This window comes from Staurois parvus, unplaced genomic scaffold, assembly GCF_062004578.1.
Source record: "Staurois parvus isolate SC_StPar_1 unplaced genomic scaffold, SC_StPar_1.0 ptg000031l, whole genome shotgun sequence".
NCBI classification, from domain to species: Eukaryota; Metazoa; Chordata; class Amphibia; order Anura; family Ranidae; genus Staurois; species Staurois parvus.
Window position 1 is genome coordinate 11,553,822 of NW_028317827.1, and position 288,358 is coordinate 11,842,179.

The window sequence follows — 288,358 nt, forward strand, 5'->3', positions numbered from 1 at the left end:
AAGCAGAAGGTGCAGTATAGATGGGGAACCCCAGAATGCCTAATTGGATGGAGAAACGGAGTTACAGCCTATCTGAGATTTCCAGAGGAACTGAGAGTCTTTTGTGAGAGATTGGACTTGCAAAGAATGGAAATAGAAGGATGGGAAGAAGAAAAAGGAGAATTAGAAGACATAAGAAAAGAGGACTGGCTGCAGGTTAGGGGAGGAAGAGGGGGGGGGGTTGGGGCGGGGGAGAGAGGGAGGGGAGAAATAGAGACTCGAATTTCTTTTTTTTTTTTTTTCCTCTCTCTCTCCCTTCCATTCTCCTCATTTCCCACTCACCCCCTTCTGAAAATAGGGTATTTCTTCCGGACTGATTTCTTCTTTTTTTCTGAGTCAAATTTTTAGAGAGAGGTAAACTGGGGAGGATGGAGGAGAGGTGAGCCGCCCATGGGCGGAGGTCAACCCCAAAGTCTTAAATCAAGGGTGGGAATGATCCCACAAATGATTAGTAGGCACTTTACAAGCCTAAAAAGGGGTAGGGGGAAAGGGGGGAGGGAGGGGACGAGAGTTGGGTGGGAGGGAGGGAGGGGAGGAGGTATTGGGTCAATACTCTGCATGACAGAAGGGATAAAGAGGAAGAGGCAATCTGGAAGAGAGATGGAGTTAATTGGGAATGATGGAAGAAATACAGTTTATAACCTATAATGTGAACGGGTTGAGTTGTCCAGGGAAGAGATTTAGGTTGTTTAATGAGTCACATCATAGGGCTACGTCAGTGGTATTTTTACAGGAGACGCATTTTGAGATAGAGGCAAACGTGAAATTGAAATCCAAACACTACCCAATATGGTACTATGCAGATTCTCCAATTAAAAGAGCAAAAGGGGTTGCAATAGGTTTGGCAAAGAATATGAGATTTGAGCTGGAGGATAGAAGAACCGACCCGGAGGGGAGGTTTTTATTCTTAAAAGGTAGCTTCCTGGGGATTGAGTGTACTTTAGCCAATATATACTGCCCTAATAAAAACCCGGAGATGTACATGAAGGGTCTGCTGAAAAAATTAATGGAATTTAAAAAAGGGCGCTTGATAGTAACTGGAGACCTAAATTTCTGTATGGACCCACAAGGGGATAGTACCTCTTCCGTGCAAAGAGAGGGGAGTAGGTCTCTGAGAGCTCTGAAAAAAGTGATGCATGAATATCAACTAGTGGACACTTGGAGAATAAAGCATATGAAAGACAGAGACTATACCTTCTTCTCTAATGCACATGAGATATACTCGAGATTAGATTACATCTTAATAGACCACCAACTTATAGATCATCTGGTTAAAATTGACATAGAGACAAGGACGTTCTCGGATCATGCTCCGGTTGTAATGAAAATGGGATGGGGAAGAAGGTGGACTGGAGGATTAGGGTGGAGGTTAAATGAGGTTCTTCTTCTGGATGAGGATGTAGTTCAGAAAATCGAGAAAGAGATTAAGGTATACTTTAAGGAGAACGAAACAGAGGAAGTATCGATAGCTACAGTCTGGGAAAGCCACAAGGTATTCATAAGAGGAATCTTGATTGCGGCAGGAGCAAGGAAGAAAAAGGAAAGAAGAGAGAGGGTCAGTGGGCTCTTAAAAGAAATATTGGACTTGGAGCAGATCCATAAGAAGAAAATTATTATTATTATTATTATACAATATTTATAAAGCGCCAATAGTTCACTCAGCGCTGTACATTACAAAGGGGGACAGAACATGTGACAGAACAATACCAATACAATGCAAAACATGAGGGGATCGAGGGCCCTGCTCTTTCGAGCTTACAATCTAGAAGGGATGGGATAGTGGTACAGGAGGAGATAGCTGTGGGGGATGGAGTGGTAGGAAGAGTGGAGGAGGTCAGCAAGTTAGCAGGGGGTGAGGTAGGCTTCCCTGAAGAGATGGGTTTTCAGGGTGCGCCTAAAGGAGAGGAGAGTAGGTGATAATCTGATGGGTTGGGGCAGGGAGTTCCAGAGGATCGGTGACACCCTGGAGAAGTCCTGGAGGCGGGCATGGGAGGAGGAGACCAGGGAACTAGAGAGAAGGAGGTCTTGTGAGGAGCGGAGTGTGCGTGCTGGGCGGTACTTGGATATTAGGTCAGTGATGTAGTTCGGGGCAGTATGGTGGACAGCTTTGTACGTCAGTGTTAGGATTTTAAATTTGATCCGTTGTGCAATCGGAAGCCAGTGGAGGGATTGGCAGAGGGGGGTGGTGGAAATGGAGCAGTTGGAAAGGTGAATGAGTCTGGCAGCCGTATTCAGGATCGACTGAAGCGGGGATAGCCAGCGGCGAGGCAGGCCAGTGAGGAGGGAGTTGCAGTAGTCGAGTCGTGATATGATGAGGGAGTGGATGAGCTGTTTAGTGGTTTCTGGGGTTAGGAACGTGCGGATTTTGGCGATGTTGCGGAGGTGGAGTCTGCACGAGTTTGTTAAAGATTGGACTTGGGGCTGGAAGGATAGGTTGGAGTCCAGAATGACACCAAGTACTCTGGCCTGCAGAGCGGGTTTGATATTGGCGTTGTTGGATGTAATGTAGAAGTCAATGGGGGGTGGGGTTCGGGCTGGGGGGAAGACAAGGAGCTCGGTTTTGGAGAGATTCAGTTTAAGGAAGTGGAGCGACATCCAATCTGATATGTCGCTCAGTAGGTGTGTGATTTGGGCAGAGACCGAGGGGGTCAGGTGGGGGGTTGAGAGATAGATTTGTGTGTCGTCGGCATAGAGGTGGTAGTTGAAGCCGTGAGAGTGTATGAGTTGGCCAAGGGAGGAGGTGTAGATGGAGAAGAGAAGGGGCCCAAGGACAGAGCCTTGAGGGACCCCAACAGAGAGGGGGAGTGAGGGGGAGGTGGTAGCATTATAGGTAACGCTGAAAGAGCGTTGTGACAGGTAGGATGAGAGCCAGGAGAGAGCAGAATCTCTGAGGCCGAGGGAGTGTAGTATTTTGAGGAGGAGGGGGTGGTCAACTGTGTCAAAGGCCGCAGAGAGGTCAAGGAGTAGGAGCACTGAATAGTGGCCATTAGCTTTGGCGGTTAGAAGGTCGTTGGAGAGTTTGAGTAAGGCGGTTTCGGTGGAGTGTAGGGGACGGAAGCCAGACTGTAGGGGATCGAGGAGGTTGTTGTCGTTGAGGTGAGAGCATAGGCGGGTGTAGACGAGGCGCTCGAGGAGTTTAGATGTAAGTGGGAGCAGGGAGATGGGTCTGAGGTTGTTCGGGTCATTGGGGTCCAGGGAGGGCTTTTTAAGTATGGGGGTGATGTGTGCATGCTTCAGTGGGGAGGGGAAAGTGCCGGAGGAGAGGGAGAGATTAAAGATGTGGGTGAGGGAGCGTAGGATGGAGGGGGAGGGAGGTCGTAGGAATTGTGAGGGGATAGGGTCGAGGGGGCAGGTGGTGAGGCGAGCATCAGAGAGGATCTTGGAGACTTCCTCGATGGTAGTAAGGTCAAAGGTGTGGAGTGTTGGGGGAGCTTCAGTATGAGGAATGTAGGGTGGGGTGGGAGTGGAGGTCAGAGCAGTGGTGGGGCCGTGGGAGAGGGGTGATGAGGGGGTAGCTGAGTGAGGGGGAACGGGGTTGGAGGGAGTTTGAGCAGTGACGAAGTCCCTGCGGGTAATGTCGAGGGGGAGGGGGGATGATGGGGTAGCTGTGTCAGAGGGGACGGGTTGAGAGGGCGTGTGAGTTGCGGCAATGTCCTTGCGAATTGTGTCAATCTTGTTTTTAAAGTGATTGGCAATCTCAAGGGTGGTGAGTGATAACAAAATAACAAAAGATACGAGACAGAGGTTATTGGATAAAAAAGATGAGCTAGAGAGGTTGATGGATGAGGAGAAGAGAAGAGTATACAACAGGGTTTTGAACGAGAGATATAGATGGGGAGACAGACCAGGAAGATATCTAATGAGAGCTTTGAATAAAAAGAAAAATAGGAACTATATAGAAAAGATAAAAAGTTCAAAGGGGGAGTTGGTCCACTCAAATAAAGAGATTATTAAAGTGTTTACGGAGTATTACAAAAAGTTATATAATATTAGTCCCCAAGGCCCTCTAAAAGAAGCCCAAGAGGGAATTAATGAAAAAAAGATGACATACTTAAAAAATGCGGGATTACCAAAACTAAGTGAAGCACAGTTGAACTCCCTAGACGCAGAAATCTCCCAGGAAGAAATTAAAATAGCATTAAGAAGCACAGGGGGGGGGAAAAGCCCAGGCCCGGATGGATATACAGTTAAGTACTATAAGAAATTTAGTGAAGTACTGCTACCCAAGCTGGAGAAATATATGAATGCTCTGGGAGGTGGGATGGAAGTGAGGAGAGAATCCCTACAGGCCCATGTAGTACTTATTCACAAGGAGGGAAAAGATCCATCTCAGTGCTCCAGCTATAGACCTATCTCATTATTGAACACAGACACTAAACTGTATGCAAAGGTGTTAGCAAACAGGTTGAGGGATCTGATGCCTGAATGGATCCATGGAGACCAGGTGGGCTTTGTACCGGGGAGAGAAGGTAGAGATAACTGCTTGAGAACCCTGATGCTTATTCAGAAAAGTAGAAAAGGGAAAGCCCCGGTGGTGCTCTTGTCAATTGATGCAGAGAAGGCATTTGATAGAGTGGAATGGGGCTTTATGATGGACAACTTAAAAGTGCTGGGGATAGGTGATAGAATGCGAGAGTGGATAAGTAAATTATATAGGGAGCCTACTGCAATCATCACGGTAAATGGGGAGAGATCAGAACCCATCGGAATGTCTAATGGTACAAGACAGGGCTGTCCACTGTCCACTCTGCTATATGTATTGTCACTCGAACCTCTGTTGTCAATAATAAGAAATAGTGGATCGGTAAAGGGAATTCAGATAGAATCCATAGAACATAGAGTAGCGGCCTTTGCGGACGACTTATTGTTCTATGTGGGGAATCCCCAAATAACTCTCCCAAATATAATGAAGATTCTGAAGGAGTACGGTGAACTATCAAATTTAAAAATTAATCCAACGAAAACAGAGATCCTGAATATTAATATACCAAAGAATGAAAAAGAAAACTACAAAAAGAATTCCCCTTTATATGGAGAGAAAAAGAGATAAAATACCTAGGAATAAAACTCACTGCCTCATCTAAGCATTTGTATAGATTAAACTATATCTCTTTGATAAATGAGATCAGGGAAGATTTAAAAAGACTAGAAGGAGGAAATCCATCCTGGATAGGACGTATAAACCTAGTCAAAATGGTAATTATGCCTAAAATACTGTATAGATTTCAAATGGTACCAATTAAAGAAACCTTCTTTAAGATAATGAAAAAAATGTTAACAAGATATATATATGGAAGAATAAAAAACCTAGAATAGCATATGAAACATTGAGTAGGACTAAAGAGAAAGGGGGATTGGGCCTACCAGATGACAAGAGATACTATAAAGCAGTGGTTTTAGCAAGAATATATGATTGGACATTTAACCATAAGGGGAAAAGTTGGGTAACAATTGAAAATGATCTCAGTGGCAATAGATTGAGTCAGATGATATGGGTTCCACCACAGTTCAGGGGGATTAAAGAAAGCACAAGTATCTACACTTTAAATGTCTTTAGGGTATGGGACAATTTACACAAAAACATGAAATGGGAATTTAATTCTATATTAATGCCTCTCACAAATACTGAGTACTTCCCCCCGGGAAAGAATAAGATATCAGGGAGATGGTTTAGAAAGGAGGATACCCAATTGAGAGATGTTTTGGTGGAGGGAGAATTGAGATCACATAAAGAGTTAATAGAGAAGAAGGGAGATATTTTTATTAGAATAGATGAGTGGAAATATCATCAATTGAAAAGTTTTATTGGAAATCTACCAAAACCCCTGAAAATAAAACAGGAGTGGAATATGTTTGAAAGGTTGTTAGAGACACGAAGGGATGGGAAGCACGGTATCTCAAAAGTGTATAGAATACTCACAGAATTAGACACAAACACAAAGTTAATTTTTATGACAAAATGGGAAAGGGATATGGGAGTTGGGTTTGATGAAGATAGACAGAGAAAGATGTTTAGATTGATGCACGATAATGTTAGTATGAGAGAGGTTGAGGTTAATTATAAGTGTGTGACACGATGGCACATTACACCGAGTGTAGAGCACAAGATGAATGGGGAAAACTCAAATATGTGTTGGAGAGGATGTGGAGAGATAGGCACGGTGTTTCACATATGGTGGGAATGTCCGAAAATCCAGGCTTTTTGGAAGATAATAGTCAAATTAATTGAAGAAATAACTGAAATTGACATAGGGTTAGACCCAACGACGTGCCTCCTACACAATGTGGAGACATCTGTAAATAAATATAAAGATTCAGGTATTTGGTACTTCTTGAATGCGGCGAAAGGGTTGATACCCAAGTTTTGGCGGAAAGCTGAGGTACCGAAGGAGGTAGACTGGATTAATAGAGTAAACCAGATAGGTAGAATGGAAAGATCATACCATATGCAAGAAGATAGGATGAGAGTTTATTCCAGGAGATGGGAAAAGTGGGAAAGAGCAGGACTGAAAGAGAAATATAGGAAAATATGAACTAGGATGTTAGCAAAAAATTAATAAGCCTCAAGAGATTAGAAAGGGCTAGAGTCTGCAGAGGGGGAGGAGGGGCGGGAAGGGGAGGGTAGTGGGACGGGAAGGAAAAGAGTTTTTTAGCAAGGGAAAGGTAGAAATGTTATAAATGTCTACTTGTATGAGAATTGTTTCCCTTTCTGGGTTTTTGTATTAATATGAAAAATTTAATAAATATTTAAATTAAAAAAAAAAAAAAAAAAGACCAGAAAATTCAGTAAGATCCTGACATCCAAATTAAAAAAGTAGAAATAGCAGAAGCCCTCTCCTCCTCTCAAAGACAAGAATCCTGGGAATTCTTGCAGAAAAATGGAGAGACTTTCTCATGCTTGGTAGGTCTAACTAATTTAGTTGAGCATGATATGCGCACAGTCCTAGATATCCACCTGAATTTTAAATGGTATTCCTAAAGCCTTCTGAAAGATTGTATCAGCAGAGCTAAAATATGTTAGATCTTAAGCTGGGTATACCCGATCTAAATATCTGCCGATTCAGCAGGAACCAGCCAATGTTTGGACCATGTGTACAGCTGTCATTTCCGACAGAAGCTGGTCTAAGGACTGGCTTTTGTCAAAGGGACATGCTGGAAAATCAGCATCTGATCAGAGCTCATAGGCAATGGCTGCGAGTGCTGATTAGTGTGTTCTGTTGGGGGAGGGGATAAGGTCGGGGAGAGTCCCCCTGTCAGAACCTAAGAGCACAGCGGAAGAGATGTCGCTTAGTTGGTGATCTCTCATATTTTTTTTTTTTCATTCAGCCCGCTGGGTTGAACAAAGAAAAAAAATTTATATACCAGGAATTCAGATCACTGAGGAGTCCTCCAAGCCGAATGGAACTTGGAAGTTCTGTAATGATTTTCAAAAATAGCCAAAGCCTCAGGCAGAAGAGTCAATTGAAAGATTAGGGCCAGCCTAGTACACAGCACTTTAAATTTACCAAATCAGCATTCTGTCAATTGAAGCAGACAATCAGGTAGGAAACAGTCCTCATAGCCCTGTACTTTCAGAAAGAGTACCAGGTGCAACTGAATGGTTCAAAACTCGGCCTGGGTGGGGATTATCCCAGCTAGTTGTGGAGAAATAGCACCCTGTTGTGTACTTGAGCCAAAAAAAAAATGCAGCCATTGTGGAAAGAAAGTGCCATGTAGAAGTGGGCATTAGAAACACCCCGTACTGAGGTTTCGTGCCCTACAAGATTTCAGATTTACCATAGTGCATAGACTGGGGAGAGTGCACCAAAACGCTAATGTCCTTTCTCAGGTCTATTGCCATGGAATGGGGGGAGATATCAGGGTCAAGACTAATAAGGTGTTTGTTTGGGAAGACAGATTCTTCCCCTTTAGCCCTACCTATTAAGGATGGCTGAGCTCACAGGTAGAGTAGGAGTTAAAGAGCAGAGAGGCGGATATGGACTCCTCTCTGCAGGAGGCAATGGCAGCTATTACAGAATTTGGAATATATTCTGGTCTTACTATATATTGGGCAAAATCTGCTCTGATATTAATTGATTGTGATGGTTTACAATTAGTGGCCCAGTCGTGATATTCCTATCACCATCTCTTTTAAATATTTAGGGGTCCAGATTACACCAAAACGTAGAGACTTTTGCCACCTTAACAGCTTCCCATTTTTAACTCAGTTCCAGGATAGAATTACAATTTGGAATAATCTGCGTCTATTGGCAGCAAGGACAGCTAATCTCATAAAAACAATTCTCATGCTCCAGTTATTATATTTTCTTCATAATACCCTTATGGTATTTCCTCTAAAAATGTTAAGGGTGGTAAATTCCATCTTTCGTACATTACTATCGAAAGACAGCATCTGCAGAATAAAACTATAATATCTACAGCTCCCTAAGGATGATGGGGGCCTGGCCCTTCCTAGTCCCTAGACTTATTATCTGGTGGCTGAACTACAACACCTGGTTGGGGCTATGTCCCTGGATGGCAGGACAGACCCTTCCCCCAGCTCTACTACCTCGTAGATGCTTTTTCTACTCAAAGGGTCTGGGCACCTGCAGTCCTGGCCTTTGGTAAACTGCCAAACAGTATACTACATATAACCTCATTCAAAAAGTGTGGAATAAAGCTAAACACCTTCAAAAGTTAATGGGCTTTACTGGTTATATCCCTATATGGCTACATGTACAGAACTCGCTATGTTACATTATGGAGAAAGATGGCAGGCCTTTGGTGTTAAGCATCCCCATTATATTTTCCGTAATGGCATCCTAACATTCTCTGAACTCCAGGCTGCATCCAAATTTCCTCAAAGTATGTACTTTTACTATGTGCAGTTGTGCCATGCAATTTGGGCTCAGGGTAACTCGGTGAATGACAATTGTCCCCTACCCCAGTTTGTAACCTTTTTCAGTCATCTGATTCCTCCAAGGGGTTTATATCTGAGTTGCTATGCTATTGCAGTACTTTCTCAGGGATCATCCCCTGAGGGTAGCAGAACAGTGGGAGAGGGATGTGGGTCTGGTGACAGGAGATCAATGGGACGAAGCCTTTCAGTCTGTGGTGAGTAGCTCACTAAACGTGTCACAAAAGCAGATTCAACTCTACATTCTTCTATGAACTTATTACACCCTTCATAGATTGCCCATGGGTACTAGATGTAAAAGGGACCATGGGAGTCTGATCCATCTTTTATGGTGGTGCACGAAATTACATACCTATTGGAAGGGGGTGGTTAATACGATCAACTTTGTGTTTCAGGTTACTATTCCATTTGACCCTAAGGGTTGTATTTTAGGTATCCTGGTTGAGCTGGATACTCAGACACTCACTAAAGAGGTGACAGTGAAAGTCTTATTTCAAACACGCAAGTTAAAAATATTACATTAGAAGTCTGAAAATCCATCTTCCCTAAGGGAATGGATTAAACTTGTTGGGGATACTCTGAGGCTGAAACACTATATCTACATGCATAGAAGGTGTCCTGGCATTTGAGATTTGTACAAACTGGTTGGATGTTCCAGGGCTTGCTCTAATGTAATTAACCATGAATAGGCTTCTACAGGATAAAGCTGGAAGAAGGAACTAACATAAATGTGTCTGTTTTGTCTCTTAACCACATACTTATACATTTTTTATACCCGTATTGTAACCTGCTGATCTGTCTCTGTTTCAATGCTTTGTCGTGGCAAACATATTACCTTTTTGTATGTGGAGTTCTCTGGCTATGTATTGTTTTAGGCTCTAGAGCTTCTAGGAAGCAATATACAGTGTGATAGCCAGAGAAAGTGGGAGACTACATGCATAGCACAAAATTGTTCAAAACTTTCTGTGAGACTTGGTTGCTGTTTCATCTGTGTTGAAGAAAAGTCTGTTAACTACTCAAGAAAGTTGTTTGTGCTATGTTTGCTGTTCATTGCAAATAAAGCAGATTTATAGATTTTAGACACTCTTTCGTGGATGCTTGTTTCCTCCTTGAGTTCAAATAAATATATATATATATATATATATATACTGTATATAATGACAGTGCAAGGCCATTCCATGGTGTAAATGTAAGTAGAAGTGACACAGGGTTCGCACGTGTGCAAAGTATGGGGCTCAGGAATATTGATTTAGAGTGAAGAAAACTGATCTTTTGGTTTTCTCCTGGCTTTGGTATTCTCAGATTGGGTTCCAAGGTTTGGAGATTTTGAAGAGTTTGGGGAGTGAGGAAATCTCCAACCCAGTGTTCAGATCTGGCAGGAGACTGGCGGGCTGTGACTGCATGTGTGCCTGCCCTATATAATGAAGGACCTGACCGTAGCCCAGAGCCCCCTTCAGGAGACAGGTGGTGGCTCTCATTAGAACAGGTGTTCTTCACTCAGAAGAAAGCACTCAACATACTTAGGACTGTGAGAGTTGAGGAAGTTAAATGAGCTTGGGAGACTGAGAGATCCAATACAGGGAGCCCGGGATTTTCAAGGGAACCCCTACTGAGAGGCCAGGGAGTGGGCCAGTGCAGCAGTGTGCTGTAAATTAAATGGATGGGAGAGCCGGGAGAGCCAGGAGTGCTGAGGTGCTGACACTGAGGTACTGTGTGAGCTGGTCATTGGGACCTGCCAAAAACCAAGTTTAAGGCCTAAGAAGTGGCACTGCTGAAGAGAGATTTTTTTATGTTACCTGTTTTGATGAAAACACCCTGTGTGGGCAACTGTGTTTGTTGAACTTTAAGTTTGTTTAATAAATGTTGGTCATCAAGCCCTAAACCACAGATTGGACTGGCATGGACTCATTAAAAATGGTTTCAACCAATATATATATGTATCTAGGCATTCTGCCGACTGCATGTGCCTCTCTCCATTCACTTCCTTTTCCTCATTGTCACTGTGCTGCAGCGGCTGCCTCTCACCCTCAACTTCCCTGCTGTGTCAGCAGAGCAGGCTCTGTGTGAAATCCCCCTCTCATTCCTGCCCCCACCTGCTGGAAGTGGACCTGAGCCAATTGGAGCATCAGAGAGGGGACTTGCTGTGCAGCAGTAGATCATGGGATATGTAGTTCTTAAAGGGTCACTGCGCAATATAAGTGAATGAAGATTAATCGCTGCAGAAGTACAAGGGCACAATTTCCTGCACACAAAGTAAGAGATATACAGAGCTTTACCAGGCAAAATTAGCTGAGCTTGGGCAGACCAGTGTGGGAGGTGAAGAGAAGCAGAGCTGTGCTGGATACTATGTTTGGCATTTGTAAGCACAGAGCCTTTGAGGAATAGAGAGAGAGAGACTGAGCCAAAGAGAGGAGGAGGACGTGAGGAGGTGATCACAAGTATCTGACCATGAGGGGAAAATCATGCGGATGCAGACTTCTGGGAAAACTGATTGCTAAGCAGACTGGACCTGATATGTTACATAAATATCAAGTTTAACCCCATGTTGCCCACTGTTCATGCTTACGGAGATTGCCATCCTTTGTGTACAGTCTTAAAGGGACAGCTACATTGACAATTAGGCACCAGGTACTTTACAGTCACCTCCAGGGATACCCTTTGCCAGTAAAGCATACACCCACCTGCTATCGGGGCTGTAAGTATAGAGTGCACTCAGGAACATTGTTTGAGTATCTATTGCTAGAAAATACAGTGAGATTTATTGTATGCCATACATGCTTTCACAGTTGATGCTTATTTCATTGATACTGTGCTGACAATTGTAATGGGTCTTAACCTAATTGCGGTGAAATTTAATGGCACTAGGTGAAGCACGAAACCTGCCCTTCGGTTCATCCAACATATTCTGTTATGTTTTATTTGTTTTCTGCATTGCATTTTCTTGCCCTTTAATAATACATTCATCTCAATAATCCTTGGGTTAATTGTGGTCTATTCTTCTGTGCACCTTTATAGAGTGGTTGAATACTAACGTTTACACAGGTGTGAGTAACTTATAACAAGGTGTGTAGGTAGGGACAGTATATTTTTTTTTCTTTTTAATGTGTTTGTGTGTTTAATATAAATAATCTAATCGATACCCATTAATGTTTTTAAAGTTTGTTTCAAACTGCCATTTCAATACATACACTCACCAGCCACTTTATTGGGTACACCTTGCTAGTGCCAAGAAAATATCCCCTACAACATTACACCACCACCAGCCTGAACTGTTGATACAAGGCAGGATGGGTCCATGCTTTCATGTTGTTTATGTCAAATTCTGACCCTACCATCTGAATATTGCAGCAACCTGTCTACCCATTCTCCTCTGACCTCTGACATCAAAAAGACATTTTCATCCACACAACCGCCCTCAGTGGATATTTTTTCAGACTATTCTCTGTAAACCCTAGAGATGGTTGTGAGTGAAAATCCCAGTAGATCAGCAGTTTTCAAAATACTCAGACCAGTCCGTCTGGCACCAACAACCATGCCACATTCAAAGTCACTGAAATCCCTTTTCTTCCTAATTCTGATGCTCAGTATGAACTTCAGCAAGTCATCTTCACAATGTCTAAATGTCTAAATTCATTGAGTTGCTGCCATGTGATTGGCTGATTAGCAATTTGTGCTCTTTATAATAGGAGATAGAGGGATATGAAGTATACTGTAAATCTAACCCTCGCTGAAGATGTTCCCTCTTCTGGTTATCTGCAAGCAACCATTATAACCATTCTGAAAGAATAGCTACTGATATTAACTTTGTTGCAACATAAGCCACCTACAGCATAGATTGCTTATTAAGAAAATACTGTATGGTGGACCTCTTTATTAGGTACACCTGTTCAAATGCTTAGTAACACAAACACAGTGACAGATGGGCTGTGATTGGCCATGTCTGTACCATATGATCACTGTGACCAATGACAGCAAGCAGCACAATAGTAAACAATGGATGGCATGAATGAAAGCCATCCATTGTGTACAATTGTCATGTAATCTGCTGTGATTGGTCGCAACAATCCCATGGCACCGGCAGCAGTCCAGTACAGTGATTTGTCCAGTGTCCAGTGGACACATTGGGCGAAAGATCTTACTGCTCCACGGCCCGTGGAGGGAGGATGAGGAGGATGTCATATGATGTCCACCCAGAATGGTGAATGTCCCACCCAGCCATCACTTGTTTATAGGCTGTGAGGAAAGCAATTTTTGAACCTGGTATAGGCCGTAGTAAAGTCCCATAGTGCCAGCAAAGTGTCTGTGGTGCTGTTAAATTCCATTGTATGTGTCCAGGGCCTGTAATAAAAGCAATTTAATTGTATAACAACAATTGACTTATAACATAGAGCAAGATAATATTATTATTATTATTATTATTATTACTGGTATTTGCATTGATTTACATACGCTACATACACACTGATCCCTGCCCTCAAGAAACCAATGTAAATTGGTAGCTTTCACATTGCTTGGTTCTTTTTTTTTAGAATTCTTACCTACCTCCCCTTCAGAAATGGTTGCATATTCCAATTCTCTCCTGGGTTGATATTTTTTTCTAAAATGATAGCCATAGCAAGCAGGGAGAAGAATGTCTAGTGCAGAATAAAGAAAAATCTATATGATGGTGAAAGTATTAAAGTATAGCTAAAAGACCAAATTTTTTTTTTTTCGTTTTGGATAGACTGGAGAGGGATTAGAACCACTGCCAGATTTTTATTGCTGGCTGTTAGAGAGATTCAACCTCTCCATCCTGCTTACCATTATCACCAAAACTGAAAGTGAAAGAAAATCCCAAATTTTGGTTTGCCGCCAGAACAGGAATAGAGAGAAAATCTTCCATTGCAGTGAAATCACTTTGCAGGGATTTCTTCTCACTTCTTCTCTTTGGGCAATGGGAGAGGAAGTAAAGGTCAATCTCCCCAATGGAATAGAGATGGCAAAAATTAAAAGGACAGGGGTTATTATTATTTTAAGGTACTTATATAGTGCCATCAATTTACACAGTGCTTTACATATATATTGTACATTCACATCAGTCCCTAATCCTCAAGGGGTGTACAATCTAAGGTCCCTAACTTACATTCATACATACACATACTTTGGCCAATTTAGAAAGGATCCAATTAACCTACCAGCATGTCTTTGGAGTGTGGGAGGAAACCAATGCAGGCACAGGGAGAACATGGAAACTCCAGGCAGGTGGTGCCGTGGTTGGGATTCGAACCAACGACCCTAGTACTGCCAGGTGGAAGTGCTAACCATTTAGCCACTGTGCTGCCCTATATAATCCTCCCTTACTCTGTCTAAAATGAAAAGAAAAAGTTTTGCCTTTAGTGTCACTTTAAAACTCTAGCTCTGTCCAACAGAACATAAATATAATGCAAATAAAAACATGTAACACAGCTTGCCCTTTTTTCACAGCTTGTGGTGCACAGCTTGTCAATCAGTCCAGCAAACCACCCACGTGCCTTTTTTTCCTTGCTCATCTGTAAAGCATCTCTGAGGCTGTCTCCAGAGAATTCTTCCGTCAGCTGGTTGCTAGCATTAATTCTACTGTTCAGATGACTGGAAATTTGATAATCACCAGCATTATCAATAAACCAGAGAATGTAAATAAACACATTTATTGGTTAATTAATTTCCAAGTAGTAAATCTGAGAATATTTAATCCACATTAAACTGGCTTTTGTTGTCATTGGACAGGAAAATCTGCAGTTGTGAAAGCCAGGCACAAATAGTCACAGTTGCAATTATTTAAATTGGACTTGCACATTTCTTGCACCAGATTTACATCTAGTGAGCATGCATTAATATCCTGCATAAATACTTGGCATATACGGCACCACTGTTGGTAAAAATCCACAATAGAATTTTTTCCAGCACTTGTTGACATTATCAGAGCAGTGATTTCACAGTGGCATTTACACTTGAATGGATCCCCTTTCCTTCTCTATTTGACGGTGTCACATGCACAGCTGCTTATGGTCAAGTGGATGGATAACTAATGCTTAGGGATGATGAGGAAACAGAAAACAAAAAACTTTATTCCATGTGGCATATAAGCGGAGGTGCTTTCACCTCTGCCCAGCTGGTAATAAGCTGCATTCAGAAAATGTCCTGTAGCTAGCCAAGCCGTGATGGGACAGCTGCCTGGCTGATGTTTATAGAATTCACTTTGCCTGCAGGCTTTGTTTCTTTATTGGCTACCCCAAGCAATAGAACAACTGCTGTTTTAAATTATACTCACTGGGGCCCTGCGTATTAACAGAGAAAAAAACATGTTTTGACAAGGCAGAAGTTTTGGTGACAAATTTAAGCAATATTAACCAAATTTGTAGTGCTGATATAAATGGATTAAAAAAGTAATCATTAAAAATAAGTATAAATATTTAGTATTTAAAATAATTTACATTACAATATTTTCAAACACTCTCTAAGAGATTGGACATTGTGGTATATTTGTTTTTTAGAGCTGATATATTTTTGTATCTGATATTTATATGTGTATATATAAATATATATATATATATATATATATATATATATATATATATATATATACACACGCATATAGGGTATTTTTATGCTGTTGTGTGGGATTTCCACACAATCATGACAGACCTTCACCCAAGCATTTTTTTTTACATTTTCTCTAGGATACAATACAGCAATATTACATTTTAGAAATAGAAAAAAATTTGGAAGTTATTTACATTTCCTCGCCCACATTTTTTCTTTGTAAAAAAAAAAAGAAAGTGTTGTAGGAACCCATCCAAAGGTGCCTCAAAATATGCACCAGATAATATGTTTTTTAGGGGGTCTCTGTGCCATTTGTTACAACAAAAGTCCAGCTTGCAGGGAAAGGTAATATACCTGCATTTTTTTTTTTTTTGCAAAATGTCACTTTCAATTTGTTTTCAATTGTTTTTGCATTAGTATATATCCCCCAGGGCAGTGCCTTGCCCCCCCATACCATCTGTTTGCCGACCCCTTGCTTTACTAGAACCTTCAGGGCTCCAGTGCTAGAAACCATGAAGGACCCCCCTCACCTCTGACTGGGGCTCTTTTTACTGATCCCAGGCCCTTTACTCCCTATGTGGGACCCTTTCACATGTTCTGCAACAGGCCCCCTTCCTGCCATCTTGGGGCCTTTCCATGGTGTTGGAAAGCCAGGGCTCAGAGGCAAGTGAGACCTTTATGATCCTGGTAGTACTGCCACTAGTGCCATTCAGTTAGTTTTTTGTTATTTTATTTTTTAACCATTTTAATTATTTATTTCAATTTTATTTTTTATTATTCTTCACTATATTTTAGGAGTCCCGTTGGGGGGCTTTGTTGAAATATCAAGAGTCTAAACTGACTGATTGTTCCACTCTTTAGACAGAGAAAGGAGACTGAGGACACTCTCTCAATCTCCATCTCTGCAGCCTCAGCTGCACAGACTGAATGAACCAGAATAGCTCTATACTGAGCTTCCCATTCATTCACAAGCTGAAGCATAGTAAACATGGTACAGTTCACTGACTCTGTTTGTTCACAAAAGGAAGGGGCCCGTAAATGACATATTCCCGCTCTCCACTCTGATACATCCCCTGCACAATTGTTTTCTATGTGCTGCCGCAGTCACTGGCATTTTCCAGTGTGGTAACATCCAGCCACTGTACTAGTGTGAATGGGCATTTAGCTGGGCGCGGAGAGTGCTGTGGCTGCTGGGTGTGGGCACTCCCCTACCGGGGATGAGTTGGGGCTAATTTCTGCTGCAAATGTGGAATTAGGATCCCTTCATTTTTGAGAAGGATGTTATGTCATGTTTTAGTCAAGATATGTGAGCAGTTAAGTTTTCCTTGTGCCATCATACTATTGAAGAATGAGAAATTAGCTGTCTGTGAAGCAACAGCTTTTTTTTGTCTTTGTGGGATCTACAATGTTATGTTATTTTTACAACTACAAATAAAGAATTTCCTTCCTATAGGAAAAATGACCATCCCAAATAGGTTGTTCAGCTTTCAAGAGAATTTGCCCCGTGGGTTAGTGAATGAGGTGAAGCTCTGCTGACTTCCATCAAGGCATGTGTGGACAAAAATTTTGTTTTTTTTAATTTCCTTGAACATGATTGGGTATTCTTTGCAAAGTGAAACTTCACCACATTCACTAAGCTCTGGGGCACATTCTCTTGCAAAGTGCACATTCCCTTGGACAGCCTATTTATCATTAGTAAATCAACCCCTATGTGTAAATTGCTGTTGATATCCTAAAGATGTCCTAATTCTTACAATGCTAGTTGTTTGGCTGTTTATGACTATAGCACTATGGGGGTTATTTGCTCAAACTTGAGCATGCAAAATATAGTGCAGCTCTGCACAGAAACCAGCTTCCAGGTTTTATTGCCAAAGATTAATTGAACAAACTGAAATTAGAAGCTGATTGGCTACCATGAACAGGTGCACCAGATATTGCATTCTCAAATTCTAGTAAATAACCACTTTTAACTCAATGCCCTGGAATATAGATAGAACAAATAAAGCAAGTGAATTTAGAATGAACTTTTATGTTTTGATTGGTGTACCTTTAATAAATAGCAGTGCAAACCTTTAGATAAAAGCAGTCATCCAGTTCTTGTTATTTCTCTGTGCTGTTCATCTAAGCATTTAAAAAGCAAATGATGTGACTGCAATGAATTTTCCCCAGAATTCTTTGTAACAATTGAAAACCTTGCTTTTGCAAGGCAACATATTACCATGATGTTGCCTGTAAAAGTACAGTTGGTGAAGAGGTCTTTTCATAATAGGCCATTTATATCTCAAAGGACAAAAAAATAGAGAGAGACAAACAGAAAACAGTGCCAGAGGAACAAAAATAAGCAATTGTTAATTGTTGGCCTTGCAGTGTGCAATTAGCCACATAACAGTCTGAATCATTATAGGATGTTGAGCATCTAGGCCGGATTTGCATAGTGTTAACATAGATTACATGAACAGAGAGGAAAAAGACCACAAGCAGCAAGTCATTAGCGCCTGTATAGGTATCCCTAGTACAAACACAGATCCAGCATCTTTTCTATGCAAATGACTGCAGATTGAAAAACCCATCAATAGGTGCTACAGTCTGCAAATAGTTCTAGTGTCGGCTTGGCAACTGTGACTCACGCTGTTGGACAAGTGAAAAGAAAACCACAGTCAGCAGCTATTCAGCAGCAAATCATTAATTAATTACATTTTAATGAACCTTAAGCAGCTACTGTGGGAGCCTTCAGAAGTTTATCAAAAATGAAGAATTGCCTTGTGTAAATCTTAAAGCTGACTAAAAAAAAAAAAATTGCAGGGCCTCGGGGTAAGAGTTCTGAATAGTTTATACATATTGTGAAAATCCTTGCAGCTCAAGTAATGACTGATTCACATTTCCTTGCAAAAGAGGGGGCTCTGAAAAGACAAAAAGGATACATCAGAGCTTTGTAAAGACTAAAAAGGAAAAACAGTAATGTTGCCCTTACCAACTAATCGGGTATTTGTTTTTCACAGAGGATGATACAAGTATATACTGGAATTTGATTGGTTCCTGCTGGAAGGAAGTATCTCATGGGAAGAAGTGGTCTGCAACTCACAGCTTATTAACTTATGCAGCAGATCAGGTGAACTGTTTGTTAAGCCGGCCATAGACAATTTGAACTGGACGAGTGTATGGGCAGGCTGAACGTACCCAAACTGATCGATCAACTTGGGTACAACCAGCCTGTCAGATTTTACATGCAATTTTTCTAGCAGCTGTTACAGCGGCAGGGGGGGAACGACACACAATAGCTCCACAGAAGGGATTCCCCTGTGGTTGCAGGAAAGAAAATGGCATCATCTATGGACGGTTTTAGTGGTGTCCATAGATGATAGTGGAGTCTTGAATTAACTATTTGAAATAATCAGTGCTGAGAAGGACCAGGTGTAAGGGCAGCTGCTGTCAGGCCCACATTTTAATATGATAAAATACCTATACCAGCCTTAGTAGGGGTGCAGCTATAGGTATTTTATCATATCAAAGTGTGGGCCCAGAAGCGCCTGTCCTAACATCTGGTCCTTCTCATCACTGCTTCTTTCAAAGAGTTAATTCAAAACAGTCCAAAGGAGTTAGCCAAGGTAAAGTGGACATCGTACACACTAGTTTGGAGCCTTAATCTTAAGGCAACTCCATGAGAAGGTAAGTCCAAAAATACTGGAGCAAACTGCAAATTAATGAAATGTAAAAGCAAAGCTGGCCATAGATGGGTAGAATTTTGAACAAAAATTCTTAGGAAAATAATGTTCTAAGAAATTTAGTTCATTTTTCTAATCATTAGTGGGGTCAACTCAACATTTGTTTTTGACCGCAGTGATGGAAAAAATTGAAAATTTGTCTTGAATGAACTAATTTCTTACAGTGTAAATATTAAATGCAAACAAAACCTTTCAAATGAAAGTCAACGTTCTGAGAATGCTCTGAGAATTGTAATATGAATTTTCCTAAGACTTTTCCTAGGAATTTGTGTTCGAAAATTTTATCAATCTATGGCCACCTTAAGTGCCTTGCAAGTCTCTAATGTCTACACAAACGACTATGAAGATAGGTAGATGTCTTCCTCAGGAAGCAGAATACACTAAGCTATGGAAATTGTAAGAGAAAAAAAATCACACACATACAGGCACACATGAACTTGATCTGGATGGACTTGTTTCTTTTTTCAACTATATAAACTATGTAACTATGTATTTTGAGTGGTTGTTTTTGCAATCAGCATTAAGCTGAACCACATATACCAAGTTATTTTGCCTTTGTTTGAATGCTTGATATATTTAATGTCCAAGCTTCTGTCTCAGTTTCTGGGCTTAAAAGACAATGGGAGTAATGTTTGTTAAAGATTCCACCCAATGTTTCTTCCTTATACTCCAGCCACATAGGGACTACACCATTGCATCTGTTCTGTTTCTCTCCTCTGTTGGTACCATGTCTTTGCTTGACCTAGCAGTTGTTTTAAAGAAAACCAAGTCTATGTGGCTACCATTTTTCCAAGAACTACTGAGATGTATGTTTTCTTTGACCCTAAATGGTGTAAACTTAATGATGTCTTGACTACCAGCACCATGACATCACAAAGGGCAGTATTAAGACTGGTTGGGAGACCAATGGAAAGCAACAAAAAACTACAACAACACTGCCTTGCTGAAAAGGACTTGCTCTGAACAAAATGGCATGTGTAACATGTATAAAATTGCGCCTCTAGTAAGACCTTTATTGTAAGATGTAACAAGGAAAATTAGATAGTTGCACAAATGTACAGAGGCAGTGTCGGTATGCAGAAGGAGATCATTTCAGAATAGAGTTTGTCCCAGTTAAAATATACTGTGATATATTAAAGAGAGGTGGTATTTGGAAATTATGAAAAAAAGGGAAACTATGTGGACCCATAGAATGAATACCAAAACCACTAGGCTTAAATTGAGAATCAGATGTGTATTTATTTTTATAATGTGGTGTTTAGTTTTGTGGGTGGTTGTATAGCACTGCTGGACTTCTTCTCTCTGTGGGGAGAGCATTTACTATTTTTTCTGTGATTCATTGTGGTTTTGTTGCACCCAATCTTTATTAAGCAATAATGAAATAGATTGGAATAAGTAATTTCTAGTCTAAAAAGTATATATACTATTATGATGGACCTGTTTTTTGGCCTGATGAAGGGCTTATTGCCCTGTTCCCAAATTTGTTCTGCCTCCTTCTGGAATCTATAATACCATTTTTAAATGATGAAACCTCTTTCTGGATATATATATATTCCAGTAGTTGCCACTGCATACATATCGGAAATACAAAATGGGCCCGGGTGAGCAGCTAGGTCTGTAGTACGTGTAGTCCAAAAGAGAGAGTGTGCATTTCCTCAGGAAAACAACAAGCTTATGCCCCGTCAACATAAAATCTTCTCTGTGTGTTCACCTCTCAGTATACCTGAATGCATCTTTTGTAATTTATGTACTACAAACTTTACTGTGCACCTAGGCTCATATATATATATATATATATATATATATATATATATATATATATTTTTTTTTTTTTGTATGCGCACACATATGGATACACAGAAACATATCACCAATATGTATATTTGCATATACACACACATATATATATATACATATATATATTTCCATCCCCATAATTTGTAAAAAACTAAAAATCTACTGCAAAATGGGATAATTTTGCTTTACTTTACCTGCACCTGAATCTAACATTTATTATTGTCTGATCTGTGTCAACAGTATACATTTTAAAAGCAATCCAAAATAACTTAATGAGAATCATTTTTATTTGAGATATGCTTGTTTTCTCTTATTCCATAATAGCGTAGCCATGTACAGCATGTTTATACAGTAGAGAAAAAAAATATAAAAATATCTGCCTCAGACCAATTATTATTACTCTCAATTGTTACTTCTGAAATTAAATGGATATAATAAGAGACAAAACTATTTACCAGTAGAAGCACATATTTATGAAAAGAATATTCAGTAGGGACAGTTAGTTACAATACCAAGCTCTGATTTTATGTTTTTATATTACAGTGCCGACACCTTAGAAAATGAGATGCAATGAATTACAATTGAAACTGTAGCTACAGGGACAAAAAGCATTTTCAGATCTCCAAGTTAATTGTACAGCAGCTTTCTACATACACATGATCAATCATCTAATGATTCCATCAACATAAAAATCTAAGCAGAAATGTCTCATTTACATTAATAATGTCCACAAATTATATGAATTCATTTTGCAAGTGATGGATAATTTAAGCTTTCATCATCTAAAGCTTGTCTTTTTTTTCCAAGAGAAATGGACTATTTCATTTTTAATGAGTGCAATGATGATACATTTAGTTGCAGCAGATGCAAAATAAAGCACAACAATAATGATTTTGAAACCGGTGGAATAAGTAAACATACACAGAAGGGAATTAAATGTATAATAAAAATGTTTCTATGTTTAAAGAAAAAATTAGGCATGAGAAAATGGTAGTAAAATTATTTTCTAAGATTTTAAGGCTGAACTCCTGCTAAAAAAAGTCACAGTCCAGTAATAATAATAATAATAATAAGAAGAAGAAGAAGAAGAAGAAGAAAAAACTTAATGGCAGGGTAATCCGGGTAGGGAATGTTAAAAATATAGACAATCCTCAACTTACATAGTTTTATGTAATTAATTTCCAGAAAAGCAGACAAATGGGGACATTATTTCTTGGGTGTTGGATATGCATATTTTTATTTTGAGCTGCATATTTGTTAGATGTCAGTATACCACAGCTTCAAACTTAAATAAAAGTAAGACAGTGATAACCTTTTGTTACCATGTTATACACCAGTTCTCTGACTATTTAAATGCCCACTTTGGTTACTTGTATAAATGGTCAAACTGGGCTGATCAGACAATTGTAGTGTTAGTTGAAGACTGCAAAACTGTAATGGCTGAAGTAATTAGGCTGAGAGAATTTACAGCTGGGAGTTATTAAAATTTGGAAGGATGTTAATCATACTTTGCCATGCTTGATGGTTGGTGAGGTTTGAAAAACAATGTTTTTGGAACAATATAATTTATAATAAATCAGTAAAGCAGACTGGCATACTGAGATATGGTAATGACCAGTTAGAAGTTCCAACACTGACAACATAAACAAAATACTGTATATCACCAGATTCTAATGAAAATTTTTGGTTTTAAAATATTGTGTACAGTATTTAAATTGTAAAAATAAAGTAAGGCCAGCTATATATACGGGCAGATGTTTCATTGAAACAATAGCCAGGGAGGCATTTGCCAATCTTGCAACACCACATTGGCCCACCAGAATTCTTGGCTGGCATGTGAAGAGTGGAGTGGTAATGTTCTTTTTCAATCTTCAATGTTAATAAAGCAAATATTGGTGCCTACCTACACAGAGGTTTCCCATTAAATTTTTGTAATTTCCCTCTAGGAATTTTATAACAGTCCTGATTGTCACTAGCAATGCTTGATACATTGCAGGTACATTATTTGGCATTTAAAGCCAAACTCACTCTGTTTCAGTTCAAACATCCCTAAATACATAAGATGAAACAATGTCTGAAGACACTTTTACAATGCAGTCTACATATACAAACAATTGCTCCTGGGGGTAAAAGTCTATTGTCCTGCTTGGACTTTCCTTGGTGATAGCTACAGATCCCTGGGAGAAATCTGCACACACACAGTTTTGTTTTCATTCTACCAGCAGATTGAACATAAAAAAAAAAAAACAGGTCTCCTGCTGAGACATTGTATTCTGACAGAGGGACTCTCACCTGCCAGAATACACTGATCAGTGCTTGCAGCCATTGGCTTCAGGTGCTGATTGAATGCTGGTTTTCCAGCATGACCATTTCACAGAAGCCAGTTTTTAGACTGGCTTCTGTTGAACGGACAGTTGTGGACATGGACCAAGATTCCGGCAGTTACTGGTGAACAGGTCGATTTTCAACCCATGTAGAACAGGCTTAATGGTACACACTATCAGTTTTTCTTTTCATTCAACCCAGTGGGATGAACAAAAAAACCCTAAGAGCTCGGGAAGTGCTCGCTGCACTATCTGATTTTAGTACAGTGATGTCCCCGCTGAGTTATTATGTTCTGAAAGGGGAACTGCCAGTACTTCTGCTAGCAATGATCGGATGCTGGTTTTCGGCTGACAGGCTGGTGTACACATGGGCCGAATATTGGCCAGTTCAACAGAAACTCACAACAGAGGCTCACACTGATCTGCAAGCCACCTGTTATATTACTATTACTGTTTACAAAACTCTAAATCCTTTTGGAAAAATATTTTTCATAACTTTCGCGTAAACCAATGAATATACACATATTGGGATTTTTATTTTAGCAAAGACATGTAGCAGAATACAAGTTTGGCTTAAATTTATGATGAAATTTGATTTTTTAAATTTTTTTACTGGACATGTTTAATAGCAAAAAGTCAAAAATATTGTTTTTTTTTCTCAAAATTGTCATCCTTTTTTTTTATAGTGCATAAAATTAAAAACACACAGGCGATCAAATACCACTGAAAGAAAGCTCAATTAGTGGGAAAAAAAGGACATAAATTTCATTTGGGTCCATGACCATGCAATTGTCAGTTAAAGTAACACAGAGCCGTAACGCAAAAAATGGCCTGGTCAGGAAGGGGAGGGGGGTAAATCCTCAGGAGGGTAAAGTGGTTAAGACCAATTTGGAGTTAATTAACTTAGAAATGCCTTATTCTCTTTTTACCTGTTCACTGAACATTTAAAGTTACACTGTCAAAAGAGAAGTTTGTGGCCACCATTGCTTGACTTCTGAACAAAACGTCAATTGCCTTGCTCTGTCTGACTAAAAGGTAAAAAAAAAATTAAAAAAAATCCATACCCTGTTTGTTTCTACCCCCAAACACATACTGAGTTCCCCCTCCTCACCTGCAGTCTTACCAAGTTCTGGCAGTAGGTCCATGTGCATCCCGTCATGATGCTGACTTTTAAGTCGGAGGGTCCTATTCTTAAAGCATGTTTCCTGAAAGATGGAAGAGATCCTTATAAAAGTCTGTTGGGTTCTACTGTGCACTTTCATATAGCAGGAAGAAGAGGCTTGACTGGCTCAAGGTAAGCATTGTGGTAAAAACCAGCTGGACTAAAACCAGAACTAGGCAACTATGCATCTGAGGAAGGGATAGGTGGATTAGATAAGCTCAGTGTCTGTGTAAAATGTTTTTATTATTTTAGAGAAAGTCTTAGCTGCTAAGACAAGCAATGTCAATAGGTCAGGTTTCATGATGGCATACAGGTATATGTCTTGAAAAACAGTACAGACCATATATATATCATTAGGGTCAACCTGCTTGCTTGGCCAACTGAATTTGAAAGTTACCCACTTTCATTATGTTTGTACAGTTAGCATTTAAGCAAAAATGATATTTAAAAAAACAAACAAAATAAATTTTTTAACAGTTAAAAGAAAAATAATTTGCACTGTCCGCCCACATTGCACTGAACATCATCTCAGTCTTTTTGTTTGTTTATATTAATTACATTCACTTAAACAATATTAGATATAATGTATGTGCTATTGAATGTAAGAAAAAAAGTACAGTCATAAAAAAAAATCTTTTTTTCTCATGCTGTGATTTCTATAGACATAGAGCTTCAAGCAAGACCAGTGAAAAAAGCTTTTAACCAAGAGAACATCTGAGCACCTTGATGCCTTAAATATCTGAACCCTTTGGAAAGTTCCATTTATTTTTTTGGTTTTTAGAGCACTTTGCTCGTTCATGCTGTCTTTGTTTCAGAAATATTAGGACGTGTCTGTAAGGTAAAGATGAACATTTTCTGATTTTCCTGTAACAATCTTCCAACATTCTAGAACCAAAGTGTGTATGTTTTGTGAACAATAAGACACGATGGGGTTTATTTACTAAAACTGGAGAGTGCAAATTCTGGTGCAATGCTACATCAGCTTTCAGGTTTTATTGCAAAAGCCCAATTAAACAAGTTGAAATTAAAAGCTGATTGGCTGCCATGTACAGCTTCACCAGATTCTGAGGGCACCAGTTTTAGTAAATCTCCCCCTATATCAATGTATTTAATATCATGGCATTAGAAAAGCTGGTGTTAAATAGAGATTTCTTTGTGTTCGCATGCTCGTTAAAAGTGTGTGTATAAAAACGCACCAATTTAGGAGATAGTAGAGATTTTGGCATACGTGTAGCAAGAAATGAACAATAAATAAAAGGTAAATGCTATTAAAGTCCAATTGATATCTTAAACCTTTTTATCTCTTTATATTTCTGTAACCCATATGTTGTGATTTTTGCTTGGAATGCATTAAAATATGTTTTCTTCAAATGAAAATGCTGCTTATGTGCCCTCCCACTGCAGTGGTTTGTGTTGGCAGAGTTGAGTAACAGCTACACCCCACAGTGCAAGCTTCCTCACATGGAGATTTTTGATAATTACTGATTGCAGTTTGTCTTTTCTGATACCTATTAGACTGCACAACTGCTGAAACAGTAAAGTGGATGTAAAACTGTAAAAAAGAAGGTTGCTAGTATAATGTCAGTCTCAATGTGAACGTATTTACTGTATGTGGCTTGAACTGGGCTTTAATATTTATTCTTAATTTATAGGAGAGAAAAGCCCTGCCTGACAAATATTGATATAATTAGCTGAAAATGCTTGAGTACATCGTCTGTGTAAACATTAAAAAGTATAAGGTAATTAAGGTGGAGACACAGATGATTATATTAATATATGAAAAATAAGACAAACCAATAGTTTAGTTGAGCAGTATTCTTTTTCATGTATAAGGCTGTGAAGAAATGTATCTCTACATGTACCTCTTCTTTTTATTGATGTTCTCTGTACTCCTTCATAATCTAATAAAGTTTACATGGAACTAATCACACAAACCAACAAATCTAAAGCAGAAGAGCAGCATTTTTCTCTTACATTTGGATATAGTAGGGAAGGGGTAAAGCCTCAGATTTTTGTTTCTGTCTGTAACCCTTGATGGCAATATGCCGGTTTGTCATTGACCAATTTTGTCATTGGCAGATGACTTAGAGAAAATCTTTATAACAGAGGCCCAGACAACAATACATACCTAGGTAGAGAGGTTTTATTCCTTCCCTTATCTATACAAAGCTTTCTAAAAAAATGTTTTTGCTTTTTACAGCTAAGGATGAGCTTGTGTTGATTCCAACTGGGTTTGTGTCTGCATGGCCATGTGGCCATATTAGGTCAGTGATGTCATGAGCATTCACACCCTCTTGTGTACATCAGCTGCAGGGCTGATTTTCAGGTTCAGACTCAAATCCTCTGAGAAAAAACACAAGCTCATTCTATTCTTATTCACAACATTTTAATTGCTACTAGAGTGGAACATACAATGTAGTGTGTGCCTTCAGATGGTCTATGAGATCATTTACTTTAGGTTTACATTTTATGTGTTTGTACCTACAATTTATCAAAATCTTTCGAAAGTTTGGTAAATACAATTAATATTTGAATAGTAGATCATGCTCTGTAATAAAATATTTGTTTAAATTGCTACTAAACCCATGAACCTACATTTACTATATCTGGTCTTCCACAGTACACAGAACATGCAAATTATTTTAGAAAATATAAACTGCTAAATACCTTTTCTCATCAGCAGTATATAGCAATCTTGTGACTTATATCAGTGTCCGGCTGAGCACTGGTTAATCTTGTAGGAGGAGTTTTCATTCTCCTTTGACTGTCCTATGAGGCTGCGGGACTCCTGACCCTCTGTCCACAGAGAGTTGATTGGCCCTGTGCTGATCACATGCACTTTCCAGAAAAAAAAACTCTCTAGCAATAAACACAAAACAGAGCATGTGCAGACTTGCTACTGCTGCTCTGTACTATGGCAAATGGATTGGGGAGAGTGAAAGAAGGGGAGGATCAGAGAGGACAGGATCAAACAGCCTTTTTTCACAACACAGAGAATTAAAGTTGAACTATGAAACTGCTAACTGCACACATTAATGCACATAAGTGAATCGCCTTATCTGCCAATGGATTTGTAAGTCTGTCTATTCACTTTCGTAATCATACACCATCTTACAGACAGCACAAGTCGGAGAATGACAGTATATTCTTTGTTAAAGTTAAGAAAAACAGTGATGTCACCTTCCACAGCCTGCTGATTGGACAAAGATGGGATAACAGCACACTGAAAAATCATCAGCTCTGATCTCTCTGTTCTTTCAAATGTGCAAGTGCTGACCTTCCCCATCTAAATCTGAATGCCACCATGCAGCAGATGACAGAAGGCTGATATCAAGTCGGATTCTATACTAGTTGTTTGTAAAAATACATTATTTATAAAAGAATAAACAATGCATTAAATGGCATTTTTATTACTTGCCTGGAGTTCAGCTTTAATTACATTTCCTTGCAATTTGGTTTTCACTCTATTTAACATACGTGTAAACTTCAGATGAAATGTCATTGATTCAAACTGCTGGTGATTCCACGTTATACATGTAATAAGTATGCCTCTAAGCAGTCCTAAACAACAACATATCCTTATGGATTATATGGGTTTTGCAACTGCATCTAGTCTAGACTTTTTTTTTTTTTTTAATGAAAAGACCTATAACTCCCCATTTAAAAAAAACTGTGGCATGTCTAATTGTAAAATTATACTCATTTACAGTTTTTTTTAGTTCCCCCTCTGAAGTTTCACAAATACCTTCTTGACCTTACCAGTGAAGTCCACCTCATTTAGCTCCCTGTGATGGGCTGACAATGCTGCTGCACTGCTCAGAACAAAGCGCTCATGTCTCATGTAAGTTGTGTCTTCTTGCACTCAGCGGAGGCCTTGGGATTGTCACAATTGCTTGTCAATCAGCAGCTGGCTACTCCTAGTTCTGCCTACTTCTTTCTAGATTGACAGCAATGCCTCTTCTACTGAAAACCTCCTACTGTGAACTATAGTGTTTGGGAGGGAGAGTGTGTGAGACATACACTCACCAGCCACTTTATTAGGTACACCTTGCTAGTGCCAAGACAATCTCCCCCCACACCATTACACCACCAGCCTGAACCGTTGATACAAGGCAGGATGGAACAATGCTTTCATGTTGTTTATGCCAAAATATGACCCTACCATCTGAATGTCTCAGCAACAAGTCTGCCCATTATCCTCTGACCTCTGACATCAACAATGCATTTTCGTCCACACAACTGCCGCTCACTGGATATTTTCTTTTTTTGGACCATTCTCTTTAAACCCTAGAGATGTTTATGCATGAAAATCCCAGCAGATCAGCTGTTTTTGAAATATTCAAACCATCTTATTTGGCACCAACAACCATGCCTTGTTCAAAGTCACTTAAATCCCCTTTCTTTCCCATTCTGATGCTCAGGTTTAACTTCAGCAAGTCATCTAAATGCCTAGATGCATTGAGTGGCTGCCATGTGATTGGCTGATTAGCAAGTTGCCAAGCAATTGAACAGGTGTACCTAATAAAGTGGCCGGTGAGTGTAAATGAATGCGAATTGGCTCAGCCAAGGAAGGACATTTCTGTTTTTATTTTATGAGGTGTATGCATCACATTGTAACTGGACTCAGGATCTGTTTAGACTATCATATAAGGGCCTTTGGATGGACTGTAAAACAGAAAATAAATACTGAAGATATAGAATGCTTTATTGCAGCATTGTAATCTTTGCAGTGCAAGAGTACTCATCAGTACAGAGGCTCCTGGCACAGCAGTGAATCAAGGTTAGGACTTTCTTGTGAGGTCAGGTTAGGTTAGTGGTAGGCTCACTTTAAAGGCTAAGTTCATCTTTCTGAACATGGTACATGGTACACCTGTTACAGTAACTGAGACTGGGGCACTTTACAGAATTGATACAATGTTGCAGAGATGGAAATCCATTGTTTGACAAGTTTACTGGACTGAAACCCTTCACAGATGAGCAACACATCACTTAGGCTAGGTTCACACCTATGTGTGTGTGTTTGCATACCTACATCGCCACCTACACACGAGAAACGCAGGGAAAGTCACCTCCAACCCTTTTTTAAAATTGCACTGAACCACAAGAACAAGAAGAGCAGTAATGTGAACCAAGCCTTAAGGTAATCAGTGGGGTCTCATCTCTACAACATTGTATCAGTTCTGTATAGCAGAGTTCACTCTCTGAAGTAAAGTGATTGTAAACCCTTACATATACCCAGTAAAGTGACTGACCTCAGTGATACACAAGGATGAAACATATCCTTCTACATAAGTTGTACCTGTCTATCTGCAGACTTCTTTTCTCTACATTCATTCAAAGTGCTGAATTCATAAAGGATATCTGAAAGTTCAGAATAAATGAGGTGGTGAGCTGAAGTTACACTCTGCAGAGCTCAGTGAAAAGAGCTCAGAAAGCTGATTGGAGGGAATAGACACCCCCCCTCCTCCACACAGCACACAGGAACAGAGCTGAGACTGTCAATCTGCTGGAGGTCCCTCCCATGTCACCGTTTTTTCTCATGGTGTCAGGAAAACTTGTCATAAGTGGTTTATGAAAATAGCAGAGGAATAGAGCAGCAGACAAAAATGACACTTAGTGCTCTTAATTGAGACAAGTATGCATTACAGACGGATATGTTTTGTTCATTTTTCATGTCTGAGATTTACAACCATTTTAATTAATTACACTGGTAGGTACCTGAATCTCCATACACTTGGTACACAGTGCAGAGTTCTTCCTCATATTATTTTCTCTTCTGGTCCAATGTTCTTGAAGTTTTTTTTTCTCTCTTAGGTTTGGATGTTTTAGAATGTTACATTTGCCTTGCGAAAGACAATCAATATCATACATGTTACAAACATTGTGTATAATATTTGTGACTTTTTTGAGAATGCTGAGACATTCATACAGCAATTTTTTTAATAAATGGGTCCCCAAAATGTTTCTCAGCTAGAGTTTACCTTCAAGTGTTGGCGGAAGGTTTAGCGATGTGATAGTGATGCGCATAAAACACTAGCCAGCTACACTATTCACTCCTCAGCACTCAGGCAACAGTACCAATGTCAGGCTTCTGACAAAATGATTTCATTGCACAGCTTATGATCCCAACTTGAACATCCTTTCTTCTACATTTATAAATCATGCTACAAAAATGAAAAACTTACTTGTTTTGCATAAAATCTGGCATAAAATCACACATTACTGTAAAATTCAGGACTGGGGCAAAACCCCTTATTAGCTATCCATCTCCTAAGCCATTTTAACACACATCATATGACTGCCTATTGACATGTAGTCATTTGACTAATCTCTGTTTGAACCCTTTTTTCAAATCATTTATGTACATAAGTGGGTAGGATGTTTAGCATTCAATAGGGCTTTAATTCAGGTGTAAAGTGGAAATAAATAAGTAAAATGCAAAACCAAGAGCTGAAGCCCAAATAAACATTAGCAATTTAAATTAAAATATATATATATAGCCTAGAGACAATAACAGTATTTTTTCTGCTTTTGTTTTTTGTAAGCACAGTCTGATTTGTTTTTCCTGTTATTACTGTACTGTACATATTGTAACATCCTATAGATGAAGTTCTATCTCTTTGGGTGTTTCTACTTGCATTTAAATGCAAGGAAAACAGGATATTTGTTAGTTTCTTCTTATAAGTTCAATATGAAAATGGTTTTTTAAAACATTTAAATAACCAATAAAGCTGTAATAATTTATTTTTTTTTTTACCTAAATGGGCCCCCAGGTGGATTATGCCATAATGTGCTAGTATGCACCACCTGTCATATTGTGCCCTCCAGCGCTGTGCTGTCACTGATCCCACAGATTCCAGGTGTTTACATCTTCTCCAAGTCTTCCAGCCATGTTTTTTGTGCTCAGCCTTTTGAATATCCAGGCCATGGTGAACTCAATCACATGTGCATGGAAGTCACATCACTGCAGCACAGATTGGGTGCCCTATTGTACTCTGAGCTGCAGTGTACATTACTGCTGACAGGCATGTTTGACAGAAGAGACCATTAGGGTCTTCTTTGTCATAAAAAACCCTGCCTGTCAGTGTTTTTTGTAACTTTTGCTTTCAATATCACTTTAAAGTGCACATGTGCCCAGACTATGAGCAATAAATTATTAACATATACTTAAGCAGTATGAATCCTTAAAACAAGTCCTCACTGACATTTGTAGCTGCAGGCAGTGTAAAGTAATGCATCCTCAAAATGCACAGCTCTGAAGTCATGGTCTTTTTCTAACAACATACAGTACCTGTTGTTCATTTACAATAGAAGACCAGTATTCAATGCCAACAGAGAAAAAAATAGGATAGGAGTTGCTATTTCAGTGTCTTTGTGGAGCTCTTTTCCTGTCTGTTAAAAAAATAACTATGTGTCCTTAAGTTGGGAAGAAGGACACTTTAAATATCTCTATCATTTTTACTCTATATTAATATGATATTAAAGTGGAACGTTAGTCAATAAATTAAGTATTGATAGATCACTTCAGGCTGGCCCCTTTTGTAGGTATAGCTATGTAAAACATTAAAAATAAGCTCTGCACATGCTCAGTTGCTCTCTATTTTCTCTCTAATTATTATTTAAGATTTACTGTTGCTGCAGAGGGAAGAAAGCAACTGGCATGATACATACTATGCTGAGGGAACACAGATTAGAGAAGGAAAAATTTAAAGCAGGAGAGGTGACAGGACAAACTCTGCTGCCAGCCTTCCTCTTTAACTGAGCCAAGACATACAATCTAGGCTGGAAATGTACATATTTTAATTACAGAAATGACATATAGTTCTTGAGACCAGGAGAAGGAGAGAGTTTCCAATAAGGAAGTGACTGCTCTGGGCTTCAACAATATAGCGGCCTCCAGCAAGAAGAAACAGGAGAAATGTTGGAAGCAATTTACAGCACACACTAACTTTGGTAGCATAATTATAAATTATTATTCTTTAGTTAAAGAAAATTGTTATCAAACTGTTATGGGCACAGTTACTCTTTAACTTGAATATTATATGGGGACTTGAAAGTGAGTGGAGAAGGTAGGTGTCCTTTTATAGTTCCATGCCAGTGAATTATCATTCTAGCAAAATCTTTGCACATTCTTATAACACTTTTTGCAAACCCTCTAATATAATTAAAACATAATTATACTAGGCCCTTTTTCAGATCTTCTGCTGTTTAAGATGGAGTTTGTATTTCCTTCCTGGTTGTCTACCACACAATTCTGTAAATAAGTAATCCTTTCAATCTCTGACTGTAGTGTGAGAAAGTAAAATGTTAACATGCTTCAATGGCAATAAAGTATACGTTCATCTTTTACAAAAAAAAATTACATGCACATCTTTTTGCAGGTTAAAAAAAATGTGTATTTATTAGTTTTCTGCACTGCAGTCTGTAAGGCATTGCACCCGCGATCAGCAAATAGCGGGTGCAATGCCTGGTTCCTGCAGACTCTTAGTATGCTGTCTGTCTGTACCTCATCCAAGCAGGCAGTTACCAAATGGCAGGAAGAATAATTGGACTATGAGAGCGCTCACTAGCACCCTCGCAGTTCATTGAGAACTTAAAACCATCAGACGTAATGGCTGGCAGTGCTTGTAGCCATTGGTTCACATAAACTATGAATGAATGGCCGTGTGGGCAGAGCCCTGCAAAGCAGCGCTGTTTTTAAATTGTGACAGTAGGTGCAGGAAGTAGATCCCCTGCCTGCTTTCACAGGGAAGGGGTATCGGGGGGGGGAGAAAGCAGGAGCTGGAACATGTTACATGGTCTACCCTAGATAGTGGTGAAACATGTAACATGGTGAACTTACCATTTAATTATTTTAGTTTTTTATGGCCTTTAACAAAAATGCCTTTAGAAAAATGTGTAACATTTGTTTGATGAAAATTAAAAAAAAATATATATGTTCGAAGGCATCTAACAAAACTTTGCTGAGTGGTCTGCATTGATAGAGTCTAAGATAACACTTTCAAAATTTATAAGCTGCTATTAAAGTTAGGATTTAAGGAAGAAAGACAAAAACATGCAATCAGAATAATATTGTTGGTACCCTTTATTTTTGGAAAACAGATTAAATTTTCAAAGTGATTGTTTCTTTGGATGTGCAAGATGAAGTTTGTTTAGATAGTATGAACCCATTTTTGCAGAAATAAAAGAAAAATGTAATGTAAATTCTTCTTTACGACGTTCAGTGCATTTATTTAATTTCTTAAATGTACATCAATAGCCAGTGCTTTGAAACAGCATTGTTACTGTCTCCATTTAAAGTAAACAAAACATTACATTCAAAAAAGCCAGGTTGTTCTGTTCATGAGTTGGCAGGCATGGACATCTGTAGCCTGTACACTGCTCCTCGACCAGAGACATCACCCAACATCAATTAGCTGTCATTATAAGTAGTGAACAAATAAACCACAAAAATAAACAAAACCAAGACACAATTGAAGATGGTAGAAGTTAGCAGGGATAGAAAAAAAAAAAGAAAAAATGTCATAGGTATTAGACAGCATTCAAACAAAGTAAAATACACAGTGAATGTACACAGGAAAATAATACAAATAATACAACTATTAAAAACAAGGGTTGACTCTTTGAAGCCTGTGGAGACTGTCTTAAAAAAATAGCAACTCGGGGCATATTTTCACACAATATATTTCACTATTAACATATAAAACAAAGTGGTATATTTGTAAAATTAAAATTATCCGATAAAGCTAAATTTTCCAGTTTGGAAAAAAAGAGCATCAGCAAGATAGCTATTTAGAGATGAAAGGGCATATGGTTTATTAAGACTTTCAAAGTCTATTCGTGCAATTCAAGATTTCTCTTGTTGGCCAATGATGGTAAAACATGTTAAAAATGTATGTCTTCTGAACCACACACAGCAACAAGATCCCCATATTACAATTTTTATTTAAATTGAAAACAAATAATACAAAACACCTCTTTAAATTCTATTTACTTTCCATGTTTTTGGTTGCAGTGTCTTGATTAAGAATGATTCAGCCCATCTGAATTAGACTTTGGAACTTTGCAGCTTTTGCATACCACCCCAATCCTTATTAATTAGGTACTACATATACAGTATTATTTAGGTATCTTACTTAAATGGAAATTGACATTCTTGAATGTGCCTAATGATTAGATAAACTACAACCAATTTGCTGGTCTTTCTGACCAATGTGGCAACTGGAAATTTACACAACATATGATGTTGAAACTAATATATAGCCAAGAAATATAAAGGCTATCTACAGTGTCAAAGCTTACCAGTAAATATTTGTAAAAATAATTCAGGTAATAAAGCCAGTCACCATTATCTTTACAGTTGTTAGACTGAAGCTGAGTTCATTTAGGACACTTTCTTTTGAACCATAAAAGTAAAAGCCAAATAAAGAACATAGTCATCCTCTCAACTTACTTTAGAAAATGTCTGATTTAATATCATAACTGGCAATTCTTAATAAGGTTTAATTTACAAAGGGAGATATGAGCTACAAATTACCATGACAATACATCAGCCATTTTTCTTTAGAATCAACCAAATACATTCAAAGTAATTTTCCATGCCACTTTCCAATTTTTGAGGTAAACATACATTATAATATAAAGCAACAATGACACCAACCATCTTGCTCAGCAGTAAATAGTGCTTTCAACACATTCCTTTGAGGTACTGTACAAATCAACTTTCCTGAGGTTTTTTTTGTCATTTTTGCAGACAGAACATTAAAACAAAGAAACTGCAGAAATTAAGGTCCAGATTATTTTTTCCCTGTTTTACTGTTCCACAGAACAGAGGGGATTGAGGAATACTGTTGCTCATACAATGGCAAAAATCTGGTTCTCTGTTTTTTAACTCAATTGTTCATCTATAGTCCAGTAATGTTTGAAGTTAAAGCTTTTCATATTAGCACATGCCACCAATGTAATTGTGAGGCAAACAAAAACATAAAATAAAGCACCAATTTAGGCACTTGACAGCAACTAAATCTCAAGAACAGCAGAATGGAATCAACAAACAGGTTCACGTCCTTCCAATGCCAACCTACGTCCACCCTACGTCTTTCGGAGTGTTGGCTTGCTTGAACACAACTAAGCATCAACACATACCCATTGTCCCATGTGATTCAATTCAGAACATTGGCTGTTTGATGCACATTTATTTCAAGTCTACCATCACTCTGCAGATGCAAGGTTACTTGGGCTGTCTTGGTACCTTAAACAGTTAGGCCACTGCCAAAAAGGGATTCAATTCCCTATATCATATATGTTTCTGTGCCAGCATTTCAAGTCTGTCACTGACTGCACCCAAACATTTTGTTCCATTCAATATATGTATCAAGTTCTTTTTGTGATATGCTAGGCTGAATCTTGCAGAATACATTTTCAAAGTCTTGATATGTTACAGGTCGCAGCTGGCCAGGCATGATGGCTGAAAGGTCTGAAGGTGGTATGGCATGAAGAGGGCCTACCACAGCTTCCTGACACAAACGAGCCACATCCAGTCCAGAAAAACCTTCTGTGCGCTGGACAAGGAGTGCAACCTCTTTGTCGGTGAGACAGTAATTGTGCTGTGATAGCAGTTGTATTATTATCTGATGTCTGGCTGTGCTGTCAGGAAGAGGGATAAGAAGTCTTTTCATGAAGTATCTCCGTAGAGATTCATCTATTTCTTCAGGTTTACTTGTGGCACAGATTACAACTATTTGGTCCTCAGCAGAAGATAGAACAGTGTCTAACTGCATAAGAAATTCTGTTCTCATCCTACTTATCGGACTATGTTCTTCACTCACTTGGGAAGAAAGAAGCATGTCAATGTCACTAACAAAAATCACTGAGGGCTGCCGACACCTTGCAACAAGAAATGTTGCATGGACAATCTTTTCACCTTCGGTTATCCACTTTGTGACAATATTTGAGCCAGAAAGTTTAAAGAATGTTGCACCCAGCTGACTAGCTATGCATCTGCCCAGTAAAGTTTTTCCTGTCCCTCTAGGTCCAAATAAAAGAATGCTCCGAGGCAAAGCAGTGAGTCCACTGAATGCATCTGATCGAATTACAGGCCATAAAACTTCTTCTTTTATGAAGGCCTTCACTAAATCAAGGCCAGCAATTTCATCCCAGTCAACTGGATGTCCCTGGCTAATAATCTCATTTGTTACAAGGTCAATGAGGTGTGTATCGGTATTCTTCAGCTGTTCGTCCACAGAGTGGTTTGATGAGGTAGCTGTATGAATTCCAGGGCCTTGTAGAGAGTGTGGGAGCATTTGCCTGTGGTCATCACTGTGTTCACTAATTGCAGAAGAGTTGTATTTTCCAAATGTTTCACTTGATCTTGAATTTTTAGCAGTGGTATATGAAGGTGGGGTGAGAGCTCTAGTTGACTGACTGCTAAATTTTCTTTGCTGGTCACCAGGTCCCAGCTGTTTCGTTGGCTTGAAGGCTAATGATGTTGTTTCAGAACTTCGGTCAAAGCCATTTCCCCTATTTGAATTAGCAATACTTGTGTCAGGCATTCTATACATAGGGCTATGTGAGGTTCTCTGTTGGCTGTAACTATAATTTCCATAGCTGGGATCTAAATCACTTTGTCCTGCCATGTAGAAAGCTTTTCTTTTAAGAGAGCTGGCAGAACTGTTAGACAAAGAAGACGGTGTTATCGGGGTCAATCCATGGGTCTGATAGCTATAGCCTGGTACAGTAGTGGGAGGAAGAGGAGTAGGAGCAGGAATGCCTGAAGGGAGGTAAGCTGAAGGAGGAGGTGCACTTCCAGGACTATAACCTGACCCAACAGTGGATTGTGGGGGATAAGTTGCAGGTGGATAGTTGTAGCTTGATAGGTTTGAGGCCCCATTGTAGCCTGGCACTAAAGCTGGTGGAGGTGGAGGTGGAGGAGGAGGTTGTAGAAGTCCCGAGCTATGAAGTGGAGATGGGTGAGGTGATGGCAGTGCAGAGGCAGATTGGCTACTGTAACTTGAATGCAGGTAGGATCCGTTATATCCTGCTCCATATTCCTGAGATGGTAGCCCTGAATGCAGACTTGGTACTGTGTGACTTCCACATGTACTACTGGAATAACTAGGTTCTGTCAGGTTGCTTCCCACCCCAGGAGAACTACCTATGCTGGCAGAAACATCGGATGGAGGTATTGCAGCTCCCACTCCAGCTTTGCTTGCTGCAATAACATCAGTAACACAGTTCATAGGATATACACCCTCAGAGTTCAAGGAACTCTGCCAAGGTTCACCTTCATGTTTCCGGCCGTTTACAAGACCTGCTTGAGCTTCAGTGTAATTACTGAGAATGGGCCGTTCCATGGAACCATCCAAAATTCCAGAATATTTCTCTGCATATTTCTTTAGCAGATTTGATGCTGTCAAAGCAGAGATGTCATCATTGGCCCAGGCATACTGATAGGTACGCTGCAGGTGACCGCGGTATGCTTCAACTTTGTGGGCTGGTGACCTAGTGGTCGAAGTTATATCAAAATGCTGTTCTGGCCACTGAGCATGCTCCGGCGTCCACTGCATTTTCAAGCCTATAGAAGGGAAAAACACAAATAGTAAAAAATCAACATACTTGTATATACTAAAACCTTTTATATATATTCAGGTGGTCCAAAAAGCAATACTAATATGCAGTAGGGAACAACATCCAATCAGATTTCAGTTTAAAAAAACATTAAAACAGCAAAGAATACTGTTCCATTGACCACTGTGGGTTAATCTCACTTCACTCCCTTTTTTAACTTAAAAATCTCTGTATATAATGGTATAAAAACGAGATTTATAACGTATGCAGTTTACAGTTTTAACATTTTGTATTTGCATCTTCATAAAGCTGCTCAGAGCCATGTTACTGCTAATTTTGTTTGTCAACAATAAACCAGCAAAACCCTAATTTGAAAATAAAAAAATATAATAATAATTATAATAATAATATTATATATATATATATAATGCGTGTGTGTTTGACAGCCTAATGTATTTATTTACTTAATGTATGTATGAATTTTGACAACCTAAACACAGACCGAAGCTGTTTTTCTTAGCATTTTTGCCTTATTTTGGCACATCTTTGCTCACATTTGAAGTATTTTTTTTACCGCTTGACTATAATGCACTTTGACACTAACTATACAAGCATTACATTACAAAATAAGGAAAAGTGCAGTAGAAAAAATATTGCCACACTTTATAATTAGGTCCCCAAATGTATTTAGAAAGTATAATTTATAAAAAATATATAAGAAATACATCAATTTACTGACACCTTACTGCATGCAGCTGTTCAGTCTTTACAATATCACTTTCAGTTTTATATTTCTTTTTTTCCCCAATCTAAAAATATGAGACACAGCTGACAGATCACATCTAGGATACCTCTCTTATTTGGTGCTGAACACCTAGTTAGCACAGCATAATGCACCCTGTGCAGAACAATATGACACAGACATTGCAGGTCATTCCATAATCCAACTCTCATCTAAAGTGGTCCACGACAGTTTCAAATCTGCTTCGTGGAGTGCAGCAAAGCAATCTCCTAGGCAGCGGTCTGTCGCTTTCATCACACAAAGCCTACAACTTGGTATGAATTACAACTGCTTTCTTTCTGCTCTGTTGTCAAACCGCTGGGAAAAAAACAAGTAATGCTTGTGTGTTGTATTGTACATCTCTAGGGTGCAGGTATTAAACTGCACTAACCCCCTAAAAGTTTTTTTTAGCTTTACCCTCCAGCTGTTACAGCTGGAGGCCACTGAATAGATTTTTGGAGCAAGGTGGACATAAATAGCATAGAACTCTAGAGGAATTTCTGCCGTTGCAGATTGTGGAAGTTGCTGCTGCTTTTACTCCTAATAAAGTTATAAAGTGCTAGATATGTACATAGTAAAGTAAGCCCACCATTGACACTGTCCAGAAGAGTATGGGGTTGATATACTAAAGGCAAATAGGCTGCTTACTTTGCAAAGGAATTTTCCCTTTACGTCGCAAATGTAGTACAATTTCACTTTTCAAAGAATGCTCAACCATGTGCAAGGAAAATAAAAACAAAATATATTTTTACTTGTATATGATAGGGTGATGGAAATCAGCAGAGCTTCACCACAGCCTATTTGCCTTTAGTAAATTGATTTCTATATATGCAATGGACTATACATCACTTTTACATTGTAAATGCTGCTTGTCAATAACTGAGTAAAAGAAAAAGACATAGAAGAAATATATGAACAGAAAAAAACAAGGGAAAGAACAGATAAAAATGAAGGAAAAAGAAGGGAAGGGCCATAGAGAAGAGAACAGGGAATGGAAAAACAAATGATACATAAAGAGAAGCAAAGAGAAAGAGAGGGAAAAAGCAAGGGGGGAAAGAGAAACAGGAGGGGGAAGAAAGAGAAAAGAAATAAAGAGGAAAGGGAAAAAGGAAAGGAAAGAAAAGAAAAAGGAAAGGAAAGAAAAAGAATATTAAAGGAAAGAAAGGGAAGAGGAAAGAAAGAGGAAAGGGGAAAAAGAAAAATGGAAAGAAAGAGAAAAAAGGAAAGAGAAAGAAGAAAGGAAAGAGAAAGAAGAAAGAATAAAGAAAAAGAATCCCATCTATCATTATTTATCATGAGCAGAATTGTAATAAATCTACAAATCAGAGAATGTTTTCTAAATCATTGTTGAAAACAAACTTTTCTACACCGACACATTTAGAAGATGTGGGGGCTGTAAATTGTGCTTTTTTTTTTATTTTTTATAATTGACATAAGCTGACAGTGTTAGTAAACTGCACAGAGCATATTGCCGACCTGAAATGTAAACAGTTGTGTCCAGATCTCCAAAGATTTCTACAATGCTGGATTATGAGCAGCCTAGTACAAGCACACATCTGGAGCTTGGTTAGGTTTCAGGGGCCCTGGCTGCATGGCAGATTCTAACACAATTGTCCCCTGCAGATGCTGTCACTACAATCACTATCGTTATAGTACCCTAACAATTAACGATTCCCCTGCTGGTTCATGCTGCAGCTGTAACTAAATAGACTCAGAGGGAGACCAAAACGGATGAGGCTATGGCATCACTATCCACTGCTGGTCAAACAGCTAAATGCTGGAAAAATGAATCTGTATAATGGATAATATGTTGTTTGTGCTGAGGTTAAAAGAGGGTGCTTGGACAAAGAAAGTCTTTTGCCATCCCTAGCCACAGCAAAGCTAGCCACAACTAGAACAGGTTTTGTTATAAGTGAGATCCAACTAAATCTGAAAATCTAGCTGTCATAAGAACATTCAAAAAGAACTTAGCATTTTAAATCTTTAAGTCTCACGAGAGTTACCTATGCACAAATGTTTTCTGTTTTTTAAAACATTCCTTTAAGGGACAAAACAAAGCAAGTTTTGGTAGAAATGGAGTGGGGATTGATTACTGTTTCAGGCCTCTACTGCTGCCTTATTCTCTATTGGTGTGATTAATCTCCCCAACCCCACCACCACCACCACCACCACCACCACCACCACCCACCTTCAGCACAAAAGCTTCAGGCAAGCACTAAAGTCTAAGCTTAGTCATTGTTTTAAAATAGCACAGGGAACAAGACATTGAACAAGAGATGTCCGTTGTTCTGGTGGCTGGTCTCTTGAGATCTTCCTTCCTCTGCAGTGTTAGGGGGACAGCTCCAGTGATACAGGGGTTACTATGAGCCACTGAACCTGTCACTATCTGCCCCCTCCTCCATTCATAGATAATTTACTATAACTTCCCAAAGTGAAAAACATGTTATGAATGCAGGAGGAGGACCTTTTATTCATCCACCTGTCCTCCATTTATAGGGTGATTTTCATTGCTGGAAGCTATACTTTAGCTTCTATGAATGTAGGAGAGTGGTCAGGAAGGGTGGGAATAGCTGACACTCTTAACCTGTGCATGTGATAGGTCCAGCAGCTGGTATTACCTCTGCAGCACTGGAAAATTACCACTGCAGGGGTATGAGGGGGCAGACAGCAGAAGATTTCAACTAGCCATTGTATTCTGCCAGTGAAGAGCCTTCTTCACCAGCAGAATACAACATACAATGTTTCTGTAACCGGTGACACTGATCATTCGGGAAAAACCCAACAGGTTGGTTGTACAGAAGTCGATCAATAGACTTGTGTACAACCAGCTAGCCCATATATGGATTGAAATTTTACTGGTCACTGCTGAACCAGGTGCATTTCAATACATGTATGGCTGGCTTAAGAGAGCAGCCAGCACAAGGAGACACTTCTCATCCAATGTAAATACTATACCTTTTGCTGCTCTTGAAAAAATAAAATAAATAAATAAATAAATAACGTGGGCTTTATTTAATTGTTCAGCAGCTATTGTCCCCATTCTCAGATCAGCATACATTTTTGTGGAGAGGGCAAATATTTTAGTATATCTATTCCCTGGATGCTCCATATAGAGGTAAAGAAAACTCAGATGGCCGTGGTCATTTACCTAAAAACCTGAGCCCAGCCTCTTATACCTAAACAGAGAATGGGGGAAAACTCCCTGATGTTGTTCCTGATGGTGGTTAAAAAATTGTAAAGCTCAATGATGTAAACTGAAGGCATAGTTTGACCAGATCCAGGAAATGCTGGTTATATTCTGGTGTTTAAAGAGTAACGTTTGTGCTTTATAAATGGGTCTCTGGCATACTGAATGACAGCAAAGGGGGCAATAAAGGCACATGAGGGGCCAAAAACAGAGTAGATGGTCTGACAAGATTTTAGGAGAACTAGGAATGAATTGAGAAGAGTTGTCAAAAATGTATGGATCTAATTGGGCAGTGAAGAATGTCAAGTGATATCATCAGCATTATAACAAATCCTGCAATTCTCCACTGGAACTTTGGTGGGTGCAATCACTGTCAGAAGACAATGTTGCCAGAACCCCAGGTTATCCCCAACAAGGCATATTACAGGAGATCAATGACCTCATGTGCTGCAATGGTGCCTGAATAAAATGTTGAATCCTTCAACCCTGTTTGTTCTCTTCTTTTTTAAGTGCCAGTTCACATATATGTGGATTGCATACTGTTTGAACTGCATCCAATTCACATGACATGGGAAATAACATTGCTTCCTATGGTGCCTGTTCACATATGTCCGGTGCACTAGCAGTGCAATTCATATTGAAAAAAGAGTCATGTACGATTTCTGAGCAGTGTGGTCCAGTTCAGGTGTGGATTACAGGCTACTGACTTCTATGGGAACCATTTCTGAACCGCACATGTGTGAACAGGATAAGATCCTGACCTGATACTGTCCTGAACCTGATGTAAACCTGAGTTGAACTGCTGAACAATTACTGTGTCAATTAGCTGTGAATTCTGAGCTTCAATCTGCACCTCACGTGTGTGAACCAGCTCTACAGCTTAAAGTGTTATTAAAGCAATTTTTTTTATTAAAATAACAAACGTTATACGCACCTACTCTGTGCAGTGTTATTGCACAGAGCAGCCCCAATCCTCTTCTTCTCGGGTCTCCTCCTCTTCTTTGTGAGTCCCCAGAGCTGATGGCTCCTGCTGCTCTAGTGCTGTGTGAAGGGGAAGAGTGGGGAAAATAGATATAGCCGTGCATAGCTCTTGATCTATTCTTTCCTCTCTTTTACATAGGGAAGGGGGGGGGGAGACAAAGAAATAGAAAATGTTTTTTACCTTGATGCAAGGAATGCATTAGGTAAACATTTTTTAACTTTAGTATCACATTAACTTTCAATTTTGACATCGAAGTTGAGCTGCAAAGCTAAACACACAGATAACATAGACAGATAACAGAGGTGTTTCAACTGCCAAAGGATTTGTATTGATGTCCATCCTTTCCGAAGATTTACACAGCTCTGCTATACATAATAATCCTTTCTAGCAGGACGGAAGACCCAATTTTTCTCTGTTGCAATTGGATAATTCTTACAGGTCTTGTCCCTCCCCAGCCCGTAACTTGAAAGTGAAAGGAGAAGCAGTATACTGATGAACTCATCTGACTGTCACCTTGTGTCTCTTTTTCCTCTTTCCCTCTCCCAATATGAACTCTGCTGAGCAGAGACTACAAGAGGCGGATACCACATCGAATTCAGGTACTTATAGTGTATGCATTTAAAAAATAACATCTAATGATGTAATATTGAACACAGACCTTCAATAATCTATGTCTTTATACCTGGAGTTCAGCTTCAGGCCATAATGTAAGGGATGTTTCTTGTGGCTGCTATATATCAATCACAAATCCAATTTATATAAAGACATGGAAAATATTATAGACAGAATTTTGAATAATTGATTGTCTTGTTACAGATTGCTTGATATTCAGCTGACTTGCTAAGTGACACACATCCATGTCCCCTGGCTTGTTTTAAATTTAATCAGCTTGCAGATAGCCCATAACAATCAGTTTGATATTTCCTAAATCTTTTGCTGTTCATCTGTTCAGCTGAAAATCATTAATGTTTCACTTGACACACAACATGATCTTAAGCAACAGACAGTTTGCCAACAATGTGGCAAGTCGATTCCCCACTGGCTCTTCTTGTTTTCAAAATTTCCATTCCAGAACAACACCAGTTAATTAGGGGGAAGATGCTCTACTAATTGTGTTAATTTACAAGGTTTCAGTAAAAAAAAAGTGTAATACAAATTGTTAAAAAAAAAAAAAAATATATATATATATATATATATATATATATATAAAACCTACCATTGCTGTTATTAGATTAAGCCAATTAATTGAGACAACAGTAGATGAGGGGTAAATAATTCAGTAGTGCTGCTGGCCTTAATTGCAGATGTAAATTAGTATACCCGTTGTCACTACTGGTTACAGTGGTGAGATTTTTAAATGACTAAAATATAAACAGTTTATTTTTCTGTTTTGAGTAGAGAATTTAAAACACCTGTCAGTTTTTTTTTTATTTTTTTATTGCTGTTTGTTTCTCTGCAAGAGTGATTCGGCTTTTCTATTTTCATGGTGGGAAATCCAATATTTTCAGAAATATAGGGAAACTCTTTTAACTGAGACACCAGTTCTGATGAATGTTGTTTAAGATGGGATTTTCCTTACTTTGGAGAGACTTCCTCTCACTTCCTGTTGTATCGTTAGGACAGGAAGTGTAGGTCATTTTCCCCATTGGAACACAGATGGCAAAATAAAAAAGAGAAAGATTTTGACTTAAGATGCACTTTTAACACAATGCAATTTTAATACAATTATGACAACATGGTAACCACTTCAATACCTGGCACTTTCACCCCCTTCCTGCCCAGGTCAATTTCATCTTTAAGCATTGTTGCACTATGAATGACAATTGCACGGTCCTGTAACACTGCACCCATATGAAATGTTTATCATTTTTATGTTTAGCAGACAGATAGAGCTTTCTTTTGATGATATATAATCACCAATTGTTTTTTTATTTTTTGCTACACAAACCTTTTTCTTCATTTCTGTTATAAAGTTTTGCATAGGTAACTTTTCTTCTTCACTGATGTGCGCTGTTGATACTGCACTCATGGGCACTGATGAGGCGGCACTGATGAACACTGATGAGGCTGCACTAATGAGCTGATGATGATAGGTGGCACTAATGGGCACCGATAGGTGGCATTGATCGGCACTGATTGACACTGATAAACTGCACTGATGGGCACTGATTATCAGTGTAAACAAAGTGCTGACAGCCTTGCTGGTTATCAGCCGTCTCTTCCTCACACAGACACAGCATGTGAGGAAAAGACTGCTTATAACTGGCAAGTCTGTTTACAAGTGATCATCTGTGATTGGACACATCTTATCTCATGGTAAAGGGCTGCTTTGATTGGCCCTTTACCACGATCTGTGATCACCTGCGTCCAAAGGACAGAACAAGAGAACTGCATTGTAGACATCTTTCGGCTACAGGACAGTATTAAAGTGGTTAAACTACTAGCTATCAAAGTACTTTAGGTTTTTATTCTGTTTCCAGCCTTTACATATAATCAGTCTAAGCCAACAGTGAGCCCCCCTTATCCTTGTCCACAAAATTCCTTGATAAGAAGCAGCACCTGTTAGAAACTGTACATAACATTCAGAACAGATACTTCTGCTAATGAAAAGGTGAGCACACATAAGTTTACCTGCAATTTTGTTTTTGTTCTGATTGAGAGCTTGGCCAAGTGATCAAATAATCCACCCTTTCTCAACCTTTTCGACACAGAGGAACCCTTGAAACAGCTTTCCAGTCTAAGAGAACCCCTGTCAAGAATTACTATACATACAACTCATGATACATTAGTATGATGGTCAGTGGGAAGAATGCCCCTTACACTTGTGGTCACTGGGAAGAATTACCCTCTTATAGATAGCTAAAATGATCAATGGAGTTAGTGGGAACTTATCTAATATGCAGAAATTGCTCATTGCTCAAGGAACCCCTAGAAGCCTCTAGAGGAACCTTAGGGTTGCATGGAACCCTGGTTGAGAAACCCTGGACTAATCCATTAAAATATTTTAACTTTGTAAAACCATAACACCCCTGATCAGGAATGTTAGCCAAGTTAAAAAAATGAGCTTCTCTCACCCACTTTATCTTAAAGTAGAACTATAGACAAAACCTTTTTTCATTTTGGATAGAGTAAAAGTGGGATATAACCCCTGTCAGATTTTTTTCAACAATTGCAGAGATTTCCCTTCACTTCCTGTCCCATATCCAAACAGGAAGTGAGAGGAAATCCCTGCAGATTAAGGGAATTCCTTGGGGACCCCCCAATATCCCCATTGGCAGATTTCCCCTCTATTACTTTTCTGGGGACAACCCAAAATGTGGCATTTTCTTTCTTTCACTTTCAATGCTAATGGTAAACAAAACAATAAGAGAGGGTGAATCTTGATAACAATATATATATATATTATATATATATATATATATATATAAACGTGATTTTGTATTTCCGGCTGTATTTTCCGACTGTCAATCATCGGGTCCCGGCAGATGATTCCCCGCCAGCGCCCGGTGATTACTGAGCATCTCCAACGGGGAGGAGGACTGCTTTGTTTACTAAAAGTCCTCTTCTGTTGGCTCGATCACACTACTCTGCAGTGAAGCACCAAATCACCGCCCCCCAAGTAAAACACTCCCAGCACACAGTTAACCCTTTGATCTCCCCTCATGTTAACCCCTTCCTGCCCAGTGTTATTAGTACAGTGTCAGTGCTTTTTTTTAGTGACAGTGACACCAAGTCAGTTCCCCCCAGTGTCAGAATGCCAGCCACAGTCCCTCTATAAGTTTAAAAAAAATTCCAGTATCTATACCTCCATTTGTAAAAGCTATAACTTTCATGTAAACCAATTAATTTAAACGTATTGGGATTTTTTTTTTAGCACAGACATGTAGCAGAATACATTTTGGTCTAAATTTATGATAAAATTTGATTTTTTTAAATTTTTTTACTGGACATGTTTCATAACAAAAAGTCAAAAATATAGCTTTTTTTGTCAAAATTGTGGGTTGCACAGGCGATCAAATACCACTGAAATAAAGCTCAATTAGTGGGAAAAATAGGATGTAAATTTAATTTGGGTGCATGACAGTGCAATTGTCAGTTAAAGTAACACAGAGCTGTAACGCAAAAAATGGCCTGGTCAGGAAGGGGGGTAAATCCTCAGGAGGGCAAGTGGTGAAATTGTTTATTTGGACCAGTGCATAGGACTGAGAAGAATCACAGCATGGCTGCAACAAAAACACAGATCTGAACAGTGAGTGTACAGCAATCAATTTGCAAACAATCTCTCCCGTCAATATTAAATGGTTTGTATCAACCCTTTAAATGTTATTTTTGCTGGACAGCTTGGTCTGTTAAAGATACAAAAAAAATAAAAGACTTACTGACAGGATTGACTACAGGGGGACTCGGAAAAACAAAGACTGGCTTGGTAATGATATTTACAGACTACATCATGTATTTCATTTTTTTTATCTTGCCCATAGTTCCAATTTATCCAAGTTGGTCAATCTCAGGTTTATAACATACAGTATGTCTGATAGGACTGAGAAGAATCACAGCATGGCTGCAACAAAAACTCAGATCTGAACAGTGAGTGTACAACAATCAATTTGCAAACAATCTCTCTCGTCAATAATAAATGTATCAACCCTCTGAATGGTATTTTTGCTGGACAGCTTGGTCTGCTAAAGGTAAAAAATAAATAACAGACTTACTGGCAGGATTGACTACAGGGTGACTCAGAAAAACAAAGAATGGCTTGGTAATGCCGTTGACAGACTACATCATGTAATTCATTTTTTTTATCTTGCCCATAGTTCCAATTTATGCAAGTTGGTCAATCTCAGTTTTGTGACATACAGTATGTCTGATAGGACTGAGAAGAATCACAGCATGGCTGCAACAAAAACACAGATCTGAACAGTGAGTGTACAACAATCAATTTGCAAACTATAACCACTGTATGTCTCAGGCACATTTTCTTTCTAGGAGCAGCTTCGCTTGGCAATCTTTAAACAAGGCCCCACAGGGCCTTGGCTGTCAAGCTGTATGTGGCAACATCACCAAGCTGCTGCTACAATTGAGGCACAGGAGTAAGTAGCTAATCCTGCTGCAAGCAGCTCTGGGAAATAAACAGGAAGTCAATAGATGTGGACTGAGCTTTTCTTTTTTAATCTCAGACATAGTTAATGTTATAGTTTTGAAGCACAGCATTTAGGTGAATGCAAAGTAAGTGTTAGATATAACTTAGATAATTTTTTTTTTGCCTTTAGATGGTTAAATATACCTTATACAAAATACAAGCTTGAAGTAAATAAGCATATCCAGGCTATTAGTTTTAATATAAAAAAAAATGATAAACATGTTTTATGTGGTATTATGAACATGAAGACATATTTACTCATTACATATTCAGGCTCTTCTTCCTGCTCTGCAGTACGATACATTGTACCTGGTGTGGGTGAAGTAGGAGACACAGGCCTTCAGAAAGATAAATATAATACCTCTCTTCTCTTCTGTACTTTTTGCTTACCTGGCAGGCTCCCTTTATAGATAGTTAGCAACCAGCTTTTTGATTTTAAACATTCATAGTGACATAAGGAGGTACCCATTTCTTTGAATTAAAGAAAAACTGCTATAAGAGAAAAGAAAATGCCACATTGCTACTCTTACCTTTCTAAAATGGTAGCTACCTGGCTGTCATGCTAACCATCTTGCTTTAATACTTTAAATCACTAGCCCATAATAAGCTTCTAACTTTCCTACATCTGAGTTTGTGACTCAGAAAAGTACTAAAGTCAGCACAATAGCCTGGCAGCATTGTCTGAAGAGCCTCAGCAATCACCCATCTGGCACATACCCACATAAGAGGTAACATCCCCCTAGTACCAAACAGTAAAGAACATCCCATGCTTATTAAGAATGCTTGGTAGATGGATATCCCCTCCTAACCCTCTTGTATTGAACTGTATTGTTGCTGTATTGTCTCCTGTTATTTTGTAAAGCGCTGAGCAAACTGTTGGCGCTATATAAATTCTGTATAATAATAATAATATCCAACTATTGAATTTCTAAGACAGCATTACTGTTTTACCAGGTATTATCAGCAGGTGGTGCTAGAGGTGAGGTCTATTTGCAGCTACTGTTTAAGGCAACATACAGTATATGTGTATTCAGATATTTATTTTCTAATAAATGTTTAAGGATTAACCCTTCTACATTTTCTAATTTTGTTTTGGTGGGATAAATATTAAATATTTCATATGTACACTCACTGGCCACTTTATTAGGTACACCTTGTTAGTGCCAAGAAAATATCCACCACGCCATTGCAACACCACCACCAGCCTGAACTGTTGATACAAGGCAGGATGAATCCACGCTTTCATGTTGTGTACGCCAAATTCTGACTCTGCCATCTGAATACTGCAGCAACCAGTATGCCCATTCTCCTCTGACCTCTGATATCAGCAAGACATTTGTGTCCATGCAACTTCCGCTCATTGGATATTTTCTCTTTTTCAGACCATTCTCTGTAAACCCTAGAGATGGTTGTGTGTGAAAATCCCATTAGACCAGCAGTTTTTTTAAATACTCAGACCAGCCTGCCTGGCACCAACAATTATGCCACATTCAAAGCAACTTAAATCCCCTTTCTTCCCCATTCTGGTGCTCAGTCTGTACTTCAGCAAGTCATCTTCACTACGTCTAGATGCCTAAATGCATTAAGTTGCTGCCATTTCATTGGCTGATGAACAATTTGTGTTACCAAGCAATTGAACAGGTGTACATAATAAAGTGGGTGTAGTCGGTGAGTGTATATTTCATAATTTCCATGAACAAATAGAACTGTAGAATCCACTGATTGCAAGTTTTCTTTTCAGTTCTATACTTCTGTTGTGTAACATGATCCCTTGCTGTTAAGCTATATTCAAATTACACAATTGTATTTCACAGCTTCATACAGCTCTAGAAGGAGTCTCAGGCAGGAAGAGAGAGTCAAAAGGTAAGCTGCTACTGATGAGCTATCTTAAAAGAAAGCTGGCAATGTTGCTAGATAAATGTTACAGAATCAGTAAATATTTATTTCTAAAATGAAAATTGTATACCCGTCATGGAAAAATGACATTGAGGATGATATTTTACTTTCCCTATCACCATAAAATCAAGGCAGGGTAGGAATATCCATCAATGTATATATATATTGGTCTTAGGAAGAAAGAAGATTTTCCGTTTTCACTGAAGTCCCCATTGTATACAGCAGCTGCAAAGGTCTTTAAAAAAAGGAAGCGCGTTCTGAGACTTTTTGTTCCTTTACGTTTATTAGCACCTATTTGCTTACCACTGTTGTAATGTAAAAATACTTTTTTCTCCTATTTTTAACAAATTTGATGCTATGTATTTTTGCCCTTTAATGCCTTTATCAAAGTAGGTTTTTTTTGTCTGAGTTGCCCTTTTCTTTGTGCAATTAAAGCAAAACTGCCACATGGCACAAGAGCCGACAACGGTGGGAGAAACATTGAAAATGTCATTCTGCCGACAGACTACTAATGGGAGACATTAAGGAAAGCCCTCTGTTAATCTCTGTACGAGAGCATGTGATAATAAGATGTCTGCATGGCAAGCAATGTAAAGTAGTTGACAATTTGGCTAGCAGCTTCTTGTTTTGAAAACAGTTATTAAATATTTTGAATACTTTGCCAATTGACATAATGCCTATTAACACCAGTGCTCAGTTTCATTGAGCTTAACCACATCTTCAGGATGTGAAAGTTAAGTTTCTATTAAAATGTTATTATCTTTACTTCTTATTAATAATGTGGAATGATAGGCAAATTAACACATACAACACCAGGGGTATCAACAGAAATGTGAAACCAAAACATTCAATATTTCTGTAGGAAGAACAGCTGTACATAGGATAAAGGTTCCCTAATTTGTGAATTATACACTGAACCATGAAGAGCCCTGTTTTCAAGCCTTAATCAAAACTGCTTTTTATTTTTTTAATTTCTTCCAAAAATACCACCTACCATAAACATCAGGACATTTTTTTTTTTTGCTGGACATCATTTTTATACATGTTTTGTACCCAGGGTAACTCCATTGTCAATTTGGTCACTTTCATTGTCATTTTAATATATTTAAACATTGGGAGTAATTTTAATGTAACTGTCAGTGGTTTTAATACATTTATAAAGCATAGAAATAGCATGCAGTGATTGAATTGTTTATAATTAGGCAATCAATTTCTGTGATGGATTACCATTAGGTCAAGTATTGGTGCTGCCCCTGTAATGGTATGGTAGCAATACTGCTTAACAGATTTTATTATATCTTTTTTGAACAGCCATTTTTTAAACCAAATTGCAAAACCCTCCTTATTCAAGGGGTACAAGCTTTTGGACCATTAAACCTAGTGAACTAATAAAGCTCCCCTGTCCCCTGGGACCCCTAACCCTTTAACCCAAACCTTGGTACAAAATAAGCAAATATAAGGAAGGTTAAATATAAAATATTTAGAAATAAGCCCCTTTTTAACCAATCACATCACTCCCTGTCCTAGAAGTGCTTAGCAACGATCCTGTGATGTAACTGTATGTACTATAAACAATAGAGAGAGCATTAACAAAACATTAGATGCTACATTTTGACAGCTAGTTTTCCCTGAATCCTATTTTTAAAGAGCCATTTCACACCTACATACCCATTAATGTATGTGTAAACCCACACCTTGTAAAACAACCCATTCAGTTAAAAATAGAAATGAAAGGCAAAATATGTGTGTATGCATATTAAAAAAAATTATAAATACCCTTTTCCTTTTTCTTATACTGTAAGTAATCACATTCCCTCTGTTCTCAGCTGCAGCATGAGCTGCAGGTGTAGAAACAGCAGCACACTGGCCTTCCCAGTGAATGTCTGTGAAGGGGGATGTCAGAACAAGCCTGATCATTGAGTTAGCTCCCGGGACAGCTAGAAAACTGACCACACTGTGCTCTCATGCCTAATTTGGTCAGTTTGTAATAGGAAATACAACAATAACAGGATACTTTTTATACAAGTACAAGGTACAGCAGACACGTGGAATATGAAATATTGGGTTTACCTATTATTTAGTGCAAAAAAAAGGTCTACACTATTTTTTAGAAATGCAGTGCTAAAAGCAAGGTTAGTTTGTTTACACTATATACAGTATGTGCCTTGGAGTGTTATTCAAAATGAATGCCACCACAATGCACATAAACCACATGTAGGTTGTAGGTGTGAATCCAACCTAAAAGTTGGGTTTAATCAGTAGCTGTGTATTGGTAAAGGCTTCCAAATAATTTTTTCAGATGTAAACCAAGCAGAATGATATATGGTTATATTAACTGTATATGCAAGTTTAAATTTTACTATATTTTCTATTTCCATTTAAGCGTTTTGCAGCAAAAAAAAAGTTTTTGTTTCCATTTCACAATATTGAACTACAGCTCCCAGCCTTGCAAACTTGATAGTCTGGGATAACTACAGCCTTGGGCAATGTATATAAACAGACGGAAGGCAAAACAAAATCACACGCTATACTGTATATTGTAAATGTGTCTCCACAGGCAGAAAAGCAACATTTGGTGATAACATTGTATATTTACTGGCATTATCACCAGGATATTACATGTTCCTTATCTGACATGGTATTGCCTAAATACAATGTGCACATTACCTGCACACATATACAAAACACATACATTCTCACATATAGGGTTGGTTTTAGTATTCCATCAAGGAAAAGATCAATTTGAGTACATTTGAAAGAAGCTGTACTCAATTTTGACCCAATAGTCTCGGCTAACAGGGGTCAAAAAACAAATTTATAGGTCTAATAACTGCAGGCCTTAGTCTCGAATGAACAAGGCATCCTTGCTCTTAAATGCTTCTTCTTCGCTTTTGACTTCCCAAGTAAAATGGAACAGCACAGAATTTAAAGGACAAGAGAAATCTATAAATAAAAATTAGAACATTAAAAAAATTTTAAAAGTAAAATTTGTTCTTATAGATACATTGTCTTATATGTGTTGCATTCAACAACAATATAGAATTTTTGGATGGATAAGGCATACGTGATTAATGTACCAATAAAAAGTATCTTACAATGAAACATATAAAAAAATCTGTTGATAGGACAGGGTGACATAGTGCATTAATTCTGTGTCCTTCACTCTGGAGACCTCTGTATAATTTAGTCCCCCATCTGATGGCTGTGGACATAGCACATATAAAATTCATTTGTGTGGGCTGAATGTTGTGTTCTTTCACACAAAGCTGTATATGAAGATAAACTACCTCCCTATACTGCTTGGGGAAAAAAGACATGCTTAAAATAAGAGCTTCCCAACACACTGTATTGCCAGAACTGAACAACTGAAAGACTATGGTCTAAAAAAAAATCTTAAATATTATTATCTTTCTGTCTGTCTTGTTAAATGCCACATTCTGCCCCTCTCTGTTTCAACAACTGCATGAGCAGGAAGGCAGTGTGTTAGGACAAAGAAGTGATCAGTTGATCACAGTCAAGTAACAGGGACTGCTGTCTGGAAACCAGTTTTGTGAGCGCCAGAAATCTGCACTGTGACCTTAGAGGTCATCTGCAACCAAATCACAACAATAGGGATGTGCACAGTTAAACACTTTACAGTGGATGTTCCCTAAAGCTAATGCAGGCATTTAAAGTTTAACTCTCTACAGATCAGGAAAATAGTTAAAATGGCTTTTACTTCCACCAGATGCTCATGAGCTAATGCTCATGTTTTCTAGAGAATGAGTGTGATGGACCGCCTGGCACCCCGACTGGGTTCCTCTGCCAACTAGTGCCTCCTGCCCTCCAAATTCTTCCAGCAGACCAAAAGCTAATAACAGTCCTTTATCCCAAGCATCTTACCTCAAGATGTTGAGGTAAAACCAAAGAAATAATTTTATTTACCAGAAATAAGGGTATTTATGCACTTCAAAAATAGGGGCAGTGCCTACACAAACAACAAAAACAAATATTGCACATTGGGGTAAACATCCCCCAATGGTTAGGTAACAACAAGGTAAAGTTGATAAAATACTAATCATATTCTATAGGAATCTCCAGGAGGAATAGCAAACATACACAAACAATAGGTTACTCAATTAAAAATGGGAATTCAGACCCAGGAGGCACACAATGGGTAAATTACACAATAGGAGAAAGTCACTTCACACCTAGACAGGATAGGCAAACACAGGTGTACCTTATTACAGTAAACACATAACAATTTAATAAACAGATTGCACATAACAGCAGGAGACCTCAGCATAAAATTGTTTTGAGCTGATTATAATCTTCTGTTTTGAGTCTTTCAGTCTAGGAGGGGGTTGAAGCAGTCAATGCTGGTTTGGGCTGTTGATTCTACACACCAACAAAACACAAAAGGCCCCAAATTGGTATCCTGGTCCTCCAGTTCTCAGAGTCTGTGTGTTTTGGGGAGACATGGGTTTGAATCTGAAGTAAAACTTTTCCAAAGGTCCCCCAGGCACCCCCCCCCCCCAAACACCAGGGTCCATAGTCAATAGGCAAGAGGCTAGCCTGCAGTCCCCTCCAAACCCTACTGTCCCAGTTGGGTCTGTCACAATAGGTAACGCTTACCTAATACTTACCTGAATCCATGGGAACAACCAGTTTTGGTTGTGATGACTGCTCACCCAAAGTTTCTTGCCAATCTCTGACCAGTCTTTATGCCATCCCTTACAATGACACCATCAGTGATGCAGTAGGATCTGCCACACCTGCTGGCTGAAAGTTGGCCACTGGCAGAAGTGCCTGCCCACATTCCATTGCTGAAAGAAGGGGACTGAATGCAATCTGTTGTGGGGCTGCAGGTATAAGTATTTGTTACTATTACCCATCTCCAAGAGAAAACAACCTCTGGAACCTTCTACAGCAAGGGGAGGTGAGTGACCATTTTAATAATTTCTTAAAGTAGAAGCCCTGCATAAACTAATCTAAGCTGAAACCTGCTCCTACTCCCATTCTAAGCCATGTACTAACTAGCCTGTAAGAAATAGATGTATATACTTACCTAATCTAAGGGTGCTCTGGTTCGGCCTCTAGAGCCATCTTCATGGGAGAGGAGGAACAGCGGACAAGTAATGTTCCATAGTAAGCCTATAGGTGATTTCACCACCCTGGCACTGCAGCTGGGGAGATCACATAACTGGACTGAAACACCCATAGATTAGGAAAGTATACACATCTTTCCTTTATAGGCTGATTAGTATAAGGCTTAAAATGGGGTGGGGAAACAGGTTTAAGTTCATATAGGTTTAGACTGGACTTCTACTTTAAGCGTGTGCATACTTGCTTATGAAGTGCCGACAGGCATTACAATGTACATAAATTGCCTGCTTAGCCTAGAAATGACACAGCAAGGTAACAGCCAGTTGTGGGTTCAGTTGTAGAATGAATAGGAACAAATAGCATGACAAATATGCATATATAGCATATGTTATAGTACAAGTTTATTTTACCAAAACTGATATGTTAGTATTTTGAAGCTCCTGATCAGTTGAGTAGTCCATCTACACTGCTCAAAAAACTTAAAGGAACACTTTTTAATCAGAGTATAGCATCAAGTCAACTAAACTCATGGGATAATGATCTGGTCAGTTAAGTAGCAGAGGGGGTTGTTAATCAATTTCATCTGCGTTGATGTTAATGATATTAACAACAGGTGCACTAGATGGGCAACAATGAGATGACCTCCAAAACAGGAATGGTTTTACAAGTGGAGGGCACTGACATTTTTTTCCCTACTCATCTTTTCTGACTGTTTTTCACTAGTTTTGCATTTGGCTAGGGTCAGTGTCACTATTGGTAGCATGGCAAAATGTCACCAGCACACCAAGGATCACCAATATGGGACCCAAGGGTTTAATGAACGATCACATGGTTACAGCAAGGCAACATTTCGTAGTCTCACAGGACCCCTTCACCTGCCTGATGAAGGGGTCCTGCGAGATTCTGAAACGTTGCCTTGCTGTAGCTATGTGATCGTTCATTAAAACCTTTGGACCCATATTGGTGATCCTTGGTGTACTGGTGACATTTTTCCTTGCTGATCTTGTTCGATTCCAGCCAACGGTCGCTGCAGCACCCACTTATACACACAGCCATTTTTAATGCAGGAACATGTGCGTTTGGACTATACACTTGCATTCTGTACTATTGGTAGCATGTGGCGATAACTGGACCCTATAAAGGTTGCACAGGCAGTCCAACTCCTCCAGGACGGCACATCAATACGTGCCATTGCCAGAAGGTTTGCTGTGTCTCTCAGCACAGTCTCAAGAGCATGGAGGAGATTCCAGGAGACAAGCAGTTACTTTAGGAGAGCTGGACAGGGTTGTAGAGGGTCCTTAACCCATCAGCAGGACCGGTATCTGCTCCTTTGTGCAAGGAGGAACAGGATGAGCGCTACAAAATGACCTCCAGCAGGCCACTGGTGTCAATGTCTCTAACCAAACAATCAGAAACAGACTTCATGACGGTGGCCTGAGGGCCCAACGTCCTCTAGTGGGCCCTGTGCACACTGCCCAAAACATAAAGCTCGATTGGCATGTGCCATTGAACACCAGAATTGGCAGGTAAGCCACTGGCACCCTGTGCTTTTCACAGATGAGAGCAGGTTCACCCTGAGCACATGTGACAGACATAAAAGGGCCTGGAGAAGCCATGGAGAATGTTTTGCTGCCTGTAACATCGATCAGCATGGCCGTTTTGGTGGTGGGTCAGTAATGGTCTGGGGAGGCATATTCATGGAGGGACGCACAGACCTCTGCAGGCTAGACAATGGCACCCTGATGCCATTCGGTATCGGGATGAAATCCTTGGACCCATTGTGAAACCATACACTGGTGCAGTGGGTCCTGGGTTCCTCCTGGTGCACGACAATGCCTGGCCTCATGTGGCGAGAGTATGCAGGCAGTTCCTGGAGAATGAAGGAATGCATACCATTGAATGGCCCCCACGCTCGCCTGAGATAAATCAAATAGAACATCTCTGGGATATCATGTTTTAGTCCATCTGCCACCGCTAGGTTGCACCTTAGACTGTCCAGGATCTCAGTGATGCCCTGGTCCAGATATGGAAGGAAATACCTCAGGATATCATCTGTCCTCTCATTAGAAGCATGCCCTGACATTGTCAGGCATGCATAAAAGTACATGGTGGCCTTACAATCTACTGAGTACCATTTTAAGTTGCTGCAATGAAATTTCAGCAAAATGGACTAGCCTGCTGCATAATTTTTTCACTTTGATTTTTGGGGTGTCTTTGAATTTAGTACTCTGTAAGTTGAGAATTTTCATTTCCATCAAACGATGGGGCATCCTAACGTTCTTAACACATTACCCAGTCCATATCAGTATAGCTATCCAGCATGATATTTTTCCCCATTGAAATCTGATGTTTTCAAAAAAAATTTAGAATTTTTTTGAGCAGTGTACTTCCTGAAAGCCCAAATAAAGTCAAAACATTTTGGTGATAGCATATGATTCATTAGATCTGCATACCTGCTATTCCTTTTGGATTCTCAATTTATTTTAAATTAAACAGAATGCAGTTGGATTAGAAAGTCTCTGACTGCTTCAAGGTGAGCTGTGATGAGAAGGCTCCATTGGAGGTTTCAAAAGAAAAAAAAAAAGCCAGTGGGTGATTGAAACATGTGCCAAAAAATGCAACTGACCCATTATGGCACCTTTCACAACTAAAACACTGATTGAAACTCAAGCGGATGGAATATATTTGTGTAATAGGTGTTGAAAACCTTTTCTGATGTTAACAATAAACATTTGGGCTATATTTAAACATAACTCATACATAAAATATGCTTAAGTACAATAATGGTACTAATTTACATATACCCAATTTACATCTTCCCACAATTTACACATTTTTAATTCTACAAAATTATATTATTTATATTCTAGCAATTTAAATTGACAATAGCTTCAATTCATTGATATTACAAAAGTGTAAAAAAAATGACTCTTGCAATAGTTTTTTTAATTATTAATTTTTACAACCATCTTACAGTTAAAGAAATGAATGTGGTAAGCAAAGCAAATTTATACAGTAGATAGTAATGTACTTCTATATTTTTACATCTTTCTGGGATGGTGACTCCAATTTTTCCAGATTTGCAGTTTACAGGAAATCACATCACACCCAACCTAATATGTTACTTTTATAATGAAAATTGAGCTCATGACAGATTTCCAGCTCATCTGATTCTCAGTCTTGTATCGCTGTTGTTGTTAATGAATGAAGGTCTACAGTTCATACATGTTCATTATATTACATGCCTGTCTTCTGTGATGTAGCTGTCAAAAAAAGGAAGAGCTATACTTCCTTATTTGGATAGCTCCTAATAACGAAATATACTAATTTCTTATTGGCCACTTAGATCATATTAAGTAGAGACTCTCATACCATAACCCTCAGGAACATAAAACGCAGCATCCCCATTGGGTGACAATGACAGCCTGTGTATTTTGTTTACTGCAGGTTCTCTATAAAGGGATTGCCACTTTACTTCTTCCAACCTATCTAATGTTTTGGGGGGTTTAGGATAAGAAATACACGTCTACACACGGCCTGTATGCAATACATGTAAAAAATAAAGGTTATGGAGAGCCTTTAATTTGGTCAGTCAATTTTTAGGAAGCCTTTCTTTACCCGCTGTTCAAAGAGTGGACCACCCATTGCAATTACTCCTTTGTACAGTGACCTGTCATAACTTCTTTCAAATCTGCCGTGCTTTGGAAGAAAACTCGATAGGCAACAATGGTCACAACAAACAAGTATGGTGAATCATCCCAACAGGGTCACAGACAGCAATGAGAACATGACAGAGGCGGAGTTCAGTGCTCCATACTTCCTCACCTCTAAAGGTGTACTCATTGCTATTAATGAAGTCAGCTTTCTAAACCCAGTGTGAATGTGCAACAAAGTATTCCTGAACCTGCATAAGTAATTTTTACATTTCTGAAGTCATCAGCAAGATAAAAAGACTCACTAATTAGAAAGCAAGTGGTGCTTGGTACCCGTTTACCATTGCACTTGAGCAAAAGCAGATAAACTGGCATATACATTTGACACTTACTGGTAAACCTCAACTCTAGCCAGAGTTCTGACCCATATCGATCAGTTTGCTCATCCCTATTCTTATTATGAATTATTTCATAAAATGCTCAGTTTGGACTGCCTCAGTTTGTAATAAATTTAGTTTAAGTGAAATGGCTAACACTTTCAACCATAATTATACTTTCTTATTTTGCAATAGTTTTTTTAATTATTAATTTTTACAATATATTTCAAAAAGTTGTATGTAGATTTATTCATGGTACGTATAAATATACATCACAAATTAAAATAAATTTTATGTCAGTTTTTACTCAGAATGGAATACCTATCATTCTCTGTGCTACTACTTAGCACATGTTGTTTCAAGTTCTTTTATCTAGTTTTTTTTGTCACACATTTTATTACCCTACACTACTTCAGAAATTCTTTTATCTAGTTCAATGTCAAACAGCATTATCAGAAGGCATATGCTGAAGACGGCACAAAACACTGACTCTGGTGTCCGTAGAACTTGCTAAAGCATTAAAATTTTACTAAAGTAACCGGTTGATGAAAAATGACAGCTTAATCACCATAAAGCATTTCACATTAACAGAGTTTTTTTCCACTTTGAGTAGCAATGTCTCAGAATAATTTAATGGGGGTTAGGCATTTAACGTTGTTAAATAACCTACATTTTACACCTAAATTGAGTATAATATCTATTAAATATTATCTTACAAATTTTAGAGCAACGGAACATGTTTATAAGATGTATATGCGTAATACAAATGATATATCATTTTATGGTTTTACTGTGAAAGGAATAATGTAGAGCCAGGGAAAGTAAGTGAAGACATAAATTCTAAAAATGTTTTTTACATATATTTCATTTATACTTTGTACATACATTTACTTATTTATGGAACACCATTGCATTTTGCGATAAATGTTAAGAATATACATTTGTAAAAACGGGTCCCTTTTTGTAACAATTGTATCTGATCAAAAATAGAATTTATAAATATTATTTTTGTAGGACACAATTTATTTTTGTATGAAAACTTACAGTTTGCTATACTTTTTCCATCTAATTTTCCACTGCATTAATTGCCCTAAGACTAGGACAATTTTCTACTCATTATGCTGCTCTGCTAAGAAAGCAAAGAGGATAGGCTTTTTTACCCTTTCTATTCTCCTTCTCAGCATTGAATCATGTTGTGGCCAAATTCAGTCACATCTAAGGTTTTTTTTTCCTTGCTTGACAAGTCGTTGTAATTGAAATGAAGTCTAATCAGACTCATTACTGTTTTCAGCAATTTGCACCACCAAAGATGCTTATTAGGTAACTGTGTTTAATAAACCTCTCTCTAGAAAAATAACAGTAATGAGCCCTTAACAGTCAATCCTCAGTGTGAATGTAATTTGAAAAGTGTTACTGGTGCTGCATTGATTTTCACATTTAGTGCTGTCATAATGAAATCTTAGAAATCAACACTGAAGGGACTATAAAGAGGTAAGTTGCACAGTCTCACTTGAAAGGAAGATTATTTCTGCATTAGACAGCAGACTATCACTGCAGTGAATAATTTTCCAAGAAGATATTTGCTTTCAGAGATTTAATTCTTTGGGAAAATAAAAAATAAAATAGACAATGTATAGAGACAGTTAGGTTAATTTACTAGCATATACTAGCATAGGAGCAGAGCATGTTCTCTTTGCAAAGTAAATTTTCACTTCACAAGGGAATTTTCACTTAGCCTACTGAATGTGGTGAAAATTCACTTTGGAAGCATACCCAATCACGCGCAAGGGACATTAATAACACCAAACAAACAAACAAAAAACTCACAAACACTCACAAATCTGGCCAGCTTGTGCTGAGAAGGGTTTCAGGTAGCCTTAGGTGACTAAGTCACTTTAGATGGACAGTGGAATGGAACCAAAGATCCAAGATCCACTCAGTGCTGTAGGAGCAACAACAGGATGGTGCTCACTCTTAGCTGAATCGTAGGAAGAAGCATGCATGGTCAGCATTCCATCTAACATATTACGTCAGCACTCAATTGCTCAGCCTTAACCCTTAAATTTGGAAATTGTGCTCAGTGTTATCAACTGTGAGGAAGCTTAAAATGTTTCAGCCTGACTAACTTTACTCACTAAATGAACCTTCAGAGATATGGTTACACCAGAGACTAATACATGGCTCTGCATCTTAAAAAGTGCTCTAAGGCTGGACTGACTAGTATACTCAGATCAGGTTTGGAAAGTGCCACAATACAGGGCTCAAAGTTCACATTCTGGGATAGCCCTTCAATCTTCCAGTTCAGTGAGGTCTGGGCACAGCCTAAAAAGCTGATTATGAGGATGTGCAAATACAGAAAGCTGCTAAGTAGAAACCAGCTCAAGAATTGGTGTGGAAGTCTCTACTGTGATTTGCATTGGTTCATCGAATGACTTTTTTAGTTCCTTTTGGCCACGTTGTCATAACCTGTTGGGGTTTACTTAATTCTGCCATCCAAATGTAAGCAGAGATCTTACCATCTGTGTAATAAGAATTAACCATAAAGTGAGTATCTTTAAAGTGTATCAAAAAGATCTCAAGTCACAGCACACATTTTAATTTTATAACTTTAGAAATTAATACAATATTAGTTTATTTTTCACAATCCAATACAAGCTTGGAAAATCTGCTCTCTTGCAATAATTTCCTGGTTTACCATCATACTTTGCAGCCTCTCCACTGCTCATTTCTTTGGTTTACTTTCAATTTCTAAGGACTTCATATCCCATGGTACCTTGTTACCTGCTACCAGCCACTGCTAGAGCACAAATAGTCTTACATGAAGGTTCATATAATGAGTCTACATGATGTGCACAGTGAACAGGAAGACAATGGTACAAAGTAAGGGGAAAAAAAATGTAATTCTGTTTTACATAAAGTGCTTTACAAAAGTGAATATTTTTATGGGTGTTAGGTTCTACTTTAACCCTAAAAGCTGAGGATAGAAATACAAGCAGCCATAGGTAATCTTCCCTTTATTCAGTAGCATTGTGCCCATTATAAAAGCTTTAGGGATGAGACAATGTTTGTTCAAATTGGTAACCTTTTTATACCAATACATTCCAGTCACTAAAATGTATGGAAAATTAAGTGGTCAAGTAGAATGATGTGTGAACCTATAAGCTTATGAGACCAGGGAATAAACCAATAAGCCTGTTTCAAGTGATGTGTATGAAACCACACTAGAAGGGTTCCATAAGTTATCTGATGCTGAGACAACTAAAGATTTTTAAATTAACAAACCATTCTAGATTTTTAGTGGTTAAGGACAAGTGAGTGTGATTGGGTCAATAGTTCTTTTTTAAGTGCTGGTGAGGCCCATCCATGAAAGAAAAAGGTAATCAGTTGAGGTGAATTATAGATGTAGATTATCCACCACAGGTTTCACAGAGGCTATGCACTGAAGGAGGTAAGAATGGATAAGGTCATGAGCTCAGAAAGTTAACAAAATAGGTGAAAGTTGAGTTCTAAGTGGATAATAATGGTTTTGAGAATGTTATGAGGTCAGAGAAACATATTCTGAAAACTGTCTTGAAGGATTATGAATGAAGTACAGACAAGTGATGGTAGATGAATAGAGCAAACAGTTAAGAGTGACATTTGACATTGACATATTTTGCATTACTGGTGGCTGATAGTACAGTCAAATTTCTTGTTTGGTCTGATTATAAAGCAAATTTGTTAATTAGAGGTACCTATATAGCGCCATCAATTTACACAGCGCTGTACATAAATATATTTTTGTACATTCACATCGGTCGCTAACCCTCAAGCAGCATACAATCTAAGTTCCCTAACTCACATTTATACATACACATACTAGGGCCAATTTAGACAGCAGCCAATTAACCTACCCACATGTCTTTGGAGTGTGCGAGGAAACTGGAGTACCCAGAGGAAACCCACACAGACACAAGGAGAACATGCAAACTCTGTGCAGATAGTGCTGTGCTTGGCATTTGAACCAAAGACCCTAGTGCTGCTAGGCAGGAGTGTTAACCATGTAGCCACTGTGTTGTCATATGAACCATCTCTGCTGCTTTGTGGCATGGATAAATGCTGTTATAAGAATAAAAAGTTTGTGAACACATATACATGTTTTTAAAATTCTTGCATGGATAGCCCTCAGGATAACACATACAAGATCTTTATCTAAGCCATATGAATTATTTCCATTTTAAACAAACAACACACCACATCTTTAGGCCCGCTTTAAAGGACAGCAACGTTGAATTAAACTTGCACTATTTAAGCCCCACCTCAACATGCTATGCCTTAACCTACAGAAACACATTTGAAAAACTTACATTTTGGCAGCTCCATGATTTATCTGAAGGGGTTAGATATGAACTATCTATGGAGAGGACGTAGTTGGCAAAGCTGATTGGCTGGCTTTGCTTGAGTTTTGTGACAGAACTAGAATAAGATAGTGGGTAGCAGGGAGCCTTAAAATAGGAAAGATTTAAATTTAGTTTTAGATCCACTTTTATGACTTAAAATCAACATCTCAGCAGAGAAATATGGGCATTCCTTACTTACTTGTACGACCCTTTTTTGTGATAAACACTTATGGTGTCTCATGCTTTTAACCACCTTCCACACAATGAGAGATTTAAATTTATTTCCTAGATTGTGTTTATATCTCCTCATTAGCATGCCACATCTAAATGAGCTAGGAAAACATAAGCAGGGTGTTCACATATCAAAGTTCAGCTGCTGAATTTTGGTACTTATGTACCCCTTTATGTTAAACAGAAGACAGTCATTAGGCTAGTTTTTGTCAAATGGTCCTGCTGGAAAACTAGCATTGATAGTGTGCTGCAGCCAATGGCTGCATCACTGATCAGTGTATTCTGATGGGAGGGGAGGTGGGGGGTGGAGTTCCCACTGTCAGTATACAATAGCACAGCTGGGAAGATCCCTGCAACCACATTGCTTGTGCGGTTTCGGGGATGTGTCTTTTTTTTTGTTCAACCTGCCAGTTGAGGGAAGGAAAAAAAACTGTCCATGTATACCCTGCTTTAGACTAATATTTGAGTACATGTTGGTATATTTCTCTAACTGCCGTCTAAGTGGATTTTATCTTTAATCTGTGTGTTTGCCTTCCCGTCTTTCCTCTTTTCCACAGCTTTTAAGCCTGCAATGGCTTTTCCTTAGTGCACTTTCTGCAGATGTAGTGAGAGCGCAAGAGATCAAAGAAGAAGTAAGACGAGCTGCAGATAGCCCCACAAACGGAAAAAAATGATGGCCTGTGTCCCAGCCAGCATGTCCATGATTGGCTTTATAGAAACTCTGAACAAGGAAGGCGATTGGTGTTATTCTCTCTCAGCAGAAGTTGGCCTCATGAGGCTGCCAGCTCCCCATGGTGAGGGAATAGCCTTCATAAGCAAGAGGCCTCTATTAACAGAATACAAAGCACAGTCTCCTATTACCGAGTGCCATTATCTCATTAAAGAGACAGCGGGGACAATGAAGACTTTTTTTTTATCTCTATTTTAAGACTATTCACATTTTTTTTCTTTCCATTGATAATCGGAAAAAATTTGAACAAAACATGGTGTCATTAAACTTACTAAATTTACGAACAGATGTGGTTCTAAATTAGTCAGTTATTGCAACAATCTAGGAGAATCATCATACCTGTAACATATTTGCTGTCTATTCTGCATTTGTTATGTGCAATAATCTCTGTTGCCTTTTATTTTTGTAGGTTTGTCTTTAAGTTTATTTTTTATTTTGTTGTTTGCTATGAGTGATCTGCATAGACATATATATGGTAGACATAGAGCATATACTGTACCTATGTAGAGCATATACTGTACCTCTGTAACCAGAGTGTAGCTTCTAGTTATAAACAGTGCAGCACTGTGAGCCTCACATCAGTCTGTAAGCTCCAAAACATTCAATTCCATTTTTATATGGAAGGATAAAATATGGATGAGAACCGATTTAAATCTTTAGGGTTGATTTACTAAAACTGCATGGTGCAAAATCTGGTACAGCTCTGCATAGAAAGCAATCAGCTTCCAGGTTTTACTGTCAAAGCTTAATTGAAGTTAGAAGCTGATTGGCTACCATGAATGGCTGCAGCAGATTCTGAGTGCTCCAGTTTTAATAAATCTTCCCCAATGTGATGCATTAAGTGTACATTACTGAAACGCATGTTACATTAATTGACACATTGCAATGCCACTTACTTTGAAAAGCACCCAAACACACAAGGGTTACAACACACCATAGCGTCTTTCAGTGCATTGCAGCAAGAACTTTGTGCCATGTCTACTTTTTGGAACATTTTGTTGTATCTGAAGACCATTGTTTTCAATAGGCTCCTTTAATGTAACACACGTTCACACATTGCACTAAAGTAAAGGGGGACCCTAAAAAATTGTGACATTTGAAAAGAAAATTGTAAGTTCATCTGACTTTCTCCCCTTCCTCTTTTAGTGTAGTGCTCAGTCCTAAGCAGCCAACCATTAGCCCCAAATATTCAGATATGAGCAGGGCATTAAAAAGTATTTTCCGCCAGAATGTTCTATGTAATTTTGATAGAGTTCCTGTCAGGTATTACTGCTACACTTGCCAGACAAGAAGTGAGGGAAAATGTCCACCAGCAACACAGAAAGAAAGAAAAAAAATACTATTTTTTTGGAGAGGTTGGGGGGTAAATGAAGTCTAGAACCTCTGTGTGCTTTTTTGCTTTTTCTGCTGTCTGTGTGCCTGCTGCAGATTTTCCATCACTTCCTCTCTTGTGAAACTCTTGCAAGTAACCTTAATCAACCATTCATAAAAACACACTCAGCAACATTGTGTAAATTTTAGATCTCACATTAAAGCCCAGTCGGACCCACGCTATTAGGCTCCTTTGACATGTAGTCAGTGGGTGGTTAAACAGGAGGTGGATCTGTGTTTTTACCCCCCCAAACCATCCACCTACCAGTGGACATGATGCAACTCAGGTTAGTACACATTACTGCAGCAACATTGACACTACAGGCAGAGTTTGACAGATGGCATAGCCACATTGACACTACAGGCAGAGGTTGACAGATGGCATAGCCTGTCAAATTCTCTCTCATGTAAGTTAACTACAAAACTAAGGCTACGTTCACACTAGCCTTGTGTGCAGGCGGCAGAGAGGCGTTTGGGAAGCGTTTTTACCGCTTCCCAAACGCCTCTGCCAATTCTGCACATTACAGCACATGGTGCTGTTCTAACGGGAGCATTTGCGTCGCGTTGTGTCGCGGCAAAACGGACGCCTCTGGACGAGTCAGGAGGCTTTGAAGCCTCCTATTCTCGTCTATGGTGCCGCTCCGCAAACGCCCGGCCGGCGTTTGCGGTGCGGTTGCGACGCGGTGCGGGGCATTTGCGGAGCGGTAACACCACTCAAACTGCATTATAGGCGTTTGTGGGGCGTTATTAACGCTCGGCAAACGCCTAGCAACCGCCGCTAAACCGCGCATGCGGCGTTTGCGGAGCGTTTGCCGAGCGTTAATAACGCTCCGCAAACGCCAGACCAACGCTTGCCAAAAGCTATAGGGGCGTTTGGCAAGCGTTGGCAAAACAGCCTAGTGTGAACGAGCCCTAATACTTGGCTCCCTGTTGGAGCTGTAGTTCCTGCAATGCTAAACTAGAGCTTGATTAAAAAAAAAAAAAAAAACTTCAAGGGGTGACTGTATCACCATTTTAACTTCTGTAAACGTCCTTTCATTGTCCTCTGAAAAGCATCTACCACAGACTGTCTTCAGGGGTACAGTAAACATTACCAGTAATGTGAAAAGACGCCTTACTGTAATTCAGTCAGGCAGCATATGCAGTGACAAATTTGCTGTTCTTTTATGTTTTATTTTCTAAGTGCTAGATCAAAGGTTAAAATACCCTGTGGTCCAACTCTCCATGGTACTTTAACCTCTGCTCCAGCACTTAACATTAACATACAATAAAGTGCGGGCCAGTTGAGTACCATATCCATGAATAATATTTACAATACCACAAGAAAAACTTTTTAAATTGACTTTAACAGTACTAAATGTAGACTTGAAATTAAAATACCATAACTTTTTTTGTATCAATATTTAAAAGACATTGGACCAAATGGCTCTAAAAAAAATCACCCATTAAGACAATACGTACATTCACATAAAGTATGTATACATTCCCATTCCTCATGGAAAGCCTCATATTTGGAAAACTAAACAACTTTCTGTTATAGATACGACATGAAAATGTATGTTTCGTGATAACAGGGTAAGTGAGAGAATAAAACGGTATCACACTAGATACAATACAAAAATAAAAAAGAGTTGCATACAAAAATATGAGGAAATATCTTACTAATACTAATGTGTTTCAGCAGTGTAAATACATGATGAAACATATTAATGATTTAAGATATTTCCTAGTATTTTATTTGTTCACATTTTTATTGTTGTATTGTATCTAATGCGATTGCTGTTCCATCCTGAGGAAGTCGGCTCAAGTTTGCGAAACACGTCAATGTTATGGAAAGCCATCCTCTCCCCCTCTCACCATGTTATTAAGAAATATACATTTTGATGTTGTATCTACAACTGAAGGTTGTAATGTATGTAGGTATGTAGTTATATTAGTTTGCCAAAGATGTTATGCTTTCCATGTGGAATGGAATTTTATAGATATGTGAATAGGTATGTTGCATTAATGAGTTTTTTTGTAAGGGCCATTTGGCCCAATATCTTTTAAATATTAATATCAATAAAAGATATGGTATTTTAATTCAATTCTCAATTTGGTACCAGTTAAGTCTGATTATAAATTTGTTTTGGTGTTTTAACACTTTGGGGTTTATTTACTAAAACCGGAGAGTGCAAAATCTGGTGCAGCTCTGCACAGAAACCATTCAGTTGCCAGTTTTTTTGTCAAAGCTTAATTAAACAAGCTAAAGTTTGAAGCTGATTGGCTACCATGCACTGCTGCATCAGCTTTTGCACTCTCCAGTTTTAGTAAATCAACCCCTTATGCCCCGAACACTTGATGAGAATATTGGAATATTGGAATATGTCGTCCATTTCATTTTGCATGCTAGTCTCGTATTGAAAATGAGGAGGTTACTAAAGTTACGAATTGTACCTTTGTATTGTAATATATTCTTTAGTTTCCAAGCATGTGTGGTCTTGGTCTCTTTTTGGACAAATACTGAACTGATTAAACGAAAATCTTGTGCTTGTGCCTTTGGATATTTTCACGTGAACTGTTGTGATCGGCTGTCAAAAGCTGTGTACTAATAATGAGATTATTTTATGATCCCCCCGAAAACGATTTTTGTCATCCGAATTTCTGATTATGTGTACTAGGCATAAGTGTTAAAACAAACAAACAAAAAAGACTAGCATACTTATTATATATGCGTGAAAATATGCATTATTATTATAAAACATGAATGCTTTACAGCAATAGTAAGGATTCAGCTGGTCTTTACTACATGTAAGCCCATGCAAAAGCACTTTGTAAAAACATATTGTCACATGCATATGAATGTGAGCCCACCCTTAGGTCTGCTATCTTTACCAGGAATATTGGTCAGGAAAACACTGGTTTATTAAATACAAATGGAAAGAACATTTTAATGTTCGAATCAAGTCCTTTACAACTCAACAACAAACTGTATGCAATGCATGCAAGACAATGATATTGCTTAGCTCAGCAAGTAGCAGTGGCAACATTTGCTAAATAAAAAGCGCACTGAGTATCAGCTTAATATATTCCATAAGTATAAAGTATATTTTATGGAAAAAAATATATTGCAACATTAAATTTGCAGATACATGAATATTGTGTGTCCTCAACTACAACGTAATGTTATACGATAAAAAAAGATGGTTTGTTATAAGCATTTTAAAGATTATCAATAAATATTCCATTTTACAGCAGCCAAATGTAAATCAAATGAGCTTTTCTGTGAGGTAGACAAAATGTTAAAAAGGTATCGGAGTCTCTGGCTTCCAGCATAAAAATTACTTATCTAGCACTGAAAATTCAGTAATGATAATGTGCATAATATAAAGCAGATATCTTATTTCTTCACCATTGAGATTTATGTTTTCTTAATGTTCACAATTACTGTATAAGCAGGAACTAATCTTCTTAGTTGTAGGATTCATAATGGGACTTGTGTATATAAAAATGAAAGAACTTACATGTTAGCATCCAATTAGATTAAAGGATAACTGTACTTTTAGTGCAGTTATCCTTTAAAAGACCTCTCCCACCTCCAAGAAAGCCCCTCAGTCTTATATTCACCTGTGCTTGCCCCTCGGAGAGCTTTGAGGATGGCTGCAAGCCCACAGCCTTGTCTGCAGATTTTCCCAGCCTCATTTTTTTCTTGAATTTGTGGAAGAGACTCCATTAATTTCTATCGCAAGGCCATCTACCAATGGTACACACAAAAGGCTGCTTTAGAAATGAATGTTCACACAGAAAATCCTGGCTGAGATATATTGCAATGGAAGCCATGTAGAATGCAAAAGGAAGATCTCAACGTAGTGAACAGGTGACTATAAGACCTGGGGTACTTGCTAAATGGAAAAGGAAGGGAGGGGGTAGGGTAAATGAAAGAAGAACATTTCCAAAACTGCATGTATTCAGTGGCTGTCAGTAAAAACTTAATTTTGGCCTTGCTTTTACATAGGATTTTATTTTGGATGTGAGAGATCATTAAAAAAACCTGCAGTGGGTATTTTTGGGAACTCCTCCCCAACATTACTTGCAGAGGTTCTCAGATTACAAAATTAGAGACATAAGGCACTGAGATGGTTTGAGGAACTACATTAAAGTATAACTAAATGAAAATCTGTTTTTTAAAGTTTTGGATAGAGTGGAAAGGGATTAGAGCACCTGTCAGTTTTTATTGCTGTCTGAGTCCCCATTAAGAAGATTCACTACTCTATTTGTCCTGCCTGTGGGGTTGTCCACACAAAAGTAATAGAGGGAAAATCTTCCAATAGGGACACTTGTTCTGGTGCCCTGGGGGTTCCTAAGGAATCCCCTTAATTTGCAGAGATTTCCTCTCACTTCCTGTTTTGCCTTAGGACAGGAAGTGAAGGGAAATCACCTCAATGGGACACAGATGGCAAAGAAAGAAAAAAAAATCAGGCAGGGGTTATAAGCCTTTTTGTTCTATCCAAAATGAAAAAAAATGTATCTATAGTTCTATTTTAAGGCATGGAAAAAGCATTGTGCAAGTTAGGCGGGTGTCCATGTATACTTCTCAGGGTTGTTTATTTTTGTTATGATTATCACCCAACAGAAATTTTAAAGATAACTTCAGGCTTAGTTTAAATTTTCAAAAACAATAAGGAAAAGTAATTGGCATTTTGACTTTTTTTTTGGGAAGAGCCAACTAAAAGGGAAAAAGTTACATAAATATTTGGGTCAGTAAGACTCTCTCAGATGATATTTTGCTCTTTGTCATTACACATAGTGAAGTTCCATACAGCAGTGAACCTTCCTCCACCAACATTTAGAGATATGCCCTCAATTTCTGGGTCCTGAACTATTACGTGTAACTTTTGCTGTACAATAAAAAACAGAAACACTTTGAGATAGGGAAAAAGATCACTTTTCAGCAACAAATGTATAGACAGAATTCACAATGATTATCATACTGCTTGTTATAATTCCATTTGAACAGGCTAAAGCATGCAGTCCATCAATGCTTCATAGGCAAAACATGCATTTGATCCAGAGAAAAGAGCAGGCATAATGGCATATGTCAGCGGTATGATGAGTTTCATTTAATGTTGAGTATTATGGCCACAAATGAGTCAACTTATTTCGGCCATCTATCATAAATAATGCCTGGATAGCCAAAATATGTTTTTTTGTGGCTGTAAAACACTGCATTAAAGAAAAAAAACTCATCACATTGCTGACATGCCATTGTGCTGGCACCTTTCTCTGGATCAAATGTTCATGAGGTCTCAGCAACCACTTTGCCACAGCATCGGCTTCACAGCTGAACTGAATGGTTAAGGTATCTATTTTAACTGCATGCTTTGCTTTCATGTTTTCAGGCTTCCAAAACCCTCTACAAGGATCCACACCTGCAAAAAGGGATATTATGAACATTCAGATCCCATTTCACATGACTCAATAGGGCACATGTCAGATTAGCCAAAAATTATATGTGTGAAAAGTCCTTTGTTCTTGCCACGAATACACAACACTGCTGCGAGGTCAGTTAAGACATTTACAGCCTCAGAAAAGTTGACCTGATCTTTGCCTATATGAGCATTGTAGATGTTTGATATCACTGGAGATGGCAGAGAACCACCTGTTTCTGTTCAAACTAAATTTATCAGTATGCAGGAAGCATGCAGTTTGACCTCCCTACACAGGTGGTGCTGTTGCAAATACCTTGCAGAGAGAGTGGAGGACAGGAGGAATGCCCTTTCCTCTTTGGCCCCTGTACATGTATGGCTGTTCGAATGGACGCTGCCACCCAGGTGACCTTTGCAACCATCTTTAGTGAGGGCAGAGTTTACGAAAAGCCCTTGCTCGCTGCAGAAAGTGTGCATTCTGTGTGTGGCTAGGTCAGGGACAGGAACCTGTCTGTCAAGGAGAGTGTGCCTAGTGCAGAGAAAGGTTCTAGAGGAGGAGGGACAGCATAGGGTCTGTAATCACAGCTCTTTGGGGAACTTTCTTGCTACTCCAGCTTACAGCACTGTCTATCATATTCTCTCTGTGCCATATGCAGCCAGGCTCTGTGCATCGCTCTCTCCATCTGCAAGTCCTGCATACTGCAGTGAGTATTGCCACCTGTGCTGTACTGTTCGAAAGACTCCATTACTTATACTATGTTTGACAATATAACTTTGCATTTCAACCCGTGTGTGCCGTGCTTTCACTCTAGGTGCCTACTGCTGGGGCCTCCCCCAATCCTTCCCCCTGCCCACGCAGTCTTACAAGCAGATCCCACACCTCTAATGGGATGCTGGAGTTGCCTTGTTTGTGCACCACTGTTTGTAGAGACCCCAGTGCCTGATCATAAACATATTGCATGACTGTTGCCTCTCAGTCCCAATCACTGAGATCCGGGGTCCTAACTGAAGACTGGGAACCAAATTACAATGATCAAGCATTATTATTAGCCCAACCCAGTCCAGCTTTGTGGACTTCAAAAAACGTGCCCCTATGTTATGGGAATGTGGGTGTAGACCTAACAGACTTCCTGTTCTAGGGTGACAAATCCATATAGTAAGGTGAGTGAGTTTTGTCATCCTAGGAAGTGTGTTACCGCAGGATCACCAGGTGAAAACAGGAGAAAAAACATCCACAACCAAAGGTTCACATTAAAGTGGTTCTAAAGCTAAAATGTTTTTTCCCTGCAATAAGGTAAAAAAAATGCTTTACAGCTTGCTGTCCTCCCCACCTCTCTAAATACTTTCCTGAGCCCTCAATCGATTCAGAGCTGTGCATGGCTGGATCTCTTATCTCCTCTATTCCTCTTCTCACAGGGACATTGGCTCCTGCTTCTGTCAATCAAATGCTGTGAAAAGGAATCAGGGGGTGGGGCTATTCCATGCTGTGTGTGTCTATGGAGTGCAGTTCCATAGACACACACAGCTCGGGAGCAAGCATGAACTTGTTCCTCCATAGCAAGCTGATTGCTAAGGGGGGGCACACAGAGAAGAGATGGAGCAAATATCGCTGGCTGGGCACCACAGAATAGGAGGTTTGGGGCCACTCTGTGCAATACCATTGCACAGAGCAGACAAGTATAACATATTTATTATTTTAATTTTGGAAAAATTGCTTTTAGTATCACAATAAGATCCTTTGCCAGCAAGGACCATTACTGAAAAATTCTATATTTTCGAAGGACTGGTAAAAAGTGTCAATGTTTCATAAATGTGCTAAAAATTAAATAGCTATAGTTAACCACCAATAAATGCATACGCGTATTAATGACAATGAAAAATGAAAAGCTCAAATATTATAATTAAAATGCGACACTTTAATGTCTTCAGAAACTACATCTGTCCTAGAAACTTGACTATAACTGAAAACCTTTTTTTGTAATTTATCACGCCATTTATTAAAACCCTAAAATAAAAAGAAGCTTTTCATTCTTGCAAAGTGACTCTTGACCATACATGGTTAGAGGGAATGCATTGATATTTAAGAAGCAAGTTACACTAAAGTAGGTTTGATGGGCCATTTTACATTAAGCAAAAGCAGATATGACATTCTCTATAAAGGTCTGCTCTGCTAAGACGAAGGACGCCCTAAATGGTTCACTTAAAAACTGTTGTCGGGCTTGACTGCCTTTTTAATATATGTAATGTTTTGGAGAGAAAGACAGTAAGTGGACATGTTTTTCTAATATAAATCTCTGGTGAGAACTGGGAATTTTCAAAATCGGTAACACAGCATACTCTAGGAATGATTAAAGTGTCTCTCACTGTACTTTCAATGATATACTATTCTAGAGAAGGCACTGGCGGTCTGTGTGTTAAAGGAATTCATGCTGTGATTAATAGGTTAGAATCTGTTCTGGGATGATGTTTTATAATACACAGCACACTTATTATAGGGTGCTCTATAACTTTTTCTGTCAATCTCTCGGAAGCCTGTATTGAAATACTTTGTCCTACACTCAATGTGAGCCAAAGAATACCATGAAAGACCTCTCAGGTGACAGGTAAAGCGCATTACCAGAAGTGTTACAATACCACTCATTTCTACTGAATGACACAATACATGCAGAATGTTCTCCTGGGTGAGTCATCTGCACTAGAAATTCGAATTTCTCAAGTAAAGTTCACTTCACTTAGAAGTGGTATTTGTGCTGGTAACAGTTACTTAAACTTTTTTCTACTTCTTTAACCCTGTTCACTGCTCCCAAAGTTTGTCGGTGAGGAGACAGGTGTACTCACTTCATGCCCCTGAGCTGGAGATCATGTTCACTGATCTTTCACTTTCTAATTGAACTCAGAAGAGCTCAGTGGTGAGCTTTTCCAAGGGCAGTATTAGTCATTGCCGAGCAGCAGAGGAAGACACTGAGGACTTTCTGTCCTCAATCTCTTTCTCCAGCTCAAAACGGAAACATTAGGGATCTCTTTAAACCCCTAATGTTTCCCCAAAGAGGACCTGTCAAATCTGGTGTATGTATTGTTACAAGGGGACTTAAGCAGTTACAAAAATATGTAAAAAAATATTACAAATTAAAAAAAATGCACAACCCCATCCCTTACACACATGCCCAAACACATATAACATACACTTGTGCACAACACCCAGCACATGTCACAGATTTAATAAAAATTGCAGACTACCTTCACACTTATGTTCTGAGTTGTAGTGCACAACCACATGCACATTAGCACATTAACACATGTTGGGGATCACTGGAAAGGATTAGTATCAGTGATTTGGAGAAAGACTTTTAACAGACACTATTACTTTGCCCTCTTTAACATGCATGTACTGTGCATTAATGTGTATTGCACTACAACAGCCCATTCCTTTTAAATGTGGTGTCGTCTCACCACATAGCACAGAAAATGCACCTTTTATATTGTATGCAGCAGGCTACAACTCACCAAAAAAAACAAAAACGGGCAGACTCGATGGACCACTCAACCTTTTTCTGCCATCACTTTTCTATATTTCTAGATGGTTTCCACCTGTACATTGTGGTGCACTGATATGTTTTTTTTCTAAATGCAATTTCTAAAAAACATTGTACAAAAATGTCTCACACTCATACCAGGTGTGTCTCTGCACCTTTAAGGGGGAATGGACCTCCAGGCATACCTGCCCCCAATGTATTCATTGCTATATATGTCCTAAGGCTTGAAGCATCAAAAACACTCAAACTTTTGAACAATTGATTTTTTAAGTTTGAGCTTTTTTGGAGCTTGGGGCTTGGAGCTTCAAGCGACAAAACACTTAAGTGTGAATGCAGCCTAAGAGGGGAGCTCTGGTAGAGTAAAGTTAGGCTACAATTGCATGATCCCTGCTGCTGGTGTTGTAAAACACCACTGTTTCATGGCACAAGTAAAAAACAAATTTACACAACAGGCATTCTGTAAATAGCATTCTATTTTTAGCAACAAGATTATTATTAGAAGGTGGTATAACAGGAACATTTATAATGTCCTCATAGACAAATAATTTATGAATATGAGATAAAAATGTAAACAGTGTTGCAGTTACCTTATAAATTATTAATTGTGTTGTCATTTACTTCCAAAGTAATAACTTGTCACTAAATGGTGTATGTTGTCTTTCTGCAATTGTTCTGGCAAATTGGCCAATTCATACTTTAAAGTATCCTTCGACCCAGTTTTATGATACTCTTATCTCCATCCAGTAAAACGACGGGTCATCTGTTCCATAACCTTATTAATAATTATAATGTTTTCATTATTATTATAATTATTCATTGGACTCCCATCTTATCTTTTTTGGTCAATGATCTAAACCAGTGATGGCGAACCTTTTAGAGACTGAGCACCCAAACTGCAACCCAAAACCCACTTATTTATCGCAAAGTGCCAACACTGCAATTAAACCTGAATTCTGAGGTTTTAGTTTAGAAAAAACAACCCATACATTAACATCTTTTGTCTTAAAAGAAAAACACAAGAACAGAGCTTCCACTGATGACCAGCAGAAGGAGGCAAAGTTCCACTGACCACCAGCACAAGGGGGAAAAGTTCCACTGACCACCAGCACAAGGGGGCAAAGTTCCACTGACCACCAGCACAAGGGGGCAAAGTTCCACTGACCACCAGCACAAGGGGGCAAAGTTCCACTGACCACCAGCACAGGGGGGCAAAATTCCACTGACCACCAGTACAAGCTAAAATCTTGTGTTAATAAATACGAATGTATTAAAACTCACAGCCAGTCTAATAAATATATTGTTGTCAGCGCATCAAATGGCCATGCGAAATCTCGGACAAGTCGAGACTAATGAGTTGTGGCTAATTACGTCATCACCTGGTGCACTACTCCTTCCCCAGCATGTGCATGGCCCCTATGTGTGCTGTTATCCGATCCTTGGCTCCTGGGGTGATGCTGGGGCAACTTGGCTCACGTGCTAACAGAGAGGGATCTGCATGCTCACTGCAGCACGCATGCCATAGGTTCGCCACCACTGGTCTAAACTAAACTTACACAAGATTGCCCATAGGGCATTAACATATCTTAAAGTGTATGTATAGTCAACTTTTGTTTAGGTTTGGATATAGTAAGAGAAGGGGCAGGAGGAGGAACCCTTTACGTCACTTCAGAGAGATGTAAAGAGTTGTAACATTTTATTTACTATGGAAAATAATCTTTAGAAAGATATTTCCACAAAAAAACTGTGAAAATACAATGGCCTCTAGAAAAAAAAATGATTTCATGATTGTGTTACGCAATGTGGTTTCAGGCGAAATATTTTGCTGCAGATCCTTGTCTACAAAAAGGAAAGCCCAGGCATCCCCAAAAGAATGGAATTAACCCTTCAACTAAACAAATAAAATGCAAGACTTCCTTCAGACTATTCTATTTTCCAGTGACATATTTTAATGTATGTACTGCACACTTGCTTACTTATTTTACAGTAATGTGTAGAGTTTAAAGCAGATCAGAAATCATAAACTTGCAATATCGCTTCTATGCGCTTACATGCACACCCTATCTTATACAGTAACTGGATTCATCCTCTACAAGTGTACAGTTCAAAACCCTTCACCCACCCCATCCATTTGATTAGCAGCCATTCAAATGGTACCAATGTTGAACTTGGATGAGGCCATACCTGTGCTCTCTCTTTCTGTAATAATGTTTGTAATGTTAGACTGACAGCTCTGCTAGGAAATAGAACACCAATCAGTGCTGATGCTCTACAAGAAATTGCAGGTAGCTAATTAAAAGAGATATGCAAGTGCATATACCAGTATATATTTTATTAAACGAATACATTCTTGGATTACAGAGTGTCTGTCAACTGGGAAGTTTGCTATAAAATTACTCTGCACTGTCTCAAAGGTAATCAAACTAACCAAGTAGCAGTGAAGCAGGCACCATGGAATTTCTGCTCCTGCTTTCACCTTGATCAGCCAATTAAGTCCAATTAGGTCCTCTTAAAATTGGATCCATTCATTTTCCAAATCTGCATTATTGAACAAATTTGAAAATTAAATTCATTTCCCCATATGGGCTCAAACTACTGTCACATCATGTGAGGTCATCTAAATGAAACAAATGCATTTATTTATTTTGTTCTATTTTTTTCTTTTTTGTTGCCATTTGTTTCTGTGTCCATTTGGAGATTTGAAAACATCTGAATCTCCAAAAATGTAATATTTGTCCGAAAAACAAATTAAACTTAACATGTTACATGGCTAAATACTGCTCTCTGCACCTTAATTCCAGATAAGCCAAATGAATCATACACCCTTTATTAAATCATATAAATACAACAATAGGAAATGTCACAAGCATTTTTTAAGAATCTTCTTCCCAGTTTGAGCTTACACTCCTAGCTCTTCCTTCATCTTTAAATATATTCCTACAGAAAACGTCAAACTGGCATGTTGGCAACTTTGCAATTTAAATTCCCCCACTGTACCTCATTCACAAAGGATAGCAAATAGAGGGGGGAAGGCCATTCAAGCTGTTGACTGCAGGCATTCAAGTTTAATGGCAGCTCACGTCTGCCAGTGACTTTTAAAGAGGGGATATTAGAAGCGGTGAGACAGGCAAAATTGTAGGTTTAGTCATCTAAAACATTGATCCTTGCTAAGATGGAGATTTGTGTCCATATAAGCATGTTAAGTGAATTTCAGCTGGAATTGCCCCATGTGGAATCAAATTATATAATTGCCGTCAATAAGGATCACATGCAGGCTGTCGCAACAGTGTCATGTGAGCTAAATATATTTGCAGGCTGACACATAGAAAGGAAAGATAGACGGGAATCTCTTGGAAGCTAATTCTCAGAAAATTTTAATTTTTACATGCCAGCCATTAAATTCTCTACTTGCCTAGCATTACATTTTAAGAGAAGTAGTTGGTACTTCTTACTCCCTTATACTAACAGTAGAAAAGTATTTTTGTTAAAGAATATGCCAAACCAACATTTCTTATTCCTGATATGCGCCTGCTCTACCATGTACTTGTATGCAAAAGTAACCTGTTCTCTTTGTATTACTTCCTTTGTGTGTTCCTGCCAGTCCCTCGGGTTTCCTATTAAAAACTGACTACACTAGGCATGAAAACACATGATCAGTCCTCTAGGTGAGCTGGGAACTCTGTGTGCTCTCCTCCAGTGATTAGACTTCTGCTGACATGCCTCCCTATGCACAGCCATTAACTGGGAAGATCAGTGTAATGCTGTTTCTCCTCCTCTAGCTCCTTATGTAGCTGAGAGCAGATGGTATGTTGATCACTTATGAAAAAAGGTATTTACAATGTTTTTTATATGGATTCACAAATGTTTTTCATTTCGTTTCTATTTAAAACTGAATGGGTTGTTTTACAAGGCAAAGATTTACATATACTTTAACATAAACTTGTTTTTGCCCTATGGTGCATGTTGATTGGCCCAGTGCTGTCACATACACTGGGTAAGCTCCACTCAGAAATCCAACTTCAGATTACTCAGGTGTTTTTCTCCTAAACTCCCTATGGCTGGTCTTAGCAGTGGAGGAGAGACAGGAAAGTAAAGCAATTCAGCTGAGGATGGGGGGGGGGGGGGTGGAATAATGTGAACCTGTTGCTTTTCCAAGCATTAGATAGGTTCACTTTGTTGTATTTAAAAAATAAAACCTGGGAAAGTAAGCAGGCAATGTACTTGTAATGAGCTAATAAAAGCTACTCATCTCCCATACCCCCACTGGTGACTTGCTTGATCTCCTCTACTCCCCAGAGTTTTCCTGCTTCAGGGAGGTAGATTGTCCCTAAATGTGCACCCCTGTCATCTGCTGACAAACATGAGATGCCACATACACCTAATATTAAAATTTACTCTGACTCAGAACACTGGCATAGTACCAGAGGTGTGAAATAACCCCTTGGCCATACATTAAGAGCTTACCAGGTCTGTTTTCCCTATCTATAATTCATCTAGACCCCCAATCCTTACTGTCTGACATCGATCCTGAGCTTTCTGCATGGTTCCTCAACTATACCGTTCTTCTCTTGGCTGCCTTATAATCTAGCACAATGCAATTACTCCTACCTGAATGTCAGATATCTCAAGGAGGAACCAAATAGCCTTAATGTCTGAGTTACCAAACATACAATATGACCTTGTAATTGGGAGTGAAGACTTAAAGCAGTTATAAAGAGAATATATTTTAATTAAAATAATAACCATGGAATTCTTACCTGCTCTGTGCAATGGCATTGCACTGAGCAGCCCAGAACCTCCTCCTTTGGGGGCTCCCGCTTGCACTCTTGGCTTCTCCTCCTCTCTGTGTACCAGTATAGGAAGCCACTTCCTATGGTGGCACACCTGTGGGTTTGCTGCTGCGCCACGGTATGTGCATCCATGGACACACACAGCACAGCTCAGCTCCTTCATTGGCTTCCTCCTCACAGCATTTGACTGACAGCAGCAGGAGCCAGTGGCTCTTCTGCAGAAAGGCACAGCACTGGATCGAGAGAGGGCTCAGGTAAGTATAAGGGGGTGAGGGGGAGATTTTTACCTACATGCAGGGAATGCATTAAGGTAAAAAATATTTGGCCTTTAGAACCACTTTAAAGGGTCATTTTTAAAGAAAAACAGTCAAGTAGGACTCCAGTAACAATAATAATAATTAAAATAAAACAGTAAAAGTAGTTGTTGCTGCAATTGCTCACTTTCATTCAAAAACTTTGCCATGCAGTACTTTTTTTCTACCACTAGATGCCCTTAGACTTCCAGGTTAAATGACAGCACATTATTCAGCCCACTTCCTGTGAGGTCAGGCTGTCATGTACCCACTCCCCAGCATGCAACTTGACAGTGAAAGAGAAGAATCACGGTGATAAGCTCATCTCTGACACCTTGCTTCCTCCTTCTATGAGTGTGCTCCTTGTCAGAACATGTACTGAATGGTTGCTTGTGCTACTTCTTCCTCTCCCAGTCTGAGCTCTACTCTGCAGGGACCACAAGAGTCTGATAAGTCAAATTCAGGGACTTACACTATTTGCATTAAAAATACATGTTATACTGCAATAAAGAATACAGAGCTGTGTTAAATTCTGTATTATTTATCTGAAAAATATGGTGTTCTGGAAGGGTAAAGTCCTCTAGTTTACTACACAGAAAGGTACTGAACATATAGGACATTTTCAGTTGTGTTGAAAATCCTGTACCATGCAAATAATCTTATCAACATGTATTAATGTTTCAAAAACCTAGCTTTGAATTATACAGTATATGTACATGAAAGTAGCCGTGCTTGTTCATTATATATACACACAGGGCTTACTGCTTAGCAGTTCAGAACTGGGAGTGCATTTTCTGCTCTTCTCATTTCTATAGACAGATCTTTGTCAATAGACTTTTTTCTGAAGACAATGCGCTGCACAGATTGATTTTCTCACAGTAAAGGCTCAACAATTATGCTAATTCCAACACCAAAAACTATTGCGCAGGTGAAAATTCTTCATGAAAACACACCTTATCAGTCAAAGAAACATTTGTAAATCATGTAAAAACTACTTCTAGGTAAACTTTACAATAAAACTAACTAGGCACTTAGGAATTGTTGGATACAATCGCCTCATTTATAAAGGAGACAGGCTTGTTTTTTTATTTAAAAATAAATAATAATAATTAAAAAAAATATATATATATACACACAAACACATTAATGCATTACCCACATACTGTATGTATTTCAGCTTAATATTTCTATGTTTGGCTGTAGTTATGCACTCAAGCAACATCTGCTTTTTTTACAGTCAGAATGGTCATTTGCACATTTGCAGCTAAATTACATGTAGAAACTGACACATGCATTCAAGCCACTAAGTTGAAGGGTCTGCCTGCTATAGTCACATGATTAGTCACAGTGCTGTAAGGCCCACATCACACTTGAGATCTTGAGCCAACGCCAATGATAGCGTTGTTAGGAAAGGCAGAAAAAATACTTACCTGTTGCCATGTGTCTCTTCCTTGCTGTCCAAACATGCAAGGTATGGCTCCCTCCTGGATAGAAATGCTGCAGCGTCTCCCTTGCTAGCGAGTCAGCAATGCCTTGCTCATCTGGCCAGCAAGAGAGCAATGCTATATAACCAAGTAAGACTTTTCTGACCTCTATAGTGATCCTGACACTGGCAAGTTGTCCACAGTGACAGGATCCCAAGTGTGATATGGGTCTAATGTGGAAAAAATGGCAAGAAAAGCAGTAAGCGAGTAGCTAATGACGTTCCTAGGGGCGTACTGATCAGTTTACTGCATGCCCCAGAGCTGTCATGGTCACCACAGCTGCAAGGAAGAAAAAAATTTAAATTGTTGGAAGTTTAGAAAATAACATCTGGCTGCAGAATAAAATGGAAAGGTATTCTATACATCTCTATATCAGAAAATAGCACGAATAGCAATTATTTAGGTCATATCAAATTCTTAAATGAAAAGTCGAGTTTCCCTTTAAAGAGGAATGTTACCCTACCTGGGTCAAACAAAACTCCATCTTACTTACAATTGTCCCTGTATGATAATAGCAATAAAAAAACATGCTTACTAGTCTGTAGAGTCAAGTTTTGTCTACAAAAAGTTCTTTGCATGCTGGTTGGGGAGATTCTTTCTCTTGGGCTCTTTCTTTCTCATTTTCTTGTCAGGTTTCAAACATCAGACTGAGACCTGAGCATGTGTGGGATCTTATGGCACAAATGTGCAGACATAGAATAGGTCGCTGCCAGACATTTGGGACCTGGCAGAAATCTACGGCATGTCTGTGTGGGAATCACTCCACAGTTATTTGGCACCCAACAGACTGGCTCAACATTGCCTTTCCGGATGTGTGGCATGAACATCTCAGGAGACAATGGGGTGGCTGACTACTATGGGGGTTATTTACTAAAATTGAAGAGTGCAAAATCTGGTGTAACTCTGGAGACATAATATACCAACATATGTCTATTTTTGACACCATGTAAACTTCTTCATTTTTATAATTGTCTTTTTCTGCAATTCTCAATAAATCACTTCATTTGTTATTTTGAACATCCTTGTTATAGGTATGTCTGTTAAGTATCACTACATGCCTGGTTGTAATTCCCTAATCAACAATACTTTCATTCTTGATGTTTTTTATTATAGATGATATACGTACCAGATGTACACTGAAACTTTCTTATTGTTGTTTGTATCTTATTTTCTCGAAGTCACTCTTTGCTACGTGACTACTTTGTACAGCTTATATTTGAAAAATTTCCAATAGAAATTTAATGTTTAAAAAAAAAAATCTGGTGTAACACTGCATAGAAACCAATCAGATTCCAGTTTTTTTTTCCAAAGCTTAATTGAACAAGCTGAAGTTAGAACCTGATAGGCTGCCACAGGGGTGGAATGACAACTCATGGGCCCCCCGGGCAATAGGGGATCATGGGGCCCCCGTGTCCTTGCCCAAACTCAAAAAAGCCTATTAAAAAGGCACCAGGGGCATCTCATGGGGCCCCCTACTGACCCCAGGCCCTCGGGCAGTGCCAGAGTTTCCAAATGGTCATTCCACCCCTGGGCTGCCATGCACAGCTGCACCAGATTCTGAGTGCTCCAGTTCTAGTAAATCTCCCCAATGTCATTCACTTTCCCAAACATTCATAAACTATCTGCAATTGTGTAAGATGGAGGGGGAGGATGCAGTTGAGAGAAAATTAATTTTATGGGTGAAGGTCTGCTTTAAATTGTGAGTGTGCTTCTTATATTGTAGGAGTGACTTTTTTTATAATCAATTCAGTTATTACTTTAAACAAAATTCCATGGTTCAATAAAAAGAATTAAAGAAGGAAAGCAAAGGGGAGGAGGGACTGAGAGGATTCTTGAAAGCAGTTCTTAAGAGCCGTGCAATATTCATTATTTAATGTTCTGGAACAAGCCCAAAATCAACAGGATGACAAAGCACAGATGGAGTTGTTTCGATGGCATATAATTGGCTTGACACCAATTCTAGAATAATTAAAACCCGTTAATTCACCATTGTGAACCATATTGAATATAATCAGTTTACACTCACATCTATAAACTGTAATATGCTTTGCCATAATAGAGTCTTAGCCGTTACTTCTGTATTTGTTAATTATATGCATTCCAGAACCTGTGTGTCGATTAATTTTATGACACTTTGCTAAAATGCTTTATGCTCTGCTTGGAGAGTTAAAGCCTATATTTACTCAGTCTTGTTTATTTAATATTTACCACCTGTGTCTCGCAGGAAAATATCATGTAGCACAAATAGAGGCATGTCAAGAAGCGTTGCCGTTTTACAGCTCGCTGTTTGAAGGGAATAGCATTTAAACGTTCTTAGATGTACCATGTTGCTACTTGTCATGAAGTTTAAAATTCTACCAAATGATCTAGTTTAACTACAAAGGAGACATTTGAAAAATGTTAACACCTGCAAGTCGTAGAAGAGTGTACGTACAATGTGTTTCAGAGAGTCAAGTTTTATTCAAAACACTGAAAAGTTAATGGGCTCCATCAATGGTTCTTGTCCCATCTTCGAGAAGCCCAGAAGCAAGGCACCGTAAAAATTCTGTCAAATGCTTGAACGCAGGTGAGCCAGTGACTGGGAGAGATTGAGTCTCTGATTGCGTTCAAGTAGGATATCTTTAAAGTGAACAATGTAAAAATAATTTGCTCAGTTTAAGGGATGTGCAGGAGTAAGTTGGGATCGGAGCAGTAAAGAAGGTGGAAATGTCTATATCCTAACAAAGATATAGAAAAAGATAAAGACATCTTGCATTGTAGAAAGGGTTAGCCTATTCATGCCTTCTTTCCCTTGCCTTTCTGTTCAACATCTTTGGTTTCGTTTCCTTAAAATAAAAACGGTGCAAAAGGATCACCATTCATAATGTATGTGCACTATCTAGTGCTAACTTCCAGCCTTGATTATCAAATACCAGCAGGAAACAGAATTAATAACTAAACAGTGCAAGAAACAAAGTGAAAAGGGCATGAGCCCAGAGCAACTAATCAGGGGCAAACTGTGAAGTTGTCATCTTTATCCTAGATTTAATGAATCACTACCCTGGAACAAGCATGCAGTGAAGTGTAAGCTCCCGTTTTGCATGTTCATTCCCAGTAAGTGATTCACTAGGTGGTGAAGATGAAAAGATTTTTCAAAATACCAAGTGGAGAGATAGAAAGAGACAATGGAGAACCACTGGAGTGATGTGTTTATAGCATAACTAAATCCAAGAACAAACATTCTATACATATTGCCTTTTACCAGTTCTTAGATGTGGTGGCTGAATTATTATTATTTTTTTTGCTTTTTCCATTAGTTTTTCCTGATGATTATTTCAGTAAAACAAGTCTGGAGCAGGAAGTGTGTTGGAACTACAGGACAACTTTCCTCTGCTCTTCTCTATAAAATAGGGTAGATGTTCAATAGTCCACAGAGATAGGAAATATGTGACTAATAAGAGTGCATCAAGGGCAGAGAGCATTGAAGGCTATTTGCTTACAAGATTTCTGGCAGGGTGAGCAGGAATTGACACTTATTGAATAGGTGTAACAAGATACTTTTAATGTTATGTTTACTAGACCAAAAGGAAGCAATTAAGAGATGTTCAATGTTACAGTTTACATAGAATTTAAATGTAGTATTTCATTATTAGAGGTTAAAGTGGTTCTAAAGCAGGGGTCTTCAAACTTTCTAAACAAAGCGCCAGTTGACTGTTCTTCAGACTCTGAGGGGGTCGGACTGTGGCCAGTGTGAGTAGAAAATGCCCCAGCGTCAATGGGAGTAAAAAATGTCCCATCATTGGTATTAGTGGGAGGATTAGTGCCTCATCATTGGTGTCAGTGGGAGAAATAGTGCCCCATCATTGGTGCTAGTGGAAGGAATAGTGCCCCATCATGGGTGTCAGTGGCTGGATAGTGCCCTATTGTTGGTATCAGTGAATTATGGCCTGAGACAGTGGGAGAAATAGTGCCTTGTATCAGTGGGAGGAATAGTGCCCCTAGGGCCGGATAAAAGCAAGCAAAGGGCCACATCTGGCCCCCGGGCCACAGCTTGTTGTCTATTGTTCCAAAGGCTCAAGGTTTTTTACCTTCATGTATTCTATGCATTAAGTAAAAAAACGTCTGTGTGCAATGACCCCCCAGCCCTCCAATCCTTACCTGAGTCCCCTCTGTTCCAGCAATGTTCTCAACAGAATCTGCTGTTTGGGCACTCTTCCTTCACTTTGAATGTGACAGCAGAAGGAGCCCACTGGCTCCACTGCTGTCAATCACAGCTAGTGAGCCAATGAGGAGACAGTGGAGGGGGGAGGGAGTCCTTGTGGACTCATAGGCAGCAGCTCAGGGACGAGCACGCAGCGATGTCCCCAGAGTGAATGGCTTTCCCTGGGGGCACTGCTCGAGGGGCAGGAGCACCAGCGGGGACACGAAAAGAAGAGGATCAGGGCTACTCTGTGCAAAACAGGAATGGACTGACAACTTATGGGTCCCCCAGGCAATAGGGGATCATGGGGCCCCTGCATCCTTGCCCACACTCAAACCACGCCCAAAAAAGCCTATGAAAGGTACCAGGGGCATCTTATGGGGCCCCCTACTGACTCCGGGCCCTCAGGCAGTGCCCGAGTTCCCAAATGGTCAGTCTGCCCCTGGTGCAAAACCACTGCACAGAGAAGGTAAGTATAGACATGTTTGTTATTTTAAAGAAAAACAAAAAAAACCCACAGCCTTAGTGTCACTTTAGGTATGTACAAAAGAGTACAGCAAATACTAGGACATGTTTTTCACATTCAGTTGTTAGATACCTCTATAAAATATAATATGACACAACAGCCACAACATTTGCTTTACTCACAAGAGCACCTCTGCACTACCTCATATTTTTAGGGCCACCTAACACCTACACTAAGCGGTGAGGCAATTTTCAGAGTGAAAACCCCAGAGCTTGCAACTTTGAAGATCAATGGTTGCATCAATAGTTCTCTTGACAAGTTAATATTAAAACAAGACCAGTACAATCAATATACTTCGCACTTAGCAACAACAATTGTTTCTATGGTCTTTTGTCAGTCTGTGGGGCAGATTCACACCCCTGAATAAGGTAGACCATCTAAAAAAGAGCCACTGAACAGACAGTATAAGCAACCAGGGAATCAGAAGCCACCAGGGGATCAGCTTGTATTCAACACAGATGAGCGGAGTACCAGGAGACTATATGTGATCCTATACTGGAGAGACAGCAGTTTACTGATTAGGCAAAGCAAATCTACAATCTAAGTCTGTAGCTGTAAGTAATAATGTTGTAATATGAGCCACAGCTAACAAAGCTGTTCTAAAAAATAAAATGGTATTAAACCCCCAAAAAAACAAAATATTTCACAGCCTAATAATGTTTGAATGTGGTGGCTGCTCACATTTTTTAGGCTTTATTAATCTTTATTTGATTTGGCCAGTAATATCCTTCCTGTCTTAGGGTGTCTGTACACTGGATGGAAGAGCAATGTAGACGATTATTAACAGCAGTATTGTCAGTCTGGGGAGAGGATAGTGTTAGACTAGCAGATGTAGGCCTTGTACATATGTACAGAATGTACATGTGTACCACTGTCTGTTCAACAGATGCCGGTCTAACGACCCGCTTCTGTCAAACGGTCTTGCTGGAAAACCAGCATTCAATCAGTGCTGAACAGTGTATTGTGGCAAGGGGGTTGGGGAAGGGAGGAGTTCTCCTCTCAGTATACAATTGCACAGTGGGAGAGAACCCCACATCACACACCATTGTGTTGATGCGTGAATCTGACAGTTGAACAAAAAAAAAAAACCCTGCATGTGTATACCCAGCTATAGGCAGATCTGACTAACAAATTAAAGCAAACTGCAGCTAAATTATTTTAAGAAGTTACATCAAGTTTTCATTTTATTTTGAGATAATGTTTTTAGATAAATAAATTAAAACTAACCATTGTAAGTGTAAGTGTAAGTGCCCTGTAAAAGGTAAAAGGTTTGTCTCAACTCTCCAAATGAAACTTGGACAGCTTGGGCTGTTAAAGGCAGTTGAAAAATAACAGACTTACTGAGCAGATCAACGTGTGAAAATAAAGGCAAAAATGGAAAAATGATGCAGTCACCACATCTAAAAATTGGTAAACTACAATATAATACATTTTTATTTTTGAGTTTATTGCCATTTTAACTGTAGTGCCTATAGATAGGGCAGTTTTCTGATAAAAAGCCACAGGTTCACACAATCATCTAATTTTCCCCACTGCCTTCTCATCAGTAACAAGAATTTCTAAAGTAAATGCAAATTACACATTGTTTAGAATTTAGGTTTACAGATAAGATTACCTTTGCATCAAACATAATAGGGGAGAAGCTCCACAAATATTCAAATAATACACGAAGATGAAGTCAAGAATCCAATTAGCTTACCTAAAAACCATAACTAGGCTTTAACAAAGATTTATGGGACATACTTTTTTTTCAACTGAAGGTCAGCTGGCCATGTCTCCACAAGTCTCAAAGTGCCTACAGAAATGCATTTACTGATCACACTGCAATTAGCTCAATTGGACAACCACTAGCTCATGTCTATGCCTAGCCTAAAGCCACATACATCAATGTCATTGAACATTGACATAACCACCAGTAGAAAACATAGAAAGGCCAAATAGACTACCACTAACATCTACACACATAATTTACAAACACAAGTCCACTTAAAAAGAGCACTTTATTTTAGATGATCCTAGTGGTCTTGTATATGTAGAAGCTGAGGTCACTCTGCCATCATTCCAGAGTTCCCCCATAGCTCAGTTTTTGTCCAACTGGGTGGTTTAAGTGTTCATGCCCACCCTCGTGTTTCCCAGCTCCTACTTTTGAATTCTCCATAATATAAAACAACAAAAGAATCAAACAAGGAACCCTTCACAATGGCTAATGGAGGTGACACACCCAAGAACTCAAACAGAGAATCCTCAAAAAAATAAGAGTCCCAGGAAGATAAAAATAATGTTTTGGGTGTGTCAACTCTCCAGTATGTACCAAATGGTGAAATAGCTGTTTTGGGTGGACATACCCTTTAGTAGGCAACATCTTCAAACCAATAATGATAATACTAATAACAAAAACAACACATTGGTAGGTGTTATAATTTACTTTATACTGTTCTATCTATATCATTTTTAAGCCTATCATATCAAAAGGGACATTAGTTAAAAACAAAGAAAAAATATTCATATTTTGCCCACCCATAACTCTGGCGTCAATTAGAAAAAGTGTAGAAGGATCCAAAGAAAACCAGAAACAGTAATAAGCCACCTACAAACATATAATTTACAGTATATCCTTAGGCTTAAGTAGTCATTTTTTTGCTCACTCACATCTAGTCTAACCCAGCCACTACAGTAGCATCAATTAATTGAGATATGGAGGGATGCATCAGGCACAACTCTGAAATCTAGTAATACTGATCCTATCAAGGTGATTTCCAATCAACTGTGCAGTGAAGCAGGAATTATTAGAGTGAACTGAGGGAGACCCTTTCATTTCCTTTAATAGTGTTCTTTAAATTGTGAATACTAATATAAAAATCAACATAAATGTCTGGTTAGTGTATGCAATTACATTTGGAAAAGTCATTTTCAAACTTGACAATAACTTATTTTGCTGTCAGAATGTCTAATGCATTGTAATCTTAGCATGTTAGTGATTTTAACCTTTTCCACTCTACCCCAGGCAGCAATCAGAATGAAACCAATTTCATCAGTATTCTACGGAAAAGTTAGATTTCAGCAACATAATCTTGACACAACAACCTCCAAATCTTGCCGAAGAACAGTGTGGAGATATATATTCTATATACAGTATACTGTAAATTTATATACATACGTTTAAACACACACACACATATACTCATACACCAACATAAAGTATATATATGTATGTATGCATCCAAGTCTCAAAATGGAAATAGAATTATTTTGCAGTGGATTATTTTTTGGACAGCAATTGTTTTCCCTTATGATAGCTACTGTGATGTGTTTGTCAGAGGACTTCCAAAATTCAACTTAGACCCGTTCATGTAGAAACAAAAACAGATTGCCATCCCACTGCCACAGATTCCTAACAAACAACAATGAAACCACTTGGTGGTCTTGAAGTATATGTAAACCCAATTACCAAATCTCATACAAGATGTAACATGTTAATATCATTTCAAAAGTCATTTTCAATATTTGCAAATCTGCAGCTTCCTCTAAATTCACAATAAAGTGATGTCATAAAATCATATACGCAGGAGGGTACCTTATGGTTCTCAGGCTTGGATGCATGATCTAATGATGTCATCAAGCTACACATCCTTAGTTATTTAAGAAGCCCCCACATGTATTTCTATGTGTAGAAAAAGCATCTTCCCTGCGTAATCAGATAAGTGGCAATGTAGCCCCCTACCTGTCACAAAGTTTGATTTCAAACAGAGTATGATGTTAATATTTAAAGTGATTGTAAACCTGTACATATTTCCAGTAAAGTGACCAGCATTAGATCATGCACAGAGATTAAATAAATCCTTCTATATACATTGTAGATCTGTGTATCTTTCTTCTTTAGATCATTCTGAAAACACAAAGAGGAAAGGATTTCTTCTTAGATCCAGGAGCAAGGGGCATGGATATGAACTCTTCACAGATCCAGTGGCTCTGAGCCCTGATTGGAAGGGAAGAGACACACCCCCCCTTCACACAGTATGAAGAACAAGCACAGCTGTGGATATGAGTCACAGGCTGAGTGCTGCAGCTCCCTCCTCTGCCAGAAGTGACTCATGCTGATAACAGAAGAACAAGGTAGCAGAGAGAAATGACACTTAGTGCTTTAGAGAGAGGCAAGTACACAGTATTGAAGGGTATACTTTCTTCATAGTCCATATCTGAGGTTTACAACCACTTTAAACAAAAAAGTATAGCTAAAGGAAAAACTTTTTTTAGTTTTGGATAGAGTGGGGAGAGATTAGAACCCCTGTCAGATTTTTATTGATGTCTGTACCCTCGTTGGGCAGATTCACCCTCTCTATTTGTCCTGTTTACCAGTATAATTGAAGGTGAAAGTAAAAGAAATCCCAAATTTTTGGTTGACACCAGAACAGGCGTAGAGGGGAAATCTTCCAATCGGGACACTAGCTGGTGACCTTGGTGACAATCCAGGATTCACTCATTTTGGAGGGATTTCCTCTCATTTCCTGTTTTGGCTATGGGACAGGAAGAGAAGGGAAATCTCCCCAATGGAACATTGATGGCAAAAAAAACCTGTTGGGGGTTATAACCTTTGCTGTATCCAAAATGAAAAAGTTATGCCTTAAGTTCAACTTTAAATAAATATCACAACTAATATAAAAGCAACAAAAGTATAAAACAAGGGTCTTGCCCTTAAGATACTCATAGAAACATACATTACTAAGAAATGAAGTTGTATCTACAAGTTTTTGTAATAAATCACAAATGCCTCCATGAATTTTACATGTTTTGTTTTAAATTTTGTTTGATCGGGATCAACTGGGAATGAATTGTCTTGCTACATTATGTGTCAAAATGTGAAAGTAACAAGATCAGACAATGAGGCAGGAGGGACAGAAGCTTTACACCTAAGAGAGTTAAAACCATTTAAAAAAATCCCATTAGCTTCAGTGAGGAAATTGATTTCCCAGATAATGAAAACTCTTTTTTCTTCCTAGAAAAGGATTCCACAGCCAGTGAAAGAAGCAGATAGCAGATGGAGAGGGTGGATTATAAGAAAGTAGACAGATGTATCTATACTATTTTATTATCATAATAAACTGTATGTATTTGGTTGGGAGACAGCCTAAAATTAACCTGTTTTTTACTATAACACTCACAAGTATTTGAATGTGTAAAATGTAACAAAAAAAAATTGTTAAAAAATGGGTTACAGATTCCTAAATGTAATAAATACAAAAATAAAAAAGCAAAAAGAGTTCACTTTGATACTTAAAGATTTTACTTTAACATGCTCCTCTACTGTACATGTGCAACTAATGCAAAAAAATACACATGGACAATACAATAACACAGTACACATTTACCCTATAAAGACTACTTACACTTATAAAAATATATATTTCAGCAAAATTAGGTAATATTCTATAGGGTGGAGCTTGGTGGACCAAGTCAGTGCCTGGCTTCTAGTTTATTTAGGATAATATTTGTTGAGAGATCTCTCCAACATAATCCTTGTCCATCTAAGAATTTTGAGTTTTTATGCCCTCATTACTGTGTTACCGCACCTCCAATTCAACACAAATGGTTGGAACCATAACAAGCATGCAGACCTCGAATAAAATGCAGATCTCTCTCCAATAAAGTCCTAAATACATACAAGAAACTTTCACATAGTTTTACTTAGACACTGGGGCTGACTTAATAAAGGCAAATGCACTGCTCACTTTGCAAATGTAATTTAATCCACAAAGGAAATATCCCCACAGCTTGGAGAATGAGATGAATCTCTGCTGACTTGCATCATCCAATAACATGCAAGTAAAAATGCTTTTTTTTCCCTGCATGTGATTGGGTATTCTCAACAAAGTGAAGTTTCATCACATTCATTAAGCCTGGGAAAAATAATTTGCAGAGTGCAACTTCACAGAACGGTATATTTGCCTTTAGTAAATGAACCCCTTGATGACTCGTAAAGTAACAAAAGGGGCCCCCAAAAGAGAAATCATACTATATTTTACAAACTGATGGCTGTGTAGCAAAGCTGGACTCTAAACATGCTTTTCAATTTTTTAACCAGCTCTTATTGGTTATGTGTAGGTGGTTTACAGTTTTATACAGGTCTGCTGTGCCTAATCTATACAGTTAAAGAGGTTGTAACTTCCAAAAATAACACATTGCAATACCTTCCTGATGCTTTTTAAAAACTATCTGTGACCCTTGTTTCTCTAATTATACTTTTGTTGTATACAAATTACCTGTTGATCCTACCATTCAGAAATTCCTCCATATCTTTGGTGGCAAAAATCTGCAGGCTCATAAAGCCTCTGCAGAATTGCCCCAACAGTGTGCATGTTCCCCCTTCTCTAGGAAGTCATGTCTACATACAGCTTACTGGGGTAATTTACTGAAGCTGGAGAGTACAAAATCAGGGTCACTTCTGCATAGAAACCAATCAGCTTCCAGGTTTTTGATTGCCAAAGGTTAATTGAACAAGCTGAGGTTAGAAACTGGTTGGTTTCTATGCAGAAGTGAGCCTGATTTTGCACTCTCCAGCTTTATTAAATTAACCACACTGTGTGGGTGTAGCTCCCCTTTCACGCAAGTCAAAGCAGCAAGGCCTTCAGGATGGTACAAATGCCTGATGAACATTTCCACCCACTCTGCAAAGAATGGGAGGGGAGGGCCTGAGAAAGATGAAGTGACATCACCAGAATTTGTAACATGCTGAGGCTTGGACCTCCTTACCCCTTCCTGAAGCAGTCATGTAATCTGCATATGTGTAAATAAAAGGTATGTATCATATTAACTGTAAACTTTAAATTCTGCAAACTGATAGATGGTGGTTCGACCTATCCTGGGATAGTGGGACAAAATGTTTGAGAACAACAATAATGTTAAAGTAGTTTTTAACTTTCAAAAACAATTTTGAAACTCTTCCACTTGGGCAACAATATTAGCAAGTTTTATTCTTTCTTTCAAAATGTATCTCTTGTCAAGAACTTTGGCTTAAGAATTCTGTTGATTAAAAGGTGTTTCTTGGCTGGAGCTACTGGAGGCCAAGCAAGAGTCTTAGTAAGTACAGACTTTATGGTTGACAATGGTAAACAAGTGGAAAGGTTTCCAATTTTTTTTTATACTGGTGGAAAACCCCATTTAAGTACCTGAAGAAGATTGGGCTTGTTAAATTTAGCTGGCACAAGGATCTAATTATAAACAACTAGGAAGAATAGTCATGTTAGATTCCTGTTACATGCTTTCAAACAAAACTATGGCTTAAAGTTATATTAAACGTTCCACTGATTTTTAAAATAACAAACATGTCATACTTACCTGCACAGAGCAGCCCCGATCCTCCTCTTTTTTGGATCCCTTATCGGAACTCCTGGCTCCTCTCGCTTGACCAGTGCCCCAATAGCAAGCCTCTTGCTGTGGAAGCAATGGTGTGTGTTTGCTCCTGAGCCCTGCTCTATGTGTCCATAAGATAAATAGAGCTGTGGCTTTGCCCTTCCCCTGCTCTCTCCTTATTGGTTGTGATGGACAGCAATGGAAGGCAATGGTTCCTGCTGCTGTGTCACAGCCCATGAGGAGAGAGAGACCCGAGGCGGCCGAGACTCCCATTCACAACGCTGAGGAGGCTCAAGTGAGTATTAGAAGGGGCTGTGGGGGGGGGGGGAGCAGCACACAGAAGGTTTTTCACCTTCATGTATTCTATGCATTGGGCAAAAAATCTTCAGCCTTTACAACCACTTTAACTATATAAGGCTTTTAAGCCTACCTAATATTAATAATAAAAGAAGAAGAAAAAAATGGACTTGAGACATTAGAAAAATAACAAGCAATATAAAAATAATATTTGTAAATTTAAATACATTAAATATTGAGATGGATTTTGATAGGAAGAATTAGGAATAGGAAGACCCCCCCCCCTTTCCACACACGTATACATATAAGTTAATACCTGAGCCATTGTCACAGTTATTGTAAAGCCAAAAATGGGATCTTCAGTCACTGCACTACTTCCTAGGTAATGGAACATAATAACCCAGAGAAATAACTGAAGTTCCTATTGTAGGAAGGATGAAGAGGACACTTAGACTACAGGTTTACTTAAAAGATTTAAAAAGTCTATAGATTATTGTGGGGGTAATACTAGCAGATTAAATTAATTATTATTTTTGGCTAGGCAAACCCATTTATCGAAAACAAAAATACACTGACCTAATGAAAAAATGTAAGTGCACAATCTGATACTGTTCATTACAGAATAATCCTAGAAACAGTAACTGAATCATGTATACTACATAGTGATGTAAAACTGTATAAGTACACATTTTGAACATTGGATTTTGAGTTGTGATCATGTATTCTAGAATAGTCTCACAGATGAAATATGAGTACTATTCCAAAGCAACTATTCTAACCTGTCACTTTCACAATCAATATTCTTCTATATACTTTCTATTCTAAATTTTCACAATTTTCTTACTCAACTTTATGGCAAATGATACTGGAGGAAGAAAAGCCATGGCAACGAGATGAAGCTGTGATGGAATACCATGTAACTGAAGATGAGGTCACTGCTACAGCTTCATGTTTAAATTGGACTGTCTTGTTTATTCTTTAATAATTTAATCCTAAGAATAATAGGGCTCCCAGTCTTGAAATAAACCTCAATGTTTTTAAACAATTTTCAGAATTATTTACTGTATGGAGTATAGTGCTTTCATATTTGGCCTTTTTAAATACCAATATTCTAGCAAACGCATGCATAAAAACATAATAATGTAATGTTTATGCCAAAACTAATTATTTTTTAGCAAAAAATATCTATGTTATCACCCTCCAATTTAAACAAAACATATTGCTATCAAAGTTTCTGCTTATATGAATAGTTTTTCTGTTAGATTTATATTTTATTTCTAGCATATTCCTTCGTGAACAATCCATCTCATAAAGTTATGCAAAAACATTTAATTAAAAATAAATGATAAACATAATTTGCTAAATATTAATGTAATAAAATAGGGTAGTAAATTTTGTTTAGATATATTAGATGGTGTCATCATACTGTACATCGTAGGGAACACAGAGAGAAGAAAGGTTTCAGCTAGAGAAGCAAACATGCACGGTTTACAACCATCTTCCAGCATTTTTACATTTCAAATCAAAGTATCATACACAATTGAATACTGACTGTACTACTTTTTTTGCACTAAAATCTAAATTTTCAGGACAAGCTTTTGGGATGCACCCCTTTCTACAGTGTCCAAGCAATACTAATACACAAAGGGGATGATTTACTACAACTGGAGAGAAATCAGTCACCTTCCAGTTTTTTTTGTCAAAGTTTAATTGAACAAGCTGAAGTTAGAAGCTGATTGGGTGTCATGTACAGCTGCACCAGATTTTGCACTTTCTGATTTTAGTAAATCAGCCCCAAAGTTTTTGCAAATTATTAAAAAGACAATTTCTGAGGGAAAAAATAAAACACAAACAAACATGCACATCAATGGTAATTAAACTTAGATAGTTAGTGCGATGACGCAGGGAGAAGGCTATGGAATGGAAGGGGGAAGAATCACAGAGGTGAGAGTGGTTGTAAAACTATTGGATAGTGATTTAGAAAACTGAGGACCACATTTAGTCCATTATCTTTTGTGTTAAATAGAATTATCATTCTTTGTTCAAAGGTTTTCCTTTCCTGAGTAGTTTTGAAGTTCCCTTTAAGAATTCAAAAATTCATGTCTTCCATTGTGTGCTCTTGTGTGAGAAATTATTTCCCACAAGGTTGCAGAAATCATCTTCCTTATGTTCTTTAATGGTGTGTCTATGTAAATTATTTTTTTTTTATAATTTCTGTCCTGTTTCGCCATCGTAAGATGTTTTGTTGCATTTTTTGCATTGGATGAGGTAAACAACATAACAGGGGGTACAGCTGTATGATCCTGTAATATTGAAGGTCCTTCCTGTGTGTGTGATCCTTTTTAATGGATTGATCGGGTTACACTGTTTTTTTGGTGTAAGGCTCGGTTCCTTTATTTGTGACTTCATAATCAGAACAAAGTTTCCCACTGATCAGTTTATGTCTGAGGTTGGGTGATTGCCTAAAAGCCAGCATTTGGGGAATATTTATTTCAGCATTTAATTCTCTGTTATAAGGAGTTGCAAATCTTTGATTTTCTTTCTTATCCCAATCACCTCAAGAAATTCAAAGAATCAGATCAGTCATATAAGGATAACTTTTAACACACGTGTGCTAGTTACACTTTCTCTCAAATTTTTCAGAAGGCTTTTCTATTAAAATGAACAGAAACTTTGCCGTGAAGGGGCACTGGACATAAGGACAGACTTGAACCACAAAGCTGTATGGTGTTAGGGAGCAGATCATTTGAATCTTGATCATCCAGTTTTGGAAGTGGGCATGGGGAGGGAGCTATGTATATATATATATATATATATATATATATATATATTTTTTTTTTTTTTTAACATATATTCTGATTGAATAATACATGTATTCAAAGTGCAGTAATCTTTATATGGCTGCTTTGAAATCTTGATTTTATTATAAAATGTTGGGGGTCATAGTAGGATGTGCATGCTTGCTCTCTGTCTGAGTGTTCCATGCAATGGTGTAACATACAGTACGGTGCTGTCATTATCAAATATATTACAATTAAAAATATGGCCTTTTTATTTATATAATTTACATTTTATATTTGAAATAATAATTAAAAAAACTATATATATATATATATATATATATATATACAAACACACATACAGTACACACACAAATGATTAAATGTTATATATGAATAAAATACAGGCAATGTAAGCACCCGAATTTGACCTGTTATTAGCTGGTAGCATTAGCTTCTTGCAGTGCCTTGAGTGTGAGAGGAAGAAGCAGCACAAGCAGCCAATCAATTTATGTATCAAAAAGAAAAATGCTGATAGAGAGAGCAAACTAACAGAGAGATGAGCTCATCACTGTTTTGCTTCTCCTTACACTGTCCAGACACAGGCTGGGGCAGGTCCCAGATTATCTGAGCTCAGAGAAAGTGGATTGAATGATGCTGGTCTGGTTTAATGGAATAATGTTAAGAGGAGGATAGATATCAAGGTTCATTAGGGGTTAGCGAAGGTTTTAGGGTTTAAGTGCTATGATAAGGCAAAAAGTGATACATAAAGTACACAAACCCAAAGCAACCAAACATTTCTCATCTTCCACTGCAATGGCTACTGTAAAATAATTAGAAAACAACATTTCATTTACTCAACGCAGTGAGAGCATGTATCTTGCTGGAAAAACTCATCTGCCCTCTTAGTCTCTTTGGTTCTCTAAGATGGATGACATCTTGACTATGGGAGACCTCACTTCCACACTGTGCAATTCTGAGGAGAAATTCAGGTCGACATGGAGACCCTGGCAATCATTTACAACTACTGATACATAATTAAGTGTAATGTCACAGAATACATTTGCATAATTTTAATTTCATTTACCTTTGGACTGTTTAAATTTTAGTATTGCACCTGACCCAACGTTACCCTCTTTTGTCACCCCCCCCCCTTCCTGGGGAGAAAAGTTGCTTCTACTTTTCAGTTGAAGATCACTATGATTCTGGGTATCAGATCTGCCTTTTCTTCTGTGTTTTCCCTATTTATTCTGGCTCTCATTATCACTTATCTTTCATGATCTCCTGAAAGGCAGATTACCTTTCTGCCAACTTTTTAAGGGCATTGGCATTTCATTATTCCTTTAATTGAATGAATTACTTTAATTGGAACATCAGCAATCAGGAACATCTAATGTGTGTACATTTGTAATGGATAATTATTGCTTCGTCCTGGGCTGGATCTAGGGGGGCGCTGAAGTGGGCTTTGCCCCCAGAAACTGTGATATTGGTATCAGGAAGTAGAGGGGCTGGGGGGGCACAACAGTTGGCATGGCTACATAGTGCTTTGCCCCTATACACTCCACTAAGTCATTTGATTCTTTGGTGTGGGGGGATGGACCAGGAGGGACTATGTTGCAAAGAGGGAAGACTCGGTTGTGATGGGGGAACAGGGGTCTCTCTTGCAATGGGGGGACTATGTTATGATGGGGAGAGTATTTTGTGATGGAGGGACTTCAATGGGAAGAGGGGATTCTGAAGGGATGGGGGCAACTTGGATTTAAAGATGGCAATGTAATACGGGGCTGTGATGTAGAGGAGACTTACTCTAAAGTGATGGATAGAATCTGATGTGAAGAGGAACACTGCCACGTGGTGCCAAAGAGTAGGTGACATCATCATCTAGTGCAGATGTCAGTGTCCTTCAGCCCAATAAATACAGTTAAGGACTGAGGTGTCTCTGGATTTTGCATACTTTTGAAGGGTGCAATGACTGAACGAAGGGTAGCCTAATGCATGTGCTTTTCATTGCAGCCACGTACAGATATAGGGAACTAATAAAGGAGAAGATAAAATTATAATGTGTTGACATTATGCTCCCCCTGACATTTATTTTTACTGCACCCCCAGATCAGACCGGCCTAGATCTGGTCCTGTTTTTGTCACTTTATCCATGATCAATGCACAAGTCTGCAGTGTAATACACATTTACGCACATATGTATTTGGTTAAGATGATATGAATACCAACTTTGTAAAGTGGCAATAGAAATAAAGAATATAAAAAAAAAACATAACATTTCACTGATTTGCACTATCTTATTGAATATCTTTATCATACAAATCAATCAGGACAGCCTGCAAGAAAATACTGCAGATGGTTAGATTCATTAGGCAATCACACTCCGTCTGCTATAATTATTGTTCTATTACGTTCTATTATTTATCCTTCGCTCACCATAGTAAGAAGGGATGCTGTTTGATATGAAGCCCTTACAGTAAAAGGCAGCATGGTACTTCGATTTATGCATACAGCATTCTGCTAAATCATTTACAAGAAATAAATGACTTGCTGCAAGGAAAATACAGCTTTATTTCCAACTTGGTTGCGGATCACATAAGATCTTTGCAAACACGGCCTTATGGGAATACAGTACAGAACAGGAACTAAAAATGGCCTGCACCACATTTCCATAGAAAAGCCCTAAAACTCTTTTAGCACGAAGTTCAAAATATATATCCCACTGTGCATCAACACAGCACTTTTCCCTAGTGGACTGAGTAAAATGTTTGAGAAATATTACATTATTACTTATCTATAATTACCATAATGTTCTTTTTTTTAGTTTTTTTTTTGATATACAGCAAAAGGACCAATTTTCGGAAGAAAAGAAGTAGAAAAATGGATGCCCTCATTCCATCACTTGCAATTGTCTATGTCTATAAACAGGTATTGTCAAATCCTCTCTTCATCCTCAACGCTAGAAGAGATACCAACTTTAAAACCCATAAAGCGAGCCATAGATGGAACAATTTTTTTTCCTGTAACCACAAGTTGCAGGAAAGAAAATCACTCCCAGCGTGTTCTCCCGGCAGGGAAGGGGGGAGCCGTTCCTGCCGGGAGAATATAGTGATTATTGTTAACGGCTATAATAGATGCTAGCAAAATTGGCATGTAAAACCCAGCAGGCTGGTTGTGCATTCAGCCTGCCCACACATGGATCAAATCTCAGCTGATTCCAGCAGAACCAGCAGAGATTCAAACCCTCTATGGCCAGCTTTAGTAATCTTTTTAAAAAATCACCCTGGGTTTCTAACTTCCAAGAAAATACAAATTTTGTATTTTGTCCCAGGCCATACCTATTTCTTTTAAGCTGTGTAGAATTTTATCAAAGCCAACCTTCCTACCAATTACACCTTAGTGCAGAATTTTCATATTGGTGTTTTCAGGGTTGCATCTGTATTTTTATTTGGGTCTTTGTGTGATTTATGCATTTCTTCCAAATTTGTGTAGTAATCCATTGTGAAACTTGCCTCTGTACAGAAGTGTCCTGTAGTAAAGACCAGTCTCTGCTGCTTGCTTTCTTTGTGCAGGATGACTGGTCCTGTAGTTTTGTGCAAGCAGCCTGTGGTGGGTGGATCTGTTGGATGCCTCCAGCAGCTTTGCTCTCTGAACTGGTTATGTACAGTACAGTGATAATGTCACTATTTTGCAATGTAATAACTAAGTTTCTAAAGGCACTTGGTGCACACAAAGAGTATTTATATAATTTGTTCAAATAAAAGGATTTGTGCATGGAGTTTGTTTTTAAATTAGTTAGGCCCCAATGTGCACCCACAGCTTATAAATTGCTTTTTATTTTGATTTCCAGGTATAGCAGTATTTACATAGTTGCATTGGTACAGTTAGGACCCATGTAGATATGCTATATACAGTATGTACCATACCTGTGGGGTCCTCCTAGAAGATAATGCACCGTAAGTAAGTCAAGCACTTGATTTGACTTGGGTTGAGCTACAGCAATCCTGGATTGAGCTGACTGCATGAGGATGGGATGGATCCTTATCTTAGCACGGTTGCAATCTGTTCATACTCTTTCTGGGTAGCACTGGAGCTTATACTGACTGAGGCAATGCAGAAGTATTTGTTTTTTTATCTGGCATGTGAGTACATTTTTCCAGTTTTAATAAAGTGTTTTTAGTGGTGAGCACTATGGTTTGCTTCTCTTCCATCTGATTTTGAGAGATGGATATCTTTTTTAGTCAATTTCATCAAGTAATGTGGTTCCTCTGCTTGACTGCATATACAAGTTGGAGCAGATTGAAGATGTTCTCTGGATCATGGTGCCTGCCAATATTTTATATTTACTTTTCTGGTTAGCGTCAATTTCTGGAGGTGAAAATTCACCCTTTAGGAGAAGGTTGAGGAATGTGTCTTTTCATTTGAAGCATACTTTTATTTGAAGAAGCATGATTCTGCACTTCTGGGATCTTTGTTTTCTTCACTTGGGACTTTATATTTATACTTTTGGACTTTATTTTGAACTTTTGGACTTTCATTGAAATGTTTTCAACAATTTATTTATGTGTAACATATAAGCTGTTTTGGATTAATTATTGCCACTTTTATACACACATAATGGCACATTGCGTTGGAGATTTTGTGCAATGCTTTATATGACATTTGTATAGATCTTTATGTAGTTTTCAGTGCCACACTTTTACACACAAGCTTATGACTTTAATGGCCTCCTCAGGCTGTTAGTTATCCTTTAAGTGGTGGCCAGGGATAACAAAGTCATGGCTCAGCCATCTGTTTTTACCACCCCTCATCCCCCTGTGTGAAAGAGGTGTCAAAGTAGTTTTAAACCCACTCACTCTAATCTCTTGTAATTGTTAGCATTTCATTTTCAATCTATTAAAATCTACAGTGAGCATTAAAATATTACTGGGTAATTGTGCTACGAAGGTCCTTGTTCAGGCACTTCCTGTTACGGGGTGACAACATGCTGTTCCTGCCTCTCAAATGCTCTCCTGTGTTGTAACCTTGAGACATTCTGACCCTTACACATCATGCCTCCTGGAGACTGAAAGTGCCCACACCAATGCACACACACGTTTGACCATTATCACTACCAGGAAACCTGTCCTGAGCAATTTACTTTATTTCTGTTTATTAAAACTGTTGAGTTTTATAAGCCTTTCCTAGAGTATATATGCATATACTGTAAGTGTATTGCTGAGGTTAGATTATAATATAGAATCCTATGCACACTGATTTAAATCTGTTCTCTGCAAAGCTTATTTATAGGCTCCTTTTATATATGTACATATATCTAAGATAAGCAAAATAAAGACCCTTCGATAGTCGGAAAATAAAGCTTCATCTTTTACTATAATATGTGCACATATTTATACTGCCATTGTTACAGAGATCTAAAATATTATGCACCATATGGATACATTAGATCTGTGCTTCCTTCAACACCCAAAGACCATTTAGTTTGATGTACATTCCCGTTGAAGAGACAACACTGACACGCAGAAAAAGCCTGATTTGTGCCTCTTTGACAGGGATGCTTGCCCACCACTTTGATGATTCTTGTGTTTAATTGTGACAAGCTCGAAGAAGGAAAGCTGAATGACAGATGAAGAGCCCAGTTAACAAGCAGAGTCACCAAAGTTCTGTTTCTCAATGTAAAGTCGATAAGCTTTGTTTAGAGATGTCAATCACAGAGACTGCCTAAAATTATTTAAATATGTATTTGTCATATGACAGAGAAATCAGTCTGAAAATATAACATTTGGCAGCCTCACTTGAAATGTTTTGTAGTTTTCTCCCATTGAATCTGTCTACATGAAAAGTCAAAGAGTGTTGGAACCTCAGTATGACAGAAGGCTTGATGATAAAATAAAAAAGAATGACATGTAGCACAAGATATTCTAATCGCAAGGAAGCAGGACCGCGGGCAGAGCTGAAACAAGATATCAATACACAGATCATTGTTACACTCAAACCCACAAACTGCTCTACCAAGTTAACATTAAATCTCATAAGAATAAAAGGGTTGAGGTCCTTTTTATAAAGGTGGTATAATCAATTTTTTTCAATTTCTCTACAAAAAAATATGTTTTTACATTAAAAGAAAAATTAAATGAACCCATGCTTTACCCTTGTAGGACAATGCAAAAGGTTCATTAATTACCCAATCCAATTCCCCATGCTGCTTGTACTCATCCTTCCATTTGCCCCCAACCAGCATGTCCTAATACAACCAACATTCTCCATTCACCCCATACTGCTGTGCAGGGTGTCTAAACAGTCAGTTGACAGGGCTTAACTCAGTGGTGTGGCACAAGTTACATTCTCTCCCTACCTTTGAATGTTCCAGCCAGACTGACACAGATCAGATCATACCATGGTGAGATAACAGAGTGCCATAAAAGCAAAAATTCCTCAAAAACTGGACAAAATTTAACAATTTTTTTTTGCTAAAAAAAAAATGCAAATTCAAAAAAATGTTTTTCACCCTTTCTACAAGACTTCATGGGGTTATGTACTGGTACACTCTTGCCAAAATGTACATTTAAACTTTAAGATGCATACAGAGTGAATAGCTTTCCTGCTCAGCATTTCAGTTTTTCATACTTACAATTATATAGTGCACCAGCCTACTCTATTCACCCATACCCCATTTTTGTGATTTGAAAACTCCTGCCAGGGGTAACTTACCTTTCTAGAAGGTGAATCTATTCTTCACCATCTGGTAGAGATACAAGCTATTCTGTTATTCAACACTTTCCTTCCAGATGTGACCTCACTACTGTGCCTACTGCATTAATGTTCTGATTTTAGCACAGCTGCAGTGTCTTCTATACAGCATTGGTATCTTAACGGATGCTTTTGCATGCTTCCTAGATTTGCTATTTCAAAAAGAACTCTAGGCAAGATGCAAAATTAAAAAATGATTATACAATAGAACTGTTCTTACCTTGTTAGCCTTTAGTTTTTGAATACAGAGCTTAGAAAAATAAATGTAATGTTTGACAAAATGCTGGGGTGGGTCCAGGGGCGGACTGACAACTCATAGGGCCCCCGGGCAATAGGGGATCATGGGGCCCCTGTGTCCTTGCCCAAACTCAAAAAAACCTATGAAAAAGGTACCAGGGGCATCTCATGGGGCCCCCTACCGACCCCGGGCCCTCGGGCAGTGCCCGAGTTTCCAAATGGTCAGTCCGCCCCTGGGTGGGTTATAAGATGGAGTGTTGAAGTGCCGAATAGATTTACAGAAGTTTTAGCACTGGAACAGAGGTAAAGTGGGGCACATGGGCTGCTGGGGAGGTGAGTATAAAATTTTTTCCATTACAGAGATTTTACTTCTTTATTTTTTGGCAACCTGACAGGGTCACTTTAAAGCTATATATCACTTTAAATAGAATTTGTGTATAATTAAGTCGTTTGCTTATTGCTAGAGATGAGCGAATCGAACCTGGCGAAGTGGAATTCGTTTCGAATATCAGGAAAAATTCGATTCGCATCGAATCCGAATTTTAGCAAACTTCGGGTGCACGAATCAAATTTTTCCCGATCAGCCGGCAAAAGTGTCACTGCAGAGAGCTCCGCTATTTCTGACAGTTCTGACAGTTCATTTACAGCGGTTGAAACATTGTATCTATTTGTTTCCATTTAGGATACAGATGTTTTTATTCGGAAATAAATAGATACAATGTTTCAACCGCTGTAAATGTGAAGGAACTGTCAGAGAACTGTCAGAAATAGCGGAGCTCTCTGCAGATACACTTTTTGCTGTACTTTAATTCTTCTTCTTTTCATTCTTCTTCTTCTTTTCATTCTTCTTCTTCTTCTTCTTTTCATTCTTCTTTTCATTCTTCTTCTTCTTCTTTTCATTCTTCTTTTCATTCTTCTTCTTCTTCTTTTCATTCTTCTTCTTCTTCTTTTCATTCTTCTTTTCATTCTTCTTTTCATTCTTCTTTTCATTCTTCTTCTTCTTCTTTTCATTCTTCTTCTTCTTCTTTTCATTCTTCTTTTCATTCTTCTTCTTCTTCTTTTCATTCTTCTTCTTCTTTTCATTCTTCTTTTCATTCTTCTTCTTCTTCTTCTTTTCATTCTTCTTCTTTTCATTCTTCTTCTTCTTCTTTTCATTCTTCTTCTTCTTTTCATTCTTCTTCTTCTTCTTTTCATTCTTCTTCTTTTCATTCTTCTTCTTTTCATTCTTCTTTTCATTCTTCTTCTTCTTCTTTTCATTCTTCTTCTTCTTCTTTTCATTCTTCTTTTCATTCTTCTTCTTCTTCTTTTTATTCTTCTTCTTCTTCTTTTCATTCTTCTTTTCATTCTTCTTCTTCTTCTTTTCATTCTTCTTCTTCTTCTTTTCATTCTTCTTTTCATTCTTCTTCTTTTCATTCTTCTTCTTTTCATTCTTCTTTTCATTCTTCTTCTTCTTCTTTTCATTCTTCTTCTTCTTCTTTTCATTCTTCTTTTCATTCTTCTCATTCTTCTTTTCATTCTTCTTTTCATTCTTCTTCTCATTCTTCTTCTTCTTCTTTTCATTCTTCTTCTTCTTCTTTTCATTCTTCTTTTCATTCTTCTCATTCTTCTTCTCATTCTTCTTTTCATTCTTCTTCTCATTCTTCTTTTCATTCTTCTTCTTCTTCTTTTCATTCTTCTTCTTCTTTTCATTCTTCTTCTTCTTCTTTTCATTCTTCTTTTCATTCTTCTTCTTTTCATTCTTCTTCTTCTTCTTTTCATTCTTCTTTTCATTCTTCTTCTTCTTCTTTTCATTCTTCTTTTCATTCTTCTCATTCTTCTTTTCATTCTTCTTTTCATTCTTCTTCTCATTCTTCTTTTCATTCTTCTTCTTCTTCTTTTCATTCTTCTTCTTCTTCTTTTCATTCTTCTTTTCATTCTTCTTCTTCTTCTTCTTTTCATTCTTCTTCTTCTTCTTTTCATTCTTCTTTTCATTCTTCTTCTTCTTCTTCTTCTTCTTCTTCTTCTTCTTCGTCGTGCCCCGTGACTGCCCAAATGAGTGCTGCTCTCTGCAGATACACTTTTTGCTGTACTTTAATTCTTCTTCTTTTCATTCTTCTTCTTCTTTTCATTCTTCTTCTTCTTCTTCTTTTCATTCTTCTTTTCATTCTTCTTCTTCTTCTTTTCATTCTTCTTTTCATTCTTCTTCTTCTTCTTTTCATTCTTCTTCTTCTTCTTTTCATTCTTCTTTTCATTCTTCTTTTCATTCTTCTTTTCATTCTTCTTCTTCTTCTTTTCATTCTTCTTCTTCTTCTTTTCATTCTTCTTTTCATTCTTCTTCTTCTTCTTTTCATTCTTCTTCTTCTTTTCATTCTTCTTTTCATTCTTCTTCTTCTTCTTCTTTTCATTCTTCTTCTTTTCATTCTTCTTCTTCTTCTTTTCATTCTTCTTCTTCTTTTCATTCTTCTTCTTCTTCTTTTCATTCTTCTTCTTTTCATTCTTCTTCTTTTCATTCTTCTTTTCATTCTTCTTCTTCTTCTTTTCATTCTTCTTCTTCTTCTTTTCATTCTTCTTTTCATTCTTCTTCTTCTTCTTTTTATTCTTCTTCTTCTTCTTTTCATTCTTCTTTTCATTCTTCTTCTTCTTCTTTTCATTCTTCTTCTTCTTCTTTTCATTCTTCTTTTCATTCTTCTTCTTTTCATTCTTCTTCTTTTCATTCTTCTTTTCATTCTTCTTCTTCTTCTTTTCATTCTTCTTCTTCTTCTTTTCATTCTTCTTTTCATTCTTCTCATTCTTCTTTTCATTCTTCTTTTCATTCTTCTTCTCATTCTTCTTCTTCTTCTTTTCATTCTTCTTCTTCTTCTTTTCATTCTTCTTTTCATTCTTCTCATTCTTCTTCTCATTCTTCTTTTCATTCTTCTTCTCATTCTTCTTTTCATTCTTCTTCTTCTTCTTTTCATTCTTCTTCTTCTTTTCATTCTTCTTCTTCTTCTTTTCATTCTTCTTTTCATTCTTCTTCTTTTCATTCTTCTTCTTCTTCTTTTCATTCTTCTTTTCATTCTTCTTCTTCTCCTTTTCATTCTTCTTTTCATTCTTCTCATTCTTCTTTTCATTCTTCTTTTCATTCTTCTTCTCATTCTTCTTTTCATTCTTCTTCTTCTTCTTTTCATTCTTCTTCTTCTTCTTTTCATTCTTCTTTTCATTCTTCTTCTTCTTCTTCTTTTCATTCTTCTTCTTCTTCTTTTCATTCTTCTTTTCATTCTTCTTCTTCTTCTTCTTCTTCTTCTTCTTCGTCGTGCCCCGTGACTGCCCAAATGAGTGAATTTGCGGTGATTCTAAGATCGACGGCACTCATCTGCATGTCATACTGACTGACAGTATTATTTCTCTTCCCCAGCAGACTCCAAGGGCATTTAAATTAAAGGTACAGTGTTCTGCACTAATATAAAGGCTCTCTGAAGCCTAGAAACCCTTTTAATAAGTTAAATTCGCGGCGAATAAATTCGCATCGAATCAAATTTCTCCCGCAAATTCGGCAAATCAGCCGAATCGAATTTTTGAATAATTCGCTCATCTCTACTTATTGCAATTATCAAGTTTCTAATAAGAATTTACCAGATAGTTCCTCTGTTTGTAGCACACTGTACAAAATTACCCTTTCGCTATAGCTAAATTAATTAACAAATTGTAAGTAAGTTTGTGAACTTAAGAACAGACTGAAAAATATGCAGACTATTCCTCAGCATATCAGATATCTTACCATAACAACTATAACATGTTTATCCTCATATTGTTCTTTTTTCATTCTACCTTTAATCACGTAGCTTAGTAACACTTAAAAGTCAATTCAGTACATAAAGAAATTAGATGCAGGCTACAGCAAATGCCCACATTTGCATTCATTTTCCAGGGACTCTTAGCTGCAAGGCAAACATATCTAAGCATATCACTCAATATGAACTTACTGTAGTCAACACAAACTCTTTATCTCTAATGACTTAAATTGCAAAGACAGAAGCTGTCACTCGGCTTTATCCATTTGGGTTTCTGGATCTGGACTAGAACAGGGACATAAACCTTCTTATATACACATTATTGCTTGACCTTACCCTAGAGATTACCAGTCAAGGTATGGGCCTATGTACACTTCGTGCAGAGCTACAGACATTGAGCCAATGAACAAAGTCCCTCCCATGTGTCCTAATACAGTTCTGTTACATCAACTGTCACTTCTGAGACGATGCAAGGTCTTCAGAAGCAGGATTAAAGATATTCTGAATACCCAATGGCAAACATTGACTAGAAGAGTTCCAGTCTTAATGACCGGTTTAGAAATGTCACTTCCTGCATTTGAAATGCTAATCTACATAAAGTCACGAGGGAGGAGTCATAGAAATCCCTCTAATGTAACTTTCCTTGAAAGGCCCAAGGCAAAACCTGTATGATTAAAGAAGTTGACAATTGCTTAATAAAGGGCAAATGCTTGAAACATCGTGTGTGATACTCTCTACCAATATTACATAAATACCTGTACATTACTTTTATACCAGCTGCTAGCCTTCTCTGTGAACACATTAATGTTTGCTGTTGTTTCTGCATGCACAGATATTCAGGTGTTGAAAAAGTAAAAACCCATAGCAACAAAATTCCATTTTTTTAATATTTCAAAATACTAGTTAAACCCAGATTAGATTTACATTTTATTTCTAGCATATCCCTTTGTGTACAATCTATCCCATAAAGTTATGATGATAATAATAATTTGCTAAATATTAATGAAATAAAAGAGGGTAGTAAATTTTGTTTAGATATATTAGATGGTGTCACCATACTGTACATCGCAGGGACCGTGGAGACAAGAAAGGTTCCAGCTACAGAAGCAAACATGCACAGATTACTATATCTTCCAACATTTTTAAATTTCAAATCAAAGTATACACAATTGAATACTGACTGTAATACTTTTTTTTGCATCTACATTTTCAGGACAAGCTTTAGGGATGATTTACTACAACTGGAGAGAAATCAGTCAGCTTTCAGTTTTTTTTGTCAAAGCTTAATTTAACAAGCTGAAGTTAGAAGCTGATTGGCTACCATGTACAGCTGCACCAGCAGTACTAATACACAAAGGGGGTGATTTACTAAAACTGGAGAGGGCAAAATCTGGTACAGCTCTGCAGAGAAACCAATCTGCTTCCAGTTTTTTTTTTTTTTGGTCAAAACTTAATTGAACAAGCTGAAGTTAAAAGCTGATTATCAACCATATACAGCTATACCAGATTTTGCACTCTCCAGTTTTAGCAAGTCAACCCCATATTGCCACATGCTCCATCATACTGGTGTGCACTAGCATTGACCAAATCAAGTTACTATGTGGTGGACAAGCTTCCGAAAGTTAACCATAACACTGCCTTTACCTTCCCTGATTGAGCCAAATCCTCCTTGATTTGTTTCTCCCATGCTTCTCCTCTCAGACACTGCAGCTTACAGTGGAAGGGTTACAACAACATAGACAGTGCTGTCAATCCAGAAATCAGTGGGTAGGTCTAGGTGTAGCCAAGATACAGGCTTGTGAATCAGCAGTGACAAGGCTAACAACCACACACCCTGCACCATTTTCTCATCTCACTGTAGTGCAAGCGTGCACAGCCTACAGAAGAGTGTCAACTCTGTTCTTCATTAAGAAGCAGTGCAGCATTGTTGCCACACCATCACAGAAAGCTGCAGTTGGTGAACTTCATTGGCAGGCTCAGCAGTTATTTGTGGGACTTTGCAAGGGACTAAGAGAAAACTGTAGGTACAGATGCATCTATAACTACGTATTGCAGCACATATTCTTTTTTAAATGGGACCATAGTTCTACTTTAAATTGAATCAACCTAAGTTTACTTTTGAAAAAGGGTTTGGGGGATTTTCCCAGTTGAATAGATGTTTTTTCCAATCTTATTGTATTTTAGGACAAAATTAGCAAATCGACATTGAGTCGGAAGATTGAGCAAGAGAAAACTATATATACTTATATTGTCCAGGAAGGAAGGTAATGCAGTTACAGGCCCATTCCTGACTACACAGTTCAGGAGAGGGTGCCCCCTTTGCAGCTTTTCTCTTATGCCATAAAGGGCTCACTTATGAAACCAATAGCAGAACAACAGTGTTGCCTACAGAATCCAGCTGTAATATTATCTGTATTATTATTGCAGATACTTATATAGCACCATCAATTTACACAACGCTTTACATATATATTGTACATTTATACCAGTCCCTTTACACCAGTCCCTGCCTTACAGTCTAAGGTCCCTAGCTCACATTCATATCTACATATACTAGGGTCAATTTAGATGGGAGTCATTTAACCTACCAGAATGTCTTTGGGGGTGTGAGAGGAAACCAGAGTAACTGGAGAAAACCCAAGAGGCACAGGGAGACCATGCAAACTCCAGGCAGGTAGTGCTGTGGCTGGGATTCAAACTGATGACCCCAGTGCTGCTAGGTGGAAGTGCTAACCACTTAGCCACTGTGCTGCCCTAATTGGCAACTCACTACAGAGAAACTGGTTGCAGAGGGCAATACTTTCAATTTTTTTTGCACATATAATATGTACCAAAGGATTGTTATACTAGATCATTTTCTGCATTCTTTACCTACATTTTTTTTTAGAGCAATTAGAACTACAATACACATGGACATGCTGGCTGCATTTTGACATTCCAAGAAATACCTTTGTTTATCAGCTTAGCAATATCAGTTCTGACATCCTCTAATTATAATCATACAATCTACAGTAAGTTATCAGTTTACAGAATACGTCATAAATACAGGCTAATTAGAAGTGAAAAGCTTTTCAGACAGAAAACAAGAAACTAGAAAAATAAGACCATACTGAACACAAGGCAAGGCAAACAGCTACTGTAAATACACAATTGAAATACATATAGGCACGTTTCTATTTTCTTGTAAATTATTTAAAATTCTTTTTAGCTAGTCTTGTGCTTCAGTACTGATGTAGTCTGAGGGGGTGATCTTTAATACAGACCCAGTATGTACAGCGGACCATCCATTCATTTTACAAGTTTTCATTTATAATATTTATACAGCAGTATAATTTTTCAAAACGTTATGCCTTTTATGATTAAAAAGTAGTTCATGAACTACAGCTGAGACAGATACCAGTCTGCTGCAGGCAGAAGGAAACATTTCCTTAGTCTCCTCTTTCCCAGTGACCAGATGGCAACATTGACACTTTTTAGCAAGTCAAGGTAAGAGGTTGTTGTGTCAGACATTTTTAAATACAGCCAAGAATTGCACAGGTACCAGGATTTACATGATTGCATCATCCCTGAGCCAGTATAGCAGTCCAGGAAGTAGATGCTGATCCTGGGTGATGCCTTAAGAAAGATGGTGCTACTACTGCTACTACTCCAACTGAGAAGAAAAGCAGATGAAGGCATTGTCGGGGAGAGTACTGTGATCTCTGTGAGAGGCAATACAACGTTTTACACTTGCTTACTTACACTTACATTACTTAGCATCCATGAACTTCAAACCAGTATATCGGATGCTAGAGCCACTTTAGCCTAGATCTATGTGAAAATAAATGTAATGATTTTTTTAAAATATATAACTGAATCATTTTTTAAATCTGCTTCAATTTTAAGACAGCAAGTGATATACAAACCATATGCCTTTCTGTGGCACTAGAAAAAAAAACTACTAATAGAAATAATAAATGCAAAACAAAATCTAGGACACAATCCAATATATAATGCAGTGCATATTATCCATGCATCTGCTTGTTTTAGCTGAAGGCTTTATGTGCGTATCACTGGGAACTAGCATTTTTTCACTTATATTGAATATTTGACATACACCAGACATTGCAGAACGCAAAGCAAAAAGAACGTGAGGAAGGAACATGTGACGTTAATATATTTTCATGTGGGAATAGCAAAGCCTTTATTTTAGAAATAAAATCAGTATACAGAATGAAGATTTACTCTAAGGATTCATGCACATGGAGGTACAGGGGATGTGCAGTGTGCAAAGCCTGCACAAGGACATTCCCAGGAGCCAATGCCACCACATACAGCCACTCATTGAGAATATAGTGTGCATTTAGAGCATACATCAGTGTGCATGAGGGTGCTTTATGCAAACCCTGATGTACAACAGCAAATAACTGCCTCATCTATTAACTGTACGCAGAAGCAGTGGGTCCTGGCAAAGTAATTTTGCAGGCTCTGCATGCTTTACAGCCCCTGCATACCTGTGAGAAGCCCAAAAGAATAATTCCACAAATTTTGAAAAATAAACTAAACACCATTCAAATAAATTTTACTTTACTTAAAAGTTTCAGATTATCCCATTTAAAGTGGACCTGAAGACTTGCTATCTCCTAGGGAACATCTAGAAATGGTAATTTTGCCTAAGCATTTTCCTGAAAATGTACCTTTTCTTTTGAATTCCTACTAAAAACAGCAAGGGACTTCCTTTTGCCTCAAGCTTCGCAGATTTCCATGTGGCCGCTTTTTGAATGTCTCCCATATTAGGAAACAACTCCAATGAAATTTAGGAGACTGACAGTGTAGTCATAGGCAGAGAAAACAACAATTTCAATGACAAGAAATGAAGATTCCTTTTGGAGGTATCCATCCAACTCCAGTAAGTATGCATCTTGCCTAGGACAGGTTTGGTTGGTTTAGATTTCTGGAAAGACAGGGGTGGGTTGTAGGCAAAAATGATGATTGTATTTTCTACAGTTAATATTACATGTCACTGGAAAGGATGTCCTTTTACAATAGTGGTCAGTGGTGAAAATGTCCTTTATACTGGTGGTAAATGTAGTAACCCTTTAAAGTGATAGTCAGTGACAATGTTCTGATGGAGGATGTAGGTGCTAAACTATGCAGGCAGCTTCAGATAGGATATCAATTTGCCATTGCAAAAGGAACCCCTAAAAAACCTTAGAGGAACCCTGATTGAAAAAAGTGTGGTCTAACCAATCAACTTTAAGAACAACTTTTATGCAAGAAGTGGTGTCATTCAAGGACATACCCCCTGCTCTTTCTTTAGTCCCCATAATTACTCCATTCACACTCTCATCTCATGAAGTAAATCCATTTTTGTTTTCATGCTTCTACAGTTGCTCCAAACCCTTTATAAAAACTGTAAAGATCTCATATATAACGATACCAAAATGAAAAGCCTCACCCAGTATATCAAAAGAAATCAACACATAAAACCGCTATATTTATGTCTTCCTGAAACACTTATCCAAAGATTAGATCCACTTAACAGAGTATGAGATATGGCAGCCATGAAGAATCAATAGATGTGTAGAGTTTCCAACAGCCAATCTGGCATTGATTGTTGTTTTTATGTAAAAAGCCATAAAGAACCTAGACACTTGCCACACGCGTTAACAAATAGCACAATTAACACACTCTGAAACCTTGCAGTCAAAACAGGTCAATAGTTCTGAGGAAGAGAACACCAGAAGCAACTGTGGTCAACTTTTTTTTTTTTTGTAGCACCATTCAGTCTGCTAATAAGGTAGACTACTCGTCCTGATCCTTACAATGTTAACAATTATAGATCTGTTTACTGCACCTCCAATTATAAAAAATATGGTCAGCCTGCAAAGTCTATCTGCAGCAACATATTAAAAAAAATATATAAAAGAAAACAGTGACAGAATATTTACAGGCAGTAACAATTATTCCAGAAAGCACTGATCAAAATATAAGCATTATAAGGCCAGTGGCCTGAGATTTATTGTTGCTAGAATAATTGGTAAAGCCACAATGAAATATGAGAGAAACAGGGATTTACTGAAATTCATCTACAAATTTATGTGCCAGGAAATATCTGCTCTGTTTATAGGGAAACTTTAAAAAAAAAAAAAACATAAAGCACCTTTGTATTTCTAAGACGAACCTATTTTAGTTTCAGCATTGACACATTTTATAAAAGGGCCAACATATTAATTGGCAGGGTGCAGGAAAACTGTTGTCAAGTATGTCTACGAAGATTTTCATTTAACAAGGTCATGGTATATAGCTAGTAGTTAGTCATATTCAAGAGGAAAATAGTTAAGAAACTACTCAAAACCATTACTTTTTTGCAGCAGTTTGCATTGTGACTAAAGGAGTACAGCCAAAGCTCCTTACTTGGATCACATTTCATTCTGCACTCCTGTGTCCCACTGTGGGCTGACATCACTCAGACTGGCTAGGCTCAGAAAAGATCCCTACTTTACAGTTGGGATCCACCCAGTTGCCTGGGCTTGCCTTAGCCTCTCAACAAGCATCTGAGAGTCTGAGACAGCATCTTCTGCACCCTGCACAACCCAGTACTCCAGTGAGCACTGGAGGGGCAGAGCAAAAAGCCAGTGACTGACAGTCACTATTCTCTACTCACAGTGATGGACAGTGTTTGATTGCTTAGTTCTAAGTGCAGATCAGGCAGGGGAAAAATGCAGCATTGGATTGATCATCCACCTAAGCAAATATAATTTTTTTTCAAACCCCCTACTTCTCTTTTAAAGTGCAGATAGGTCCCTGTTCTATAGGAGCATATAATTTGATATCTCCACCACAGATATACTGTATAATCTGCACTTTGTCCTGCTGTTCAAGGTCCAGAAGAAAGTCTGGAAACGGATACTAGGCCATAGTTTGCAGTTCATGGGTTGCATAGGCACAGGAAGTGGAGATATGCAAGATTTGCTGGCGTATCACCTGGCATTTATTGTGTATTCTCAATGAGAAGAAAAGGAAAGCTAGTAATATGATTGTTACCTGTGGCAGAAGTATTCACTAACAGCTATTTTTTTAAAACTCTTTAAAGATATACAAATTCTGTCACTCAGTCAATGAAGGTAGTCATTCTGATGGCTCTACCAATGTTCACCCTATTATTTTATTAGGAATTAGTCACACTAAGGGGCCCAAATGCACCATCAGATAATTGTAAACTGATAGACTAAATCCTATTAAATACCCACCCTTAAAACTGCATTCACATTCTGGAGTTTATATTAATATGTTATTTTAATAAATGTTATTTTTATTATTATGTTATAATGTTTTTTCTAACACAATTAACTTATTACAGCTATTATTAATGCACTGCATGCAAAGTATCTTTATTGAAATAATGTCAGAAATTAATTAAAAAAACAATTGTATAAATGTTGGTCTATAAACGTCCATAATGTATCTGGCAGAACACATTCAAAAATGTTGTATGTCATTTAATCTAAGCACCTTCTTGCCATTCAAACAATTTGTAAAGTATTTATCTACATTTTATTGCATTTTATTAAGCAGAATGTGCCAGTTTCAGTAAGGAAAATAATACAATATTAAATTTGACAAACCAATGCAGGGATGAAACATTTTATATCCAATAAAGTGGATTATTTCATACAATCAGTAAAAAATATCAATAAAAAGACAAAACATATAGTATATGTATAGGCTAGAATCCGTCTTACTTTCAGCAGATTACTGATTAAATGTACAAATATGTAAGAAAAAGCACCTAGACATGTACTTGTAACAGCAATAGATGGTAAGAGACCACATGACAAATGGTTGTTTGTATTACATGACTTTAGACAAGCAACAGTCAATAAAATGTAACATGGCTAAAAACAACTGTCAGTTAATGAATTATCACATGACCAAAACCAAGTCACAATTAATTAGATATTACATGACCCAGAAAGAAGTGACAGCTGACAAAATATGGCTCGACCCATGACAAGTTACAGCTAATGTGATATCACATGACTAAAGACAAGAAGCAGAAGAAATATGACATGACTCAAAAGTAGCGATAGTTGTTGAGAGATTACATCACCCATTACATGTGGTGTGTGATGAGTGAAAACATGGCCCTATGCAGCTGAAAAGTGATCACATGCGTTATTAGAAAAATCAAAAAACGTTTTGACTTTCAAAGTACCATTCTGGTAAATAGGGTTCCAGTCTTTGGGATATCGCTTAAAATGTATGTAAACCAAAACCTCAATGTTGTATTAAGTAGATAATGGTTAAGGTTTTCTTTAAGCTGCATTCAAGCTGGATGGGGGAATCCTCCCCACTGTGTCATTGTATTCTGATAGTGGAACTCCCACCATCAGAATACTCTTATCAAAGCTGTAGCCAATTGGCTGAAAGTGCTGATCAAGTGAAAATATATCAGCAGTCCCATGCAAGGGGAGTCAGTTGATTGATAAACATATTTTCTTCTCATGAACTAACATGGCCATATGACTTGGGATGGAATTGGCCATACATGGATCAAAATTTGTCTGGTTCCTGCTGAACTGGCTGAATTTCAATACATGTATGGCCAGCCTTAGACAGCTGTCACCAGTGATAACTGCAAACATTTTGAATGTTACATGGCTCTTTGTTTTGGAGACAATGGTCTACAGTACAAATAAAGAAAGTAAATCTCCCCAGTGGGGACACAGACAGCATTAAAAACCTATTAAAGGTATGAGCCAGGCACTGAACATAAACATTGAGCTGGTATAACTGGGTCGATTCTGAAATCTAATTATTCTGGTTAGGCAGCTCCCTATTCAAACCAGAAGTTGCCTAGAGCAAAAAACACCTGACAGGGGGTGTAACCTCACCCCACGTGATATCTAATTGGAGCTATAGATCAACTTTAACAGTCAATAATTGAAAACTTGTGGGTAACCAGTCAACAGTACAAGTGTTAACAGTGAAGAGATTTCAGTTCTAGCTGAAATTCTCGACTATTGTGTACATTGACATGTAGTGACTGAAAACCAGATTCTCCCTTCATACGGCACAATATTATTTGTTCTCTTAAAATATTAACACCTCTCTGAACAGCCAACAGTACCAAAAGGTTATTATTTTCTCTGAAATGTTGTAAAGAGCTGAAGAGTCAAAGAAAAAAAAGTGCATTTTGTCAAGCTATTAAGGCAGTGACCCCGGTTAAGCATTCTTTTGTCCCATGATTTCTTTATTGACGAGTCAATTAATCAGATGGCTGTTGAGTCTAAGGGACTTTATATAGTTTATCCTCACTATCTTTTCATTTGACAGCATTAACGGATAATTAAGAAATTCATATTAAAGTGTACCTCAGAATGAGATTAGAGAAAAACTTCACTAGATCCTACACAGGCTATGTTGAAAAGGTGAATAAATTAATATTGCCAGCTGAGGCTGAGGAGCATTAAGAAATGATCTGCGATGAACGGTATTTTTCTTCCCTGAGTAAATTATGTTCTTGATTAAAATGATCATTTCTATAGTAACACATATGGCTGTAGGCAATCATATGTAGGTATTCACAGTTGACCAAAAACTGATATTTAAATTTTTTGGTAGGTGCTGGTAAGTTGAATTACCCAAAGACTTCTAATATTTTTTACCCAGTTTTTTCCCAGTACCAGTGGGAAGATTACACAAGGTCATGGTTCAGCTCCCGTTTCCTTAGTCTCTCCCCATCTTCTTCATCTGAGGTCAGAGTTTACTTTATTTTTCATTCTCCTAGATATATAAAACTGTAAGTTGTAACAGCCACAGCAGGCAAAGATCACCATCGATGCCTCTTCCAGCAGTGAAGACTAGTAATGCATTACTGGAATCCATGCCCACTGACTGGTCTTTTTGTTGCAGATTGTGTCCTGCTATTATAATGCTGCCACTTGAATTTTTCAGAAGCCTGTGAGAACCTTGTCAATGGACTGTACTTATAGCCAATGGGAAGCATCAACTTCCACAGTGAGTGACATAGCCACTCAAAGAAGAATAGTTGTGCAGAAAAAGCAATGCTTAGGATACCTGTGAAGTTTTCTTTTTTTTTTTGGTTTTTTTTTGTTTTTTTTAGAGTGATCTGGTTTGGAAAATTGCCCTTCACTTCCTGTCACACAGAGACATAACAAGAAATCTCTCCAAAGTGACAAGATATCTTCACAGCTGTCTCTGCTATAAGATTTCCCTCAACTGCTGCTTTGGCAATATCTGTAAAATAGAATATTCCAATCAACTTTTTAGGGCTTATTTATAAAGCAGTGAATCTGAAATTCACCAAACATTCACTGCAGGTGAATCTTCCAAGTATGTGTTTTAATTGACAGTGATTGATTCACCATCAATGAGTGTTTGTTGAAAGTCACATTCACTGCTTAATAGAGTCCATAGTCTCAATGGCAAAGGTTACAAGATCAAATAGAGAAGGTGAATCTCCACAGTGGGGCATAGCTAGCAATAAAAAATACAGAGGTTTCTATCATTCTGTATTCTATTAAAAAATAAAACATTTTTGTCTGGGAATACACTTTAAGGCTGCAGTCACCCATGGCAACAAGAAAAACTTAAACATTGTTTTATTGGATGGGAATGTAGTTATTCATTTTTTTTTTTCAATAGAATGAAAGGCTTGTTATTCATGAAGCAATGGTGGCACTGTCACTTTTCATATATTTATAAATGTAATTATAACCAATTTTTGGCTTAAAAATTGTAATGTGATTTTTTTTTTTGCCCAACTGCCCGATTCTATGCATTGCTTTTAAAATATCCCTTTACCAACATATTAAAATGGTGAGATATACTGTATTCAATACAAACTTCACATTTAATTTAATTTTACAGTTAATACAGAATTTCCGCTTCTAAATATATATCAGCTAATTTATGCAATATCTGTTGACTAAATACCACATTTAGCTCTTAAAAATGTGATAAAGAAAATTAGTATCCTAAAGCCTCCTAAGAAAATTAACACACAAATGATAATATGCAAATGACAGCCAACGCACTTTGCAGTAAGTAGGACAGGCCATTCCGATATTCATTTTCTTATCAAGCTATGTTGCTTGTGGGAGAGGTCCTTAGTTATCTCTGATTTTCTAATTTGTAACTCGGACTTCACAAGTGGATTCATTTATGATTGACATGGTAAGCTTTATTTACGCAAAATTTTTAATTTTACTTTCCACTCCAGGCTACCAGTAAAATCATTCAGTGAACTGCTAATGCTATTCAGGAAATATGACAAATGTGCCAACATGAGTCCATTTATTGTCATTTGAGTTACAATAAGCAAGGCAGGGCAATAGAAACAGAAGGTATACTGTATCTGAATGGCATTGTTGCACTCTGGATGGCACTGATGGCACTCTTGCCAGTCACTCTGCACAAACCTAAAGTGACCTTGTCATGGGAAAAAGTATGGGGGCTCTCTTTTCAAAATTGCTAGTTGCCTGGCTGTGTCTAGCTTCAGTATGCATCATACTGCAAATGAGTGTGTGAAAAGAGACAGAACTACTTATCTGTATATTTGTTCTGAATTAGCCATTCGGATAGCATTGAAATTAAAGTATCAAAATGACACCCAAGAATCTAACATTCTCAAAGAAGAGTTCAGTAATGGTATCCTCTATTAGTGACAATTTTAAGGATATCTAAAACCATTTTTAGACTGTTAGTAAGGATACTGCTGTTTCCTTGTAGGGGAACAGCAATCTCTCTATTTGTCTTAGTGACCAATGTCAAACCTTTATGTGCTGCACTGTAATTAGTAGGACTGGTGCAGACAGGGGCGTATTTGCCGTGAGACAAAAAAGGCGTTTGCCTAGGGCGGCATTTTTCAGGGGGGCGTAGGCTGATTTTTGTGTTGCCTAGGGCAGCACAAAAATGAAATTCACCACTGGGTGCAGACCAGGTGTAAAAGGTACACTTGAAATATTTAACATACCATCCTACACTTGGGCATATGACCAATGAATGGTAAACCCCACAGAGCAATATTAGCTCCCGTGCAGTAATGGGCCAAGATAGGAAGGCTGGGGATACAACCAGGGTTAATCACTATGAACATTTTTGCTTGATTGGTAACACAACTACAGCCTTACTTTGCTCTGTATGCCCATACTCAGTAAATTATGGCCATGTGCAAGATCTCTAAAAGTTTAAGGATCAATTTGGCTCTTGGTGACCTGGTGGATTGCGATAAGGCAGGTGCGTTAATTCACCCTTTTTTGTGCATTAACATATGTTGTCTATTTGAATAAAAGGCTGACAATGCACCAACTTGTCCACAAAAAAGGGACATATACCATTTTTGGCAATGTTTTGCACTACAATGCATGGTAGTGCCCTACCATGTTGTGTGGCATGCTTCAATGTATGTGCCTAAGATTTGCATTACCTTTGTGTGTTGGAATGCTACCACAACAAACTAACACATGCAATGTGCATTACCATGCATTATGGTAACACACACATTACTGCAACCACAGTAGAAATACATGCATTTATTTAATTGAGGGGATGCACTTGCTTAAATGACCCTAAAGCATGTTTAGAACATACCAATTACAAAAAAAATGTAAGGGCTTGATTTTTAAGGCAGAAATATGACCTAAACAAAGTCATACTGCTACTTAAAAAAATGTAAATATACCAACACATTTTAAAAGGCACAGCTACATGCTCTACAAATGTGCATTCTGCTTCGCTTTCTTCAGGCCTCTGAAGTAAATGAAGCCCTACAATTTTAATAAAAGGAAAAAATAAGAATAATGTGCTGGGAGGAGGATGATACATGACATGTCAAAGTCATGTGACAGCATAGGCTCCGCACTGCACTCTGCATTTTAAAAACAAAATGTAGAAAACAGGCATAGACAGAATTAGTTACGGCAATGTATGGAGGAGAGCAGTATCCGATCTCTGTTCTCAATAAGGCCAAAAATGTGATATTATGTATTAGATTACTGCAACCTGAAAAATGTTAACCTGGAAAAAGTTCAAGTAAACATTTTCTTAAAGCAGCACTCCAGACAGAATCTTTTTTTTGTCCTGCATTTAGTAGGGTATAGTTAAAGTTGAACTAAAGTCCGCAAATACTCACCTCCACTCCAGTGATGTGATGTTCACCGGCTCCCTCAGCAGTACAATATGGTAGCACAATGGCTAAGTGGTTAGAAATTCAGACTGGCAGCACTAGGGTTATCGGTTTGAATCCTAACCACAACCTACCTGGAGTTTGCATGTTCTCCCTGTACTTGCATGGGTTTCCTTTGGATTCCTCTCACACTCCAAATACATGCTGATAGGGTAATTTCCTAAGGTCCAAATTGGCCCTAGTATAGGTAAGTTAGGGACCTTAGCTTATAAGTTCCTTGAGGGCAGGGACTGATGTGAATGTACAATATATTTGTAAAGTGCTGCATAAATTGACAGCGCTATGTAAGTACCTGAAATAAATAAATACCAAATGTTTGACCAGTTTTCTTACAAGTGTAGATTTGGCTACGTTCCATTTTAATGGTCTTTGTCAAGTTTTTTATTGCAGTCTGTGTGCTAATGAGATCTTCCCTCAATGCAACTCCTGCCCAGTAACAAGAGAATACATGGTCCCATGGACTTGAAGTGAAGGGAAATAAGACAGGACTGCTTATTTTTTTTCAGCGTACTGAATCAAAACAAATGCCAGAGCCAGGCACCCTGAAATATCCTGCTGTGAGCCCAGGGTGTCTTGTTGACATGCCCCGGGGGGTGAGTAACTGATGGCCTGGGTTCACAGAAAATCGGATGAATGACATTGGGCATTTTTTAACCTAGGTCTGGTGCTGGATCACTGGGTTTTGAATCTGTGGGGGACAGCAATGGAGATACTGTTAGTATTGCAGAAAAGCTACTTTATCTTTATCCTTGCAGGGGAATTATTTTTTTAACAAAGCTAGAAGTAGAACTCGACTTTCAGTGTCGATTCACCGCCTTTGTAGTTATAAAGTGATAATAATTATTGAAATTTACTGCTTGGTAAAGCACAATTTTAAAGAAAAAAAGGATTGAGAAGCATTTTTACTGTATAGTCAAATCTGTCTAGTTAACACATACAATGTACAGTATTTACATAAAGAACATATTGCTATATCATATTTATTAAATGCAAAAAATGCTGTGAACACACAGCACCAATAGGCACCTATGTTCCCAAGCCTGAAATGACCATGTTTTCAGCTAAATCAATGTGTGGCTTGAAAAAATTTAATAAGCAGTGAACAAGAGAAATTGTAATTGTATATGGCGGCGGTCAGCCAGTAAACCAGCAACAAAAAAAACTATTACATGTTTATTCTTGAGTTGAGATGAGCTTTTATTAAAACTAAAAGGTATATTGGCATCTAAACTAGTAATATGTTCTAATAAATATAATTTGTCAGTTGTTACTCATACCTAGTCTGTTAGAATTGTGAGAGAGAATGCATATTGGCTGCTTATTTTCAGGCTTTACTTCCTCTTTTTTTTCAACTGGGTGATCATGCCAGTAACACACTCCTGTCCTAAAGTAACAATGCGTGTACAGTCTACTGTATCTGCGAAGATGTAGTGTTGTCACCATATGAAAAGACTACAAACACCTCCTCATTCTCCTGGAGATTGGGAGCTTGTTGACATGGTAACTTAACAGTATAATTGCCACTTTTCTGGCAGAAAACCTATACAACTATTTTAAGGTAATTTCAATTGTCATTTTCAATATTTTTTAGAAAATAAATACCCATTGATCCTGCCTTGAAGGTCCTTGTTCAGACATTAGTTATAGAGTGACAATGCTGTATCTCTGTCTCTCAGTTGTGACCTTGAATTGTAACCCTGACTCATTGGCTTCTGATAAAGACTAAAAAGTGGACTTTTTAACATACAAGCAAGCATGCTCCACTGTTGTCACATCAGGAAACCCATCTAAAAAATACCATAAAGCCGGGTACTCCGATTTCCTCCCACACTCCAAAGACAATGCTGGTAGGTTAAGGTCTAAATTGGCTCTAGTATGTGTATGTATGAATGTGAGTTAGGGACCTTAGATTGTAAGCTCCATGAGGGTTAGGAACTGATGAGAATGTACAATATATGTAAAGAGCTGCATAAATGAATCGCACTGTATAAGTACCTGTAATAAAAAAATAAATAAATAAAGCCATCACTGGAGTGCATTTGACCGTATTTAGCTGCAAAGAGACTACAGTAGATCAGCAGAACGTAGATGCATAAAAAGATGAAAATTAGTGTTTTATGAAAACGATGGTGATTGTTTATGATACATCATGTTTTAGCAAACTGCATGTCATTATTTTATGATTTACATCTACTTTTAACTTGTTTTGAATACTGTACAATTAAATACACCTTGCCATTGATTTCAAATACACAGACAATGGTCACTAGGCGGGCAAGTGCTTGACATTTTACACACTGAGGTTTATTCACTGGAGGAATTTTTACTAACACAGTCAACATTCTTTTAAAGGGCATCATAAAGCATTCACACCTGGCTTAATGTAATTAAAAGGTTTGACTACCTTTCCACAATGAGCTTAAGGATTGCCACTGAGAAGATCAGATTAGGCCAACCTTATGCAGGCCATAGACGGGCCATTTATCGGCCGAATTGTCAGCCGAAAATCGGTGCCGTTGCTGATGCTGCCACCAATGATTTTCCAGCATGACTGATAAAAATAAATGAGAAGATCCACAAAAAACGGCCAACGGGCTGGCCCCACTAACGGTGTGAATATCGGCCGATTTTTTCGTGTGGACAAAAATTCGGCCGATAAACAACCCATCTATGGCCTGCATTAGAAATGGCAAAATCCAGGAGGTCTTTAGCATTAGCACTGAACTTCCAAACTATCTGAAGGATCATAGAAGAACATTCTATTTGGCTAATGCAGACCTTGTCCAAGTGTAGCTTCCAGCCCATCTGATATCTGCCTGCCCTTAAAATTGGTGGTGTTTCAGATATGGGCTGGTTGTTATAAAATAAACTTTTAAAAAGAACTTTTTCCTGCTGAAAATCTTCTTGAGCTTGAACACTGGAAACATCACAATCTCTGAAAATCTATCATATAAATGTTTCAGAATGATTTGATGTGCCCAGTATTATTTTGAGATCTTTGTATTTTCACACAAAATTAGATCTGGAAATAAAAATTGTACTACAAACATTCCATTTTTTGTTCATCCATCTAAATGCAGCTACATATCTGCAAGCACAAATATGTAACCAAGTCTTTCTCATTTTTTGAAAAACAAATCAAAATGTCACAGACCGCAGAAAACAGATGAACCAAAGTTCAATAATTATTGTTTACAGTGAGATCCTCCACTTAATCCAAGGCACTGCGTTTATAAGCAAACACTCTGTTATTGTTTGCATGAGGCATTCTGGCTATTGTCCTGGGCTTGCATTCTAAGAGAGCCTTTAGAAATTGTTGAATACAGGTAGAGTACACTATATTTACAGAATCAGAAGTGCTGTTGCCTTGAAAGTGTTTTTGTAAAACAGGCCGCAAATGGTGCTCTCCTTAAAATCCAGTTCTCAATTCAACTTCAAGGTCCAGTTCCTTTAAAGGATGCACTTTAGAGAACTAGCAACTGAATCCTAATTGTGTTTTATTTAGCTTCATGTTGTATCGAAGAGAAAAAAAATCAATACCATTTGTACAGCAATGAAGAAAAATGCAATCTATAAAGTGTTCTTATTGAGTAATTAAACACCCTATTATTGTCAAGAGCAGTGAAACCATGAATTTGATGAAAAGCTTTATTCAGTAAAATACTGCAGTGATTAATACCACCCCACGTATTAGATAAAAATGACGGTCTTTTGTGCCGAGGAGCTGCCAGCCACATAGGAATAAGAGGAGTAGATGCTAGTAGCACAATAACAGTATAACCTTGAACTGAACTTCCATCCTCAAGAAATTAAATGCTTTAGCGGGACTTAAAATCCCTCCACTTAGAGCTCATTTGTGTTTCATGTCACCTGCAGTTCCTGAAGAGAACTCATTATCTTAAAGAAGACAATCCTTTTTATAATTTCTATTATAAATGTGAATTTTGTTTTAACAAAAAAAGTGTTTATGTCTGGAAGGGATCATAGTAATAACACTTTGAGCGTGGCAAAAAGACTTCAACTGTTAATTCGCTTTCCTCATTTCCCTGGGAACATGAACAAAAGAGAAAATCTGCTATGAGCCTCAAAATGAGTAACGGAACAAGAGAAAAAACTGAAAGAACATGGATTGCTGCTTTTTTAATGCTTTATTACAATTTTATACTCAATGTCTTATCTCAGATGGTCTAGTTTTGGTCTTGCAAGCTATAGCTTAACAACAGGGGGTTCACGTACAACTGATCTTTGGCCTGTGAAAAGTGTTACCCAGGTTTTCTGATTTCCCCCACCTATATAACCCATATGCAATTCTGTACAGAAGAAAATCTCTCTTTTCTCCACATCTTTTTATCCTTATCTGCTGGCTGAGCCTCTAAAAGCTTGTTGAAAATAAGAAGCTAGACAGCACTGTCGTAAAATCAGCAGCCGTAGGCCTTAAAAGAACAGAGTGGGTTTAGAAAAAACAAACATTGATACTCATCTACAGTAGGTGGATACAGCATCAATCCAGTGCTTCATCTCTCCCCTCCACCTCTACACTGAGAACTGAGTGATTAAAGATCAACTCTCTGTTCTGCCCCTCCAGTGCTCACTGGTGTACTAGGGGGTGGGAGCAGCTGGCTCAGGCTCTCAGCCGCATGCTGAGAGGCTGAGCCAGCTGGCGATCAGGCATCTGAGTAGATCCCGATCTCCAGAGTCTGAACCAACTGAATGACATCAGCTGACAGCTGTCTTTAGTCTGAATATGGGTCACAAGAGTGCAGAACAAAGTGCACTCCTGTGACCTACAGGAGAAGTAGGGCCAAAAGTGATTTGGCCCTATTTCTCCTTTAACCCCTTCACACCGGCGCCTCCCAGCCCTTTAAGGGGTTTCTGACGCCGGGAGGTGGTGCAGGGTTTAAGGCCATGTGACCGCCGTGATTGGCTGTTACGGCAGTCACATGATCGGAAAGGTCCCAATAGCAAGGAGAGATTGGGGCCTTTCCATGGGACACTGATACTTGTGCTGGGAGTGCACAGGGTGAGCACTCTCAGCACATGTCTGTTTACAAGTGGTACGCAAATTTTTGGTCACTCAGAGTCAAGGCCCAGCCGCCAAGAGGCCGCATATTTGCATACCGTCAGCATGAAGAGGTTAAAGGTAATTCCAAGCATTATTTTTTTCTCTTTTTAATAATAGTCCTGCAGCTTTTGCTGCAATACTCAAATCCCGTTGTCCAACATCAGTCCTCTGCTGAGTTGACACCCAGCTACTTTCTGTGAACCCAAGACATCAAAGACCATCACTCTGGTTGCACATCATCAGGCCACCATGGACTCACAGGAGAATGCTGCAGAAAGTAATGCCACATTATTATGTGGCGCCACTCTCCAGAAATCAGAACACACCAAACACCAGAGGAAGAACTGGAAGAAGGCCAGTGACATCTTGCCAGTTGACCTAAGATATCAGAGAAAATGTTAAAAAAAAAGGTGTTTGAACATTTAAAAAAAATATATGTACTCCAAGGGGGTACGGAGTGGTGGTGGGAGATGGAATTCAGCTTTAAATGGATTGACTCATTTTATCTATGAGATACAAAAGAGCACAGTCAGATTTTGTACCAGGGCTCCCAGAGCTTTAATACCATCCCAACCTAGTTTTACCTGATCATAAAAGACCTCAGCTTCCCAACAGTAACTGATAATATAAATGGTCAAATCACTCAGAGATCTCTGGGTAAAGGTTTGGGATGACCAGAGTAATTTGGGTGAAATTCATTTTGCTGCAAAATGACCAGTTTATGTAAATGCTGGCATAAACTCTCATACAGCAGGGTACAGACGTTTATTACAATGAGAGGCTGCACGCTGCATCTGTGGCTCCCTTATGCCAGCTTTCTATGCTCCGTGAAAGCAGTAGACTCTGCTGTGGCCTTGTGCATGAAGCCCAAAGGGTCTATGTATAAAAAAAAATAGTTGGATGCATGTCATGAGCATTAGCCTATCCCTTACAAATCCTGATTCCTGATTTTGCTTAATACATTGATTTCCTATGATTGTCAGCTTCATCTAGTGGTCATATTGAGGTATTTCAGGACAATATGTATAGTATGGCCATTAGATGAAGCTGACAATAATTGGAAATCATCATAATAAGCAAAATATGGCCAGAATTCTTGAGGGATAGGCAAATGCTTGTGACATTTGTCCAACAATTTTCTATGCATAGACCCCTTAGTGTCTTTTATATTTGTATTGTTTTTGATTTATTGTTTGTGCAAATTACTTGTGTGTCAAATTACTTTCCTTATTTTTTTTTCCTTCTCTGAAAACAACATAAAATAACAATTCTAATGTGGTTCCATTTTTTACTTTTTTTTTTACAACGGAACAGGTCACTTAAAGCTCATTGCATCCTTAAACCCACCAAAGCAATCTTACCTTCTCCCTCCTCATTGACACCAATTCATGCCATTATTGATGAAATTGTGGGGGAATTAAAATGCCCAGGTTTACTCATCCCTATAAAAGAAGTTCTGTAGCACTGATAGTTGGGGGAGAGGCGGAATTTTGGTCCTAAACAAAGCAAACTGAAGGTGTAGTGAGAAAGACATTTCTACTTTCGACCTAGGTCACTACTGCAAATATTTCCATTCCTTCTCCTACTATTTGACCTGTGATCCCTGCAATGAAGATTGCACCCCCCCCATAGAAAAAAAAATAAAAAACAGATAACTGCCATTAGCCATTAAAGTTCAACAACAGTGTTAGAATCACAAAGTCATTTTTCTGCTAGTTGAAAGTTGATAAAATGTGACTGACCTAGTTGATAAACACATTGTAGTCTCATTGATATTTGGCAAAACAGTCACAGTACTGACACAGTATAGCACCAACGGGCAGCACCAATGTCTATAAACAGCACTTATTGGGTATATAAACAGGAAAAAATAGGGATGGTGGCAATAAAAAAAAAAAAAGCTTGCATATCGGCCTTTCAGTGTCCACTCAGAGCAGGACCATCCACAAGGTGACTTAGACAGGGGCCTAGGACTGGTATTTGTCCAGGAGCCTTGCTCCTTCAGTAGACAAGGGGGAGAGATCAGTCAAAGCTGTCTAATTGCCTTTCACTATACAATGGAGTCTGCATTTGTAGGCAGTTTGTGTTAGATTGGGGGACCATTTCAGTACAGACAATACACACATTCAGCACATCTGTGTGTATTACCATTCTTATCAGTGTAATTTATAAGGGTAGGGGGTAACAAAGATCCTATGTTTTATTAATTAATATCGACTAGAAAAACAGTGGCTAGGTGCTCTAGATTTCAAAATATCACCAGCAGTTTCTGAGCCGTTAAAGAGGATATTCACACTAAAAAGTGTCCTCACCGACTGGCTTCCCACTGTGAATGCGTGGGCCACACTGCACTTTGTGGATGTTCCTGCAGCCTTCTGGGACCTGTGATGTATCCCAGGAGGCTGTGGGCAAAGAGGAGGAGATGAACTTCGCTCAGATCATTTAGCACTTGGCACTTTTAATGTGCCAAATGTGGCAGAGGAGGTTGGAGAGGACATAAAGTTGAATTTCCCCTTTATGCTGGAGTTACACTTTAAATGTGAAATGTTGTGGCTTTTTAATCCTTGAAGCTTGAACACACATAATATGCACAACAGCTACATAATTGGCCAGATAAGTTCTGTTTAGATGCCAAAGTATCTGAATGTTAAAAAATATATACCATGTGCCAAATCTAACTGTTTAAGTAACCATTAAAACTTGGCATAAAATAGTAATTTGTATTATTTTGCTAAATTGCTGACTGTTTCAATAAAATAAATTCAATTACAGCTTTTTCATATCTAAAAACAGTGATAATGCCACACAGCTTGTAGAGAAATGAAATAAATATCAAAATTTAGAAGAGAACATTTGGTTAAACAAAAAAAAAAAATCAAGGTTAACATTTTTAAATATTTTAGGAATGTTTATAGCAGTACAACCATACCACTGTGTTATAAATGTGTTCTCTAGAAACCTTGTTAAAGGTACATACCATCTATCTGCTCTCAAGTTTTTTTTCAGCTGAACTCTCTGATCAAGGCTAAAGTAGTACTGAGTGTAGCATTCCATGATGCCAGAATGCATGGGGTATATGAATATTCCTAATAATGTTTCAACATAGATAAAGTAGGAAATATCAAACCCTAGATAAAGTGCTAAATGGTAATGTATGTACATAGTGTGAACCAAACCCTTACAAAGTGGCAAAAGGATAACCTGAGCTTAAAGTTAATTTTCATTTATTTTAAAACCTTTTTTTATCAAGGGTAATCTGATTTTTCATTTAATCATCTACTGTGTGTTTAAAAGAAATTTCTCTTTATTACCAAGGTATGTCTAACGTCAGGGAAAACACTTCAGTAGAACATCAGAACATTTTTGGCCACAGTTCTTCCTACAGCATAACTATAGCAAGGCGCACCATGTACAATAGACAAAGGGCAACTGATGTCAATGTAAATAGACTGCTTTGACTGCCAATGCCAGGAAGGCAGACTGCAGTCTCCTAGATAACTATAATAAAAAGCAATTGGAATGTTACAATATTACAAAAAGGTTTTTGAAATCAGTTATGGCAATACAAAACACCATTGCTTACTAACTGGTATTCACAATAATAGAATACAGATTTGTAATTAATTTGTAATTAATTTATTTCAAAGGATGTATGTATGTCCTTTTCACATGTGTACATAATTGTGCAATATTTTAGTGGAAAAAAATTAATAAAAGAAAATATATTAATATGAAATATATCCAGGAATACATTTAATTTGTAATAGTATTTGGAATATATACAATAACGATTATAAATAGTTATAAATGCAAGTGAAACATGAAAACCTCAACCATAGAATCTTCTTCTCAGCAGCAGCATTTATGTGCCTTTGTCTTGCTATATATCAGAAGGTGGTGTAGAGACAAGTCTAAATAAACAGTAGCTGAAAGGCTGGAGCGATAAGGGCATATTTAACATTTTTCATTAAGACAGGTACAAATTACATTTTGTCTGTTTGCATGTAATGATAAATGCTCAATGCTGGGATAAAGGAGAGTTACTTACACCAAGAAAAAAAATATCTTACAACCCACAATGTTCTGCTCTTCTTTAATTTCTCTACACCAGAAGCTTAATTGTTCTTCTCAGTCATTGCTGAAAACAGCTTTGTAATGATTCCCCTATAAATAAATAGGTACATTATACATGGAAACATGGAGAGTGTGTTAAAGGGGCCTTTCCATTATAAATTAAGATTAGCTGCCTCTGACACCTTCCAGTAACATCATTAAGTAATCCTCTCTCCAGGACCCCAGATAGCAACTGCAGCATCTCTATGCTGCTACTGCTTATATTTTTGTACGTTAGACTTAAAGCTTGAGGTTTTTTTTTCTAAACTATTATTATTATACAGGATTTACCGTATATAGCGCCAACAGTTTTCCCAGCGCTTTACAATATAACGGGAGACAATACAGCAACAATACAGTTCAATACAAGAGGGATAGGAGGGCCCTGCTCCTCGGAGCTTACAATCTAGGATGGACAATCAACAAAAGGGACAGTATTAAATTGAATGAGAAGTGTCCCTTGTGCTGGTGGCTGCTCTCTTCATTTAAACCTTGATTCCTTTGACCCTCACTCCCATGCATACCTCGCAGCAGTAATTACCCAGTGCTGCAGGGGTTACTATGATCCACTGGACAGGCAGTCAAAAGCGCTCTATGAATGAAGGAGGCAGACCTTTCATTCATCTGCCCAGCCTCCATTCATAGAGAAGGGGGTGGGAAAGAAGCATATTAACAACTACAGCACTGGAAAATTACTGCAATGGGGGTGGGGGACAAAGGACTGGAGATTTAAACAAAGACAGCACCCACCAGCACAATGGGCACTTCTCATTTACTGTAATTGCCATCCTGATTTAAAAAAAAAAACTAAACTTAAGTAACAAAGAAGATGTGAGCATTCTGATCCTCCCACAATCAAATGCCCTTTATGACACTAGGTTAGGTAAGTTGGGGTTATTTACATTTCTCAAGTGTATGTATAGCCAAAGATTTTTTGTTTACTTTTGGATAGAATAGGGAAGGGTCAAAACCCCTATCAGGTTATTGTTTGCTGTCTGTGCCTCTTCGGAGAGATTTCCCTTGACTTCCTGTCCCAGAGATGCAACAGGAAAAGAGATGAAATTGCCAAAAAGTGAGGGGAATTCCCATCTTAGAAAGTTGTCACTAGAAGAGATGTCACAATTTGAAAATGTACCCTAACCTCTTGCTCTTATGACATCTATAAAAACTGCATTTCCCATCACTTTCTCTCTAAGGCAAACAGAAGGGGAAATTTCCTCAGCGAGGACACAGATAGTAGTTGACAGAAGGTCTAACACTTCCTCACTCTACCAAAAATGTAAAAACATTTTTGCCTTGACATACACAGGGAAGGAGTTAACTGTGTATGCATGCCAGTTCAGTCCACTGAGCAAATAACTGGAGAAAAAGCAGTGGACGCCCCTTCTGCAATTCACAGGAAGGTGTCAACTGCCTGTCATATTTTGAAATCCACAGTGGATAAACAAAGTTAGCAAAATTGTGCACAATCTGGTTATGCACACTTGCCATTTTTTTGATCAGTTTTATTGCACAACTTTTTGAAAGTTCACAAGTTTATAGACTGATCTTTTGTATTTTTGTTGTAGTTACTGTATTTGCATAGCATCTTTATTTCACAAGGAAACCTTTAATGTAGAGAAAAAACTCTCATATGTGTTTGGGGCAAAATATTCTATATATTAATTTATGTATCAAACACTCCAGGTTACCTCTACCATGGGGGGTCATATATCCAATGTCATCAATCAGGATGTTTAACCAACCAGTTGTCAGCTCTGCTTAAACACAATCACTAGAGATTGGGAAGACTATTCAATAAAACATCTTTGTGGGTAGAGTGCCAAGGGTTTATTGCTGCTTTAAAGCATGGGGTACTGGTGACACTCTGCAGAGCTCTATTCAGAGCATGTTGGCAAGAAATCCTAGTACCACTTGCATAGTTTTGGCCGCCTTAGTATAACTGACTAAGCCAGTCGGGGTTTGGTCTACCTCTTCTCTGAGACATTTATTAGTCTCTTAAATTTGTTCCCTCCTACCGTTCAAACCTATTTAAACACCATATGAAGATACATTGATAAGAACAGCTCTCCAACCTGTATTATTACAAGTAATTATTCCAAGTAATAAGACACTCGCAGTAGGTCATAGCTATACTGTTTCCACCCAAACAAACCATCTTCTCAATGAATTTCACCAAATGGTTTAGAAAAATACAGGTTGGAGTGTGGTTCAATGTATCTTTGTGTGATCACAAGCAAAGACTAACTTTTTAGGAACCTGAACCATTAATCTGGAAATTAAAGTAGGAGCAGGTCGCCAGTGATGTGTTGGGGCTGAGATATTGCTAACTATTTAAAACCACAGGTTTTTCATGGAGCAGAAAGCCAATGCTCTTGTCTGAAGCTCACCACTACATTACAAGTAAACAGTTGAAATATTTTACTACATGATATATTGAGCATGAAGTGTTAACATACAATTAACTTCTATTTATGATGAAGTTTTTGCTTTAAAAAGATCCAGCATACTGTGGTTTGTGTGATCTTGGTTGAATCTGTTGTAATCTGATTTTTAGTCCTATCCAAAGAAAGGATTTTTTTCTGTTCCTTCTGTGTGCGTGTTTGAGGATGCAGGCCCCTTTCAGACAGGGCAGACTTCATTCTGATCAGTGGGGGTCATCTGTTTTCACTCAGTTTCTGCAGAGCGGATATGGACAGAGCCCACTCTGCTCTATGGGCGGTCAGGAGTAACTTAACTCTGCTGTCCATTTATCTGTTTTTTTTAGGGAACCAGACCAGAATCAGAGGTAGTTGGGTGTAAAAAGACACAAGTCCATTTACAACTGTCTGTCCATAGGGGTGAATGGACCATCTGATCAGGTCCACCTGAAAAATTAACAGGTGGACCTGATCGCACCCACCATGTTAAAGGGGCTGTTTTGTCATGCTTTTTTGCTTGCAAATTTAACTGTATCCTTGATTGGCATCCTCTAAGAAAGGAAATTTATTGTGTTTGCATGTTTACATGTATTATGTTATATTGCAAGGATTTTACTCTATAAAGTTTTATTGTACAAGTATGGAAAAACTTTTTGGAATTTAAGTAAAAATGTAATTATTGCAAAAAAAAAAAAGAGGATGGTATTTTTTTCCAATATACTCCTCTCTATAAAAAATGTAAATAAATATAAGCACAGAAAGAAAAAAAGACTAAATGCAATAATTAAAATGATAAGTTTTCATCCAAGATATTGACAATGGCTTCTTCAAACCAGGATGAGAGCCAATACAGGATTTTAATATTCTGAGGCAAACTCTCCTGTGCTGATGAAGGGCGGATGACCACCTGATACTTTTTTCGCTGAGGTGATAAAATGGAACAATTGCTTTGTTTTGCTTCAAGGGTTTCGCGTTCTACAGTAAGTTATTGGAAAAGAAAAAATCTGTACACTCTGAAAATGGAGGTAGAACATTATCAAGGTTATTGTGCAGCTTGAGCTAATTGCACATTTGCCAAATGGACGAAAACGAAATACATATTTATCCTTACATACCATATTGGACGCTGGTATTTTCTACCTCGCTGTCACAGAAAACAAGCTGAATTGCTAACAAAGTGGACAGCACGGACGAGAATTCTCACTCACAGCTGGTTCATAGATGGTGGAATATAATGCAGAGAAACGGTTTGTTCAATTTTCCCAGTGTGATGACATGGATTCTCCCTGCAGTTTCACTAAATCTATCACAGCATATTACCATAATGGTCAATGATTTTTTTTCCCGAAAAGTCTGATCGAAGCGCGCCGTGTGTGCCTTTCACTCATATTGGGTTCAGCAGTCTAAAGAGCTCAGCAGACGATTTATAAACAATTAGTCAACATCCAACAGGCAATAACAGTATGAAATTATTTTGGATCACATTGACATAAAAGTAATTTAGGTACCTCTGTCACACTTAAATATTAATTAATTAAAGTGGTTCTAAAGGGAGAAGGTTTTTTACCTTAATGAATTCTCTTCATTAAAAAAACCTGCAAGTAGCTCCGCCCTCCCAGCCCTGCCTTATACTTGAGCTCAATCTCAATGCACCTCAGCTCTCTTCTCATATTCTCAGATACAGCAGTGGGAGCCATTGGCTCCTGCTGCTGTCAATCACAGCCAGTGAGGAGGGAGCAGGGGGCAAGGCCGAGCTGTGCTCTGTCTTATGGGAGTGAGTGGATTGCTATGGGAGCACTTGGAAGGGAGGGAGGGCCAGGAGCGCCGTTGGGGGGACCCCAGAAGAAGAGGATTGCAGCTACTCTGTGCAAAAGCATTGCACAGTGCTAGTAAGTATGCCACGTTAGTTATTTTTTCAAAATAAAAACCAAGCATTTACATTCACTTTAGAGTAACTCCGTTGATGGATAGAAGACACAAACAATGCAGTTTTATGTTCGTGCATACGTAATTAATTTTTGTATTTGCAAGAAATGTAAATACTTAAATTTGACTTGGTATCAGCCTCTAGCAATGCACGGTACAGAAGAGCTCAGACTGAGAGATGCTGAAGTGTCACAAGGAACCAGTCGATTGGGCTACTGTGCTCATGTGCTAACAAGGGGCCTGCTGATAGGAGGAGAGCAAAGTGACAGAGGCAGAGCTCCCCAGTCTGATGCTTCTCCTTTCATTGTTCATGCACAGGCTGGGGGGAGGTAAAAGACCTGTAAAATCAGGTCTTTTGTCTTGCAAGGCATGACTGTGTTGTGAGATCAGATCTGGAAGGACAGAAACACAAATCCTTTGGCAGATAAAACAACTCCTTTACATATACAGTATTTAATCTTTGTATTTAGTGGTTTGTCTGGAGTTTAGTTTTACATAATTAGTATATTATAGTGCAATTGTTTTACATTGTACTAAAGTTTTCAATAGCCAAACTTCAATTAAATTATTGTATATTTTCACTGAGCACTTATTTCGAGCTATTATTGCAGCATTCACCCTTAAAATATTTTGCAGTGTGACACTTTATTACCTGCCTGTTCTCTCTTTAATATGGCAATTTGGAGATTAGCCACTAGAGTGAGCAAATTCTCAAGTTGTAGTTATCAGCTTCTCATTTTAGGATATCACCCGCATCAATGCATTGTTTCCAATGAGTCTTCTGACGCATAAGCTGGCCATACACATTGAAATCCAACTGTTTGATATCAATTTCAATTCGATTTTTTTTATATAAAAAAAGATTCAAATGAGTAACCTATCATTTTCAATTTACCACTGGACAAATGAGTTAATCAAACCTCATGCTGTCCAATATCTTGAATTGCAAGAGAGGAACAGTAGAGACATAATGGAGAACTGCATGGAGAAATGTCAGTATATTTAATGAGCAAAAATGACAAACCTCTGTACATACTGTACATATATGGATATTATGTACAGGGGCTTTAATTTTTGCTCATTACATATGCAGACATATGCATATATGCTGTGAATACACAGATCCACCCACAATCTCGGGAATTAAAATTTCAAAATGTATAATATACGATAAAAACAGGCAGAATAGGTGAGCGCACAAAATCAAACCAAACCAAGTAAGCTGCTAGCATAAAAGGATAAACCCCTTAATCCTCAAATAAACCATAAAACAAATATGCAGCTCTATATATAAAGTGACATGTGCAAAAGGCGCAAAAAATGACTGCGCAATAATGGCGAAATAAAGAAATATCGTCAACAAGGTGACGAGTGCAAATGTGAATGGATGAGTCAAAAAACCAATGAATGAATAATATAGTGAAATAAATTTCAGTGATCAATTGTATAGTTACAAACCAAGCATAATAATCCACTCAAATATGTGCTCATATATCAACCGATAGGGAAGTTTCGTCACTGTCAGAATACAAAGGCGCAGTGGGGAAGATTTCCTCATCCACCTTGAATGTGTGGATGGTGGAATTGGGTTGTTTTTTTTCATTCAGCCACATGGCTGAACTAAAAAAACCAAGTCATCTATAGGCTGCCTTAGTCTCTACTTACATGAAATGCCCACAATGCACCTGGTAGCCAAAGTCCATGTGAGGTTTGCCTAAGTAGTGGAGAACTACTCATTTTTTAGCCACAGCAAAAAAAAATAAAAATTCACCTAAATATAAAACTTGGTTTCGAAATTACAACACATGCCCTTCTGAATAATGGGAAATGTGATTTTGTTTACTGGTCTACTTTAAAATTAATATTTTGAATGCAAAGATTGCTTGTCTTTAAAGCATAGCGAGACTCAGCAGAAAATGCCTTTATGCTTTTAAATGTATGTTTTTGTTGTCACTTAGCAGTCAAAAATGAGTGTCTTTACTCTTTCCCATGATATTTAAAAAACTTTTTTGCATAGTGAATACAGAACAGTGCCTATAATACGAAACAGTCTTTAAACAACAAAGTGAATAGTAGATACAAAAGAGCGGCTTTACCTTTTGACTACATTTCCGACATTTGGAGAATGCTCCGTAAATGTTGCTGTAAACTGAAACTACAAACTTTGCTGTGTGATGAGAGGACATGGCCGTGTCCAGAGTGAATTCAGCATTACATTGTATTAATTATTCTCAATAGCAATGTGCTGCAGTACTGAACTTTACTGCTGTATGTCATTTGCATCAGATTTCCTTTTAAGTAAACAAATCAAGATACACATGGACATGATACATTAGCCAAAAGCAATCATTCAACAATCATAGTTCATTTACTTAAAGGAGAAATCTGATTGGTGACTGGGGGTTACTGAACTTAATTGCATAAACCATACTAACTAGTGTATGCAGAGTAGTCATAATTCAAGCTGTGAAGAACATGCCAGGTTTGCCCATTCCAGTGATTGACTGTGATGTAATGAATTATTTAGCTGTACTTATATCAATTCAGAAGTCATATAAAATAATTTTAGATATAGGGCCTTTTCACACTGGCGATCTCATGAGGTCCACCTGTAAGTTTTTAAGTCCTGATCGGACAATCCATGCATTCCTAAGGACTGGCAAGGATAAATGGACTTGTGTCCATTTACAACCACCTATCTCCGGGTCCAATTAGGCCCGCTAATGGAGGAGGACTGCGTTCTCTTCCTTTTGGGCAGACCAGATTGCAGGCAGCTGGGTGTAAACGGACAGCAGAACCCATTTACATCCATCCATAGGTCAGAACAGGGTCTGTCCGTGTCCACTCTGCATAAACTGAGCAGACACAGACCTGTCATCCTCACCACTCTGCTTTGATCAGCAGTTGATCAGTTGACAAATCCTCTGGTGATCAGAACGGAAGGCACCCATGAGAAGGCCCATACAAGTTTCTCCATAAAATGACCTTGTTAAGGCATAACTCTAATAGAAGAGGTTGTACATCTGCCTTTCTGGTGGCTGGTTTGTTCATATACCACCTTTTCACTTCATGCTGGCCACTGCAAGTATTCCACTGGCTGAGTGGGTCAGTTTACAGTCAATGTGTTCTTTCCCTATGCATACCAAAACTACAGGTCTATTCAATTGCTGGCCTCATCTGCAGAATGCACTTGCCTTCGATCTGCTGCTGCATGGGGATTTACATGGGGGTTCCACTTCACACTCCTAGATGCCCAATAGAGTGACTTTAGGCATCCAGTGCCATTGTTTGGGCACAGAGTGAATCAACAGCTTGTGGGAGTTTACAAGGGCTTCCACTGTTCACTCCTAGGAGCCCAATAGAGTGGCCTTAGGTGCCCAGTGCCATCACATAGGGGCACAGAGTGAATCCTTAGCCCATTGGAGTTTACAAGGGGCTTCCACTCTCCACTCTTAGTGGCCCAATAGAGCAGCTTGGGTATGCATTCATACACACATATAAGAAAGCCAATTTAGACAGAAGTCAAATAACCTGCCACTATGTCTTTGGAATATGGGAAGAAACCAGAGTACCTGGAGGAAACCCACACAAGCACAGGGAGAACATGTTTGTGTTCTGACCAAGATATGAACCAGGGACCCCAGGGCTACAAGGCAGAAATGCTAACCACTAAGCCACTGTGCTCTCCACAGTGACCTTTATGTCAATATTTGCTTACTGCCTATACCTAAGGCCTGGTGATTGTCCACTTAGGCACTGAAAACTGAAATGTACTAAAAGTGTCCCGTACGCTAAAGCACTGTGCTTCTAAGAGTCTCCATGGCAGATTAGAGCGACAGACAGCATCACTGATGATAAATTACAGCATGAAGGATGCATAGCATGCCTTCCTTTACATAACACTGGAAATCAATGCAATCCCTTCCCTTCTCTAGAGTGCTGTAAAAAATTCAAGATATTAAAGTGTTTGTAAGTCAAATCATAAATAATTAAAATGAGCCACTCATAAAATGTGCATTTATCCACTGACCATTTTTTCCTCAACTGCCTGACGTTGCTAATAAAAAATCGGATCCAGAAAGTTTCATCTTCTTCTTGGCTTGGGGTGACAAATCTATCCATGGATAGGTTTCTCTCAGTGCTGTCGCCCATACACAATTTCCCACCACCCAGTATAATGCACACCGTGCCTGTGTACAACAAGCTTTCTCTGCCTGTACTGAGCTACCCAAGTCACAAGAAGGCTTGCTTGTAGGGTGGTAGTCCTCAGCTATTGATTGACATCAGTCCCTGCAAGGACTCTTGCTGTCATTTATTTGCACATTAAGCAATGGGGGTGTCACCAGTACACAGGATGACCTGTGGCTTAGTCCTGCCAGTGGGTCTATGTGTTGCCGCAGCTAAATATCGCTCAAGTGATCACTCAATAAAGAAGACACTTCCAGCTATTTATAATGCCTTTATAACAGGAAATGCTTTCCTTTTGTGTGCAATCGTTGTATATGTAAAATAAAGGATATGGGTTATAGCCACTTTAAGGCTGCTGGCATCAACCATATGTCAGGAGCAACGTAAACATATATTCTTTGCAAATGATAAACAAAAATATTTATGTGCTACTCCTTGGGTTTCCTGCATTCTGGTACTATATTCAAAAGAGGGGTCACATGACCCAGAGAGCCTCACTACCTATGATGAGGCTTCTCAGGTCATGTGATCATAGTGCACCACTTTCTGTGTTTGTGACTGCTTTAGTAGCACAGGCATGGAGAATCGACTTCCTGCTCTGGTTCCATAAATTATTCCCCTCACCCTTGCTAAATATTAACTAAAAATATTTTTAAGAACAATTCGAAAAAAAAATTCAAATAATGCTAAATTTGGTAAAATCTTTGACTGATAGAAATGCTTGGAATTTGGAGGAAAAAAAAACACAGACTGCAGTAAAGTCTACATTTAGAAAAAAAAAAATACAATAGTAGGGTGTTATTATGTACACCGTGCAAAGCCCAGAATAAAATGGATAAAACCATAGTGGTTTTTGTTCAGTTTTTATTGTGGTCCTTTGGGAACATTTCTGTCAGCTGTCGTACACTGCATATGACCTTTATTAACTCTTTAATACAGTCAAAAGTAGCTTGTAGTCATATATCCTCTGGCTGTCTATGCTTGGCTTTGAGAAAAAAAAAACAGCTTTGTCAAAACTCACCAAATCATGTCACATCCTAATCTTTCTTGAACCCTCTAGCTTTCAATAGGTTCTGTGTCACTGAAAAGCTTTCTTTGTGCAAATGCTACATACTGACAAGTGTCTGTTCAAGTTTTAGCAAACAAAAAGCTGACATACGTAAAAGATGATTTTAGGTAAAAATTAGCTTTTAACAATGAATTCCAGTGAATTCATTCCAATGAAGGAACATAAAGTAGCCTGGTCACTATAATAAAGATTTAAAATGTGCCTCCCTCAAAGAAAACAGTTACTAAAGTTGGCCATACATGGATCAAAATTAAACCAGTTCAGCAGGGACCGTCTGAGTTTCCGTCCATGTATGGGCAGGCTGGTTGCATAGAAGTCTATCTACAGAACGCTTAGTGTTGCCTGCTGCACTGATCAGTGTAATTCGACGGTCAAGGCTTTATTTCCATCTGGAACTTGGTGGAGCTCAGTTCTGTCACCTCTGGCTGAGGTCCTCTGCTCCCTGCTCACCACTAGTACTTGTAAACAAGGCTTCAGCTTTGATATTTTGAGTGCCGGACAGGGACAAGGGAGATGCAGATGTCTGGGACACAGTATAGTCATGGGCAGGAGACTGAACCTTATATGATCTCTTTTTTTTCCCCTGGTGCCCAGATGCCCCCACTGGATTATCTCTCTGCCAAGTGAGAGAGGCATAGCCACCTACAGGTGGCTTCAGCTTAATACAGCAGCAAAGGTAAGATGGAAGATGGTGGAGCTTTTAAGGAGTGGGGGAGAAGATGAGGACAGTGGAGGGGAGGTTCTGTTCAGAGGTCAGAGCTGAAGAGGGGCAAAAGTGAGATGTCAATGGGGAAGACAAAGGTAAACAGCTGTGGAAGAGGGCTGAACTCTGTACTGTGTATGTAGCACACCCCTGAACTCTACACTCCATGTGCAGCGCACCCCAGAACCTTGAACACTGTACAAAGTGCACCCTTGAACTCTGTGCATAGCGCACCCCGAAACTCTGCACGCTGTATGTAGTGTACCTCTGAACTCTGCATTCTTTGTGTAACACATCCCTGAATTCTGCACTCTAGACATAATGTGTGCCTGGTATTTAATGCCCCTTTAAGACCCTCCCACTGTTATTGAAATTTGGCCACACCTGCTATTTGATGCAGCTTGGTGTGTGTGTGTGGGGGGAGGATGGTTGAGTTTCTGCATATATTTTTTGAGAAAAAAGCTCTACCTGCAGTGGGGAAGTCTCCCCACTATCAGAATACAGTACCTCAGCAGAAGTAATTTCCCTATCCACATCAAGTGTGTGCATGGGGGAGTCAGTTGAATGAAAAAAAATGATTCATGTATGGCCTTCCAAACCATTTCCACTGCCATGAATCATTGTTGTATTGAACAGATAACAATCCTTAAGAACACTTTGAATATGACACACATAACAGGTGTGTTGGATACCTTGTACCTTGCTGCTCTTTGTGGTTCCACCTGGCAGCCCCTACATCACTACAAGACACAGCAATGATGGAGGGACTGGTGCATTAAACCAGGGAGCACAATTTGGAAGCAGGTACAAGATCCAGATTAGTGCTACAGGACAACTAAGTATTGAAGCAAAACTTCAGTCAAAAATAAGATAATAGCCCATTAAAAGATACAATAACAAAACCAGCCTTTGCTGCACTGTTAACGTTTAATGCACAGTTTCCCCCTCCCAATACCCTATGCCACTTATAATGCCACTCAAGGTGCTCTCGTAAATTCGATGTCTCACAGCAATGTAAGGGTGCAGGTTGTCATATGCTTAATCCAGAAAGCATGGAAGTATGAGGAGATGAGAGATGACGCACACCACTAGCTCAACAGGTGAAAATAAATATAAACGGCCTCAGCCTTGAGTTCTTCCTGAGCCCTGTCTCTGATGCATTTCGCCCTGCCCACAGGGCTTGATCATAGAGATACAGTCTTCCCCTGCAGTACTTTTTTGTACCACTAGATGTCCTAGGATTTTTAGCCAGCATCATTCAACCAACTTCCTCTGAGACCAGGTTATCCTGGACCCTCCCAAAGCTATGAATGGACAGTGAAAGAAGAAGCAGTACCGTGATGAGCTCATCTCTCTGTTACTCTGCAAAAACACATTTTGTTAGCAGACTGGAGGAAGGCTAGGATGTTCGTTAGCCTTTCACTGCCCTCTGTATCCAGTAGCGAATGCAAGAATAAACCTTAACAGAGGATATATCCCCAAGCTATCCCAAAGTAAAAATAAGACCTAGGAAGAGTTACATTTGGCAGATTTGCTTGGCTTCGTTTTTCATATCTGGACAGCATAGTTTGCACTGAAGGTTCCAGCTTCATATTGGAAAATATACAACCAAAGTGATACCTCACCTCCAAAACTCAGTTTGTCTGTACCATCAAGTTTAAATAAATAGCTATGTACAAAGGATACTATGGACATTAGGTTTCCGTCACTGGGCATCTACAATTTTGGCAGGATATCATGACAATAAGCTGTTTATAGGATAATACAGATTTCAATAGACCATTATTGACAGAAAACAAAGTGTGCTAGAAGTTTCTTTATTTATAGGAATCGATCACCTTTTGTATCAGAACTTGTTATGCTACACCCATATTCAGGGTGCAATATGTTACTGTAGCCCCAACACCCCCCTGATCCCCCATTGTGAGAGCGAGCGGGGCAATTTATCCCCTTGCTCATTGCCTTTGCGGCTGTTGTCTTGTAGTTCTCAATGAACTACCGAGGCGCTGTTGAGAGCTCTGGTAGTTCATTGATTCTTCCTGTTAGTGTGAAACTGACAGCTTACACTGACAGTCTGTAGGAGACCTGCATGGGACCCCCGATCAGCAATGCTTTCCAGGCTCCTACTTGCAAAAAAATGTGCATTTATTATTATTTTTTTTAAGTGAACTCATCCTTTTAAGGCCTGCTGTTGCAAAAAAATATATATATTCTGGTAATTCTATGCTGTAACACCTGTAATAGAAAAAATCAGTATTTGAATTCCAATTTTTAGTGTGCACTTATTTATATATTTCTGTAATTTTACAGACCGAGCTGTCCAGAAAATGTAGTAACTTGGAATATGACAAAGTTAATAAATTACTGCTTAGAATAGACACCTTCATATGAAAAAAAAAAATTACACACCCGCAGTCAACAGGTATTAAAACTACGGTATGTTACAGAAGGAACTCAGAAAAACAAAAAGCTGTTTTGTTAATGTTATTGACACACTGCAACTTTTCTTTTTTGCTTTTGCCCATAGTTCTACTTTAAATAGCCTGCTTTCCCCATGAGATAAGAACACTGGCAGCCAAAACGAGATCTTCTTTTTTACATACACCAGACATACACAACCTTCTATCAGTAGCTTCTAGGAACAATATCTTCAGAGCTACCGTAAACACGCACAAGGTGACAGCCAATGTGTAATCATTAAGCCATTATTGATTATTAACTGTAAATTAATAACTGAAAATAAACTACATGTTGGCTGTGGATTGCATTAACAATTTAAAAAAAAAAACATAGGGTATGAGGGCAATAGTAAAACATGTTTAAACTGCAGGCTCTCGTTTTATGTACTGCACAAGCACAATCAGGAATGCTAATTAACTATGAAAATAATTCTGAAAGTGTGTCTAAACAAGTAACCTTTTGTATCTTTATTGGATAGTTTCAAAACAATGTATGTTAACAATTTAATCATTACCGTAATTTAAAAACCCAGCAAATTTTTTTTTTTTAGTTTTGCGTAGTACAAGAAATGTTTGAGTTTTTTGTCTTTTTTACTGTGTCTTCATTGGGCAGATTTACCTTTCTTTATATGTGATCATGCAGGAGCTGAAGGCAATGTCCCAATTCTGTTAGCAATAATTTGCTTTTAATGCTGTTTGTCACCACTGGAGAAATTCTGCTTACTATCATGTCTGACCACACAGGAATTAGGAGAAGTACTCCCCAGTTAGGAGTACAAGGGGGGGGGGGTAATGCTCCCAGTTCCTATATGGTCACTGAGATAGGAAGTGAAGGAAAATTTAGAGGTTCTAGCCCTTAGCCACTATGTCTGAAATGTTTTAATTACAAAATAAATGTCAAGAACCTCACAGGTGATTTAGAATTATAGTGGTTCTAAAGGCAAAAGGTTTTTTAAATTAATGTATTCTGTGCATTAAGGTAAAAAAAAACCTTCTCTGTGCTGCTCCCCCCTAGCACCCCCTTATACTTATCTGAGCCCAAGCTCAATCCAGCTATGTGCATGAGAGCAACTGCTCTCTTTCTCCCCTTACTGGACAGAGAAGCATCAGCCATTGGCTCCTGCTGCTATCAATCACAGCCAGTGAGGGAACGGAAGGGGAGGGGCAAGACAAACACTGTGTGTCTATAGAGACACACAGAGCACTGCTTGGAATCAAGCCCTTGGGAGTGCTCCCAATAGCAAGCCGCTTGCTATAGGAGCACTCAGCAGGGGGGAGGAGCGCCAGCAGGGGAACCCAGAACAGGAAGATCAGTCTGTTCTGTGCAAAACCATTGCACAGAGCAGGTAAGTATGACATGGTTATTAAAAGAAAAAAAATAGAATTGCTTTAAGGCTATATGCTTATAGTAGAATCAATCTTATTTTTTTTAAGGAGAAAAATGAACAAAGCAAAGATTTTGCCCACAGTGACCAATCAGATTTCATAGTTTATTTTCTGTTAAAATCAAACATAAAATCCAATTGGTCTCCATGTGAACTGTTTTTTCCCCTCATTTTTCGGTTCTTTAGCTTTGATGAATGGGCCCCTTGATGTATAGACTCTTCTAACTAAAGAATGTTGTGAGAATGCAACATTCCTACAAAAAAAAAAAAAAAAAAAGATTTTATTGTTCTAGGGATCAATGAAGGTTTCAAGGACAACATTTCCAGGTACAAATTTGCAAAAGATCTGGGATCATCCATTGAAAGGGAATGCCATGAAAATCAGGTATATATAAAAAACGTATATATAAAAAGATAATACACCATTATTACAATTATAACACAGCATGGAAGTATTTACATTATATTGGTTGCAATTATGCATGCTGTTCTATGCGATGTCATTAAAAAAGATGTATGCACAGCTTGATTGTGGTAGCATATGTACAAGCATATATAAAAAAGACAAACACTTGAATTGGTTGTTAACTTCTGATCCAAGGTATTCTTGGAAACAATAGAGCACAATACAGTGTATCAGAAGGAAGAGTAAAGCATAAATGATAAAAACACATTAAATTTTTTTTTAATAAATAGATGCGGATGGGCTTTTAGACAGACTCAACTAAAACTAATGTATGTAATTGTTCAAATACCAAAATACCTGAACATTTTTCTGCTGCTTTGTAAATTTAGTGTGTGAGAGCCTTAAACTAATTCCTCAGTTTACAGTGCTCTTGTGAAGATAATATAAAACATAACTATGGAAATGAATGCACAACTAAGTCGATGTTACAGGTTTGTTCAGTAGATCAAAAGTGCATTGACCCTTTGTATCTCCAACTCATTATCTTGAATCTGAGTTCTCCTTGTAGGAATTGGGATTTGAATTTGCACACCAATGTGGTGCATTTCAAGATGTTGAACGCAGCAGACAGATGGGTCACAGTGAAGTGGAGGACGGTTGCCCCCTGGGAGGTAGAGGCTGAATGAGTGACTGTCGCACAGTTCAAGCCGTCGACATGCTGCTGACTCAGGAGTGGTCACTGACTGGCACCTCTGCTGAAGCCGAGGCCTCTCTACTGGGAGTAGTTCCAGCCCACTCATACTGACAGGTACATGCCGGAGTTAGAAACTGAGAACCATTCTAAATGCTTTTGTCATCTGGAAAAAAAACCACCCTAAATGATTAGCGCTAACGCTTCTGCATAAATAGCGCAATAGCGTAATCATGAGGATTATAATAAAAAAAGAAATAAAAATTAAAAAAAGATTTTTTTTTACTTGCAAAACACTAACATATTATGCAGTGCAAATAACATAATGGATAAAAAGAAAAAAAAATCTAAAACATTTATAGAGGTTTGTGTAGTTAAGTTTTCAGAGGCAGCATTTTGTGGCTAAATGCAGTACGCCGACACATAATGCACAACTGCCTTTGCAAAATGTTTCTTGTCCCTTTAAAGCAACAGGATCGTGTTCACTACTTCATAAAGTTCATGCAAACCCTAACTGGATGACATTTTCTTTGCTAAGGCACTGTGTGACATGAACAATTGCCATTTCCTAAACTAAAATAATATTAAAGTGGTTCTAAGGGCTCAAACTTTTACACCTTCATGCATTCTATGCATGAAGGTAAAAAACCTTCTGTGTGCAGCTGCAACCCCAACCCCCCTAATACTTACCTGAACCCCATCGCAATCCAACGATGTACACGGGAGCCTCGGCTCTTCAGGGACTCTCCCTCCTCATTGACTGAAACAGCAGCTAGAGCCATTGGCTCCCACTGCTGTCAATCACAGTGAAGCCAATGAGGAGAGAGAGGGGGAGAGGTCAATGCGCTGCTGTGTGTGAATGGACATGCAGAACTGTGGCTCAGGAGCGATTCTGCTTGGATGCCCCATAGCAAGCTGCTTGTTCTGGGGGCACTCGGCAGCAGGGAGGGTCCAGGAGCGCCGGCGGCAGATCAGAGTAAGAGCAGGTAAGTATAACATGTTTGTTATTTTTTTTTTATAATTTAACTGCCTTAAATATCACTTTAAAGTGATACTAAAGGTTACATTTTTTTGTTTTAAAAATTGCAAACCTGTTTTGCTTACCTGCCCTGTGGAATGATTTGTACAGAGCACCCCTGATCCTTCTCTTTTTAGGTTCCTTGCTGGCGCACCTGGCTCCTCCCACCTGCTGAATGCCCCTTGTACAAGCTGCTTGCTTTGGGGAACTCGTCCATGCTCGCTCTCAAGCCACCTCTGTGTGTCTATAAGACATTGAGGTAACTATTCATCTAGGGGAGGGTTAGCTCTGGAGAAAGGGGCAAAAAATATAAACAAATTTTGTTTTTATATCAGATTTTAGTGATTGGATTAATATAACCTTTAAAGCAGTTCAAATGCAGACTCTCATTGCTCATCAACACTACATAGGTTTAGTGTAAAAAAAAATAAATAAATAAAATATATACGTCTATATATATATATACACACAGTTGTGTTCAAAATAATAGCAGTGCGTTCAAAATAGTGAAAAAAGCTCAAAATCCTTCTAATAGCTTTTATTTCCATACACACAAATGCATTGGGAAAACTACACATTCTATTCCAAATCCAAACATGAAGAAAACTATATCAAATTTGTGTTGTTCTTCTAAAAAAATTGAAGAAAAGTGAATATTAGACTGTTCAAAAAAAAAGCAGTGTTTGTATTCTTCTTTACAAACTCAAACATTCACTATATAAACTGAAAAATGTTTGAAGATTTTGCTTTCCTTTGAATCACTTAATGAATATTTAGTTGTATAAGCACTGTTTCTGAGAACTGCTGTACATCTGTGTTGCATGGAGTCAACCAACTTCTGGCACCTGTGAACAGGTATTCCAGCCCAGGATGATTGGACGACATTCCACAGTTCTTCTCTATTTCTTGGTTTTATCTCAGAAACTGCATTTTTGATGTCACCCCACAAGTTTTCTATTGGATTAAGATCCGGGGATTGGGCTGGCCACTCCATAACATCAATCTTGTTGGTCTGGAACCAAGATGTTGCACGTTTACTGGTGTGTTTGGGGTCGTTGTCTTGTTGGAGCACCCATTTCAAGGGCATTTCCTCTTCAGCATAAGGCAGCATGACCTCTTCAAGTATTCTGGTGTATTCAAACTGATCCATGATCCCTGGTATGTGATAAATAGGCCCAACACCGTAGTATGAGAAACCTCCCCATATCATGATGCTTGCGCCACCATGCTTCACTGTCTTCACAGTGTACTGTGGCTTGAATTCAGTGTTTGGGGGTCGTCTGAAAAACTGTCTCCGGCCACTAGACCCAAAAAGAACAATCTTACTTTCATCAGTCCACAAAATGTTGCGCCATTTCTCTTTAGGCCAGTCCATGTGCTCTTTGGCAAATTGTAACCTCTTCAGCACATGTCTTTTTTTCAACAGTGGGACTTTGCGGGGGCTTCTTGCAGATAGCTTGGCTTCACATAGGCGTCTTCTAATTGCAACAGTACTCACAGGTAATTTTAGACCTTCTTTGATCTTCCTGGAGCTGATTGTTGGCTGAGTCCTTGCCATTTTGGCTATTCTTCTATCCATTCGAATGGTAGTTTTTCCACGTCTTTCAGGTTTTGGTTGCCATTTTAAAGCATTTGCGATCATTTTAGCTGAGCAGCCTATTATTTTCTGCACTTCTTTATATGTTTTCCCCTCTCCAATCAACTGTTTAATCAAGGTACGCTGTTCTTCTGAACAATGTCTGGAATGACCCATTTTCCTCAGAATTTCAGAGAGAAATGCACTGTAACCAGCATGTACAACATTTGCTGCCTTCCTTCCTTAAATAAGGGCAATAATTGCTACCTGTTTTTCAAAGAATGAATGACCTCACTAATAGAACTCCACACTGCTATTATTGTGAACATGCCCCTTTCAATTAGTGATTCAGTTACACAGAATCAGCAGCATGCATGTCATGACTGTTGGCTCTGTTGGATTTCTATTACTCTACTACACCTGCTAGTAAATTATTTGCCATGTAGAAATATAATTTCTACCAAAAACAGTGATTGATCAGGTTAGTGATGTCTGACTGCTATTATTTTGAACACAACTGTTTATATATATATATATGTACACACATATATATATACATATACACAATCGTCTCCATTCCCAGAAAGACCACTGGTCCTGCATTGTATGTGATGATCATGGCAAGAGAGCGATTGTCCCGCTTACTCCTGATTATAACTGGGAGCTGTCTATGACAGCTTGGTCACTGTGCTGGGGGCATGAGGGTGCTAAAGCCCACCCTCTTTGCCACCATACATACGGTAGCAGCAGGGGCGGACTGACCATTTGGGCACTCGGGCACTGCCCGAGGGCCCAGGGTCAGTAGGGGGCCCAATGAGATGTCCCTAGTACCTTTCATAGGCTTTTTTGGGTGTGGTTTGAGTGTGAGTGAGGACACAGGGGCCCCATGATCCCCTATTGCCCGGGGGCCCCATGAGTTGTCAGTCCACCCCTGGTTAGCAGTTAGAAGTTAAAGGGTCACTTTAAAGTCAGTTTTAAGTAAAACCTTCTGTAACAATTCACCCCTTTGGCTTTTTAAGGGGCATCTCTTAAGAATTCCATGGGGTGAGATGTTCCAATCACTATTCCAGGCTCTATTCCTGTGCTGGAATTTCAGGCAATCCAATCCACTTTTTTTGTGTTGGCACATCACCCCTTTGTAAAATTCATGATATAAAATAAATATTTAACAGGGAGCAGGATTAATGGTAGAATGGCAGATATGCAGAGTTGAGAGCTTAACACGGAAATCTTACTGCTGAAACCCCTAAAGTGGCAGTAACCACAAAACCAAAAAAGTAGTACAGTATATTGCAATCATTAGATGTGGTGACTGTTTTATTTTTTTATGCTATTTTCTCTTTGTTTTCACCTGGTGATCTTTCCAGTAACACACCTTTTGTATTAGAGTGCCTCCACTCTGGATGGAGCAAAGGGGCACCTTTGGACGGCAGCTTTGTCAGTCTGGGTGGAAGGAGTGTTAGATGGACTAGCAGATTTAGACACACTAACAAACTGAAGCCACACTCCAGTTTACACTTTATAAGCCATTTCAGCAAACTTTTTTTCTTTTTGAGATAAACGTTATATACAAATAAATAAAAACTGATCATTGTAAGCACCTCTGTCAGTGGTAAATGGATTGCATCATCCCTCTACCTGCTACATCTTCAAGAGAGCTTGTTCTTTTGAAAAACAACAGACGTACTGGCCAGGCCACCAGGCGAAAATAAGGTAAAGAAAATAAAAAAATTAATGCAACCATCACGTCTAAGAAGTGGTGAGCAGTAAGATAAGATAATAAAGTATAAGATAATAAATGTTTGCTTTTGGTTTTAATGCTGTTTTAAAAGACTTATGAATTGGTTAGGGATTATAATACTCCATTATAATACTCCAGTATGTTAAAAAATCTGGCCTTTTAACATAAATCAATTGTTTTCATACTGGTATATACATATCTCACAATTTATATTTCTTTTCAGAAGTATGGCCTCCTCTTAAAAAATGTGTGCGTCCTTCGATAAGACCTTCTGCTTGGCTAATGTGGATTGTATGTCTCCTGCCTGTTGCATTTAAACATTGCTTTCCATTGTACACTGTATGCAGTAATGTATTGCTTATAACTAATTCAATAAATGAATTGAACCAGAAAAAATATATGTGTCAGAACTTACTTAGAAGCACATCTGCACTTACAGTTTTCTTATAGTTCCCCTGCAAAGTACCACAACTACCTGCTTAATGTATAGAAAAATGGATGGTTGCAGATGGCATAGCTATTAGCATTCTTATTACATATTTACGTGCATATGGCATCTCCTAGATTGTAAGCTCCAAGGAGCAGGGCCCTCCAATCCCTCTTGTATTGAACTGTATTGTTACTGTACTGTCTCCCTCCATAATTTAAAGTGCTGAGCAAACTGTTGGCGTTATATAAGTCCTGTATAATAATAATAATAATAATAATGTGGCTTGTCAGTCAGCATCTGGCCATACCAAACCCTGCCCACTGATTTCTGGATTGACATCACTACCTCTGTTGATCACACTATTGCAGGAACATCATTGTAGCCAGTGGATTTGTGTATTTAAGAACATGAAACCTTAGCCGAATGGGCCACTGTGTGCACATCACAGCATAAGCGGGAACATGGGTGGATGAACACCATGGATGTTGGGGCTAAGTTGGCCAAAGTCATACATAAGCTCAATGCTGAATGGTTTTGTTAGCTGAATCCCTGTGACCCATGTTCTCTGATCCTGAACTTGTTCTGGACATGCCTTTTGATTTCCCTTGTCTGCCAATAGTCGTTACCTCTCTTTTCAAATTTAGACTGGGCTTCACACCAAGATTCTACTTACTGACTTTGTGCTGGCCAATACATTACCATTAGCACTAGCCACATCTCTCAGTGTATTTTTTTAAATTCTAATACAGATCTGAATACAGGCTGTTTTATTAAAGACAGTTCCTGAATCATTTTTTATTTTTTTTCTTTAAAGCGTATTTTCACTTTTGAAGTCAAATCTGAAAAAAAACTATATATGTTTTTTGTGTGTTCTCATTCCACTTTTTAAAAAAATATTTATTATCTTTTTGATATTTCTCAGGAAGGGGTGGTATGGCCAACTGCAAGGTTTGTTTGAATGTCAGAGTGAGCCAGTTCCCATTAACATAGAAGCCAGGCCTCTACACCTTGTTAAGACAGACAGTGATCAGGACTAGTTACAATTGATAATAAAGATCTGCTTACACAGATTTGACAGGGTTACTTATGGCAAACACAACTGCACACCCCACCTCATAAACAAAGAGAACTATGTATGATTTTTTTCCTTGCTGGTTAGTCTAGAATAGAGCATCTAAAAATGTAAGCCGCAATTTTTAAAGTTATGCTATGTGAATATGGACATTAAACAAATATAAAGTAGGTGTTATTCCAGTTTGTCTACAAAAGAGGAAATACGTTTTAATCCTTGATGAAGAGCTTTTGACCCCTGAAACACATTGGCTATTTTATGAGGTGTTGTTACACAACTATTAAAGTATTTTGGACTCTTTTGGCTTGGTGCTCCTGGTGTAGTCAATGTGCTTTGCTCCTAAACTTGATTCTGCTTCATCTGTATATGAACTTGGTGCATCCTCTGTATACTACCAGCTGTACTCATCTACATATGATACCACATTCCCAAGTTCCATTCGCCAGTTTCTCTATATAGGCACTTGTCCCCTTCCATCACCCTTGAAGGTCCTGTCTTTGTTTCCAGAAGAGCTTGGACAACAACTGTTCAAAAGGCCACCTTTATAGTCTCTGGCTTCTTGTATAGATATACAAGATCCCTCTCCCTGTAGGCTGTAGTGTCTGCAAGGGGAAATGTATGATACACAAATGAAGGAGGATTTGGCTCAGTCTGGGATACAGGGTGGGTCTCACTGTTGGAGTAAGGCATATAAAACCCAAGGGCTAAATAGGCCCCATGCATTTCTAAGCCATCACTTTTAGGTGATGTGACCCTTTAATGTTAAAGTTTTAATGATCCTCTCATCAGAAAAATGACTATTATACAGGATCCTAAAATTGTACTTTAAGTTTGACGTATAAAAATATTACCACTTGCCAGCAACAGGAGTTCAGAGTCCCTTAGCTGAAGTGTAAGATAGTAGATTTTGTACTAAAGAGTGATAGGATTGACTCAAAAGTAGAATACACCTTCCTCATGTACCATCATGGGAGCAAAGTTATAATAAAAAACAGTACTAAGAGAGGTATAGGAACTGCCACTACTAACCATCTTCAACAAATACCAATTGTCTGACTTTATCTGACTTCAGAATTTAAGGGTTGCCAAACTGGATTAATCATGTAGATTAAAAAAAAGGCAGAGAAAAAGTCCTGATAAACATATTTGTCCTAGGTCAGTTTTTCAAGTTTGCAATGAAAACATTGCAACAGAGGACAGCAAAGTGACTAACATTTCCAGGAGAAGTTGGTAATTGCAGACTACACAATGACTTAGTTCAGACTTTCTTTACAGAGATGATTTACAAGGTCTATTAGACAGAATTAAGCTAGTGCTAGGCTTTCACATTAGAAAGACCAGCATGTTTTGCAAACACAGTGTCATGTATAAACCTTACGTTTATTTGTTAAAATTTTTTTTATGTTTTTTTTTTATTTACAAAGAACAATTAAAATGTCCCTTTATAAATTTATTAAATGAACAAAAACCTTACAGATCCCTTACTACAATTAAAAAAAAGATGAGCGCTGATGTTTGACAGTTAAATGATAAATCTGCTGTGTATAAAGACAGTGTGGGAGCCCTTGGAGATCAACCAAATATTAGAATCTTCCAAAGTTGCCCCGTCCATGGCTATAGTGAGGTCTTCAAAGGTGTTCTAAAAATATACTTCATACGCCCTGAACAGTTCAGTGTAGACAGTTGATTAATGTCAGCTATTAGTGTTTAACGTCAGAGACTAATCTAGCTGTTAAAGTGCATCTATTATTTGGTTACATTTAATTTTATTATTACCAACAAACAAAGCAAAGTTTATTTTAAGGTGTCACAATAAAAATGAAAAAAAAAAAAAATTATATATATATATATATATATATATATATACACATGCACACTGTATATATATAAAGCATAACATTAAATATCTTGCCTGCCATCTAAAATTCCTTTTCCACAAACTCTTAGATCTTTCCATACATTTTCACATTTTTTTTCAAGGGCAAAAAGAAACTACAATTTTCTTGTTAAGGTGATAGTCCAGGACAGCAAAATAACCAACTTTTAGTGTTCAATAACTTTTAACCGTAGTGCTCATAATTTTTCATATACAACCGTCTTATTTAAAGACTTACTGTTAGTGTTCAATAACTTCTAACCGTAGAGCTCATAATTGTTCATATACAACAGTTTTATTTAAAGACTTACTAACTCGCTAACCTGCTTTAACCTTTGGTGCTTATTGCTGCCTGTGTTTGTTGAATATCAAATCTTTTGAGTGGCTTTGGTCATGGAGACTGGAATTAAGGGTAGACTGCTCCACTGAGGGCACAGACAGCAATAGAAACCTTAGAGAGGTTCTACCCTTTCTCACTCTATCTAAAAAAGTTTTGGTAGGAGTTGCATTCTAATTTAATGCAACAAACCAAAAATGTTGCTAAACTGCAATTGTATTTAGGAAACACTTCTATCTAAAGTCAGAGACTGCTTGGTTTACTTTAGTACTTAGTCATATATACTGTGTATGTGCATGTGGATGCAACTGCACTATCAAATGTTCTGCAAAAGCATAAAAAAATGAATCCACACTAATTTTGACATTGCAGTACACCATAACGCATGGTATTCACACCTGTTTATTGCGATGTGTCATACTGCATGTTTTTTTACAGTATATATGCATTAGGTTGCTATTTGGAATTAATGGCAATGCACCAAAATACCCATATTTATTTATTCAAGGCATTTATTTAGCAATGACAATTTACAGAACAATTTACATATTGTACATTAATATTAGTCCCAGTCTCAAGGAGCTTACAGTCTAAGGTCTCTATCTCATATGCATACCTACTACATGCCAGGGCCAAGTTAGGCAGGAGCAAGTTAACCTACCAGCATGTCCTTGGAGGAAAAACCCATACAAGCACAAGGAAAACATGCAAACATGCAGATATGACCAGGGTGGGATTAGAACCAAGGATTCGAGTACTGCAAGGCTGATATGTGCTAACTACCAAGCCATTGTGCTGCCCATACATCATGCTGTGGGTCTGCCTGTGATCTGAGCTGCAGATACTTATTAATCTTATTTTGTGCTATTCTAACAATTGGCTACATTTCAACTTGTGTAGTTCAAGGTTGCAGTTGAATCCAGGAGAGGTTTTGCTAGAACCAGTGAACACACAGGTTGAGAAAGTATGCATTAAAGCAGAGACAATAAAGTAGTACAGAAAAGGAATGCCTGAAAAAAAATTAGGCAACCCATACATTGATCATTTTTTGTTATTCAACCAGGTGGTTGAATGAAAAAAAAATATCCAAATGCCCCATCTTCACATTCGAGGTGGATGGGGAATCCTTTTACTGAGCTTTTGTATACTGATAGTGTGGAGCTTTCCCCATTATCAACATACAATGATCACTGTTGCTGGCTTTAACTGGAGGCACTGATAGTTTGGGAAAAACCAGACAGGCTAGTTGTACACACGCCAATAAATCAACTTGTGTACAACCAGCATGCTCATTCATGTATCGAAATTTTGCAGGTCCCTGCTGAACGGCCAAATTTTGATCCATATATGGCCGGTTTTAGTTCCTTTTTGGCTACCTCAACAAAATAGTGTGAATAGAGGAAAATGAAAAACTTTTTGACTGAAACTTACATTTAACAGGGTAAAGGGCAATGTGAAAACAACAGAAAACTATGTTAGCCACAACAGAAAACTATGTTAGCCAATTAGAAGTATATTGTTGGCTTTGAAATTGTTAAAGGTGTTCAGACTCTTTGCTTGTACTGACTGGGGGTAATTTTTAGTACCTCAAACATGCTACTATAATCTCTCAATTGCGTTAAATAATCATTGATCAATACACAGAAAAGCAAAAGACTGTGAGTTACATAGGTAGCATAAAACACCAATTATTCAATCTATTTTGGACTATTGTGCAATCAGTTCAATTTCAAAACTACTATAAATCTTATAAAACTATGGGGTAGATTTACTAAAACTGGTGCACTCAGAATCTGGTGCATCAGTGCATGGTAGCTACTCACCTTTTAACTTTAGATTGCTCAATAAAGCCTTGGTAATAAAATGTAGAAGGTGATTGGTTACTATGAAGAGTTCCACCATATTCTGTGTGCACCTGTTTTAGTATATTCCCCCTTTTTGTTTTGTTTGTGTAGTGATAAATCTCTACTTTTAGCAAAACTCTCTAGCAATTTTAGTAACATGCTTGAACCACCAAAAATTGCCAATGGGCTCTTGTACTTACATTCAAGAGGAAGTAAAAATCAGTTGTAAGACTATGCCACCTGCAATAGGTGAATAAATAGAAATAGTGCGATACAGATACATAATATAAATGCCACAGCAAAAAAGTCACTACTTTGCAAAGAATCAATAGGGTGAATACTCTGAAATGCCAACCAAGTCAAAGACAGATTACCCATTAACCCTAGCAGAGGATCCTTTGGCAGGTCTTAAATATAACATGCACCAAGAGCATATTGGATTACAACTCTGAATCTTGACATAAAAATATAATTAATAGAGAGATTTATTTATGGATCAAATCATCTATTACACAACATAACAATTTACCTTATATTAGGCCTCCAAAACTTATCATGGACCATAACATTTTTTGGGCTGGTAGTCTGTATAAAATTTGTGATGAGAGTCAGGAGTGGTGGGTACGTTCAACAGTACCAGCAGATATAAGAATTTCAGGTTTATAAGTTCATGTGACAACATGGGTTGTAAGAATTGAGATATAGAAATTATAATGGCAAGTATGGGCAGACAGGTGCGATAACATCAATATACAGTATTAATTAGTAATTTCCTTGGAGATATTATTGGTGAACCCTTCTGGGCAACCATCACTGTGCTCACATTCTGTAACACAAAAAAAACATACTGGTGTGGTAAGGGAACATTTTTTTTTTAAATAAGGAATATGCACTACATTTTTAATATCTCAAAAAAGGAGATCAAACTTATTGTTTATAATGTCCACATTTTTTTCTATTGACTTTATATTTTGTCCTTATGCAACACAGATGTCTGTCTGCTTCCCAATTTATTGAATCCCAAAGAAATCCATTTAAGTATAATTGTTTCAGTGAACCACTAATATTCAGGTTTCTAATTAAAATGTAAACTGTGTAATGAAGACATCAGGTTTTTAGGCAAATGTCTTTTTTCCTGGCCACTGGGGGTATGGTAATTACCACAGCAGATCTGTGGATGCTCCTGGATTGCATACTAGTCCAGATTAAAAGCATTACTGATAAACCTTGCCTTTTACACTTGGGACATCTAGACTCTATCCTACTCCAAGTACACTTATTTCCACTAAGGATTTTTATCATAATAATACGATAATTCCAATAAAAGATTAATGAGTATTTGAATTAGATTTTTCTTTTTTATATTGTTGTACCTTAAAATTTTAATTCATTTCAAAGAAAATAAAAAATATATACACATATCTCTGCATATGCATCAATATATCAAAAGCAGAAGAAACAGTTCAAAGATCAACAGATTATCAAATATAATATCAATAAATACAACTTGCAAAAAAAAGAGCTTTATGTTAGGTGTTATAAAAACCAAAACAAATATTGTTAGAAATACCATAAAAAGATATGGTAGGTAAGTACCCTAATAATATTACAATTGTTATGTGCCATTCCCAAAGCTTACACACCAGGTCGAAGTTTTGAAAACACCTCCTTTATATTTGTTATAGATTTCCATTCACATAGGATATCTTAGTATGAATCCTACCTCCCTTTCCCCTTTTATATGACATTAAGGAAGGGTTCTGGGGATTATGTTTACCAAAATTAACCCTACCTGTACTCTGCTGGCCTATCTCATTATCAGGTATAAACTAGATACCTAGTTGACTGAACATTGTGTGTCCTAGAAAAAGGGTTAAAAAACCTCTAGTCTAAGGTAGCTTTTTGTATGCATTTTCCCTCAGTTATCCCTCAATTTGTCCCACTATTTGCATTTTCAACCAGAAAAGTAAGATGGTAAAAGATATTTTTCAGATTATTTTTATGCATGCTCTGTGACTGGGAACACATTATAAACATATAGTGGGGATTTCTCTTTTTAAGGATCCTTAATAAAAGTAATTGCAATAATGTATTCATACATGTTATGTTAAACATTACATAGGATAAAATGTACAGTTAGAATGTTTGTAGCGCTCAGTTTGAGTCTTTTTTGAATGCACTAATTGTTAAATTCATATATACATGGTAATGTTTTAAGTGTGACTTTCTTTCTTTTTGAGGTTGTTCTACTGGTTTACAGTTATGATCTCTCATCAAGTCAATTCAATGAACTAGTACAGATGTTTCTATTATTATTAATTATTATTTTAAATAATATCACTGCAGTGTGATCCCCTTGGCCGAGCACCATTCAGAAGTAAAGACAGGTAGGACTTCACCATTTCCTGTACTGTAACTTTAACACCTCAATCATGGAAAAAGGGTATCTAAATTTAAAATATATATATCATTTCAAAGGACTCACAAAAAGTAGTTTAGTGCCTCCTTTTGTTATGCCCTCTGTATATTTTTTAAAATTGGAGCTTTTGTAAAATATATCTATTTTATTTATGGGAAACTGTAAATAAATAGATGTTTTCAATGATAAAATTTAGCAGCAAATTTAAACTGTTTTAAATTTCAGCATGATAACTCATCTATGAGTGGCCAGAGGGCTTTATTTTGAATAGTTTAGTTTGCAAAGTCTGTAGAAGTCTGTAAATTTCACAATTTCTAAATTGACAACACAAAAAAAACTTTTACATTTATTACTTGATCATCAGCAAATTGTCATGCAGGTGTGTTGCGGGACTGCATGCTGGAAGCAATGCTGAAGTCACAGTTGTTTAGAAGAGCACTCCTCTTAGTGAGGAATGCTGTCTTGCACAGTTTATCTTAATTCCATTCTAGGAATCCTCAACATACAAAAATAATTTGCACTTTTTATTGCAAAATGTGTTATGCACACCAAAAACCCACAGGAATATTCTGCACAATAAATATATCCAAAGTAAATGTGAACATCTGAGTATATTTTTTTAATAGGTTTGTATTAAACAACATAACTCATCACCTTACCGATAAATTATTTGGACACTAATAACTTTTTATATTTAAACTACTAAATTCTAAATGTGCACATTTTTACTTGTAAAGCTAACAACAGATTTTTACAATCAAGCAGCTAAAAAATATACTTTATCCTATAATTTATCTTGCAAGCTCTTGACGTTCTCACCGTTTTGTTGTAGTCACAATACTGTGCTGTTTTTGCTGGAAATAATGTCACATGATAAGGATGTTGATACAGTACTTGAATCCCTGGTTACAAGGAAAGCTGGAAACGTCTACCGAAATAATTATTTTATTTTTTTTTTTAGGTCTCAATGTCCACAATCTGACGGATAGAGCCAACCCTCATAATATTTTTACATAAACGCCAGACAAGCTTGTCTGCTTGCCTAACCTGGCTTATGGATCTTAAGTGACTATAAAATGTTCTGAGGATTTAAGAGGAAAAAAAGCTCAATTCAAAGAGGAAGTGTCATATTGATTAGATGGCACTTCGATGTTACTGGGAAACATAGAATTTATTTTTCAACATAATAGCTGATAAATATACAGTATATAGTCACAATAACTAATTTGCTAATAATGCAAATAACATTTCACAAAGAACCAAATATTATTTTGCCACTATGTAAATACATTTTGTTTTTTTCATAAATAATATATTTTTAGCATGCCAATGACATAATGTCTGGCCTTGGGCAATAAAAGCATATAGTATACAAATCTCAATGGACATGTTCTTGTAACTGTTCTTGTAAATAGAAAATAAATAATAAATAGAAATTTAAATGTAATACTGAAAATTTAAAAACATATTCACTATTCAATATGTATTTCAATGTGTTAATACATATATCAGTATACATAAGGAGTGATGATTACTGAGCATTGGATTACACTGTGCTTTCACAATTATCAGTCTCACATTTCCATTAATATGTAAATGGTTCCTAGGAAAAAAAAAGCAGAAGATTAATAAGGAAAGAACGGTTAAGTTCTAGGCAGGGTGTAATATGTATTTTTTAAATTTGCCTGTGCCAGATGCTGTCAGTCAGAACAAAAAACTGTCCAAGCAGACGATGGATGCTTCTGAATGTTGATCGTGTTGGAAAGTGAAAGGGGGGGGGAGGGGGAGAGTGTGTCAAGGATTCGTGGTCCTTCATCTTTGCAGTAGAGCAAACACGTCTCTCAGCATAGCGCAGACAGCTGCTTCCACTTTCTAATGTGCCCTAACTTAGATCACTGAAAGAATTGTCAGCACTGAAAGAAACACACAAAGATAACACAGTCAGCTGCCATGAAGGAGGGGGGCTGGGGGGGCAGCAGAGCTCAGAAGAAATGGGATTTGTTCCATTTGCATGATGCTGGCTCCCTTGGGCCCCGTTCTTTCATATCCAAAGCACAAAAGACAACACTTAACATATTTGCTTAAAGATGACAACCTCATGTTGATTTGATTTGGATGTAACAGTGTCAGGATTACAGATATAGGAATACATTATATCTATAGCTCAGCCTAACAAATGTATCTACTGATGCAACCGTCTGGATCATCTGCTTATGTAGCCATATTGGCCTCCCAAGGGTGCTGTCTGAGTAGTAACTTTAGAAGACTGAAGGTCTAATTTTATTACACTGCTTTTCAACCCACTAAACAATATTATTTCTAAAATAGATCATTTTTATTGGAAGTCTCCCCGATGAAAAATCCACTGGCCACTAGAGAATTTATGAACTGTACTGTTCTTCTGAACTTAATACACTTCACGTCTTAAGACAACTTTATTTTTCACGCATGAGTAAAAAAAAACAGAAATTAAATAAAATCACTAAAAGGCCAACCAAAGAAAGCTCTTTTCTTGAAACAAAATGCTAGGAAATAAAAAAATACCTTCATTATTATTAGAACAAGAAGTAAATTTTTTTTTAAGTAATTAATTCCTCAGATCAAGCTTACACTTTTATGTAACTAAAACTTCAAACAGGAATTATATGTGTAACATGCTTATCCTGTTGCTACTGTTTTTCCATTTCATTTCCTGTGACTTTTTGCCAGGATGCAGTGAAGAAAAATAAATTCTTAAAGTCATATGATGTTGAAAAATAAATTCCTAATGTACAGAACGTGTAACATATCTTGCAGTTATGTTACAGGAGAGTTTCCCAGTGGACACAGGAGCCAAACAAGAGCTTTATTATTTTATGGGAAGACAAGATTATGACTTTTAAATTAAGGAAGAGCAAAAATATAACATGTCAACCAAGAACACATTTGTCCTGTTTTAACAAGACAGACAAAACCGTAATATAGAAATCATTTATAAACTAAATTTTAATAAAGTAATAATATAATTAAAAACAAGAATTTAAAAATTAGACAATATAACGGTATAACGATGGTAAAGTAAACCCAGAAAAAAGTGCTTTGGGCAAAAAGAAGGATTAATTTATTATTACGATTTATTGTGTGTTTGAAAGAGCAAATAATTGCCTTTATTCACAGCTTTCCCATGATTGTAAATGAAATCTTTTTACTTGACTATAACTGGAAAAAGGGGCCAAACACAGACAAGTGCACTTACACAGAAATTAAGCTGTAAATATCTGGGCTGGCCCATTATTGAAGCCTAGGAACATCTGGGGCTGTAGCCCAAACCAAGCCTTACCCGCACAATGTCTTGGTAATTGCTTATATGATTTATAACTTGCTATTTCTATTAAAAGCGGCTTTGGAAGGAGCCACTGAGAAGGTAAAGTCTGTAATAAAGAAAAAGCTAATCTGTGCTCACAGTTTAAAAAAACAGATTCTTTGAAAGTAGGAAATAAACAGTTTTTTTAAGACTGTAAAAAACACTAGCATTTAATAGAGCAAGTTTTGACCCAAAGATGTTGAGAAAACCAACTTGACTTGATGCATAAGAAAAAAACATCATAATAACCTATAAGAGCAGGAAAAAAGTTAACCGCAAGTGCCATTTGTTTTTGTGCTCTAAAGCTTGACACATTCTATAATCTTGCCCCAGTACCCCTGACACAGAGGCAACTATAGCAAATGGAAGCTATAATGCCAATTTAAAGCAATATGGTTAGGAAATCATAAGATTACTGACTGCAAAATGACTATTTAATTACCCTTTAATGAGATACAGTCCAGCTGAGCTGGCATCCTATCTTGAAATGTCACTCAATGAACAGTACAATTCCCTTTGTCTTGTTATTAGATGAAAAGTCGGTGGAGCAAAATGCTTTTGCAAATTTTAATTTGGTAAAAACTTTGAGATGACTGGCAAAGTAGAGAATAATTGTTAACAAATACAAATTGAATGTAACCCAGTAAAAGAGACAATACAATTCCATTACATTGATATAAACGTTGACTGGCAAATCACAATGTTGGTTGGGATAAAATTAACAAAACATAAATGGCAACAATTACATTTTTTTATTTTTTTTTAGCTTTAGAGCATAAGATCATTTTTCTAAACCTGCCAACTTCACACCTTAGGAATTCCTGATTATCCTTTATAAAATTATATTTTTTATATTCTTTCCTCAAGGTTGGAAGTTAGACAAAAATGAGGTGGATGGCAGTAAAGCAACAAGTTTAAAGTATATCTACATATCACTAAAATTTCATAAAAACTTTAACATGTTCATGCTATTTCAAAAGTCAAGTCCCATCTTTTTAAATAGAGCTTTCATTAAAACATTTTCATTATAATTGGTGATTATGGCGTAAAGTTCCTACTTCAGACACTTCCTGTTATAGTGTGATAATACTCTGTTCCCCAATAGCACTCCTGCAATATCACCCTGTAGCATGCTCTTCCAATGGAGAGCCATGTAGTAAATAAGAAGCCCCCACTGCAGATCAACATTACTGAGATGCAACAAAGGATGAAAAAAGGGGGGAAACAAGTATACTATGAAGAAAACTATATGTCATACAGTTAGGATTTATAAATTCTTTAGAGTTGTTAGTTAATGTAAAACCACTTCCTTAAAGATATAATATGATATACACTCACCAGCAACTTTATTAGGTACACCTGTTCAATTGCTTGGTAACACAAATTGCTAATCAGCCAATCACATGGCAGCCACTCAATGCATTTAGGCATCTAATCGTGGTGAAGATGACTTGCTGAAGTTCAACCCTAGCATCAGAATGGGAAAGAAAGGGGATTTAAGTGACTTTGAACGTGGCATGGTTGTTGGTGTCAGACAGGCTGGTCTCAGTGTTTCAAAAACTGCTGATCTGCTGGGATTTTCATGCACAACCATCTCTAGAGTTTACAGAGAATGGTCTGAGAAAAAGAAACTATCCAGTGAGTGGCAGCTGTGTGGCTGAAAATGCCTTGTTGATGTCAGAGGTCAGTGGAGAATGGGCAGAATGGTTGCTGCAACATTCAGATGGTAGGGTCAGAATTTTTTTGCAAACAACATGAAAGCATGAATCCATCCAGCCTTGTACCAATAGATCAGGCTGGGGGTGGTGGTGGTGTGATTGTATAGGGGATATTTCCTTGGCACTAGCAAAGTATACCTAATAAAGTTGCCGGTGAGTGTAAATACCCATTACATAAGCCCACCTAAAGTGTATTGTTCCAAATATGACCTTTCTCTTTCCATGTGCATGTACCTATGGTTTTCTAAAACTGCCAAAATACTCAAAGGTGTTTCCTTACAATTGGCGCAACACAATTCTGAGGGAATTCTGTTTGCAATTTGTTTATACAACACCCCCAGGAATCTTAGTTCACGTGATTAGCTCCTTTTATTGCCCATAAGATTTCACAGAGGCAGGGTAAGGCCCCGTACACATGGTGAGAATATCAGATGAATGATCGTCCATTTTTTTCTTTTGCATGCTAATCTCATATCTAATGTGAGGAGGTTGCTAAAGCTACGAAAATTCTTGTACGAAACAATTCGGACGAAAACTGTACTGATTAAACGAAAATCGTACAATCTGGTATTGTATGAGAACAATTTTCGTGCTAGTCCCTTCAAATAAGTTTGAATGAAAGCTGTGTACTAGCAATCAGATTATCGTATTATCGATTAGAATGCAATATTTTTTATATGATGCTCCTCCCATGCTCGTCTCCAGGACATCTCCAGAGCTTCCCCCATCCTCTGGAACTCTCTACCCCAATTTATCAGACTATCGCCTACTCTGCCCACTTTTAGGCTATCTCTGAAAACCTATCTCTTCAGGGAAGCCTATCCTGCCCTCAGCTAATAATGGAATCTTCTACTCTTCCAACCAGTCCATCCCCCACAGTTACTACCTTTTATACCACTAGCCCCTCCCTCCTAGATTGTATGCTCCAAGGAGCAGGGCCCTCCTATCCCTCTGATATTGAACTGTATTGTTGCTGTATTGTCTCCCTTTATATTGTAAAGCGCTGAGCAAACTGTTGACGCTATATAAATCCTGTATTATAATAATATTATGATTTTCTGATTGTGTGCAAGGGATTATCGATGTAAGGCTCCCCCAGTTCTATCTTTAGGTTTATCCCAGAAAGTCTTTTGTCTTAAATTAAATCTATCATGAAAAAACTACTGTATGTAGGCTGGGATTGCTTCCTGGCTGTTAGGCTGAAGCTGTGCCTGGGTCGAGGACCTGGAGCAAGTATGAGGTGAGGAATGCTTCCACTCTTTTTAAAGGATGTTTGTTGTGGATCAAAGACCGAAAATGATTGAAGTCAGATACAGCCAAGCAACTAGCATGCTTAAGGAGCCCAGCAAAGGCAGCACCTCACGTCTCTTCTGTTGTAGTGACCTAGCACCTGGTGGGTGGAAACTCAGAACCCAGCAGAAGACATGTTATGTTGTACCTCAAACTGTTCCAGAGAGCAATAGTTAAACACACTACCTTTTGGAAAGGTAAGCATTGACTTCCTTTTTTTATAGAAAGCTATAGCCTTTTTTAATGAATGCATGGTCACTTTAAAGTACCTGCACCATATTTTACCTCAATGAATAATTTCCTGAATTATTTATTTATTTATTTCAGGTACTTATATAGCGCTGTCAATTTACACAGCGCTTTACATATATATATATATTATACATTCACATCAGTCCTTAACTCTCAAGGGGTGTACAATCGAAGGTCCCTAACTTACATTCATACATACACATACTAGGGCCAATTTAGACAGGATCCAATTAACCTACCAGCATGTCTTTGGAGTGTCAGAGGAAACCGGAGTACCCGTAGGAAACCCACGCAGGCACAGGAAGAACATGCAAACTCCAGGCAGGTGGTGCTGTGGCTAGGATTCGAACCAATGACCCTAGTGCTGCCAGGCAGAAGTGCTAACCATTTAGCCACTGTGCTGCCCCAATTTGAACATTAGGCAGCTGCAGATCACAATAACCTTTTCAGAGAACCCCTACAGAGCTCCCAATCTACTGTGCAGGCCTGAGACTAGTCCTCAGAGGCTTGACTGTCCACTGTTCATATCTGTAGACCCATCAATGAATTAGGCAGCATGGATAATCAATAAAGGTAAATCAAAAGATTAGTCAGTCCTTTGATACATAATATTAGCATATTTTAGCAAAGATCCTTCAAAAAACAGGCTGTAATGGTCTGGAAGTTCCACCTAATTTTTTCAAAATTTGGTCTTTTAAAGTAAAACCTTAAGGCCTCATGGACACAGGACGTTTTAAAAATGCTCTTCCTCATGGCAGCAACGTTTTGTCAGGAAAAAATGCCTGAAGCTTGTAAAAGTGTCTAAAGATTTTATAAGTGTTTAGGTGTGTTTACAGGCATCAAACGCTTGGGTGTTAATTAATTTCATTGGCCAGAATAACAATTTATTCTTGCTATTGAAGTTAATTAAGACTCAAGCTCTAAACGTGCCTATCGTTAACATGCATTTACACACTTCAAGCATTTTTTCTGTCAAAAAGCGGCTGCCCATGGATGCACTGGCCCTGCTTTTTTTCCTGCCGAAAAACACCCCTGCCACTAAAAGCTTCTAAAAGTCTGTGTGCAAAGACACGTAGGATAACATAGAGGGGCTTTTACAAGCAGTAAAAAAAAATGCCCGATGACCCTAAAAGTGTCTGCAAAAATGCCGTGTGCATGAGGCCTAGGCAACCACACTCTTCAGAAAGCACAGTCTCTGGCTCTGTGCGTGCAAAAGTAATGCTGCTGTCAGTTCCTAGTATGCACTCAGCAGACAGAATGGAAGACTTTGGTTTACTGACAAAGGATTATTATAATCCAACACACAGCTTGCCTCTACATTTCCCAAATACACACCAAGGGCCATGCTTCTCACTGCTTCAGATCTCTAGTATTAGCGAGTTGCAGCATTTTTTGCTAGCAAGGTTATTACTATAGTTTCTGGCGATTTGACACTAAGAAGAAAAGATATTTTGTACCAACAGGTCTAACTTGTGCTACATCATGGCATTATTGCTCACTTGTACAAATACCTCTCCTTCAGCAATTTGCAGGTAAACCATAGAGGTTTGTATTAACAGTAGTTATTAAGAGGTTGTCAAATGAATTATCATGTCACCCAATATTGGTCTCCATTCAGTAGCCAAAAAAGGCATTCAAAAAAGGGGGATTTGTGAAAAGAAATTCACAGAAAAAGCGGCTACATTATGAACAGAACGTGACACTCAGAAAAATTTCCAAAAATTATGCTTTATTCAGTCAGGGAATCCAAAAATTGTACTATGGATATAAGTATCACATGTATGCAATGCAGCGAGCACAATATGCGTCAAAAAGAGAACAACAAGCCTCAGGCCTGTATGGAGGGAGACATAAATGTCAAATATATGATGCAATACATTCCTGTACCGGCACAAGTGGTTGGGGCCCATTCATCTGTAATATAAACAGCTGTATCCTAGAGCTCTTGAATGAAAATATGCCCCATTTATTCCCAGGATGGAAGAAAAGATGCAAAAAGCAGCACTCTGCTTGAAATGGTATCTTCACCACTATATGTGGACTACACACCACCTTTCGTAGGAAAAACAGGACATATCCCAAAAGATCTTCTGCCTGTTGAGATATATGTAGTATATCCTGTATCTTATACAAAGCACCATTTTTGGATTCCCTGACTGGGATTCACCATAATGGTATTGTTCTATTTATAAATTCAATATTATGGTATGCCTATGGTATAATTTTTGGATACACCTCTTTTGGGAAGTGTTCACCTATGTGTCTGTGCTACAGGGACATTAGACTCTTGCAGTCATTTTTTCTGTTGCACATGCATTTAGACCGGTCTTGGTGTCATTTTATATGGTTTTAGGTCTGTGTGTATTGTCTCATACTGAGGTGATGGTAAACCAGGGCGAACGCCCATATGTCATATTTATATGTGTGTAATAAAGCATAATTTTTGGAAATTTTTCTGAGTGTCACGTTCTGTTCATAATGTAGCCGCTTTTTCTGTGAATTTCTTTTCACAAATCCCCCTTTTTTGAAAACCATAGAGGTTTACCTGCAGACCGGTTGTCCCTGAAGAGCTTGTTACCATCATAAAATGCTGCACAAACTCAACTGCTTAGCAACAACTACAAATCATTGTGAAATTATCGAATTACTGATTGCATAGAAAATCACTTAAAAAAACAAAGGGAACCACTGCAAATAAATCATCCATTTGAATGACAACAGAAGGGACTATTGCTTAGCAGACACAGGACAGTGCAAGTCACGATGCCTTAAGACCTTGGACGTAGTTGCCTTCATTAGTGAGAAGGCATACTCTTTGCTGATGAGACTTCAACCTATATACAGTTGGCACACTATAAAGATGTTGTCCTTAGGTGGGTTTATAGTGTTGTGTTTTTCTTGTTAATTAAGTTTACATTCCTAAAGAAGTAAATGTTTCCCCAACCATGCATACATTTTAAGTATGTGGAAGGAGAAGACGCCTTCCAAGAAATGCAAATTCTGTGTTAGTCACTAGATCAGGTTTACAATATCCTCATAAAATATTCTCATCACATTTTGAATGTTGCTACTATATAAAGGCACTAATTGCACAACATCATAGATCTTTTTCAAGGGTTCCAGTCTCTAGGAGCTTCTAAAAATCAAAAATATTTGATGGCCTAAGGGAGGGAGGTCCAGATAAAAACAGTTTCACAAGATGTTAATCAATCATCCTTACCCTTATTAAGGTAAGACTAAAAGCTTCAGTTTATATTTCTATATTTAATACTGTTAAGAAATAATTTTCACTCAAAGTTGAACATATTCATTTCATTTAATCTATTAGCTAATAGAGACTTTCTGAAAATCTGGGGCACAAAATAAAAATAGACATCCATTTTTTTGGGCTGCTTGATCACCTGTCTGCCAGTCAGTAAACCCCTCAACTTTCATAACTAGAGTTAATGGAGTTTGCATCTTCTCCCTGTGCCTGCATGGGTTTCTTCCGGGTACTCTGGTTTCCTCCCACACTACAAAGACAGGTTTATTGGTTCCTGTCTAAATTGGCCCTAGTATGCATATGTATGAATGTGAGTTATGGACCTTAGATTGTACACCCCTTGAGGGTTAGGGACTGATGTGAATGTACAATATATATCTATATATATTGTACATTTACATCAGTCCCTAACCCTCAAGGGGTGTACAACCTAAGGTCCATGACTCACATTCATACATATGCATACTAGGGCCAATTTATATATGTGTGTGTGTGTGTGTGTGTGTGTGTGTGTGTGTGTGTGTAAAGCACTGCATAAATTGATGGCGGTATATAAGTACCTGTAATTAATAAATAAATGAAGGAGGCAGCTAGTACTTGACTAAAAGCATTAGTTCTAGTTCAAGCCTAGACCAAAACACACGATTTTGAACTTGTTCCAGAAGTAGCTTCACTGCTGATATTCACAAATTCCCAGGCGCTAGATGGTAGCATCAGCTCTGCCAAGTGACAGCTATACTGACCTTTGAAGCTAAACTCCAGGCAGATATAAAGAACAATAATTAATGCAGCTCTGTATTAGTCATATGTAATAAATGCATTTTCTAAACGTTCTTATAATCCCTTATAGCAGAGTTCCACTCACCCTTTCAAAAAATAAAAGTCAGCAGCTACAAAAACTGTAGCTGCTGACTTTTAAAAAACAGCCACTTACCTGTCCCTCGGTCCTGCGGTGTATCCCCTGCAGCCCGTTTCACTGGCCATCCTGTATTCCAGAAGGCTGGCATCTTCAGTGTGGGCACCCTGGCTGTGATAGCTTGCGGCTTCAGTAGCGCTGCACTTCATGAATGGTCCTGTAGTCTTCTGGGACCTTTCACGTGTCCCAAAAGACTACAGGGAGGAAGGAAGGGAGGACACCTTCCGCTTCCAATCGCCTAAGCGATCGGACCGGAAGTGTGAGCGGGTAACTGTCAAATTTGGGTACCCGCCCCCCCCCCAAAGGTGCCAATCCTTAATGGGGAGTGGGGGAGCAGTCTTTAAAGTGGAACTTCCCTTTTTGGGTGCAGCTCCGCTTTAAATAACAGGCTCAGACTAGGAGAGGGAGAAGCAACAGAAAGTGCCAGTCAACTCTACTGTAGTGCTTATATACTAGCAAGGAATATCTTATAGAATGGAGAGCAAAGTGACAGAGAAGCAAATCAGTCTGCTGCTTCTCCTTTCACCCTCCAGTCACAGGCTGAAGGAGGGGCAAAAACAGTAGGTGTTATTTAATGCAGAACTTCGGGAAAAAACTTCTTTACATGTCCATGTTGCTGATTTCCTACCTTAACTGAATATGGCATCCATCTTCTGGTTTACTCAGTAGTTGCTGTGGAATAGCCTAGTCATTTTCAAATCAAACCGTTAATTCTCTTTGGTTTCCTGTTTGTAAGATCGGTGGCTGCTACACCTCCGGTTCCCCAAACCACTGGTCTTGGCACATCCCTCCTGTAGTTCTTTCTTCAGGAAGCAGTGATGTCATTCAGCCCCACTTGCAGTGGTGGGCGGACCAAGACTCTCAGACTCTCAGTACATTCAATATGTACTTATAATCTACTACATCTAAAAAGAAGGCAGGGCAATTTACTAAACCACATAACGTATTCTTGTTACAAATGGATGAGTTTATATTGTGTGATGTATGACATTCAAAATGAACAAGTGTACTTGGAGCAATAGAATGCTTGAATAACACTTGTGCTCTATAAGAGTCTGAGAAATTGGCAAGAGCTTCAATATAGTTTTCTTTAAGTTGTGATGATTTGAACCTGTCAACCCTAAACTGTGCGAACGCTAGGGTCTGACATCAAAGGCAGGCAGCAATCCCTTCAGCATCTATCAAATTAAATGCAGATTACACATGTTTCTAGTACTGCTGTGCAGTTAAACATTATTAGCAGTTGCATGAATCTAATTTGCAAATGTTTTTCTCGGCAGTATCGACACAAATAGGCTGATGTTGTCGACGAGGTTATTTGAACAAACTATTATTTAAACCTCAGAGCTTCCATCTGAATCTCTCTTGTCAGTCACCCGCAAATGCCTTAATTTATTCACAACACTACAAATTAGAAGTACAAAAGTGTCAGCGGGTCCAGCTGGTATTTTAGCACTGGTAATATTCAACAAAGTGACATTTATCAGAAGTGTGTAGCGTCAGAGATGGCAGAGAACATTAGGTTACCTCACTCCCATCCTACTGCCGGTTTTTGCTGGTGAAATAATGTCATATAAAAAGGAGGAGCCCTTCTTTGTATTACAGGAGAGATAACCAATTCAAACAAATACTAATTGGAAAGGATAAGAAAATATCAAAATACTGAGGTCCTCTACATGTATACTAATTAAAGGAGTAGGCGTCTTCACTGGAAAAACAAAATTGACATAACAGACTGATGGTCCTAGGTGTAAAAATAAAAAATAAAGCCCAACTGTATGCAGATCTCATCAAAACTGAATTATATTAAATCAGGGTGCATAAAACCATTGCTTGGAAGTCTTAGTTCACACTTGTGCAGTGCAGGACACCGTATTTGATTCATACAGATGATTCAGACCCTTGAATGTTCATGATCTGAATTGCAGTAACAATTGGAGGTCAACTTCATGTTGTCTAAAAGAGCCCATGCTCTCTCAACAGAATATTGTGTAAGTATTCCACAGTACAGATGCCATGATAATGCAAAAGGGCTAGTACAGGAGCCATTGCCTTGTAAATATGTGAGGTGCAAAGATGAAGCCGAAGGGAAGGGCCTCAAACTGGTAGTGCAGAGCCCCCCTGCAAAACATAGGAATCTCTGATGTGTTGGCAGGATGGGAACATATAAGTAAGCATTTTTACTGTCCACAGAAGTCCCTGGTTAGGGGAATCAATGGCCGATTTGTAGACTCCATGTGTATTTTTTGGACTTGACTGAAGACATTCAGAGCTTTGAGATCCATAATGAAGAAAAGATCCATCATAGCAGCAATTTATTGCTACAGCCATCTGCTCCAAGCAAGGAATCAACCTTGACAGTGGTTAGAGGGATTAAGGGATTTTATTCAGCCAGACATGGTCTGGCAAAGTGAAGTCACATCTGGGATCAGTTGAAGGGCAGGGCCTTAGCAAAGACAGAATACATTTTGGCCTAAATTTATGAATACATTTTATTTTTTTATTTTTTTTACTGGATATGTTTTATAGCAAAAAGTCAAAAATATAGTTTTTTTTTTTTAAATTGTCCGCCTTTCTTTGTTTATAGCGCAAAAAATTAAAAACCGCAGAGGTGATAAAATACCACCAAAAGAAAGCTCTATTTGTGGGAAAAAAGGACATCAATTTCATTTATGTACAACGTTGCATGACCGAGCAATTGTTAGGTAAAGTAATGCAGCGCCGTATCGCAAAAAAAGGGTCTGGTCAGGAAGGGGGGTAAATCCTCTGGAGGTTAAGTGGTTAATAGCAGGGACATTATTCTAGAGTACTGAAAGCAGACCCAGAACCATCAGTAGAATACAAGCTCAGGGATCCCAGTACAGTGGGACTGCTGCAAACCACCACCTCACCCCACCACACCCCACCCCAGAGTTTAAAATCAGACATGTGGCGACGTTTAGGCTCAAGGTAAGAGGGAAGTTCTCAGGTACTCATGAAACCCAGACAGCTGGTAGCAGGTGAGGGTTGGATTGCCTGTAGGCAGGCAGAAGATACAGTTTGAAGATCGAAATTCCACATGGTTCTTTTTCAAGCAGAAACAGCAGATGGGGAAATGCTTCCTTGACACTGTATGGAAAGAAAAAGAGCATGGAACATGCAACACTCCAGCCATCAGATAAATAAAAGGCACCCAACTACATATGTATTTGAGATAGCTCCCAATACTTGGCCCAAATCACGTAACTGAATCTTCAAAGATGGGGCAAATGCTGAAGCCATGTTAATGGCTCTGACCCTGAAAAGAGTTCCACAGCTTACTGTGGAGCCAGGCTGAATCTGCATTTTACACGCTTGCAGCTTCTTATCTGTTTGTTTTATGCGGAAGGTGTTTCATATGTCAAATAAAAAAGGAAAAAATGCACTGAAACACATTGAAAATGCTTTAAAAATGCATGCAAACATGTATGCAAAAATTTCCGGAGTGCAGAATTTGTGATGTGAACCAGGATTTTCTCTCCCCCTTGACTGTGTTACATTGTATCACTGCCCTAGGCAAGGCTATAATGATAGCCCTCTGTAATCGCTAGATTTTATTTTTTAATGCATATATTTTGACCACCCATCCTTTTTTAGCAGCAACAGGTATATGCTTAGCAGGAATGGCACTTTTATAGTGTATTAAAGGAAGGAATACTGATACAAAATTAATTAAATGTTATACAAAAGGTATAGATGTGCACAGCAATGACCACAGATTCAGTAGCATTTTTTTCACAAGCACTTTCTCACAAAGAGAGATTCTTGTGTCTGAGGAATGCTGGTCTTCCAGAGGAAATGGAGCTGAGATAATTAAAACTTCCTTTTGTTTACTACAATCTGACAGAAAAAAATGTTTGTTTTCTGCGTGTTTGATTACGAAGTTGCGTTAAAGGCATGAATGAGTACAGGAAAGAAATTCCATTAGCTGAAAGGGATTAAATACAGCTACTTATTTGTATCCTTTTTTTTTCTTTAAACTTTAAAAGAAACGGAAAAATACACCTAAGAATAAATATGATAAAAATAAACCTGATTACAACAGTGTCAGGTTATAATGAAATATTGCAGAAAAATGTCTGTGGCATTGCAGGTCCATATTTGCTGAACAAGGCATCTCACACACTGGAATACATTTAGTCAAGAAATAAGCTCTCCTAAACATGATGGGCCCGAAGATATCCATAGACATTAAATGAAAGTCAAAAATGTGCTCGATTGTCAGCATTTTTATTTAGTTTACTCATTTATATGTTACTGGCATATTCTGCAAGACTTCTAGATAGAAAATCTAGCTATGTCTCTTACAGTTTCATGCTGCTATCACAGTAATCCACACATACACACCTGCCCTGGGGACGGTTGGCCCAAACTAACTTTTAGATGTTAGGAAGCAGAACATCACCCAAAAGGGTCTTCCCTCACCCCCTCCTGTCCCACTTTTGGAAACTTTTATTCTATATGGAGAACGGGTACCTGGTTTTGACAGGTACCCACTCCCACATCTGCCAGGATTGCCTAGGCATTCTGAACGGAAGTTCATCCCTCCTCTTTTTGGCCATTGCCTTCTGAGACACATCCCAGGTCCCAGAAGAATGCGGAGCCATTCACAAAGGGCTGCACGGTTCACTCATGTGCATTTGGAAGCCGACTGTGAAGCCGCAAGACTTCACAGGCAGTTTATTTTAGTAAGCATGCCGACGCCGGGGACTTGAAGACCAGTGAAGAACCAGCCTGAGTGAGGACAGTACTGGATCCCTGTACAGGTGAATGTCCTTTTATTAAACGTTAGCAGCTATAGTATTTGCAGCTGCTGACTAATTTTTTGGGGGGATGGAAACTCCTTTTTAAAGAGACTCTATCACTTTGCCTATTTATGGCAAAAAGGCAAAGTCTTTGCAAAGTGCCTCCCCTGACCTTCTTATACTGACCTTGCCAGTGCTCCCCAGCTGCTCCATCCTCAATCATGGCCAGCATTAAAAACCCCATTGTTAGTTGAAGTCAGATGCTAGGGGAAGCATTAACATCACTCCTGTAATGCGACAGTGCTGTATCCCTCTGCTAGACCCCAGCACTGTCATATGTTCCCTCATATCTGTGACAGAGGAATAAGCAGTGGGGGAGTCCTAGGAAGGTAAGCAGGAGTGGGTTGGGGTGGCACTTTGTAAAGACATTGTCACTTTTCCCTGAATGGGCAAGGTGACCATGTTCATTAATCTAAGTAACATACATTATCAGAACACACTAATTTGCTAACTGAACCTAGTACCAATCATTGCAAAGTAATGGTGATAACCAATAGGTTATTAATTATTGTGTTGTCAAAATGGGGGATCTAAAAATGACTGTAAGAGTTTGTTCATACTAGTTGCATGGTCATCCATTTTCTAATACAGGTGAAAAAGAATTGACAAGAAAACAAACATTGTACTCAACATGACATGTTCACGTAATTGCTTTGCTTTGAAAAGAGACTGATGGTTATTTTATTCCAAGTACCCCAGGTATATCTGCTAAAGAAAAGAAAAAGAGAAAATTCCCAAAGGAACCACCAAGAAGCATGTTTTCATATTCTATCCTTGGACCAGAAAATAACAGCTAAAATCTGACTGGATACTTTTTATATACACCAATCAGCCATAACAACATGAGATCAGAAGGATAAAGTGAATAACACTGATTATCTCGTTCCAATGGCATCTGAAAGTGGGTAGGGTAAATTACTCAGCATCTGAACATCTTGGTTGATGTGTTGAAAGCAGAAAAAAATGGGCAAGCTCAGAGATTTGAATGACTGAGAAGGGCCAAATTGTAATTACTTGATGTCTAGGGATGTTTCTGGTCTTCAGTGGTCAAGACCTACTAAAAGTGATCCAACAAAGGAAAACTGGTGAACCGAAGACAGGGTCATAGGCAGCCAAGGCTCACTGATTCACATGGGGAGTGAAGGCTGGCCCATGTAGTCTGATCCAAAAGAAGGGCTACTGTAGTTCAAATTGCTGAAAATATTAATGCTGGTTCTGATAGAAAGGTGTTAGAACACACAGGGTGTTGCAGTTTGTTGTATACAGGGATGCATAGCTAAAGACTACCCAAGCTGACCTGTGTTCATAGCCAAAAGCTCCTACAATGGGCAAGTGAGCATCAAAACTGGCCCACAGAACAATGGAAGATGGTGGCAGTTTTTAACACCATATGTATTGCTGGGTGCATGTGTGTTGCTCATCTGGGGAGGAGATGGCACCAGAATGCACTATGGAAAGAAAGTAAGCTGGCAGAGGCAGTAATCTGGTACTAATGGCTTGGTGCAAGCATACCATCAGAAGTCTAGTGGAGACTATTCCTCAATGGGGTAGGTCTGTTTTGGTGGCAAAATGGGGACCTATTCATTATTAAGTGGGTGGTCATGTTAAGGTGGATGGCCTTAATTGAATAGCTAATCAGTGTATAATTTTTTGTCAAGAAGTCACTTGGTAAAAGAAGAAAAGGACTCTCACCACTTGTCTTTATGGTAGGAGTGGGGGAAAGCTGGTTTTCCCCAGTGAATCGGATGATGTTTGCAAATATATGGAAATCCAAAAATACACTCTATGTGGGCTAACTCTTGATTTTGTCACACTGTTCCCTTGATATTTCAAAGGTTTTTTTTTAATCTCTGGTATAGATAAACTCCTTAGTAACGAAGTATAGTCCATAATCAGTCCAACTTTGCAACCTTTTATAAACGTATGTCAGTAAAATCAATGAGCTGTGCAGAGACAAAGCACAGGAGTTCCATAAATTACCAAGGTCTTATTAAATCCATGATATCCAATTTTGATAACATCAAATTATCTACTTTTAATCTTTGAATCACAGGCAGAAACTGGAGGTCTCACAGGTAACCCATGCACACACCAGAAGAACAAATGGTTTGGGTACTGCTCAGGATTGAACCCAATACCCTAGTCTTGCAAATCCACAGCAATCCACTATATGGTTCTAATACTTCTTAGAAAAGCTGTGATCACTGGAAGTGTCTGCAGCTATACACAGAAATGAAATGCAGAGGGATTCCAGCATCAAATTCAGGTCAAAACAGTCACACCGTATGCTCCTGGTGCTACATTAGCTCTTGATCTGCTTGCTACCACTGTAGCATATATGTATAGAGACAACACTAATAATCCAGTATTGGCAAATTGCGGTATTATTTGGAAATGAGCTTTTGCTATTTCTTTGGTAACAATATTTTTGCTTGCCCTTTGGTGCCTGGTTCCTACAATATGTAGGGCAGTTACAAAATATAAGTACAGGACCATTATGTCACATAAAACACAGCAAGCGTTTTTATCTTAACTTCTTCAATGATGGCCAAGCAGGAACCCTATTATCCTGGAAGGACATCATATGACGTCCTGCCAGGATCAGGCGGCGCTTTGGCATGATCTGTCAATGGCTGTGTCCACGGGACACGGCCGATGACAGATCACTACACCAGCCTGCTGCCAGTGTCACGTGATCACTGTGAGCAATCACAGCAGATCACACGACAGTTGTAAACATTGATGAATGGCTTCCTTTCATGCCATTCCCTGCTTAAAACTGTGCTGCAAGCTGTGATTGGTCACAATGATCACATGTACAGACTGGGCCACTCACAGCCCATCTGTAGGATGTGATCAGCTATGGCCGATCACAACAAAAACTACTGAATAAATCAGTTTCATTCAGTAAAAATGATTGCTTATAGCAGTAGTTTGTTGGTATAAGCAATCATAATGTGTCAAAAAAAAAATCCTGATCACTTGCCCAGAGTAGTACAATGTTACTATGGCAACATTGTATTGCTCTGGTCACAAAGAAAATAGTATTTTTTTTTCTTTGAAATGTCATAAAAAATAAATAAATACATTTTAGAAATAAAACAAAAATATTATATATTTTTTTGTTTCACATACTGTCGCCAGTCAGTGTCCCTGATCATAGCCATGCCAGTTAAATGATGATGCTCTACTGCATTAGTAACAGTAGGTTAAAAAAAAATTGTGAACAATTGTTTTTCATTTCTTCATTTTCCACAAAATGTTGACAGGAACAAAAAATGGCAATTTCAAAAAACTCACCGTGCCTTTTACTAAATACCTAAGACTGTCTACTTTTCCACTTTTTTAAAAGTGGTAATTTTGGGGGTATTTGTACTGTCCTGGCATTTTTGGGCCTCAAGAAATGAAATCAGAACATTAAGATTTATCATTTTTTAGATATATAACATAGTTTGTGAACTTTATAACTTTCCTACCAACTAAATAATAAACACTGATTGGGTTTATTTTCATTGAAGACATTCTGCTATACATTTTGGCCTAAATTTGTGTACAAAGGTTTTTTTCAAAATGTTCAGTATTTTTTAATTTATAGCGCAAAAAATAAAAAACCTAGTGGTGATTAAATACCACCAAAAGAAATCTCTATTTGTGTGAAAAAAATGATAAAAATGTCATATGGGTACAGTGTTGCATGACCGCTCAATTGCCATGTAAAGTGCAACAGCACTGAAAGATGAACATTGTCCTGGGCAGGAAGGGGGTAAAAGTGCCCAGTAGGCAAGTGGTTAAATAACTTAAGAATTTAGTGGTGATCACTTCATGAAAGGTTTAACTGACCTGATATACTGCTTAAGTACCTAAACCAGCACTGCCTTATGGCAGTCAAAAATCACCATTTATAAAATACTTTGATATCTGACATGTTTACCAAGGCCCATGACATATTAGTACCCCGGTCATACAGTTTCCTTTATACATAAATTCCAAATAAAATCACCCCCCCCCCTCCACCTTTTTTTTTTATTTGGAGAAATGAAGTGATTCAGTTCTTTAGGGACACCAGCTTAGTGTTTAAGGCAAGGGAAGAAGAGAGAAGAAAAAAAAGCAAAATGTCCCCATTTTCAAACTGCAAATTAATTTAAAAGATTAATTATGTAACATTTCCAAAAACATTGCTCACTTCATGTCGAGCATTAATAATTTTCTCTTCCGAAATACTGACAAAATATACAAACACTTATACTCTTCTTGAAATGAAAATAAATATTTCAGCCACAATACGTTTTTTTCTTTCACCTCTGATGGCCGCTAATTAGAACCTTATGTTGGGAAGTGAAAGTAAAAATGTTCGGAACCCAGTCGTTAAAAAATAGCAACATTTCTTCTTATTTAGCTAGAAATTTGACTTTATTTTGCCCTCTTATATTTATTTCTTCCTTTTTTTTTCTGTGAAGCATTATTATGGGCAAAAGGTTCTTTCAAAATTGGTGAAAATCCCAGTAAAATAGAACAGTACAATTCTTTATTCTGTCCTTTTGGGAAAAGAGACTTCTATTTCTTTAATGCATTCTAACTCTCTCAGCCTAAGGCTGGTGCTGCAGCCCAATCCTTTTTTTTTCCCAGAAACCAGTTCACCTATACTAGCAGTGCTTATCGTTGTTTTCTGTTTAGCAGAAAAAATTGCTTTTATAAGCCAGAGGTTTATGGAGGCATCAATCCTTTCTAAGTCAGCACTTACACGGCTTGTATCCAGACTCTGCACTGTAAGCAAACAATACAAAAATTATGTTAAACCTACAATCACAATTCACATCCTCAGATTATTTTACATCCATCTGATAAGTAGTCTGTGATAAAAGGTATTTATTTTACCAGCAGAGGCAACGCTGAATAGCTGTAGAGCATAAGCTTTTCCTTTTCAGTCCTGGAGCCACTTAAAAATGGGCTTCCATTAAATTGTTGTAAAAATACTGCAATAAAAAAACCAGTGCATCCATGAAAATATTTTGGGGGTGGATTGTAAAAATGGTGCAAAAGCCGGCAACGATGCTGTAGTCATAGCAACAAAATTCCAACTCTTGTTGTCCAGGGACCAGTTAAAGTCTCACTTTCACATTTTATTCCACAGCATGAAAATGTTGCCTGAGATATTAACATTGTTTGCCAGGACAGGGCTGCCAAAAATGGGAACTTCTTCCCAAGGCACGTTCAAGACCAACAATGAAAAGCAATCTCATCCTCCTTTAGACATCCTCAAAATAGCTGCACAAAGACCCGAGAAAGCAACTTAAATAATGTTACTGTTCCATATGGTCAAATTATATGATATCCATCACTACAGACATTAAACATATTCACCCTGAAGAAGAGACACTTAAGAGGAGATATGATTGCAATATACTGTACAAATATTTAAATGGTGATTCTAGCACAGGGAGAAAACTATTTAGTCTCCAGTTGGTTAAGAATACACATGGCCACTCAAGCAAAGTTGGATGAGAAGTGGTTTAACCTTAAACTACTTAAGGGGTTCTTTACTGTTAGAGTGATAAGGATATGGGACTCCCTTCCACAGATGGTGGTATCAACGGGGAGTGTCAATAATTTAGATGGGCATCTTAGAAAACACAATATACAGGGATATGGAAAATGCTAGTGACATAAACACATACACACGCTTTGAACTGGATGGACTGATGTCAACCTTATCAACTATGGGGCTGATTTACTAAAACTGGAGAGTGCTAAATCTGGTGCAGCTCTAAATAGAAATCAAGCAGCTTCCAGGTTTTTTGGTCAAAGTTTAATTGAGCAAGCTGAAGTCAGAAGCTGATTGGCTACCATGCACAGCGGCACCAGATTTTGCACTCTCCAGTTTTAGTAAATTACCTCTATGTAACTACAAGTTTTGTAGTTACAGGTTGTCCTGTGGGATGGTTAACATGCTGAACCATAATAACTTAGCTTTACTGTGGAATGGGGATGAAACTCTGCTGACTTCCATCATCCAATCGTGTGCGAGCAAAAATACTGTTTTTTATTATTTGCATGTGATTGGGTATTCTTTGCAAAGTGAATTTTCACAGAACAGCCCTACTGTATATGCCTTTAGTAGATCAACCCCCATGAGTCACGTTTATTAATTACACCCACTACAGTAGCAGTCATTCCTCCACTTTTGGGTTCCACAAAGAATCTGCAATTTCCTTTTTTCCCGCTCAGTGAGCAAAATAGGTAGGTTGTATCAAATAAAAGTCCTCAGATATCTCTGTGTACCCTCACTACTAAAAGCAGTCAGCAGCAGTTGGCAAAGAAGCAGGTAAAGTACTGTAGTATGTGATGTCTCAGTAGATGTCTTTTACTTTTATTTGAGATACAGATACTTAAAGTTAGAACCATGCCAGATCCTGCCACTGACAAAAACTCAAAGACAGGGCCGCTAAAAGACCTCCAGTCTTTTACTACCACTGCTTGCTGCACCAACAAGATGTTATTCCACTGCAGCTAAGTGAGTGAGATTCTCGAGCTATCTAGGCTAGTGAAAAAGTGACACCCATTAGAGTCCCTATCTCACATACATACACATACTAGGGCCAATTAACCTACCAGCAGGTCTTTAGAGTGTGGGGGAAATTGGATTACCTGGAGGAAACCCACACAAGCACAGGCTGAACATGACAACTCCATGCACGTAGTGTTGTGGTTGGGATTTGAAGCCAATGACCCTAGTGCTGCAAGTCAGGCATGTTAATCACTAAGTCACAGTGTTGCCTTATTCATCAAGCAGTGAATGTACCATTCAGCAAACATTCACTGGTGGTAAATCACTCACTGTCATTTAAAACATGCTCCTGGATGATTTACCTTCTGTAAATGTTTGGTGAATATGAGATTCGCTGCTTTACAAATATGCCCCATTTTCAGTCTTTTCAGGGCTGTCTTTTAGCTTCCAGATAGGGTGAAATGTTGGTTTTAACTTCATCACACCTGAATCTGATATGCAAATACTAACCTTTACATAAAACAACTCTCCCGCATGACAATGAGAAGCTTTTGGAATGTGATGAGTTGAAGAATCCCACACTTCCCCCCCTTTTTGACCATACCAACTATTACTCCAATAGTTCCCACACCTATAATTATTATTTAATAGTTTGAGCAGAGCTTTAACTGCTTCCCCACTGCCCAAAAGCAAAAATACTGCTACAGGGTGGCACGGGTGTGCAAAATCACATATATATACTTGATTTTACATTTCCAGGTAGGTGGCGCATGTGAGTCGTGGCCGCTGCCATGACTATCAATCAGCGGATAGCAACCAGTGATTACTCGCCAGCGCCTGGTGATTACCGAGGATCTCCAATGGGGAGAAGAACTGTTTTGTTTACTAACAGTTCTACTCCCTGTCAGCTTGATATCACAGCTATCCAAAGTAGTGTGTTTACAGTGAAGCACACAAACACCGCCCCCTAGTAAAATACTCCCTGCACAAAGTTAACCTTTTGATCGCCCCTCATGTTAACCCCTTCCTGCCCAGTGCCATTAGTACAGTGTTAATGCATTTCTTTAGCACTGATCACTGTATTGGTGTCACTGGGGATGTCAATGACACCAAGTCAGTTTGCTCCAGTGTCAGAATGCTCGCCGCAGTCCCGCTATAAGTCGCTGATCGCTGCCAATACTAATAAAAAAAAATCCCAGTATATATACCGCCATTTATAAATCCCAGTATATATACCTCCATTTATAAATGCTATTACTTTCATGTAAACTAATTAATTTACATGTATTAGGATTTTTTTTAGCAAAGACATGGAGCAGAATACATTGTGGCCTACATTTATGACAAAATTAGATTGTTTCAATTTTTTTACTGGACATAAAAAAACTCACCCGCATGGAAATTTTCCAACCTCTGGATTGGATGACCAGGCGTGGAGCATTGCATTGTGGAAAGCAAAAAGTTAAAAATATTATTTTTTTCTCAAAATTGTTGGTCTTCTTTTTATAGTGCAGAAAATAAAAAAATGCATTGGCAATCAAATACCACCTTAAGAAAGCTCAATTCGTGGGAAAAATGGATGTAAATTTCATTTGGGTGCAGCGTTGCATGGCTGCACAATTGTCCGTAAAGTAACTGTGCCGTAACGCAAAAAATGGCCTGGTCAGGAAAAGGGGTAAATATTCAGGAGGGCAAGTGGTTAAAAAGTTAATAGAGACAATGCACTTCAACACAGGAAGATCAGGAGGGCCCTGCTTGTGAGAGCTAGCAATCTCAAATATAAGTTATATAGCCCTTCCAAAAGAGAGGCTAGTGCAATGAAATATAAAACCACTTTGTACTGTGAAAATAACATAATACATGACCTCTACTATGTTGACAACATGTTAAAAACATAAGCCAATAGCTACTAAATCATCAGACACATTGGTATAATCGACACTCTATAAACATAAATGTCAACATTTGGCTTACAGTCTACATGAATCCAATAGACAGATTTAGATTATTCACGGAACTCTTGTTATTGGAAACAGATTTAGGAGCTGGACTCCTCATTTTAAAGTTATTACAGTAGACAGTGTTCTATCTATTCACAATCAAGAATCAACACCTAAAGATTATAGCTGTAATGTCACTGTTAAAAATAAACTCTACAAAATATAAACATTTTTGGAATACAGATTATTTTGTAAAGTAGTTTTCCCTATAGCAATATTCAAGCAGAATAGGCAACTGTTAAAGTACATCTTCGGTCAAAGCTTTTTTTATACAGTGGGAAAGGGTTAGCACATCTGCTTGTTTTTACCGCTCAAACCATAGAAATACAGAAAGGAGAGCCAGACCAAAACCAGATGAAAGAGTCATATAAAACAGCCAATGTGTATCACCAGGGTTCAACACAGGATCAAACTTGGATGGACTGGAAAAAACAGTGACTTCACAGACCTATATTATAACCAGTATTGAACTCTTCTCATGGAATAACAACTTGACAGCAGCTGCTGAGCAGCAATGGAAGTGTTGGGGGAGAGGTGTTGCCCTGAAATATTGTGGTTATTTTGGAAATGACTTTTTTTTACCAAGAATTACAATTATCTAGAACTAGTTCTTCCGATGTTGTATTTCTATGTTTTGATTTACTGTTGGGTGCCCATTGAAGTAAATGATGTCTTAGATTGCAAGCTCTAATGAGTAGGGCACTCTGATCCCTCCCATATTAATTTGTATTGTAATTGTACTGTCTGCCCTCATATTGTAAAGCGCTGCGTAAACTGTTGGCACTATATAAAGCCTGGATAATTATAATGTAGAGAAATACACAGCAGCATGTGCTTGCTGGCAGGAGAGAGACCTGTGTTGTTTGGACACAGGTGTCTCCTCTGTCAGCTTTACCCGACAATCGCTGAAGGCCGGCGGGGACCTAGTGACTGACATACCTAGAAGCCAACGGTGGTGCGGGTAGAGCGGCGCACATGCCCCCTACCCAGAAATGCAAATCACATAAATATGTGTGATTTTATGCAGCCCTGTAGCAGTAGTTCTACTACAGGACAACGGGGAAGTGGTTAAAGCCAGAAAAGTCAAGTCCTTAGTATTTTACTCTTAAAAAGTTACAAAAATAGCTAAAAGGTTGACTTAAATTGTAACTCCAAACAGACATCTAAACAGAGTTCAATCTCTTAGCGCCGGCCGCATGCAAATGTGCGGCCTCCCAGTGTCTGGGCCTTGGCGCTGAGCGGCCGCAAATTTGCATGCAATTAAGAAAAACATATGTGCTGAGAGTGCACGCCCTGCTCACTCCCAGCACGAATGTCCGTTATTCACGGAAAGGTCCCGATCTCCTCTTGCGATCGGGACCTTTCCCGATCATGTGACCGCCATGACAGCAAATCACGGTGGTCACATGACCCTAAAACCCCGCCCACCTCCCGCCTTCTGAAACCTTTAAAGGGTTGGGAGGCGCCGCCACCAAGGGGTTAAATAAGCACATGAAAACATTTTTACCTGCTAAAGGATTCTTTACCTGGCTATATGGCATGGAAGGGGCATGTTCATACTAAAACTGCTTAAACACAATTACAAATCCTTTGGCTATATTTTAAGTAGACTTAAACATTGGGATTGCATTTTCATCAAACATTGGCAAAGTTTATCAGATCAAATGTTGAACGCAGTGGGGTTTATTTACTAAAGTTGGTTCACTCAGAATCTGCTGCAGCTGTGTATGGTAGCCAATCAGCTTCTAACTTCAGCTTTTTCAGTCAGGCTTTGGCAATAAAACCTGGAAGCTGATTGGTTTCTAGGCAGAAGTGTATGAGATTCTGAGTCAACCAGCTTTAGCAAATAAACCCCTCTGTGTATTACAATGCTCACTTTTCCACACCAGCATCTCCAGTTTAAAAAAAAAAACCACATACACACAAAACAATATATACTACTTATGTTATATCGAGAGCTATAAGCAAAATGAAAAAAAAATATTTGCTCATCTTCCACATTAACACCTTCACGCCGGCCGCACACAAATGTGCGGCCTCCTGGGGGCTGGGTCTAGATGCCAAGCGGCCGCACATTTGCTTTCATGTAACAAAAAACATATGTGCTGAGAGCGCGCGGCCTGCGCGCTCCCAGCACACATGTGCGGTACTCACGGAAAGGTCCCGGTCTGCTCTTTTGATCGGGACCTTTCACGATCATGTGACCAGCTGTGACGTCACGGTGGCCACATGACACTAAGCCCCGCCCCGTCCCGCCCACCTCCCAGCGCAGGAACTCTTCTTCGCACTGGGTTCGATCTGGCATGGAGGGGTTAAGGACCAGTTTACACCATAGAAACACAGTCCAGATGTGTTCCAGATGCTTTTCTGCATGCACATTTTTGACGCATTTTTGGTGCATTCCAGTGCATTTTTGATCCTTTCCAGCTAATTTTCCCCCCTCTCTTTTTCTTCAATTTAAACAGGGACACGTGTGTTTTTGGTGCGTTCCAGTGCTTTTTAGTGTGTTTTTGATGCGTATTACCACGTTCTAGTACACTTCTGTGCAGGAAAAATGCAGCCTGTTCTATTTTTTTTTCTGCAAATGGAACGCACTTGAACTGCAAGTACTGATGTGAACAATGACATTGCCAACTATATAACCTACTTTTTGTGCATTTTGAATGCAGAAAAAAACATACTGAATCGCATGTAGTGTGAACTGGCCCTTAGGCATATCCGTATGTATTCCAGAAACACAACCTAACTTCAGAACTGAAAAAAAAAAAAAAGATAACAGTGGATATGTGTAATTGATAATGGAGGAGATAATGTTTGCCACCCTGTTACAAAGGTAAAAATATAGAGTAAAGGAAAGATATAAGTTTCATTTGTTTGGCTCTCTTCTGCAAAGGTAATGTAGGATTATACCAGAAATTTAGCACATGTCTAAAGAAATTTGCAATTGAGCAACACATTTCTTAATGCGGTTTTTAAATATTAACAATATATTTCCTGATGAATAATATGTTTACTTTCTTAAGCTAAGTGCATGTCAATAAAATGTGTTAATTTGTGTATATACATTCACATATGTACATACATAGACAAACATAATGTATACAGACACACAAATACAAATATTGAAAGTTTCAATTAAATGCTGCTATATTTGAAAAGGTATCCCCTTATGAATACTTAATTTAGTCACATAACTTAATATAGTCCACTAGAAGACCAAAGAGGTTATCAGACACTAAACAGTACTTGTCAAAACAGTTATTATATTCCTGAAATTCAAGAGTATTCATAGATATGTGACTTTTTAAATATATGTACACGTCACATAGATAAGTGTTGGCAAACACAGTTGCAAGCTATGCAGCGAGCCAAACTTTCATAAGGTTTTGTTGCTGGAGGCTTTGCCCTTAATGTGAGATGCTTAGGGCGATAATTTAGAAACCATTCTGGAAGGTCAGGAATGCCAAAGCCTCTCACAGTGTGATTGGTTTCACTTACATGTCGAAAATTGGGACACAGTACTTTGGCTAAAAGCAAGATCTGTAGCCGGTATTTATTGTCATAAACTTCTTTTGGATGTGCAATTTACCATACCTTAAATGAAAAAAAGCAGAAGTGTTATATTTTTAATTCTATTTATTTTCTAAGGACCATAAACCAAAAAGTGTAATAAAAACAAAAAAACCTTCTTTTCATTAAAAGAAGAGAAGAGTTTATCTAACATATCTACCACTTGCAAACTGGGTGTTTGCTTGCAGATCTGTTGACAGTTTTGATGCAATATATGAGAATAGTCCGCCCTTGTAACTGTTTCTGAGTAGTCATTTCAACCGTGATTTTTGTTACTGACATTAAAGAAAGGTAGAAGTTTTCTAATATTTTTATTTTATTTGTCACAAATGGCAACACAGAGAGCTACCTTTATCTATAGGAAAAGGTGGTCTGCTAAGTGTATGTACCTCTCAATAAATGTTTTATTTAACAAGTCCTCAAGGTAAAAGGTACAAGAATAAACTAAAAAAAAAAATTATAAAAAAAAAAATATATATATACATATATATATATATATATATATATATATATATATATACTGTATGTTTTCTGTATGAGCAATAAAGAGCTAAAAATAAGGAGGGCTGCAACCCTCTCTTTGTGTATATGCTGTATAACTATATATAGAGTATATATATATATATATATACTCATACACAATATATAGTATATGCACATATGCACATACACATACATTGTACATACATACACACTCACACATAGAAATATTGCTTTTTATTTGTATAAAATCTTTGTTAACTAAACATTTAATACAGCTTTGATGTCATTTAGGATAACGTGCATGTTGGGTCACTAAAAGCATTACCTTTTTTAAGCTGTAGACTGCTTCTAAAAATCTATATAGACCTCTAGGTGCACAAAATACATTTACAAGATCAAAAAAGATCACTACTATGTGAGTATCTAAAATGTCTTGTATATGTATGTCCTTCTTTACCCTAATAGTTGACCATGACCATATTACCATAGCTGACCATGACCAAAATGACCATCTTGCTATACTAAAAATATGAGTCCAGAGCAACCTGTAAAAGAATAAGCTAAATCTGGCAGATAATGAATAGCTGTAAGTGCCACTACTATCCAAAACCAACTATCTGTTGGATTGCTATCTGTGGTTTTACTCGTCAGCCGCTACATCACATTTCTGTCCTGTAGTGGTGTAGCTGCCAGTGGGACAGCCATTACTCAACCCCTATTACAGGCTGCTTTTCTACCACCAATAAAGTGACAAAGTCTCTTTAAAGATACATATGTGGATTCACGATGTAATATCTATAGCCAATCCCACATGTCTTGCTTTCCCCTGGACATCTCCGGCACACTACCTTTTCTCATTTTATTACAAAACTATTTTACAGACAATTGACAAATGTCTGCAACCAAAGCTGGAGGATTAATGAATGAGAAACTACGTTTGTTTCAAAAAATATACAGCTCACTCATTGCCAGTAACCCTCAAGCTTTCTTTATGTTGGAGGGAAAAAAAGCATAGTGTTTTGAAATGATAACCCAACAAGAAAATGATGTGAATAATGCTATTATCCTAATTTTGTATTTGACAATACCATATAAAAAGGTACACAAAGCCTGTAGGCACTGGCATAGAGTAGCAGGAAATTTCTTAGCTACAATATTTATTCAGCTCATAGTTTTAGCTGCATTTGCAAAATTTCTTACATACTCTATAAAGCGCTCTTACAAGAACTTAGTAGACACCTAAATTCACTAAATATTATTTATAAGCATGACTAATGTGGAATTTCACTGCAAGCGTACTGAAAAAAAACCCCAAGACGCTATGCTATATATATTAAAAGAAGTGATCTCCCGCTGGTAACTTCCTGAAATCACTTGCAAGCCATTTAATCATTAATGAACCTAGCTAATTATATAAAGAAAAGTGATGTAGAAAATTCATGCTATACTGTGCAGCTGCTAGGGACCATTTCAGCATCTGAACTGTTGCTGGTTTTCAACAGACTCTATGGCTCTTAATTTTTAGTTTTGCACATATCTATTATTCCTTTTTCTTAGAAATGCATCCAATAGCTAACTGTGATTTGGAAACAATGGACACGGTATCAATGAGGCAACACATTGACATTTTTTCCTTCAATTTCTTTAGAGGATGCAATACAGGGGATAAAAAGGTAATAAATGAACAGCTGATGCTCTTCAGCTCTTCCTATTATGTCTCAACATGCTGGAGAATCTCTGCAACTTAGAAGCAGATGTATGCTTTTCTGTTATCATGTACAATGGTCAAGGCCAACGTTCAGTCATTTTCTTTTGGCAGGACAATGCCTTCAATAAAACAAGACCAATTCCCCCATCTCATGTCACTATCCATAGATCTAAGGTTCATAGATGGCAATCTCCAAATGTAGCTATTTTCAGCCAGATTGGGGACAACCTAAGCCAATCTTGGGAAAGAAGATTGCTAAGCCCAGAGGCCAAAGTGTAGCGGATCCTTTAAGCCTTGTACACACGATGAGAATATCGGACGAACAATTGTCTGTTTTTTGTTTTTTTAAATACTAGTCTCATATTGAAAATAAAATGTCGTACAGCAGAATACAACTTCAAAAGTGATGTAATGTATTGTATTGTATTGTAATGTATTCTTTCGTTTCTGAGCATGCATGGTCTTGGTCGCTTGATTTTTTGAATGAATTCTGTACTGATTAAACAAAACTTGTTCGTTCTTCTATCATACGAGAAGAAAAATTGTGCTTGTCCCTTTGGATAATTTCGAATGAACTGTTGTGATTGGCTCCAAAAAAGCTGTGTACTAATGATCAGATTATCCGACGAGCGCTTAGAAAGCGTTATTTTTCATCCAATTTTCTCATTGTGTGTATTAGGCATTAGCAGAATGGCTGTTATCCACTACTTACATGTATGAAAACAACATATTGGGGAAAAAGTTAGAAAATATACTTAACTTAATCCAGTTTCCAAACAGTGGGTTACATCATCATCCTTTTGGCACAGTCTTGGAGGATGTTGAGTATCCCACAAGAAAATGCTCCATCACAGTGCAGGAGTGTCTTCTTATGCAATATGGGATCCTCAGCATCCCCAAGATCTCACATGGAGGATTATGACATTGACTTGTCTAGATAGTAACCTGAGTATATTTTCTAACTCCTCTCCCCCCACACACAGTTTTTTTATTTTAATGTGGCAGTTTTGAAAGGAAGTGGTTGCCCTGATATAATAAGCAGACCTTGCATTTTAGTGCATATTTTGCTGTAAGCTGTTCTTCTTTTTTTTCTCACTGTTATTACGCAAGTGCTACCCATTAAGTATTGTTTAATTAAAACCATAAGTTTGCTCCATTGCCTTTTACAAAAAGTTACGACATTTTCAAAAAAATATTTCCAAACAATGCCTACAGCAGCTCAAAGTGAAACCCCCAACACCTTTAGTTATTGCAAAATATCAATTATGCACACATTTCTCAGTCTCACATTCTGCAAATTATTGGCACATTCACTTCATTTAAATGTTAACTGGTAATTAGTGTTCTCTCCACTTAACATCTTTAAAACAAATCACGCTGCTGACATTAGTCAAACAACTTGCAGAATCTTACTTTGATGCGCTATCTTTGCGCATACACCAGATTACAAGCAGTGTTATCACAAGAGATAACATGGAGATTGTACAAACACTTCAAAGCATATCGGTTGACACGGGGATATTAAACAATGTAAAATATATAAAATAATACCTAAACTAAGTGGCAGAGGAATGGCTTTATTTATTTAAAGCATCATTCTCTTTTTCCTTACTGACTAATTTGATGTTCTATGTCAAGACAGTAAAATATCTTACACCCCTCCTAGTAGGACCATGTAGTGAAAAAAATTACCTTCACTCCAGTTCCTGAGAATTTTACTGCGTGGCCTTGTCTGACACTGCACAATGTTTGTAAAAAAAAACTCCCAACCATGTTAAGCTACTTCTGTGTATTGGCACTGCTCAGCCCATTCATTCCTATGGCTTGGTCTGTGCTCATCCTTGCACCCAGCCTCCCAGAGGAGGGTGAACCAAGGCTTATGTGTGTTTTAGTACTGCTTGGAACCTGAAGAAGGGGGTACACCCTGAAAGCTTGTGCTGAAAATTTGGAAGTTAGTGCAAATAAAAAAGTATCATGGACAGTATTCAATTGTTTTTGGACCGAGCCATAGAAATCAATGGGGCAAGCACAATAGGACCTGAGCATAGATGGGTGTTTTATTTTCAAAGGCTGTGCAGTGCAGGGCCATAAAGTAAAGATACCAGGTTGAGGATGATGGGATTTTAATCATTGACCTTTACTGAGAGGGTGAAGTTGTCCTTTTAAATTATCCATGTTACCCAATTTGACTGCTCAAAATATTACTTTTGTAATAAGGCAAACCAATGCATATAAAAACATATTTGCCTGTGCAGATTTGTTTTTAATGGTATAGACTTGTGAACGGTTATTCTGATCCTTCTTTTTCTACTTAGTGAGACATTGACCTAAAATACGTATTCAGCTGGTAAAGTCCAAAAATGTTAATATCTGATCTGAATTACCTGTTTTGGGTAAGGGACCTTCTATGGAGTGAAGTCAAGACCATATGGAAATCACCTTGAAGTCCAGGCAAACAGCTAAATACAATATACATATGAGATACATTTACTGTTTCATCTGCCAAAGTATTTAATTTCTGTCCATCCATTTCTGTAATTTACAAAGCTCTGGTACACAGCACAGCCCTGTCTGGCAGGGAAGGAGATCTGATTTTTCTCTGCTACAGCTATGTAACACTTACAGCTCTTGCCCCTTCTCCAGCCAGTAACTGAATAGTGGAAGGAGAAGCAGCAGAAAGATTATCTAGTTTTCTGTCACTCTGCTCCCTCCTCCTATTAGCATGTCCCTTGTTAGTGTATGAGCATGAAACACAAGTATCTGAACCCTTGTGCTACTTCTTCCTCTCCAGTTTGAGCTTTTCTGCACAAAGGATTGCAAGATATGGATATCAAATCTAATTCAGGTTCTTACATTGCTTGTATTCAAACAAATACACTTAATGATGCATTATTGAATACAGAGCTGCCCTATTGTGTGTCTTTTATATCTGACTGGTGTTTAGCTTTAAAAATATCTGCAATGAAAGCTTTCATATTTCTCTCTTCCTTTTAGGTGTACCTGGGCTACATGAATGTGGCAGCACAGTGGCTAAATGGTTAGCACTCCCGCCTGGCAGTACTAGGGTCATTGGTTTGAATCCCAACCACGGCACCACCTGCCTGGAGTTTGCATGTTCTCCCTGTGCCTGCGTGGGTTTCCTCCGGGTACTCCGGTTTCCTCGCACACTCCAAAGACATGCTGGTAGGTTAATTGGATCCTGTTTAAATTGACCCTAGTATGTATGAATGTGAGTTAGGGACCCTAGATTGTACGCCCCTTGAGGGTTATGGACTGATGTGAATGTACAATATATATGTAAAGTGCTGCATAAATTGACGGCACTATATAAGCACCTGAAATAAATAAATACTATTTAACATGGAACTACACCTGAGCACCGTAAACCAAAAATGCTATTTTTCAACATTCAAAGCAGTCTCTTCAAACTTTATTTTGCTGATCAATCACATTGAAAAACACTTCCCAGCATTTCTGGCTATGGCCAACATGAGTAAGGGCAGATGATTCATATGGCATTTACTTCCTGGAATCCATCTGCCCTTAGCTCAAGCATACAGACAGGAAGGTGTGCTTTGCTGAGAAAACCCCTACTCCCCTCCTGAAGACTCCTGGGATGTATCACATTATTTGACATTCATGGGAACCAGAGAATAACTTACAAAATTTAAAAAAAAGTTTAAAACAAGTAAAGATACCTTCCTATCTATTTACTAACACTAGCAGCATAATGAATAAAGATAGTCAATGAGGACTGAGAGAGTGAAGTTCCGCTTTAAAGTATTAAATACTATTTAAAGAGTCAGTGCAATTAAAAATGCAATCTACACTAGCTTCTAATATCTCTAAGCGAATCCAGCATTCAGTTCTACTTGGTTCTTCCCTTTACAAGTTTCATTCCTCTTGCTGCATTTACATTTATTGAAGGTAAGGCACTCAGTGAGTTTAATTACCACCTTAATCAGCCACAAAACCTGTGTAATTGATATGTGTTTGTTTTAAAGGGATGAGAGTGCAACCCTAGCATCTACCCCAATAATCAACAATAGGTTTAGGGTGGATTGTTCTACTAACTCTTGTAAATGTTTGTTTATTATTGCAGCATTTGCCTTGAGGTATACATTTATACCAGGAGTGTGAAGAAAGGTTAAGCTTTACCTTAGTATAAACCAAAATGTACAACTATAAACTTTCATACCCAATACTAGACTCAAATTAATTGAGTTAATCTCAAACATACGATCTATAGCAAGCCAAACTTTAAAAATAGCTTCTTTTTATTCAGATCTCTATTGTCATGATACAATAATAAAAAGGTAAAAGATAAATTTATCCTTCAAAAATTTTGAACAATCCAGAGTGTTTCCATAGTCAAAATAGCCTTGAGCGAAATTTTTCCCTACTGAGATTTTTTTCCACTCTTAATTGCCTCATTGTAACGAAAGATGATTCCAAAAGGATGTCTCCCTATTTGCCTCATAGCACTTAAACCACCTGTTGATATTTTGAGCCTCATTTAAGTGGGTATTTTAAAAAGAAAAGCCCTAGGAAGGCACATTTTTTAGTCAACTAGAAAGGTAGAAAGGTTCTAAAAAAAAGGGAATTATTTTACTAGTTACAGTCAAACTGATATATTTTTTTTTAAGATTAAATTTGAACAATATCTTTGTGAAAAGGTGCAACATATAACAAAGCATCTATCAATTAGGAGCCTCAACTAATATCATTCTTAGTTTAAAATAAATATAGATCAAATAAATATTTGATTGTCAAACAAAAATATGAATTTTGTTCTCAGATGGATTTAAAAACAGGCATTTATACAAGATGCCTGCAGTAGTTTAGAGAATATCAAAAATTCAAATGCTGTCAAGTCAGATAAACGATTGTTCTACATGTGCTTGAAGCTCCTTATCAACATTAAAAATGTGATGGTACAAACATACACATTCACATCCAACCAAGGTAAATGTTTCTGCAGATACAGAGGAAGCATTGGTGTTTAGAAGACATGCTTGGTATCATTCTAAAAAAAAATAGTGATTGGCTTGGAAAATTCAAACCAACCAATTAGCTCTCCTACCAAGAAAGCTTGGACAGCGGATATCTGCATTGAATGGGAAGGGTCTACTGCAGACCTGTACATTATTTGATGTGATGCCACCAGGGGGAGAGGCCAGCAGTATGACAGGCTATGAGTTTGGAGCTCACTGCTCCATCTACAGGCTACTCGCTCAGAGCTCACTGCTCCATTTACAGGCTACTCGCTCGGAGCCCACTGCTCCATTTACAGGCTACTCACTCGGAGCCCACTGCTCCATCTACAGGCTACGTGCTCGGAGCTCACTTCTTCATCTACAGGCTACTCGCTCAATGCTCACTGCTCCATTTACAGGCTACTCGCTTGGAGCTCACTGCTCCATCTACAGGCTACTTGCTCGGAACTCACTGCTCCATCTACAGGCTACTCGCTCGGAGCTCACTGCTCCATCTACAGGCTACTCGCTCGGAGCTCACTGCTCCATCTACAGGCTACGTGCTTGGAGCTCACTTCTTCATCTACAGGCTACTCGCTCAATGCTCACTGCTCCATTTACAGGCTACTCGCTTGGAGCTCACTGCTCCATCTACAGGCTACTTGCTCGGAACTCACTGCTCCATCTACAGGCTACTCGCTCGGAGCTCACTGCTCCATCTACAGGCTACTCGCTCGGAGCCCACTGCTCCATCTACAGGCTACGTGCTTGGAGCTCACTTCTTCATCTACAGGCTACTCGCTCAAAGCTCACTGCTCCATTTACAGGCTACTCGCTCGGAGCTCACTGTTCCATCTACAGGCTACTCACTCTGAGCCCAGTGAGCTCCAAGTGCGTAGCCTTTTATCCTGCTGGTCTCTCTCCATGGTGACATCACATCCGTCCGTGCATACCACACTGCTTTTGGCAAACTTCCTGATGTATACAGGACACCCATGCTCCAACAATTCCACCCGCAGCTACTGGAGACCACTAGTGGGTCCCACAGGACAGGGATGAGTGACAGATCTTTCATGTATGATGAGCGATCTTTGCCATTACATCTTGTGATTTTTAAATGCTTGTGAAAAAAAATCATTTATTTTAATACTGCACTTAGGTGGCGCTTCCTTTTCTCCTTTTTTTCTCCTCTTACATAGAGCTGGCCAACTCTAAGGATGGCTGCTGCTGGTGCTCACTAGCATTGATGGACTAATCCTCGGCTTTTTATGGACATTATTACTTGGCATATAGATGATTTGTGACATAATATTTTACATTTATCAACTTTGTAAAGAATCAAGAGCAACAAAAATAAAAAATCATCTTTGCTTGCACATGATTGGATGATGGAAATCAGCAGAGCTTTACCACATTTATTAAGGTCTAGGGAAAATGAGTGCAACTGCACTTGCAAAGTACACAGTTTATTTGCCTTTAGTAAATCCACTCTTTCTGCCCTAGGAAGCTCATTAATAAGCTACTTGCTGCACTGCATCTATGGAGGAGCAGACTTGATCTTGTATTACAAAACATGACTTAGAACTGCAGGACAACCCATCCTCATCTCAATAACATAGGGAGAAGTATTTTGTATTCCACAGAAATAGCTAGAAACAATGTAGCTGAGATCAGTGCAGAACAGTCAGGGAGCACAGGAAGTTTTCAGCAACAATTTTTTTTGCCCTTACTGAACAAACTTAACAAATTGCTTTTAATGGTATCTTCAACAAACCAATAGGAAGCAAATAAGAGAACATCATATGTATGGTTTACATACACTTTAAAGCCCCCAGTGCCTATCAGTATCTGACAATTTCTCACTGATGTAGATTTATGCATAAAAAATAAACACAAAGATTTATTTTCCTGAGAAAATCATACGTTTGCAAATTATAAATGTTGAAGCATGATAATACTGGAAATATGTATCAAAGTACTAAAACACGCACACATAATGTCTGCAAACATTCAGTTATCATTAGAAGGTAAAACAGGCATGCAATTAATTCAGATGAAACAAAAATCAACAGATTCATGTTTCTGGTGATGTTGGTCTGTTTAGAGAACCATTTTCCCCACAATTCACACCATTTTTCTTTGACAAATGACTGACTCTGGGTAGTCCCAGTATTTTGTGTGTACAGTGGCTCAGATTTTTATTGTTACAAAATACCTGCCTATGATTAGAGTTAGGACCCTTTCACAGGGATGTTCCAATCCGGTTTGCCTGCCTGTTTTTCAGGTAACTCGATCGGAACCTCTATTCTCCTTTATGGAGAGGCCGACATCCAATTCGATCTACCAAGAAGAGACGGATGGGGATCCATTCTCCTTCTGTCCGTCAGGTCAGATGGCAGTCAGGTGGAAACGGACAGGCGATCCGTTTCCATCAGACCACCCATAGAGGACAATGGGCTGTGTCTGCGAGGCAGCAGCGGAGTGGACATGGACCTTTCATCCGCTTGCTCAATGGGGATCAGCAGAGAGATCCCCCGCTGAGCAAGAGGATCCCCTGATGGGTCCATCCCGTGTGAAAGGGGACTTATAGGCAGAACACTGGCTAAATGGTTATCACTTCCGCCTGGCAGCACTAGGGTCATTGGTTTGAATCCCAACCATGGCACCACCTGCCTGGAGTTTGCATGTTCTCCCTGTGCCCATGTGAGTTTCCTCCGGGTATTCTGGTTTCCCCCCATACTCCGAAGACATGCTGATAGGTTATTGGCTCCTGTCTAAATTGGCCCTAGTATGTGTATGAATGTGAGTTAGGTACCTTAGATTGTACGCCCCTTGGGGGTTAGGGACTGATGTGAATGTACAATATATGTAAATTGCTGCATAAATTGATGGTGCTATAAGTACCTGTAATTAATAAATAAAATGTAAAAACTCAAATCATTATGATTTTAAATATACATAGCTTATCTTTTTAAATCCTATTCAATGTAGCCAAAATTTTCAGAACGAGTGGTGTTAGCCTGCCTAGAGCTTAAGAATCCCTGTCCGATCAAAATGAACTTTTAATCATGTGTCACGCACACACTTTGGGATAGATTTAACAAAGGCAAATAGACTGTGAACTTTGCAAGTGCATTTGCTACAGAGTATAGTAAATGAGGTAAAGCTTCAGTTTGCAAAGAATACGCAATCAAATAAATATGTTTACAGAAAACTGCCTACTGGGATGGAATCATATAACAAGTACTGGATTCAAACAACATTATTAAAAGAGCAAAAACATTAGAAAAAAAAAAATATTGTACAATTAGATGTTACCAGAAATGTGATAAAATTTGCCCATGATACCTTACTTTGCCATATTTGCAGGACCTGATGCAATTTTTTTTTCGGACACACATGATTAAATCTCGTGCATTTTTCTATAGGAGAAAAAGGAAAATAAATTGCTGAACTTTTGTAGACTTAGCATACAAATTTGTGATGCTGAGAAACCTGAACATGATACAACTGTCACAGCATTTAACAAATAGTTACACCAACTGCCATATCAACTGCCTTTTCAAGCAGGTCATGACAAAAAAGCCAAACAAATAGTTATTTCACCAATAAACTACATCTCTTAGGGCACTCACTACAACATGCAAAAGAACCAGGGCACCAATATGAACACCAACACTGCCAGGTCTTAACAAAAAGTAAATATCAGCAAGGTATGCATTCAACAATAAAACAATCATAGTCAACAATAAAACAAAAGAGTCAATAACTGTGTGGACTGGACTACAGTAATGGTCACATTTGTTTCTCACCTAGTTCTTACTGCCAAATTGATAATGCTAATGTCCAATAAATATTGATTCAGCCAACAATAAAATATTCAGATGACAAAGCAGCTTAAAGCAGATAATAGATAGTAAACAAAATCACAAAATCTGATGTAATCATTAATATATTAATGCAGAAGTCATTTTCAATACAAAATCTCTGGAAATCCTGCCATTAAGGTCTTTTGTCAGGTGTTTCCTGTTATAGGATAACCACATTTTTCCCGTTTCCCAATTGCTCTTTTGTGTTGTCACCCTATCCTACACACTTCCAGCGAAGGCTATTGGTGGCCATGTTGATGATCATTGAACAGACCCTTATAACCATCAGAAAAGCCTGACCTAGATTGCATGAAGACAGGAAGATCCTCAAGGAGATCAGCAGTGTTAAGATGCAATAAAAGATGATAAAAAAGTATAAAAAAAAATTTCTAAAAGAAAAAAAAAAGCAGTTGGATATGATACACCATGCTTTAGCAAACTAAATATGAACTTCCAGAAAACATCAAAATGTTTAACATCCATTCAGTCTGTCCAAATCTAAATTTTATTAAATCCAGCAGATAGAGGCATTGAAGCACTCATATGATTTTGGCTGTGCTCCAAAGTTTGTAGGCAAGGAGCACTTGTTGCCATTTTCACATGCTTAACCCCTTCCCACCTGCCCCAGGGTCCCTTTAAAAAGGTTCTAAACACCCAGGGGGTGGGAGGGATTGGTGATCATGTGACCACTGTAATTGGCTGTCATGTTGGTCACAAGATTAGGAGTCAGCCCGGCTAGCTACCATTCATTAGGTGGGGCCAAGAGCTGTCTTTGAGAGCTCGGTCTCTGCTGGGAGCATTCAGTGAGCGCGCTCTCAGCACATAAACATTGTCCCCCTATTAAGCATTCGTGCGACTAGTGGGTGTTAAAGCCCACCATTTTGCCTCTGCACATATGTGCTAAGTGGCAACAGGTTCAACAGGGAATTCAAAAAGATAAGGATACCAAAAATAGAGAGCAGGGAGAGGGTCATATGCAAAAAATGAACAAACGCGTTCAGCAGGTAGGCCGTGCCCTGGAGTTAAATGAAAAAATGTACATATTTGACTGGAGTGCACTTTTAACATACTGCCCATTTCTCATGAGATATCTTAATTTATTTAGAAAAAAAGAATCCATTTGAAACTATAAACTTCCCGATGAAACCATCATGAGACATTGCATAGAAATATTTCGTTATTAAGGCTTTTTTTCCCACATTCTTACACACAGCAGCAGAAGATTAAATATAGGCTCAATTCTTTCTGCTCACTGAAACAATCTTGTAACCATCTGGGTTTCCAAAGGCATAAAAGAATCTAGTTACATTTTTTTCCTACCCCTTTTGATTTGGCTGTTCATAGCGGAGCCATCCTTGAGTGATGTCAAAAATAGCTTTTGAAAATAAATGGCGAGCCTACAAGTGAATTCAGATATATTCGTGTTGGACTTTCCACTGCAGATTTCAGCAACAACTTGAAACGGCTGCTTGATTTAAATGTATCTCAGGCATCACATTGTGATACCAGCAGCCTGTTAAGTCGGTGGAAAAGGAAACTCTCTCAGGCGAAGTCTACAAATAAAGCCTTCATCAACCAACAGCAGGGTGTTTAACTCATGGGGAGCCAGGATGGTGCTCATTCAAGGAGGCCCTCGTTGTTTCTAGATAGGATAGAGATTAATCTACTATGAATATTTAATGAAAGCAAACATTAAGGGCCCATTTAGATCTATGCATGTGTATAGAGGTGTCTTTTTTGTAGTGTTGGGCAGGAGGTGCGTTGTCATGCGTCAATGTGCATTTCTCTTGTGGTTTTAGGAGAAATTGTTGATCTGCAATTCCAATGTGTTTTTTGAACGTAGGATTTGGAGTGGATAGAGATAACAGCCATTGACACAGGCTTGTTAACACTTGTTGCCAACATATAAAATAATGCTTTGAATTTGTTTTGATGCCATTACCATTGACTACTAGGGGATTCCTGCTGCACTAAAACACAGAAAGAAAAGGACATGTCAAATTTTCCAAAATACAGTACACTAAAGCACTGAGATGGAAACAGACACAATTTGTATTACGGGGGAAGTTGGACACATGCATTTTAGCAATGTTGCAATGATGTGCAATAAAGTATTAGTGAAATCTACAAAAAAAAAAGTACCGCACCCCTGCAAGTTAATGGCATAATGTGCTAGTATGCACCCCATACTAGCACATTATGACAGGCTTACCTGTAAAACGGATCCCTCCAGTGGCACGCAGTCAACGTTACCAGGGCTTCATCTTCACCCGTTCTTCCTTCTGGGTTCTCAGGCTTCAGCCATTTGAATGTCCAAGCCATAACAACATTACTCCTGTGTGTGCGCACATAGGTCACATTTAGTTTGCCCCTTTTGTTCAAAGCGAGGTGTGCAAGCGCGAGTGACGTCACTGGCTGCAGAACTTATGAATATTTACAACACGGTATATGGTTGGGAGATATTCATTGTACTGACAAGTTTTATTATAAGCTTACCTGTAGGAGTTTACTAACACTTTAAAATGCATCAGTGTAGCTTTGTTCTTAAAGTGTGTCTTACCCTAAAGAATCATGATTTTCTATGTGTGTGTTCACATATGTGTATTTTATACTTCATAGTCTCTATCATTTTCATGTACTTCTGCAATGAGTAGTACCTGGCTGATCTTTCAGTCACCTTTCTCCCTTTTTTAAACTGACCACACAAAGCACAGAAGCTGATCTGTTTTTGCGTGGTCACTTTTCATTTTCATTCAGAGTTACAGGACACTGGGAAGACACACAGCATGCCTGCACTTGGTATTTTGTTCAGTCACCACACCAATCACAGCCTGCCCCTGGCACCACCACCCTGCACTCACAGCCTGCCTCTGGCACCACCACCCTCCAAACACAGCCTGCCTCTGGCACCCCCCCCCCATCACAGCCTGCCTCTGGCACCACCACCCCCCAATCACAGCCTGCCTCTGGCACCCCCCCAATCACAGCCTGCCTCTGGTACTCTCTCCCAATCACAGCCTGCCTCTGGCACCCCCCCCCCCCCCAGTCACAGCCTGCCTATCGAACACACCCTGTGCTTAAGCACAGCCTGCATCTTGCCTCACGCTTAACAGACAAAAGCTATGGTTATGGTCCCTGCATAGTTATAATTGTATTGGAAAGTGTCTATACCATTGTATGTTCGCAACTACTTTAATGCTTCTGTGTCTTTTGGCGTAGCTGAGGCTTTATATTGGACTTGCATCACTATTAGGCATAAGGATTAATGAAGTTCACAAATCATGAACTTTTGGCCAAAAAAGTTTGCTGGATTGCCAGTAGAAATAAGAACAACTTATAATGCAGTTTATAGTCTTTGCCCATGGTTAGACAGTTACATAAGGAATTTAAGGAATTGATTACCCAGCCCTATTTCTCTTAAAGTGTTACTAAACCCACAACAGTAAAATTAGTTTGTATATCTAGTAAAGCATGCTTGTTATACTCACAGTGGAGCCTAAGGGGTTAATTCTCTGCATTGTGTAAAAAGGCCATTTGATCCTGATTTCTCTGCTCCTCCTCTTGTTCAAATGTCCACGTCTTATCTCCTGATAAGACCAACTGAACCATAGCCATTCTGCACATGCTCAGTTTAGTGTGTATTACTAGAGAGGTTTTTTTTTCTTGGGAGAGTGCATGTGATCAGCACAGGGCCATTCAACACTGTCCAGACAAAGGTGAGGGGTTTTGCATCCTCCTAGAGCAGAAAGAAAACTCCTTCTACAAGCTTTAACTAGTGCTCTGCTGAAGTCACAAGACTGCTCTAACTGCTGATGAGAAAAGGTATTTAGCAGTTTATATTTACTAAAATAATTGCACTTCCATGTTCTGTGTACTGTGGGAGACCAGATATAGTGAATGCAGGGTCCTGGGTTTAGTGACACTTTAAAAAAAAAAAGTAGATTAAAGCACCACATCCCTATCAAAAGGTCCATATCTGGACCTTTTGGAAGCTATATCTCAGCCTTTTGACAGTGGTGTGGCACCGCATTTCGCATTTTTGTTACATTATACTACAAGCCAAGGAGACCATGGAAATAATCTTGGGTGTAGAAGCTGCCTGCTTAGGGACAAGATTATTACATATTACTTATATACCGTATTTTCCGGCGTATAAGACGACTTTTCAACCCCTGAAAATCTTCTGAAAAGTCGGGGGTCGTCTTATACGCCGGTGCGAGCCAGTGTCAGGGCGGCACTTTTTCAAGGGGCGGCGCGGCGCCGCCCCCCCTCCTCCTCCAATGGACACTAAGTACAGGGGTGAGCAGAGGGGCTGCTATCTCTTACCTGGCTCCGGTCCCACAACGATCCGGTCCAGGAAGCGCGGCTGCTCCTTCTTTCAGTTCGGCCGCTCGATGGTCACGCGGCCGCTCGGCTCCGCCTCCTCACCGGTGATTGGGCGCCAGCACTGGAAAGGCACACAGGCGATCAATCACCGGGGAGGAGGCGGAGCCGAGCGGCCCCGCAAAAATCGAGCAGCCGAACTGGAAGAAGAAGCAGCCGCTCCTCTCCCCCATTGACACTAACGATGGGGCACTATTCCTCCTCCACACTGACACCAACGATGGGGCACTATTCCTCCCCCACTGACACCAACGATGAGGCACTGTTTCTCCTCCACTGACACCAACGATGAGGCACTGTTCTCCCCACTGATACCAATGATGGGGCACTATTCCTCCTCCCCACTGACACCAATGATGGGGCACTATTCTCCCCACTGATACCAATGATGGGACACTATTCCTCCCCCACTGACACCAATGATGGGGCACTATTCCTCCTCCCCACTGACACCAATGATGGGGCACTATTCTCCCCACTGATACCAATGATGGGGCACTATTCCTCCCCCACTGACACCAATGATGGGGCACTATTCCTCCTCCCCACTGACACCAACGATGGGGCACTATTCTCCCCACTGATACCAATGATGGGGCACTATTCTCCCCACTGATACCAATGATGGGGCACTATTCTCCCCACTGATTCCAATGATGGGGCACTATTCTCCCCACTGATACCAATGATGGGGCACTATTCTCCCCACTGACACCAACGATGGGGCACTATTCTCCCCACTGATACCAATGATGGGGCGCAATTCCTCCCACTGACACCAATGATGGGGCGCAATTCCTGCCACTGATACCAATGATGGGGCACTATTCCTCCCACTGACACCAATGATGGGACACTATTCCTCCCACTGACACCAATGATAGGGCACTATTCCTCCCACTGACTAATGATGGGGCACTATTCCTCCCACTGATACCAATGATGGGGCACTATTCCTCCCACTGACTAATGATGGGGCACTATTCCTCACACACTGACACTAATGATGGGGCACCATCATTGGTGTCAGTGGGAGGAATAGTGTCCCATCATTGGTATCAGTGGGAGGAATAGTGCCCCATCATTGGTGTCAGTGGATGAAATAGTGCCCCATCATTGGTGTCAGTGGGAGGAGTAGTGTCTCATCATTGGTGTCAGTGGGAGGAATAGCACCCCATCATTGGAATACCATACTGAAATAGCATACCATATTGAAATCAAATCTGATGTTTTTTCATTTTTATTTGGTGTGCGTTGGAAGAGGGGTAGTCTTATACGGCGAGTATAGCTCAAACCCTATATTTTAACAGGAAAAGTAGGGGGTCGTCTTATACGCCCAGTCGTCTTATACGCCGGAAAATACGGTATTTTAGGATAGTAATATTATTAAGATAACCTTATGGGTCTGATGCTATTTTTTCACCTTCCCCAGCCCTCTCTATAAAAGGGTGGGCTCCCAGCAGCCATACTGTCAGTACGCATGGAAACTGTTAAGAAGAGCTGACAATTCTCTGTAGGAATGAATAATTTTTATTTTACATTTTTTATTTGATATTGGTACATGCCTCCCCCCCCCCCTTTAGTAGTGCCCTGCTTTCTAACCTATATCTTTTGTTTGACAATAGCTTGCTGATCAGCAGTATGTATGCCCAGAATTGAATAGACTTCAGTATAGGTTTCCCTTCAAACTTAGTGAACTTCAAGCAAGATTTCATGAAGTTGTTCACAAATCGAACTAATGCAGGTAGTTTCATAGCCCCATACTGCATGAGGTCACAATCACTGGGTATTGGAATGTAATGAAAAGACAAACTCTAAACACCAAGATGGAAGAGCCCCTAATCCCCTGCCAAACTATAGAGAAAGTCTATTCCCTAGGTTTAGGTGAGAATTGGACTGTCCGGCTCTTTTTAACTGCTCTCTGGATAATCACGTGGACAGTAAGAAATCACTACCCGCTGTAATAAGAGGTGATAAGTAGTTAATTTAACTGCTAGATTTTCTTTGAGTGTTGAAGAGAATCATTGGACTTTAAAGATCTTTGAAAAGAATAGTCCTGTGGGAATTCCAATCATTTCAGTGTACTAAAATAATCACTGTGAACTTTCTGATGTGCCCGTGCATGAGCCAGTTATCTGCAAATTAGGATGTTTTCAACTTAATCTACTTTTAATTGGTCCAGTATAGGGGCAACGCATTTTACTGGCCAATCAATGATCATTAAGAAGCAGAATAACCTGATATTGTACAGTGCAAGAATACTGTTCATCTTCTTCATTTGTTCACTGTCTGGTCCACAAATTCTTCTTTGGTGCTGAATCTAAGGATCCAATCCTGGTAAATGCTTAGACTGCTAAATATTAAAGTGTTTACATATTAATCCAACCGGTGAATTCAATTTGCAACTATGTAAAAAGCAAACTTGTGCAAATCAAACTGAGCATAAGATGGAAAAAAAGATATCACCAGGGGTTAATTTCAGTGAAAAGCACACGTCAAAAGGACTGTGAATCAAGAAATATAAGGCGTTGAATTTATATTCAAAGCTCACCTCTTGAGCACCCATAAATTGATCTTTTCATGGATGCCTCATGACCAAAAATTGTTTTGGAAGGGAAGGGGGGGGGGGGTGAGGTCCAGTACATTTTTCACATATGGCCTGAACACCTGAACAGCCACAGTTTGCTCTGAATTTTTATCACATGCTCAGTATTGCCTCCTCTCTACCTGTTTTAACCCCCTAATTACTGGACAACCATGCTGCAACCATGAGCAGTTGCAAGCCAGATTCAGAGCAGCCCCATTCAATTGAATGGGTCACACTTGGCAGGTGGGGCAGAGGGTATAGGTCCTGCTGCAGCCATGGCATGTGTACATCCATGCCTCATCAGCAACAGAGGCAGCAGTTGAAGGGTGGTAAAAACACAAATCAACTGCTGGGTTTTACTGCTCCTCAATCATAAGTGTGAATCAGTCCTAAGTGCTTAAAGACAAGGCTTCAATTTTTTTTTTTTTAGAGAGAAAAGGTAAATCTGCGACCAGACTGCATGCTTCTCAGAATTTTCCCAGTTTAATTTTCTTCGTCATACAAAAAATAGAGATATAGATGAGGGAATTACCATCTTGCACAAGATTAGCAAGCATATACACAAGTCACACATAGTAAAGGGCATGTGAACCCTAACCCATTTTAGGACAGAGTCACTTTAGGGCATAAATTGCGCTACTGACAGGATAACCAGGTGAAAATAAAGGCAAAAAGCAAAAAAAAAAAATGAAAATACAAATGCAGCCACCACATTTATAGACTGGTAGGCTGCAATATATTGAATTTTTGTTTTTTCAGTTTAGATATGTTAAGAGTTGACTATTGAAGAAGCTGTAAAACCCAACTCCAGGAAACCTATAAACTCCTCTTTGGGGTTGGTCTTCCACCACACTGCAAGGGTTAACGAGTTACCTGCTTGTGTATATAGCAGTTTTCTTACCCGATATTCCACTTTTCAGGCATTCCCGTCTACTCTGATAGTGGATTATTCCTCTGCATCCTCACATCCAATGCAGAGCTCCTGCACCAGTCTTGATGACATAGGAGGAACTTAGACTGCTGGAGTGTAGGGATGAAGAGGCTGTAGGGACTAGTCTAGCATACAGAGGAGCCTACAGAAGTGGAGGGTCAGGTAAGCATAAGTTCTTTACCATGCAGCTCTGTATTCATTAATACAACCTTCAATGTATCTTTTAATGCTAACAGTGTATGTACCTTAATTTGATCTACTACCAACCTCTTGCAGTCTCTGTACTACAAATGTTGCACTAGGGGAGACAGAACAGCACAAGGAGTCAATTAGTTGTGCTGCAGTGCATGAAGCATGCTGAAAGGAGGAGAGAGCAAAGTGACAGAAAGATGTGCTCATCAGTCTTCTGTTTCTCCTTTCACTGTCCTACCATAGGGTGGGGGGTGGGGAGGACACCCATAAGTGTTACTGATCTACAAAAGAGAAAATAAAACCCCCTTCCATGCCATAAAAGACTGAATGGCATGGCAGAACTGTGTAAATCTCAGAGCTGCATGAAAACACAAATCCATTGGAAGGTAAAACAGCCCCCAGATATGTATTTGCATGGAAGTCAGCTTTAAATAGAGAGAATTCGTATTGGTTTGGTATCGTTACTTTTCTTTGTACTTAGCTCTGTCCTACACTATTCACTAAAGACCAGTTGATTCAGCATTTGGATACATTTTATTGTATTGTCAATTTTTTGCACTGTAGTTAATTACACACATAAATCCTCATTTGTATTTGCTTAATAAAAAAAGTTGTAATGTTGTTAATGCTGGCTACCAAAGATATAAAGCTTAAAAATAAAAATCTAAAGCAAAAGAAAAAAAATATCAGCTGTGTATTACACAACGTCAAATGCAAGAAAGGACCATGTAGCAACAAAAGGCTCTATAGTGCGGCGTGCAAAGCAAACATTGATCCATACCTGTGCTGAGGTAGATGAGTACCTATGATGTAACAGATGATGAAATCATTGACTAGACCTTGCAAATTTAACATGGTCATTGCCAGAAGGATCAACACTACCAGCAACAGAGTACATAAATATGAAAAAAAGAAATCTGTATTAATTAGACCAACAATTAAAGTTGCCAGTCAAAACAACATAAAGAGCTAATTCTGCTTATCCAAAGCCAGATTGAACATCTTAAATGCAGCACTAAAAATATTCAACTACTATAATAAATATTAATAATAATGACTTAAATGGCCATAAATATTACTCAAACTCATTTCGTGGCAATGAAGGTAGATTAATTCTCTGCAACAAATGAAAGTTAGACAGGTCATGCAATTAACTTTAAAGTGCATTTCCATATGTTGAGAAAAAAAAACTTAACCGGTTCAGCTACACACATTATAGGACTGATTTGCTAAAGGAGGATATGCTGTACACAGTCTCATGCTAACCATACATTAGCCAAAAAATAATTTGAAAAATAATTTCGTATAACAAACAGTTGTGAGAGAAATGTAATGACCAAATGTCGAACAATAAATCGTTCAATGGACAATGAGTAAATGAATCAGTTTTTCATTCGTTTTGTCATATATGCACAGTACGAACAGTTTGAATTTTAATGGGTGAGAAACACATTAATCTTTCAATTTAGTGTTCGTTCAACAGAAGTTTTCTATGGGGTTCCTTCGATTTTTTTGGCTCTAAAAAATGATAATCTATTTAGGCCCATTAACTGGATAAAAAAGGAATAGATGGTCCAAATGACAGATTTTTCATCTAGTGTATGGGGACCATAAGAGCTATTTCACACATAGTGACTACTGTTTCCTTTGTGTCTCATTCACATTGCAATGCAGCCCAAAGCAGCACTGAAGCATGCTGAAATAAATAACACACATATTGCACTTTACAGAATCATATGGTGCTGTACAGCAACACAATGTCCCACGCTGCTGTACAGTGCCATATGATTCTGTAAAGTGAAACATTTTATTTATGTATTTCAGGAACTTATATAGCGTTGTCAATTTATGCAGCGCTTTACATATATATTGTACATTCACATCACTCCCTAACCCTCAAGGTGTGTACAATCTAAAATCCCTAACTTACATTCATACATACACATACTAGGGCCAATTTATACAGGATCCAATTAACCTACCAGCATGTCTTTGGAGTGTGGGAGGAAACCAGAGTACCCGGAGAAAACCCACACAGGCACAGGGAGAACATGCAAACTCCAGGCAGATGGTGCCGTGGTTGGGATTCGAACCAACGATCCTAGTACTGCCAGGCAGAAGTACTAACCACTTAGCCACTGTGCTGAAACGTGTGCATTTTATCGCAGCATGCTGCAGTGCTGCTTTGGGCTGCATTGCAATGTGAATAAATATAAGTTTATACAAAAAAATAAAAGTAAAAAAGAAAAAATAAAGTTTATACAAATACAAAAAAGGGAGCTGGGTGTGTGCTCCACTGAATTGCACATCACACTGCCTCCTACTGCAGTCGGGAACGGACAGTCAGCAGAGAGGTACAGCGCTCCATCAGCTCTTTGTTCCTGTGTGAGTGCAGCCTAAGTGAATGAGCTGATATTGTACTGGCTCCAATCATCCAATCATGTGTGAGACAACTTTTTTTTCTTGCACATATTTGGGCATCCTTTGCAAATTGAATTTGCACTTAGCTGCACTTCATTCACTAAGCTAAGTGAAAATTCACTTATCAAAGTGGCAATGCTCAACTCTTAGTAAATCAATTCCATTATGAGGATTTCTAGCACACTTCAATGTGAAGTTTTATCTGCTGCTGTTTCCTTGACACGGACATATACAGATTATTGGAAGTGAGGACTTTCATAGTACCGGCAGCACAAGCTTACAGAGGATGCGTGTGAGAATGCCTTTCCTACATTGCAACCAAGAAATCTAAAGTGGTTCCCATTGCAGAAGTGACTCAGTTAATCACCAATTACTTTTCATCCTGACCACCCTATATTCATAAACAATGCTCAATCAGTCTGCCACCTCCAGACCCATCATTAGGTCTCTAAGAAGTGCTACCAAAAAACAGTAAACATTTGTGGAAAAGTAAGCAACCCTTTTTTTTACTTGCCCCAGTATACAGAGCAGTAGGGCCAATCGCAATAAAATTTTAGGCTAACATATACAGTATATCTGAGATAAGGAAAAAAACTCCTGCGCTCAATGGAACACCTATTAATAAGCAGCACACACTCGCCTCAACCACAAGGAAAGAACATAAAAATACAAAAAATAGTGCAGCGCTAACAACCTATACTAAAATACAAATGAGATAAATGGAAATATCACATATAGAATGCACAATAAATATTCAGTGTTAGGTGCTCATAAAATGAATACTATGTGCAGTAGTCCATAAATGCCAATGATGGTGAAAAATCACAGCAAAACTCTGTGAGGTGATCACAGTGCCACTCAGTGTGCGGTCAATCCACAGATGGCCAAAATGGCCCCTCACCTCCTTGATGCGACCCACTGGGCCAGTTTTAATAATAACATGAATATAAATAAAATGCCCACTCACATGTAAAATGACACTCTGAGGAAGTCACGTGGATCGTGACGTAAACGCGTTAAGGTACGCACTGACATCATTTCCGGTGGCGCGGTGACGTCATTTCCGGCGTCGGCGCCATTTCTGGAGGGATTGTGGAGCAAGTGGAGCTGCATGCATTTCTTAGCATGAGAACCATGGAAACACACCCATGATATGGGAAAAAGCTGATCTTTGTCATTTTACATGTGAGTGGGCATTTTATTTATATTCATGTTATTATTAAAAACTGGATTACACTATGGAGGATCTTCTTTGTTTTTAATGGTATCTTAAACGGTTTTGTGGAATCGAGTACCTAGGAGATAGGAGAATATATTGGAGGGATCTATCCATACGTTCCATCCTTTGATGATACCTTATTGGGTGTCACCTACATAGCTGTTTGGCCCAGTGGGTCGCATCAAGGAGGTGAGGGGCCATCTTGGCCATCTGTGGATTGACCGCACACTGAGTGGCACTGTGATCACCTTACGGAGTATTGCTGTGATTTTTCCCCATCATTGGCATTTATGGACTGCTGCACATAGTATTCATTTTACGAGCACCTAACACTGAATATTTATTGTGCATTCTATATGTGATATTTCCATTTATCTCATTTGTATTTTAGTATAGGTTGTTAGCGCTGCACTATTTTTTGTATTTTTATATCTGAGATAAGAATTACATCTTGCCACATGGTCGGAGAACTCTGTAGGCTAGTTATGTTCCCGTAAAGTGGTTCTAAAGGAAGAAGGTTTTTGTTTTATTTGCCTTAATGCATTCTATGCACTACAGTAAAAAAAAATTTCTGCCTGCTGCACCCCTCCCCCAGCTCCTCCTTTACATGAGGCCAAACTCGATCCAGTGATATGCATGAAAGCAGAGGTTTGCTCAGCTTTCTACCTCCTAATTGGCTCAGAGACAGCAGGCAGGAGCCATTGGCTCCTGTTACTGTCAATCACAGCCAGTGAGAAGTAAGGGGGGGGGGGGCTGTACCTTCGCTCTGTGTATCAATGGACACACAGAGTGGGGTTCAGGAATGAGCATGCACTCAGCAGGGGTTGGGGGAGCCAGGAGCACCGGCAGGGGACCACAGCAGAAAAGGAATGGGGCTGCTCTGTGTAAAACCTTTCCACAGAGCAGGAAAGTATAACATTTTTGTTTATTAAGAGAAAAAAAAAGCATTTACAAAAACTTTAATACGTTTGTTCTAAGCACAAAGTGCTGTAGTCACCAGCAGTTAGGATTTATCTCTTTCTGAGTAAGTTTCCATGGGTTACTGAATCTCGTACGGTTACCCTACTTTGCAATGTGCATGCTCTGCATTTTACAGATCTTTCCAAGAACGAAATTTTCTCTACTGAATCAGCAGCACGCGTGTATGATTGCTCTATACAAGGAGGCTGAACGAGGTAAATGGAAACTCCATGCAATATGCATTCAACTGATCCCAGTTTAGAAGTAGAAATAGAATACACAGACGGTCATTAACCACAAATCACTAGACTTTACAAACATTAGATACTTCTTCTGGGTTAGGTTTATTCCTGTATAACACAAGTGTTTACAGAAAGAAAGTAAATTACCTCATACATTTACCTACTGAAATAAGCTGGACCTAAGCAAACTATCTCCAAAAAAAATAGATAAAAAGATATAAAGGCAACAAGCTAGGGCAGCTCTGTGTATCTGCTCCTGTTTTCAGACCTTAAAGTGTTACGTGTTACTAAACCCAGAACAGTAAAATCGGTCTGTATATACAGTAAAGCATGCTTGTTATACTCACTGTGGAACCTAAGGGGTTAATCCTTCATATTATGTAAAAAGGCTGTGTGATCCTGTCTTCTCTGACCCCCCCCCCTTCTACTGTTTCCAATCCATCTGCTGATAGTAAAAAGCTCTCAGAGGTACTCTGCACGTGCCCAGTTTAGTATGTATTGCTAAAGGGGACTTTTATTTTTAGGGGGGGGGTACTTGAGGGTGCACAAGGCCAATTAGCACTGTTCGGACAGTGGGTCAGGGGTCTTTCAGCCTCATAAAGCAGTCAGAGGAGAATGAAAACTCCCCCTACAAGCTTTTACCAGTGCTCAATCTGGCACTGATAGAAGCCACAAGACTGCTATATACTGCTGATGAGAAAAGGTATTTAGCTGTTTTAATTGACTAAAATAATTGCATCTCCATGTTCTGTGTACTGTGGGAGACCAGATATAGTGAATGCAGGGTCCTGGGTTTAGTAACACTTTAAGCCCATTCATACTTTTCTATTCCTGTGCATTCTGTTAACGTGTGTTGTGTCGAGCACTGACGTGTTGTTTTAAAACAGATCATTCCGTTTGAATGGGCGAAATTGTTTGGTTTGCTGCAAAACATGTGTCAGAGCTGTGTTGCCAAAAAAAAGGCACCGCAACATGCAAATGCTCTTAATATGCATTAATGTGTGCTACGATTGCGTGTTACTACAATGCAAACGTGTCATTTTGTCCCAAAACCTTATAAACCTAACAGCTCAGCATGGTCTGATCATCAAAGAGGATTTTATTTTTTGAACAACTTAAGACTTAAACATGCATGTTTAAGTTGCAAGTGTATGTCTGAAGCTTATGTCCAAAACCAAACAACACACAAATCAAAGCTAATTTTTTTAAAAAATACAGTACATATGCACGCAAGGGGAGGTTGTTGGATTGAGTTTCAGGCACCACTGTCTACCAGCTCCTCCATGAGCACACATGTTTGCTTTGGCCTAAAATACACATAGGGGTTGATTTACTAAAATTAGAGAGTGCAAAGTCTGGTGCAGCTCTGCACGGTAGCCTATCAGCTTTTAACTTATTCAATTAAGCTCTGGCCAAAAAAAACTAAACTGGAAGCCGGTTTCTATGCAGAGCTGAACCAGATTTTGCACTCTCCAGTTTTAGCAAATCAACCCTAGATAATTTATACTTACTGAGAAGGGAGAAGCAAAGGTGTTCCTAGGTGAGATAATATCATTGAGGAAAAAATAGTAATCTTAAAGACTTGTCCAAATAGCTGTTCCCACCACATAGCAATGTAAGAACTATGGGACAAACTGATTTTTCAGGATGGAAGAACATGCTCAGCATACAATTAATAATGTAGGGTGATACCAGTGTAGATGAATATGCAGAATGATGGGTAGGGGAGACACTATTATTGTATAGCAATCATTTATACATTTAAGTGGCTAACTGGTTAGCACTTCCACCTGGCAACACTAGCTTCATTGGTTCAAATCCCAAGCACAGCACCACCCGCCTGGAATTTGCATGTTCTTCCTGTGCCTGCATGGGTGTTCTCCATGTACTCCAGTTTCCTCCCACACTCCAAAGACATGCTGGAAGGTCAATTGGCTCCTGTATAAATTGGCCCTAGTATGTATGAATGTGATTAGGGACAGTAGATTGTATGCTTCTTGAGGGTTAGGGACTGATGTGAATGTACAATATATCTATATATCTTAGATTGTAAGCTCCAAGGAGCAGGGCCCTCCTAACCATCTTGTATTGAACTGCATTGTTGCTGTATTGTCTCCCATTATATTGTAAAGTGCTGAGCAAAGTGTTGGTGCTGTATAAATCCTGTATAATAATAATATATGTAAAGTGCTGCATAAATTGATGGCGCTATATAAGTACCTTTAAAATATAAGTAGGGCGGCACAGTGGCTTAGTGGTTAGTACGTCTGCCTTGCAGTAAATAGGTCATGGGTTTGATTCCCAACCATGGCGCCGTTTACATGTTCTCCCTGTGCTTGCGTGGGTTTCCTCCGGGTGCTCCGGTTTCCTCCCACACTCCAAAGACATGCTGGTAGGTTAATTGGATCCTGTCTAAATTGGCCCTAATATGTGTATGTATGAATGTAAGTTAGGGACCTTAGATTGTACACCCCTTGAGGGTTACGGACTGATGTGAATGTTCAATATATATATGTATAAAGTGCTGCGTAAATTGACAGCGCAATAGAAGTACCTGAAATAAATAAATAAATGTAGGAAAATCTTGACAATGACTTTCTCTTATTTTTTCCCTTTTGGAATACAATATTTTAATATATGAGTTTGATAATTCATAAGATAAAAAAACCCAGTGAATTCTGCAGTGTTTTCTCAAGTAGTGTATATCAGTCCTACCCAGTTCACCCCTGTTGAAGTGCAGAACACCAACCTCTATAATGCTATAAAGAGGAGGAGAAAGAGAGATGTTTTAAAGTCCTAATACACTTCCTTTCCTAGAATAACAATGCTGCTTGTTCATAGATACAGTGTAGCGAGAGGTGGATTTACTAAAGGCAGTTTGCAAGTGCAGTTGCACTCTTTTCCCCAGAGCAAAGTAATTGTGCTAAAGCCCTGCTGATTTCCATTATCCAATCGTGTGTTTTTTTATTTCATCTGCTTGAGTATTCTTTACAAAGTGAAGCTTTACCACATTTACTATGCACCAGGGAAATGTGTACAACTGCACTTCTGCACTTGCAAAGTGCACAGTCACAAGATCCTAACCACCGAATCTGAGGACCAGTATTTTAATTAAACTTCACTATATTAAACTCTTGATCTTAAGTTTAGAGAACCTTAAAAACATCAATAAAGCTGTGCAGATCTCATTTGCATAGACAAAAAGTTTTTGTTTCATTTTACCTTATTAATCAATATTCATTGTGTCAACAAGCGAAATAATTATTCATTTTTTTAATTACCTGTTGTACAAGTTTACAGTAAAATACCTGCAGCATGGATAATGCTCTTTACTGGATTGCAACTGTATTACACAAGTAATGTCAAAAGGCATTATACACCAATTCCCACGCAGATAAAAAAAGACATTTAGCAGGTATATATAAAGTGTTTCTGAGCCAACCAAACCATTTAATCACGCTTGTATGACATACTTGTTTATGTCCAAGCATTTCTGATTCATTCAAAAAAAATGTTTGCAAGTAGAGATTTATTCTCTACTTACTCAGGTGGATGGCTGAGTAATCATTGACAGTTCTTACTTCATTACCTTCTATTGTAGATCCAAAAGTTGCATGAAAGCAGCTTTACAAAAAGGGAAAGTCTAGCTAAGATACCTTTTCTATTCTCTGAGAACCAATGAAAGGAGCTGTGCTAACAGCCGGCCCAGCCTAGGCCGACAATTTCAGACTTGGGCTCATGCTACATACAACCTTTGACTATTCTGCAAAAGATAGGACTCAAGCCAACAAAGCTTAATACATTGTTAAAACATATCTAATGAACCACTTCACCCACTAAAATTCTTGTAGCTCTGTTGCTCTTTGTGATTCAACTTGCACTTCTGCCATGTTGATCGTGTATCACCTACATAATCACTGGGCTGTGGAAAAGCATCTTCATACTACTTTCCTAAACTCTCTTACTCCTGTAAGCTACCTGCACACTACTCTTTTCAGCTCAGTAGTGCCTAAAAACATGTTAAATTGACAGTCCAGTGAAACCTAATATTCCAACCAAGTTCTTGTAGAAAACCTTCTACTCTTCGTCTGTTGTCTGATGTGAAATCTAATCTAAAACAATATATTTGAGATTTTTATGTTAGTTATATTTGAAAATACATCTAATGTTATTTAAAAACTGTGAAAGTAGACCAAAGGGTGCTAATATGTTTGTGGAAAAGGGACATTCCTTTGAGGAAAGCAAGGTACACATTTTGGAAATAGAGGACAACTGGTTCACAAGAAGCATGAAAAAGGTCATCTACGTCAAACTGGGACAACCATCCCTGAACAGGGGTAGGGGCCTTGGACACCATCTATCTTTCACATATAATGCCATTTGAACAGCTCTACCCCAGCAATTTGACAACCACTAGCACCTTTAGACATGTAAATCAAGAAATAAACACCTACCAGACTGTCTCAAACCAAGGATGGGATTATGTAACTATAAGAGGGGTATCTATAACTTTCACGGCTCTCATCCTGCTCTTGGACAAACAACATCCACACATTTCATGATGATTGGATTAAGATGCCTGTGCTACCTATAAATGCTGGGATATCTTTCCAACACTCATTAAAATTAAGTTTAAAAGGGCCATGGGATTGCCAGAGGCAACAACATCCTATTAGTATAGTCAAAAATTGAGAAGAACAAGATGGACAATTGAAGTGCTTTTGCTGGCTTGTTCTCAAGTTTTGGATCACTAGAGTTGAAGAAGTGGTTTGGAAAGGATACGAAATGTCTTTAACATTACAGAACATTCCAGTTGAACATGACTTACTGCTAGCTCGATCACGGGGGTGATTTTTTTTGACCTGCAATAGCCACAAACAGCAGTAAAATCAGCTTAGTGATGAGATGCCAGCACTTGCTTTATTTGCTTGTGTATTCTCTTTTAAAGAATAAACTTTACAACTTAAAAAAAAAAAATAACACAAACATTGGAAGTTACAATACCATTTGAGAGTCAATTTTGCAGTCACAGACAAAAGTGTTTCAAATAGTTTAAACTGCCTGAGGAAATTAACATATTCATCAACCTTCACCACAAAACATATGTACACAATTAGCAAAACATTACCATTTGTAAATAGCAAGTCACTGCAAGTCAGAGCAATAAACTCCTGCCACTCACATGGGACCTTATATGACAGAGCTGATAAAAACTGGCTTTAGGCTTTTTTTTTAAGTTAGTTAGCAAATACTATATGTCACATGTACAAAAAATAAGAACATTACTGAAAACCTTTTACACTAGAAGCAGGATCACATATTAAAATAATACATAAATTAACTTTGCATTTAACACTCTTGATGACATTATCCATCAACCAAGTGAAAAATAAGCAGTTTTAACACCTCTTATTTGGGTCTCTGACTGTAGCTGCACAGAGACAAGAGCTCTAGATATTGAAAATAATTATTCAAAATGGTGGCCTCCAGTGGGAATTTAGCATTAACACTGTAACATGAATCTGATAGGCTAAGCAAAACAAACAATTTAATCAGTTTAGAACAGCACTGCAAGAATTATTTTCTTGGTGACAAATTTAAAGTATATTTAACCTCAAAATGAAGCAATTTATCTATTGCAGTCTACCAGTCCTTAAATAACAAAGGTGCATTTGTTTATTGTTTTTTTTTTTTAGGATAAGTACATTTTCTTCAAGTACAGAAAGATACCTGTTAATCCTGTCAGAAATTCAGTGCTCTTGTAATTGTGGGGTTTATTTACTAAAGCTGGAGAGTGCAAAATCAGGCTCACTTCTGCATATAAACCAATCAGCTTCCAGGTTTTATTGACAAAGATTATTTGAACAAGCTGAGGCTAGAAGCTGATTTCTATGCAGAAGTGTGCCCAATTTTGCACTCTCCAGCTTAATAAATAAACCCCTGTGTACTGACTTGAAATCTCAGACAATGTTATTGGCCTTCACATCTATTTTATGAAAACTACAGTACACCTCCTCCCCATATGATGGCGGTCAGGAGAGTGGGGTGTATTGATAATTCAAACCAGGAGAACAGCCTAGGGTGACAATGCTGCTCCTCCATTGAAACAGTGTGAGTGATCATTATCACCCTGGGACAGAGAATCTATTAGTGCCAGGATCATCTGGGTGAAAATAAAGGGAGAAAACTGGGAAAGGCGAAGGTAACATCTAAAGACATCTATAGAAATTTGTGTTTTTGAGATTAGATATGGGTTTAAATGTGGGCAGTTGCTACTTCTGCCTTGTGGCACTGGGTTCCTCTGTTTGAATCCCACTATGAACGCTATTCTTCATGAAGTTTGCATGTTCTCCCTGTGCGTGTCTGGGTTTTTTGCCAGGTACTCTGATTTCCTCCTACTTGCCAAGAACATGATGGTAGGCTAATTGGCATCTTTCTAAATTGTATGTGTGTGCATGTGAGATAGGGACCTTAGATTGTAAACTCCTCAATGGCAGAGACTGATCTGAATGTACAGTACGTAAATCACAGACAATATATAAATACTTGTAATAAATAAATACATATGTTTTAATGGATTGTTTGTTACCAAAGTAGAGAACAATCCAAAAATAAATGACACTAAATATTTTATTTTGTATACATTTTCGGTTAATTTCAGCCAAAACGTATTTTAATGCCTTTTATTTTATCATGGAAGGGATGAACAATTGTACGCTGTAGTCATACATTAAAAAAAAAAATAATTAAAAAGAGTAAAAACCAAAACAAACAAACTGCAAAGCCAAACAAACAAAACAACCCTCCACAGGCAGATCAAGGGAGAAAATACACCTATATAAAAGACGACGAGATGCTACGGTCAAATGCAATAATTATTTTTGGTATAAGCTTTGTTTACCAGTCCAACAGCATGGGTGAAGAGTGCTTTCTATGACCACTTTGCTATTATATGAATAAAAGCAGCACCTGATGAATGTCAGGGCACAATAAGTGCCAAGCATCACAAGCAAATATCATGAAAACCTCATGAAAAAGATATTTAACTTAGAATTTGCATGCATGTATAAATAATAAATATTAATAAAAAATAATATTAATATGGGTCATAATATGCTGTAAGCAGGCAGACTAAATCATAAGCAGGTGAGTACAAGAATAAGTACAATTTATTTTAAGATGTTGATGCAATGTTGAACAATGATATTGTGCTATAACCAGTAACATCATAATTTCAGTTGATTGTACTCAGATCACGGGTAAGGGTATTCTGATCGGTTACTCTGTATTATTACACTTTGTACATTCTTGTTGCTTTAATACATTTGCACATCTGATTGAGGGTGACTGCCATCAGCTATGGTTAAGCTTTGTACTGAGCTATATAATGCTAAAGCATTATCAATAACATGGCAAGATTGTTCTCCGGGAACATGAGCACAGAAATAATTGAAACCTGGCTGATTTTTCGAAAAATATAGCATCATATGTGGCAGGCTGCTTGTAAATCATTTATTAGGTAAAGCATCTCTAACTTGTATGGACGGGGTTAAGTGAAGTCATTCCAGGTCGTTTTTTCATGTGACATAATTTAACCTTCTCCCTGCAAACAGGTATCATGCAAAACTATTTTCCTTATGAAATATTTACCAACCCAGTTCCATCATAAGTGCCATACAGAATTGGGGGCTAAAGGGGCTTTTCTATATTTAAGCAACATTTTAACCCCTCTTGTACCAGTGTAGGAGATACAACTGGTTAGCCTGTACAACGATTGCTAAACTTGCTAAGTACATAATGTCAAACAATTGCAATAATGGTGTGGGTTTTAGTATGAAGACAACTAGAAACTAGATACCATGATGATCAGATTACCAGGTCGGGTGAAGTGCCATGTGATGATCCGGTAGGGTAGGGTACCATGCGATGAGCTGGTAGGGTGGCGTGCCATGCGATGAGCTGGTAGGGTGGAAAGCCATGTGATAAACAGGTAGGGTGGAATTCAACGCATTATGCAAGTAGCATGGAATGTTTTGCAGTAACCAGGTGGTGATGGGTGGAAATATGATAACCAGGTAGAGTGGCAGTGAATGGGATAATCCGATATAGTTTGGGTGAACGCAGTAACTAGATAGGGTGGGGTGTTGCAATAACCAAGTAGGGCAGGAGTAAATCTTTTAATCAGGTAGGATGGGGTGAATGGGATTACCAGGTTGGGTAAAGGTCAATGGATTACTCAGGCAGGGTGGAAGTTAAGATACAGGTAAACCAAATGCACTGAGAAAACTGTGCTATGTACAAAAGTGTTCTAGTGAGTCCCTGTTGTAAAAATCACAATGATCCATATCTCTAAAGAAGAAAAATCTGTTTGAAATGGAAGTGGAACTACTGGTGCTGATGCTGAGAAACAGCTGTTCTTAGAGCTTTCTGCAGAAATTGCCGAGATCTGTATATGATCACTAGTAAAAAAAAAAATTGTACCAGGAAGTTAAATGCTTCATAAAACCTCATCAGAAAACCTTTTCAGTTCACTACTCAGACCACAGATCACACTTATGATGGCCAAAATAAAAAAAAAATCAGACATTTGTGGTCTTTTAAAATAAAAGCGGTTGCCAAAAGAATTACCACTCAATTGTTCTGCAACTACAGCTAAAATGCAACTTCATCTAACAGATGCATGACTGTCAATTGTAGAATTTCTTCCATGGACACCAGCTTGCACATTCAAATTCATAAAAGTAGTGAGGGGGAGGTGAACAATACTGCCCTGAAGAACTGGGGTTCAAGGTACACATCCCACCAAGGTCTCTTTCTGCTTGGAGTTTATCCATTCTCCCGGTGTTTATGTTTCTTTCGTCCGGGTTTCTACCACTATTCAAAAACCTGCAGCTAGGCGATAACGCTTAAACCTTGAAGAGATAATAACACACTTAGCCATGGCAGTGAATAGGTTAAAAACACTGGATTGCAGTAAGCATGCTGCCATGAAAGATTTTGCCCATCCAAGGTCCATTATGTGACAAATCCCATGCTTTAGAATGATTCTTTCATACAGAGCAGTGTCAAAAAAAATCCTCTTTTGTTCAGGCAAAACAAAAACAAAGAATTAGCAGCAGTTTGTGTCTAGCTGTGAACTAAGTTAATATACACAGCTACTGAGGATGTGAATACAGGGGCTTTGCAGCAGCAGCAGCCAACATGCTCATGCTGAAGTAATTATAACACATTTTCGTATTAGCATTTCCTAATTGCAGGAAATTAGACTCATGCTTTATTAGGACCAGCATTTCATATATAAAGAAAAAAATTGAGACAAGATGTGAATACCCTTTAGCATAATATAAAATAAATAGGCTTAAGTATGGAAGTTTAAGAACCATCGGGAAAGGTTCTACATCAGATACAATAAGAGGCATTGTAAATAACTGGAGTTCTACACAATTGATTCTATAGAACCAATCTGACATTAAAAAATATGTTTAATATATATGTTTAAATAAGGTAAAACATGAAGGCTATAGCTAAGACCACTATGGAGGTTAGAGTACACATACCTACATATGCTTTATTGCTTATAGTGGAAATGCACTTTGCTGACCCATTCAGCGAAACAGACTAAAGAAATTAGCTGGCGGACCTATGCGTTCACCACTTTTTTCTTTGGTCATTGAAACGAGTGCACATTTTTTTTTTAAAAACGCTCTCACTTATTTGCCAATGAAAGATGCGCTGCCACCGTAGCAACCTGCGGAAAAAACCTTTAGCCGCTGACACACGCTAACCTTTACACCATCCCCAGACAACTTAATATTGAAAGTCCCGTACATAAGACGTACTTCGTGGAGTATCTTTATTTTTACAAGCTAATCAGATTATTTTACATAGACTCTAGTTTTCAAAGCACACGCTAGATTCACTCAACCGGCGTCTAACTTTGAAGAGTTTTAAAAATGGCGTTAGGCTCTTGCGCTGAACACAAGGCAATGAGTAAATTTGGCAAACATTTAGATATTGTAAAAAAAAATGTAAATGCTTATCGCTTCTGTCATATGTAGCATATTTATGGTGAATTGCAAGCACCTAGACTTTCTGCTGAGGTCAGGACAGGTTAACGCAGACTGTCCCAGAATCCCTCACTTTCCATGGCCTATAATAATTAATTCTTTCTTAATGATCGGAGGAAACACCAACCACTGTACACGTTTGCCCATACACAGGACTATGTAATTGCGCTGCTGTTTTGACATCTCTGTTCCAGCTTTTATCCGTGTTTTAATAAACGGAAGTATAAAAGAACATCTTCCGTAAATGTTCAGACAAACCCAATATTTCTGCTGCAGGGAATCACAGTAAAGGATTCTGTACTCCTGTACTGCTCGGGGAAAACATCTTTTTTTTTTTTAACGTAACGCTTCATTATCCCATGTACTGAATTCTCATTGTGTAGATCCATTTTCTGGAGTTTTACAATGAATGAGTCAGGAAAAAGAATGTACAGGTCTATCAATTATTCAAGTGCAGATAATCAGAAGCATACTGGACTTTAATGCCTCTCCAGAGTGTCTATGCAAAAGGGCTGCTTATCTCCCCCTAACTTAAAACAAAATCAATATATCATGATATAATCCATAATCACCAATAATGCTTTAAAAAAATGCAGATTACCATGCATGTTGCCCTGGAATTTGTTAGCTGCACCAATGGCAGCAAAGTGTTAAGAACCACACTCTAATTTAAAGCTTGTCCCTTTGGGAAGGTCCTGCAAAGTTTGCTCCCTTAACCCTTGTGCTGCCAGGGAAATCCTACATTAGCTTCTTTATTTCTTTGTCTCAATGTATTGTAAACTGAATGTAAACTGATAATCATCATGTTACGCCATGGGCGGCTCAAGAATCAAGATTTTACTTTTCTACAGCTATGTTGATTAGCTGATTAATTGTTGATTAGGAATGCGGCAAGATCAATCATTTTCTCCAGCTCGGCATGAATACTTGCCGCTAATTGAATCTGACAGTCCAGATTTTTCCTTCCACTAAATTTAAAATACAAACACATGCAGGTCTCTCGCAAGGTCTGTGGTCAAAATTAGTTCAACAGTCACAGCAAATCCAAAATGGGCAAGGAGAAAAATTCCCAGCTTCCAACTAGAAGGGAACAAATGAGAGTTGGAAAGGAGGGTTTAACTAAACATGTGAAGATCACAGCAGTAAAACAAAAATCAAGACAGGAAAAAAAAGTGACAATAACACAAAACTATATTCTTGCTGTTGCAAACATTACCAGGGTTCCGCCAATAGCCGTACACTGCTTTTTTAAGACCTTCCCCATCCACTATATTGCTCTGATAATTTTAGGTTTTTTAACAAAATCAAGTCTTTAAAATTATTGTGACGTGTGGGATTCCTTATGACATCATACATCAAATTATATTAAACTTCCTTCAACAGAGATCACTATGGGCGATAAAAGAGATATTAAAACACAGTAAATGCTAGGTTTGAAATCCTAATCTATAGGACATAGACACATTATTGCAAAACAGATACTTTTGTCATTAGAAGTCCCTTTGCTGTCATTCTAAAAGTGATGCAAATGGTGTATTTGCAGTCTGCAAACACTGACTGATTGTAGTTTGCATGTTAAGGGGTCAATTTTTCTAGGCCAAAAGTACAAACCTGGTACAAATAATGACATTTGAAATCCCTGTAGTTTTCTATACTCTGCAGCATACGTGCAAAACGGTCAGGTTTGCCATTATTTCGAATATTTTAGAGGCACACAAATTTTATAAATAAATAAATATATATATATATATATACATGCATACACACATACACATATATACGAAAAAAATTCAAAAATCCATAAAACTTTTAAATTTACTTAAATGTATCCAGTCTCTCTCAGCCATATGAAGCAGCATACCCAGACTCTTGTGATAAGCTTCCAGGGTCATTAATACAACACAAACAGTGCAAAATGTGGTTTTAATTTGTGTCACTGCTTCCCCTTTGACAAATGGCTTTTAAATCACCTATTTCACAGCCAGCACTGATATCTCAATGTAAAACACAAACTCATAAAATATGTTTATGCAATTTAAGACACTTCTGTATGTTTTATTTCATAATAACAAAAATGTAGGAGCATGTGCTTAAATATGTAGGTCTCATGGGGAGATCATAAAATATAATTATCTTTTCAGGACAGTTCACTAGTTCATTTATTTAAAAAGCAAGTTCTAAAACTAAATAAAGACATAAAGTAATAAATTCAATTAATGAAAATACTGACAATGTAGCACAGAAATTATAATGTTATAGACCAAAATAAACTGTGCTAGTTATTTATTTATGTTTATTTTTGGCTTATTAAAAAAAAAGTTTTGTTGTTTTTTTATGCAGTCATTTTTTGTGTCTTTCAGTGTCATTGTTTTGTTTGGTTTATTTTAAGCTGCTCCTTATGTTGTTTTCCCAACTTGTTTTATAAATTTGGGATTAAAAAACATCAAAGCAGTGTCCACATAGAAGCCAAGTTTTAGAGGATCAGTTTGACAAGTCGCAGCATGATAGATGTTGTTCTTGATAAACGACTTGTTCAAAAGACACACTGTAGTTTTCATTTCCTGACCAAAACACACTTTTAATTTGCAACAGCAGAGCAGGCAGGAGTGTGAGGCAGTCCCCAATTCCCAACTATTCAGTCCTAAACAAAATACCAGAACTGCACAGCAATGAACAGTCTTTATTTACCCCTGGGAAACTTTAAGAGTATTTTTTCCCCCCACTAATCCTGCACATATTGCAGATAGTGTTGTGTGACGGTGCTGGGTATTAGTTTAGCTAAAGCTTTCAAATACAACCAATTGTGCATTTTTAAAACAAAAAAAAGCACATTGCTTGGAAAGTGTGGATTTATGCCCATACATTCCCATTCACCACCTATAAATAAAATACATTTATTTCCCAGGCAAAATAATAGAAAGCCTTCAAACCTCAATCCTCTCAATTCAACCCCCCCTCATACAGTCCTCTATTGCTGATTTCAAATTTCTAAATGTAATATCCTCCTCATCACCAACAGAAGCCCAATCTGCTCAGAATATATATTACAGCTTTAAGATCACAGAGGGAAATTTCCCATCTGGCAATCAAATTCGCTTCAACAGCTCCGGGAAAAAGGTTTTGCTCTCCACAAAACATTTCCCAGTACAGATTATGTGCATGCAAAATAAACAGACTACTTATTGATCTCTTGAAGTCAACAAGTACCACAAAATGCAAAAAGGCAATCAAATCGGTTTCATTAAATGTCTGGGTGTTTGCCTCCTTTTGTGAGTTAAGCTTTGAAAAGGCAATGTTTGCCAGCAGAGTACAACTATTATTTAATATTGAAAATAAAACAGAAGCTATAAAATTTTAGGCAGTTGGACAATCTCATTAGAGATCTAGGAAATTCATGTCTAACCTAACAAGGCTTCCTAACCATCACAATCCTATTTTACTCTCTGGTAGCTATAAAACACTAAAAAAAAAATAGAATAATAAAAAAAACTCTTTAAATCCTTCATACTCCATCTCAACTGACCTTTAGTATGGAGAGGTGTAGATAAGGAATGAGAAAGAAAGAAAAAAGGTTAAAAAATGTCAGGGGCTATTTTCCTCAAACAACAATTAAAAAGTACAAAAAAAAAACACATCAAAAAGAAACAACATTCACAAAATAACCTTTAGCAACCAGATCATTAAGCAATCAATCACCAGCTATTTCTGAGTTGTAAATAGGATTTTGCCAATTACACTGAAACTGTTATAATGCAATAAAAAGCAAAGAAAAAAAGTAATAACTAAATACATTGTCCAGATTGTTTTAGCCTGCTGTAGATTGTTTGTATTAACTCTTGCTGGTCTAGCCGGAGTTTAAATAAAATAGGTGACCAAGTAGAAACTTGTACAAACATTCTTAAAAAAAAGTGCAAAAAAGTGCAAATAAATAAAAAATGAAAATAAATGATAATAAAATAAATCTAAAAAAGAAGATTAAAATTTAAGAAAATTAAAAAAAAAGGATTAGAAAAATAAATAGGATTGTGTTCACAAGCCTGGAGTATTTGCATTGGATAATGTACAAAGCTCCCAGTTTCACTTTCTTCTACTCATGCTATTAAGCTGTCATTATTATATTACACACATGTGAAGTAAATTCCAAAACTGACATACCATATACACTGGTGCTGCTGATCATGTCTTTGCTGCTAACACAAGCTGTGGAATGGGATATTTCACAAGCAGGAATTCCAAAGGTTGATTTTCATTAAAGCCACTTTTCCTCTTGGCTATCAGATGTCACTGTCTTGAAACGTGGGCCCTTTCGTCAGGTATTCATTTAACCTACATGCATATAATTAAGGTGGGGGAAAGCAGCATCAACACAAGGCAGCTAAGATCACAAAATGGACTAGTTACAAAATAACAAAAAAATATATCACAGAGGTTCTTCGCTTCCTACTGAAAGCAACACGCATGTCACTAATAACACGACTTTATTAAATGAAGTATCTACCCCCCCTGACTTCTACAATATGCCCCACCAGGCTAAGACCAACACCCCCCTTTCACTTACAACGCTGATGGGCATATTTCTCAACTATAGATCCCAAGGTGTTAATAGATCCCACCAATAAACTTTCTTTAGCAGTGATCCACTCTACTGAACTTATGTAAAAGTCTCCCCACACCCTGCTCTTTTATTTATTTTTTTTTGGCAGTTTCCTAAATAATCCATACAATTAAACAGCCTCTGCAACCGAACAAGCCCCCCTACCAGGACTGAGCTGGACTATTGCTAACTCATGCTGCAAAGCTGAAGCCAAGCAAGACACAGACAAGAGCCAAGCTGATGTCCACCGCTGCCTGTCTACTCTACATTGTACATTTCCTGTAAATATTTACAAACTCAATATTTACTGTGTCAATGAATGATCTGGTGTGGCCCCCACTCTCCCCCAAGGTCCATGCAAGCACTCAAGCAACCGAAGCCTTTCGCTGTAGCAGAAGGAGAGATTGCAAATCAGCACTTACCTGCATGTAGGACACTGGAAGGCGATAGGTTACAAGATCATCGATCTGCTGCTGATGAATGGGGGGATCGCTGGAAGTGAAAGAAGCACACTTCATGATTTAGAAACAGCTACTTCTGCACATGCTGCAATCCTACAGAGGACATTCACACTGCAATGTTCGTTTCTTTTTTTTTTTTTTTTGCAGCCACTATGCATGCAAGATTTAAAGGGAAGAGGAAAAAAATAAAAAAAAAAAAGCTTGAAGTTTTTTTTTTAAATTGTGTTTCTGGCATGAAACCCCCTCACCAGGGTCGCAATGTTGTTTTCCTTGTAGGTGGGGGTTGGACTGGTGGAAGCATCAGGCTGCTTCTGATGGATGTGCAGTGGTCACTCCCCTAGTCCCTGCCCCTCTCTCTCTTTCTCTCTCCCTCTCCCTCTCCCTCTCTCTCTCTCTCTCCAGCCTAGGGTATGCATGCTCTGCTAGCAGCTCTACCTCCTCTGTGTTCAGCTCACTGACAGAATGCCTAGCAAGCCAGGCACCATCTATTTCTTGCAGTCATTGAATTGTGCAAAGGACAGGGGCTATCCAGATTTCTGCTTGTGATCACCATTGACTGGCAGAGAAAGAAGAGATGAGAGCAGCACAGGAGGCAGACAACATGCAGCAGGGGGTGTTTACAGAATGGCTGATTGATGGATTCACTCTAACACAGTGGGATCTTCTTTTTTTTTCCCCCCTCTACTAGATCCATGAACAAGCTTTGCAGGGTATTTGCCAGTGATTTAATGCAGTACATGTGCGAGGCTGGAGCAGGTTTTTGCTGCTCTTTTGTCTGGGGTGGGGGGGGGAGTGAAAGGATGAGCTGTTGATGCTGGCAGATATTGCTTAGACCTCGCATAGCACTGTTTATATAGCACAGGGGCTGGAAAAACTGGAGTCGCTTGCAAGAGTGGTTTGTGCGACTGCAGAGTTGTCCAGCAGAATACACGGCTGTCCCGGAAGTTCTCAGGCCACTCTGGTTTTTGCTGGTGATAAGGCGAGCAATGCTAATGAGAATTTGGGACGTTGGATTTCTGGGGTTGTGATCTGTTTCGCAAAAATTGTGGCAAGGGTGTGAGTTATTCATATTTATTTTTAATTTGCAATTGTGGCAAAAATGTGCCTTTTGTTCAAACTGAATGCCTTTTAAACTGATTCTGTAACTAGAATAAAATAATAAAAAAAGACCTGCAAAGAAAGGACTTAGTACTTACCTGTCCCCCTGGCCATGCTGTTGATCTCTGCTCAGTAAAAGATTCTTCTGCACCCAGAAGTGTGTTTGATGCTCGGTCACCCTCTGCACGCTGTGGTTCCATCCACCTGTAATGATTTAGGGGCCAGCGGATGGCACCACAAAGTGTAGAAGGGGATCACGCATCGGATACTTCAGAATGTGTCAGATACAGTCTTCATCAAACCTAACACTTCTGCACCAGTGCAAAGATCTGCAGTGTAGCTGAAAAGAAAGATATTTAATAAAGTTTATGTAAACTGAAAAAAATATTTATTTTTCTTATTTGCTCCCTTTTGGTCTATTAAATATACCATTGGAAGTGTGATATTATTTCAATTTGCCAAGTGCAGCAAAAATAGCTGTACTTCCAGCCAGAAATCTGATAACTTCCTGCACTGTCTGCCCCTGCACTGTCTGCCTCTGGCCAGTTATCACTTTGCCTTGTTCCAAACCATTTCCTTGGACTATAAAACACCTTCCTTGCTATAGAGAAGAGAGGGAGGTGTTATATAGTTCTTGTGTTGTGTATTCCTAACACAATTCCTGTGTTAAGAAGACAACATTGCCAGGTGTGGTTGTCACCCTAGAAAAGGAATTGAGACAATGGCAGGATTGCCAGGTTAAAAAAAAAGTGTGGAAAAAAACAGCCACCACATCTAAGGGCTGTTAAGCTGATATACTAAAAGTGTTGTCCTGGCGTTTAGATTTGTTTTAAGTCTTTTCTTTGTAGGCAAAATTGTACTTTGATCACTCTTGGCAAGACAACAGATTCACTTGATAACTCACCCCCTCCACTGCTCCTGAACTTACACAAGGCTGAAGATCTCCCCAGGCCCCATATGACAGCACTCAGGCTTAGTGATTGTCTCTTCGGGTACCTAAAGCTGCATTGAGGAGTACGGGGAAAGAATGACATGTTTCTGAAAGAACTGGAATTCCAGAGGGTGGAGAGAGTTCTGGGTGGGGGGTTAAAAAAATGGTAAGTGCCTGCAGATGAGTGATGTATCAAGGAAACTACTGTCCAGAATGTACAGATGCACATTAAGGTGCCAAAAAGTTTCCAATATCTGACTACGGTAAGAGTTCTCTTACAAACAGTGATCCTAGAAATGTACAATGCGTACATTGGGGGCACTTTTTTCTGCCTACAGAGAGGTGATGGATGATCACAGCAGCCGCCAGCTTGTTGCTTGGAAAAACATTGGTGATCACCCCCAGAAAATCCATGCCAGCCAATCAAATCTAGTTAAAAAGGCATCACCAGGATGCACCGGGAAATAGTTATATATATATAAAAGTTTCCCCAATTGAACAGTAAATATCAGGATTAGGTGACATTATTTTATATCTGTATGAACGTGTAGTTAGTCAGTGATCTGGTTAAATTTGCCTTAAGCAGCCCTTAGATGAAGCATTTTTTTTGTTCCATCAGAAAGCTGATCGGAAAAAAAAACAACTTGATTCCCCCATCCACACATTCGAGGTGGATGGGGGAATCCTCCACCTGAGCTATTGTACTCAGAAAGCGAGACTTCTCTCCTATCAGAATACATTGATCAGTGCTACAGGCTATAACCTATGGTGCTGGTCGAGTGGGGAAAATCCGACAGTTAGAGAAGTCGATCAGTAGATTAACTTCTGGAAAATCAAAGTGCCAATACATGGATCAAAATTCAGCTGGTTCATCACTCATGTATGGCCAGCTTCAAAGTGTTCGTAAGCACAATCACTAAAATCTCTTATAAGCTTTAACATCTTAATTTCATTTCAAAAGACTTTTTCGATGTTTTGAATTCTGCAGCTTTTGTTATAGTAATACCTGGTGATTCGAGATGAGAGAATCGTCCTGGGTTGGTTTGCAAACCATTTCACAAATCTCGGTCGAAGTTCACACATTTTGTGGCGATCTATACTGAGGTCTATGGGAGGGTGAATTTTATTATTGAAATTCTGTCCATTTGTAGGGATATAAAGCAAGCTGCTATGAAACAACAGGCATGGGAAGCTGGGCACTGCCATGGATGCAATGTACCCATACCAAAAGTAAAAAAAAAAAAAACCCAAAAAACCAAACTCTACCTACACATAATTTTCGGCTTTCCCTAACAGCTTCAACACTCACTGAAAATATGGTTGCCTTGAGCCCACACTTTTAGAGAAAGGGGGCTGAGTCATTCATTCTTTCAAATTATTGGTTCTTGTAGCTTCACTTACCAGGGAAAAGGCTGTGCACTTCATTATAGGTTGTTCCTTATTTTTAATGGTGAACCTGCAAACCTTTCACTCAGAAGTTTGAGAGTTCCTGGGATTCACCACAAACCCATGCTAGCAGTGAACTGGAATCTCATCCTCACAGGTTCTCCTACAATGAAGGTCAGGGAAAGTGATGTTTTGGGATCACACGGGACCATTTCTCAGGCATGTGACCATTATATTTCATCTATGTTGTACACCACATGTGTCAACACACAAGGCCCGTGGGTCAAATCTGGTACACCAGGTCATATAATGTGACCCTCACACCTTTCTTGCAGCTACGGCACCCCCCTCATCTCTGTCCCTCTGTCTCAGCAGTCAACAGTAGAGAGGAGGACAGAACTCTTACAGATTCTGTGCCTCTCTGTGCAGCTGCAGCACCCCTCATCTTCGCCTCCCCTGATCTCAACATTCAGCAGACTCTGACAGCAGACTCCAGTCTTCCACTGGTCCTTCTCCAGACCCTGCCTTTTCTGCATCAAAGCTCCACCCCCAGATTTTTCCTGGCAACAGCACAAGGTAATGGGGTGCACTGTGACATAAGGTAGGGTGGGAGACACTTGATGATGTGGGGCTCTTGACATCTGATATAAGGGGGGTGGGGTGGCATCTAGTCTTACAGATACATCCAGCCATTTGATGTGGCCCATGATGAAATTGAGTTTGACACCCCTGTTGTAAGCCATCACCAGATGGGGGTCAATGTAGAAACCTTTAATTCTGTGGTTGGGAGCAATATTCTGCACGTGTTGTTATCCTGTCACATGGACCTCCAACAGAGACTCCAGTAGCTATTTCAACGCACATTACAAAGTCATGGCACTCTGTTGTAACCATCAATAAATCTATCCCCAAAAGTGCCAGGTAGCCATCACTGGAGTGAATATAATCAAGAAGTGTCTGCAAACAGGCTTCAGGAGATCAGCAGTGTTTTGACGTAACAAAGGATACAAAGAAGGCACAAACAGTATTGTATTACTGTAATTTTTAATAGCAGTTATTTATAATACACTCTGCCTAATCGAACACAATGACATTCAGTTAGCATTTAAATCTACTTTACCTCATAGGCTGCAGATGTGGTTAAAAGTGAGGTTAAAGGGCCTTTTTCCTTTTTCTGTAGAAAAGTTTCCTGATCAAACAACGTAGACATTTTTAAACATCTCAGAAATTATCCATTTGTAGTAACGAGTGCTTCTGAAACTCGTGATTGCTTGATTTTTAGTTACCTTCTATGCAGCTCAGTTGTCTTAAGTGATACTCAATAGTAGCATTTGTTGTTTGCCATTATGAGACCTTGTATGACCACACTTTCTAACATTTAGCATGTGATTGTTAGCTTCATGCAGACTAGAAAATAAATGTTGGTTGACGTATTGTTTCATCACTCTTTTCAGACATTACGAGCCCCGGCACTTTTAGAGCCACTATGAGTCCCAGCAAGCACACTACCAGTGCATGTCAGATACCTCTCACTCCTTTTAAACTTGCTGCTCGGCACTGTAACCCTTCATTGTGTCTTATCTGTAAGCACTTTAATCCAAGTAAACCTGTAGTACATAACTGCTAACGTTTTAAAATAATTTCCATGGCCACTTCACTGCAGAGCAGATGTATTGTAGACTACGATAGCAAACATTGCTCTTTCTAAGTACATTATGTTTCCCAATGTTCCTTTCTGTTGGGTTCTTTTAAATTGTACATTGTTAATACAGCTATTATAAGTAAAGTCATATCATCCTTTTAGTTGGTGGAGGGAATTGCCAAACAGATACCGATTTTTAGAAAGTTGGTATTTTCATAGGAATGGGAGGCGGGCTATGAGAAGTGAGATGATGCTTGCGAAGACAAAGGTTCTGTCTGGTCTTTTAATGGGAATAAATTAGATCAGGGCTGATAGCTCTTACTGCAGAGGGCTATACCCTACACTATGGTGCCACTCACTATTATCTATCTTGTAGCTTTAAAATTAACCCTTCCTCTAACAATAATGCTCCCTGTAACCGTATCACTAACCATTCCTTAAGTAACCCTAATGAGATACTGTCATTTAGCACATTCAGAGCAAAGTGGCAATGTTTGCTTAAAACCCCATAACTACAATTAATGAGGTCCCATATCAAAAATGTTGATGGGTTCCCCAATAGCCCTTGTCAATTGAGACAATAGTATAACTGATCACTACATAAAGTATGTCTAAATCAGTGCTGGCTAGGATGACCAGATGGCTAGAATGACTAAAAGCTCTGAAGGCAATAAATCTACTCATGGATAAAGGGGATGCAATGGAGATCTATAACAAACAGCATCTTAACCACTTGCCCTCCTGAGGATTTACCCCCCTTCTGGACCAGGCCATTTTTTGTGTTACGGCTCTGTGTTGCTTTAACTGACAATTGCGCAGTCATGCAACGCTGCACCTAAATTAAATTTACTTCCTTTTTTTCCCATGAATTGAGATTTATTTCAGTGGGATTTTATCACCTGTGCATTTTTTATTTTTTGCGCTGTAAAAAAAAAAGACCAACAATTTTGAGAAAAAAACAATATTTTTGACCTTTTGCTATTAAACATGTCCAGCAAAACAATTTAAAAAATCCAATTTAGTTATAAATTTAGGCCAAAATGTATTCTGCTCCATGTCTTTGCTAAAAAAAATCCCAATATGTGTAAATTAATTGGTTTACGTTAATTATCTGTATATTGGTTTATATTAATTGTAGGGTTTACAAATGGCGGTAAAGATACTGGAATTTTTATTTTTATTTTTACTAGTAATGGCGGGGATCAGCGACTTATAGCGGGACTGCAGGACTGCGATGGGCATTCTGACACTGGGGAGAACTGACTTGGTGTCACTGACATCCCCAGTGACACCAATACAGTGATCAGTGCTAAGGAAAAGCACTGACACTATACTAAGGGCACTGAGCAGGAGGGGGTTAACATGAGTGGCAATCAAAGGGTTCACTGTGTGCTGTGTACTGTTTTACTTGTGTCTGTGTATGTTTGCTTCACTGTAATCACACTGCTTTGCATGGCTGTGCTGTGCAGAGCCATGCAAAGCAGTGTGCACAAGCTGACAGGGAGGAGAATTGTATTGTTTACATACAGTTCTCCTCCCCATCAGAGATGCTTGACAATCATCAGGCGCTGGCAAGTAATCACCGGGCGGGACCCAGTGATTGACAGCTATGGAAATGCAAGCGCCCCCTACCCAGAAATGCAAAATAGTATATATACGTGATTTTGTGTACCCATGCCGCCCTGTAGCAGTATATCTGCTATAGGGCGGTTGCAGGGGCGGACTGACAACTCATGGGGCCCCCGGGCAATAGGGGATCATGGGGCCCCTGTGTCCTTGCCCAAACTCTAAAAAGCCTATGAAAAAGGTACCAGGGGCATCTCATGGGGCCCCCTACTGACCCCGGGCCCTCGAGCGGTGCCCGAGTTTCCAAATGGTCAGTCCGCCCCTGGGCGGTTGGGAAGCGGTTAAAGAAGTAGAACCAAATCTCTGTTGGCCCTACTTCTTCTGAGGGTCACAGGAGTGTACTTAATTCTGCACTCCCGTGACCCATATTCAGCCAACAGCAGGCTAAAACTGGCTGTTTGCTGATATCACTGAGACAGTTCAGACTCTGAGGAGATCTCTACTTTGAAGTCAGAATCTACTCAGATGCCTGACAAACAGATGGCTCAGCCTTTTAGCAAGCATGAGAGCCTAAGCCAGTTGCTTCCGCTACCTCCACAGCCTGGCTGACCAGTGAGCACTGGAGGGGCAGAGCAGAGAGAAAGTGACTGATGGTGATCAGTTCTCTGAAGACCGAGAACTGAGTGATCAGCGGTCTTAATCTCTCAGTTCTTAGTCTTTGAGCCGGCCAGGTCAGATAGAGCATTGGACCGATGCTGCATCCACCTTGGTGACTATGCATGTTTGTTTTTCTGCAGTCCTGAACTTCTTTTAATCACAAAACATGATCCTATGCATCTAATGTAAGCTCTTCTAAAATGAAGACAGTAGAAAATCCCCCTAGTGTGGCCCCCTTTCCATCTATGGGCTTCATAGCAGCCTTGCAGGATGCTATGGATATAGCTATTTCACTGCTACCAACTCACTAATACCTCTCTAGTGATCCCTTGCCGCTACTTCCATCACAGCGGGCACCAAATTACGCAGTGTTATGATAGATCCAAGAACTGTCACGTGAAAGGAGGTCACCGGCTCCCTCATACCTGGAAGTGTGGGTATTATGTGATGGTAGAGGAAGGAGCTGGGGGGGTTGATTGAGATGTGAGCATCAGAGGGTTTAGAGGACTTTTTTCACCTACTGTACTGCTTTGCCCTGAATGGGCAAAATACTAGCGTCTCTTTAACAGCTGCATCAACCCACCCTAAAATCCAGGAAGACACCCTGTTTTTTACCACTCTCACTCTGTTACCCTGCAAGATGTGCAACTTGCACTTGATTTTTCTCATTCGCCAGAGACCTGGCTCAGCCCCATTTCCCACATGACTGCAAGGGAGTCTGTCTTCTGCTAGACAGTTCCATTGTTTTCCCATGAGTAAAATGCAGGAATTGTGTATTCTGGTGTTTTTGTTTACTATGTCTAAAAGTCTGACAACATTTACATATGGGCATTGCAGAGCACTACTTCTTTTGTTGTACACACTGACTGTAATTTTATGTTGTTGTTGTTTGTATGTAAATGTGGCACAGTACCAGGTCACATCATCTGTATGCTGAGTGTTATCCACAGTATATGTTGTTATTCTGCATGCCATATGGGAAATACAAACAGGAGCCCCTAATGCAGTCCTTGGTAATGTAACACAGAAGAGTTGGCTGCGAGAGCGTGCTCATGCTCTTCATGAAGTCTGATGAGACTGAGGAGCCAAATAACTCTAGTATTAGGCCCCTTTCACATGAAGCAGACCCAGATTTGATCAGCAGGGATTCTGTCTGTTGATCCTGCTGCTGATTGGAGCAGAGCGGCAGATGACAGGTCTTGTCCATTCCAGTTCATGCAGAGTGACTATGGACTGAGCCCACACTGCTCTATGGAATGGCAGACTTAAACAGACTGTTCGTTTACACCCGACTTCCCTCCGATCTGTCTGGACAGAGGGGGACAGATCCCCTTTTGTAGTGGACCAGATTGAATTGGAGGTAGGTGGATGTAAATGGAAGTCAGTTGACACTCGCTAGTCCATAGAGGTGGAGCTGATCGGACCCTTCATGTGAAAAGGGCCTTAAAGTATCACTAAATGGATTATTATTATTATTATACAGGAACAGTTTACTCAGCGCTGTACATTATAATGGGAGACAGTACACGAGACAGTACAGTAACAATATGAGTCAATACACGAGGGGTTCAAGGGCCCTGCGCTTTGTAGCTTACAATCTAGGAGGGAGGGGATAGTGGGGGATGGAGTGGTGGAAAGAGTGGAGGAGTTCAGTAATTAGCTGAGGACGGGGTAGGCTTTCCCGAAGAGATAGGTTTTCAGAGTGTGCCTAAAGGTGAGGAGAGTAGGTGATAGTCTGATGGATTGGGGTAGGGAGTTCCAGAGGATGGGGGAAGCCCTGGGGAAGTCCTGGAGACAGGCATGGGAGGAGGAGACCAGGGAACAAGAGAGTAGGAGGTCTTGTGAGGAGTGGAGAGTATGTTTTGGGTGGTATAGGGATACCAGTATTTTGAATTTTATCCGTTGGGCAATCGGAAGACAGTAATGGATAACTTTTTATGTTAGAGAGGTATTTGAACACCTGACAGGTTTTAGTTAGTGTCTGTGTCCCAATAAGGGAGATTTACCCTCTCTACAGTATACTGTATGTCCTGATGACCACTATCACTGAAAGTGAAAGAACATTCCACATTTTGAAAGGTCATCAGAACAGGAAAAAAAGGGAAATCTTCTATCTGGAACATTTCCTTCACTTTGGTGGGATTGCCTCAAGGGCAGCAGGAATCTCCACAATGGGATACAGATAGCAAAAAATCCAACAGGGGTTATAACCCTCCCTTAGGCCATCCAAAAATAAAAATAAAAAAATTGCCTTCAATTCTACTTTAATATAGTAAACCATGATACTATGTGCACCATTTTAATGCACAAATCTTGAGTTGAGAATTTTTATTGATGAAAAATAAGGTGAAAAAAAAACAACATTATACTATATGGATTCTATTTGGGTAACACATGCTATTGGCAGATGATATGTATCCATAGGTGGATATGGATCTAAACGGTGTAAAGACTATATAATTCCAAATATATTCAGGTCCTATACTAACTGAGTTGCTTTTCAAAGGGGGGGTGGAACTGACAAAGACACGTTTGCAGCTCTGGGTAGAATAATGCAAGTCTGAAAGGAATTAGAAGATACTACCAGGGCTTTTTTTCAGCTGGAATGTGACAGAACTCAGTTCCGGCACCTCTGGAAGCCCTCTCCTCTCCAACCTGAAATTTAGCACAGAACCCAGTAGAGGACATTTTCTACCCAGTTCACTTTCTCTATAGGCTTCCCTTTACTAGGGAGCCCTGGTGAGTGCTTAGGGTCCCAACACCACAACCTACAGCTGCCAGTGGGGTCAGGAGGCAGCTTCCATCCCTCCTGCCGCCACTACTCAGACAATTTACCATGGAGCTGAGAAACCCTGAAATTCCTCCCCAGCTTTGTGCTACAGTTCTGATAGGTGGAGCTCTCCAATCGTCAGATTGTGCTGAGTTATAGAAAAAAAAGCCTACACATGCCACATAGAGTAGAGGCGGTGGAAGAGATAAGTGAGCTGTGAATCAAAGGGGGGGGGGGAAAACTTTTTGGAGACTGAATTTATAGAACTGTGAAAGGGGGTGTATGTGGGGGTGGGGGGGTGACCAGAGAGAAGAGCTGGGGGGAATTTGTGCAGATAGAACTGTGAGAGCCTGTGTGTGTATGTGGAGGGGGGGGGATATGTGCAGAGAGAACTGTGAAAGCTTGTGTCTGTGTGAGGGGGGGATATGTACAAAGAGGAGAACTGGGGGGAATTTGTGCAGAGAGAACTGCAAAAGTGTGTGTGTGTGTGTGTGTGGGGGGGGGGGGGGAGGGGGGGGGAATGTGCAGAGTAAAATGTGAAAGCATGTGTGTGTGTGTGGGGGGGGGGGATATGTGCAGAGAGGAGAGCTGGGGAGAATTTGTGCAGAAAGAACAGTGATAATGTGGGAGGGATTTTAGCAGAGAGGAGAGCTTGGGGGATTTGTGCAGAGAGGAGAACTGGTAAAGTGTGTGTGTGTGTGTGGGGGGGGGAGGTAGCAGAGAGGAAATATTGTGGGATGTAAATTTGTGCAGGGAGCATAAGTGGGAAGGGGGGAGTTTTGTGTAGAGGTGAAAGCTGCAGAAGGCAAAGGAAGAGATGTGGTGGGGAAAGGGAAGGACAGGTTGTGTAAAATGAGAGCTGTGCAGCATAGGGCAGGTTGTGCAGAGGTGAGAGCTGTGGGGGAAGCTGGGGATGCAGAGGTGAAACATTGGGGGTTTCAAAGGTGAGAGCTGTGGATTGGGGTGAGCTTTAGATGGGGGTGCATAAGGGGGCAGATATAATATGGATGGAGTGCAGATGGGGGTGTAAGCTGTGGTTGGAGGGGTGCAGAGGTGAGATGTTGATGGGGGGGCAAAATGAGTTGTAGATGGCGGGGTGCTAAGGTGAATTGTGGATAAGGGTGCAGAGTGAAGCTGTGGACAGGGAAAAGAAGAGAGGAGCTATGGATGAGGGATGCAGAGGTGATATGTGGATGAGGGACACAGAGGTAAGCAAAGAGGTGTGCAGAGGTGAGGATCTGCTGGTTACTTTTGTGGGGTGGGGGGGGGATTTATGCTTGGGGAAGACCAGGAAAATTTGCTGGAGGACAGTAAAGAATACAGAGTTCAGTGACCAAGAGTATGTAATGTATGGCACAACATTAAGGGTGCCGTGGTGAGAATTTTGTAACACCTTTACATACTCAGAATCACTATACTCTGTATGCTACATATTAAAAGCCTCTGGATGCTACTCCTGAATGCTGTACTCTGTACAATAGGTTTTGCATTACATACTCCTGAGCCCTGCATTCTGGACTGCATATTACATATGCATTACCACTACACTCTGTGTGCTGGGCTCTATGTTACATATTCCTAACTCCTGCATTCAGTAGGGCTATTTCTTTTTCCATAACGTTTTATTAGGAACAAGGAAACAGTACAAGTCAAAAGTACAGCATAAAGGAATATTGTATGTATTACAATGGTCAAGGCATACAGAACGGCACAAACGTTTAGGCAATATGATTAGTCCAGAACTGGGGTGGACTGACAACTCATGGGGCCTCCGGGCAATAGGGGATCATGTGGCCCCCCATTGGGCTATTTTGAGTTTGCCCAAACTCAAAATAGCCTATGATAAAGGTACCAGGGGCATCTGATGGGTCCCCCTACTGACCCTTGGACCCTCGGGCAGTGCCCGAGTTTCCAAATTGTCAGTCCGCCCCTGGTCCAGAACCCACAATCAGTGCATACTGTGAAGAGAGAATACAGACTGTGAGGGAATACTTCCAAAGTAAAGGAGGGGCTGTTCAAAACCGTAGTTTGGATGGAGGGCTCTCCATGGGGCATAGCTGTCTATCTGATCTGGAAACATAAAAATCTAAAATCGTTAGAGAATGGGGCATGGCACAAAATCAGATAGGTCTACATAGGAGGGGATTGCGGGTTGGAATTTCTAGTAGTTGTTAAGCAAATCAAGGGGTACGTATCTTATTTTCGAGGGTGATATGTGCGCCTAACAGTACCAATCTGAGGAAGCTTAGGAGAATGTGTATGGGAGAATGCTAATGATGGTGTGATTCATGGGAGAGGAAAAAGAATAGAACAAAGTTGGGGAATAGCAAAGAGAGGGGGAGTGGGGAAGGATCACATGCTGGAGGTGACTAGGAGAGGGGTAGGGGCAGAAGGAAGGGGTGGAGGAAGGGGAGGGGTGGGGTGGGAGAGAGGAGGATGAGGATGGGGGAAGGGAGAAAGAGTAAGGGGGAGGGGGGAGCGGAAAGAGCAAAAAACAAACAAACAAAAAAAAAAGGGGGGGGAACAGGGGGGGGGCCTAGGGAACAACCCAAGGGGGTCAGGAGTGGGATCAAGTCATCAAGGGCCTGACAAGAAGGCAAGTCGCATGTCCATTAATGAAAAATGAAGAGAAGATCGCTTTGCTCCGGGGGAAAGGGGGTCAGGTGAATCAATCAGACAAGCAGGCAAGCGAAGGCTCCAAGATCGGGGGTTAGCAAGGAGGGAAGCCCATAATGGAGCGATATTCGGGAGTCGTTTGAAAGTGGATCCAACAGTCCAATGTGTGCGAGAATTTGGTTGAGTTGTCACTTGATGATTCTATGAGTTCCTCCATGTCTGCTACTCTATTCAGACAGAGCAGCTAATCTCGAATTGATGGGGGTTGGGTAGACCTCCATAGGGCTGGTATGCTTAATTTGGCTGCATTTAACATGTGCATTGCTAGCGACTTGAAGTAGAGGCGTTTGGGGATCGAGGTATGGTGGAGGAGACATTGGGCTGGGGAAAATTCAAGTAGTGAGGAGACCGACGAGGTTATGCGATGGACCTCTTTCCAGAAGGGTTGAAAGGCAGGACAGGACCACCAGATGTGCAGAAGTGAACCATCCTCGGAGTCACATCTCCAACATGATTTGGGTAAACTCTGGTTAAAGCGATGGAGTCTGGAGGGGGTCCTATACCAGCGGGAGACCAGTTTATATCCATTTTCTTGCGTAGATATGTTCAAGGAACCTTTATGAGCATAGGTGAATATTTGGTCCCAATCTGAAGAAGATAAATCGATGCCCAAGTCTCTCATCCATGCTCGACAGGCCGAGATTGTGAAAGGGAATCGATCTCCAAATAGGAGAAGATACGTGGTGGAAACCAAATGTCGTTGGGGTTCTGTTTTGGAGCAAAGAGCTTCGAAGAGTGTGAGAGGGTGGGTCCATTTGTTGTGGTGGGGTTTAGAGCAGAGAAAATGCCTTATTTGGAGATATGCCCAAAAAGGGAAGGTATGATCCTGCATGGAGGGGATGAGTGAGGCTAGGGTCTTCAATTGGCCATTACAAAAGAAGTGTTCTGCACGCACATGTTGGTGAGGCCAATGGTCCACTAGAAAAGATGGGTGCAGGCCCAGTGGGAAATCCGGGTTCATGCGTAAGGAGGTAAGAGGATTAGGGGCATCAGAAATTAAAGCCGATTTGCAGGCCGACCGAAAGATCTTCAAAGTCGCTCCAATCAATCGGTGTGTATGAAGTATCATGGGGGTATGTTTCGGAGGGAGCCAAGGAATCAGTACACAGGGCTATATGTTGCACATTTCTAAACATAAGGAATGCTTTGCATTGAATGTAAGTACCTGCTGATTTTTTTTTTCTGCTCTGTACTGTGTGTATTACACATTCCTGAACCAAGCACCTTGTGTGCAGTTTTAAGCCTTAACCTATCACATTTGGCGCCACTGAACTTCTTTCTTTCCTCTATGGAAGGTGTGGCTTGGGGCGGGGTTTGGGTTTGATTGGGGGAGGGGGGCTGGGCAGGGACGGTGAGTTCCTGCAGCTATTCTCTGAGACAAAAAAGCCCTGGGTACTCCCATTGCAGTTTTCAGTTTTGTAAGAACAGATCACTTTTTATTTTAGAGGATATTTGTATATATCTTACATTTTTAGATATGAGAAAAATAAATAAATTATATATACACACATACTTATATACTGTTATATACTGTATATAAAATGTTGTGTGTATTTATATGTATTATTGTATGCTGTTAGTAGTATATGTCACTTTATAAGAATTAATAACTTGTTATTTTAGTGCATATCTTTGTGTCTTTTGGCAAACTAGATTATAGTGATAATTTGTGTTTTATTCAGTTTAACTTTATGAATTATGTATTTCTTATATGTATTCATATTAATGCATATTTTGTATTTAAACTATGCATAATTAATATTGTATGCATTTAGCACTTTATATCACTTGGGGAATATTGACCATTTAGAGGTGGATTGCTAAACTTTGGTTTTATATGCTGTATTGTAAATATAGTTTTGGATTTGGATAAGGTAGGTTGATTTGGACATTTTTTTTTTTATAGTCAATGGCTATTTATTTAATCTCAATGATAAACCTTGACTTGTGTGCCAAATACACAAACGTGCTCAATTTATATCTGTATACTTTTATGCATTTTTAAAGCTATTGTCTAACATTCAGATTATGAGCTCACATCCAACCAACTTGTTATGTCTGTTGGCGCATTTAGACACTTGACATCCTTTGTGCTTACCCCGCAGGCACCTGTATATTCAAGTTATCAAGAGAGCTGGAGAAAGTGGGCAGCAGGATAGGTTGTCCCACTGTGACATTTAAGCCATGGCATGTGTCAGGCTGGAGCTGCGGATGCCAGGCATGATCTTAGTTTAAACCGCCTGCAGGGTTAGATTTGTGTGCAGCAATGTGGGAATAGCCTGGGGTGCGCAGAGCAGAAGCTAGACTGGATTAGGTTGTAGCTCAGGTAGAAGATTTCACTTGTAACACCCCTAATCATCCAGCTATGTCATACATGTATACTGACTGCAGCCAACTATTTATTACAGGTTACACTGGAAGAGCGTCTTTTTGTTTTTTTAAAGTGCTCATTGGTTACTATAGGTCATATACACAGATATAGTTAGTGTATCAGTGGGTTAATGACAGCATGAAATGAAGTAGCTATTGTTGTTCTCTGTATGCTGGAGAGAATGGAGAGATCATTATTGAGGGTTATCTGCTAACGCTGAATTTAAAGGCAAATTAGCACCACAAACTATGCTAAATCAAGAGAAAGGCTGAAAACACACACAGGATCTGATTGTCTTGTGATGTTTAAAATGTAACTAAATCCAAAACCATAAATCTTAATATTTTGTAGCTTAGTATTTTTTTAGAAGGGGTGGCTGCATTCATTTTTCAGTTTTTTTTTAACCTTGTGATCCGATCAGTAATACACTTCTAAGTTGACAACTTTCACTCACTATACTGTATCTATGGAAGACCAGCATTGTCAACGTAGGACAGGGCTACAAAAAACCTCCCCTTTCCTCATCTCTATAACATAGGAGGGGGGTGTTATACAGTTCCCAGAAAATAGCTGAGAAAGCTGATAACATTGGTAAATATATCAGTTAAGTGCATATGGAGTTAAAAGGATACTGGAATTTGAGCAGGATCAAAAGATATTTTTTTAGCCCTATATTTTCATCCAATATTCTCATCATGTACAGGGCTTTAATCTGCATTCACACCTGAGCAGAGGGTCAACAGAGCATATTCCTGGTGATATTTTACAGGCGTTTTTCAGGAGTATTACAGATGTAATATTATTATTATTTAGGGCTATCTGGTAACGCTGAATTCAAGGGCAAATAAGCACCACAAACAGATACCGGCTGCCTGGGTAAAGTTTTCCTAAAGCTGGCAATTGAAATCTGTGATAAGGGAACTCCCCTAGCCACTTGTAAAGGTGGTAGTCTTATTTATTTTGTGAAAAAACAGGAAACAAAAATAGCTTTATTCAGCAAACAAAAAATTGTCCATAACTCTGGTACAATGGAAAAAAAGAGAATGGTTCACCACCACTATACCAGTCCCACAGTGAGGTTTGGGGTTTACCATCTGCTTCAAGGGGTGTTGCAAAAGCTGTAGGTGCTCAGTGAAACCCTCTGTCAGTCTCCAGGGACTTCATTCCATCTCAGCTGTGAACCACTTCACACTCCATCACCGTGAGATGCTGGCTGTTTCTGCTTCCTTTTTTGGACTCTACTACAGGCAGGTTAACCCCTTTAGGACCAAAGTCCCTGTAGTCAGGGTTTGGAGGTTCTTCCCTCTCAAAACTCTCTGAACCTCTGAAATTCTAGATCCCTCGGTCTGGGCCCCCCCCCCCCCCCGGGTTTTTAGCAACATTACTCTAGGAACCTTTATATTTTTTCCAGAATCTTACTGCAGAGAAATGCTCTTTTCAGACAGCCAGCGGAGGACCCGGTGGGCATAGAGGTTGTTACCATACCCTAGTGTGATTCACATTTGGTGTATCCTGCGATATTGTTCTTCTATAATCGGGAGATCATGGTTATCCGGTAAGGGAATTCATGTAACTCTGTTCAAGGTGGTTTTGGGCTAAAGCACCTGGAACTGTGGTGTTTTATTTTTACAAGATCCTACACTGCTCCCCTAGTGGAGCCCTAACATATTCCTTTGGGAGTGGACTTTTATTTTCACACAAGATTGTCTATATTGGCTCCATAGTGGAGCCCTGAATATTCCTTTGGGAGTGGATTCTCATTTCTATTACAGTGCCATTTTACTTGTATTGAATATGGTTTCATTTTTTTCACTATTTTGGAGATTTTATTAATTGATGTTGACACTTCATATATCATTTTACTGTTTGGCTTCATTGTGGTTTTTACGGTCAGAGGTTTTGCACTCTCTACTTGTTTATTATAATAAAACACAATATAATGTAAATGTACTGTATATACGGCTGGTATATTCATAAGTCTAACAATCACAGAAATATTATGGATAACATATATAGTGTATGTCTGTGTATATATATATATACAGGGCAGCACAGTGGCTAAATGGTTAGCACTTCCGCCTGGCAGTACTAGGGTCGCTGGTTAGAATCCCAACCATGGCACCACCTGCCCGGAGTTTTCATGTTCTCCCTGTGACTGCGTGGGTTTTCCTCCGGGTACTCCGGTTTCCTCCCACTCTCCAAAGACATGCTGGTAGGTTAATTGGATCCTGTCTAAATTGGCCGTAGTCTGTGTATGAATGTGAGCTACGGACCTTAGATTGTATGCCCCTTGAGGGTTAGGGACTGATGTGAATGTACAATATATATGTAAAGCGCTGTGTAAATTGACGGCGCTATATAAGTACCTGAAATAAATAATAAATAAATTTTATATATATATATATATATATATATACACAGTATATAGGGGTTGGACAAAAATTCTGGAAACACCAGGAAAAAGAATGGAATCGTTACCTAATACAGTGTTGCCTTTGGCATCCAAGATGGCCTAAATTCTCCTGAGAATTGACAAATATAAGTCTTGGACGGTGAACAATGGAATCTGATACCACTCTTCATGCAAAAATCATTCCAGTTCTCGCAGATATACCAGAGGCGTAACATGTGCCTGAACCTTTTTCTCCAAAGTTGACCATAGTGAGGCCCAGCGACAGCGGCACACAGAGAAGGTATGAGACATCATCTGCATGCTAATCAAACTATGATTTGCCAACACCAGCTATGTAAATTAGAGCATTAGCATCTTGGTAAGTGGCGCAGTCTTTAGGAAACAATGTCTGCACCAAGAGGTACATATGATCAACAATAATTTGTACACAGTCCCTGACAGTGACTCTACCCTTCAAAGTAATGATAGTGCCTGCAGAATACCAAGATATGGCTGCCCAAACCATGATTGCGCTGCCACCATGCTATAACCTTTGGCTCAAGACCTCCCTGGTCATCAGCTTGGAACCGAGTTCGCCACACATGGTTGGGTACAGTGTGAAGCTTGATTCACTGGATCATATTCTCTGCCCCTCCTCTTGTTGAAATGACCACCTGATACAGACTGAATCTGTGGTCACATGTTAGTCCTCAGTTTGGTGTGTATTGCTAGAGAGGTTTTTTTTTTCTAGGGAGAGTGCATGTGATCAGCACAATCAGCACTGTCCAGACAGAGTGTCAGGGGTTTCACATCCTCCTAGAGCAGAAAGAAGACTCCTCCTACAAGCTTTAACCAGTGCTCTGCTGAAGTCACAAGACTGCTCTAACTGCTGATGAGAAAAGGAATTTAGCAGTTTATATTTACTAAAATAATTGCATTTCCATGTTCTGTGTACTGTGGGAGACCAGATATAGTGAATGCAGGGTCCTGGGTTTAGTATCACTTTAACTTGACATTTTTTTACTCAGATATACAGTGCATATATAAATATTTATTACAAAAAGATAAAGGACTCCCAGGGCACTCATCTGATTGAAACGTCAGCCTGTTCCATCTGATCAGGGATGAGTCATCATGCAATAAATCCTTTTTTTCAGTCCAGAACCTAGTAAACAAAGAAAACAGGTACAAACCACTATACATTCCTCTTAATCACTGCAGAATTAAATAACAATTATAAACTGCAAAGCTATCACATTTCAAATTCTTTATAAATAGACTACCTAGTGCCTAAGGTGGGAATAGACCCCAGGAGGCCAGTGCTGCAAGGCCTCTGAGCCACTGTACTGAATTCCCAGTAATTATTATGTACATTACGTCATAGCAGAGCTTGATTCTATTTTTGTTTGATGTTCTTATAGGGAAATTGAATTCATTTATTTATTTATTTTTTTTACATCATCCATTATGTTTTATCACTTTCCCTTTTTTTTCAAGCATTGCCAATAATATCTCAGCATTGCTCGAGATGAAGGGAAAACAATAGGTGACTGTGTTAGTGCTAATTAACCAACAGACATAAGAATGTTTCTGTCTGAGCCTTTCTCTGGCTGAATCAGCTTCTGTGTGAAGTGTGCAAATGATATTACTCTGCCTCTTGTGCTTTCATGTGCCAGAAACAGTAACCAGGTTCCTGAAAAGGGAAAACATCTTTCCTCTAGTCAGGAGCTCCAGATCAATTTATCTTTCACACAAAAAAAGCATCAAATATTCAAAATACATTCTTATTTGCTTCTTAAAGTAGTTATTTTACAATTGTAATTTTATGTCAGCTTATGTCATGCCATAGATGTATGTGACTGGCTCTTTTAAGCTCCATGTTGAGGAACTAAAGTTGTTAGCAGACCACATATGAGGATCATTATCAGCTCAACCCCAATCTGATGACCTAATGTTTGGCTGATGATTAGGCTGTTTATGACTATCCTGGGGGTATAACAAGTGTTTTCCCAACTTTCTGAAATATTTTCCAATCCATAGTTGTCTCACATATCTTTATTATGGCTTGTAATCTCCGCACCACTTGTTTTAACCCCTAAAAACCTACACTACCATTCCGCAACCTCTTGCATTGCATTCAGTTGCAGCATGGCCCCATTCAGGTGACTGGATCAAGTTCAGCAGATGGTACTGCCCAAAGAACAAAGGTATACCGCTCAGGCAAACAATCCAGATCAATCCACAACAGGTGCAGGCTCTGGCTCGTCACCACACACGATGCAATAGGAAGGGTCAACCGCACACCGGAGCCAAGAACAACAGGGGAGATCACGCTGCATCATGTGTACACTCCCACTGTCATCCACCCCGCCCACTAATGGTTTTGCTCGGGTGAATAAAAAAAGGGTAATCTATAGGTTGAAATGCTAACCTTTCCTATATTAAAGGCCACTTCACAACAAGAATAGCACAGGAATGTGCTTGCATTGGACTAGGCCCCCCCTTCACATCATACCTCCCAGTTGTGTCCTCTGCCCCTTTCACATCACTCCCCACAGCTTTGTCCTCTTCCCTTCTTCAACTTATCTTCCCACGGCAGTGTCCTATGCCCTATTTCAAATGCACCTCATATAATCCTTGTTCAGTATGAAGAAGTACCCTCACTTTTCATAGTGGGGGAACTTCTGTTAGCCTTGTGCAGACCTCTGGACAACCAGCATTTCAGATACCTGGGTACAGGAGGTATAAACTAGGATTCATTTCTGAGCCCCTACTCAGGGCATGCCTTTGTCACTCACAGCACAGATTAGTATATCTCCATGCAGTGCTCAGGAATAGTCGAGAGTAAGCAACCATTACTTCAGTACCGGTGGGGGAATGATTTGAAGAGTTCTACCCCAACCTCTTCACTGCTCCCAAACCATAAAGTTTAGTCTGCTCTTAAGTATTCAATCTCTTAACCAGGAAGACATTCTATCCTCTGTGGACATTAATGATGTGTACTTTATTGTCTTCATTTTACCAGATCTTCGTCAATTCCTTTCTCAGGGCATTCTCACAAGGGGACATCTGGATGACCTCCTGTTGAGTAGTCAGCACAGGTTTTGTTGAACAGTGTAGCTAGAATCATGCAAACCTTGTAAAGGTTCATCTGGATCCTGACCATTCAGAAGTTAATGCTAGAACCAACTTATTGCTTGGTGTATCTGGGTCTTGTTCTACACACAGCTCAAGCCAGAGTTTTATTTCATCCATATTCACTTTAAATTCTCCATTCCCAAACTCATTCTCTTCAGTCCAAGAGTCACCCAACTCTTCACTTTGCATGCATGTTCTATGACTGATGTAGCCTCCTTCAAGCAGTCCCATTTGAACAACTTCATTCAAGACCACTTCAACACAAGAGGATAAATCAGTCCAGACCTATTTGCCTAGCACTAAGGACCAGGTTCTCTCCAGCCTGATGGCTCAGAAATACTGCTCTGGAGTTTGGAAGTTCTTTCTATCATCTACCGAAACTTCTCAAAATGGTTGAAAGCTTTTCAGGCTTGGAAGCAGTCCTCTACAACTGGATCAAGGGCTTGGTTGTCAAGGAATCTTGTCTATCAATCATCATTCTGTAATGATTCTTTCGGCAATTTGATTGTCTGCATGCTTTCTGGTCAGAAAAGTCAGAAAATGCCACAACAGTGATGTGGTCTACATCACCCATCAAGGAAGTGGACAATGGACAGGCAGAGGTGCCACAGGACTTATACAGATGGTAAATGCTGAATTTTCTCCTGGTTAAAAAAAAAAAGGATTAGTTAATCTCCAGGTACAGGGATCATGTAGCAGAGCAATGGATGCTCTGCTGGCAATGTGGGATTAGTACAGCCAGATCTATGCCTTCCTTCCTATAAAACCTCTTCCTCATCTGCTCTGCAGGATCAGGATGTAGGGTATTCCAGTGATCATAACACCAAATCAGCTACTTTGGGTGTGGTACTCCAGCCTGAAGGTCCATTTTACAACCCTGATACATAGTCACTGGTTTTAATGACATGGCTCTGGTCAGAAGTATCTCTAAATGGGTAATTCCCAGGATGTTGAAGACTAAGAAGTCTACATCATGCAAGGAATACCATCGTACATAAAAGGCTTACTTCACTTGGCGAGGCTAGAGACTTTCTCACTGGGGCAAATCATGGCCTTTCTACAAGTGGGCCTTGATCAGCAGTTGGCTTTGGATACAATCAAAGGTCAAATCTTGGCACTTGCAAATTTGTTCAAAGACAGCTAGCTTACCATTCTTCATTTAATACTGTCATACAGTATGTTTCACATGTAGCTTTGCCTATGCGCTCCCCTGTGACTCAGTGAAATCTCATTTTGTTCTCTTGCTGCTTAAAAAAAATCCTATTAGGGATATTCCTGTTGTACTCTTACTACAAGGTTGCTTTCCTTGTTGCCCTTTCTTTTGCAAGGCAAAAGTCTGAACTGTTGGCCTTATCCTGTATAAAACTCACAAGGACAAGGGGCCCAACGTTTCCTGCCTACGTAAGGTAGTTTTAGTCTTTTACCTCAACCAGGGCACCATGCTTCTGTCACTCTGTCCGGCTCCAGTTCAGCAGAAGGAAATCTCTTGTCATTGTTTAAATATAGTGAATGTTGTGAATGTCTATCGTGCAGCCACTGCTTCCATTAAAAAGTTTGAATCTTTCTTTGTTATTCATGATGTTCTCCGCAAATGAGAGCATGTTTCTTGTTCCACCATTTATGTGGCCTTCTAGTATTAGCAATGGTTTTAGAGATTTACAAGGCTGCCACATTATCTTTTTTTCACTCTTTTTCTGAGTTTTATCAGGAGGATGTTCAGGCCTTTTCTGTATCCAGCTCTGAATGTAGGGTCTTTCAGGGGGCCCTTTGAGTTGCAGACAGTCTCTATGTTATCTTTGAAGGTCTGTTAGTGTTTTTGTCGCTGTTGCCCTCTCAGTTGGCCTGCTTTTGGACATCCCAACATAATATGAGTTCCTGTGTCCCTCAATTAATGTTTACCATAAAATCAATTTCTTGCAGTTCATTGAGGGACACAGGTCCCACCCCTATGTGCTAATGGTCATGCTCTTTATACTGTTTTTCCACAAAGGTAAACTGGGGGTAGGAGGGGTGATACCAGGCCGACACTGTTATTTGTTTGCCAGTATTCAAATCTTCCTGTAGGTAATAGTATACCCCAAAAGTATATTAATCCCTGAGTCACTCAATGAACTACAAGAAATTGACTTTATGATATGTTACATATGTACAAAAATCTAATTTTTGAGTGAAATTCTTTAATATCTATTTCTTTTTTATTACAGTATTACACAGAATCCAGTCACTGCAGAGGACAGCAGTTGTGTCAAGCTTTTCATTCAGTGGAGAATAATATTCACTCTGTTCTTTGTTTTGAGACATCCTTTTTAATACATATTGTATTCATTTTTTTCTTTACAAGGTAAAAACACTTGAAAAGGCTAAAGCAGGTGAAGAACATGAGGTAATATGTGATCCATATGAACAATGCTTCTAAAGAGTGTCACAGTAATACATTATAAGTATGCCTAGCAAACGTATGCCTGTTCACGAACGGGCAAGGTTGGGCATCTTACAAATAATGTTATATGTCCAGGACATGCGTGCAGAAGGTAAGACATTGGGAAGTATGTGAAGGAGAGATGTGTGGAGGGTGTTGCAGTAGGCAGTTTGTACAGGAGAGCAGTGATGAGGGTATGGCAGTTGGCAGTATGTGCCATAGAGAGTAGCAAAGGGTATCAATGTAGCTATGGGAAAAATAAGAGGGAAGGCTTGTTAAAATTGCGAGGAATATAAAATTAGCACTTTCTGCTTTGAAATCACCACAAAATGTGTTGCTCATTCCTAGCACTGACAGCAAGGATTGTGGAGGAAGGAGTTTGTGACAGTGGTGACGGCAAGAACTGTTTAAGGGTGATAACAGAGACTGTGTCTAGGCTAAAAGACAGGGGTATGTGGTGCAGCTTTGTACTTACATAAGGCATTTAGTGTAGGAAGGATTGGTGTCATTAGGCTTTTCTGCATTGACTCCTTCTATCCCTACCCTGGTCCATCTGCATTGTTTGGTGATAATATGCTGGTGTGTGTATGCAGGTGAAAAGGACCACAAGGAAGATCTCTGTGTAGGAACCAGGGCTGGAGAGGGGTTGCAGCAGGGGCGGACTGACAACTCATGGGGCCCCCGGGCAATAGGGGATCATGGGGCCCCTGTGTCCTTGCCCAAACTCAAAAAAGCCTATGAAAAAGGTACCAGGGGCATCTCATGGGACCCCCTACTGACCCTGGGCCCTCGGGCAGTGCCCGAGTTTCCAAATGGTCAATCCTCCTCTGGGTAGCAGTGTGCAGGATAGATGTGATGAGGAATACAGGGTGTATAAATATGCAGAGGAACCAGCAGTCATATGCAAAGGTGTCTGGAGGGGATGTGTGTACTGAGAAGTCTGTGCTATGTGCACGGATGCCAGAGCAGGTTTTATGCAGAAGAGGCAGCAGCAGTGACTTTATCTGGGGAGGGGGACAGGGGTGCTGTGTGTGGGTTTGCAGGGGGGACAGGGGATTCAGGATATGAGGGGAGTGCAAAGGACTCAGGGGCTAGTGGGGGTGTGGAGAACAGCAATAGTGCTGTCAACAGCAGTAGTGTGCTGGAAGGGGGGTAGCTAGGTGTGAAGCACAGCAACAGCGTGAAAGTCAGCACTGTCAGCAGTAGAATGTGTGTGGTGTAATGAGTGCAGAGAGTCATAAGCAATGTGTAGACATGGGGTGTGTGTGAAGTGGTCACATATGTGAAAAGGACCGAGGATGTGCAAGGGCAGGTGTGTGAAGCAAAGCTGTCAACAGTGTTTGGACCCAGTAGAGCTGGCATGTGTGTAGATGGCCAGGATAGGGATATTTGTGTGGAGATTAGGTGTGGCAGTGTGCTATACTGTGCTGTGCAGAGAAGGGGTAGGTCAGCCAGAGATAGAAACTGCAGCACCTTGGAACTGCCTTGGGATCCTGGGGTCAGGTCTCTGGGATGTGCTAGGCTCAAGGCCATCTTCCAGAAAGTCTGGGAGCAGTGGTGGTTGGATCTGTGGGCGGGGATCCTGGAAGGTGGAGAATAGCTTGTAAAGTAGAGACACTGGTAGATAGGATTGGGGTGAGAGCACCAGGGTACTGTACAAACAGAAAGGAGGAGAAAAAACAGCTACTGGTGGCAGTATCACCCACTGGCAAAAAGAAATTTAGATTTGGGCATTATCCTAGAGGGAAAGCAAACTATTAAACAATACTAAACTCTGCTCTGCTCCCAATATCTGTAGGTGGCTTAATATGAGGCAGCTTCAGGTGTGAAATAGTCATTATGAAGCTAACTGTCCTCTTTTATGAAACTACACCTTAAAATGATTCTATGTCCAGGCTTTACACATCACAACAATTAAATATTTTGGACAGCCATTAAAATGCTTTAAACCAAGCTCCCACTAACCCCTGTGGCCTTCTTATTGGAGACTCATGAAAATGGCCAATACCCAGGGGAGAACTGGGAACCTCTAGCCTGCGACACAATGAGCTCCATAGATTTGTTGGCATAATGAAAGGTAAGTGCTCTGGACATGATTTTTTGTGAAACAATTTTTAACATCTTCCAGTATTAGAATTTAGTAACATGACTTCTCAGATTCACAAAGGAAGTCTGTGCTCTAAGAACCCAGCAAGTGTCAGTGACTGTGGGCCCTATTCTGATGAATGTGAATGGTAAAGTACCTGCAATGTACCTGTACCTACCACCAGCCAAACATATTTTATTAGTACTGGCCCAGGGAGCAAAAGCCCTTCAGCCTTGTCATCTTCAACTTAAACATGAACATTTCCAGATAACTAAGTTATGTATGGGTAAATCTTCTTTATGATGGGATTATTTTCTTTTAGGTCCACCAATTTATTTTAGAGTCTCCAAGTTAGAACATATGTAGCAGTGGATAAATTAAATACAGGTATTCCTGGAGGCAGCCTATTCCTCCTTAAAGACACAGGGACACATTATAAGCCCAGCAAGAGCATAATGGCAGCAGAAGGAGTCCAATGCACAGCTTTTAAACACATCATTGTCCAGTACATTGTAACTGTTGCAGATTCCAGCTATTTGGGTTAATACGATAATGCAATGTATTCATTTCAATGCAATAAAAATTGACAGAGTTTGTGTAGTGTATCCAAAACAGATCTATCTAATCACACAGTGGAATTGATGTTCCACAGCAATTTTTCACTTTAAAATAATTGCAAACACCATTTAGGGAGCCTTTTTATGATTCCGATATAGTAAATCACCAATGCTCTTCTTCACATTATCTTAAAAACACTCTCTATAAGTGGTTATAAATTAATGTAAAATGGATAATTGCTGCTGAAAATGACATTTATATCACATATTGCTGTAATTCTGCAATGTAATTGATTTTTTTTTCCATCTAGTTAAACCAAGCTCACTATAGACAAGCTTTTACTGTATTCTTCCTGATAACAAAATTAGGAAAGGTGGACAGTAAAAACAACACTTAAGCTGGCCATAGAAGGATTGAAATTTGGCCAGTTCAGCAGGAACTGGCCAAATTTCAATCCATCTAGGGCCATTCCTGTTCCAGAGAAGTTGAACTAATGATTAACTTCTCTTGAACCAGATTGTTGGAAAATTTCCCTTCAATTAACGTTGCAGCACTGATCAGTGTACTCTGACAGTGGAGAAGTTCTGATGTCAGAATACAATAACACAACAGAGAGGATTCCTATATCCATCTCGCTTGCATTTTTGGGGGAATTCATTCATTCAATTTTTTTAATCAGCTCACTAGCTGATCAAAAAAAGCTTATCTACTGTATGTAAGGCCAGTCTTAGTGTATTCCTTAACAGTTGTCTAGTTTACGCTCCTCTCCTATTGTGCTACCTTGGCACCTTTATAGGGGTAGATTACTTTCACCTCTATATCTTTTTAAACCCTTGTCAAATTCATATAGAAAAAAGTCCAATATCCAGAATTTCATGTCATCACTGACCCTAACTGAGCTCAGATTTTTCTTTGTGTTCCCTCTGTCAGTGATGGATTATTGATGCTCATTTTTGCCCCTGTTTCTTAGAAGAGTTTAAGAAAACAACTACTAAACCCTCCTATTTAACTGTGAATGCCTCCAGACTAGTCCATCGTTAGCGACATTTATAGAATTAGAACATCTAACAAAACCAGGGAGGCACAATATCATAAACATTTCTCCAGAGATAGCTCCAAATGTACAGATAACTATATGATTGGATCTCTGGTTTGTATTTTGTCTTGCATCTTCACATACTTGTTAAAGTGGGGTAGTACTGGCACTTTGGTGAAATTGATTGTTGTTTGTAGGAAACATATTATTACTGGATTTTTGGGTTACACATGCTTTCTGTAAGTGAGAAACGGCGCCTACTTACTTGTGTCCCTTGCCCATCCTTCCCCATCCTCCTTTGCACTTTCACAGTGCATACAATTCACCACCTACTCCGACGGTAATATCCTTGATCTCGTCTTCTCCAACCGCTGCACTCCCCACAACCTCACGAACACCCCCTTCCCTCTCTCTGACCACAACCTGATTACCTTCTCTATCTCCTCGTCCTCCAATGCCTACCCCTCCAAATGTCACACTACTACCAGCCGTAACCTCCGCAACCTTAACCCTGCCCCCCTCCACTCTGCAGCTGATCAACTCCACGATAGCATCCTCCCCCTGTCCTGCCCCGACTTGGCTATGACTGCCTACAACAACGCTCTATCAACAGCCCTTGACTCACTAGTGCCTTTAACCACACGCATCATCAGACCCCAACCGCTACAGCCCTGGCAGACTGATCACACCAAAACCCTCAAACGACGCAGTCGTGCCCTGGAGCAACTATGGTGCAAAACCAAATCCCAACAAGCCTTCACCCGCTACAAATCTGCCTTCCACACCTACACCTCCTACCTCCACGCCGCCAAACAAGCCTACTTCCTGACCCTCATCAAGGCCCTCTCCTCCAATCCTCGCCGACTCTTCTCCACCTTCAACTCTCTACTCTCGCCACCCCCACCTCCACCCAGAACCTCACTCACTGCCCTTGAGATTGCCAATCACTTCAAAAACAAGATTGACACAATTCGCAAGGACATCGCCGCAACTCACACGCCCTCTCAACCTGTCCCCTCTCACACAGCTACCCCCTCATCCCCCCTCTCCCTCGACATAACCCGCAGGGTCTTCGTCGCTGCTCAAACTCCCTCCAACTCCGTTCCCCCTCACTCAACTACCCCCTCATCACCCCTCTCCCACGGCCCCACCACTGCTCTGACCCCCACTTCCACCCCACCCTACATTCCTCATACTGAAGCCCCCCCAACACTCCGCACCTTTGACCTTACTACTATCTAGGAAGTCTCCAAAATCCTCTCTGATTCCCGCCTCACCACCTGCCCCCTCGACCCTATCCCCTCACAACTCCTACGACCTCCCTCCCCCTCCATCCTATGCTCCCTCACCCACATATTTAATCTCTCCTTCTCCTCCAGCACTTTCCCCTCCCCTCTGAAACATGCACACATCACCCCCATACTTAAAAAGCCCTCCCTGGACTCCAATGACCCGAACAACCTCAGACCCATCTCCCTGCTCCCATTTACATCTAAACTCCTCGAGCGCCTAGTCTACACCCGCCTAAGCTCTCACCTCAATGACAACAACCTCCTCGATCCCCTACAGTCTGGCTTCCGTCCCCTACACTCCACCGAAACTGCCTTACTCAAACTCTCCAACGACCTGCTAACTGCCAAAGCTAATGGCCACTATTCAGTGCTCCTACTCCTTGACCTCTCTGTGGCCTTCGACACAGTCGACCACCCCCTCCTCCTCAAAAAACTACACTCCCTCGGCCTCAGAGATTCCGCTCTCTCCTGGCTCTCATCCTACCTGTCACAACACTCTTTCAGCGTTACCTATAATGCTACCACCTCCCCCTCACTCCCCCTCTCTGTTGCGGTCCCTCAAGGCTCTGTCCTCGGGCCCCTTCTCTTCTCCATCTACACCTCCTCCCTTGGCCAACTCATACACTCTCATGGCTTCAACTACCACCTCTATGCCGACGACACACAAATCTATCTCTCAACCCCCCACCTCACCCCCTCGATCTCCACCCGAATCACACACCTACTGAGCGACATATCAGACTGGATGTCGCTCCACTTCCTTAACCTCCCTGACGGTATTCCCGAGTGTAGCTCGGGGTAACATTTCAGTACCAAAAGCGGTAACCCCGAGCTACACTCGGGCTTACCCTGAGGCACTGCTCCGGCAAGTGTTCTTCACTTACCTTACCCTGCGCTCCCACGATGTGTCCCCTGCAGCGTCCCCGGCCATCTCCTCCGGCCGATGCCGGCATCCGGCTTCTGTGTCCTGTCCCTGTGACGTCGGGACGTACCGGCGGCGGGAAATTTAAAAATTTTAAAAAATGTCATTTTTTTTTTTTTACATTTTACCTAGTAAAACATTGCTGTCTCAACCAATTTCACATACATTTTGTCCCTAGTGCTTTGTCCTGCGCCCTGCCTGCATTTTGTCTGTTCTTTCTGCCTGGAAACTGAGAAATGTCCATGGCGTCCAAAAAGTGTCCCTTTAGGTCAAAAGCGGTTTAGATCAGCTAGAGAACAGCGATAGTAAATCAGAACCACTTGCAGAATTGAGTGATAATGATTCGTGGGGGAAATTCGTCATCAGACACTGAAAACGATTTTGCGACTGAGCTCAGCAATGTGCGAACTTGGCGCTCTATTTCACATTTCAGTGTTTTTGGTTTGATTATATTATTGAATTAAATTTTTTATTATTTTTATATTATTTTTATGATTATTTATTAAATTATAATTTATGATTTTGTGTTTCAAATTTTATCATACCCGGGATGTTTACTAGACTCTTGTTCGGACAGATTTCAGTGAGTTTTTCCTAAAAATTACAGCCTGCAATAAAAAAAATACATATTTCCATGCAAAAAAATGGTACCGCTTTCAGCACCAAAAATCTGAAATAATCATACCGCCAGGGAGGTTAAACTGAACCTCTCCAAAACCGAGTTTCTTGTCTTCCCCCCAGCCCGGACACCACCCCCATTGACTTCTCCGTCACATCCAACAACGCCACCATCAAACCCGCCCCGCAGGCCAGAGTACTTGGTGTCATTCTGGACTCCAACCTATCCTTCCAGCCCCAAGTCCAATCTTTAACAAACTCGTACAGACTCCACATCCACAACATCGCCAAAATACGCACGTCCTAACCCCAGAAACCACTAAACAGCTCATCCACTCCCTCATCATATCACGACTCGACTACTGCAACTCCCTCCTCTCTGGCCTGCCTCGCCGCTGGCTAACCCCGCTTCAGTCGATCCTGAATACGGCTGCCAGACTCATTCACCTTTCCAACCGCTCCATTTCCGCCACCTCCCTCTGCCAATCCCTCCACTGGTTTCCGATTGCGCAACGGATCAAATTCGAAATACTAACACTGATGTACAAAGCTGTCCACCATACTGCCCCATACTACATCACTGACCTAATATCCAAGTACCGCCCAGCACGCACAATCCGCTCCTCACAAGACCTCCTTCTCTCTAGTTCCCTGGTCTCCTCCTCCCATGCCCGCCTCCAGGACTTCTCCAGGGTGTCATCCATCCTCTGGAACTCCCTGCCCCAGCCCATCAGATTATCACCTACTCTCCTCTCCTTTAGGCGCACCCTGAAAACCCATCTCTTCAGGGAAGCCTACCCCACCCCCTGCTAACTTGCCGACCTCCTCCACTCTTCCTACCACTCCATCCCCCACAGCTATCTCCTCCTGTGCCACCATCCCCTCCCTCCTAGATTGTAAGCTAGAAAAAGCAGGGCCCTCGATCCCCTCATGTTTTGCATTGTATTGTATTGTTATTGTTCTGTCACATGTTCTGTCCCCCTTTGTAATGTACAGCGCTGAGCGAACCATTGGCGCTTTATAAATACTGTATAATAATAATAAACAGATTCAAACACCAGATGAGACCTATTTCTTTAATATCCCTGCAGACTGTGGCATGGTCATGTTTGCCTAAATTGAGAAAACCCATCTACTCTTTATGTTCTATGGCAGGGAGCTGCATATTAGTATTATGTCAAAAACCCTCACTGCCAATTTTGATATTTGCTGCCTGTCAATGATGTGGACTGCAGGGATTGCCAGGGAAGAAGTGATGGGGGTAAGGGTAGATCTTATCTGGGGACTAAATATATAGGAAACATTTCAGAGGAAGGACATGAGAGCATTATTAAATTCATGCTCTTAACTTGTATTATTATTTTTGTTCAATTATTCATATGATACGCACACTTGTACTAATCAAGGCTTTGTAATTCAGTAGGTCATCTTTATTGCTTTCTTGGTCAGCTAATGCTCACTGCATAGGGGAATGATTTTCTTTCATTGTCCAATGAGGAAGCTGCAGTTGGAGAGGTAACAAACCTCATCCAGTACAAAATATGCAGCAAAGGATCTTATGTTGGTGAAACAAGACAGAAATTGAAAACAGGGATGAATTTACACAGCCACACTATTAAGGAGATCTCTGCACACCTGTGGGACATCATTTCTCACAACTAGACCACACTATTGTAGACATAAATGTTTTAATTTTTATAATGAACTTGAAAAATACTCAGGAAAGGACAAACAATGATAATTCTATTCGACACAAGAGATGATGGTCTAAAGCTGGCAATAGATAGTTCAAATCCTGGATAGTTCAGCAGGGACTGGCTGAAATTCTAACTATCTGTGGGCAGGCTGATTGCACCCAGTTCGATTGTTGTATGATTTGGATACAACCAGCCTTTCAGATTTTCAGGTGATTAATGCCAGGCAATATTCACTGTGTTCTCCAGGCAGGGACAGCCCCCCATGTTTCCCTGCCAGGAGAACACAACAGGGGGAGGGATTCCTCCATCAACACTGACTGTGTTGATGGGGGAACAAAGCGAAAAAAGTGAGTAATCTATGACTTGTTTTTTTAAGTAATTATGCTACAGTTTTACAACCCCCCCCAGCTCTGTGACTGTTACTATCCAAGGTTAATTATCATTGCTGTGTATGTTTGTGTGTGTGTGTTTCCTCAGAGATTGTCTTACTTAAACTGGTTCTAAATCTACAGCCAAAATGCATTTCCTGCATTAAGGTAAAAATAATTTTTCAGCTTTCTGTCCTCACCCACCTCCCTATATAATTACCTGAGTCCTCACTCAATCAAGCATTGTGCAAAGCTGCACCTTTTCTTTTCTCTCTTCCTCTTCTCACAGGGACTGGGCCAGCAGCAGGAGCCATTAGCTCCTGCTGATGTAAATCAAATACTGCGAGGAAGAAATGGGGGGTGGGACTAAGCCATTCTAAGCCATTGGTTAAGCCAGCAGGTTGGGAACAAGCAGGTACTGTGTGTCCCCATAGCAAGCGGCTTGCTATGGGGGTACAGAGAGAAGAGAAAGAGCCAAGATTGATGGCAGGGGATCCAACAAGAGGAGGTTCCAGGCCACTCTGTGCAATACCTTTGCACAGAGCAGGTGAGCATAGCATGTTTATTATTTTAATTTAAAAATTACCTTTAGTAATACTTTAACATTCTGCTTAAATGTGTATAAGTACTGTTTGAACCTTGAAGCAGGGGGCACATCCCAAAAGCTTATCCTGAAAAATTGGATGTTAGTGCAAATTAAAAAAGCATTGCGGACAGTACTCAATTGTTCTATAGGTAACACAGCAAGCTTAACTAGTTCAGCTCTTTGGATGTATGTAGTCGTCACTGATGGCTGCAAGCTGATTAGTCCTGGCTTGAAAGTGAAAGTGATCCAGCGGATGTACACCAAAAGTTTTTTTGCAATATTCCTTACATCAAAATGCATAAAGAGGGAAAAAGGAAAAAAAGTCTCTTTAGCTCTCTGCTCTGTACGCAATGTATTCCAATTACACAGACCTCACATTCCCTGACTGGACCACCATAACAAGAATCAGGCAATACTAGAGTAACCAGTTAAGCGTCCAATATTGCAGTGAATTAAAGTGTTACTAAACCCTTGACACTGCATTCACTATATCTGGTCTCCCACAGTGCACAGAACATGGAAATACAACTATTTTAGTAAATACACTGCTCAAAAAAATTAAAGGAAGACTCTGAAAACACATCAGAACTCAATGGAGAAAAATATCACGCTGGATATCTATACTGATATGAACTGGGTAATGTGTTAGGATGCCCCATATTTTTATGGAAATGAAAATTATCAGCCTGCAGAAGACTGAATTCAAAGACACCCTGAAAATGAAAGTGAAAAAATTATGCAGCAGGCTAGTCCGTTTTGCTGAAATTTCATTGCAGCAACTCAAAATGGTATTCAGTAGTTTGTATGGACCCCACATGCTTTTATGCATGCCTGAAAACATCGGGGAATGCTCCTAATGAGATGATGGATGGTGTCCTGTGTATTTTTTCCCAGATCTGGACAAGGGCATTACTGAGCTCCTGGACAGTCTAAGGTACAACCTGGCGTTGTCAGATGGACCGCAACATGATATCCCAAAGGATTTAGTCAAGCATGGGGCCCATTCGATGATATCAATTCCTTCTTCCTCCAGGAACTGCCTACATACACTCGCCACATGAGGCCAGTCATTGTCGTACACCAGGAGGAACCCAGGACCCACTGCATCAGCGTAGAGTCTGACAATGGGTCTAAAGATTTCATCCCAATATCTAATGGCAGTCGGTGGCATTTTCTAGCCTGTAGAGGTCTGTGCATCCCTCCATGTATATGCCTCCCCAGACTATCACTGACCCACCACCAAAATGGTCATGCTGAACGATGTTACAAGCAGCATAATGTTCTCCACAGCTTCTCCAGATCCTTTCACATCTGTCACATGTACTCAGGGTGAACCTGTTCTCATCTATGAAAAGCACAGGGCGCCAGTGGCCGACCTACCAATTCTGGTGTTCAATGGCAAATGTCAGTCGAGCTCTATGGTACCGGACAGTGAGCATAAGGCCCACTAGAGGATGCCGGGCCCCCAGGCCACCGTCATGAAGTCTGTTTCTGACTATTTGGTCAGAGACATTCACACCAGTGGCCTGCTGGAGGTCATTTTGTAGGGCTTTGGCAGTGCTCACCCTGTTCCTCCTTGCACAAAGGAGCAGATACTGGTCCTGTTGATGGGTTAAGGACCTTCTACAGCCCTGTCCAGCTCTCCTAGAGTAAATGCCTGTCTCCTGGAATCTCCTGTATGCTCTTGAGACTGTGCAGGGAGACACAGCAAACCTTCTGGCAATGGCACATATTGATATGCCATCCTTGAGGAGCTGGACTGCCTGTGCAACCTCTGTAGGCTCCAGGTATCACCTCATGCTACCAGTAGTGACACTGACCCTAGCCAAATGCAAAACTAGTGAAAAACAGCCAGAAAAGATGAGTAGGGAAAAAAATGTCAGTGGCATCCACCTGTAAAACCATTTTTGTTTTGGGGGTCATCTCATTGTTGCTATACTCTGATTAAAAAGTGTTCCTTTAATTTTTTTGAGTAGTGTATAAACTGCACTGGTTAAAGCTTGGAGGAGGAGTTTTTATTCTCCCCTGAATGTCCTATGAGGCTGCATAAGCCCTGACCCTTTGTCTGCACAGTGCTGGTTGCCCCTGTGCCAATCACATGCACCCCCCCCAAAAAAAAAAAACTCTTTAGCAATACACCTGAGTAAATACAAACAATACACACCGAGCATGTGTAGAGTGCCTCTTATGGCTCTTTACTATCAGCAGATGGATTGGGGACAGTAAAAGAAGGGGAGGATCAAAGAAGACAGGTTTAAACAGCCTATTTACACAATGCAGGGGATTAACCCCTTAAGTTTCACAGTGAGTATGACAAACATGCTTTACGACATATACAGACTGAATTTACTGTTATGGGTTTAGTACACTTTAAGTAGTTTGTGAGAAATGCAACAGATTTTATGGAACTTTGCTGGACAGCCTAGCTGGAGTATCTTTACCAAAGATCAATAGGCCAAAGAGCAACAGGCTTCATTATTATGAATGCATAACAAAGCATTACAAATCTTTATTGGCTAAGAAAAAAAGTGGCCAAAAACATATTGGGTCAGTCAAACAGCAATAAGAATTGGCCAAACAACACAGAACTACGGCAGCAATCAACAGAATGTAATCCACCTTCAAAGCTCTGTTTTCACAAAAACACTCAAAAGCACAGAAAATTCAATTCAACATCCATAGAAGAGCTGAAACCTATGTCAAAATACAGTTTTGATATTTGGTCACTAATCTTCTTTGTTTATGAAGTCTTGCCATGCTATGCAGCTACAGTATACCATGGAGACTGTTAAACACCCAGCAATTTGGCTGTTATGGTTAGTAGTATAGAGTTAAACTGTATAAAACCTGAAGAAGGGACCTAAGTGTTCCCTAAAGCTTGTATCTTTAAAAAGTTAGGTTAGCCAATAAAAGTTAAAACTTAAACTCCTCACATTCTGCTGTTATAGTCACATACACGCAGTATGTGTATGTATGAATGTAAGTTAGGGATATTAGATTGTATGCCCCTTGAGGGTTAGGGACTGATGTGAATGTACAATATATATGTAAAGTGCTGCGTAAATTGACGACGTTATATAAGTACCTGAAATAAATAAATAAATGGGTACCAACAATTTGCCTTCATTGGTAGTCTGAAAGTCTGATAAGTCAATCAATTTCGTGACCATTCCTAGGAACCAATACTAAATACAACATGCAGTAACATACAAGCTAGAGAGCATAGACATAGAAAAAATAAACACAAGATAGTCACAACTATTTTTAGTGTAGCTTATACAAATAAAATTAAAGCTCAACTAAGCTTTTTTTAATTAACATTAACAATTTTTAACCCTTATGCTGTTATCATTAGTAAATAGATAGGGAGGTAATATTATACTTACTTGTTTTAACCTTTTTTTTAACATTTCTTCAGTGGTTTCTTGGTTACTGGTCCAGACCAAGATGATATCATACACTCTAGGAGTCTTCATGGACATTGTTTTTTCTTTCCTCTGGAGGAAGGGCTTTCTTACTTAAGCACACCATATTGTCGTTGAGCCTGAGCTACAGACAGATGGATTTCAAGAAGTAAATGCTACATGAACCATCTGTCCTTACTAAATATGGTCACTGGTGATGTTTTTCAAAGTGACTTCTCAACAAAATAATGGAGACATGGATGGGTTAGTTTGCTTTGAATATTAACCACTTGCTCTCCTAAGGATTTACCTCCCTTCCTGACCAGGCCATTTTTTGCGTTACAGCGCTACGTTACTTTAGTTGACAATTGTGCGGTCATGCAAAACTGCACCCAAATGAAATTTATGTCCTTTTTTCCCACAAATTGAGCTTTCCTTCAGTGGTATTTTATTGCCAGTGCAGTTTCTATTTTTTGCACTATAATAAAGAAAGACCGACAATTTTGAGAAAAAAAACAATATTTTTCACTTTTTGCTATTAAACATGTCCAGTAAAAAAATTGAAAAAATCTAATTTCATCATAAATTTACACCAAAATGTATTCTGCTATGTTTTTATCCAAATACGTGTAAATTAATTGGCTTACATGATAGTTATAGCGTTTACAAATGGCGGTATAAATACTTTTTTTTTTTTTTTAACTGGTAATGATGGCGGACATTCTGACACTGGGGGGAATTGACTTGGTGTGACTAATGTCACTGGGCAGGAAGGGGTTAACATGAGGGGCGATCAAAGGGTTAACTGTGTGCTGGGAGTGTTTTACTGGGGGGCAATGTGTTGGTGCTTCACTGTAATCACGCTCCTTTGGATGCAGTTTGCCCGAGCTGACAGGGAGGAAAACTGTTAGTAAACAACAGTTCTCCCTGTCGGAGATCCTCAAAAATCACCGGGCACCGGCGAGTAATCACTGGACCCAGTGATTGACAGCCACGAAATGCAAAATCATGCAAAATATATACGTGATTTTGCGCATTTGTGCCACCCTGTAGCAGTATTTCTGCTATAGGGCGGTCGGGAAGCCGTTAAGAATGAATTAAATAGCATTTAGAATTTGTGATGCTCAGATAGAGTTGAGTTCCCTAATCAATTAGTCACTGTATGTTAACCCTCATAATTCACTTTTGTTTATTTAATACAGGCCAACAAAGTCCTATCACCTGGTGAGATCACTGGTTGGCATACCCACTATAGAAACCTGCCAAGGCACTGGCCGGATTGTTCAGGCAAAACCACTGGCCTTGGCCATAAGGAAATATGCCACTGGGATTTGCTAAAACTGGAGATTGCAAAATCTGGTGCAGCTGTTCACAGCACCCAATCAGCTTCTAACTTCACTTGTTCAATTAAGCTTTGACTAGAAAAAAAAAGAAAACTGGAAGCTAATTGGTTTCTGTGCAAAGCTGCACCAGATTTTGCACTCTCCAGCTTTAGTAAATCAACCCCACTGTGTTCACCTGGCTGCTCACAAGACAACATTTAAAAGGTATATGTATAATTCACAATATAATAGCAGTTTTAGCCTATTTTAATGATCTTGATTTGCTCAGTTCAATTACATTTACTTCACATACAGTTTAAGTCCTGTAATACTGGTGTACACATTATTGTGACCGCCTTTGGATGGCTATAAATAAAGTAGAACAATCTATATAAAAAACTACAAGCGCACAGATGTAAATGCTAATAGTCCAAACCATCAAAGAGATGCGAGCTAATGGCCGTCAGCTCAGGAAACTCTTGAAAGCTCTGGATCAAGTCCTGCAGGCTCCTTTAACAGACTCGGGTTGGTCGTGGTATCTGTTTCTGTATATAAATAAAGTGGCTGTCCCTTTGTACATACGGTATATAGTAGTTACAAGCTATACATAGAAACAAGGTTATGAAACCATTGAAGATGATTTCTATCTAGTTGATCTCTTTCACATACTCTTTATGTTCTTTTAAAGTACTCTATTAATGTGAAAATGATGCTGTAACGGATTCTGTGTTCTTCTCTATCTTTACAAGGTGAAGCGTATGTTATAAAAATAGAATGCAACTTCACAATGTTTGTATCATAGTGTTAATTTTTGACTGATGCCATTTTACACATTCTGTTTTGTCTTCAAATGGCTTTCAGACAATACTTTGAAATGAGCTTTCTATTTTAAAAGAAAAGGTTTAGGATGACATTACACTTCAGTGGGACTTCCATGTCCAGTGATTTCAACACAGGGATTTATTTGCAATTGTTTTCAAACTGTGTTCTAATCAAAGGTTACTTTAGCGGCCAAAGGTTGCTTTGCACACAGAGACAATGACCGTTTTAAGCAATACTTCTCTAGTGTAAAATTGATCTTGCTTAAAGCTCTATTGCTTTTATGGTAAAATTAGCACAGGGCTTGCATTTTGTATTGTAATGATTACTGAAAAGCATTCTTGAATATTATCATAGATACATTGTAGGTATGCAATAGCATTGTGTTATCTCTTAAACCATTCACAAGATGCTTGGAATGAATTTTCTTTTTGTTTTGTTTTCTTTATGTTTGTTTGCTTTTGTTTTATATTTTTTATTTATTTTTAGTTGCTAGCCTAACTTCTTTACAATATGAAAAGAGCTTACTATTTTCGACAGGTCAAGACCACTCTCAAATAGACAAATATGCGGATAAAAAAGACGGTAATTGCTTTCCTGCGGCATGCCAACAACATACTTTGCATTATGCAGTCACATAATACAATGAGTGGTCAGCCTTGAAGACGATTGATTCTTATGAAGAGTAACAATGTGAATATTTAAAAAAAAACTTGTTTACAAATGCCAAGTGATTATTTTACAAAATGGGCAAGAACAAAGATTATACAATTTAAGTTTATAAAAAAATTTAATAATTTAAAATATTTTTTTCTTTTAACTTAACAGATTGGAATGAGCGCAACTCGATATGATAACTTAAAAATGAAAAATTAGTAGGAAAAGCTGCTAGCATAAAAAGGCATACCACGGCATCTCAGTAATCAAAATAAAAGTCTTAATAATGCAGCGCTTGAAATTAATAATGTAGCAATAACCAGATAGAACAACAACTGAGATATGTTCATAGAGTGTTCATATGTGGTACACTTAAGTCCGCACAACAGAAGGTATTCCAATACGGTAGAAATCACATGGTGCAAAAAAGTCCCAGATGCTCCGTGAAAGGATAGTACAATAATGCACTTACCAGAAGTACATACAAACTGGGCGTTGTATGCAACAAATCCGGGAGGTCATCAAGGTCTGGTCACTGGTATGGCGCCATCTAGGGCTTGTAGTGGGTTCCCAGGAATGGTGTCACTCATGCTTGGGGGCCACATCAAACTCACCAGAGGGTCCAATGTCGTCCAGACTCCTGCAGCTGCTCCACCTTAAATGGCTCGAAACATAACGAGCCCAGGAGGCAAAATAGTGCTAATAGTGTAGTAACGTTTATTTAGGGATCCAAAAAGCATCAATAAACTGCAGGACACTCACATGTAGCACAGCATTGGCTTAAGGTATATCCCCATAAGGAATTGCACATTATCAAAGGGGTGAATCCTCTCAATGAGATGCTCTTCTAAATACATATTGCCGCGCATGCGCAGTGACCACCACGCGCCGCTACGCGTGACCGCGCATGCGCGAGTGACGTCACACGCTGCGGCCATATTGGAGCCAGCCTGCATTGAGAGACACAGTGCCAACCAGCCAGCCATCCTCCCTGCAGACTCGTCTCCCCCCGCCGCCACTGCGCAAGCACAAGCAGACGCAGCCGCAGCCGCAGGGAGGACTGTCACAGTTTTTTTCTTTTGGAAAGCAGGTGATTGCAAGAGGAAAAAAGCAATCTTTAAGGATTCCAGTACATTGAGTTGATTGTGATTAGCTAAAAAAAAATAATACAATTGGTCAGCTCAACTCAAAATGTTTTCCAGTGTGTTGAATCACCCTGTGAGTCTTTGAGGTTGAGTTACTAAAGGCAAATGTACGGCACACTGTAAGTACACCCGCTAGTGCACTGCAAGTGCAGTTGCATTAGATCTGAGGTGAAGTACTGAAATGAGCTTTGCTGATTTCTATCATCCAATCTTGTGCAAGCAAAAATGTTGTTTTTTATTTTCCTTGCATGTGATCGGTTATTCTTTGCAAAGTGAAGCTTTGCCTCATTTACTAAGCTCTGGAGCAACTGCACTTGCAGTGCAGAATATATTTGCCTTTAGTAAATCAACCCCTTTATATCTCCAGGGTACACTGGTAACATTTCCCTAAGGCCATTAAAATAAAAGCATTTTCTTGCAACTGAATTACCCAGAATTGTGACATATACAAGAAAGCAGAATTTAATTTACTTTGCCAGTAACCTTAAGAATTACTTCTTAATGAAAATTGCCTATAATCCCCCCACCAAGGACCTATGTGCTGTGGAAGCATAGGACATCCAAATCAAGTTTCATAATAGTGAATGGCAGGAAGACAAGAAACATCCTTGTCTCGATCTCACCTATGAGGCACATACTTAGAAATGTTCAGCTCTGGTGACAATTAAACTATAGCATACTCTTGGAAATCTCCCACTCTCCAATTCAAGGAAGTCAAATCTAGAATCCAAGGCTTCTATATCAATGAAAAACTAACAGCAGTGTTGGAAGACAGCCACAAAAGGTTCCTTTTCATCTGGAAACCTTGGCTGGGCTATCATCCCATTTCCCACTTTACCACAAGGTTAACCCACCTTTAATCTACAGTGCAACGCTGCCTTCTATCGCTTTTAAGGGACCAAATTGATCTAACGCTTCTTAGCGGTGAACTTTACTCCTTCCTTCTGGTCCCTACTCTTTACCTTTCTATCTCCTCCTCTTTTCCATTTCTGTTCCACTTTTCTCTCCAGGACAACAGGATTTTCTCCTTCCCTGTCTTCCTCCAACTTCTTTTTACACCCTGTTCCAAATTATTATGCAAATTCTATTTAAGTGTCACAAAGATTAAATATTTTCTTTTTCAGTTAAACTCATGGATGGCACTGTGTCTCAGGGCTCTTTTGATCACTGAAAACAATCTCAGACACCTGTGATAATTAGATTGGCAGGTGAGCCCAATTTACTGAAAAACTACTAAAGGAGGGTGTTCCACATTATTAAGCAAAGCACCATTTTCAAGCAATATTGGGAAGAAAAAGGATCTCTCTGCTGCCGAAAAGAGTGAAATAGTTCAATGCCTTGGACGAGGTATGAAAACATTCGATATTTCACGAAAACTTAAGCATAATCATCACACTATTAAGAGATTTGTGGCTGATTCAGAGCACAGACGGGTTGGTGCAGATAAAGGCACATTGAGGAAGATTTCTGCCAGATCTATGCATCGGATCAAGAGAGCAGCTGCTAAAATACCATTACATAGCAGCAAACAGATATTTGAAGCTGCTGGTGCCTCTGGAGTCCCACGGACATCAAGGTGTAGAGTCCTCCAGAGTCTTGCAACTGTGCATAAACCTTCTATTCGGCCACCACTAACCAATGCTCACAAGCAGAAACTGCTGCATTGGGCAGAAAAATACATGAAGACTAATTTTCAAACAGTTCTATTCACTGATGAGTGCTGTGGATGGCCACCCTGTTTCAACAAGGCTGCGACATCCTCAAGGCCATGGTGGAGTCATGTTTTGGGCCTGAATCATGGGAACAGAGCTGGTCGGCCCCTTTAGGGTCCCCAAAGGTGTAAAGATGACCTCTGCAAAGTATGTGGAGTTTATGACTGACCACTTTCTTCCCTGGTACAGAAGGAAGAACTATGCTTTCCGTAATAAAATCATCTTAATGCATGACAATGCACCATCTCATGCTGCAAAGAATACCTCTGCATCAATGGCTGTTATGGTGATAAAAGGAGAGAAAGTCATGGTGTGGCCTCCATCCTCCCCTGACCTCAATCCTATTGAGAACCTTTGGAGCATCCTCAAGCAAAAGATCTATGAGGGTGGGAGGCAGTTTGCATCCAAACAGCAGCTCTGGGAGGCTATTCTGACATCTTGCAAACAAATTCAAGCAGAAACTGTCCAAAAACAAGTTCAATGGATGCAATACTTGTGAAGCTGCTATCAAATAAGGGGTCCTATGTTAACATGTAACGTGACCTGTTAAAATGTTTAAAAAGTTAAAATGTTGTTAAAAGTTTGATTGAAATAGCTTTTGATTTCAATAAATATGCTGCAAACACAACAAATGACAATTTTCAGTTATTTACAACCTATAAAGGGTTTTGAAACTTACTGTGCGTAATAATTTGGAACAGTGCATTGTAAGTTTTTTATGTTTAAAAAAAATACTGTTATCATTAGGAGGTTTGTTCAATAAAATGTGAATTGTACTCTTAATAGTTGATAACATAATTATGCTGACTGGTATTTACATCAATTATTTAGGTAAATGAGAAAAATATAATTTGCATAATAATTTGGAACAGGGTGTATTATTTTTATTAGATTTTTTTAATGTTTTCTGCAATTGCTTTTGTGGTCAGTGCTTAGAATCACCAGAAACCCTGTTCTTCTACCCCCACCCCCTTTTTTTTAAATCCTATTTTTTAGAAATACAGAGTTGTCTCTTCCCCTTTTTTGGGGGAGAGCATACATTGGGATATTGTGGGAGCTACCTCTGCAATCAAGTTATATGACCCTCCTATAGGCAATTGTTGAAGGCTATCAGATTTACTCTTATGCTTGGTCATGTGATTGCCATGTTCTAACTTATATTTCTGAACAACCAAGCACTGTTGTTGTTGTTCTTTGTTTAGAGGTCATTATTGCTGCTATGAGAATGTATACTGTTCCCCTGAACATTATTTGTCATGTATCAATAAAAGATTTAATGTTTTGTTAATCTTTTAAATAAAGCACTTTTGGTACCAGAAATGTTCAGCTCTGAGCACTTCTGCATTCAGGGCTGTTAGATCCCTGCCAGCATGGCCCAGGAAAACAACACATGGAGTATAATTAGCACTCACTCTGTTTAGGATGATTACAAAGGAGGCATTATGGGTCTAATAGACCCTAATGTGTCCACGAATAGGACCAGCCACAAAAAAATTAGTATCCCCTAGGGGGCTTGTTAGTTTTACGTTGGCAAACAAAAAATGAAGGATAATTTCTAAGGGGAAACAAGAATTGTCCTTACTCATGCCAATCAATTTCTCAGAAACCTAGAAATATTTTCAGAGCGTTAAAGTGTGTCTAAAAGCAAAACATTTTCTTAAGTTTTGGATAGAGTGGTGAGTGGTCTCAGGTTTTTGAAGAGAAGGAGGACCTGCAGTGCAACTATCTGCCTACTTCTGTATCATCCATTCTTTGGATCCATGCTTTTTCCACCTTCCCTGCTGGTTCTTGAAACTTTCCCCAAGAGTTGTCCGATCACCAGCCATCAAGGGGGAAACTGACATGAGGAACTAAACATTTGCTTCTACCAAGATGGCTGCATTTTCGCTGAGCCAGAACAAGGTATGGTAGGTCAATAATGAGGAAAAGATTTGTTGCAGGGAGATCACAGGCAACACTGGTGGATCATATTTCAAGAATATGCAAACCTTTTTACTAAGAAAAAACTCTATGGATCTTTCATTTGCTAATATCAGTTCAAAAGTAATTTTCAGCATCCTACTGGAGATCCTGCCATGAAGATTGCTGTTGAAGGTTTGAAGGTCCATCAAGAAACCCACCCTGAGAAACTCACATTCATATTACACTATAAGCATTACATTTATATAAATGTGATTTTTTTTTTCTTTTGTATGAAGCTTTTCATTGTTATCAAAGTGTCAGTATATTAAATGTTTTAGTTTCTCTGTCCTTGTGTCTGCACTTTCTGTGCTTTGATTCAGCTGACCTTGAGTTCCACTGGTGGACATTCAGTCCATGACCAAAGAGGGAGCCTGAGAGTTGATATGCTACTGGGATTGCAAATGCAATGAGAGTGTATGGTTGCACAGATCTTGGATTCCATTGTGCAAACTGCAGTGGTAGAGCAAAGGATCCAATTTATTATCTAGCAGGAGATTTTAGTTAACAGCTGCACAGTGAACATCCTATTCATTAGAAGTAAGAGAAAACATCTATACATGCATAAAGAGGATACTCTGCTGACAGCTGTCAGTGAGAAAAATCTAAGTTGTAAATCTAAATTTATTTTCTGTTCTCCAAATTGCAACAAGTAGACATTTTTAATACAGCAAAAAGTTTACTATTGAGGTGTTTATGATACTATAGTATTAAAGCGACTGTGTTTGTGGAAAATAATCACTAATTGCCACAAACAGTTGGATCTGAGGTGGAGAGCACAATATGCTTTATGATAGGAGAATATAATAAATACTTCAAACGAATACAATGATGCATTGTGAATATTTGGGGTGTTTTATTATTTTTTTCATGTGGTTGCTGCAGCTTTAGCATTCAAGTAGAAATATTTTTCTGCTAGTTCAATGTGTTATTATCATTTAGTATTCAATGCTTATAATTCTTTATAGCTAACAATCACTTCTTCCAATGTCATGTCAATATAGAAAGTTCTCATAAAAAATGTAAGGAAACCAACAATGTGAATTTCAATAGACTCTATTCAATTATAGATTGACTGGGGCCATAAAATACATACTATGTTGCTTGAAAATGTTCCTACAGACATAAGGGGAACTTAAAAGAATTCTCAAGTGCATATAGAAAATACAATTTAAAGTGCCATTATCACTGGAGTTATAAATAAAGGAATGCAATACAGGAAAAGAGTAAATATGCATAGATACCAAATAATGGACTTATGTATGTCACACTTCTCAAAGGAAGTGGCGTTCAAGCCCAGGCTACTTACAAGGCATGTTTTCACAAAATCAAAGCTAAGGTGATTGGTGTTTTACTTTTACACAAGTTAGTAATTCATGCTTAGCTGTTATTGGGACTTGAGAACCCAATTCAAGCATTCCAAGAATTTAAGCAGTTTTCAACCAGGCAAGCAAAGGCTGGAATTGGAAATATAACACAGGAACACAGATTCAATGACTTTTATATGCCTTATGTGATGCTTAAAGTGTTACTAAACCCAGGACCCTGCATTCACTATATCTGGTCTCCCAAAATACACAGAACATGGGCATTCAATTATTTTAGTAAATACAAACTGCTAAATATCTTTTCTCATCAGAAGTTAGAGCAGTCTTGTGACTTCTATCAGTATCCAGCAGAGCACTGGTTAAAGCTTGTAGGAGGAGTTTTCATTCTCCCCTGATTGTCCTATGAGGCTGCATAACTCCTGACCCTCTGTCTGGACAGTGCTGATTGGCCCTGTGCTGATTACATGCACTCTCCCAAGAAAAAAAAAAAACCTCTCTAGCAATACGCACCAAACTGAGCATGTGCAGCCTCCCCCTCTAGCCTCTGTTTTATCAGCAGATGGACTGGGGACAGTAGAAGAAGAGGAGGATCAGAGAAGACAGGATAAAACATCATTTTTAAACAATATGGAGGATTGACACATTAGGTTCCACAGTGAGTATAACAAGCATGCTGCATATACAGACTGATTTTACTGCAGTGGGTTTAGCAACACCTTACATTTGAGATTATGCTGTCAAGATGGTCAATCTATGATTAACATGCTTTGCTTATACATTACACATAGCTCATTGCAGGGAGCATTTTATGGTTGTTTTGTTTCCTTGCATCTAACAATCTGTTGTTTATATGGCAGTCACATAAATACATGTTAGTGTACATACAGTATACAACAACTGTTCTTGTTTTGGAGGGACAAACATAATTTTTGGCAATAAGTAGAGTCTTGGTATCTTTCAGCACAGGAAGGATTGGGCTTTAGTGCAAAGAATCCCATTGTATGCAAGCAAAGGGTTAAGTTTACTTAAAGGGGGGTAGTGTAAGTTTTGGGGTCACAGTGAATGTTAGGGTTTAGTTACAGTGAGTGTTAGGGTTGGGCTTACAAGGAGTGGTAAGGCTATAGAAAAGGTTTGTGATAGGGTTGGATTTACAAAAAGGGTTAGTGTTAGGGATGAATTTATTATTATTATTTCTATTATTACAGGTACTTATATAGCGCCATTAATTTACGCAGCGCTTTACATATATATTGTACATTCACATCAGCCCCTGCCCTTACAGTCTAAGGTCCCTAAACCAGTGTTTCTCAACCTTTTTCCAGACAAGGCACCCTTTTAAATTATGGGCGATCTCGAGGCACCCTTTTCTAAAATGTAAAAACCTAAACTAATAGTTTTACATATCGAAACAGTATTCACACTCATAGGACACACAATATTAGAAATGATTTATTCTTTAAAAGGAAATACACTTTTGCACCCTGGTACTGACTAGTATTCCAACATTTCTTCTACCTTAGTTTCTCTCCCCCACCCAGATAATGTCACCCCAGATAGGGGTGGGGAAGTCAAACAAGGATGCTGTGCAAATGCCCAATTTCCTCCTTATCAACCAATGACTTCAGCAGTTGTTAGAATGCTAGTGGCTGACCTGCACAGTGCCCAAGTTTGTAATGTTGCACAATAGAAACGTATGGCTTTGCGTAACAATAAAGCAGGCTCGATACCCCTGCTGGCTTGTACACAGTTTTTGGAAAGTTTGAGGCAATTTTCAGGCATTTTGCCAAGGCACCCCTGAAGAATCCAAAAGAGGCCCCAGGTGCTTAGGCACCCTGGTTGAAAAAGGCTGCCCTAAACTAACATTTATACATACACGTACTAGGGCCTATTTAGACTGAAGCCAATTAATAGAGATGAGCGAATCGAACATGACGAAGTGGAATTCGTTTCGAAGATTAGGAAATATTCGATTCGCGCCGAATCCGAAAATTAGCAAACTTCGGATGCACGAATCGAATTTTCCCAAAAATGGCGGCGACATGTGTGGCGACGGAGCGGGGATCTCTGGGAAGGCGCGCAGACAAGGCGCGCTGACCCATAATGCATTCATTCATGACATGTGATCGCATTAGCCAATCATCAGCCAGCCAGCCAGCACTGTGTAATGGTGGAGCTATAAATTGCGGCCATTTTAGAATTCTCCATTAGCCTCCGGTCATTCAAGAGAGACAGACCTCTGTGTATTAGGGACAGAGTTAGGGCCAACGAGACTTTAGGGCCACAGAATCGTTACTTAGGGACACAGAATTGTTACTTAGGAACACAGAATCGTTACTCAGGGACACAGAATTGTTACTGAGGGACACAGAATTGTTACTCAGGGACACAGAATCGTTACTCAGGGAAAGACACAGAATTGTTACTCAGGGACACAGAATTGTTACTCAGGGACACAGAATCGTTACTCAGGGACACAGAATCGTTACTCAGGGACACAGAATCGTTACTCAGGGACACAGAATTGTTACTGAGGGACACAGAATCGTTACTCAGGGACACAGAATCGTTACTCAGGGACACAGAATTGTTACTCAGGGACACAGAATTGTTACTGAGGGACACAGAATCGTTACTCAGGGACACAGAATCGTTACTCAGGGACACAGAATCGTTAAGCAGGGACACAGAATTGTTACTCAGGGACACAGAATTGTTACTCAGGGACAGACACAGAATTGTTACTCAGGGACACAGAATTGTTGCTCGGGGACACAGAATTGTTACTGAGGGACACAGAATCGTTACTGAGGGACATAGAATTGTTACTCAGGGACACAGAATTGTTACTCAGGGACACAGAATTGTTACTCAGGGACAGACACAGAATTGTTACTCAGGGACACAGAATTGTTACTCAGGGACACAGAATTGTTACTCAGGGACACAGAATCGTTACTCAGGGACACAGAATTGTTACTCAGGGACAGACACAGAATTGTTACTCAGGGACAGACACAGAATTGTTACTCAGGGACACAGAATTGTTACTCAGGGACACAGAATTGTTACTCAGGGACACAGAATTGTTACTCAGGGACACAGAATCGTTACTGAGGGACACAGAATCGTTACTGAGGGACACAGAATTGTTACTCAGGGACACAGAATTGTTACTCAGGGACACAGAATCGTTACTGAGGGACACAGAATCGTTACTGAGGGACACAGAATTGTTACTCAGGGACACAGAATTGTTACTCAGGGACAGACACAGAATTGTTACTCAGGGACACAGAATTGTTACTCGGACACAGAATCGTTACTCAGGGACACAGAATCGTTACTCAGGGACACAGAATTGTTACTCAGGGACACAGAATCGTTACTGAGGGACACAGAATCGTTACTCAGGGACACAGAATTGTTACTCAGGGACACAGAATTGTTACTCAGGGACACAGAATCGTTACTGAGGGACACAGAATCGTTACTCAGGGACACAGAATCGTTACTGAGGGACACAGAATTGTTACTCAGGGACACAGAATTGTTACTCAGGGACACAGAATCGTTACTGAGGGACACAGAATCGTTACTGAGGGACACAGAATTGTTACTCAGGGACACAGAATTCTTACTCAGGGACACAGAATCGTTACTGAGGGACACAGAATCGTTACTCAGGGACACAGAATTGTTACTCAGGGACACAGAATTGTTACTGAGGGACACAGAATCGTTACTCAGGGACACAGAATCGTTACTCAGGGACACAGAATTGTTACTCAGGGACACAGAATTGTTACTCAGGGACACAGAATCGTTACTGAGGGACACAGAATTGTTACTCAGGGACACAGAATCGTTACTCAGGGACACAGAATCGTTGAATTAAAGAGTATGTCAGACAACACGCAGAGGAGTGGCAGAGGAGGCAATGTTTCAGGAGCGAGCAGACGTGGCAGCAGAGGAAGGGGTCGAGGCAGCACTAGTCGCAGCCAGAGGCCAGTGCTCCCGGTGTCATCCAGCGGTCGTGTCTCCACCGACAACCCTGCCGTCATCGATTGGTTGGCTCGGTCGTCTTCCTCTTCCCAGGTCACCTCTGACACCTACAGCCAACGGTCGGTGGGTACGTCAGACACAACCGTTAGTTGGCATGGCCCGGGAGCAAGCCCACTGAAATCACGTGTCCTCTACCTGCCCCTGTCCTTTGGTGTTCCCTCACCAAGCGAAGTATCGCATGCTGTGGGCTCAGCCCCACTGTACAGTGAGGAAGAGCTAACAGAGGGCGGTCAGGAACAGGGGGAGACATCCGCCTCTTCAGCAGCCAGGCGAAGAAGTAGTGGCGAGGAGAGTGGCTCGGTAGCCGGTCTAGAGACAGGTCTGTCTCCTGACCCACACGCAGCCGAGGGGGCTAGTAGTGAGGCGGAGACCCTAATTGATGATGATGAGGCTGATCGCACTTGGCAGCCTCGTCGTCATCAGGCTATTGCTTCCGCATCATCAGGAGAAGACGGTGCCAGCTTGGCAGCGAGTAAAACAGTCGGTGGGTTGCCCAGGAGGCAGCAGGGTCGCAGCAGTGTCAGTGGAGGCAAACGGCCACGGAGTAGAGCACCAGCTCCACTGCAGCCTACCACCACGGCCAGTAGTGGTGCCGGTGTGCACGGAGGAAGTAGCAGTCAGCCAGTGAGGAGTAGCGGGGGCAAAGTTTCCTACTCGGCGGTGTGGCAATTTTTCGTCAAGCCGCCCGAGGAAGTAAACGTAGCCGTATGTCGACTATGTGGCCAGAAAGTCAAGCGTGGCCAGGGGGCCCATGTTGGGACTACAGCGTTGCGTCAGCATATGCAGCGTCGCCATTCGGTGGCCTGGGAAAACCGTGATAAAGATACGGCGGTTCTGCCTGCCCCAGCCCCCGCTCCATCACCCGCTCCGTTACTTGCTCCGTCACCCGACGTCAATCGCCCTCTATCAACCAGTCAAGGCTCCAACACCTCTGCTGAGGTGAGTTGTCGCTCGTTGGCATCTTCCGCTCGTTCAGATGCTCCTTCTCCTGCTACTCCTCTTCACGGATTCCGTCAGCAGTCTTTCTTGGAATCCGTTTCCAAGAGACAACAGTTTGCGAGCACGCACCCGACGGTGCAGAAGCTGAACGTCCTCCTGTCCAAGTTGCTGGTGCTGCAGTCCCTCCCTTTCTAAGTGGTGGACTCAGCACCTTTCCGAGAAATGATGGCTTGTGCCGAGCCGCGGTGGAGAGTGCCAAGCCGGCATTTCTTCGCCAAAAAGGTAGTGCCAGCCCTGCATTCACATGTAGAAGAGATGGTGGGCCAGTCTTTGAGCATGTCGGTATCTGCCAAAGTGCACGGCAGCGCCGACGTGTGGAGCTGTAACTACGGTCAGGGACAGTACATGTCATTTACGGCCCACTGGGTGAACATGGTGCCGGCACAGCCGCACCAGCAACTTGGACAGGTCATGCCGCTTTTGCCTCCACGTTTGCACGTCCTTGGTCCAGCAAAGATGTCCGCCTCTACCACCTCTTCTTCCGCCGTGTCCTCAGCCGCCACCCCCGTGCCAAGTCCCATTACCCGACCGGCATATCACATGTGCAGGGCGCAACGGTGTCACGCTGTGCTGCACCTGGTATGCCTTGGCGAACGTAGTCACACAGGGGAGGAACTTCTGAGTGTAATGAACAGAGAAATCGACAGATGGCTGTCTCCGCGCAAACTGAAAATCGGAACCATGTTGACCGACAACGGAAAGAACATGGTGTCTGCTCTGCGTCAAGGAATGTTGTGCCATGCGCCATGCATGGCTCACGTGTTCAATCTGGTTGTCAAGCGGTTCCTAAAATCCACCATCCCACTGCAAGACATCCTTAAAATGTCACGTAAACTTTGCATGCATTTCAGCCATTCCTACACCGCAAAGCACACCCTCCTTGAGCTGCAGCGGCAGAACGGAATTCCACAGCATCGCCTGATCTGCGACGTTGCAACAAGGTGTAATTAAACCCTACATATGTTAGACCGCCTTTACGAACAGCGAAAGGCCATCACCGATTTCCTGATGTTACAAGCGGATAAAGGTACTCCCCTGTGTAACTTAGATGTCAGCCATTGGCAGCTCATGCGTGACACCTGCCGCTTGCTCAGGCCCTTTGAGGAGGCCACGCTATTCGTGAGTCGGCAGGACTATGGGATGAACGACGTCATTCCTCTGTTGCACGTCCTGGAACAAATGCTGTTAACAATGGCTGGTCAGGGTGCGGTAGACGTGGCGCACAGATCTCAACGCCACATGACCCCTGTGGGGGCAGGACAGGAAGAAGAGGAGGAGGTAGAGGAGGACATTGGTGCTCAGGAATTATTGAGTGAAATGGGTGGTTTTTCCACTCAGCGGACAGGAGTGGAGGAGCAGGAGCATCTAGTAGAGGAGGAGGAGGAGACAGAGGACCCAGACGCACCATGGCAGTATGCTGTGGAGATGGAGGCAGGGAGTCCCTCGCATTCCTTGGCACAAATGGCCCATAGCATGCTCGGTTGCTTGCGTAGCGACAGCCGAATAATAACCATCAGACAGAGGGATGACTTTTGGCTGTCCACCTTGTTGGACCCTCGCTACCGTTCAAAAATGGTGGCCTTTTTCACAGCTGCTGAGAGGGAGGCCAAAATAACGTACTATAAAAACCACCTATGTAGTCAGTTGGTCTCTGCCTTTCTGCGCCAACGTCCACCCTCAGACACTGTGGGCCCTGTGCACTCGCGTTCCGCTGCCATGGCAGCAGGGGAGGGGTGGGGTGGTAGGAGCAGTGGCAGCTCCACCAGCAGCGGCTGCCTCAGTCTGCAGTCGATGATGAGTAGCTTTCTTCACCAGCGCAGTGAGGAAACTACTAACCAGCCGCAGCAGCAGCAGCATCAGGTGGACCTGCAGCAGGACCTCAAACAACAGGCTTGGGCCAACTTGGACAGCACCCTGCCAACCGAGGTAGACAATCCCCTTGACTACTGGGCAACAAAACTTGACCTTTGGCTCCAACTAGCTGAATTTGCCCTTGAAAGGCTGTCATGCCCGGCCAGTAGCGTGGCATCGGAGCGCGTGTTTAGTGCGGCAGGAGGTATTGTAACTCCGCGGAGGACACGACTGTCCACCCAAAGTGTGGAGAGACTCACGTTTGTGAAAATGAATCAGGCGTGGATTAGTCTGGATTTCAAACCACCAGTTCCTGACACAACTGACTAAATCCGCCATGAATCATGCCCCAAACATGTTATTATTTTTAACATAGGCCTTTGTATGGCCTTCAATTTAAGCTGCTTACGCTTCGCCACTCTGCCATGGGCCCCTGTACCACCTCCTCTTGCTGCTGCCAGGTCCAGAGTGTGTCATGGGTCCCTGTACGGCCTCCCATTGCTGCTGTCTCCATCGCCACACTCTGCCATGTGCCACTTTCAGGTCTCCTCACACTGCTGGTGGGTTCCATTTTGTCATAGGGTGCTGGCAGATTACGGGCCTCCCATTGCTGCTGCCAGGCCCGTAATCTGCCATGGGCCCCCGTACCGACTCCTCATGCTGCTGCCAGGCCCATAATCTGTCATGGGCCCCTGTACCGCCTCCTCATGCTGCTGCCAGGTCCAGAGTGTGTCATGGGTCCCTGTACGGCCTCCCATTGCTGCTGCCAGGCCCGTAATCTGCCATGGGCCCCCGTACCGACTCCTCATGCTGCTGCCAGGCCCGTAATCCGTCATGGGCCCCTGTACCGCCTCCTCATGCTGCTGCCAGGTCCAGAGTGTGTCATGGGTCCCTGTACGGCCTCCCATTGCTGCTGCCAGGCCCGTAATCTGCCATGGGCCCCGTACCAACTCCTCATGCTGCTGCCAGGCCCGTAATCTGTCATGGGCCCCTGTACCGCCTCCTCATGCTGCTGCCAGGTCCAGAGTGTGTCATGGGTCCCTGTACGGCCTCCCATTGCTGCTGTCTCCATCGCCACACTCTGCCATGTGCCACTTTCAGGTCTCCTCACACTGCTGGTGGGTTCCATTTTGTCATAGGGTGCTGTATGGCCTCCCATTGCTGCTGCCAGGCCCGTAATCTGCCATGGGCCCCCGTACCGACTCCTCATGCTGCTGCCAGGCCCGTAATCTGTCATGGGTCCCTGTACCGCCTCCTCATGCTGCTGCCAGGTCCAGAGTGTGTCATGGGTCCCTGTACGGCCTCCCATTGCTGCTGTCTCCATCGCCACACTCTGCCATGTGCCACTTTCAGGTCTCCTCACACTGCTGGTGGGTTCCATTTTGTCATAGGGTGCTGGCAGATTACGGGCCTCCCATTGCTGCTGCCAGGCCCGTAATCTGCCATGGGCCCCCGTACCGACTCCTCATGCTGCTGCCAGGCCCGTAATCTGTCATGGGCCCCTGTACCGCCTCCTCATGCTGCTGCCAGGTCCAGAGTGTGTCATGGGTCCCTGTACGGCCTCCCATTGCTGCTGCCAGGCCCGTAATCTGCCATGGGCCCCCGTACCGACTCCTCATGCTGCTGCCAGGCCCGTAATCTGTCATGGGCCCCTGTACCGCCTCCTCATGCTGCTGCCAGGTCCAGAGTGTGTCATGGGTCCCTGTACGGCCTCCCATTGCTGCTGCCAGGCCCGTAATCTGCCATGGGCCCCCGTGCTGACTCCTCATGCTGCTGCCAGGCCCGTAATCCCTGTACGGCCTCCCATTGCTGCTGTCTCCATCGCCACACTCTGCCATGTGCCACTTTCAGGTCTCCTCACACTGCTGGTGGGTTCCATTTTGTCATAGGGTGCTGTATGGCCTCCCATTGCTGCTGCCAGGCCCGTAATCTGCCATGGGCCCCCGTACCAACTCCTCATGCTGCTGCCAGGCCCGTAATCTGTCATGGGCCCCTGTACCGCCTCCTCATGCTGCTGCCAGGTCCAGAGTGTGTCATGGGTCCCTGTACGGCCTCCCATTGCTGCTGTCTCCATCGCCACACTCTGCCATGCACCACTTTCAGGTCTCCTCACACTGCTGGTGGGTTCCATTTTTTCATAGGGTGCTGTATGGCCTCCCATTGCTGCTGCCTCCACCGCCACACTGTGGCTCCACACTCTGGTTTTGGCCCCGTGACTGCCCAAATGAGTGAAGTGTGTGGTGATTCTAAGATCGACGGCACTCATCTGCATGTCATACTGACTGACAGTATTATTTCTCTTCCCCAGCAGACTCCAAGGGCATTTAAATTAAAGGTACAGTGTTCTGCACTAATATAAAGGCTCTCTGAAGCCTAGAAACACCCTTTTTATAAGTTAAATTCGCAGCGAATATATTCGACTCGAATCGAATTTATTCCGCAAATTCGCCGAATCAGCCGAATCGAATTTTTGAATAATTCGCTCATCTCTACCAATTAACATACTAGCATGTCTTTGGAGTGTGGAAGAAAACCAGGGTACCCGGTGGAAACCTACGCACTCACAGGGAGAACATAAGTGTTAGGGTTGAATTTACATATAAGGTTTGTGTTAGGGTTGTGATTAAATCAAGAATTAACAATAGGGTTTACTTAACAGCAAGAGGGTTAGTTTTGGAGTTACAGGAAGGATTACTGTTAGGGTTGGGGCTACAGCAAGGGTTAGTGGTAGTGTTAGGATTACAGTGAGGGTTATTGCTATAGTTGAGATTACAGTGAGAGCTAGGTTGACGAAACACAACTCAAATTTAGAGTGATTATTGCTGAATCAGCTGTGGGTCACCCTGTTGGCACCACCCAACTGGACAAACTTTGATTAAAAAAATCAGTGGAATCAAGTGGAACATTGATGGGGGAACAGTTACTACATCTAATCATTTGCATTTACTGTTTGGGGGTTCAGACAGGTGCTGAAGCTGTCTGAATACAACAGCTGACAAAGGAGATTCTTCCATCCACACTTTTTAGCATGGATGGGGGAATCCAGTAATTTCTCCCATTCAGCTCATGGCTTCAGCCCATGACCGAACTAGAGAAATCTAGATGAGTACAGTTGATCTTATTATAAGGTTGTAGTTACAGCGAGGCTTAGTTTTAAGATTTAGAGTTAGGGTTGGGGTTACTGTAAGGGGTATTAGTAGAGTTGGGGTTACAGCAAGGATTGGTGTTATCATTGAAATTGAAGAAATGGTTAACAATAGGTTTGGACATACAGTAAGGGTTAGTGTTGGAGTTACAGTGAGGGTTAGTGGTAATGAAGGGATTACAGCAAGGGTTGCTGTCAAAGCAGTTCTAAAGTTTTTTGGGTTTTTTTACTTAATGCATTCTTTGCATTAAGGTAAAAAACCTTCTGTGTGTAGCTCCCACCCTTATACTTACCTGAGCCCAATCTCGATCCAGTGATGTGCCTGAGAGTAGAGGCTATCTCTGCTTTCTACCTCCACACAGGGCAGAGTGATAGCAGTGGGAGCCATTGCCTCCTGCTGCTGTCAATCAAATCCTGTAATGAGGGAGCGGAGGGCAAGGCCGAGCTGCACTGTCTGTGTTTATGGACCCATGCAGGGCTGCTCAGGATTGAGCCCACATGAGTGAAGGTGCTTCCTATGGGGGCACTTGCCAAAGAAGGGGATCTAGGAGGGACCCCAGGAGAGGAGGATCAGAGCCGCTATGTGCAAAACCATTGCACAGATCAGGTAAGTATAAACTGTTTGTTTGTTTTTTTTAAAAAAGAAGATTTACAATCACTTTAAAGTTGAGGTTACAATGATACTTACTGTTAAGGATACTGGGTGGGCAAATGTAATGGGGCTGTTAGAATAAGACATCACTCTTTATTCCTGGAAGTCTGTGCCAGAAAATGAGTCAGAGCTTCAGTAAGAAAGAATGTGACTTCATGAGACTAGATTAAGTTGAAGATGGGCACAGAGTCAATGTAGTGATAAGACATCCATCTGTAATTATTTTAATTCCGAATACGCTAATGATTTAATACTCATTTTCATAATTATGAGTTTCTCAGTGTCTTTCTTTTGTTGCTTGGGGAGGAAGCTTTTTCTCTGTATTGGGATAAAAAAATAACATATAAATATTAATGAAAAAAAAGTTATTTTTATGAACAAAAAAAACGTAGCCAATTATTTCTGAATTTGTATAACATCTTGTAGGAAATGAGTGGATCAGTGACTAAACAGATGCAGTGGGTTTCCCCGAATGCAGACAGCGCAAGCTCAGGGACAGGCACCTGCACATTCCCTCATCTCACACATATAGAGAGCAGCATCTGTGTCCATGCAGTCATTGCATCCAATCCCAATTGACATGAATGGGACTACCTGCACAGTGATACATGGAACACTGGTAAATCTCTCTGTGGATAAACACGGCTCTGTATGCCTGTATGCATTATTGTATGCCTTGTGTGAATTAGATGGTAAAAAAAAACAGATAAGCTTCAGAAATTTAGAGTAGTTAGCTTTAGGATGAATGTTAAAAGTCAATTCCATGAGCTGATGCCCTTTTTTTTCTTGACAATGTTTGTCTATAGCTCAAGTCCCTAGTTGTATAATGACTATGCTGACAGCTCTCCTGCTACCTGTCCTTTGTTTAGCATACTTTTTATGAGAGTCAATGGCCATAGGGAGCTTGGTTAGGGGCCTCCCCATCAAAATTTTATTATGGGGCCCCATTATCTGTAGTTGTGCCTCTGAAGTGAATCATAACTAGTGGATATACTTAAAGTGTAACTTTACCCAAAAGAGGAAGTTTCACTTGTTTGCCTCCTCCCCTACTCCTCTTTAACTTTTGGCACTTATTTTTTTTTTGGTGGGGGAACTGGTACCTGGTTTTGACAGGTACTCTCTCCTACTTCCACCTGGATCACCAAGGCAATCCCAAAAAGTTAACCCCCTCTTCACCTGCAGCCTTCTGGGACATATCACAGCTCCCAGAAGACTGCAGAACCATTCACAAAGTTCAGTGTGGCTCGTACATGCACAGTGGGAACCCGGTTGTGAAGCTACAAGGCTTTAATGCCAGTTTACCTTAGTTAAGATGCCGGCACCTGAACCCAAAGCCCATGGAAGAATGGGCTCAGGTGAGGACAGCACTGGATTCATGGACTGGTAAGTTTCCTTATATTAAAGGTCAGCAGCTATAGTATTTGTATCTGCTGACTTTTAATTTTTGGGGGACAGACCAAAGGTACTCTTTAAATAGTTGGAAAAATGTTATCTGCAGTACTTTCATGAGCATGTGTTAATACTTCTGAAAGGCATAAAAATTCTGGTCAGAATATATTTTTATTGGTTTAATTTTTGTTACATTTAGGGAACATGAGTTGAGAAGCACAATATGTATATGTTTTCAGCAGAATAATGATTGAAGCTGCAGACAAGACATGGCCTTGCCAGCGAATGCTTGCTTTCTGTAGGGATATGGCACATTGGAAGTATCAGGGGAATAATATAGATTATTCTTTGTGTGTGCATATATACTGTGCCTCTTTGAAATGTTGCAGTAGGTGTTCAGTGAATGCCTAGAGCTATGAGAGGGGGAAAGTCTGATCAAATCCCAAAGACAGCAAGACGTCTCCTTTATGGTGAAACTTACAGGTGGTGGTTGGAGGGGAGTAAAGATAAAGGTCATTCTCTGAATAAGTATTGATGAGTGGGGTTCTACAACTGACAGCTAGGTACATTATTTTTCAAATCACTCCGTAAGTCAGTACAGGTGTTCCCACAAATTAGAGAGGCGGTTTATTAAAGTGTAGTTTTAGTTTTGTATATACATTTGAATAAATTCCTTCAAGGATAACTAAACCCAAAAACCAGAAAAGGTAATGTATTGTAGTTCACTAGTCCTTGGATTTGGTGGCTGTATTAGTCTGCATTTTTCAAGCTAAGACATTTTCAGCAATTACAGAATATTCCTGTTTGCAATCTTGCAAAATTCAGTGTCCTTGCCATTTCATGTGAGATGAAAAGAAAACACAAACAACCTTATCTTTCTTATGTAAACTATTATTCCAATCAACCAATGGCATTTATAATTACGATAAAATGTTAAAGATATGAATTCTTGCATGAACAACAACTCTTATGCACAGTGCCTACATGCCTTGTGCCTTCTCTAAACTCAACCCTTTCATGTCTCATTGTCCTCTTTGCAATTGTCATATGCCTTCCCTCTACCATAGATTCTGGTCTTGTCCTCAAATATACGATTTCTGGGACCAAGTAAACCGCTTTGCTGCATTTATCACCAGCATACAGTTGACCAAAGACTCGTTACACCTTCTCTTCGGCTACTTGGATCACAGATCCTCGCACGCCTCCCACCAACAACTCACAAGTCTCAGGAAAAATAAACTATAGTTAACAATCTGCTTTCTAGTTACAAGAAGAGCTATCTTAAAAAAATGGGTCTCAAATACACCCCCAACCATATCGGATATCAAAGAAGATTTCAACCACCTTCTACGTACAGACAAAATTGACCTTTTATCATCTTGCAATCGCTCTGCTGACTCCTTTGATCGGAAATGGCACCTATACATCACCAGAACCTTCAGCACATCGGAACAAGGAGAACTTTTACAGGTCTTTCAGCTTGACCCATGAGCTATAAGCTCTACTCTTGACATAGTTACCTGTTTGATCCCATATGCATGTTATACATCTACATTATGTGTGATTGATAACCACTATATACTGATGTCTCCCTACCCAAATATACACAGTCATTTATACACTTTGCTTAACTCTACATTAATCCCATGTCACACCATGTCTACATGCTTTATCAACAGATACACAACGTTTGACACGAGACACCCTCTTCCTAGGTTGTCTCATGCCTCGTCTTTACCACTCCAAGATGAACTCCTCAGCTCTCCAGGCTACTGATAGCACCTCAGTCCTACATATATATCTCAATCCCACCTTTCTACTCTCTTTTCCTCCTCTCACCTTCCTTCCCTTCCTTGTTTCCCCACTCCCCAGTCCTATCTCATACATCACATTTGTTTCTCCTTCTCCTTAGTCCAAAGTATATACGTTGCTAAACCCCTGAAGAGTAGTTATAGTACACACACCCTTACACAGCAAACAACCTCCTACTCAGATCACAAAACATTTTACTCATACTCAACTCAACCTGATTTGCATATAAGGTTCACAATACAAATTATTCTCAATTCCCTTTACCATCCAGTGAGAACCAAGCTCAATGTTATCAACAAGGGTTTATTTTGTACTATTTTGGTTACTAAATGTTGCAATAATTTAGTATTTTTCTTTACTCTTCATATTATTGACCTTGTCAATGCTTTCACAAAATCCAATAAATATTTCTTTAAAAAAAAAATGTTAAAGATTATTTGGGATTTTTGAGACTAGTTTTAAATCTACTTTAACCTTAAAGTGGTTGTAATTCCTTACATATACCCACTGAAGTTTCTAGCCTCAGGTAATAAACAGATATGAAACAAATTTTCCTGCATACGTTGTACTTGTTTATCTGCAGACTTTCTTCTCTACATCTGTTCAAAACCCAGAATTTACTTTTTAGCATTCCTGAGCTTCAGTAGGCAGGGGAGCAACAATCTGAAGTTATACACTGCACAGCATAGAGCAAAGAGCTGAGTGTAATCTGAGACCTAAGTGGAGGACATGTACACTCCCTCCTCTACACAGTCTCAAATGGAAACATGCACAGCTGAGGCTGTCCATCACCTTCTGTGTGCTAGAGGAGGGGCAGGATCTCCCAGGATTTTCTAGTGTAGGCATAGATTGTCAGAAGTGACTCTTATAGATTGCAGATGAAGGAGTCAGAAGACAAAAATCACACTAGACAAGTACATACTATAGAAGGATATGATTTGTTCATTTTTCATTTCATAGATTTTCAACCACTTTAAATCACCCTACAGGTAAATATGTCACACATTCAGAAAATGTGTCTTGCTATATACTGTGGTATAGTGTAGCCTTGCCATTTACTGTGCCTAATTCCTTCATATTTTTAATCTCATATAGAAAATTATCACTTATTCTATTTTTTCATCATACAAAAAAGGCTCATATAGACTTACTGATGATAATTATAATACAGATGCTGATTTAGTCATTTCAAAAAAGCCATGGAGTCCTAATTAATGTCTGAATGGCCTCAATATCGCATTATTAGGAGACGAGGATAAAATTTGAAATGAGGACATCAAGCACGTTAAGAGGAAACATGAAATACATGCATAATTCAGTATCACAAACTGTAAAGTCCTAGTACTAACTAAAATGAGCTAAAAAAAAACATTGTGTAAAATGAATACCAATAAGTCTGATTTTATAGTAATCACATAGTTAAAGAAACACTCCAGTCAAATATAAACATTTGGAATTTAATAGGTCTGTACATTTTTATATTTCTTGAGTGATTTCACAGTGAGATATCCTCTTTGTTTTTCCTGATTCATCCATTGAACCAATGCCGAAGGTGTTATAGTGTAGATGCTGCATTGTCTGCAGGGGCAGATTTAACACTGCACAGCTGCACAAGGACCCTTTGGGATTTAGGGGCCCACTTATACTAGATATGAGTCAGGTGGGTGCTGGGACCCTCTCCCACTGTCACACTGTTCACAAGAGCAGATCAGAAGTGGAAGGCACCATCTTCCTTCCCTGCATTACTGGCTCTGTGAGATAAAGAATGATTATCTAATTTCCTCTTGACACCACTGGAACGTAAGACGGAACTACTCTGCATCTGAGCACCACAACCCAAAAGACCAAAAATTCATTTTTAATATTCAAAGCAAATTCATTCACCCATACATGTCTCCATGCTTTATTTTGCTGAGACATCACCTTAAAAAACAGCCCCCTTACCATTTCTGTCTGTGGCCATCTTGAGTAAGTGCGGATGATTCATGTAGCAATTAGTTCCTGGAATCCACCTGTCTTTAGCTCAGGCATGCAGCTCAGGTGTGCGTAGCTGAGAAAACTCCTCCTGAAGACTCCTGGGGTGTATGACATTGAGGGGTTTATTTACTAAAGCTGGAGAGTCCAAAATTAGACTCCCTTCTGCATAGAAACCAATCAGTTTCTAACCTCAGCTTGTTCAATGAAGCTTTGGCAATGAAACCTGGAAGCTGATTGGTTTCTATGCAGAAGTGAGTCTGATTTTGCACTCTCCAGCTTTAGTAAATAAACCCCCAATTGTCTAGGCATGAAAACTAGAAAGTAACTAAATTAATACAAAAAAACAGCTAAAAACAAGTAAATATAATATAGTTTACTATCTACTGTATTTACTAATGCTAGCAGCATAAGGATTCAAAATAGTCAATGGTGATTGAGTGAAACTCCACTTTACAGTGATGGGCTGTGCATTGTGTGACCCCAGTTAGATATAATGAGAAAGTTCAGGGCATAACAAAAGCTACTGTTGACCAGTAGTTAAACAGGAGGGACAAAATTGTTCTTATAGATGGACCATTTGTTGGTTATGTATACCACTGAACACTTGCTTTAGAGTTTATGTTGCAGGCTTTGGGATTGTGTCAGTGGGGAAATGCGTACTTTCAGTTGCATAGATCTTGCATTTAAAGTGATTGTAAAAGGAAAAACATTTTTTTAAATAAAACATGGTTTTGCACAGAGCAGCCCCGATCCTCCTCTTCTCAGGTCCCCTGCTGATGCTCCTTGCTCCTTCCCCCTGCTGAGTACCCCCCCCCCCCCCGAATAAGCTGCATCCTATGGGGGCACTCATGCAGGCTCACTCCCAAGCTACTCTTTGTGTGTTCATTTACACACACAGCACAGCTTGGTCTTCCTCACTGGCTGTGTTTGCCAGAAGCAGGAGCCAATGGCTTCTGCTGCTGCCTCTGAGTCAGTGAGGGGAGAGAGCAGTGATGATGTTTTCAGGCAGTGCTGGATCAACATTGGGCTCAGATCAGTATAAAGAGGATCTGAAGGGGAGCGGGGGGTACTGCACCCAGATGAATTTTTAAATTAATGCAAGTATGCATTACGGTAAAAAAACAAAAACTGCTTTTACAAGCACTTTAAAATCTGCTTGAGGTGCTTCATTCAGAGTTGATTAGCATGTGCATTTAACTCGCAGTTGACCTGCTTCTAAGCTGCATCAACCTGCTTCAAGCTGATTTTGCATTCACATTAACTAGTACAGGAAGAGAATACATTTCCCAGCATAGGTCCTTATAGCAGTCATTATTATAAAGAAGAGTTAAAAATTCTAGTTGGAATAGTTTTACAACAGTCTCAAGGTATAAAGCGAGCCTTGAGGGTATTACGCTCTATGATACAACCCCAAAGTGAAACAGTTCCGGTTGGAATTAACCTTTTGGCAAATGCAGAGGCCATAAACCATAAGTATAATGCCTCTAATTCTTAAAGGAGACGTACAGCCAAAGCTCGTTTAAAGTCAGGATCCACCCCAGAGTCTGGAGCTGCTGAAAGTCTGTGCCAGCCGCTCCCTCCCCCTCAACAGCCCAGCACTCCAGTGAATGCGGGGGGGGGGGCAGAGCAGGGAGCGCTAAAAACTCAGCGATCAGCGGTCATTTGAGTGCTGAGTTCTCACTCTTAGAGCCGGCGGGGGACAAATGCACCTAGGTAAGTATGATTGGGGGAAAAAAAGCTCATATATCTCTTTTAACTAGCTTTTGAGTCTCTACTTTAGGCCTACTCAAACCCAACAGCATTAGTTGCCAATGCCTCTCTAAAATAACATGCCTTTCCCCACAAAATATCATTCATATAGTATTTCCCTTTGTTTTCCATAGGAAGGGTACCCAACCACTAAATTTGATGTTACAATGCCCCCTCTCTGTATATAAAAACATAGCACAGTGGCTTAATGGTTAGCACTTCCCCCTGGCAGTACTAGGGTTGTTGGTTCGAATCCCAACCATGGCACCACCTGCCTGGAGTTTGCATGTTCTTCCTGTGCCTGTGTGGGTTTCCTCCCACACTCCAAAGACATGCTGGTAGGTTAATTGGCTCATGTCTAAATTGGCCCTAGTATGTGTATGAATGTAAGTTAGGGCCCTCAGATTGTACACCCCTTGCAGGTTAGGGACTAACTGAATATACAATATATATGTAAAGCGCTGCATAAATTGACAGCGCTATATAAGTACCTGTAATAATAATGAGAACAGGTGCATCTATTGTATTACATACTAGTATTAGAGGTGTGCTATTTTTAAAGATGAATTCATTGATTGAAAAAAATTCTCTTCAGTGTACTCTGAATGGTGTTTGCGTCAAGAGAGCCCCCCCACACACACACACACGCACACATACATCCCGCTTACTATGCAGCAGGGTAACCGCTCAGCATGGCACACAGAAGACAGCAAGGATTATTCTAGTACTGGTGGCTACTACACTGATTTTCTGCTTCTACAGGGATTGACCAGTTATGAAATATGCATACAGTACATACATTGGTCTAAGCTGGACCAATATAGCTATGCAAAAAACATACCTGGAATTCATCATTAAAGGAGAAGTGTGGGAATAAAATAAATAAATCATTATACATACTCACCTATCGCTGTGATACTACAACTGCCCCCCACCAGTTCTAAGACCAAAAATTGAGTGATCACATGACTGCTGTTCACTCAGTTCTCTGTCCACTCCGAGCAGAAAGCAGTGACTGTCATTCACAGGTGGGAACGGCTTGCTCAGGCTCTCAGTGGTGCACTGAGAGGCTGAACCAGCTGCTTATCAGGCATTTGGGTGGATCCCGACACCATTGTTGGGATCCTTCCAGAGCCTGAAGTGGTTCTGTTACATCACAATGCTTTTGCCTGCTGTGGGCTGATGGCCAGTCATGTGACCCAGAAAGACCTATGACAAAAAAAAGCTTTGGCTATTCTCTTTTAATTATAACTGTTTCATGTACAGCAGTGGAAACAGCAAGAGACTGCAGTCCTGCTATAAGTACAGTGAAAGTCCTGCTAAGTCTGGTTCAGGGGTAGACTGACAACTCATGGGGCCCCCGGGCAATAGGGGATCATGGGGCCCATGTGTCCTTGCCCAAACTCAAAAAAGCCTATGAAAAAGGTACCAGGGGCATCTCATGGGGCCCCCTACTGACCCTGGGCCCTCGGGCAGTGCCTGAGTTTCCAAATGATCAGTCCGCCCCTGGTCTGGTTTCAAAAGATCGAGGGAAAAGAAAAAAATTCTCACTGAAGTGAATTGAGGCTTGCTTTCTTTAGCATTGTAGCCATATTTCCTGTAGAGCATTAGATAAACTTCACTCAGCAATTTTACTTGTTTCCTGGAATTGCTGTTCAACTTGTTGAAAATGAAATCTGGTCTCCAGATATCCTCTCTGGTTTATATTGCTAATAATGAAAGTGCAAACAGCCACTGTTTGCTTCTGTTCATGCTCAGCTTTTCATCTGGGACTATAATCTCAAACTTAATAGAGTACAAAACTATAAAATAAAGAATATTCTTACCAGAAAGAACTGAAGTGGAACACACTCAGAATACTCTATCCTATTATTTTTATATCCAATCTCTGCAGCTTTACCTTTTTTCTATCCGAGCCAAAACTATTAGTTAAACCACATGGAATAACATCGAGTTGTCATGTTTTGGCTTCATTCCAAACTGGTCATCATCTACTGGCTATGCTTTCTGGTTAAATGGAGCCTGTTGATTTAAAGCTCAGTCTTACACTGCCTGTTGTGGCTGGTATGTGTACGATATATTATACATGAGAACCTCTGCTCATTTCTCCTTCATATATTTTTACTATGTATTTGCAGCAAGTTTCTCAGTTGTTCAGATATTTTATTACCTTTCTTGACCATTTTCCCAAATTCCTTGATGTGCTTTGCCCCATGTCTTC

The 288,358-nt window shown here is 39.4% G+C and overlaps 1 protein-coding gene across 1 annotated transcript; it reads right to left on the reverse strand.

Moving 5' to 3' along the window:
• Positions 1-33,568: 33,568 nt before the first annotated feature.
• FIGN (fidgetin, microtubule severing factor) lies at positions 33,569-224,278 on the reverse strand. The gene is made up of 3 exons (XM_089660101.1): positions 223,908-224,278; positions 223,047-223,217; positions 33,569-38,074 (listed from the first exon to the last, which is right to left on the reverse strand). The coding sequence occupies exons 2-3, from the start codon at positions 223,069-223,071 to the stop codon at positions 35,832-35,834; spliced, it is 2,268 nt and encodes a 755-aa protein (XP_089516227.1). The 5' UTR covers positions 223,072-223,217; positions 223,908-224,278; the 3' UTR covers positions 33,569-35,831.
• Positions 224,279-288,358: the final 64,080 nt, after the last annotated feature.

Coding starts and splice junctions, on each gene's coding strand:
- FIGN (XM_089660101.1), bottom strand. CDS start 223,071: ATGATCAGCAGCACCAGTGTATATG. Junction 38,075..223,046: donor CAGCAGCACCAGTGTATATG/GTATGTCAGTTT, acceptor TCCCTTCTATAG/GCTTGAAAATGCAGTGGACG.